Raw genomic sequence first — 257588 nt, forward strand, 5'->3', positions numbered from 1 at the left:
CCTGCTGATAGCAACCAAGGCCACTTTTTAAAAGCCCTCTGTGAGGCAGCTAAGTGAATAACTACACAGGGAACACACTTCATCCTCACACAGCCTGACTCCCTAGCCTCATTAAACAGCCGTCTCTCAGCTCTCCCTGCTCTTTTCGACCCTCCAGTGCTGAGTAGCGTCCTAAATTTCCTTTCTCTCAATTCAAACAGACAGGGGTAGCCCTTGACTACAACAGTCTTAATCCTGGAGGCTCAGTCCTACTGTTTTGAGTAGTCTCCTAGCTGTACTGTCTCCACACCTTCTCTCTGACCCTAATGGGGTTTCTCCAACTTAGCCATTAACAGTGCCCTGTGCTGGACTTGTGGCTCAGGAGTACAGTGCTTGCCTAACCTGTGTGTGGTCCTGCCTGTTAAGTCCCTAGCACTACCCAAAAGATTATTTTACATAAATAAACAAACCCAATTACCTAAAAAGCTTGCTTGTGTGTTGATGTCTAAACTGCAGTCATCCACTTCAGTTAAAGTGGGATAAAGGTCAGGGAGCTGCAGGATAAAGAGGTCAGCCAGGCAAATCAGAGGCAGCCTGCTCATGACTTCCATTGGTACCCCTTGCAGCTGCATCAGGGTTGGGGACATTCAGGAGCAGCAGCGTCACTCACTCAGCTCAGGTAACCCAGGACACGCTATGTGTCAGTCACAGCGCTGGGGTCTGGGTACACTGGTGAGGGGAAACCTGTTCTTAAGAATTTAATGTTTAAGCAAATAATTGTACGGGTGAGCGGAGAAAGACAACTGGAACAAGTTCATGGAGAATGGCATAGTGCCAGGTGAACCCCCTGCTCAGACATTCTCCCCATCCCCATCCCCAGGAGTCACCCTGAGGCTCAGTGTTATCCAGCCTAGAGGCAAAGGTGAACATCCCCAAAGCAGAGGGCCACAGGAGTTTAGGACAGCTGAGAAGCCGACAGAAGTGACTGGGTGTCCTCAGTCATCCATGTCCAGGGTTGGTTAACCCTCGTGTAGGCCTCCAGAGCTCTCTCCGCTGGCCCATCCTTTAGAAGGCCAGTGAAACTGAAGAAATATCGATTTGCTAAAGGTAACTATTAAGTCACAGCTAAATGTGAGCTGTGCTAAGACCCTTGTCGGTCATGTAGAACCTGACACTTCCGCTGGCATTCCTGGTCTGAGTAGATCACACATCCTGTGCCACCGCAGCCGGTGCTAAGAATGGACGGCAGCTGTCTAAATCCCAGAAGCCCCCCGAAGAGGCTGGCAGAGGCTGGGAGTTCTGCTGAGAAGGGAAGGGAGGGTAAGATATCCAGAAATGTCCATGCCAGCTGACAAAGAGACGGTAGCACCTCCATCTGCTTTCTGATCTCTCTTCATGATCCCTTCCAGCTTTCCTGCCTGGCTGCTTCAAGGGCCACGTCCGTTGGCCCCAGCAGCTGGGCTCCTCTAATGGTGTACTGTTGTGGGATATTTGTTCACCGTGGGAAAATGTAGTGCTGTGATTGCTGTAATAAAAAGCTGAACTGTCAATAGCTGGGTAGGAGGTAGAGGCGGGGTTTCCAAGGAAAGAAAGGAAGAGGCAGAGGAATCTAGGCACATGGGAGATGCCATGTAGGCAAGGAACAAGTTGGTTGCGCAGAATGGGAGAGAGGTAAAAGTCACATGAGAGAACATAAATGAGTAAAAATATGGGTTAATTTAAGTTATAAGAGCTAATGGGTCTTGCCTAAGTTAAGGCCAAATTTTATATTTAGTAATAAGCCTCCGTATCATTATTTGTGAGCTAGTGGCCCAAAGGAGAGTCTGATTACAGAGTAGTCTTGTAATGGACTGCTCACAGCCAAAGAAAGGGATTTGATCCTTTTGGAGGGGGGAGAATAAAGTGTTAGACAATGTTTGCCCTCCTGGGATTTGTATTTAAAAAGTCTGGGCAGTCTTAAAGAGCTAAGGAGCTGATCAGTATGTATCAGATTTCTCTGTCCCCTGGCCAGGCAGTGATGGGACCCCTCGTTCTTAGCTGGACATGGTACCCAGATTAAGCATCACATTTCCTAGCATCTCATTTCCTAGGTGTTGTCCTGTGGCCAAGTTATGACCAAAGAGATGGAAACAGGAGTGCGCTAGGACAGTTTCTAGGGTGGATGTTTCTGTAAAGGGTGCTTGGTGTCCGTTTTCATCTTTCCTTGTCCTTTCTTCCAGCAAGAATATGATGACTGATGACCTAGACACCACCCTGGGCTACGGAAGCAACAGGAGGGATGGTAGAGAGGCTGGAAAGGGCAGGGATCCCTGAGAGCTTAGTGGATAAAGCCACTGGCCTGGGTCATCAACTTCTGACTGTGTGAAAGCAAAATAAAATCTGATGTTACCGAAGGCAAGGTTGTCTTGGAATTGTTATTCACAGTTAAACATACCCCAACCGATAAGATTGCAAGAGTCCTCCTTTTCTTTTTCCCTTCCTCCTTTCCTTCTTTCCTCTCCCAAAGGTATGTCTGTCATCATACATGGTTGTTTCTCTAAGCCAACCCAAGCTGGATCGATCCTAAGATAGAAAATGAGCCAGGATTGGGCCTGAGGCCCCTGAGAATCGCCCCACTACAACTCTGTAGTCACCTTCCCTACGCAGGCTTTCTCCATCCCGCATCTGAACATTAGCCTTCTTACAAACCTGGTAGATTATCTGTCTGTTATATGAGTGCGTGCGTGCGTGCGTGCGTGTGTGTGTGTGTGTGTGTGTGTGTGTGTGTGTCTGATTAATTGATTGATTGGGATGGGTAGCAGGGACTGGTGGGTAGTGTCACACTCATATTTCCCAAACACATTTCTAGAGTGACCTAGAAAGGTACAGTTCTGTAGAAAGAAAAGGGGCCACACTAGAGGTGGTACATGGGGCCCTTTTTCTAGGGTTGCTTACCTTTGTGGCTCAGTGACAATTCGGTCTCATAGAATACTCTGCTCAGTGTCTTGGCCACAAAGGAGGGAGGAACCTAGGCCATACCAGTCAAGGCTTACGCTTACCAACAACCTATGACCTGCTAGGAAGAATGTGCACTGTGCCAATCTGACTCCTGCCTGGAGTCCATACTGAAAGTGAAGACTTCCTAGCTAGAAGTGGGAACTACACCTGCAGAATCAGGAGAACGGCAGGGCCATACAAACTATAGGTAGAGGATGAGGACCAAGGAAGTCAGGGGTGAAACAGCAGCATTTGGTTGGGACATAGTCAGTCTTATCCTGAGTGAATTCTGGGATTCATAATGGGCATTGGCTTTCATGGACATCACATTCCTTGGAAGCAGAATGACTTCTTAAGAAAGGCACAAATAGATCAGAATTGTTCAGAAGAAGGCAAGAGGTTAGACATCATCTCACAAAAAGACTGAAGAAATGGGGGCTTTTTTTTAATTTAAAAAAATGCAAATGATCTGGGCATGGTGGAGCACCACTTACATTTCTGTCTCTGGGGTGACAGAGGCAGGTGTGAATTCAAGGCCAGACTGGTCGATATAATGAGCTGCTGGCCAGCCAGAGCTATATAGCGTGACCCTGTCTTAAAAAAAATAAACCAAGGGGTTGGAGAGATGACTCAAATGTTAAGAGAGCACTTGCTGCTTTTGCAAAGGATCCAAATTTCGTTCTCAGTACCCATATGCAGGTTCACAACCATCTGGAATTCCAATTTCAGAAAATGCAATGCCCACTTTGGGTCACCCTGGGCACCAGGCATGTACACACATGCAAGTACACATAAACACTTATGTATATATGTATTGTGTATGTATATATGTATGTATGTATGTATGTATGTATGTATGTGTGTGTATGTGTGTATGTATGTATGTATGTATGTATGTATATAATAAGCCAAACCAAACTGTGTAAAATTAGGGATTGGAAGGTAGTTTTCAATATATACAGAGATGTATAAGGCTTGCTTTTTGATCCTGCAAGCAAGGAACTAAGATTGAGTAGAAGTCACAAGGAGCTAGGGTTTAGTTCAGAATTTCCCAAACATCAGATGTTTTGCTGTGGGGAGCGTGCAGATTGGGAGTTGACAATCCCTGGAGGCATTCAATTGGAGAGTGGTTGACCTTACCCTGCAATGGGAGTTTGAACCAGAGGACATTAGCTAAACACAGAGAGTCTACCCATTATCACCTACCATTACAGTCTGTCCTTTGACTGAATGTGTGTAGTTAGAAATTGAAGCTTAAGTCTACCATGAAGAAACATCCTTTTTGATCTCTAGAAGTCTACAAAAGTCTTCTCTGGGGGTCAAAAAAAAATACAAAGAGGGTCATAAAACACTCCATCTTTTCAACTCATCTACCTTTGTCCCTGGAACCTTTCTAGTGGGAGAATGTTCTAGCAGGACCCTCCTTCCTCAGATTAGCCTTTCAAAAAGATGTCCACTATTATTGCCTCAGAAAAATTATGTGTTGAGGAATATTTTGATTGTACTCTGACACTCCTGAGACTGTCAGTAAAGTTTACTTTGAATCAGAAGGCGGAGTTAACTGCTATCTGACCAAAGTTAACCACAGAGATTTTGGAAGAATGAGGAAATATAGAGAGACACAGGAAGTCGTAGGGAGGGGCTGAGAGAAAGGCTCAGCCTTTTTTTTGTATGGAGGGGAGAGAGAGAGAGAGAGAGAGAGAGAGAGAGAGAGAGAGAGAGAGAGAGAGAGTCAGTCACTGGTCACTTCTCTGCCTCTTCTCCGATCAATCGGTTTCTTACCCTGATATCTGACCCCTGGGTTTCTATTGATAACATATAATTAAATAAACACATCATACATGTGAGCCTGTTTGTAGGTTCATGCATGTGAGTGCAGGTGCTTGCAGAGGCCAAAGGCACTGGATCCTCCAGAAGCTGGAGAATATGAACTACCTGATGTGGGGGATGGGTACCCAACTCAGGTACCCTGGAAGAACAGCATGCTACTCCTAACTGCTGAACCACCTCTCCAGCCCCTCCACTGCTATTGCCTTGTAAACAGATGGAAGATTGTGGAAATGAATTAATTTATATTTATGTTAAGAAAGATGTCACTCTTGGACTAAAGCAACATTCCTGACTCTTAACCTCCTCAGTAACTGGGACTACCTTGTCACTACTCCCGGCTGACCCTCCTCCTCATTTCTGGTGATGGTCCAATGGCTTTATGCATCTAGGCAAGCGCTCTACCACTGAACTACATGCTCGGCACAGTGACTTTATTTTTTTATTTTTTATTTTTTTTTGGTTTTTCGAGACAGGGTTTCTCTGCAGCTTTAGAGCCTGTCCTGGAACTAGCTCTTGTAGACCAGGCTGGCCTCAAACTCACAGAGATCCGCCTGCCTCTGCCTCCCAACTGCTGGGATTAAAGGTGTGCGCCACCACCGCCCGGCAGTGACTTTATTTTTAAAGCTGAGGAAAGATGCCTCCTTTGGTGCAAATTTTCTAAAGGAAATTAAATCCAACCAACTCAGCCTTCACTGGAGTGGCACAAAGGAGCCGCTCAGATGGCCTGGAAGCTCTAGCAATGGTTTGGCACCACTAACTCACGGTCTTCTGTCCTACCACCTCCCAAACATGCCAGTGAGTCACTGGGACACCACGCATCTCTGTTGTTCTGCCAGAACAAAGCAAACGTCATTCTCTATGTGTCCTCTTCTCTCTGCTACGGCCACCTCCGCCATATACACATAATATGGAGGGAGGCAGAGAATCCTAGCGTGTCTCACTATACTGATGCTGTGTGGCTTCATCGGCTAGGAAGTCTATTCATCAGGACCCAGTATCCAAGACAAGCAGCATCCTGTTCTTCCAACATAAAAGTCCAACTTGCCAAGGTTAAAAAGTCCGTTTGAGTTTTTGAAGCAAGGTCCCATGTAGCTCAGGCTGACCTAGGACTCACTATCCAGCAGAAGATGACTTTGAACTTCTGATCCTCTTGTCAGTACTTCTGGACCATTGGGATTACCAGGGCCTTGGGTTCTCAGCTAAAGGGTTCTTATTGGTTATTTTCATACCATATTTCATATAGGTCATAGATTCAATTTCAGACCTAGGGATATAGAGAGTGCCAGAAAGAGCACAGACGAAAGCAGTGGAAGAGAGTGCCTATTCGTCCCCTCTTGTCCATCCAAGGGATCTGAAACCAGAGCTGTTCCAGAGGACAGTTTGTTTTTCTGTTAAACATGAGTGGGTCCATTAAAAAGCAGAGTGACACCCCGTGGACTAACCAGGTGTCCTTCTGTGATGGATGGTGAGGGTACTCAACCCTGCCTCTTGCCGGGTGTTATCTAGCCATTCTGATCAGTCTTCAGCCTTTCCCAAGCCCTCCAGCTACAGAGTGGTACATCTGGGCTGCTTTCACGCACCCTGCCACGGAGCCATTTTCTCTGCACTGCACACAGCTCCTGCTGCCAGGATGAGTCACCTTGTAACCCCCCCCCCCCCTCTTCCCCTTCACTCGGTACTTAAAAATACTCTGGGGTTGGCCGAAAAGAGCCCCGCTGTGCATGAGCGTGTGTGTGTGTGTGTGTGTGTGTGTGTGTGAACGTGGGCTTGGCAGCTCAGTCTTCCACAGCCTGTGCAGAGCCCGGCTGCATTCTGTTTGGCAGAGGGGTTAAGAGAGTGGATCACTCCAGGGAGTTCTCTTTTCAGCTCTGGTTCTCCTCAGCAGCCTGCCAAAGTCACCCTCTTTCCTTTGCAGGCGCCTCCATTTTAGTCTCCCCGGTTTGGAGCAGAAGAATCTTAGCCTTGACATGCACTGTCTCTCCTCTCAGGCCAGTCTCTGGATGGCCATCTTGCTACAGGCAGGGATAGCTTGTCTGCTTCTACCTACTGGACCCGGCGTCTGCCCCTGGGTAAATTCTGCATCAATTCCAACCGCATCCGGCTGTTTTCTGAGTTGGAATCTGTCATCCTCACTCGGATAGCCCTCCCTCAGTCCTCTGCTGTCAATTCTGTTTAGTGCTCCTCCTCTGTCCACCCACACAGACTGTTAACCTTGGGCAATCCAACGATGCCAGAACCATCTCTCTTCCCTAGTCAGCACAGAAAGGGGACTGAGCCTTTCTACCGAGCCGAGTACTCTTCCTCCAGTGACCGTCTACAGGTAACCAGGGAACAGGGTTCTTAGGTCCCGATGGTCCACACCCAGCTGCACACTGCACCTGCTGGAGGCACCCCACCCTCTGAGAACCACACACATTTTGATCTCCACCTGCTGCTACAGCACCCTGCACCTAAGGGGCCTTGGAACAAAAGCCCAGCCCAGTACAATCCAAAGGGACATTATGTGCTTGAGTTATTCATTACTTGAGTTAGCTGAGGTCACAGAGCAGGAAGCACCCTGGGAAGCAAGGGAAAAGGTGGCATTGAGGGTGGGGATTTCGTCAGGGTGACCTTCCAGGGCTCAAAGGGAACTCAGGATCCTGGTCCTTGTTAAGTATCAGAGTAAGAGGGTCAGTCATAAAGTCATACCAATAGCTTCAAGGTTACCCAAGGTCACATGGAAGGAATTATCGTTAAGCTAGCTACTTAATAGCCCTTGCTATGCGCTAGGCAGTGTGCTTAACACTTTCCCACATCCTTCCTTTAATCCTGGCTACAATGTAACACTCTAATTATACAGCGGAGGGAACAGCCCCGGAGAGAACAAGCCCCTTGGCCAAGGTGGAAAAGCTGCCTGGCTTGGGACTGAGGACTGCGGTAGGGCTGCTCTCTGCGGCAAGACGGTGAAGCGCATGAAGCAGCTCCAGATGGTGGAGAGTGGCTGGGCAGGTGGGGCTTGAGGTGAGCCACTGAAAGAAACGGTTCCCACATAAGTGGGCCGAGATCCGTGTTCTGCAGCAATGCTAGCTCTAGGTGGGAACAGGAGTGTTTCTGCCGAGCCTAGGAAGCTGGTTTGTCTCACACGACAGCAGTGTAACTGACATTTGTCACACAAATTGGCAGCTAAGTGAGGGAAAGCACTTTTCTATTTAAAGAATAAAGGAAGTTTTGATTTAAAAAAAAGAGTAAGACCTGTCTCTGTGAACCCGTTTGTATGTGCTTGTGTTAACACGTGCTTGTGTTAATGCATGCTTTTGGGATGTTGAGGCACAAGGGCGGTGAGGGATGGGTACCACAACAGCCATTACTTTTTTTTTCCTTTTCTTTCTTCCACCCTCCTCCCCACTCTTTGTAGCTCAGGCTGGTCCAGCACTCAGTACACAGTTTATGCTAACCCCATACTTACAATCCTCCTGCCTCTGCCTCCAGACTGTGGGATTATAGGTTTAAACCATTGAATTCTTGCCAAGCCTCATCCTTCTTGAAGCTATCTTACCCTCTATCCTCATCCCTGATTTTGCCCACAGGGTTTCCTCCATCTTATAGTAGTGAGCACTTAAAATATATAGAGCCTTCCCAGTGGTCTGGTCTGCTGAAAACCCCCTCCACAATGTAAATTCTTCCTAGAGACTGATCATGGGGATAGAATCTACAGGTGCAGCCTCTTCCAATAGCTCACCAACCACCAACTTGGGGCTTTTCCAAAAGAAACACTGCCGGGGCAAAGCAGGGGGTGATTTCCTTTCTCAACAAGCCGCACTCACTGTCGCCCTCGACGTAGCCCGGCCCCTGGCCGTAGCCCCACAGGCTGGGTGTGACTAGGTTGCTGCTTTGCCCCTAAATTTTGGGAAATTCCAGGTTTTCTTTAGTCTTGCAAAGTGGGATTAGTGAGTACAAGCTCTTTTCACAGCCCTTTGATCTTGTCCTTGGGCCTCCAAGGTTGACCTTGAAAATGGCAGGGTGCCTTGGGAAATCACCTCTGTTTTGGGAAGGTCCTTGATAAGCAGCTAGCTCTTTTCCCGACCAGCCAGGCCGCTCTGGGGATAGGCTTTTCCGCAGCCACTGCAGAAGCATCGCCACGTTTTCTGCTGTGTCATCACCCCAAGAGCTGTGTGGGAAGCTGCTCAGGGGCTCGGTGGATGAAAATAAGAGTGGTTTCTCAGCCACCAAGGTTGGAAAGGGTGGGAAGCAGGTCATGTCCAACCTTGAGCTCTGCGACGCCCAGACACAAGAGCTGGGCCTTCCAGTGTTCTGTCATTCCAAGAATTCTACAGTAGAGGGTAGGGGTGCCCCCAGTGAGATACCACAGTAAGCCAAGGAGAATACCAGCCACGGACCTGGGCCGGGAGAGTCTTAGGTGGTTGGGTCATGTGCAGTGATTGTTCCCCGGGGTCTAGACTTGAAGGAGCCACAACCAGTTCCCAGCTATAGACCAGGGTGGGTTTGGCAATTGTCCGGCTTGAGGTGGTTCAGGCCGCCCACAAGGAGCACAGCCCAGAAGTCAGGAACCCAAGCTGCCCGATGGGCTGGCCTGATGGGTGAGGGACGGGCCGGAACTGCAACCGCAGTGGCCGAGATCGCGAGGGGGCGGCAGGTGCTGGAGCGGAGAGGCGGAGCAGAGCTGGGCAGAGTCACTAGCGTCCCCGAGTGACCTTACCCCACCCAGCTAGGGCGTAGGAGAGGTGGACCTGCAGCAAAGCCAGGCCAGGAGGTGTGTGTGTGGGTACCAGACACGAGGAAGATACCAAAAGATCAGGGTCTCCGGGACTCCCAGAGATCGACGCAGGTGCAAGTCACCGCACCAGCATAGGGAGTATCCTGGAACAGCTCGGGGCAGAGAGGGGACGCGCAGAGCACCCGGGGTACAACTCACCAACCCCCAGTCCCTCTCCGCGTCCCAGCGGCCGCGCCAGCCCCTCTAGCCCAGCCGGCTCCTTTGTGGCAGCCCCCCGCCTCCCCTTCGGGTCTCAGGCTCCGCCTTCTCGGAGCTGGCGATTGGTCCGCCGTGTCGCCGGTGGGCGTGGCTACGGGTGGCGGAGGCGCGGTATATAGTAAAGGTAGGGCGTGCGCCCTGAGCCAATTTCTCGGCTCGTGGCCTGCGCGCGCGTGTGTCGAGCCCGCGCTCCGCTCCTCTCGTCCTTCCCGGTGACTTTCCCTCCTTGTCCCTGACCGGTATTGGCAGAGGTCACAGCAGGCAGAGTGGTGCAGCTACAGCTTGGAGCGGCAGCTGCGGGGTTCGCAGAGCCCCCCAAAAAGCGTTCGGAGCGCGGGGAGAAGCGGCGAGAGCGGCCGCGCGCCCACCGCTAGGTGCGGGGCTCGGAGCCGCCCAGCCCGCGCGCGCCCTCCTCCTTCGTCCCTCCTCCCTCCGCCCCCGCCGCACCTCCCCCTCCTCCCGCTCTGCCTCGGCTGCTCCGCCGCGCGCCTCGCACTCGCAGAGCCGCAGCGGCAGCGGCGCGTCTCGCCTTTGGAGACAGAGCCGGGCCGCGGGGGACACCGAGCAGTCGCCGCGAGGACGCCAGGGCGCGCGCCGCACTCGCCCTCCCTTGGCCTCGGCCACCACTGCTGAGCCGCCACCATGGCCCGCGGAAAAGCCAAGGAGGAAGGCAGCTGGAAGAAATTCATATGGAACTCGGAGAAGAAGGAGTTTTTGGGCAGGACCGGTGGCAGTTGGTGTAAGTACGGGGCTCCGCGGCGCTCGCCGCCCGCGCCTTGCTTTTTCCTAGGAGGCGCATCCCTGTGCGCGGGCATTGCGGACTGTTCGGCGCCCACGGGGCTGTCCAGAGTATCGGGGATTATGTGGTAGGCGATGCTAGGAGTGCCCGGGCCTGGACTTGGCATCCAGTGACAAATGAGGGGACCCCAGGATGAGGCGCGAGTGGGGGCTGGAGCTGGTTAGACTGAGGGTTATGGGCACGGTATGGAATCTTCATCTCCTGAGCCTTCCGTCCTAGGAAACTCCGTCAGGTTCCTGGAGAACTATGTATGTGCCTTTCCTCCCCATCTCCCAGCACCTTAGATAAAAGAGATTTGGGGGCAGTGAGAGAAACTCGTGAGTTAACCTGTTCTAATGCAGGCGATGCTGTGATAGCATCATTATTCCAGCCTAAAAATGTACCTAGAATGGAGAGGAATGGGGAGGAGAAATGCGTCCACACTGCAGTATTTCATGGCCACGTCTAGGGTTTACCCTAGAGACAGTCCACGGAATCATCACAGCCCAGAAATGGCCCAGTGAGCTCCATGTCAGGGCCGTTTTTAAGCCTTGGCGAGACACATGGCCGTCTGGTGTTTTTAAGATATGTATGATACACATGAAGAAACAGGTCATCTTAGAAGATTTCATGCAGCCTGTTGCTTCCTTGGCTGGAATCCCCTTATAGCCCATTGAAAATTGGATATCATATATATCCAATATATATATATATATATACCTCTTTACGTTAAGGTGATAGGCTTTTTTTAAAGGTCATTTTGAAGGGCATAGTTGTAGATAAATCCGTGAATCGTGACTGCGGAAGGGAGGGAGGGAACTCCCCTATGCTGCATCACTGCCCCCTCCTTCTCCAGTATCACCACCACCACTTCTACCCCCTCTTTCCCCTCCTCTCTCCCCTCCCCTATAGCACCAGCATTGCAGTCACCAGGGGAACCCTGAAAACTAGGGATGGATGCCGTGTTCCTGTTTGGGGAGGGTCTATGGAAAGAGACTGGAGAATGAGTCAGGGAAACGGCGCTTGGCTGACATTTTGAAAAGGAAGAAGCTGGGATATATGATTCTTACCTCCCCCTCCAAGTAAAGAATGAAGTCAGGGAACCTTTCAACTGAAAGAAATGAAGGGTTAATAATGCATCATACTTCAAGGTTAGTCAAGGTGAAGTCTCATTGCCTGGCCTTACTGCAAAGCCTAGGTATCCCCGAGCCATGGCGAGAGCGTTGTTCTTAAATTAATGGCTTCTTATTTCACTTTATATTTCATTTTGTTTGGGGAGATGGTTCTTCAGTGGGGGTATGGCCATAGTCTTCCTGTGTTTCTGTCATGTGGAAGGGGAAGCCCCAAGAGAAATGTGAAGTATGTGTAGGATGAACAGCCAGGGTCATTTCCTAGCAACCCGTTGTAACTCAGCTAGGCCTAGGAGGCGCACTGCAGAACTGGCCCCTCCTCCCAGGTTAGCTGGGACTCCTTTGCCTGGTGGTCTGGCCCCTGCAGCATCTCACTGACTCCAGGTACCTTGTGAAATTTGCCCTCTAGTGTTTTTCCACTTCTTAAATATATTTCTTTCCTCATTCCAATCTCACGTTCCTTCTTTGAATAATATTTGCTTTAGAGGGTTAGGACGGCAGTATGGAACAATTTGTTCTGTAAGCTGACATTTAATGGGGCAGCCCTTCCATGACAGAGAGGGAATGAGAATGTGTGGTCTTGATAGTTACATCCAGTGAGGTAGTGATCCACACTGGCTTCTGTGAAGCAGCCATCCGAACTCACCTTCCATTTTGTGGGTGCTGAGCTCGAAACCCAGTTTATTTTGTGCTAATATGTCTGTTCCCTTCTGACCTGTAAGAAATTGCAGATGATGTGGCAGTAATAGCTGTCAGAGAGAGAGAGAGAGAGAGAGAGAGAGAGAGAGAGAGAGAGAGAGAGAGAGAGAGAGAGAGAGAGAGAGAGAGAGAGAGAGGCCCCCTTTCCAGCTCTGGGCCCAACATGGATGCCCTTGGGACCAGGGCAGGATGCCCTTGGCTCCGTTTTGCTTATAGGTAGATTTTTCACCAAGATGGATGGCAGGAGGCTCGAGTCTGTCACCTGCTGGAGAAGTCACAACTTACAAATCACTTTATGCCTTCTACCTTTTTATTACATTAATACAGGTGTTGGCAGGTTTTTATGTTATATTTATATATTGTATTTATATTGCTATCAGTCTCACATGCAACTTTTAAAACCTTTTGACATTTTAAAGGATATATTATCAAAACTTCAAGCGTTCCTTGTTCTTTAAATACAGAAAGAAAAGAAAAATTGCTTTAAAGGGGAAAAAAATGTTTCTAAAGCTTACAACCCAACCCTTACATCATGCTTCCCGGCTGGTTGGTGAACTAACCTAGCCTTTGTTTCTGCTTCTCTGTGCCACCGGTAGACTTGGTCTTGGAGTTCATTGCCTAAGCTCACCAGACCTGCAGGCTATACTTTAACCAAATGACTTCACTGCAGTGACAGATTTACTAAGTAAATCTCCAGGAATAGCAGAATTCCTCACTTGTCTTTGCTGTCCTGTGGGTAGAGTGGGAAGGGTGCATTTGTTCTTTAGCTTAATCATTGTGCTTATAAAATGACTTAATTTCCCCATCTATTCGTCTTTGAAATAGCGTCAGTTCTGCACCTTCTTAGCTTAGGATTAGCTACCTGGAGTCCGGGGAATGAGTACAAAGATTGTGGCTGTTAGAAGAGGCAAATGTAGTTAAGCTAAGAGCACCAAGGATGACATCGGGAGGGCCACAGCATCAGAAAGCAGCTGAGAAGCCAGGCTCTCAGGAGCTGTCTTGCTGACTGGGTTATACCAACTCTGTACCTCTGCAGAACATTCACTGGAAAAAATTTTCCAGATCCCTTGACGTCACAACCTTGCCATTTGCCTACTGCTGCCTGGATACCAAATGCAGCACTTAACCCTTGTCCTGCCGGGAGGAAGGGACAGAGCTTGAGGGCTGTGGTTCTAAATGATGCAGCCGTCTCTCCTCCTCCTTGATGACTACATGGCTCATTTCCACAACTGTGTGCCCATTTTATTCCTGGCCCCCTCCCATCATCACCCACACTTCTCAATAATCCTTTTATTCCAGGGCATTTACCTAGGACCCTTTAGGAGTAACCCACGCCTCCTTTGTAGCCATGGTTTTGATAACCTCACAGTTCTCTCGGTCCCACTTTTCCCTTCGGGTTGTTTGGCTGGCACAAGACAGCCAGGCGATGCCTAGTACAGCCTGTTACTCTGCTGCTAATCGGGCAGATAATCCGTGTAAACCAGTAACTGATAGCCTTATTCCACTCCACCGACTTTGTGTTGGTTTAAGGCGGTTTTTTGTTTGTTTGCATGCATGCTTTTCGTTTTTAAAATTTGCTCTTACTCAGCCTGCATTCTGTTAACTGTGAGAAAAAGAAAATTGAGTTTACATAGCCAGTTCTTACTCTGCTGGGCCGGGGAGAAGGTAAAAATGGTGGTTATTTGTAACATAGGATTTCCTTTGTATGTTTGATTGGTTCCCAATTGCCCCGTGACCCTGAAGAAAACGACAGCGCTCTGTAGATAGATTTGCCAAGGAGAGCTTCAGCGTGTATTTCTGAGTTGGTTGTTCTTAGGCATCTCCGTGTTTGGGGGAGCAGCAGAGCAGTGCATACCCCTTAGGGAGCATGCTGTTGTGGGTTGGATGCATTGCATAAGTGTGTGAATGCGGCTGCAGGTTTGCACTGGTGATTGGGTCTCTTCAGGGGAGGAAGTGACTCCCTGTTACAGTGTTAGCTACTGTTGAGCATTCCTCTACTTGTACCTTCCAAGAAAGAGCGCAGTTCCCTCTTTAGATTTGTGCTGGCAAAGGAAGCCCTAGAGAAACAGGTGGAAGAGGAACTGGGGAAGAGTTCTGGTCATCTTTGGGAAGGGCAGTCTTTAATTCTCCATGTGTGAGGACATCACCCCCATGTCTGTCTGTTCTCCCCACAGTTAAGATCCTTCTGTTCTACGTGATATTTTATGGCTGCCTGGCTGGCATCTTCATCGGAACCATCCAAGTGATGCTGCTCACCATCAATGAACTGAAGCCCACATACCAGGACCGTGTGGCCCCGCCAGGTAAAACCTAGGAGAAACTGCTGGCTTCTCCTCCAGCAGTTGAAGGGCTGCCACTTCCAACCGAGAAGAACTAAGCATGGGGAGGAAGCGGGAGGAGTGTTGCAGCTGCGACTCCTGGCCGCATTGCGGCTCAGCTCCAGATGGCTGCAGATGTCTGTCTACACAGCTCCGGGGTGACGGTGGAACACTCACTGTAGGATCGAGCACATCAGGTCCTGTTGGGGCTTCATTCTGCTTGGCCTTAACACACAAGGGCTTGGTCAGTGGGGTCATTCTGGGCCTTTTCAGCTCCAATGCATTTTTTTTCCACTAGTGAGGTGACCATAACTCAGATAAATCCTTTAAAAAAAAATCATTCCCCCAGAGAGGAGCCGCAACTCACCTGTTACTGATTTGCAGTTTGACCTTGAACACAGACACCCTCTTTGCTATCTCAACCTCTCAAACTTGTCTCTGTTCTCTAAAACCTTCAGTAAGCAAAAAGATTATCACAGAAAAGGTGACCCTCCACAAGTGTCCCCCCTGCTGTGGCTCGGCTGCTGTTGGTGTTGAGGACACACTAGTCTGTCACACCCTATGTATGGAAGGTCACTGCCCACAAGCCTGGGGCTAAACGGCAGCAGTAAACATTTTTGCTGTATGGTTCTCGTGCCTGGAGGGCAGAGCTGGGAACCAGACTCACAGCATAAATGACCTTGAGCGGTGGGGTGGGGTGGGGAGGTGACAAAGACTGTCCTGTGTGGGCACGGGTTTAGTGGCTCAGAAGTAGCCTTCTGTAGGTGACAGTGGGTCCCTGTACAGTCAGTCACTGAGCATTTCCTATGGCCGACATATCTTGGCTGTGAGGAGGAAGAAGCTGCAGAAGGTGAAGGCGGTAAGCATTGTCTTACTATGCTAAGTCAAAACATCTTCCAGTGCAAGGAAAAAATCCCAGAATATTTTCAGAGCTATATGGGAAGTAAAAGAGAAAATGTCTAAGTATATAGAACAGCTTAAACCTATGTCATGATGTGCAGACTGTACCAAAAAGTGGGTCTTTGGAAAGATCTAATGTACTGGGAAATTAGGATATTCCATATTTTCCTGGGCTGCTGTGGTCGTCTTCTGCTAGAGTCCTTACGGCAACACGAGTAATCGTCGTAATTATCAGCACACAGTCCTTATGCCACTAAAAGTTATCCTTTGGTCATGGTGCTGTTTTATAATAACTTCAGCTTGAGGCAAAGAAGACCACACAGTCATCCTTTACTTAAAAAAAAAGAAGACTATATAAACCTTGGAGAAATAAATAACTTATTTATTTAGGTTTTTGCTTTTAGAGACAGGGTTTCTCTGTGTAGCTCTAGCTGTCTTCGAACTAGTTCTGTAAACCAGACTAGCCTTGAACTTAGATCTGCCTGCCTCAGCTGGGATTAAAGGTGTGTGTTACCATGCCTGGCAGAAATAAGTAATTCAATAAGATAAAATTAAAAAAAAAATTCTAGTCCTTTTCTGGAAAGAAATCTCACCTTCCAAAATAAATAGCCAAAGTGTCCGATGCTTTAAGTGAGGGTTTGCAATTGAACTTGCCCTGACTGAGGTGCCCCATCCTCACCCCCGCCCCCATCTTCCCTCTTTTCCCAGCATTTTCTATTAGCACCTATATTTAGTGTGCTCAGCAGTTGGACTGACCTGACAAACCTTCACTTCTCCAAAGGAATGTGAGTGGCTCATCTCGGAAATATGCATTCCTGTCCTTTGGTCTGAGTCACGGGCGAAGGTTTCAGTCCTTCACCTTCCCAGTTGTCTCCTCTGTCCCTTATCTTGGTCATTTCTGTCTCTGTGTCCTTAGCTGCTGCTTTATAGTCTACACGTCTCCCTGTCCTATGGGTTTTTTTTTTCCCTACCCCTCCTAACACTTTAGAAAGTCATAGTCGGTTTTAGTCAGGTCAGCAGAGCACTGGCTGACAAGACAGTCGTGAATACTCTGCATCCCCGAGGGACCCTGACTAGACCCTCCTTAGCATCATTCTGAACAGATGTTGAGAATTCATATTTGGAGAGGTATTAATGATTCATTAACTCTCTGCTCACGTAATAAATGTGTGGGAGTATATATTCTGATCAACTTTTGGCTTCAACTTAATGTCTCCAAGCCTCCATTTCTGTCTTGGTCAAAGAGGGAAAGGAAAGTTCTGAGTCAGAAGTACGTGCTAAGTGTGCAAGGTTTAGTATTTAAAGATACAAGGACTTACTTAGGGCGCACTGTCATCTGACCTTGGGGCATGAATACAAACGTGGCCAATTGGGTTTGTAGTGTCCTTTACGCTTTGAAATGCCTTGTAACTAGAGCTCCTCCAAGTTGCATGTGTGCGTCTGGCCAGATCCAGCAGTGGTAGTCGTGCCCTGCTATAATCATGTAGGTTGTATAATGGAGAAACTGATAGGCCAAATGGGAACGTCCCAGACAGACAGGAGAAAAGTACAAAATGGAAGGGAAATTTAAGGACAAATGGGTCACATGGTTTCTGGACTCTGAGCAGTGGATGCTATTTCTTGCCAGATCTTACTCCTCAGTTGGAACTAACCTGCTTACCCCAATGAGACAGCAGTGTCTTGGACGAGATGGTGGCACATAGTATTAGATAACTATTTTCATAGCTCAAAAATCAGTTTCCAACTTCCTGTTAAAGCAGTCTCTAAAGCCCAAAGCTATTACACATAGGTTCATGAGATTTTATCAGCCTGAGAAGGAAGAGCAGGGTCTTGGAGGTGAAGCCAGCCTCCACCACACCAGGACCATTGAACACACCCAGCCACAGTTTCTTACCTATCCAATAGGAGGAATATCCTGTGATGATTAGATAGGAAATAAATGGAAAACTTACTGAGAGCAGCCTCCGATATTTATATCCCACCTTCCACTAGCAGCAGGAGGCTCTGAATTTCCTGCTGGGTGAGAGCACAGGGGGAGGCTGCATGCTCCTGGAGTCAGTCTAACCACAGAGAAGTATTTAAACAGCAGTGAATTAGAAAACATACTCAGAGTTTCTGTGAACCTAAATGACATGGTAACCAATGCTCCTCGTAGCATACTCATCCCTGCCCTGCTGTATCCAGGCTTTTGTCCAGAGGAGACTCCCTTGCAGTGTGGAGAGCAGCCTGTCCTTCAGTTGGATCTGGGCGAGCCAAGCACAGTGCCCATGTATACGCACCACGTGCTCTCGTGCACTGCGGAGAGCCAAGCAGAGTGCACGTGTACACACACACATGCTCCCATGTGTGCACACATAACAAGGCGGTAGTTGCTCACCTCGTTGCCTCCCTGTGGTGTAATTGAAAAGTGCCTTCCACGGGCTGTCACCCATCCCCCACCCCCAGGTTATCCTAGCAACTGTGCAGTGAACTGAAGGTCACTATGTGCCATTCCCTGAGCCCACAGAGTTCCCACCTGGCATGCTTCCTGGTGCAAAGGTAGGAATGTATTCTCTCTTCTTCCTCGTAAAGTTGTGGGAGGTTCTTTGTTTTGCTCTTAAAGATGTCTCAGTGAGGACAGCACTCATTTTAAGAGGGTCAAATTCTTGGCATGTGGTAACCAGAATTAGGGCAGGAAAGTGAGGTGGATGAACCTTAGCAGATCATGGACTGGCACCATTAGCTTTTCATCTTGTGAATGGCACATAGCTAATCTAATTCACGAGGGCATAGCCATTGTAGTCCACATGCTTCAGGCTCCTGAGAAGTCTTTATGGCAGGCTCAGAAAAACTGTTTGCAAGTCACTGATGATTGATCCTCTCCAATTTCAGAGGTATAGGTTAGAGGACTTTGATGCCATCTCTAGTTAGTCAGTTAATTTGTGATTGCCTAGCTGACACATTTGGGTCTCTTCCCGCCCTCTCTTTCCAGCCTCTGAACAACCCTGCCAACCTCTTCCCAGAGGAGATGGCATTGGTAGTACAAGCTTTCCTCATCTGTGGTACAAAAAAGGGCTTAAAGAGGAAGATCTCAAGCTTCCAGAATTTTCTTGCCCACATAGCTTATTTCTAGAGTTTCCTAGGCATGCAGAAAACCTAGTGATTGACATACAGTATTTTTGGAAAGCCAGGTGTAATGCCTTGTGCCTTTAATCCCAGTATTCGTGAGGCTGCAAGTTTCAGGTCTGCCTAGAACTCCAGAAAAGTGGAAGATGAAGATGAGTGAGCGAGCGAGCCAGGACCTCTGTTAAGTAAGATGAACTAACAAAGTAATGGAAATGATTCCGGGGGGGGGGGGTTGGAAGAAAGGCAGCTAAGTCAGTGTCATCTCAGGCTTGTGGCCTTCACAAGAAGAGAGCTCCGCCCTGGGAGATAGCAGTGGAAAGACACCTTCATTTCTGCTGATGGAGAATCAGACAGGGTGGGACTGATAGTGACCAGTTAGTGCTCTCACGCTGAAACTCACCATCTGATGCTGACCAGATCCCAGAGAGGCTAGGGCAAGGAAGGGGATCCCATGGTGTGTTACCCATAACTTCTGACCAGGAAAATACCTCTTTTCCCACTTCGTGCAAGGATAGATAGGCCCCTATAGTATGATAACTTACTAAGGTATCACATTTCGGGCTATTAGCAAATGTCCTGTTTTAGAGTTAGACAAGTCAAGTATACACTTGTTCTTTGTTTGACCTTGGACCAAAAAAAAAAAAAAAGCATAGTGTAAAACGTCTAGTGCCTGTCTACTGTGTTCCCCTTTATAAAGAAGTGTTATCTTCCTTGTTTTGGGAATGAACACAATTATGAATCTTCCAAAATGTCAAGCACAATGTCCTATGAAACCACTTGGAAAGGTAAAGCATCCACACTAAGTGATTCCTTCTCAGCATCTGAAGTTGAATATGCAACTTCTGAGAAAAGTCTCCTGATGAGTACTTCTTTTATGGTGAAGGACCTGCAACCAGACTTTGTGGCATTTAGTTTAAACTGGGGCACAGATTTCTTTACCCCACCAGTGGTTAAAAAGCCACGTAGTCTGTAGAAACAGGTGAGAGGCTCCTCCGAGACTTTTCAGAGGTTGCAGGTTTGATGTGCAGGTGTAGATAGACTGTATGTGACCGCTCTTGGCTAATCCAGCCTCCAGTCACATGCTAACCCTGATGCAAAAGGTAAGTGGGAGGGAACTGGTTCCCAGAATTCTGTTAGGTAAGTTGATAATAACCCCACAGACAAAATAATAAACAATAGGTTGTTCAGATTGACACTTTGGGGGGGGGTAATCCAAGTGTATAACTGTAGAGAGGCACTTGTGTATGTGTAAGCCATTCTCGTTCCTCCATTTTCTTTTTAATTGGGGAGTACTGTCAGCCTGCAGTGTGTTGGAGATGTGAATGGCTTCATGCAAACGCTTCTCTTAGCTTCCTGTGCCCTTGGAGGGTTCTGTGGAAGATGATACCTGTTGGAGAGTATTTGGCTGTGAGTCATCAGCTATATCAAATGACAGGGCCAAGCAGCTGTGCTTTGGGATTGACTGGAGAAACTGCTGCAAGGTTAAAATGGCTCCATTCTCCTTTAAATACTTCAGCTCTGCAAGCAGACGGAGAAGTCACAAACTTGCTACACTGTAACCTAATTGGAAACAAAATGCTTGCTTGTGAAAAGCCTCTTTCTTTCTCCCTCCTGTACTGTTCACACCCACTAAAGTCAGCAGTGGGGATGTGTGCCTCCTTTGTTTCTCAGGAGATGAGTCCCGAGAGGCAAGTGCATCTAGAAGGGGCGAGTGTGAAGTCAGAGGTTTCTTTTCTTACTCCAGATCTTAATGTAAAATTGGAAGTACTTGTAAGAATCCAGATATGAACATGACTCAGATCGTCCCAGTCCTTCCGTAGCTGCCTTCCTTAGGTAGGGCTTGACTAGTTTATGACTCGATTCACTGGTGGCATCCGGGCAAAGCTGTACTGAGCTTCACCTCCTTAATGTGCATTTAAGCTCTGACAGCCAAGAGGCAGAAGGCTAGATCTGTTTCAGGGCCTAAGGTTTGAAACAACCGTGGCCAGCGCTCTGAAGGTCTGCTCTTTGGCCTCTGGGAGTTAGCATTGCAGATAGAGCTTACCCTTGGTCAGTTATTACTAACAGCTTTAGGAGTGGGCAAGAGGAAGCTAGAAGATCTTGCCTAGGTACACTAGCTGGCAGAAGCACCAGTTAGCAGGATGGGGGTGTGGGGTTGAGCTATGACGTAGATATTGGTGTGATTCCAGTGTTTGATTTCACTGTTTGCCTTGACTAGAGAGGAATGGTACTGGCTGCACGTCACACTTTGGGGTCAGTGGTGGCACTCTAGGTAACAACAGTACTTACACACTGTTTCACAGGGCAGTTGGTAAGCAGTGGGTAGCTGATAAGGCTGGCATACACATGTAGGTGAACATGGGGTCCTGAAAAACACGCTTACAACAACTGAGTTACAGGAACTCATGTTTGGGGCTCTGGCACATGTCACCCTGTCTCTTAATGGGGACCTAGGGTTGAAGTGGCGAGAGAATAAAAAGCCCTCACCGTAGTCCCACCTCCACATGTTCCCTTTCTCTTCGGAGAAGTGGCGTCAGTGCACATCATACCGACATCCAAGAACTGGCCCCTCGAGCAGCCCCTACTAGAGAACACAGACAGCTGGCAAATGAGAGGCAGCGGGGATTGCCAGCTGAGGCCAGGACAGAACGGACAGTGCCACGGGTGAACTTGCCTTGCAATCTGGGTCCTACCTTGTTTATTTTCAGTGTGACCTGGGGTTACTTTAGTCATTGCAGCTCGTGGGGTGAGACAGAATCTCGTATTGGACTCCGGAGCTTTGTTAGCAGGCTGGTTTCTGCTGAATCACCTGCTCTGCTGGGGACCACAGCGTGCACTGCCGTCACCACACTGGTGGCCCTTCATCAGCCGCCTGAAGTTCTGTTCCTTCCAGCTTCCCTCCTTTCTGAAAGATGGGTAGGGCTGCTCCTAGCCTCCTGACACTTGATCCGTTGCTTTCTTCACCCTTCAGGCTGCTTCTCCTGGCCGTGGAAAGCTGAGTAACCCCGAGCACACAGTCCTACTCTTCGTCTATTCTGCCTGACAGATTCACAGGCATTCATTCTCGTCTCTTAGGCATGACTGCCCCTCAAGACTCCATTTTCTCTGGATCCCAGAGCCAGGCTAGGAAAACGCCTGTCTTTTTTTTTCTTCTCCAGCACTTGGGTGTATACCCTTCACTTCCCCACGGCCAGGCAAATCACCTTGGCTTAGATGGTTGGTTATAGCTCTCCAGCTGCCCGGTCTATCTCAGTACCATTCTCCCTCTGCTATCCTGTGCTAGCTTTTGTACTTGCTTTCCCTTTGCAGCAGCCAGTGGCTTTTGCTGCACTGCTTCCAAGCCCATGGGTGGACCACAATGCCAACTTCCCGCCTAATGTAAAACGATTGTCTAGAATATATTTAGATGATTTTAGACGCAAAACAATATTTCCTGGTTTATGAACTTTTAAAGACTGTTTAATCCTAGTAACCTTTGCTTATTTCAAGCTGAAGACTCTTTTTTAGTTAATTCTGAAACAGTATTCCTTTTTACCTGTGGACGGCTTTTTTTCCTGTGTTCTTTAGGTTTTGCATTAGCCTTATCAAGAATTTTTACATTTTTAAAAGAATTTATTACAGTTATGTAAGATGCAGGGTACATGTGCTGTGGTTCTCATGTGGAGGGCAGAAGACAACTTCAGGCCTAGAGTTTTATCCTTCCGCCATTGTGTGGGTCCCAAGGATTCAACTCAGCTCAGTAGGCTTGTTCAGCAAGCACTAACCCTACTGAGAATCTCATTGACCCCTCCAGAACATTCTTCATTGTTGGTTGGAGACAAAGTCTCAGTGCGTAGCTCTGGCTGGCCTAGAGCCTGTTCCAGGCTGGCCTAGAATTTACAGAGATCCACCTGCCTCTGCCTCCCGAGTGCTGGGATTAAAGGCCCGTGCTACCATGCTGCACAAGAGGTTTGATGTTTTCCCTTTGAGCACTGTATCCAAATCTCACTCTCACTTCCTTGTCTTCTCCATCCATCCCTTTTGCCATCTCCCCAAGGGGCTGCTTGGAGTTCCTGCAGTCGGGCCAGCCCCACTTAGCGCTGTTGAAGCTCAGAGCAGCCCTCACTCACTGGAAAAACTAACAGCTGTCTACTCCAGCTTCTGTTGAAGCCCTGTTCTCAAGCACCACACATGGGGCTGCTAAATAATTAATTGCGCTAGTTATGTTTCCACTTTAATTATGCTATTGTCTGCCTTGATGTCGCCACTATTAAATTCTAATTCTCCAGAGCAGTCATTCTAAACCAAGGGTGCTTTGGGCTTAGAGGTTATGCCTAGGTAGGTCTGGGATGGATCCTATGGGGCCGCCTGTTTCATCAACTTGAGGGGAGTGGGATGGGTGCTCGCACCTGCCGCAGGTGAGGGATGAAGGTCAGATGTAGCTCCTGATTAGCAGGTCCCTACACAGGGCCAATCTGGAGATGGAGACAGAGCAGCGAGGCTGTCTGACACAGTGAGCACACACGTGTGTGTGTGTGTGTGTGTGTGTGTGTGTGTGTGTGTGTGGTGTATTCCCACTGAAGGATCATCCCATGTTTATTTGGAAGTGGAATGTAATTGAGTATCTTTTATCTGGCTGTCCTGGGGTGAAATGTCATTGTGATTGCTTCTCCAACTCCCTGACCTGGGTATAGTGCTACTGTGTAGTATTATCTAAGTGCCCATTTAGGAAACCCTGTGAGGGCACAGACTTCCGGACATGAGAGACTTATAACAGAGAATGTAAACCTATGTCTCATGATCTTGACTTTCACTTTGATAGGTACTGACATGCCTAGATCTTTGAATTGATAACTGCATATATATCTTAAATTTCCCATTTGAAACTGAAAAAAAATCTATCCTAGATTTTAAGAGCCAAAGGAGAGATTGATTTTTTTTTTTTTTTTTTTTTTTTGGTTTTTCGAGACAGGGTTTCTCTGTGGCTTTGGAGCCTGTCCTGGAACTAGCTCTTGTAGACCAGGCTGGCCTCGAACTCACAGAGATCCGTCTGCCTCTGCCTCCCGAGCGCTGGGATTAAAGGCGTGCACCACCACCACCCAGCGAGAGATTGAATTTTTATAATTCTTTGATGTGGAGTATCAAAGGGAGTGGCACCTGTACACCGGCTGCTAGCAATGTAGTTTTAAGAATGTGTGCACATGAAGGCACTAGGAAAACCACAGACATTGGAGAACCGCACACCTGGGTTGGAATTCTGGTTCTGCTTTCTCTGCAACCTTGCCCAGAATTCTTAACCTTTCATTGCAAGTGGTATTCTCATTCATAAAACAAGTTAATGCCTACTCTGAAGTGTTGACAAGGAACCTGGATGGTATCTGGTATTATTTCATCATCGTTACATTTAGCTATCTAATCTAAATGCCATCTGATTGAATTTGAAAGGGAAGTGGGGATTTAACGCATGCATCACATGAGCCAGGGCCGGGTGGGGGTGAGGGTGAGGAAAGCCTATTTGTTCAGGGAAAGCCTGCTTTTGAAGTCCCCTGATTGCCTTTCCCACTGACGTCGTCTTTCTGGCTTTCATTGCTGTAGGACTGACACAGATCCCTCAGATCCAAAAGACTGAAATTTCCTTCCGTCCTAATGACCCCAAGAGCTACGAGGCCTATGTGCTAAACATCATCAGGTTCCTGGAAAAGTACAAAGATTCGGCCCAGAAGGATGACATGATTTTCGAGGACTGTGGCAGTAAGTGGCTCACTGTAGATTCACCCGGTCATAATATTGACCGAGTTGCCATTCTTTGCTTAATTTAGTAGTTTAAAGGTAATATTACTGAATTTTGTTAGAATTTCTATGAAGTTTTCACCTTACTTTACAATAGTTAAAAGACACAAGCGATAAGGGAGGTGAAATCATGTTTGATGTGGAAATAGTTTAGTAAAATGTTATGATAAGGATGGCGATAAATAATAGACATCAAAGTCACAATAAAATACATTGTTTTCCTGCAGCTCCAGAAAATTCTGACCCAAACCCTTTGAGCTCAAAAAAATGATCGACAGTCCTTTTAATTCATCATGTTCTTATTGTAATGTGCCTGTTCCTGAGCAAACCTGTGTGTGGATCCTGTCAGAATGCTGTTGCTGATGCTGCCGCTGCTTAGGCATGCTCTAGCTTCCTGTTAGTCCTAAGTAACTAAGCAAGCCGTTAGAGCAGTGGTCCTCAACTTGTAGGTTGTGACCCCTTCACAGGGGTCCTAGGACCATCAGAAAAATACAGATATTTACATTACACTTCATAACAGTAGCAAAATTACAAAGTAACAGTGAAAATAGTTTTATGGTTGGGGGTCACCACATGAGGACAGTATGAAAGGGTCACGGCATTAGGAAGGCTGAGGACCACTGCATCAGAAGAGATTATCAGGGACCGGAGAGATGGCTGGGGGGTAGGGGTAGGGGTGGGGTTAAGAACACTGGCTGCTCTGGCTGCCCGTGCCAAGGTCCGGAATTCAATTCCCAGCAACCACATGGTGGCTCACAGCCATCCTCTTCTGGCCTGTACATGCCAGCAGAACATTGTATGCATAATAAATCAGTAATTATTTTAAGAGAGAGAGAGACTGACTAACAGCCCTAAGTGTGTGCTGGTCATAGAGCACAGGCGGTGAGCAGTTCAGGTTTGGGGTCATGCACCAGAGGTTGCCTTTGCTAGCATCGAAAGTCCCTGTCTAATACATCCCATGTGTAGCTCTGTCCTCAATGGGAAGTTATCAGGAACGAAAAGTTCTTTACCTTCTTCAGTGCAGAGCAGACGGCTGGGGCACTCTGTCAATGTGTTTGTGCTTCTAGGTATGCCCAGCGAACCCAAGGAACGGGGAGAACTTAATCACGAGCGGGGAGAACGAAAGGTGTGCAGGTTCAAGCTCGACTGGCTGGGGAACTGCTCTGGAATCGATGATGACTCTTTCGGCTACAAAGAGGGGAAACCCTGCGTCATCATCAAGCTCAACCGAGTTGTGGGCTTCAAACCTAAGGCAAGTGGGGTTTTACAGATGCACTTTGTGGCTTAACTGACGAGACAGGAAGTTTTAAGACACACTCGCTGCTATGTTTGAAGTGCTGTCATTCAGTAGTGTAAGACCAAAACCTTTCTCCTGCATCAAGGGCAGCAATTTCCATCCAAAGTTGCAGACCGAGTGCCACAGCCAAATTTTGGAGTGTCGCCCTGTTTTGAGACAATCTCAGTGTAGTCCAAGCTTATCCAGTGTCTCTGTAGCCAAGGCTGCCCTTCTGGTCACCACCCTTCTAGTCTCATCTCTCCACTGATGGGACTGCGGGTGCCTCACCCACAGCTCTCTGTTCCTGTTCTTAATACTCGGCTCAGTGTCCAGATGAAGTCATTCTCCCACACGAGCGTTTCCTGGCTATGAGGTGTGAATACAGACAAGCTGCTTTTGGTTTGGACTTGAAGGATCAACAAGAATATTTCAGAAATACTCTTGCTGTCTGTTAATCTGAAAAAAAAAATTTCCTAAATGATGATTTCATTACAAAACCCAGAAAATGACACCATCTCTGAACTCATTTTCCATGCAGTTTCTAATAAGCGAACATTACTTGATCACTAAAAATAGCCAATTGCCACTACTGTTTTTGCGAGAAAGTCTTTAGAAGAAGGAAAAGCATTACTGGTGTTGTCTCGGCTCTTCTACATGGTTATTTCATTCTCCTCAGCTCATGAATTAAACGCTTCCATAGCCATGGTTTCTGCGTGAGGTTCCTCTAAAGATGACATGAACACCGCCCAACGTTAGTGGATACATTTTAATTCCGAGGGGAATTGACTGCAAGACATTAAGTTTCCTGGACAAACTCACTTCCTCTCTGAAACCTCTCTCTTTCAGTTTCTACTGTATGCTAATTGATTTCCATAATACTTGTTACCCAAAAGAAAGTCAGTGTAGACAGGAAATGTTTTCTTGTTTTGAGATATGATGTCTCTATGTAGCCCTGGCTGTCCTGGAATTCTGTGGACTCACAAAGATCCATCCACTTGCCTGAATGCTGGGATTAAAGGTGTGTGCTACCAGGCCCAGCAGGAAAGGTTACTCTAAAGAATGTATCCAAAGCTCCTTTACCCTACCAGAGGCAAGAACCAGTAGTGGGTGGCTGGCTGGTTGTCTTGATGGGTCTCTTGCGAATGTTAGTGTACCTTTCAACAGACTCTTAATCTTCCTATGGACAAGCCTATAACCATAGTACCATAGGTAGCAATACTACTCCATGCTTGTATTTGACATTTACATGGCCAGGGTAATCTAGCAGTAGGAGGAATGGGTGTCGGTGTATCTGAAGGAAGCCTTTCTGCTCTCCCAGTCATTGGCTTTTAATGTCACTCAGCACACACTCTTCTTAGTGGTTCCTGTTGCACAGAGGCAAAGGCTAGCCTATTGTGGTTTCTCTTCCTACATCTGGAAGGCCTGTTTTGTGATAGATGCTGACTACTCCTTTTATATTTGGGCTCCAGTTAATCCATTGCTTCTCATTTGTCTCTCCCACCCAAATCGCCAGCCGGTTTAGGAGTGGAATTTTTTGTTAGAGAGTGCAGTAGCTCATTTCAGTCAGTGTACCTGGTTCCTTATCTTCTGAGGGTACGTCGTGGCAACATCTTAGGTCAGTCAGTGTTTTCTAAGTTTTCAAGGCAGGAATATTGGTAGCAGAAAGCCCCCAAAAAGTCAAGTCTAGATGCCCATTCTCTCACATTCTATAAGAAGTAGTGTCAATATGAATCCCTTACTGATGTATAGATCTGTTGGTGTGTGTGCTACGTCCCATGTCCAGGCTCAGACGCAATGCTAACGTGAGTGAGCAAATGACTGCTTTCCAGAAACACATGGTCATCGTCCTTGGGAGATGTGAACCAGGGACGTGGGTGGAGGGCCCTGCATTTCTTGGGAGCAGTCCTTTCCAGGCCGGACTCACAAAGGCCCAGCTCCCCATTGCGGAAGGCGGTGCCACCCTCACCTGCTTTAGGTACCGCTTCACCTCACAGAACAGGAAAGGAAGAGCCTTGGGTGTCAGTGTGATGCCGTCTCCTCAGCAGTCACTGAGTTCTTCTGACTGCGCATGGTCCTCTGAGGCAGGCTTACGTAGGCTAGCATCACACATCCCTGAGTGCTGGGCTGCTTTGTCGCTCCATGGTGGTCACCACACTTGGACACCTACCTTCTTCAAACGAATTAAACAGAATCTTCTAATTGATGAGGGGAATCACTTCCTCACTTTCCTGATATATTTTATTAGTTCAGCAGCTTTTTGTTCACAGTGTCTGTCGGTTTGGCCTACATATCAGTTTTATTTTCCAGGAAAAAAAGATACTTTGTTGACCAATGTGGGTTTCACTTTTAGCCTCCCAAGAATGAGTCCTTGGAGACTTACCCAGCGGCGAAGTATAATCCAAACGTCCTACCTGTTCAGTGTACTGGCAAGGTAAGAATGTGGTCAGGGCTCCCGGGGGTGGGAGGGAAGTGGATGAGACTCCATACAGTTAAAGGGACAGTCTGAATACAAGAAAGTGCTTCCTGGTGTTACTCTGAAAAAAATGAATTGGAACTAGACATAAGTTTGTTTACTGGCACAAGAAATCCAAATATCTGAATTTAATCTAGTGGAATGTGGGTTTATGGACCTGAGAGGTGAGCTAGCCCACAGCATGTGCTAAAAATTCAGGCCAACTTCCTTTTATTGTGGTACCAAGCCAAGAGTCAGATGTAGGATACAGGGACAAACATGCAGACAAATACTGCTGGAGACAATGTCCGTAACGAAGCTGCATCCACCAGACAGTCCAGGGAGTTCCTCTCACCATTGGCCGTATTAGGAGGCCGTGCCAGCTTCGGCAAATACTTGCTTGGCCTTGGTCTCAGTGTCTCCGTTTATGCAGTGAAAGCAGCCCCCTTTAGCGAGTGTTTTTTGGCTGCTCTGGGCAGTGAAATTACTTCCTGTGGGGCCATCCAGTGCTTGGTGGCCCCCACTTCTGAGAGGCTTGAGGTAGGCATGCCATGGGGTGGCTTGTTTTCTTTTCCTCTGGTAATCATTTTGCAGACTGTAGGGGTTGAGAGTCTTGCACTCAAGAACAGGACGAGACCTGTGATGGGTGCCATTAAAATTCAATTACATTCCCTTTCGGTTTCTAGAGAGATGAAGACAAGGATAAAGTCGGAAACATCGATTACTTCGGAATGGGTGGATTTTATGGCTTCCCTCTGCAGTATTACCCCTACTATGGCAAACTCCTGCAGCCCAAGTACCTGCAGCCCCTGCTGGCTGTACAGTTCACCAACCTCACCTTGGACACTGAGATTCGCATTGAGTGTAAGGCATATGGTGAGAACATTGGGTACAGTGAGAAAGACCGTTTTCAGGGACGCTTTGAGGTAAAAATTTTAATTAAGAGCTGATCACGAGCACAAATCTTTCCCACTAGTCATTTAATAAGTTAAAAAAGATACACAAACCTACTAGTCTTGAACAAACTGTCATACGTATGGGACCTACACTTAATCTCTATGCTTTACACTAGCTTCCGCATTTAATAGGTTAGAATGTAAATTTAAAGTGTAGCAATAGCAACAAAATATTTATTCTACTGTAAATGACAAAAGAAAAATAAAAATTGAGCCTTGGGACGTGCCCATTTTTACTGTAAATTAGATTCCATAACTGACTTGTAGTGAGCCGTGCTCTGGCCCCTAAGTATTGCTGCCTCGTCTGTTTTATTTAGTGTACAGTACTATAGGTGCGCGCTCTGGTCATTTTTCAAGCCATGTTTTATCATATGTTTTCTACTTTACGTGAGCAAGGTTTGCTGTCCAAGGTGTAAATATTCAATGGGAATAAAACTGGCATGGTACTTTTTCCTTTTCTTTCTTATTTTTTTTGGCTCTGAAATTTCAAAGATAATGGCCCATCGATGAGCATTTTTAACACACTCCATAGTCTTTTCCCTGTGGTATCAGGTCTTTATTTTTATCTCTATTTCCTGGGGCTGGGGGCGGGGGTGGGCTGTCATGGGGGAACTGCCCTTTAAGTTTTAAGTGACACTGCAGGAAAACAAAGGTGGTGGGCTGTGCTGTGCTCCGGGCTGTGCTGTGCTCCGGGCTGTGCTGTGCTCCGGGCTGTGCTGTGCTCCGGGCTGTGCTGTGCTCCGGGCTGGATGCTGTCCGCCATCTTTCCCCTGTCCTCCAGTGTGTTCTGAAGCTGTGTCAGGTCTGGGTCTGCCCATCACCTTGGCTAGTGATGGGGCTCATTCATTTGCTTTGTCCGTTTTCTTTTCCTTCTTTCTTTCTCTGGAGGCATCATGTGCTGGTGCTGTGTCTTTATGAATGTTTTAACCATTTTCATGGTGGAAGAATTTTATATTTATGCAGTTGTACAATTTTATTTTTTTCTGCAAGAAAAAGTGTAATGTATGAAATAAACCAAAGTCACTTGTTTGAAAATAAAATCTTTATTTTGAACTTTATAAAAAGCAATGCAGTACCCCATAGACTGGTGTTAAATGTTGTCTACAGTGCAAACCCATGTTCTAACATATGTAATAATTGCCAGGAGTACAGTGCTCTTGTTGATCTTGTGTCAGTCAGGTTAAAACAACGGACAATAAAAGAATGAACACATTCCTCACGTGTGTGACTCGCTTGTCTTGAGTGTCTCTGTCTGTGCCGTCTTTACTCTCTGTATTGTTAATTATCCAAGATCTTGAAGAAATACTGGACCTGAAAGGCAAGCACAGGCTGCCATTAGCTGCCACGCAGGTCTGAGCTCGTCCACCTGCCACCTGCTCAGAGTTTGATAGGATGCACACCTCTTCCAAAGGGATGACTGAGTTAGCAAGAGGCAGAAGCCAGTAACCCTGAAGCTCGTTTAGAAGGGTTTGCAGTGCTGTTCCACTCCATATGGAACACAGGGAATCTTGCCTCCTGCAACAATAACCACAGCTCCACAAAGTGTGTTCACTGAATGTTTCTAGTAGCTAAGTTAAAAAACAAAGATGATGTTAGGTTTGAGACTCAGTCAATGAAAAAGCTTGCATCTTGCTTTGATTCAGGTTTTAGCCCAGGTATTATTTAACCTTGTTGAAAATTTATTCTTAGTGTAAGAAAAGAAAAAAGAAAAAAGTTAACTTCCTGAGCATTTTTTTCTGGTATGATGGAGTTTTAAGATTTTTGTATTGCCAACATGGAGACATGCAAATTAAAACGATGGTGTCAAGTGACAATGGAAACCGTTCAGAAGGCCTGGGTAGCCACAGCTCAACAGCCCTTCCTTCCTGCTGCCGGGCTAGTCCTAAGAACTCAGGTCCATGCCAGCTGTAGAGCTAATTCACAAATCCCAGGTTAGTTTCCACCCACTGCTCCATACTAAAAATCCTGCTTTTCTCTAGGTGTGGCTGTGCACACTGGTGATCCCCAGACTCAGGAGGCAGAACCAGACTTTCCTGTCATTCTTACAGGAATTCTCTTAAATTATTGGGAACTGGCAAAACTCATAGATGGTATTCTCAATATAAAAGTTGGTTTCTCAAAAAGCCACACGTTTATGGGAACAGAAGGTGTCACTCCTAAAGCAGATGATTTATTTTATTGACACAGCTCTCATTTCTGAGGTTGAGACAGGGTCTCACTATGTAGCCTTGGTTGGTGTCTTAGGGTTTCTATTGCTGTGAAGAGAGACACCATGACCATAGCAACTCATATAAAGAAAAAAAAAAACCATTTAACTGGGATGGCGTGCTTACAGTTTCAGAGGTTTAGTCCTTTATCATCATGGCCTGACAAGGCAGCATGAGGGCAGACATAGCACTGGAGCTGATTGGCAGGCAACAGGAAGTGAACTGAGACACTGGGTGTGGCTTGAGCAAATATGAGACCTCAAAGCCTGCCTCCACAGTGACAACAGTGACACTTCCTCCAACAAGGTCACACCCACTCCAACAAAGCCACACCTCCTAACAGTCCATTTTCTTTCAAAGCACTAGAGCTCAGTGTGTAGACCCAGCTGAATTGAGCTCACAGATCTGGCTGCCTCTGCCCATGCTAGGATTAGAGGTGTGTGCCACCATGCCTCGATAGAGCTCTTTCTTAGTGAATGTTTGTGATGTTTGTGAATAAGGAGAGTGGAGTGGGCTCTTCAGATCTCAGGAGAGGAAAGACATTTAAATTGGAGAGCAAAAAGTTTTGAAGCCATTGAAAGGTCACAGCCGTGGGACAAAACCTGCTGGTCTCACAGATCCTGTCCCTCCCCAACGCTCTTGAACTACTGTACACGCACACACCAATCATTCTCTACCTAGTACCTTCCTTCAAGGTTTTCTCCAAATCTTGTTTCTCCTAAGCTCTCCAGGCCGTGCCAGCGCATCCCTCCCAGGATCCTCAGGACAGTACCAGCGTGGAGCCTGGGGAATGCAGTCTGCATCTGACGTAACACACACCTGACCGCTGACTATGTACCTGCTTTGTCAAGCTTCCTTGGGCTAGAACTGGGCCAAGCATACAAAACACAGGCCATCTCTCTCTGCACTGACATGGGCATGAAATGCTTGCACACTCATGGCATTTTTGCTCTGTACATTCATTGTGGATTTTTTGTGTGTACGCATTTGTGTATTCCAGCTACTTCTTGGCAAGTGTATGTAGAGAGAGCCAGTTACCTCTAGGATGATTTTTATCCTGTTCATATAAATCCAGCCTGTCAAACACACAGACTACTAAGGGAACGAGGTTTTCAAAGGCAGAGTTAACCTAAGGCTGGCATTGGGATAATTGAGGAGAGGGTTCTCTTTGCATCTGGCATGGCCCTTGTGTTAGCATACCCTAATCCCAGGTTAGTAATAATTGGAGATTATTACTCCATAACAGTAATCCATGGGCTCAGTCTCAGTGAGTATTATCTAGCTAGAATTTAATGATCTTTATTTTCATTGTATTGATTAGCTTCGGTTAAGAACAAGGAAAGCAGTTTTCCATCTATGTCCTTAAACATTTGTATAAAGTAATAAATACATTTCAAAGAAAGTGGTACAAAAATCTCAAGTAGCAGTTAACTATGGCAGAAATTGCAAAAGTGAAAATGGTTGTATAAAAGTACAGTGTAACAGAAGCCAGTGTTTCGGTTGTGTACCTGTTCAGGCAGAACTGAATTTGAACCCCACTGCTTCTAGAACAATAGTGTACCCTGTCTGCTCCAGCCGTACTTCTTACCAGATGGAGCTGTCCCAACTCTAAATTAAGAATGTTATCAGTGATCCAAAAGTTCAGTGATCAGAACCTTTCAAAACCCAGCAACAGCTCAAACTGGCTCTTAAAGGGGCCACACCTCCATTCTATGAATATATTCCTATAGTAGGATCAAATGAGGTACTTCAAAGTCCAGGACTGGAGACTCGCTGCATACAGAAAAGGACTACCCAAAGACTGTTCAAGAACACTTCCAGACAAGGAAAAGAGACCTGGCCTTCAAATTCAACAGAGAAACCTGGTTCACTCTCTTCTGTAAGGGGCTACCATCAACCACACATAGTACTTTAAATCCTGGGCTCCACATTGTGGGACAGAAGGGAGAAATAACCCACTGGTGGCACCCATTAGCACCATGTCCTACCCAGTGACACCTATAGGTATGGCACAAGGACAGTATCCCGGCTCATTTTCCTCTGGGACTAGAGTCCATTCTGAGGGGCTGACTCCAGAGAACCCAGACATTTCATTTCATTACCAGTGAATTCTGTGTTCTCAGCATCATATTGTAATGCAACTATAACATCTACAGCTTGCTCCACCACAGCTCTGCATAAATGTGGATCTGCAGGGTCAGGAGTCCTACAGGCAGCCTGTTATTTCCAAGTGTTTGCTCCATAGGAGCCATGGAGGAGGTAGCATGGATAATCCGATACCCAGGCATGGTGCCTGATACAGTTTTACTGGGTCTATCTTTTGGGTTATGTGTTTTAGATTTGATTTCATTCCCATGACTGGAACATTTTACCTGCCAATGCCCTTTGTTGTCTGTAACTGTTAGAGGAATCAATAGTCATTAAATTAGTAGGTATTATGGGGCTCAGACCAGCTCTGAAGGAAGGGGACACAAGGACTAGTTTTGATAAAAAAGTGGGGATCAGCATTGGCTAATCAGCTTCGGCCCAGGCCTGGGAAGTTCATCCAAGGGAGCCTCTGGCTGGGGGAAGAGACATTTGGTGTTTGAACTAGAGAAAATGAAAAACATAAGAAAGTTCATGACTACCACGACCATTGCCTAGAGCTGGCCTTGCCTTTCTTTCCTCTGCAGATTTCTTTGGGGTCTTGTACTGTACTGAGGACTGACTACTTGGAGAGGGGCATCTCCAGATGCATGTGGTCCCCGTTTTCCTTTTAGACTCTGAGTCGGAAATGGCTTGTTTCCATTTACGCATGCCTCCTTTCCTCTTGCCAGTCACTCACTTGACTAAGACACTGTGCACACGACCTCCACAATAATTTCAAGATGGGGAAGACATGATCTTCAGAGAGTTCAAAGGTCTGGGAAGAGGAAAACCCATGGGATAGCATAAAACCGCAATGGTGCAGGGACAGAAAGGGGAGTGGCCATCCGTGGGAACAAAACACCTCACGAGAAGGGTTAACATTTAACTTCAGGTTTAAGGACAAATTCCACCTGACACCAAAATTCAGCTTGACAAACAACTGCTATGCCAAAGGACAGTGACACCCCGCTGAGCACAGCCAATGGACGGTGACGCCCTGCTGAGCACAGCCATTTGAAGGCTGACTTGTCTCAATCTTAGACTTAAACAGGCAACAGCCTATGGCTAGGCTACCCTCAGTGCTCTGTCCTGGTGGGTCTCACCCCATCAACTAGTTCTATCTCCTCATGACAAACTGGCTCTCAGGTCGGGTGACCTTTCCCTACAAGAGGATGGGGAACTGGCTGAGTTGTCAGCAAAGGGCCTTGAGCCCAGTCTTTTCCCTTAAGGCCCAGCTTCTGGGCACCAGTCTCCGCATTCATACAGTTGGTGACCGTACCAGAGGCATAAACAATGCTGTGTTTGTTAACAGTAGAGTTTAAATACATGTAACTGTTCTGTAAGAGGTTCAGGCACAAGCTTCAACAAAAGCTCCAGAGGGTCTGTGGAGCTTGCCCAAGCGTGGTGACCAGTGAAGACGGCTGAGAAACTACTGCTCCCCGCACCGGGATGGAACTCACAGCACAGGGATCTGGCCCTAAGCCACGGCTCACCAACCCTGCCTCCCTCACAGTCTGGCCTCCCTCTGCCCAAGACTCTTCTTGGGCCTTTTCACTAAAGATGAATGCAGGAGTCTATTTTCAAATACTTCTTAATTTTAGGTTGAGCAGCAGGAAGATTTGGAGTCATTTTAAGTCTCTTGATTTTTAAAACAGGATATTCAATGTTTAGGAATTTTTCTCAAATGTTTGGGGATTATGTATCCCACTGTTGTGAGTTCCCGCACCAGAACGGAGTATGTGCTTGCGAACAGGCAGATTTTCAGATGAAATCTAGTCAGCTTGAATTTGACAGAGGTACAGTTTTGATATGTTTCCAGTAATATGATAGTGAGGTTTATTTTTATTTATTTGTTTGTTTTTTTCAAGACAAGGTTTCTCTGTGTAGCCCTGGCTGCCCTGGAACTCACTTTGTAGACCAGGCTGGCCTCCAACCCAAAGATCCGCCTGCCCCTGCCTCCCAAGTGCTACGATTAATGGCGTATGCCACCACTGTCCAGTGTCACTGGGTTTTAAATACAGTCATACTTTTGATAGAGAACCAACTTTGACATCTTGTGGGCTCCCAAAGTCGGCTCTGGCTTCATGGGCTATCACAGAGGGTCCATGGTTCAACACTGTGTCACTGTTTAGAATTTCTTAATGGATTGTGACCACAGGCCCACATTTTTATTTTGCACTAGTTTTATATCACACCAAGGGGTGGATGTATTAATTACCTATGCTGGGAGGACAATGTGACTGAAGGAGTTGCTTTTAAAATAAGCAATGAGCAGGGGCATCATGGTATACTCCTCTAATCCCAGCATATTGGGGACCGAGGCAGGCAGAGCTCCATGAGTTTCATGTTAGTCTGGTCTACACAGACTTTCAAAACAGCCCAGGTACACAGTGAGACCCTGTTGCAAAACAAAACAAATAAATAAAAATAAAAAATAAAATAATCAGGCTAGCATTGTGGCACAGGCTTTTAATCCCAGCACTCAGGAGGCAGAGGCAGGTGGATCTCTTGAGTTTGAGGTCAGCCGGGTCTACAGAGTGAGTTCCAAAACAGCCAGGGCTACACAGAGAAACTGTTTCAAAAAAAGGAAAAAAAAACCCAAAGGAAAAAATAATAAAAGATAAAATAAACAATGGAGTCAGGCAGGTCTGTGGAGCTGAGGGGGAGGTGGAGTAAGCCAGGGGGCTGCCGGGCTCTTTGGGGTGGATTCCTGGACCTGAGCTGGCACCTTGCACACAGCCCTGAGCAGGGATGAGGAGGACGACTCTGTGCTGGTGGAGGGGGCTCCAGCAGACAGATGTGTGGGAGCGTTGGATACTTCCTGTGTGGACGCTGCCCTTCTCTTTCTTCCCTCAGCCACAATGGACAGTTGTGAGGAAGGGGAGATGGCTGTAGGGAGCCTGGAGCTTCCTGATGAAGAGGCTCAGAGGAAACTTTCAAAGCTGATTAAGGAGACAAAAACCTGCTCTACCTACCGCAGCCAAGCGCTCTACCAGAGTCTAAGAGAAACAAACAAGTACCTGCTTCCTGTAGGTACAGAGGCTGTAGTGGGCACATCTGAGGACAAGTGAATGTAATGACCCATTCCCCTAATTCTGCAAACCCTGTGTCCTCAGAGCTCTTCTGAATCCTCCCCTGCTGCTCATCAGTGAGACCCACTCCTCACAGACACAGGGGCTTTCCTCTTCATGGGAAGCATGAACATTCTCTCTTTAAATATCTGAGACACAGGTGTCCTTTTTAAAGTTCATACTAAAGTCATGTACAGGCCTCCTTATGTGGCCTCTTCTCTTTAAAAGAAAGGTAGTTTTGTCTCTCTCTCCAGTATTTCAAAAATTAAAACCTAAAAGTATGATGTCACTTCTGTTCGCTTCTCCCAACCCCAGCAGTGTTAAAAAGTATTCTCCAAGACTTAATCACACAGTTCAGCATGAGCCACTGATCACTTTCGACACTTATCTTAAAATGTACTAATTTTAAAATTTATCTTAAGACGATTCTGGCTACACACTAAGTATCTTACCAGGTTATTCCACCTTTAACAAGCTTGTTAAGGGTTCACTGCAGCGTCTATGTCCCGTTCACAGTCCTTCACGAAGGGAAGTCAGGGCAGCAACCTGAAGCAGGAGCTGGTGCAGAGACCACGGAGGAGTGCTTGCTCCTCACGGCTCACTCAGCCTGGTTTCTTACAGCACTACCAGCCCAGGGATGACACACAGGGAGCTGATCCTCCCAACCCCCATCCATCACTAACTAAGAAAATGAAGCACAGGCTTGCCCAGAGGCCACTCGGATGGAGGTGTTTTCTCAGGGCAGTTCCCTCTTCCCAAATGGCTCTAGTCTGTGAAGCTGACATGGGACTGGCCAGCACGGCAAGCATCCATTCACCATGGTGGAACTGGACAGCACACTGTCTCACTCCTTGCTCACTACAGCCTACTAGAACCAGAACGTGCTTGTTTCTGGTCAAGCTTCCTTTCATGAGGCCCCAAAGCAGACTAGGGTCTCTGCACCCAGAATGTCCTTTCAAAGAGACACAATTCCTTTAGGGTAAACACAGCTCATCCATTCTGAGCACGTCGCAGGGCAGACCATAAATATGGGATGGGTAAGCACCCACAGCACACATTTGCTAATCTTTTCACACTTTTATCACCTGCTCTTTCTCCGAGTTGGCTACACATTAAATGGAAGCTTAACACACAATCTCCCTTCCTGCCTTCTACCATTTACATCGCTAGAACAGTAACAGACTCATAGGAAGGAAGGCAGAGGGAACGGATTTGGCCTCTACGGCCACAGCTGGGTGGTGACGAACAATACAGGCAGTAAAGAACCAGGGAGTCCTCCAGGGGAGGAAGACATGACCGGCCCCACTCCTGCTCTCGTCTGTGATACAGGGTTTGAACTGGGTCCTCCTCATATAAATGAGGCAAGGGCTCCACCAATGAGCTACATCCAGACCATTTACATGTTTTCTTTTGAGAAAGAGTCTTTTGAAGTTGCTCAAGCTGGCTCTGAACTTGGCCTCCAGAGGAGTGGCTGCCATTACAATAGGTCCCTGTCACCACGCCTCAATAAAATGTCTATTGTAAGTTAATCTTGATTTCTTATTAAACAAGAAGAATATTTGTGAGTCACAGATCACTCCACGGTGCTCTGATTTCCTGGAATGGCACAAAACGTGAGTTGTTCAAGTCTGCCAGTTTGAGGTTTCACCTAGCATAGCAGACAGCTTTATTCTGAAAGCTCGAACTCCTGAAGATTCCCCATAAATCTGGACAAGCTACTCCAACCAAAGTTTAACATCTTTCTTTTAAAAATTTATTACAGAAAAATAATACCACAGGCCAAAACAGAAACAAGTGGATTAAAGTAGAGCCGACTGTTGTAGGTTATGTGATGGAGTTAAGGAATGTTTAGAACAGGGAGAGACTCCATGGTTCCCCTTCTGGGACTTCACCCCACAGAAAAGACGACAGTGTTTCTGGGTCATAGAAGTGACGGCAGCGAGGTCTTCACTTCTGTAAAAATAACTATGGCTAGCTGTGGGGGGGGATAGAGAAGCACACGGCCTCTATTATAAGTGAGCAGACACATTTGTGACCGACGTCATGTAAGCAAATATTCTTAGGCAGAGCTTTCCAGAAGGCTCCTTAAATGGAAGTATAGCCAATGGGTTGTATTCTTGTATCTTTTGTCCTCAAGTTCTTTCTGCCGGGAATGAACACAGGGTGCTGGAGCCACAGCAGCCACTAGGGAACGCAGAGGCAGTAACAGGGGAAAGCTAAGATCAATGAAGGATGAATGCCTGAGCTACTGAACCAGCGCCAGCTCTGCCTGCTTCCTGACTTCTCTTTCATGTCAAGAAAGTCTGCAGTTTGTTCTACTTCTGGCATCTCTGACTCTCGGGCGAATCCAAGAGGACATAAGTAACAAGCAGAGCAACAGGGCTAAGGACTGCGTCTGAAGTCTTCGTGGAGTTCAGCATCTCAGCGTACTCAGCGGCCACAGCTACCACCTCTGTACACCGTTCAGGAAGCTGAGGTCAGGTCTCAATATCAAGTAAGGAGTGAGCTGTGCTTCAAGGCCGGGGACCTCATTCTGATTGTAATCCATTTGCTGGCACCAGCGGGGCCTGTGCCAACTTTCCTCTTACGCTAAGCATATGCCACCACTTTTGACATCTCTACCACAGACACCGACACCATGCCAGAATCATGTGGAAACAACAAACCCATCAGACAGTTGCAGACCAAAGGCTGCCCTGTGTGGGGGTCAGAATGCCTTGACTGTCCTTGTACTGCATCAGCTCAAGAATTTCCGCCTGGCTTTATTCTCCATAAAGTCCAAGGTGAGTTCTTGCCTCATCAAGTTCTTTAAACCCCACATTCCCGGGATAATTAATACTGATCTTCAACTCACATGGATCTAGCATCACTGAAGGGACAAGCTCCTCGGGGCATGTCTGTGAGGGAGGTGGAGAAAACACCCACCCTAAATCTGAGTGGCATTATTCCATGGCTCGGTTCTGATGGAATAAAGAGGAGAGTGATCGTCACTCACTGCTGCCTGACTACTGATGTGCACGAACCTGCTTCCCGCTCCTGCCGCCACAACCGCCCCACCTTGAGGGACTGCACCCTCTTTTCTTGAGGTTGCTTTTGCCAAGATTATTGTCACAGCATGAGAACAGCAGCTCAGCCAGCCATGATAAAGAGAGTCCATCTGTCCCATTCACTGGTGTTCTCCAGCGTGGGTAGCCTGCCTGGGAAGGGGGACTGAAGCGGGACACCTGGTGACCGAGAGGACCCCCCAAAGGTGCTCTGTCTCCTCAGGAATGGTCCAGAGATGGATTCTGACCATAAATGCCCCTTCCCCATCCCCTTTATCATAACTGTTAACGTAATGGCATGCACACATTGATGGATCTCACACAAATATGCTTCAATCAATCATAACGTTACAGTAAATTTAAAGAAAAGTTTGAGATACGGGTACTATGGCGAAGCGGAAAAACAGTTGGTTGAATAGTGTGAATTGGACAAAATCCAGAAACACAGAAATTAAGAAATGATGGAAACCTGAATGTTGTGCAGCCCTACCATTTGATCAGTTTCTCCTTTTTATACGTTTTCTATCCCCCAAAGTTGATAAATGGAAGAAGGCACTTGAGTTTAACATTTTCACTCTACTGAGATCAATACTAGAATTAAGGAAAATTAGAGGAAAAGGAAAAATACTTTATGATAATTATAAAAGCTTGTATCAACTTAGAGAAAGTTTATGCCACATTTTCTTCCTTCATAACATTTTCCTTACATACTACTGTGTTTGGTTCTATGTTACACACTAAGACTACAACTAATCAAACAATAGGCAAGGATCCAGCTTTCATGGTATTTACAGTCTAGTAAGAAACCAAAAACTAAGCATCAGCAATAATGTTTTTGAAATCTCTAATACATGCTATTAATGCTTTCACAAATACACTGAAAACTTGGCTGCAGCCTCTGTGTACTAGGAAGATATACTGAGATGAGTAGCCAAGGAAAACTGAAGAAACTAGAAATTCACAGACCTTTGAAAAGTTAGGAGCAGGACCAAAGCAAACCGGCACCAGAGTACATGCATTCAAGTCAGGGAGACTGGCGATGAGCACCCCAGAATGTGCACGAACTGCGTGATCAAGAGAGCGTGCGGTGGAGCAACAATGGATAAAATGGCATCACAACCGTAAGAGAGAAAACCCAGACGGAGGAGCGAGACCGGAGTCAGTGGGATGAGAGCCCGACTGCACAGCGAAGGAGTCTGGACTGGAGTGTGAACGAAACAGAAAGGTTTAAGGAGACTGACATAATCTAGTCTGAGCTTCTGGCTGCGGCAGGATGGCAGAAACTGACCAAGCTGGCCAGCAGACTAATAAAATAAGGGAGCTCTAAGCTTCTGATTATCTTCCGCCGCCTTCCTAGGTCTCGCAGGCCATATCACAGCCTCCGTCCACATCATAGCTCTTCCCGGACACTGTGCCCATCCTCGCCTTCCTGCTCTGACCAGCTCTACCTTAAGCCAGCAACTAGCCAATGGAAAAGGAACAGAACGAAGGACTACCAGACTTCTCCTGAGCCAAGAAACACTGTGGTTCACACAATCTCTGCAGCTCTCTCAGGTCTGCCAAGGTAGGAAGGAAACAGCTGCCGACCTACCCACACGAGCTGGTGTGCTCTAACATTTTCCCTTGCAAAACCAGGCAGTCGGCCACATTTGGCCAATGGGCTGGAGCCTGCCAGCCCCTTATCTAAATCAGTTTATGTTGAATTAGCACAGATTCCCAAGCTGTTGACAACATACGAAATTTCCCATTCACTGAACAGGGAAATCAAAGAGACTATACACAGGAGGAGATATTTTGTTGCAAGGTTCACTTGCCTTCATATTTATTAACAAAACTTTAAAAGTTATTGCTAAGAAATAACTCTCAGAAGCTAATTTTAGTGTAAAAATTATTGATGGTTCTTAGCTAATGAACTCAAATGTATATTTTTGTCAAATGTGTATCCGGTACTTAACAGATACCGAGGCTAATGCTAGCTGAACCAAAAGGGATAAAAATTTACCTAGCAATATTAGCATGCTGTATAGTTTTTTACTTTAAAAAAGTTTCCCCATTCTTTTTAAAAATTTTATTTATTTATTTATTGTGTGGGTATGCATGTGTCATGGGATCCTGTGGAGGTCAGAGGACCATTTGGGAGAGTCTGCCCTTCCCTTTCACCATGGGAGTCCGAGGGGTTGAACTCAGGTCATCGGGCTTGATGACAAGTGACTTTACCCTCTGAGCCATCTTTCTGTCCCCACCATCTAGCTTGATCATTTAGTTTCATTTATTTATGTGTCCTTACAATATAATTGTGTGAATAGAAAAGAAACCCCAAACCCAATTTGATTTCATTTATTACACAATCACATCAACTACAGCTTAGAGAGAACAAGGACAGAGACCACGGCATTAGCGGAACTAATGCTCTGCTCTGCTCTTCGTCTAATAGTTGAGTTTTAAACACTGATTTGAGGGAACAGACTCTGTCTACCTCACAGAGTTCATCTATTGCAATCGTACAAGTTCTTTTCACTAATATAACTGAACTATTAGTATTCTAAAAAAATCTCTTACTCTTTATGAAGTGATTCAAGCTCATTTGCTCATTTAGATTTGTACTGAAAAACCACTCAGTGTTTAGTATGTAGCCCATGGCAACTCCCTTCTACCTCTGCATTTTTCTCTTCCTTTTTGGCAAACTGTGCCTGACAGCTACTGTCTAAGATGATGCCTGTGAGTTACAACCTTCTTATCGGTGGCCTGGATGGTCCTTTCCTCTTCATCTGGGCTACCTCTGGACTTAGCTTGAGCAGAACAGTGGAAGAGCGATAGCTTCCATTCTAGGTCTAAGCCCTAAGAGGCCGAGCAGCTTCCGCCCTTGGCAGTCCTAGAGACTGCTGGGGAAGGAATGTGGCTTCCTTGTCGAAGAGTCAACCGTGTGGAGAAGCTCTGAGCTTACATGGAGAGAGCAGAATCTTGGCTGCCTCTACTAAGCTCCTTGTGTCCTCCTCCACTCCTCAAACCCATGCGAAGGAGCCATCTGGAACATTCCATCCCAGCTGAGCATGTAGGGGACTGCAGCCCCAGCCAGCAGTGCACAAGCAAACAGGCCCAGACTGGAACACTGGTCATTCACATCTTATAAAACCATTTTGAGGATTTAATTAGATACATGCAAAATAATGTGCCTCACACAGTAATTGGCACATGAAAAGTGCTGAAAAATATTTCATTTTTTACTTAAGTTAAAATTTATCCTTAAATGATACATTAAGCATAAAATGTGCTAATGGGGTGTAATGTACTGTTTTGACAAGTGTATACATTGTATAATGTTTAAATCAGGTTTAACATATTTATCTTTTCAAAAATATATATTTCTTTATAATAAAGTTTCAAAATACTTCTTCCTGGCGATCGTTATTGTATTCTGTGAGGGAAAGGGTCATTATGTTGCTTTGGCTGGCCTAGAATTCAGGTTGGCCTCTAACTCAGAGAGACCTGCCTGCCTCTGCCTCCCAAGTGCTGGGACTAAAAGCTAGTGCCACCAGGCCTGGTCATTCTCTTAGTGGTTTAAAATGTACAATACATTAGTGCTGTCTATGGCTACTGACTATGATAGTACAGCAGAACCTCTTCCTTCCATCTAACCACAACTTAGTACCAATGATCAAATTCGTTCCATCTTCCCTTTTCTCCCCTTCTCCTTAGCCTCTGTGATACCATGTTGAATATTCTCAGTCCTGCGAGATCAGCTCTGTCAGACTTCACATAGAGGTAATCGTTCAGCACTTGTCTTTTCATGTCTAACTTATCTACAGTTCCATCCCTGTTTCAAATGACAGGAGCTCATTCGTTTTAAAGACCAAAAGAGCCTACAATGAGGTGCCATATCAGTCCAGTCAGAATGACCATTATTTAAAGACCAAGGATAACAAACGTTGGCAAAGTTCTGGAGAACGGAGGTTCTTTGCACACTGTTGGGAAGGTGAAAATTAGTACAGCCATGTGTGGAAAACAGTGTGGAAGTCCTTAACCAAAGCAAGTATCATCTAATACAGCGATCTCACCAGTGAATATACAACCACAGACATGAAACCGCAAGCTAAAGAGACGTCCACACTCTCATGCTCACGACAGCGCTAGTCACAACTTGATGGAGGACTCTCATTGGCTAATAAAGAAACTGCCTGGCTCATTTGATTGGCCAGCCCTTAGGTGGGTGGAGTAGACAGAACAGAATGCTGGGAAGGGAAGTTAATAAATCGCCATGCCTCGCCTCTCTGGGGCAGACCGCAGTGCCTCTCCTCAGGGAGAGAGATGCGATGAAGCCAGCCACCAGGTCAGACATGCTTGAATCTTTCTTGGTAAGACACCATTTTGTGGTGTTACACAGATTATTCGATATGGGTTAGTCAAGATGTGAGTAAGAGGCTGAAACTAATGGAGCAGGCAGTGTTTAAAAGAATACAATTTCTGTGTTGATATTTCGTGTGTAAAGCTAGCACTGCGGGAGCCAGGGCCGCAGGAACACAGCCCGTCTGCCCCTCACTACAACAACTTGCCTGTCCATCCATGAGAAACAGATAGGGAAAACGTGGCGCACATTCATAGTGAATTCTATTTCATTCTCCTTCAGCCGAAAAACTTGGAAGACCTGAAGGCATGTGCTCAGGTGCATTTTTAGTTCTCTTTGTCCTGCAGCAACCCTGATTCTCAGTTGGGCCCTGTCTCTGACCAATAATTACTGTGATGTCTACTGTGGGATCCTGTAATGGGCTGGATTATGGGCCTCTCACCTCCTCTCAAAGTTCATTTTCTGAAGTGCTGACCCCTAGCACTTCGCAGTGCGATGGCTTTTGGAGACGAGGTCATTATAGACGTGACTAAGATGCCTCCTCCGGTAAGGTGGGCCTTATTGTAATGGGATGCGGGTGTGATGCTATGGAAAGGCCGAGACACAGCCTCGTTCGGAGGAAGACTGTGTGACCGGGGCCATCTGCTGGCACTTTAAAGAGACAGCTTCTAACAAAGGGTGCTGGTAAATCTGGATGTTCACACATGTGAGATGATACCAAGTTCTATTTCTCACTCCTATTATAATCTCCTCCAAATGGGTCAAGAAGCTGAAGCTTTAAAAGTGAAGAAGGAAAGTAGGGACACTGATATTATCAGGATATCGACACAGGCAAATACTTTCTGAATAAGCTCTCGTTGTCCAGGAAATGGCACTAACACTGACGGATGGAATAAAAAAAAGCTTCTGTATAGCATAGGAGGCAACCAAAGGAAGAAAGGCTATAGAACGAGAGAAAATCTTTGCCAGCTATACATCTGACAGAGGATTTATACCTAAAATGTATAAAGAACTAAAAAGCACTAAACACTAAAACTACGAACAACTCAGTCAATAAACATTCAACATCATTAACTACCAGAGACCTGAAATGAAATCTACACTGAGATTCCACCTCATCATAGTAAGCACAACATTCATGGAGAAAACAAATAACAAAATGCTGATCCAGATGCAGACAACTCGTGTTGTAGGAAGCCGCTTGTTTGTTCCCAGCTGCTCAGTCCCAAAATAACCACACAAAAACCATATTAATTAAATCACTGCTTGGCCCATTAGCTCTAGCTTCTTACTGGATAACTCTTGCATCTTAATTTAACCCATGTCTATTAATCTGTGTATCGCCACATGACTATGGATTACTGGCAAGGTTCTGTCCGGCATCTGTCTCGAGCAGCAGCAGCTATATGGCTTCTCACTGACTCCGCCTTCTCCCAGCATTCAGTTTAGTTTTCTCTGACTCCCTCTATTCTGCCCTGCACAGGCCTAAGACAGTCCTTTCTTAACCAATGATATTTCATAGCATACAGAGGGAAATCCCACATCAAACTTGTATACACTGGCTCATAGGAATGTGAGTTACCCCAGCCACGCTGGTGGTCAGTAAGGCGGCTCCTCCCAACCCAGAAAGCAGACTTCTCAAATGATCCAGCTACATACCTCCTCGGGGATTTACTGAAAGGAATCTTAAGAAAACATATCACAGATATCCTCGCACATCAATGCTTACCATATACAATGACTAAATTACAGAACCAACCTAGGTGTCCCCAACAGAGGAGTGGATAACGAAACTGTGGTTTTATATATGTGATGGAATTTTTTCCCGGTGGTAAGAATACAGTTAGGTTGTTTGCAGAAAATTGGATGCAACTGCAGAAAATCAAGTTAAGTGAATCAAGTCAGTCTGAGAGACAATACTGCTCTCATTTGTGTGGTCCAGACTTACAGGGACATAAAATCACAAGTACAGATGGCATCAGAGTAGAAGCCAAATTACCTGGGGTACAAAGGGGACTGACAGGAGCTAGGAGAAGAAAGAAAGGGGGCGCAGCAGGGTATGTAGAGAACATTCTCAAAGCATAGTATATATTTCCATGATAATAGCTTTATGTAACCTTGTATAATAAAAATTTTAAAATGAAAAAATAAGTAAATCAGCTGGGCGGTGGTGGCGCACGCCTTTAATCCCAGCACTCGGGAGGCAGAGTCAGGCGGATCTCTGTGAGTTCGAGGCCAGCCTGGTCTACAAGAGCTAGCTCCAGGACAGGCTCTAAAGCTGCAGAGAAACCCTGTCTCGAAAAAACAAAACAAAACAAAACAAAAAAAACAAAAAAAAGAAAAAATAAGTAAATCAACAGCTTGATCTTGGATTCCTAGCTTCCAGGTTGGCAAGAAAATAACTTTCTGCTGACTGCTACCCAGTCTATGTAGTTAGTCATGACAGCCATCGTAAAGGAACCCAGTTGCCATGGGAACGACGAAAGGAAACAAGAGACACTGCTGAAATGTGGCTGGCAAAGAAAATAAAAAGGAAACACTGCACTGATAATTTAGTTTCAGAGGCGCCAAAGAAGAAAACCCCAGAAGGAGCAGGACTCAGCACGTAGGGAGCCAGGCTAATGATGGTAGGAGAGAAACAGGTAAGATGTTCACATGTGGACATGGAAAATCAGAAAAATGTAACACTTCTAACCAAGTGAATGGCCTATATTGGTAATCTAAGACCTTGAGATGCTGAGACAGGAGGATTTTTTTTTCAAGACAGGCTTCTCTGTAGCTTTGGAGACTGTCCTGGAACTAGCTCTGTAGACCAACCAGGCTGGCCTTGAACTCACAGAGATCCTCCTGCCTCTGCCTCCTTAAAAGCGTGCACCACCACCGTCCAGCTAGGCAGGAAGATTTTTAAGTTCTAGGCCAGAGTGGTCTACACAATGAGACTCTAGCCTCAAAGAAAAATAAATCAGTAAATAAATAAAAATAGAGTTAACACTTCTAAAGCAATGCAGAAAGACAGCAGACACTAACATCAGACCCTTAATCTTTTGAAAAGTTTTAAACTATCTTCACCATAAAAACTGAAGTAAAATACCTCATTCTTTCGGGCCTAGCCCTTTATTCTTTCAAATGACACCGAGATGACAAGCACTCAAAATTTGGTTCTTTTAATCCATGTAAGACACAGCTGTAGTTAATATAAAGTTCTGTTACTGTGCGGAAGGAAGCCAGGAATCACAGCGCCTGATGCATGTAAAATTACCACCTTCTTGGTTCACTCTCCTTGGCATGACTGAAAACTTTCCAGCTTCCTAAAGGGGTGTCAGTCCTGATGAATGGCCTGTTTGTACAAAGAGTCAAAATGACAAAAATACTCTGGAGAAATGGACTGGTTTTGGTCAAAAGCATTATTTACATGGTAACCATTTTTAAAAGAGTTACAGTTCCCTCTCTGTACCTTCTTAAGAAACCTCCTATGTTTGTGACACACGCAGACGCTGAGCAGGAGACCAGCTTACTCCTGGGTATTCCAAGTCTTAGGGTCAGCCAAAAGGAATTTAAATGCAGCCCATGAATTATATTAAAAGTGAACCTTGTCTGGCGGTGGTGGCACACGCCTTTAATCCCAGCACTCGGGAGGCAGAGGCAGAGGCAGGAGAATGTCTGTGAGTTCGAGGCCAGCCTGGTCTACAAGAGCTAGTTCCATGACAGGCTCCAAAGCTACAGAGAAACCAAGTGAATGGCCTATATTGAAAAAAAAAGTGAACCTTATTCTCTCATGACCAAATCATTTGGGTGGTAAATTAAAACCTTCCTGAATCTTTGATCCACACAGAGTTCTAAACTAACCTTTCAGTGAACAAGGAACATTATATTGAAAGGAAAGTGCAGTTTAGGGGGCTGAAGAGATGGCTCAGTGGTCAAGAGTGATCACTGCACAACATGAAGAACTGAGTTAAGACCCCAGCAGCAACTAGGAACAAGCTAGATGCATCTCAAGAACAGTTGTAACCCCGATGCTGGGGATTGCTGGCTTCCAGTTTTGCTGATGAAACAGTGAGGTCCAGGTTCAGGGAGAGATCTTGTCTCAAAAGAATAAGGCAAAGAGGAGAGAGAAGGATACTAGACCGTGTCCTCTGGTTTTTGTGCATGCACACTAGCACACCTGTGCACATATCACACACACACACACAAAGTAGGGGAACTATACCTTAAATTTTAAATATGAAGGAAGAACAGAGTTTGTTCAGTTTTTGCTTTGTTTTGCTTTCTTTCTGTGTGGCTGGAGGCTGAACCCAGGGCACCACAAGTGGTGCTAGTGCTTCCCACTGGACCACACCAGAGAAACGACTTTGTTAATGAACAAAACAACGTTACAAAAGTCTGAGCATTATAAGGTAACCTCTTAAAACAATTTTTTAGGCATCACAATCCCTGACTTCAAACTCTACTACAGAGCTACAGTACTGAAAACAGCCTGGTACTGGCATAAGAACAGACAAGAGGACCAATGGAACTGAATAGAAGACCCAGATATCAATCCACACATCTTCAAACATCTGATCTTTGATAAAGAAGCAAAAAATATCAAATGGAAAAAAGAAAGCATATTTAACAAGTGGTGCTGGCATAACTGGATATCAACATGTAGAAAAATGAAAATGACCCATATCTATCACCATGCACAAAACGCAAGTCCAAATGGATGAAAAACCTCAACATAAAGTCAGCCACACTGAACCTTATAGAAGAGAAAGTGGGAAGTATACTTGAACACATTGGCACAGGGAATGACTTCCTAAATAGAACCCCAGCAGCACAGACACTGAGAGAAACAATTAATAAATGGGACCTCCTGAAACTGAAAAGCTTCTGTAAAGCAAAGGACACGGTCAACAAGACAAAACGACAGCCTACAGAACGGGAAAAGATCTTCACTAACTCTACATCAGACAGAGGTCTGATCTCCAAAACATACAAAGAACTCAAGAAATTGGACACCAAAAGATCACATAATCCAATAAAAAATGGAGTACAGACCTAAACAAAGAACTCTCAACAGAGAAATCTAAAATGGCTGAAAGACACTTAAGGAAATGTTCAACAACCTTAGCCATCAGAGAAGTGCAAATCAAAAAAACTCTAAGATTCCATCTTACACCTGTAAGAATGGCCAAGATCAAAAACACTGATGACAACTTATGCTGGAGAGGTTGTGGGAAAAGGGACACTCCTGCATTGCTGGTGGGAATGCAAACTGGTACAACCTCTTTGGATGTCAGTGTGGTGATTTCTCAGAAAATTAGGAAACAACCTTCCTCAAGACCCAGTAATGCTACTTTTGGGTATGTAGCCAAAGGATGCTCAATCATGCCACAAGGACATGTGCTCAACTATGTTCATAGCAGCTTTGTTTGTCATAGCCAGAACCTGGAAACAACCTAAATGCCCCTCGACCAAAGAATGGATAAGAAAAAATGTGATACATTTACACAATGGAGTACTACACAGCAGAAAAAAAATTACGACAGCTTGAATTTTGCAGGAAAATGGATGGAACTAGAAAACATTATTTTGAGTGAGGTAACCCAGACACAGAAAGACAGTTATCACATGTACTCACTCATAGGTGGTTTTTAAACACAAAGCAAAGAAAGCCAGCCTACAAAACACAATCCCAGAGAACTTAGAGAACAATGCGGACACCAAGAGAGACTTACATAGATATAATCTACATGGGAAGTAGAAGTAGAAGAAGACAAAATCTCCTGAGTAAACTGGGAGCATGGGGACCTTGGGGGAGGATTCAAGGGAGGAGGGGAGAGGCAGGGAAGGGAACAGAGAAAAATGTAGAACTCAATAAATATCAATAAAAAATAAAAAAAACCAATTTTTTAATGATGCAAAAGACTCCTTACACTCGTTTAAAGTTTAAAGACGAAAGAGCTAGTGTTAAACACCTACTGTCTCAAACCAGAGGGCTGTTGATTCTCCCAGCACTGTCACTCATCCGTGTCCTTTTTCAACTTAAAGAAACTGACTGCTCCCTTTCTACGAGGTTTAATTAGTGGAGAGGAATTTTTAAGTTCTTTAGTGATACTGTGGAATTCTACTATGCTTCTATTTTGGGAATCAATATTCAAAAATAATGAGATGAGATAGTCATCTATTAGCATATAACATTCTCTACAGCTTTTGTCTAGACTTTCTGGTTAAAGTGTGCAAAGGCATTTTTAATTAGGTCATTTGAACATAGTCTCTGAGTATATAAGGGAAAAATGCTCACCAAGACAGCATGACAGGTTTTGCAATGCTAAAATACCCAGTGCTTGAACAAGGAAGAACATTCATTCATCCCCTTGGAATGTAATTAGTTATAAAATCTGTACCAGTGAAATGTTTATCGTGCGAGTTACTATCATTCCCAAAGGACTAGTGAAAATCCTCACACTGTGCCATGGATAGAAAAAAATTCTTTTCTTCGTTTCTTTTAGATTATAAATCTATATGTTTTCCATAAATTTTGTATTCTTGTTTGGAGGACGAATGTCAGAGATTTAAAACAAATTTTTAAAATACTGGGTTCAATTAAAAGCAGCCTGGAACTGAACTCGGAAGACTGGAGTCAATGTCCAGTGTGACCTTGTGGTCCACTCACTAGCACTACAGGGGATGGATTCTCTGATCTGCTACTTGGTTCCACTGCCATGGATTAAACACTCAGTATTAGAGTCACAAGCATTCCAGGAGTTTATTACTCAGATACCATGTGGAAATCTGATTAGTAAAGAAAATATGTTTTAATCACTAAATGTGTTTTAATTACTAATCAGTAATCATATTTCATTAGTTTAGCAATTTGCCCTCCAGAATTTGAACTAAAATGCTGTACAAGCTGGGTGTGGTGCCAAATACCTTTAACCCCAGCACTCAGAGGCAGAGGCAGGTGGATGTCTAAGAGTTTGAGCCCAGCGTGGTCTACATAGCAAATTTTCAATCAGCCAGGACTAGACAGTTAGACCTTGTCTCAAATTACAACAACAACAAAATGTGCAAAAGAAAAATTATTAATATAGTTTTCTGGATTTTAAGTGTAGATAGTAAGTATCTAATAACATTTTATTGCATAAATAAGTGAATAAAAATTTTCAACTCTAAATATTGAAATGTTTGTTTCTCATATCGACTTTGAATACAAAGATATTTTTTACCTGACTGATTAGCATACATAAAATACAGAGTAAAACATGATTTGAGAAAAAAAATTATGCTACCAAGCCAAAGTAGGAGAAAGTCACGTGACACTGCACCTTGACTTCCAAAGACAACTGGAAAGCCCACTGCTTTTCTAAATACATTTGATTAGCTGAAAATGTTGTATAAACTCTTGTAAGCCACCTTTAATCGAATCTCTCTTTCCTTAAGCAAAAATACTCCCTGGTACTTTTATTATTTATCTGAAAATGGGTGTGGACAGAGAAGCAGAGGAAGGCTCTGGGAGCCAGAGGCATGTCAGACTGAAAGGAGATGAATAAAGGGAAAGAAGACGACAGTGGGGAAGACAAGGCCTTGTCACCGCTTCTTCAGCAGGCAGGACAGTCTCAAAACCACTGCGACATTTACAGGAAACATTTCTCCTGTCCTACATACTTAATGCTGTAGGGTATGTTCTATCACAAAATGGTGCTCAATCTGGTTTTTTCATTTTAAATCAGTGCTTGAATTAACTAAATCAAACAAAGTGAGGGGCCACTGAGGTTAGAGGTACCTGCCACGAGGCCTGACAACCTGAGTTTGATCTATTGGCCAACATGTAGAAGGAGAGGACCAGCTCCTTCAAAATGTCCTCTGATCTCCATATACATGCTGGGTACATATGTGTGTGCACGTGTGCCAGTGCGTGCGCGCACGCACGCGCGCGAGCACATACACACACACACACAATTTAAAATGCATAGACGCTTGCTTCATTCTATGTTACCATCTTGGTGGGGGGGTTATAACTAAGAGGTTCCCAACTAGGACAATAATTTATATTTAATTGCATTCGATAGGAATCTCTAAGAATAAAATCAAGTCAACTTTTTTAGGTTTATAAAAGTAAATTATGCAAAGACATTAAGTGCTGTCTGTACTTTTGGTACTAGTAAGTCAGCAGCAGAACCTCCTCACATAATAACTTTCATTGATTGAACATCTGCTATGTGTCAGCCTCCAGGATGCATCCTTGTGGCAGATACCAAAGTTAGACCACTGACTTGATGGTCGACTTTTATTTGGTAGCTCGAAAGCTACAAACTACATTTCCCAGGCTGCCTGGCAGTTCTTGCTACAGTTAGACTCCATTAACTAATTCATTTCCTCTGAAGGCCTAGGAGACTGATTATTTGCAGTGAGAAGCCTGACAGTGTTTTCTTCCTGAACTGTGGCTGCGAGAGGCAGGCTAGTAGTTGTGGTTGAGGTGGTAGCACAAACAGCTGCCCACCTCTGGATCAAGAGAAAGCAACGGAGGGATCTGAGGGCAGTTAACACCCTCGTCCTTGCACTGCTGTGTCAGAGGATTCATGGCCTGAACACCTAGAGTGGTTCTGACTTTTGCCCTGAACTCTGTTGATACGGCCCTTTATCACATAGCCTCACGTAATTCTTACTATGAAATGCCAGCATTTTGATTCTCTGTGGTGGGGAAAATTAGTCTGAGTAAGATAATTTGTCATGAAGTTGGTAGGGAGAGAACATGGGGATTTTAAATTCAGACCACCCCTTCCAGATCCCGTTCTTCAAATCCTTCCACTCCTGCACCTCCCTTAGACTCTGGATTTTAATAAAAGCCACGGGACGTCCACTTGGCATAAGAAGATCCAAGTTCTAACTTTTACTTTACCAATCCAAGACTTTAAACTTCCGCCTTTGAACTCAAGTTCAGACCTCAGGGCTATTAAAAGCTCAGCTAACTTCTCTGACCACACCCACGCATGCCCAGACTTTGGACTTTCTTAGAAATGCTCACCTAGCACTGCCTGCAGTGGCCACCACAAGATAAGAAGTTCATTCTCCTAGGAGTTTGTTCAAGCTTCAAGCTTTAGCTAAAAGATGCCTGATTACACAGAACACACTACACATTTACCAGTTATGAGAAGAGAATAAGGTATACTTGTGCTTGTAACTAAAGGAAAGGAAAAAAAAATCCTCTCAAGTCTGGAGTCATGGAGAAATCCAGGATTACTAACTAGGGACTCATTTCTGTTCTTTTAGCCCATGACCTTAGGCATGGCACCTCCTTCACTGGGGGGGGGGTGACGGGGGGAGGGGGAGACAGGGGGGATGGGACACCAACAAAAATGACAGATTCAGATTTGATTTGCTTCAAACTAACATCCAGAAAGGTTTAGGGAGGGAGTCTCAAATTCTGTCACCACAGGGCGTGCTCAGAGTATGCAAACCATCGTACGGGAGCAGGAGTACTGACTGCCCAGGTCATGGCTCTTTTGCAGGGCCAGCCTCACTGCTGTTCACGTGGAGAAACTAAATCACACACACATGAGAAATGTACATTTGTGAGCGTAAGTGTACAGTGTGGATAGTTTCCAAGTTGTTACACTAATGAACAAATACCAACAAACAAAATCAAACAAAATCAGCCGATTAGGCCAGCACCTGCTCCCCCTGACTGATTCCTGGATGCTTGTAGCATAAAGGTGTCTGTTCTTAAAATACACAGGTCTAGCAGGCACCTTTCCTGGTCATTGTAAGCAAGCCTGCCAGTGCTCTTTACGGTCCTTGCTTCCCTCCCAACCAGGGCCTTAGCACAGGTACTCTCTGCTGGAGACTTCCCCCCTTCTTTCCCCGACACTCACTTCTTCAGGTCTCATTTCAAAGACCTTTTGCTCAGGAAAACCCTCCTTAACCCTTTCCTGCACCAGCTTCCCAATTAGGGTCAGAGTTCTCTGTTTCTTCAGATAACTGACTAATCCATGTTTTCTTTGTTAGTAGAAGCTCTGGACTGGGACACAGTTCTTGTCCACTGTTGTCTCCTCTGAGCACTACCCTGCCGGTGTTCGGGGTTCAGTGGTGGGGCGGTCGATAAAACACTGAGTGAATGGCTTTGTGATTTTCGGGGTAGCTGAGGAAGTCTTCCAGATGATTTTACCTTGAACTAGCACAGTTCTGCATCAAACCTCCCGACATATGAAATAGGCCACAGTAATGGTTTGCTTCATTTGAACTCTGAGCAGCGCTATCATCATCCCCTTAGGACTTTTCACTGCAGAGTGTCTTAATAGGTTTTGGATTGTAGGTCAGGCTGGGATCTAATAAAAGCTATGAATCCTTTTCCTAAGACAATATTCACTTGGAAAACAGTGTCCAGGAACTAGCTGAGTCTAAATGTGTGGATAAATCTAAAATTCCCAAGCAAGACATAAAGCAACCACACAGCTTGAGTCTTAGCTAACGTCCCCTGTGGCCCACCCTTCCCTAATGTTATTTTAGAGTCTAAGTCACGAAGTCCATGGGCTTCTCTAGCACACAAATCATTCCCTCTGCTAGAATAATAAGGTCCTTTTTAAAAAAAATCCATCCTCTAATGCTTAGAGCAGATCTTTATCCTCCAAGTACTCACATGACGCTCACGCTAGGAAATGGCTAAGTGTTTCAGGAGGCCACGACACAGGCTGAGAATTGATCTCCTAGCACCTCTTGTGTGTGAGGTGAAAATGACCCATTTCAATGACAATCTTTCCGACAGCCCATTAAATTCACTGAGAATAGAAACTATTCAGCCCTAGATAGAGGGAATGTAATAGACACACACAAGCCCGAGAAGGGCCGGAGTGACAATGTAGAAGACCCAAGAGAACATACAGATAACACCCTTCACCTAAGAAAATATGCTCGATACCAGTTAGGAGAAGAAATGTAAGTGCCCAGTGTCAGCAAAGGCCGTTCAGATGGCAGCATACACCACTGGGTCATTTCATTTAGCTACAAAGTACTGTACGCTGAGCAACCAATGTTGGTGTTGCTTCTGTAACAGAACGGATTCTTTACTGAAACAATCCGAAGGCAAGCCTCAGAAATCGTCCACCGCGGGACACTGAGGAAAGCTCCACCATGTGCTCTGTGTGTGCTGTTTCATAACCCTTTGTCGTGTGAGCAGTCAGCAGCAGATCTTAGCTCGCAGACAGTGATTGTACAGCAACCACAGAGTTAATGGACAACAAGCAGAGGGGAGGACTTTGCACAGAGAGTTTTGCACACTGACATTCTGAGCAAAGAAATTACTTGGTGGCTTTAGACCTGTAGTAGTGATTCATTTACTCAGCAGATTAAGCAATTTGCAGTTCTAGGGAAGATGCTAATGGGGCCCGTGTTTATCACTAGCACACCACTCCTTACATAACAGTCTATGGCATAATGTGTACTGGGTGTTCACAGGGTGGCCGGCTGGAGTCCAGCAGAGGGCTAGTCTACTCATCTGCCTCCACCCCTCTCCGTTCCTGCTCTAGACTCCTTTACTGTCATCCCGAGGCAGTGACCGCAGCATGGGCAGGGCAGGAAATAGTGGAGTAGAGGCAGAGTAAGAAACATCAGAAGCTCCGCTGAAAGAACATTCTTTTTTTAAAAAAATTATTTTACTTTATGTGTATTGCTGTTTTGCTTGCATGTATGTTTGTGTGAGGGTGTCGGATCCCCTGGAACTGGAGTTACAGTTGTGAGCTGCCATGTGGGCTCTGGGAATTGAACCCGGGTCCTCTGGAAGAGTAGCTAGTGCTCTTAACGGCCGAGCCATCTCTTCAGCCCAATCTTTAAAGTACCCACTGAGACTCCATATACAGCTTCCGCCCAGATCACTATAGTGATGGGAAGTTCCATGGACAGAGCACACTGTGTCGTCCAATGTATAAAATGACAGGTCAAAAGAATACTGAAGAACCAGAAAATCATGGGCTCTATGCCGTGTTAACATGAACTTGAAAACAAAAATATAGAATTATATCAGAAAACTGAATTTTTTAAAACTTCAAGAGAGAATAATGGTATCTAGCAACTAGAGGAGATGGAGACGGATATGGAATATGAAGACAGATACATTGCAACACCTTCCCTCACATTAGCTTATCTACTTTGCATAGGAAGGTAGTGAGGTTCGAAAGCATAGACTCTGGACCACATTGCCTGGGGTCAAGTCTGTATTACGTCATGTGCCAGGTGATGGCTTTGGGAAGGTGGTTTCAGTCTGTGTTTCAGTAACTCAGTTGTAAATAGGGTTATCATGTGTACTTCACTGGGGCCTTGCACTGGATTAGTTAACTGTGGATAAAGTACTTAGAACAATCCTGGGCACAAGGCAAGGGTTCCTTATGAGCTATTTTACATTGACGCCACACAGATAAAAACACAACATTAGAGCTGGAGAGATAGCTCCTTGGTTAAGGCACTTGCTGCTTCTGCAGAAGACCCAAGTTCAGTTCCCAGCATCCACTCAGGCAGCTCACACCACCTGTAACTCTAGCCCCAGGGGGATCCAACACTTCTGGCTTCTATGGGCACCTCAAGTCACAAACACCCACATACAAACACACATACTTACACAAGATTTAAAATGATAAATAAAATGGTTAAAAAAAGGTAAAACAAAAAAAAAATTTACAAAATCAATAATCAGATGGCACGGCAGAATACAAATAAATTCTATAGCAGGGTGTGCTTAGTCACAAAGGGGGGAGAGATACCTCTGCAGCTAAGAGCACTTGCTGCTCTTTCAGAGGACCCTGGTTCAGTTCCTAGCATCCACCTGGCAGTTTACAGCTCCAGTTCCAAGGATCTGGCACTCTCTCTGGCCTCCACGGTTCCATGCACACACACTGTGCACTTATGTACACGCAAGCAAAATATCCATTCTCCTAAAATAACCAAAAATAAAAGTAGTCCCAAGACCTTAGTAAGTTACTAACTCTATCAAGTGGTTATCCACTATATCAAATAGTTACTCTATCTCAGTAGATTTCAAAACAGATAATATTTTTTAATTTAATTATTCTTTTTGTTTGTTCATTATTTTTTGCTTTTTGAGACAGAGTTTCTCTGTGTAGTCCTGGCTGTCCTGGAGCTTGCTCTGTAGACCAGGCTGACCTTGAACTCAGAGATCTGCCTACTTCTGCCTGGCTAATTAAATTATTCTTAAATCAAAGACAGAAGGTGACTTTGCCATAGAAAAGATGATGTCAAGATTTTGTCTGGTGGGCCCCAGGTAGCCGAATGCATGCTCAGCTTAATCAAGAGCAGGAAATTTCCTTCCCGGTTATTTCACAGAAAGTTGCTCACACGGGTAATAATATCACCATTATGGGGCAGGCACCTGGCATTTGAAGTAATATCTTTTCAGGTTCTTTAAACGCTTGGAACAATCTGGAAAACCTGCTGAGTCTACTTGTCCTTGAAAATCCTGGGTCTAATATTTTCCCTCTGTTATCTTATTCCTGACTTTTTGTAACCAGAATAGAAACCCAAAGCCTAACAGACGGAAAGAGGAGTACCGGTAATGCTTAGGAATGGCAAGGGGGATGGATTTGATTAGGTCGCCAGTGTTTTAGGCTCCTTTCTGAGTTCTTGCTGAAGACCTTTAATCAGTTACGGAGAGTTACTTATTACCCCAGAAATGCTTACTTAGCCACTGGCTAAGAAATGAACAGTGTGCAGATCAAAGACAAGGAGTTGGGGGTCAAAGAGCAGAGAGCAAAGGCCGGTGAGTAGATAGTTTCGCCTTCCTCCTCGGGTTTTCAGACCTAGCTAGGTGACGAGACTGACAGCTGTGCTGCTGAGCAGCGTGGATGAGGCATCAGATGCGTTGGGCTAAGAGGCACAGATACGTCGAGTCAGAAAGAACACTTTCTCTGCCATCCTTGAGACCCGATCAGAGGCATCCACAAACCTGCACCTGTGCCACTTCTGATACCCTCCCCCCTTGTCGGTTGTTCTCTGACCACAATAGACCCTGACAACGCTATGGTTCTTCATCTTCAGGCTTTTCAGAAATGAAATCAGAAGGAGCATATATATTTGCTGGTTTTAAATAATATTTAACTCTGAGAGGTTAATGTTTAGTTATACACTTCCTCAGAGGACATATTTGCATGGCATAATGGTCCTCACTTATATAGATCTAAGATGAATCAGTCCTCTAATCTCTGTCCAGTTTATGATTTGGAACAGATAACTTGCTTTAAGAACTTTCATGTTCGATAAGAAGGGCAAATGTAAGAGTCAGAAGGCAAAGTAGCCTCTCTGGACCCGTTACCAGAAGGAAGATCTACATCCTGACGACAGGTCACGGCTGATGGGGAAATGGCTGCTGGCATTACCCTGGATTTCAAGGACCTTTGTTCACCTTCTACTCTATCATCATAAAATCCCAAGAAAATTTCATACTCATTTAAGTTGAAATATCAGCATTACTGAAAGCATCAAGGTAAAAATAAAAATAAGTTGGGCTAGAGAGATAGCTCAGCAGTCAGGAGTGCGCACTGCTCTTCCAGGACTTAACTCTGATTCCCAGCACCAATGCCAGGTGGCTCACAACTGCCTCTACTCCAGCTCCAGGAGACCCAACACCTCTGACCTCTGTGGGGAACTGCACACACGGCTTACATGTACTCCTGCACACGCCCACCCACAATCTTAAATAAATAAACAGAACTTACAAAAATACAGACAAGCATTACTTGATAGGAATGGAACGGCTATGGGGCACAGCAGGTAAAGGATGTTTGCTTGTCTAGACAGAAGGAACACGCGTTCTCATGCCCTTCCTAGCAGCTCCTAGCTTGCACTTCTCAAACCTCAGCTACAAAACTGAATGATCCATGAGTTTCACTTGTTGCCAAGTGATGAGCAACAGAGTTTATACGAGAGAGAGAAGAGAGGGGCTGGAGAGATTGTTCAATGACTAGGAGCACTGGCTGCTTTTACAGAGGACCTGGGATCAATTCCCAGCACCCACATGGCAGCTCACAACCATCTATTAATCCCAGTTCCAGGGATCCAGTGCCCTCTTCTGGCATTTGTAGGGGTTAGGCATGAAAGTGGCTCACAGACAAAATACCCATACACATAAAATAAAATGAAATAAAATGCAAAGAAAAAAGGAAGGAAGGAAGGAAAGAAGAAGGAAGAAAGGAAAACCAAAGGAGTGTTTCAATCACTAAATGCAACACACACACACAATTGAACACACAAGTGCACATACTACACGCACACACACTGAAGTCCTCTTTCTCATTTCTTTTTAAAAGGATAGTGTTTCAAACCATACTTTTGTGTGTTTTCTATCTGGTGAAAGCAGAGTGAGTTGTTTCTTACAGTGAAATTACACTTGGAGTCTTACCTCAGCTGGGGTGTAATTTGTAGAAAGAAGCTAAGAAGCCTGACACCTATCAGGCATGCCACGAACGTTACAACCATTGCTCTTCCTACGTGGGTAGAGGCCAAGAAGGAGGGAATATCTGAGCATGTGCAGATGGCTATACCAGAACCACCCTTCTCAAGCCTTGATAGCAGACTCAGAAGCAGGTGGATGAACCTCCTCATGTGTTGATGCTCCAGGGGACAGATGTGGCAAGAGAGGAATAAAGGGGTGAAGAACAATTGAGCACCCAAAGGATACAGGAGCCACACATCTACCCCAGGGAAGTCACAGACTAGGATTCTGCAAAGGCTCTTGGTCCCAATGCCCACCCCTCTATGCTGGGGTGAACCTTAGCACTGGACAGATGCCTTGGGTATATTTGGAGAGAAGGGAAACAGAAATAAGGCAGGTTCTCCAAGATGAAGCCATAAACTTGTGGGGGGCGGGCGGGCTGGGGAAGTGTTCAAGGGTGGGCCCTCATCAGGCCTGCCCTTTCAAGCATCTTCTTCTCCATCCACTTGCAGAAGTTCCTTGTCACGACTCAGCTACCGAATGCACCCCATGGCTTGACACGGAAGCATCAGATACACAGAGTCCAGCAACAGAGTGAATTCTACTCTCTTTCCACACACACACATCGCCCCTTCTGTGGCCCAGGTCTTTTATATTACGTCTCCCTCTTACCCATCTCTACTTTTAATTTTTCATGTATTTTGCAATGAGGAAGGGGACTATCAAACAAGATCAATTTTTAAATAGCACTTTTAATGAGACTTTATAAGCTGGCATAGTTTATGTTTTTTACTGGCGAAGTATAATGTATGTTTCTTTGTGATGTATTTAGGGTATTTAAATTGAAAGAACGGAGCTTTTCTTTAAAATATATTAAAGCCTTTTCTTTTGATTCTAATACATTTTTTCCAATGATCAAAGAGTGGCAAAACTTTTGACAATACAAGATAATCTACATTAAGTTGAAACTATTCTTTTAAAATACATTTTTAAAAGATTTTGTTTTTACTTTAAGGATGTGTGTGTACTGGATATGTGACAGTGAAGGTGGAGGTGTCCTTGGAGCTGGAGTTAGACAGCTGTGATATGGGAATCAAACTTGGGTCCTCTGCAGGAGCAGCTGGGCTCTTAGCTGCACAACCATCTTTCCAGTCCCCAATTTAACCTATTATTTGTTTAATACAAACTAATTTGTGCCTTGCCTCTATCCTGAGATAAGTATCATCATCATCATCATCATCATCATCATCATCATCATCATCGTCTTAAAATGAGGGATTGAGGCACAACAGTTTATACAACCTTTTTTGTTGTTGTTGTTGTTGTTTGTTTTGTTTTGTTTTTTTTTTTAAGACAGGGTTTTTCTGTGGCTTTGGAACCTGTCCTGGAACTAGCTCTTGTAGACCAGGCTGGGCTCGAACTCACAGAGATCCACCTGCCTCTGCCGCCTGAGTTCTGGAATTAAAGATGTGCGCCATTGCTGCCCGGCTTACACAACTTTCTTAAATATCAAGTAAGTGGCAGATCTGGAATTTGATCCAATATGCCCTCACTGTACTTAAAATATTTAGCCACAGAGTTAGTCATTAATGTATTATCATTACTTTTAATATTAATGAATTTTTGAGAACAGTGTATTGCATGCATAGCCACTGGGCACTGAATAATTAACATAAAATACAAGCAATGTTCTCACAGAGTAGAGGCTGTGGGAGACAGACACTGTATTCAGGAACTGTATTTTTGTAGATATGGATTGCTGCTCACAGTAGGATAGTCCAAAATATCTGGGTTACTGTGACTTTTTTACACTTCTTACTGGATGAGCAGAGCTTTTCTTTCCATTACTAATCACCTTAAATGTCCATCTTTGGTTAAGGGGACTCAGTGCAGAAACCTTCGATGGATCCTGTTCGCCATAGCCAAAGAAGCTACTGTTTGTTACGCATGGAAAAATCTCATGCTCACCCATAGCGGGCTCCAGCAAACCACCAAGGGAGAATATATCTGTCTAGCAGTGGTCTTGAATTCAAACTTTTTAGCCATCTTGGTCCTAGTTTTCTGGTGAAAAGGGCATTAGGTTTGGAATGTGAGGCAGACTTGGGTTCGAATTCAGTCTCTGTCATTCATTTACAGTGTGAGTCCAGAGGCATCATCTGACCCACGAGAGCGGCACTCTCCTATACAGACTAGAGATAATGGAACTTTCAGGAGATCCAAGCAAACCATTTAACAAAAGCAGGATATATTGCTTGGCAAACAGCATTTATTACTTTTATTATCCATAGCTTAGCTTTTTTTTTTTTTTTTTTTTTTTGGTCACCAGAAAACTTCTAAAGGCCCTATAACTTCTCTGTACTTTGTATTTCCATATTTGTCTCCCATAACTTATTAAAACAACCCTCTATTTCAACCAGAGTTAACACACCCAGCGTCTCCTGACATCAGCTTGCCACATTCTTCTTCTGGAACATAATAAAACCAGCTTTATTCCTCAAGGCTGTCTGCAGCACCGGCCCCACAGTGAATTCCCTGGTTCCTCTGGCCACAGCCACAACGCTGCCCACTAAGCTCTCTGTTTACTCTTTCCAGCCCTTCCGTATGCAGTCTCTCCACACTGATTACACTCACGCCACAACTCAACTCTGCTAGCACACTCACCCTGCTATACTGATCCCGGCTCTCGCTTCCATAAAGGCTGGAATAAAACAGCATCCAGTGACATGGGCAGACATTCTTACCAGCAAGGGAATAAAATTCATTAACTTAAAATTAAGAAAAGTTATTTCTAAACTCTCTATATAAAACTGAAGGACTCAATGTTATATTTTAAAAGTTTGACTTTTGAAATAGAAAACTATGTGATTCAACCTTTACTTGACAATTGGTCATAGCTGACTATAATTTTTAGGGTTCACACTTGTGATATATTTGAGGTCACTTATTCTAGACATGAAAAAAAAAAGCTGTGACCTCTCCATAAAATTAGAAAGTATTTTAGTTGTGTACTGTATTTTAATATGTACAGTTTTGTTTAGCATGCATAAAATCCAATATTCTTGTGACTTGAGGAATCTTAAACAGTTTACATTCCTTTTTGAGCTATGAAACATAATATATGTCTTCTACGTCAGCTCTGAAGAAAGCCCAGAGTGCAAAGAGTCCACAGTTATGTGGAACACCCATGGCTGCTGCTGCCACTCCGCACATGGCTGTCATCTAGGCCAGCTTTTCAGCACTTCCCAGACAAACGAGAAAACCAGGGCATTTAAAGGTGTGTTGTGCCAGACTTGGTGGCATTGCCACCAGGGAAGAAGGGAGGATTTCTTCACAGATGTGGAGCTTGCTGCTCCTGAGCCAAGTGTCCATCAAGAGTAGAAAACATCTAGCTATTTTCTTGGCCGTTTTTCAACATCAACACAAGATAGGGCTGCTTTTCCTGATGCCCCTGCAGCTTTGGGTAAGGTTGAATTCAGACAACTCAAAGGATAATTGATGCTGATGGATACAAAACGTCATTTTAAAACAAAATAAGGCTGATGCTGACAGGAAGTGATTTTTCCCAGTGTCTTCGCTGGCCTGTGTTTTGAAATGTCCATGTCTGAGAAGTCCCAAACTTGAGGACTTTAACCAAGAGAATGTAACAGTGAGAGTGTGTGGTTTCTCTGTCTTAGGGCAGCGGCTGTCCCAAGTGTGCGTCCTGACGCCATCAGCAACAATGCCAGAAGAGAACCTGTTAGATGTGCAAGCTCTCAGGCTTGGCCAGATCTAGCCAATCAGAGATGGAAGAGGAACATGGTTAACTGTTTCAAAAAGCCTGCCAGGAGACTCCACACTCCTGTGTACTTTGAGAAGCTCCACCTCACAACAGGCACAGGAGCTGAGACAATGTGTGGAGAGTCGTAACTGACCCTGTAAAGTCTTTTTTTAGTCCTATGGTTTGCTATCTACTTTTTATGGGTTTTCCATAGTTACTAATGAAATTTGCTTGCAGCAATATTTTCTCCCGTCTCCACTGATTTTGTAAGTGTCTGTATATCTATATACAGAACAGCCAATCATGTTAACTATCATCTTTAAGACATTCATCTTGTTCCCACTCACAATGGGAGAACTAATTTAAAACAAGTTAGCACCACGAATGTACTGAGAATCTGAAAGACTTACGGACCTACAGTTCCCTTTATGTCATTCGGCACTGCAACAGATGCTTCAATACTACAGAATCAATGTTTATAGAAACTCCATGGAGAAAGAAGGCATTATGGTTATTCAGAATAGGTTATCCCAGCACTTTATTACTAGAGATCCATTTTTGTCTTTGAATAAAATTCAAACTCTAACCTATGCTAAGTGAGAGAAACACTAGTGATTTCAATATCACAGATAAAGATAGTAAGCCCTGTGCCACCATCCGCACTCAGGGAAAGGGATTACCTCAGTTTGTCTCTTGGGCTGTCATTTCAGCCTTCTTAAATGTCTTTGGAAAATCACTGCTCCTGCACATGCTAATGGCCGCTTTCATTCCAGCTACGAAAATTCTTCCTGACTTACCTTCTTAGTCATTGTTAGGAAAAATCATCCCCTAAACACACACACACACACACACACACACACACCACCACCACCTGCTCTTTTTCTAGCAATCCCATGACCAGCTCTTCTTACTACCCAGAATGCTCTATCCAGCACCGACACGACTGTGTTACCCTTCACAAAACTGTCACTTGGACCACGAATGGCTTGGGATGAAGTCTCGAGATCTTCACGTGACTTTACAATGCCTCCAGTGACTCTTCTGACTTTTGGCTTGTCACGTCCCACTTCCGGGCCAAAGCACCAGCCTTGCTAGACTATTTTTAGATCCTAAGAGAAAGCTGTTTGCTCTTGCCTTTGTACATCGTGTTCCCTCTTTGACAGTATACATGTAAGAATCACAACTCTGCTTCCTTCAGGACAGAAACTAAAGCTAAGGATAAATCACTGTGTCAGGCTATGGAGAGGCCTGTGCTAGCCACAGCCAGTAAACCTGGGCCAATCACAGCAGCCACCTCCACTTACATTTATTTCTAGCTGGTTCTTGAGTCACTAGAACAAGAATGTATTCACAATGACTCGACTAAATTCAGAATTGCTTTCACCAACTGTTTATGATACAATATTTAAAGCCTCTTAAATTCCAGTTGGCAATCAAAGAGTGATATAACCACGTTACAGGGAGTTTGGAAACGAAGAACAGAGGGAAGGTGTATATTTCACTGTAATATTGGACAATTAACGTATTTCTATTAGAGGGAGCAAGACTCTTGCAATCTGTTTACTGATGTTCTCAATGCAGCGTGTGTGGTGGGGGGGGAGGTATAAATGTATATATACATATGTGTGCAGTTGTGTGTGCCTGTGCATACATGTGGAGGCCCCAGGAGAATGTTGGGTATCCTCCCCTATGGCTCTCTTCCCTGTCCCTTTAAGACAGGCTTTCTCCCAGAACATGGAGCTTGCTGCTTTTTACGTAGGCTGGACACAACCCAGCCTCTCTCCTGTCCAGGACTGGGGCGACAGGCACAACAGGCACATGTGGCCGCACACGGTTTTCATGTGGATACTAAGGACGCAGACTCAAGTCCTCATGCTCATATGGGTGCCTTTACCCCTAAGACAGCTCCGCAGTCCACAAAGTCATGTGTCTAAGTTTTAAATGATAAATATCTGAGTGGAAAGTGATTGACCTATGGTCTGGTGTACACAATTCAGATATTCTCGAATATGCTACCACAGTCCATTCATCAGCTTTGGGGATTTCAAGTGTTTTCTTCTTGATGGAGACAATAAGACAAGAGAATCCTAGAACAGACTATGAAGCAAAATGACAGAGAACTCGGTGTTTTCTTCAGTGAAGCTGGGGAAATGCTAGATGATCCTGATGATCACCTATACCAGGGAAAGATGAGGACTGACCCTGGGGTGGGCCAGGGGACAGTACACACAGGCTGCCTCACAGTAAGGAATTAACGCCTCCTTACACGAGTAACATACTATCAGCAAAATGAACTAGTCAGCGTCATGCTAGAAGATCATGGGAAAGCTACCTGGAAAAAATTCTGACAGCCAAAGAAATAAATGAATTAATTTGATTAGATTTTTTTGTTGTTATTTTCAAAGATTTCAAAGTCATAAAAGTTAATTGGAAAACCTGAGCAGCTGTGGCAGACTGAAAGCAACTCAAAAAAAAAAGAAACAAACAAGTCAGACCCAAGTGCTTTCTGTTAAAAAATTTTGAGACAACCGATGGATCTCAGAGTCTGAGACGGTAGCAATATATAATTGTCAGTTTCTTAATCTGGATGTTCACTATGTGGCTATGTAGGGAAGGGTCTTTTGTGTTAAAAATTGACAGAGTACTCAGGAATATGGGACACGGTGGCAATTCACTTTCACACTTTCACAGAAACTCTCTGTGGTGATTGTACTTGACTTTTCTCAAAAACTGAATTTTCTTCATTTTAAAAACCATATTATTTGTGTATAACACAGCTTAGGCGTGGAGGTCAGAAGACAACCTGCCAAAGTCAGGTCAGCAGGCTTGGTGGCAAGCTAAGCCATCTTGCCAGAAAGTCTGAAGCAGCCTCTCAAGAAGTGAGTCTTGGTATTAGTACTTTTACTCAAGAAGTGAGTCTTGGTATCAGTATTTTAAAAACTGCCTTGGTGAGTCTCACACAATCAGGGTCAGAGCTCATTGTTACAGAGTTCTCATTAAGATAAAAGGAGAAATACTACCAGCTTTTCATTCAGTGGATGAAACATTAAGCATATTATTGCCCCTTTCCTTTCAAAAAGAATCTACTGAAGTTCTTTTACTTCAGTAAAAGTAGGTTACAATTAGGACCATCTATCTCAGTGTGGTGGTGCACACCTTTAATCCCAGGACGTGGAAGACAGAGGCAGGCAATTATCTGTGAATGTGAAGCCAGCCAGAGCTACTCAGTAAGATCTTGTCTAAAAAAAAGCCAGTGGAGGAAAGTGTGTCATGCAGAAGTATGCATGCAGCAACAAACCCTGGGCTGCAATGCCAGGAACAATGGTTCGGGGAGACAAGCAGCGTGCCTGGAAGTTACTTGACTCCTAGTGGTCCTTTTACAGTATAGGGAAGCACAGCACTCTGGACACACACACACACACACACACACACACACACACACACACTGACCTCTGTGTTCATCTGGGGATGAACAGTATCAGGAACAAGGGTACTCTCTTTAGTTACGTGCACTGTGTCCAATTTAAAGACCACAAGTACTAGAGTATTTGTAGAGTAGTGAAAGGCCCGCTGTCATTGCTCAGTTTGTTCCCCAGGCTGTTTTGGAACTCTCGTTATCACGGGATTCTTTTGGCCCCAATAACAGTACCAGGTATGAGTTCCATCTTGAGGAATGGGTCATAAATTCAATCAGAAAGCACTTGGTTACTCCCATAGTGTTCCTGCCACTACTGCCCTAGTGGGCTTTCTTGTCAAGCCAGTAGTGATTGTTCAAATCTGGGTAGGATTATTGATTACTCTTCCCCTCTGGCAGTGTGCAGATCGCCTCCCAGAACTAGGAATGCTAGCCAGTGGAGATGAAGCTTCCATGTCAGTACTGACTTGATTTCCTCATGTTCTTTGTACTTACTTTCTTTCTTTCTCTCTCTCTCTCTCTCTCTCTCTCTTTCTTTCTTTCATATTTATTTATTTATAATGAATATAATATTCTGTCTGTGTGTATGCCTGCAGGTCAGAAGAGGGCACCAGATCCCATTACAGATGGTTATGAGCCACCATGTGGGTGGCTGAGAATTGAACTCAGGACCTTTGGAAGAGCAGGCAATGCTCTTAACCTCTGAGCCATCTCTCCAGCCCCCTCTTTGTAGTTTCTTTTGGTCAAGTTCTGGAAGGCTAACCAAGAGCAATGACAATCACTTTTAATGTTTTGGGGTCTAGAACCCATTGACCAACATCTCTGTACTCTTAACAGACAATCTTCTAGCAGTAGTACTTGGTGATTGACAGAGAAACCTACAACTGGTCAATGCACAGAGAATGACAGACCACATAGTGCTCAGCTCTAAATGGGGTATTTATATTATCCCTCTTCCTCTCAAGGCTAAGGGATCATGGCAGGAGAAGGGGAAGAGAGAGTGTAAGAGTCAGACGCAACGGGTGACTACCATGGAACACTGTTTTCTGGACAGAACACGGCAGTTGCATATATCCGCAGCTGTGATAGCATGCAGAAGACTGGGGCAAGCTCAAGCCACAAAATCCGTACTTGAAGGAAGTGGTCACACATCCTACTCCTAGCTAAAGACCTTGACAACTCATAGCTTTTGGGAAAAGAAGAGCTGGCTTTCTTTACAGTGTGACTCCAATCATGTTCCCACAGATGGCCTCACACCCAGGAGCTTTTAGGCAGCACAAATTGAACTCTCTGTCTTTTATTTAAATTTTGCTGTGATGTCTTTAAAACGAGGGTATATAGTTGGGTGAGCAGAGAGGTGAGGATGGATCTGGAAAGAGTTGGGATGGGGTTCAATGTGATCAAAATACATCATATAAAACTCAAAGAATTAACAAAATTTAATGATTTTAAGAAAGAAATTCTTTTGTGTCGCCCTCTGGAGTACCTAGGACCATGAGCGCATGCTTGGGTATATTTGATCTATTAAGTTATTAGTATAAAGTTATTGGACGGCCAAACCCCAATGTAATCCCAGACTATTAAACGGTGTGAGTTGTGCAAGAACAGCAGAGATTACGAGTGAGTCTAGTGTAAGCGGGAGTCTTACCTCCAGGAGACCATCCTCTGGTAGGTCTGTACAGTGAACAGCATTCTGCATCTTAGTTTTACCAAAGATTGCTCTGAGGGTCTCGGGACGTAAATGGCGGGCAATTTCCTATGAAATACAAATACACATATAGGCTAAAGTTAGTAACAAGGTATTAATAAGAAAAAGCATTAGCTACATGAAAATCTTAATTATTTTATAAAATCCAAGCAATACATTGAGGGTGCTAATTTTTCTTGGAAACAAAATGAATATATGAAACTTGAGACCACTGAAAATTTTATATTTACCAGTATAAATTTTTAAATATAAAAAAATTTAGTACTAAATTACTATATTTATTTATGGTGTGTGTGTGTGTGTGTGTGTAAGAGAGAGAGAGAGAGAGAGAGAGAGAGAGAGAGAGAGAGAGAGAGAGAGAGAGAGAGAGACATACACAGAGAGAGAGAGAAAGAGAGAGAGAGAGAGAGAGAGAGAGAGAGAGAGAGAGAGAGAGAGATACAGCAAAGGCAACCTGTATGTCAGTCAGTTTTTTCCTACCATGTGGTCTCAGGGATTGAACTTAAGTTGTTAGTCTTGGCAGCAGGTTTCTTAACCTGCTGAGTCATCTTTTCTGCCCTAGTGTGATGGTCTGAATTAAGAATGGCTCCCATGGGCTCATCATTTGAATGCTTAGTCATCAGGGAGTAGAACTATTTGAAAGGATTAGAAGAAGTAGGAGGTGTGGCCATGTTGGAGGAAGTGTGTCACTGTGGGTGGGCTTTGAGGTTTCAAAAGCCCAAGCCAGACCCAGACCCTACACCCTCTCTGCTTATGGACCAGGCTGTAGTTCTTAGCTGCTTCTCCCACACCACACCTGCCTGTTGCCATGCTCCCTGCCACCATGCTGCCTGCCATGATGATCATGGACCACCCCTCTGAAACTGCAAGCCAGTTCCCAGTTAAATGCTTTCTCTCTGAGAGCTGCCTTAGTTACGGTCTCTTCACAGCCGTAGAACAGTAACTAAGATGCATAGCAAGGCATTGTCTGTGGCCTTCCTATGTATTACGTTAGGAGACAAACATAATTACATTTCTTTTTACCAATGGATTATTACAGCCACATAAAATAAGATTACTGTGAAAATTTTATAAGGTTACTAAATAACTTTATTTAAAATGAACCACTTTCATGGTATTGATTTTATAGTTTCAAAAACTTTAAATCTACTTAACATTAGAACATCTTCAAGGAGAAAAATGGTCACAAACAGCCCTGAATTTAATGAGGCTGAGACAGATGCAGAAATAGATACAAGCACACTATGGTGGGGGTGTAGCAACATTTGGGCAAAAGTCTTAAATTGGTAAGAAAGGGAGAGATGATGGAGAGTAGATTACTGGGTCTGAGCTCAGCTAATTCGGTAGACAAATACTGAGACAGAAGTGAACTAGAAAACTGATTACCAGCACATCGGCTCTTAGATCAAGTGGAAGTGCCCAGGTGTGAGGAAAGGATTGCTAATCACCAGTCTTAAGGTATAACCCTGGCTGAAGTCAGAGTGGGGGCTGGAATGGTGGAAGAAGGAGAAGAACAAGTTGTGTGGCCAAGTTACTGAACGACCACTTCTGTGGATGCAGAAATCAAAAGGGTGCCAGGCACACCCATGCATGGATGCTGAGTAACCTTCACAGCAAATTAAGGGTGCTCTGAAAGTTTTCAATTACTTAGTTATAGCCAAATGTCACTATAAGGACACGCTCAATCAACATACATTGAGCCTACATACTGAATGTGGTCCCCTAGATTATAATGGAACTGCAATCCCTATCATCTCATGGCATCATGACAGCCACAATGTGGCACAATGTACTGCCCACCTGACTGTGGTGATACCAGCATAAGTAAACATACTCTGCCAGTCATGTGCCCATACAGTTATGCAGGGGTTACGGTAACATCAGATAGTAACAGAGGACTATGCGACCATAGTATGTACTTCTCATGCTAGTCTTTATTACAAGCAGCAGCACGCCATGCTACATGGAAATCAGCCTCCACTCCGACTGCTTAGGCTTTCATTTGGACCAGTACAAGAGGTCTCGGTTAACTGAGATGTCATATGTGCACAGTACACATCCGAACAACCATACGCTGTGAAAGAGAAATGCCAAGAGCGATCTTTCCTCATCACAAGCTCTGTTCATGCTCCAACAGATTCCCCTAATTATCCTAGCAGATTCCTGTTCTTTCTTCTATTTATACTCTATGGTGAAAACCATCATGCATACATAATCCGTCCTTAATGAGCAGAAATAACGTTCAGATACAACAAGGCCACATTATGTACCAACAATTTCATTTAGCATTATAAATAACTAATCCTTTAGAAGGAACTTGAGTTCATAAATGATAGAATATGCTGAGAAAACTGGACTCCTTAAAGAGTAGTATTTATTTGTACTTAAAGTCAACGGCCTTTCAAACCGTCAAATTACTGACATATTCATGTCTCTTGACAACCTGGTACCCAGCTCCCAAGTGCTTGGTTATTTCACATCTCATCACAGGCACTAAAAATTCTGCTCAGGTAATCCTGCAGTGGGAGGAAACCCCATCTTAATGAATGCCCTCTAAGTCTGCGGCAGTGGAAACAAGCTACCGAACAGTACGGTAACCAGCACCAAACTGAAAACAAAACACACTTATTTCATTATCCTAGGGCTGTGCGCATGCAAACGAACACCACTGAGTAAAACGGGTATGTCCAGTGGGTAAAATATGTCTGGACAAAGACCAACTCGCTCCCCTGCTGAGCTGCTCTTTCCGTCTTCATGCTGCAGGAGAGATGCAAGGATGAAAAAGCTGTGTCATGGCTTGGCGTCTGCAGAAGTTAAGATTCACCTTCATTTACTCGGCAACCTGTTTACCCACAATGCCACCTACGCTGCTCTGGCAAGGGGCACCATGGTCATTATTTTGTCAGATTCTCTTTATTTATGAGCCTGCTTGAGATTTAGCACACTGTTCCTCAAGTTCCCCTTTACTCACCCCACATGGTGCCATGACCCAATCTCCTTCTCAGGCTCCTGGATTTCCATCCTCTTACCACCCACAATTCAGTCTTTTTCCCCCTTATCTTTTGGATCTCCCTGTCCCATCACATTTAGTGCTGGTCATGTCTCTTCAGTTGACACTTTAGTCCCTAACTTCTTTCTGCCCAGTCCTTTCCTCAACAACATCACCTGCTTATTCCACCAGAATTTTATACTCTATCTGTCTAAACCTAATCTCACTATCTTCTCTCCAAGCACTTACTCTTCCTAATTTCCCTCTGTTCATGAACAGAACCACAGTTCAATCGCATAATCTAAGCAAAAAGCTTTGGAGTCATCCCCAACTGCCCGTTTTCTCCTCGAGCCCCAATGGCAGTCTATCACATCATATGGATTTTTCCCTTTGGCACAGCATTCTGTCCCATGTCCCCTTCACAACCCTATTGCTACAGTTTATTCTCGTATTATGTTCAGACTTTAGTGGACTCCTAACAGGCTTCCGAACCTCTATCATTAAACTTTTATCCCCTTTGTTTACACACATGCTCACTCTCGTAATCCACACAAACTTAATGACAAGGACTATATGATCTTTGCAGAGCCGACACACTGAAAGCTCATGAACGGTGCCTGGAGTATCACTATCAGCAATTTAGCAGACGAGTGGACAGATGAATCAAAGGATCGGCAATGCCCAAATTTATACTCTTCATGGGAGACAGAGTAGGAAAACTCAACCACTTAGCTACCAGGGCTCAAAGGTCATTTTTGCTATGTTTTCCAGGAGTGTTTATCTCAAGGAATTCTCAAGAAAACTCCTTTGACATATATGTAATCACCATTTGACTGATTTTTTAATCTTCATGTATGTGTACGATGTGTGTGTATGTGTGTTGGGGGGAACATATGTGTAGAGGTCAAAAGATGACCTTAGATGTCCCTCATTTCCTTATATCTTGTTTGAAATGGAGTCACACTGTTTGCCAATGCACTGTAGCCTATATGGCGCAAAAGTTTCTGGTGATTCGCCTGTCTCTCTTCCCATCTTACCACAGAACGTGGAGATTACAGATGCATGCTATAATACCTTTGCATGGGTTCTGAGGATATGAACTCAGGTCCTCACACTTGTGTGAGAACAAGCACTTGAGCCCCTGAGAGATCTTTCCTGATCAATTTATCTATCATGTGCATTGATGATTTTGTTTATCAGTATTTTGCAAACTTGGCACATATGGCAGAGAATGGAATTGAGAACCCTGAACACTAATTTTATGTCTTTGAAAATGACCTACCTGCTTTGGAACTTAGGATAATGTCACTGCCAAAATGCCACATGAGATGGGGACAACTAGTAAGAATAGCATTAGGTTTTTAAGTGTATTGCAATATTAAGACAAATTTGAATTCCCTCAAGAAATAAGGTGGCTTCTGGTGCAGACAAACACTTACGAATGGCCACTATTAACATAGTGTTACAGTAAGTAATCTTTCGGCTTAGTTGGTAGGCTTATACATTACTTTATTTTAAAAATACATTTCGCTAAAATGCCCTCCCCTCCCCTCCATTACTCCTACCCTTCCTTTCATTTTCCTACTTCTCACTGGATATCAAACCCAAGGATTCACAAATGCTAAGAAACCACTTCACCACTGAACTCTAGCTACAGACATTATTGTATTCATTTTGGGACACTGTCTCGCCAAATTACTCTGCTCTCAAACTTGCAATCCCCTTACCTCAGTTTCCTGAGCAGCTGGGATCCCAAACCTGCGCCACCACTTCCAGCAAATTCACAATTCTTATGTATGACCCCAAGGCATAAGACCTTGAGGCAAGAGTCCCATGTATGGAGAATAAACTCTGTTCCTTGCAGTTACAATACCTGTGCATATTTCCTTGGTTATTTATTTTCTAAAACGGAAACATTTTGGGGGAACTGGTGATACAGCTTGTAATTCTACTTACCTACTTGAGTTGCTAAGGCAGGATACTCTTAATCTTAAAAAAACATATTATTTTACTTTATGTATGGATGTTTTGCCTGTGGGGGCCCACAGAAGTGGGTCCACTCCACCTTGACTGAAGGTCAGATAACTTACTCTGCTCTTGCTCTTTCAAAGCTATAGGTAAGAAGTCTGACTTAAGGAGTGGTTACAAGATATCCTGACCTAAGGCGTGGTTATGTGGTGTTTTGGATATTAAGATGGCCCACAGAGGTGGATCTACTCCACCTTAACCAAAAGTCAGAGAATTTAAGCCTATTCCTGCTCTTTCATGTTTCAGACAGGAGGTTTGACCCAGGGAGTGGCTACCTATAGGATTCTTGGTCTAAGGTGTTGTTGCTACATGTCCTGCCTAAAACATTAGAATGCTTAGCTCAGGAAATAGTGGCTTGATGTCTCAAGTATTGAAGTAGGTAACTGTTTTGTTTGTCCTTTCTGTCATGCTAAAGTAGTCTTTGCCTCCCCCACTTTTGGATTGGGGTACATAAGCAAATGGAGAATAAATACGGGTGTATTCAGTAGTCACTGCATTGCCTTCCTGGTTCTATCCTGTGTCTCTGTATTTCTTTCACATCTCTGTTCCTCTGCCTAACATCTCTAATCCACATGCCCCTACTCTATAGAATGTACGAACCCTTCAAGGCTGGACCCTGACAGACGTCACTCAACGTGTGACTAAGACATTTGCCTGCATGCATGTCTATGTACCATGTGTATGCCTGGTGCTGTGGAGAACAGAAGAAGATGTAGACCTGGAGTTACAGATGACTGTCAACCACCTTGTGGGTGTTAGGAATTGTGCCAGGTCCTCCAAAGGGCAACCTGTGCTCTTTACTTCTGAGCTACCTCTCCAGTCCCAAAGATCATAAACTTGAAGCCTGCCTGAGGCTACAGGGTGAGTTCAAGGCCAGTCTAGGTGACTTGGTGAAACCCAGCCCCAAATTAAGAAAACAAAAGAAGCGACTAGAAAAGCCCAGTGGTAGAACACATGCCTATCATGTGCAATCCCCTGGAATTAGCACCCAGTGCCACGTACACACACACACACACACACACACACACACACAAACACACGGAGAGAGAATGAGATGATATAATTATGTGTTCAGAATGTGTTGAATTATTCCATTAATGAAACCATTTAATAAACCAGAGAATATTACTTGGATAACTGCTTAGAGTTGCTGTCACCAGGAAACAGTTTTTCTCAGTATCTTCTTGTTTTCTTTGAGGGCTTTTTAAAATTCCCTACCACAAAGAAAAACCTTTCCTCAGAAGTTAGATTCTAGGGGCAACGTTATCCTCTTCCTGGTAGAATTGTAAATACTGACTATAATCTTGCTAACATAAAAGTCACAGTTAAAAAACAACAACAACTCATTCCATCTCCCCATTCTCTTCTAGATCATTTGGTCTCTGATTTTTCTCTGTCAAAGCACTGCTTGGGGTCTATTACAAAAATTCATTTTTCTCTCTCATTCAATTGGAACAAAGTAGCCATTTTAAAAATAAATGCCAACTTTGAATTGATGCATTCGCTATGTCTCACACAAGGATGTACTTCACATACGATGTCTGCATTGTACTGATCCCTATATTTTAAGTATTCAAAAACCATGCACCATGGTTTATGAAATACACATTTCTAAAACCACTTAAGCAGTAAAACCTCCAAACTGATTGAATTGCAAAAGGATTACTTGGGAACTCTGAGAAACAGAGCACAGCGACCAGAGCCTACACCAAGGAATCTTAGGAACATTCCGGTATTACTGCTGCATACGGAGCTGCAGCCACTTCTCCACCCACGGCTCTTGGATGAAGCTCTGCCAGGTACAGTCTTGACTGAAACCCGAGACTTACACAAGTAACAAAATAGCCCCCACAGGCTTCCAGCTCTAGACAGCACAGTCCAGCTCTTAGGTGGATAGGCTCAAAGGAACCCACTGGGTAACTAGAACACTGTCTCTGAGAGTAGAGACCAGCACTGTCTATTTTTCATGTATTCATTAAATCAAGTCGTTCAAACCCCTGCAGACGTCTTTTGTGAGAAGTGCATCTCAAAGGATGCATCAGAAAAATCCACCTTTGAGGACGGATATCCTATGACTATTTTACTGGTTTTTGTTCTGCTTTGTTTGAATGAGTGTGCTCTATGGCGAAAGACAAGGGCGGGATCACAAATGTTTGGCTATCCTTAAATTTCAGGCTAAAATGATAGTGCCCTGATCTCTTCATCAAGTTTTGAACTCTGACAACCCAGTCATGTCTACACAATATGTTACTTGAAATGAATCCAGGTCCTGCTTCTGGGTGTACTACTTCCGGCCGCCACTCACCAAGGGCATCCGTCCATTCAACTGCATGGCCACGCTCTCTCCCTGGTCTCCAAGAAACACACCTGGCTCAGCCAACGAGCGAAGCCCTGTATTGCACTTTCCTAGGGATCAACAATTACCACACTGTAGGTGTTCTCTGGGAAGTTTAACTCTGACCTTACTGTCAGTTCTTATATAAATGAGAGTTGGAAAAGCATCTACACAGAGAAGTGATTAAAGCAGGTATTATTAATCCATTTAAATTATTAATCCATTTAAAATAGTAAAATAGGGCTGGAGAGATGGCTCAGAGGTTAAGAGCACTGCCTGCTCTTCCAGAGGTTCTGAGTTCAATTCCTAGCAACCACATGGTGGCTCATAGCCATCTGTGGTGAGGTCTGGTGCCCTCTTCTGGCCTGCAGGCATACACGCAGAAAGAATATTGTATACATAATAAATAAATAAAAAAGTAAAATAGTAAAATACCTGTTTAAACTATTTGCATTACTTATTCACCATTATTATTATTTTTTACATTATAATATTTTGTTGATAAATGACTCATTAGGAAAAAAAGGCTGACTTTTGGCTCATTTTCCTTATAAACATGAAAAAAAAGCCTCCAGAAATTACAAGTCATAAATGATGCAAACATTTATTAGTATGGAAATATTTTGTGTAGTTATTTTGATTCTTTACCCTTTAATCATTTGCTCTTTGTTTTTATAGTATCTTCTATTGTTTTTATTTATAATATGTAATACAATAAAATGCTACATAAATGCAGTACTGAGGAAGCAGTGCCCAGAAAAGCACGCATGCTCAGTTCAGATGTGTCTTGCCCTGCTCCTTCCGCTTTCCTCCATGTTCGTCCCCACTGCATGCTTCTTCCCGTTATCTCCTCCCCACCCCCACTGCTGCGTTCACTGCCAGCCCACTACTCTCCCTTCAAGCCTCTTTATCCCATCTCATGGGTCCCTTTCTAGTTTCCTGGCTTCTCCCATACTAACTCCCAGCTAAATACATATATATTGATGTTTAGAAGCTGCATCTGCATACGGAAGGACACACAGTATTCATATTTCTGAGCCTAGGTAATCTTGCTTACATAATATTTTCCAGCTCTATCCATTTCCCATTTATAGAAAACTCCATTAACTCATTTCTATCTACAAGTGCACAGCATCCCATCATGTGTATGCATGCTTTCATTATCTATCCGTCCACTGATGGGCATCTAGGCTGACTCTGCTTACTTGCTATTGTGAAAGAGGCACAGTAAACATGTGTGCAAGTCTTTCTGTCGGCTGTAGGGCTCACTGGATATCTGTCCAGAAGTGATGAGGCTGGATCATAAGGAAAGTCACGTCAGTGCTCTGAGAGGCCACCACACCTCCCTAGAGGCTGTCTCAGTTTACGCTCCCACCAACAGCGAATGAAACTCCCTATCCTCCATCCCGCCCTCTCCAGAGTTTGTCCTCATTTGTTTCCTGATGGTTGATAAGCTAAGCTATAGAAAATTCTATTTTTACATCAGTGAGATGATACAGGGACTTATGCAATTCAACCATTTAAAAATGTAACTGGTTTTGTATTGGATTCTGCCTTCAAATATAAATTAAAGGAGAGGTTTAAAATGCAACAATTCAATACATTCCCAAAATCTATTATTCACAGTAATTATGCTAATAGATTACTGGTTAACCAACTTTCCTTTCCTTGTAATTTTTTGTTGTTGTTGTTGTTGTTGGTTTGACTCAGAGTGCAGAGTACAGAATACAGTATGTTTGGCAAATAAAATCCTCTATGTAGGGGTAAAAACTCAGAAGATAAATTTTTGTTTAGTGAGCAGCCATTCATTCTTAATAAAAATTCATGTGCGCGCTGCTTAATGCACTCTCTGCACAGCCAAGCGTGTCAAATGTGACGAGAGGCAACAGAGCGGTGCAATGGCTGTGGACAGACGCTGTCCACGCCTGCGCCTCCTGCTTCCAGCAGCCCAGGTCAGTTGACATTCTGAGCACCAACTCACTCTTTTGTATATTAATATACTAATGTGCAACAGAAACCACCATCCATCGTGCTACTCAGAGAAAAATCGAAGGAAGCCACGAAATAATTCAAACCGCTTTCCCTTGTGCTACTAAGGTTTTAGAAATAGTAAAACAAAACACATTTTAAACGGACATGTTTTATCTCGATTCCGTGACTTCACCTTCAGAAACAGAGTTGAAGGTAATAACACAAACTTGTGCAAACATTCAGATGGAAGTTAAGTCTCCGACGTCTACAAAGATGAATAAAGATGAAAAATTAGCTACAGCGGGAAGATGAGCTAAGCTCCATGCTGAACACCTACACCTACATAGCTTTTTGTTTTCTGAGACAGGGTTTTTCTGTGTCACAGCCTTGGCTATCCTGGAACTCACTCTGTAGACCAGGCTGTCCTTGAACTCAGAGCTGCCTGCCTCTGCCTACCAAGTGCTGGGATTAAAGGTGTGTGCCACCACAACCTAGTTTTTTTTAGCTTTTAATATCTACATTTACAAGTCTTTGGAGGGGGGACTTGCAAACATGTACACATGTGCACACATGCATGCTTGTGTATGTGTGGGTCCATATGTGTGTGTGCTCATGGAGGCCAGGGAACAAGCTCTGGGGATATTCTTCAATCCATCCAGACTACGTCTCTTTGAGAAGGATCTCTCACTAGCGGAGAGTTAATGAAGAAGGCTAGGCTGCCTCATTAATGATTTACCTGTCTCCACCTCCTTACTCCTGGAATTACAAGACCATACTACCATACCTGGCTTTTCTTACATGATTCTAGGAACTGAGCTCAGGCCCCAAACACTTTACTAAGAGAGCCACTTCCCTAGCCCCACAAAAGTATGTTTAATAAAGTCAGTGCAAAATTTAATTAAGTGGGTATTATAAAACATTAGTTATTGGATGATATTTTAATCTTATTTTTAAAAATGCATAAATACAATAGTCGAAAACCAAAATTAGAGTGTTTATTTTTGAAAAGAAGAAAAACAAGGATGATAATCAAGTTTTTGCTCATCTGGAGAGTGACCTGAACTAGCTGACATGAACTGCGTGGCTGGCCAACTACCACAGAAACTGGGAAGAAAACAGAAGCAAACATGCTTCTTTCCATCTCTAACAGAACAGAGAAGACCCCTTCGGTTTCTGTTGTTTGAATTCACTTATGAGGAATGAGGGTCAAGGGAAGATTTGGAAGCCTGTGGAGAGAGCAATACAAAAAACACATAGGTCAAGTTGACTCACTCCAAAATATAGCAAGTGGTACACTTCCGGGAAAGCGAGGCAGCCACTCCCCTTAAAGCAAGCAGATGAGTGCAGTACTATGTGGGCACTGTAGGACTGGCAGTCAAGGTCCGCAGTCAGCACAGTCCCCAGGAGCACCTATAATGTATACTTTTCTGGGGCAGAAATGGACACAACCATGCTCTTCCTTCTGAACAAGGAGCACAAGTTTCCTGGCTACTGTTAAAGCCCATGGACGCATGCTCATTGCTTGCTGAACTCTTCCTGCCCACCTTCAAGTTTAACCAAAGGGAGAAGAAAAGATTTTATAGGATTTATGGAAGCATCTATTGATCCTCCATCTTCAAGGGATATGGTCAAAACCCCAGAAGATGCATGAACCCTGGCATTGCTTTTTCCGTACATAAAAACTTATAAGGTGACTTTATCAAGGAAGCACAGTAAGACATTAATAACTAGAATAATACATAAAATTATAGTAGCCTACTATAACAAAAGTCACACTTCTAGAATTTTCCATGTATTGCTTTTGGACCACGGCTGGCAATGAATAACTGAAACTGTTGCAAACAAAATCGCAGCTAAGGGAGACAGCTTATGCATAATGCTTGACTTTACTCATGGCTAGTTTTAGAATTTATTGGGGAAACTATCTGTCCTTGGAGTTAGACTGCCCTGAACAAAGGAAAGAGTTGGAAAAATACTACACAATTTAGGTAATAAAGTTTTTGCTTTTAAGTCTGAATCTAGAAAAAACAGAAATAGACATTATTTAAACACATCTCATCTAATCTAGTATTTATCTAAAATAAGGCAAAGTCCATTTCCACTAATTAACAGGATAAACTGGGGAGAAAAGAAACAAGACACCTCAGCCATGCATTCATATTTATTGTCAGTTTTCATGTGACGTGTGTTGAGCCTGTGTTTTATTTATAATGTAAGATATCTTCTTAAAGTGCTTTTATGAAAAGTACAGACTTCTTTCATAATATGAATAACCAGTTCATAGATAATATGAGTGAATATTTTCATTATATTTGATTAAGTTGAATTAAGATTAAAATATGATTTTAATTAACTACATAGAAACAATGATTTTCGCTTATTATCTGGTATTAACAAACAAAAAAAATCAATATTCAAAATTAGAAAGCATCACATGTGCCTACAGGGTCACATTTGAGGGCTCTTAAAGGCCTTCTCTTTGGCCTTACAAGTGTCTGGACTGTCTTATCAAGATATAAATAAAGTGCCTTACTGACCACATCCTGAGAACATCATGGTTCAGAATTATTCACACTGATAGTAACTGAGCCTGGACTCAAACGAGGCACTGGTGTGGTTGGCTTTTTACCCACAAATAGACTTGTAAAGTGACGGGCTCTTTTGTATCTCCAATTGGTCATTTCCCAGAGTCTCCAAAAGGCTTAAGCGTATTTCCACTCATCTCAATGCAGTCTACTGTCCTAAGCAGTGCCCCGGGAGATGACACTTGAAGCTGACAAACAGCACGTGAGTGTTAGGGAGATAAAGTCGGCACATGTGCGCCAGCCTCCTGGGAGTCCAAAACGCTAGCAGCCCCTGATGGTGCTGTGGCTCTTCCCAGTGCGCACTGCTCCAGGGAAACTATAAGTCCTGCTTGTGACTGTCAGAGGGACACACATCTGACTGGAATATGGTTACTCTAAAGTCTTTTAGGGCAAAGGCTGCGATAATTTTTTAACAATGGAAAGAAAAATAGGTACCTTTTTGTGGTGTCGAATTGAACTTGGGGCCTCACTCATAGTAGGCAACTGCTCTATCACTGAGTTACATTCTCAGCCTCAAAAGTCTAAAAGCTATTTAATGTGTATTATTTAATATTAGTTAAATAATATTAATAAAGAAGAAATATAAAGAATTACCTGTACAAACACTCAATCTTTCATATATATATATTGTGTGTTAGATACCAGATATCTTTAAAATATCAGTAAGAAGAGACAAAACTCCTTTCCTTCCCCATGTTCATAGAGCGTTAGCAGGAAATGAAAGTGAGTGCCCAGTAGGCAGCCGGTGTACAGTGTACAGGTGCTGACCCTTTTCACAGTGACACACAAACCACAAGTGATGAAGAGTATGAGAATGTCATGACTGTCCATGGAGGTAGGTGACGAACTAGATCTCTTAGAGAATGACATCTTGAAACATATATACTACTATGTGCAAATAATGTACCAGCCGGGATTCCTGCCACTGCATTGCGGATGATGTGTGGTTGGTGCATTGCTGCTGCTAAGAGCTAAAAAGTGCTTCGAGAACGCCCTCCTAACTACGTTCTAGTCTTCATGCTACTCTTGACTTCTCCTAAGGGAAAGCATTGTGACTTAGAAGACAGTTGCTGCTTTTGAACTGGTGGGAGAAGGACTCTTAAAGACCGTGCTTATGATCCATTTTAGATAGCCATATTTTCCTCATTCCCCATATCATGTCCCCTTTCTCTGTACTTACTTCACCTGTGATGGAGGACTCTCATTGGCTAATAAACAAACTGCCTTGGCTTTTTGATAAGGCAGGATTTAGATAGGTGGAGTAGACAGAACAGGAAGTGAGGTAGATGGCTCAGACAATTGCCCCACCTCTCCTCTCTGGGACAGTCGCCATGAAGCCAGCCACCAGGTCAGACGCAATGAAGCTCCAGCCCAAGATGGACATACGCTAGAATCTTCCCGGTAAGGCATCACTTCGTGGTGGCATACAGATTATTAGATATGGGTTAATCAAGATGTGAGTAAGAGACTGAAACTAATGGGCCAGGCAGTGTTTAAAAGAATATAATTTGTGTGTTGTTATTTTGGGGCATAAGCTAGCCAGGCGGCTGGGAGCCAGGCGGGAATGCAGCCCGCAGCTCCTTACTACATACTTGTTAGGTAGCTATCCTGCCAGTAAAACAAAGACTGCCAGACAGTGGATTGTGTCAGTATCCCCAGCACAACTGCATCCTACGGACTAGGAATGTTTGACATATAAATAGCACTAGATATAGTGCTGAATCAATAAAAGCAATAATTAAGAATGAGCTTTAGAAAGGAACAAGTTAGAAAGTCACTAGGATATTCCAGTTATTAACCAAGCCTTGGCCTTTACAAGATTTTTTGAAACAAGGTCTCATGTAGCACACAGGCTAGCTTCAATACAATGTGTAGTGGAGGCTGGCCCTGAGATCATGATCCTTCTTCCTCTTCCTCCCAACAGTGGAGACTACAGACGTGTGTGCCACCATGCCTGCTGACATTAATATTAGCAGTGGCAACTACTCAAGGCTCAAGGAAAAAGATGTGTGCTCTGCACCAGTCTGTGCTAGGGCAGAGGCCAGTGAGTAGCAGCCAATGAGTAAGTGACAGCACCTGCAACAGACCACCCAGATTCTGACGTCACGAGGACTCTGCTGCTCTGCATCACACATCTGTATTCAAGCTATATGCTAGACTTTCGTGTCTAGAGATTGAAGGGCTCAGGATGGAGCCCCTCAAGTATTAAAAACCTTTGCTATAATGCCACGCTCATTCCTAACCTAACAGGACAGTCTGACGGAGGTGCCTGACTGTAGAGAATGATCCAGAGATCTATGCAGATTTACTTATGCTCTGTCTCCTTGTAGATAAAATGGAGCAACAATAATATCAGTAAATAATGGTGTCTGTATCTCACTGAATCACTGTTAGGACAAAATGAGGTACTTTATACTCTGACTTACAAATTAAAATGAATTTAAATATATTATTTGTTATGAGCTCAGTAATCTTATTATCTATTACAGTGATCAATATAATATTTCAAAATAAATTTTCTAATTTTACTACCTATATGCTGTCTTAGGGTTTTTATTGCTGTGAAGAGAGACCAAGACCATGGCAACGCTTATAAATGACAACATTTAATTGGGGTGGCAGCTTACAGTTCAGAGGCTCAGGCCATTATCATGGCAGGGAACATGGCAGCATGCAGGCAGATATGGTACTAGAGAAGTAACTGAGAGTCCTACATCTTACAGGCAACAGGAAGTCGACTGAGACACTGGGCAGTGTCCTGAGCATAGGAAACCTCAAAGCCTTCCCCCACAGTGGCACACTTCCATCAGCAGGGCCATACCCACTCTGACCAAGCCATACTTCCTATAGTGCCACTCCCTGTGAGATTATGGGGCCAATTACATTAAAACCACCACACTATCCTTGACCAGAAAGGGTAGATCCTCATCTCCCCTTGGGGAAATTCCATTCACTAAGATTTTCCCACTTAGACCAAAACCTCTGTGAAACCTTGGTACTATCTCCAAAGAACCAGAATCATTCATTTTTTAAAAAGTAGTCTTATTCTACTTCCCGAAGGTACTTACCTAACTCTCCACTTATTTCCCATTGTCTGTGAGCTTCTATTTCCCTTTTTATAATAGATTACAAGAAATATCTAGCATTGTCTTGACTACCACTAGATTTTAATAAATAACTGAGTTGGTTTTATTCAATTTTGAACTTATGCCAGTTGAAGCTCTTAAATATGAGGAGTCCCTTGAGCCAGTCCGCTTTCTTTATAAATGATATACTTCCAATGGAAGTCTCTTTTACTTCTTAAAAAACAAAATAACAAGGGCAAATATTATAAACAAAAACAGCTTCCCATGAATTTTCTGATCCACCATGGGATTCTTTTATATGATCAAAACAGGAGCCCTGTAAACACCCTGTGGTGGTCTGAATAAGAATGCCCCATATAGGCTCATATATTTGAATGCTTAGTTATCAGGGAGTGGCACTATTTGAAAAGGATTAGGAGGTGTGGCTTTGTTGGAGGAAGTGTGTTACTGGGGTGGGCTTCTGGATCAGGATGTAGCTCTTAGCTTCTTCTCCAGCACCATGCCCACCTGCCACCATGCTCTCCACCATGATGATAATGGACTAAGCCTCTGAAACTATAAGCAAATCCTCAGTTAAACACTTTTCTTCATAAGAATTGCCTTGGTCATGGTGTATCTTTACAACAATAGCATAGGAACTAAGACACATATGTTAGTAGTGTCAGAAAAATTATTTCAGCATAATGTCTGCTTTTTATCATTCCTTAACAAAATAAAATGCAGTTTACTTAAAAAACAATAATTATTATTCTAACATGTTTCTCCCCAATCATTTCCTTTTTTAAAAAAAATATTTATTTATTCTGTATACAATATTCTGTTTCTGTGTATGCCTAAAGGCCAGAAGAGGGCACCAGACCTCATTACAGATGGTTGTGAGCCACCATGTGGTTGCTGGGAATTGAACTCAGGACCTTTGGAAGAGCTGGCAATGCTCTTAACCTCTGAGACATCTCTCCAGCGCCCCCCCCACTCGTTTCTTAATTCTCCACATTCTAATCCAGGCAATGTGAGTCATCCTAATCTAATCTCACATAATTTTATCTTTACTAGAACTACCACATGCTGTTCTGAATGAAGAAGGTTCTCACTCCAAAGGCAGCGGTTAGCATGCCCTACCTTACTCAACCACGCTTGATCTAAAAGCAAAGTCACCCCCAAGCTCATTCAAGTCTTCCCAGCCTGCCCACCACCTGCCATGTGATGCCTCATGGCACATTCCCGAGGAATTCAAAAAAAGTGAGGAAAATTGGCTGGTAATGCTTACAGCACGCTAGGGCATGACCACATCAGCTGATGGAAGCATCACACAGCTTTTGTTGTTCTTGTTGTTTAATTGATAAATAAACAGGGAGCGTTAGCAGGTGGCTCTGCTTCCCAGCCCGACTATGCATTATGCATCCTTTCTCCTGAAGCCAGACACGGGCCACTGAAATGTGTGAGACCCTGCTGTTGCTCTGATAGCCCCGCCAATGGCTCCCCTCTTACAAGGAGTAAAAGCTGAAGTCCTTCAGTTGCTTCCTATCCTTCCCGTGTCTTCCCCCACTTCCGCTCTCACCACAGAGGCCTCCTGGAGCCTTCTAGCACACCAGGAGTACTTTGGGGTTTGCTGCTCCCCCTATCTGGATTGCTAAGAGATTTTTCCTTCCTTCTGTCTACTCTGGAACCTTGCCACCTTTCTCTTTCTTCCTGTCCTGGCAACTCTATTTCTCGCCTCTGCATTGCTTTCCCCCACAGCACTTGGGACACACAGTGTATTATACTTTTTAGGGTCTGTTCAAGGTCTGGTCTGTTCCTTCCTGTAAACTGTAACTTTTACGATGGCCCAAGGGCTATTGCCTTGTCTGCTAACTGCCATATCTGCAGCCTCTAGGAAAGTACTGAATGTACGAGAAGGCCTTGCAAAATATTGGCAAATGAAGAAGGAATGACCCCACCCAAACAACCAACTAATTACCGTAAATAATGCAATATGAGTATGAGAGCTGGAGCAGAGGTAAGAGGATGAACGAGAAGGATTTGCTGATGTATTAGAAGAGATATCTTAGAGGACTGGGCCAGAGGGAAGGGAAGACATGGCTAGCAAAGGAACAAGGTGTAAAATTTCCGTGGGCTAAGATAACTTTTTCTAATTCCAGAAATGCTTATTGAAATTCTGTTAGATCTCCTGTTCTCTAGGGCAAGGATTCTCAATCTCGCCTTGTCCTAACAACCTCATTTTGAAATCTGATGAAGTCTGTGAACTTTTCCAAAGGCCATGTGTCAAAATGCACAAATATACAGGATTGATTTAATCACATTTTGTGATACCGTACAATACATGTACATATTAAGATCTAGTATCAGTTCATAAACAATGAAAATGAAAACCCACAGTGCAGTAATCCCAAGTACACCTTCTGGAGGCAAGATCCAAGAACATGAAAGTCTCCAAACAAAGCCATGAGACTGAGCTCCTGAAAGAACAGGAACTTAGCTTAGGCATTTTCATTGGCCCCAGTCCCAGAACCTAGCAGCTTGCACATACTACTCCAATAAGAAATGTTCACTGAATAAATATCTGTAAAGGAAGAGAAGCAGCATGGTTTTCCTTCTAGTACTGTCTTGTCTGTGCGTACCCATGTGCTCACTCCTCAAGTCTTCCTCAGTGAGCACTTCCTCTGCCATTGCCTGCCTGCACTTGAGCACCGTGAGAAGGAAGGAGCTGCTGTAACGTGATGCTTTTCCTTTCGGGCACGGCTCGAATCACTTCCTCTCCCACCATTATCACCTAGTCAGGCATCGCTTCCGTTCAGATGCCATGCCCTACAGTAAACTCCCTTGCTACCCATCCTCAGGCTGGGCTACCTATGCTAAAATTCTTGGTTCCCATTTCACTTTGCTGAAAGCTTTGAAATTTCTGTCTCCTCCCCCCACCCCACCCCCCCCCCCCCACCCCCCCCCCCCCCCCGCCCCGGGAGGTTGACCTCAAACTTGCGAACTCAAATGATCCTCCTACCCTAGCCTTCCACGTGTTCAGGCTACCATGGGCACCCCTTTGCCTAGTTGAAGCTTCTATCTTTACATCTACAAGTGCCAGTAAAGGTTCATATTTACTGTGTATACGAGAGAATGAAACAATGACAGCGCTTAATTCAGTTCTTTTTTGGTATTTCTATTTCTCTATTTTTTCCTATTTGTCAGCTGATCACTCAGATTCTAATTTTCTCAAAAATTAACAAAAGCCCCATTTGGCTATCAGCAGAAATTAAAATCAACAAAATGGCTTTCTCCTCAGGTCAATGGTATCCTTTCTTGACTTCTCAGGCTTAACACTGAGTAAATACACAGCATCAGCATCACGCTCTGCCAGTGTTCTCTAGTAAGCATCACCTTTCACAACCCATGCATCATTCCTACCCTTTCTTCCCAAAAGATACAAAGGAGGCCTTACTGGCTTTCTTGATTTTTGTCAGGTCTGTTCTTTTTTTACTTCTAGAATCCCTTTCTTTAATCTCTTTCAATTTAATTTACTCCAGTTATAACAAAGAAACAATTCTGTAATAATTCTTAAAATTGAGCTACATATAAAGAATTTTCCTCTCTCATAATATATAAGAATTACATTTTCTACCTTATTTCCTCTACTTAGGAAAATACTTATTTCCCCAGGCTTCCAAAGATGCACTTCACCGAAGCCAAGGAAACAATCTCGCTGTGGACCACAGAAAGTTCTCGGCTCTTCACTCTTGCCTTTGCGCCTATGATGCGGCCTGTTCAGACCCTTCTATGTTCCTCGCACCTCATCTTTCCTTCACGTCTTTCTTCCTCTACCGTGGCTGCCCTTACCTTAGTTGCTCTCTTACCCCACGATTCTTTAGCACGTGAGTTTGCCTCAACTACTAACTCCTTGGTTTTTATTTGTGGTTTCCTCTGTAAGTCCAATTGTTCTAGAAGCTCTGCATACATGGACCTGTACATCACTGCTCTATCCCACTTAGACAAGTTCAACTGCTCATATTTTCTTATACATCTAGAATAAGGCCATCATATTGATATTTTTTATATTTAGTTTTATACCCTTTCTTTTTGAAAGGATAATACCTCAGAAAAATTTTATTTCAAAGTTTAAAAAATTACTTGCCTTGACTCATATTTAGCAAATGAAAACAAGAAAACAGTGTCATGGTAAGTAATACCCTGTTTGTTCTCTATTGTCACGAGGCAAATGATTATTCTTTTATAAAACACTATTTTGAACATATTTTGCATAGTTTCACTTCTACATAATTTATAAGATAAAAAAGTAAAAATTGAACTTGTTAAATATTTAGTTAATTCAAGACACAAAATAGAGCAATAGTTTAAAGACTTACAGGGTCAGAAGGCCCACAGAATTCTCGAAATGTCTTTGTAGGATTGTTCTGCTGGATCTCGATTGCCACACAAGAGCCGGAGCACATTTCTGTCACCATCTCCTTTGATAGACAATGTAAGAGAAAACAAAAGAATTAAGAGAACTGAATATTTTACCCCTATTCTTAGTTGCATGACTTCCCCACTATTTTCAGTCTGAAAATGGCCACCAGTGACGTTGTTCCCATTTGTGTTCTGGGCATTTGCACTTCTTGAATGATGGCCACCTTTGCTTCTAAAGCATTTGTCTCATCCCTGCATCTCCCAGCATCCCTGCATCTCCCAGCATCACTGCATCTCCTAGTATCCCTGCATCTCCTAGCATCCCTGCATCTCCTAGCATCCCTGCATCTCCTAGCATCCCTGCATCTCCTAGCATCCCTGCATCTCCCAGTATCACTGCATCTCGTAGTATCCCTGCATCTCCTAGCATCCCTGCATCTCCCAGCATCCCTGCATCTCCTAGCATCCCTGTATCTCCTAGCATCCCTGCATCTCCTAGCATCCCTGCATCTCCTAGCATCCCTGCATCTCCTAGTATCCCTGCATCTCCTAGCATCCCTGCATTTCCTAGCATCCCTGCATCTCCTAGCACCAATAGCATTTTAAGGTCATGCTTTGCCTCCTCTCATCACCTAATATCATTTCTAGCATATCTTCCTCAGATCCCCTCTTTCCCTCAGCACATCTTCATCAAACTAATATTCCTAAAATAGAAATAGTGCTGTTTCTCCTGGAGGACATTTAAAAGTCTATAATGTGGTTAGCAATAAGGAATAAAATATAGAAGCTTGAAAAAAATAGAAAAATAGAAAAAAGTAGTTTCTGTGTATCAAATAGTAGGGGCCAAGGGACTGTGACCCTTGGGAAAGGGGAGGGGGAAGTGTAGTAAGCCAGATGATTCTTCCACCTTGCTGCGTGAAAACATCAACAGACAGCAAAGTACAGCAGTGCCCAGCATATTCCCACAATGCTACAGAGACAAAGACTTTAGTTAGGGAGCCCAGCAGACAGTATTTTCAGGGCAGAATACAAGAGAACTCTATACCCTACTGAAGTACATTTGAACACATTGGCACAGGGAATGACTTCCTAAATATAACCCCAGCAGTACAGACACTGAGAGAAACAATTAATAAATGGGACCTCCTGAAACTGAAAAGCTTCTGTAAAGCAAAGGACACAGTCAACAAGACAAAACGACAGCCTACAGAACGGGAAAAGATCTTCACCAACCCCACATCAGACAGAGTCTGATCTCCGATATACAAAGAACTCAAGAAATTGAATACCAGAAGAACACATAATCCAGTAAAAAAAAAAAAAATGGAGTACAGAGCTAAACAGAGAACTCTCAATAGAGGAACCTAAAATGGCTGAAAGACACTTAAGGAAATGCTCAACATCGATGTGAAATGGTATGAGGAAGAACAGGATCAGAGAGAAGCACGTCTTAGAGTGTCTGGAACACTCAACACAGAAAAGCACTTTAGATAAAAGTGAAAATGAACACAGACTTTGAGGAAGATCAACAGGTGTGGTTTCTGAGATGAGTGGAGGCCAGCAGCAGAGCCATGCTACACTGGACGGTGGTGAGACATGAGGCTGGCTTAAGCTAGGCCATGCTAGCCCTTTTAATGACTTTGGTGCATTTATAATGCACAGAGCCCAACTAAAATAACTTATTATAGGACATATTTAAATATTATCCCAGACACTGTCATCCTACCTAATGGAAATGACAGAGTTAGAAGAAAGGGCTTCATTAAGTAATGTGATACATATAACCCTACCCAATAGAATCCTAAGTGTACCCCAAAGCCACTTTGCTATTTTTTATACATAATTATGTTGGATTTGATTTTCTATTTCATGCTATTAAAGAACTGCCTACACATGAAATGCTAAGTTCTCAGTCTGAAGAGATATCAAACACATTGTCTGAAAAGGAGAAAAAAACTGCCTTTCTTCATTCTTCCTTCTTTTTGTCTGCGTCTCTCAGTTTATGTTACTGTTGGCAGCAGCCAGTATTTAGAACAGTAGGTATATAGACTATGCCAAATGAGCAAAACAGAAGGACGGACAGACAAGCAAACAAAGAATGCAACCAAACACGCGCTTCTTTAAAACTTAACTCAAAATGTTTTGGTCTCCCAATTTTTAGTTAAGAAGAAATTTTTTAAAAACTTGGTTATTTACCTTTTCAAAAGAGTCTTTGGCTGACCTAAGACAGTCAGTTGCACATGAAATGGTTCTTTAATGTCTGTTCTTACTAGACTTCAACTTCAATGAACTGACATCATGTGTCTTTATCACAAAACTGTAGTCTATAGTAGACACTCAGTCAGTATATGTTGGTCTCATGATAACAGAATAAGGTCAAAATTATCCTTTTAAAGACAATTTTGAAGTAAGTTTGAATGTAAGTATAAGTTATCAACAAAAACCCACTATCAAAGACTACTACTGAACAGTAACGGAAACAACAGCCACAGCAGCTAATATTTACCAAGTACTCTCAATGAAGAGATCACGTTACATGATTTGTTGGATTAATTCTTATAGCCAGATTATAATATTGCATCATTTTCATTCTATACATAGGCTAATAAAAGCTTTAAAAGATTAAGTAACTGGAGGTCCTAGGAACTGAACTTCGGCCCACTAAATAGCAGCTGGGCCCACTCTTCAGCCCCATGTTGAGCGCCTTTCATTCATCTGTTGGACAACCACTGTTCTTTTAAGAAATACCAATTCAGATTCTTTGTGCTTTCTTCTCTTTCTCTTTTCTTTTTAATTTTTTTAAAAAAAACTTTTTGAGATAGGATTCACTAAGCTGCTCAAGCTGGCCTTGAACTCCTGATCCTCCTGCTTCTGCCTCCCAAGCATTAGGTATACATCATTACCTGGTTCTTTGTCTGCTTTAAAAATTAAGTTAACTGTCATCTTGCTATTGAGTTTCTTGAGTTATTAACAGATTTGGTTATTAATCCTTTATCAGATATATAGTTTATAAATTATCCTTAAAAATACTTTCAGTAATTATAAGATTTCCAAGATTTGAAACACACACATTACTTTCAGTTGCATTATTTTACATTTATTTTGATACTTACATTATACTCAGGCACTACGCCTTTATAAACTTCATAGAATTCTTCAACATTAACCCGATCCATATTGAACTACATTTAAAAAGAGAAAAGCAAGTCAAACAAGTGAGCCAGACTTAGCACTCAGCATTTATCATTCCTTGCACACATACTTTAACTTTTTGCTGTGAGGCATCTTTCCCCCACACTAGTCTTAGAGACACTATGAAGCCCAGGCTAGCCTTGAACTTGTGACTGCTCTGGCTCAGCATTCCAAGTGCTGAAATTACAGCTACTTGCCACCATACCTGTCTTCCTCTTTTAACTTCAAAATGTAAATCTTGAATAATTTATTCTTAGAAGGAGAAAGTATTATTAAAGGTTTTATGCATGTACCATCTCATAATTCTCATAATCCCATGGCATAAGTACTTAGCATGTTACTGCTAGGACTTAGCAGCACCAGGAGACCTCTCTAAATTGCCCTCTGTCAGTCCAGGAATCAAATCCCAGTGACCATGCTCTCATTCACTACTCTACAAGCTTTAGAATGAAACCCTATTCTTGATAGGTTTTCAAAATAGGCATAGGCAATATAATGCTGTTTATTGGTAGATTAGACATACAAATAAAAAATGTTGCTAAGCACGGGTCCTTCAAAGCATAATGAGAGAATGGAAAGCTCTATTGCCCTCCCAAGCATTTGGAAAAATCGTTAAAACTGGTTTGTAATAAAGCACTTAAGACACATCAGCAGGACTTCCTTCTAGACATCAAATCAAGTATGACTAAGATATATGTGCTTATGAAACACAACCAAACAACTTCTTATCAAGTTTGGTTTTAAATTCAGTTAGGAATAAAATTTTATGTTTAACAATCTCACCGATTAAAACACCAATTTAAAGAAAAGGCATCTGAGCCCTAATCTTACCTCCTTTGCCTGGCCTCTCCTATTGCCAAGGCTGCAGCTCACTGAGAACTCTCAGTCTACACAGTCAGCAACTCAGGTCAGAAGGACTGACCACAGTGGACAGCGTGACCATTATAGGGAGGGGTCGGTTTGACTTCAATGCTTTCTGCTACCTTCATTCAACTTTTACCACTAGTGCATCAAAACGTGACATTCAATATAACTTTAATAAAAATTTATATAATCCACAGCACAACGCACAGTGGCAAATACTAACATTCCCATGGCCTATAAGAGAAACTGAGGCTAAGGATGCCTGACCAGGGTCAATGCCTAGAAAACTATTGACCCTAGATTCTGAAAATGCTATCTCTGACTCTAGACATCAACAATTGATTGCATTTACCATTACACCATAAGGCCACCATCATAAGTTCACATTTATCATACTTATAATGATTTCTTACCAAATGTACCAGAGATTACACAGTACAAAGGTATCCACTGCTACAAAATTTGTGTTATGGCTCCAGTCACAGACTTTCTGATTGTCTCAGGAGGCAATTCTAAGTGAGTGTGGGCGTGAGGCTTAAGTGCCATGGGGGAGAATAAATACATTAACACTTGAGGGAATTGTAGAAATTAGCCCCAGGTTGAGAATGCCAAAGAATCTGAGCTCACATTCCATTATTCCTTCACTGTTTGCCAAGAAACCTAGAACACAGGATGCTAACTGACACACCTCACATTGGTTCTGTTTGCCATTTGTAAGATGAAAACAGTCTTGCTCCCTACTTCTCAGCTGAAGTCCTAAGAAACGAAGAAACTCTGAAGCTTAAATCAGGTTTATCAATATACTGAACATTAGTATCTTGGTGAATGGTTATACAGATTAAATACCTAAAATGTGTTTTTATTATCGAGTTTTGAGTTCAGGTTTTTGTTACTATTGTTTTGTTTTGCTGTTGCTTTTGCCTAGCCTGGAACTCCCCACATACATCAGGCTGGACTCAAATGCACACCCACCTCTCCTTCCAGAGCGCTGTGGTTAAAGGACTACTCCACCAGACCCAGCTGGGTCATTGAATTTGTATGTCTTTGATTTTAATAAATTCAAATCTCAAGTGCATGGTGAACAGTTAAACACATTTTAAGGCTTATTAAAAAACAATTCTTCCATACATTATGGCTCATTGCAACCACTCACCATCTGCATCGCTGAGATTTCAAAACATGCATCTCGAATAGCTATTAAGATCTTTCCCAACAGCCCTGAAAATGAAGAACAAATTGGTTCAAAATATAAACATTTTTAATTATTTCAGGTTACTAAGAGACACAAAATTTCAAATCAGTGTTCTTTGTTTCTACTCTACATAAGGAAAACGCAGCATCTCTGCAAGAGACATGAAGAAAATCCCTGAAGAGCACCACACTTAATCATCTGATTCTCTCGGTAAATGCTTCAAGAATATCAATGATGGTCTGAGAACAATGTGAAAGGCTTCTAAGCTACTATTTTACTTTAAGGCCCCATAAATCTAGTGATATAGATAGCATGAAAATCAAATGACTTTAAAAGAACATTACCAAAAGGTAAAATGACAGGATACTGGATTTAAGAGGAAAAAGTCAAATAGTTGAAAAGGTGGGCAGGGATTTCAAGGGGGAATGAAAGTGTGTATTGTTCTTAAGTCCTGAAGGAGGATGATGATGGACAACACATAAAGACAGAAAAGTGTGAGTGACTCAGTAGAGACGAGGAACAAGAAGGAAGAGAGATCACCTCTGACTGAAGGTCTGTGTTCTAGTTTGTTTAGTCCCCCGTGATATACACTGTAGTGGTCTGAAGAAAAATGGTCCTCAGAGGCTCCTCTACTATTAGAATGCTTGGTTCCTAGCTGATGGACTGTTTAGGAAAGATTAAGAGGTATGTGGTCTTGGAGGTGGAGGTATGTCACTTAGGGTGAGTTTGATGTTTCAGAAGCCCACACCCAGTTCAGTCTCCCTCTCTCTACCGCAGGCTTGTGTATCAGATAGTTGTAAGTTCTCAGCTACTGCCCCACTCCAGCGCCATGCTTCCCTCCATAATGAAAATGGACTGACCCTCTGAAACTATAAACAACCCCCTAGTTAAATGCTTTCTTTTATAAGTTGCTTTGGTCACTTCAAAGCAATTCATCAATAACTAAGACATACCATGATCAAAAAAAAAAAAACTTGGGGTAAAGGGGATTTATTTCAGTTTATAACTTATACTCGTCATGAAGGGTGCAAAACTCAAGGCGGGAGACTGAAGCAGAAACTGAAACAGAGACCATGGAAGAACCCTGATTATTGGCTTGCTCTTCATAGCTTGCATAGCCTTTCTTTCCTCCTTTCCTTCTTTCTTTCCCTCTCTCTCCTTCTTTCTTTTTCTTCTTTGCTATTTTCTTCTTCCTCTTCTCTCCTCCTTTATTTTGTGCTTTTTGAGACAGAGTCTCACTATGTAATTTTGGCCTGACTGGAACTTGCTATGTAAATCAGTTTGGCCTCAAACTAATACAGATCTGCCTGCCTCTGCTTCCTTGGTGCTGGAATTAAAGGGGTATGCACCATTCCTTCCTAATGTAACCCAGGACACCTGCCCAGGGGTGGTACTTCCCACTGAGAGCTGGGCCTTCCCATATCAACCAGCAATCAAGAAATTGCCACATATACTTGCTTACAGGCCATTATGATAGAGGCAATTCCTCAACTGAGAGTCCCTCTTCCCAGATATCTCAACATTTGTGCCAACTTGGCAAAAACTAACCAGCATAGTCTTATATGTCAGAATGAAGAATTCGAGCACAAATTCTGTCACAAATGGGTGTTTTTTTTTATAAGGGGAGGCTCTACTGACTCAAGAGTATGGCACACATTTTTACATAGTTTTGTTTCATATAAAAATCTTATTATAAGAGCCAGTGACCTATGCAGGAGCAGGCCTGAGGCAGTGACCTCCACAGGAGCAGGTACAAGGGAGTGACTGCCAAGAAAACAGGCCCAAACCAGAGACCTCTGTGGGAACAGAAGTGAGATAGGGACCTCTGAGGGAGAAGGCCCCGGGCCAGAGACCTCTGTGGGACCACGAGACAGAGACCTCTGTGAGACCAGATGCAAGTCAGGGACATCTGAGGGAGCAGGCCTGAACTAGAAACCTCCACAGAGCAGGCTCGAGTCAGCTACCTCAGTTGGAGCAGGCCTGAGGCAGCAACCTCCACAGGAGCAGGTTTGAGCCAGTGACCTCCATTGGAGCAGGCCTGAGGCAATGACCTCCAGAGGAGCAGGTACAAAGGAGCTCCCTCTGAGGTAGAAGGTCCAAAACAAAGTCCTTGCAGGACCAGGTGTCAGCTACTTCTCGGACCTCTCCACCTAGCATGCCTGAGCCAGAGACCTTTCCAGGAGACCTGACCTAGAGACCTCTGCCTTAGCAGGACCAAGGCAGCAACCTCAGCCGGAGCAGCCCCAAGCAAGCAACATCTGTGGGAGTAGGCCTGAATGACCCCCAGTACTGCAGAGCTACACCCTGGAGTGCTGAGAAACCTCTAGGAACACCGAGTGACTTCCAGGGTTACTGGATCCATAGCCCTGACTGCACCACAAGGAGCAACCATCTGAGCCTTGGATCCACTGGCACCTGGAAGACTGATCACCAGAGACACAGCCACAACTACACCAGTCAGAGGAAAAAATGGGTAGACAAGGTAAGAACACACTCAACACCACAAAGAGCAGCACGACACCAACAAAAATTAGTGGCTCTATAACAGCAAGACTTGAACACCCCATTATAGATGAAACAGAAAAAATTGACCTAAAAATATAACTTTAGGAGAATGTTTGAGGCCACAAAAAATTGGAAGAAAATCAACAAATCCATTAAAGAAAACCAAAAAACAAAAGCAATCAAACAGATGAAACTATTCAAGACTTGAAAACCAAAATCGAGACCATAAAGAAAACATGAACTGAGGGTATTATAGAAACAGAAATTATTAGAAAATGATCAGGAACCACAAAGGGAAGCATAAACAGCAGAATACAAGAGATGGAAGAAAGAATCTTAAGCACTAAAGATGTAATAGAGGAAATAGACTCATCAGTCAAAGAAAACATTAAATCTAACAAAAGCATAACCCAAAATATTCAGGAAATATGGAACACCATTAAAAAACCAAACTTAAGAATATTAGGGATAAAGAAGAAGTCTAACTCAAAAACACAGAAAATATATTGACAAAATCATAGAAGAAAACTTTCTCAATCTAAAGAAAGATATGTCTATGAAGATACAAGAGTTTACAGAACACCAAACTGATTGGATAAAAAAAAGTCCCCTAGCCACATAATAATCAAAACACTAAACATACAGAATGAAGAAAGAATACTAAGAGCTATAATAGAAAAAGGCCAAGTAACATATAAAGGCAGACCTATCAGAATTACACCTGACTTCTCAATGGAAACAATGAAATCCAGAAGGTCCTGGTCAAGCGTTATGCAGACACTAAGAGACCATGGATGCCAGTCCAGACTACTATACCCAGCAAAACTTTCAATCACCATAGATAGAGAAAACAAAATATTCCATGACAGAACCAGATTTAACCAATACCTAGTCACAAACCCAGCCCACACAAATTACTAGAAGGAAAACTCCAACCCAAGGAAGTTGGCTACATCTACAAAAACAGAGACAATAGATGATCTCACAGCAGCAAATCCCAAAGAAGGGAAAAACACACACAACAACATCATCATAAATAATAACTAAAATAACAGAAGCTAGCAATCACTGGTCATTAATATCCCTTAATATAAATGGACTCAACTCACCTATAAAAAGACACAAGTTAACAGATTGAATATGAAAACAGAATCCATCCTTCGGCTGCATACAAGAAACACATCTGAACCTCAAAGACAGACATCTCAGAGTAAAGGGTTGGGGAAAATTATCCAATCAAATGGACCTAAGAAACAAGCTGGTGTAGTTATCCTAATATCTAACAAAATAGACTTCAAACTAAAACCAAGCAAAAGAGATAAATAAGGACATTTCATATTAGTCACAGGAAAAATCCATCAAGAGGAAATCTCAATACTGAAATAGAAGGGCACCCTCATATGTAAAAGAAACACTTCTAAAGCTTAAATCACACATTAAACCCCACACACTAATAGTGGGAGACTTCAACACCCTATTCTCATCACTGAACAGGTCTGCCAGACAGAAAATTAACAGAAAAATAAGGGAACTAACAGGTGTTATGACTTAAGTGGATTTCAGACATAGAACAGTCCATCCAAACATAAAAGAATATAACTTCTTCTCAGCACCTTATGGAACCCTCTCAAAAATTGACCACAAACCTCAACACATCTAAAAAAAATTAGAATAACCCCATGTATCTTATCAGATCACCATGGCTTAAAATTAGAATTCAAAGCAACACTAATTCCAGAAAGTCCACAAACACATGGAAATTAAACAATGCTCAACTGAATCATCAATGGGTCAGGGAAAAAATAAAGGAAGAAATTAAAGACTTCCTAAAATTCAAAGAAAATGCCACGCAACATACCCAATTTATGGGACACAGTGAAAGCAGTGTTAAGAGGAAAGCTCATAGCACTAAATACCTACACAAAGAAGTTGGAAAAATCCCACACTAGTGAATTAAAAGAACATTTGAAAACTCTATAACAAAAAGAAACAAACTCACCCAAGAGGACTAGATGGCAGGAAATAATCAAATTGAGAGCTGAAATCAACAAAATAGAAACAAAGAAAACAATACAAAGAATCAATGAGACAAAAAGTTGGTTCTTGGAGAAAATCAACAAAATAGACAAACTAGCCAAAAGGCAGACAGAGAATATCCAAATTAACAAAATCAGAAATGAAAAGGAAGACATAACAGACATGGAGAAAATCCAGAGAATCATTAGGTCATACTTCGAAAACTTATACTCCACAAAACTGAAAAACTTGAAGGAAATGGACAGTTTTCTGGATAAATAACATTTACAAAAGCTAAATCAAGACCAGATTAAGCAAATTAAATAGACCTATAACTGCTAAAGAAACAGAAACAGTCATCAAAAGTCTCCCAAAAAAAAAAAAAAAAAAAAAAGCCGAGGACCAGATGGTTTTAGTGCAGAATTCCACAAGATTTTCAAAGAGGAGTTAATACCAATACTCCTCAAATTGTTCCACACAAGAGAAACAGAAGGAGCAATGCCAAACATTTTTATGAGGCTACAATTATCCTGATACCAATCCACACAAAGACATTACTAAGAAAGAGAATTACAGACCACAAATGAATATTGATGCAAAAATACTCAGTAGAATACTGGCAAACCAAATCTAAGGATACATCGGAACCATCATCCACCATGATCAAGTCAGCTTCATCCAAGAGATGCATCGATAGGTCAACATATAAAAAACTGTCAACGTAATCCACCATATAAACAAACTGAAAAAACAAAACAAAACACATGATCATCTCATTAGATGCTGAAAAAGCCTTTGACAAAGTACAACATCCCTTCATGATAAAGGTCTTGAAGAGACAAGGGGTAAAAGGAACATACCTAAACATAATAAAGGCAATACACAGCAAGCCAACAGCCAACATCAAACTAAATGGAGAGAAACTCAGACAATCCCACTGAAATCAGGAACAAGGCAAGGTTGTCCACTCCCTCCACATCTATTCAATATAGTTCTTGAGGTTCTAGGTAGAGCAATAAGATAACAAAAGGAGATCAAGATGATACAATTTGGAAAAGAAGAAGTCAAACTCTCCCTGTTTGCTGATGATATGATAGTTTACATAAATGACCCCAAAAATTCTACCAAGGAATTGCTACAACTCATAAACACCTTCAGTATGTAGCAGAATACAAGATTAACTCAAAAAAAAAATCAATAACCCTCCTTTATACTGTGGAGGGAGCCATTCTTCTGCAGACCCAGCATAGGCGCCCTGAGTTGCTGTGAGCTGTGGCAGCAATCACTGAATGTTTCCCAGAAGATAAGTTGGAGTTTTCAAATAAACTACAACTCTCTCTCCCTATTTCTGTCTCTTAGACAAAGAAATATTACACACTGAATATGAATTTTGATGAAAGTGTGGGTCAGTATCGCATTAGCCAATATAAAAATCTATTGTCTGTAACTATTATAAACCTGTATTTTAGATTGATAATTCTATTAAGCTATGTTCTTTTGTGGGATGTATCATTTGAACACAATAATTCTACTTACAGACAAGCAGGCATAAGGCTAGAGCTCGCCCATTAGCACCACAGTCAGATGCAGGTCCAGTTCCTACCTGAAAATTCCCCCTAGTTTAGGTCATATGATATTAGTGCTCCAAGGTCTGTTATCCAGCCTGCTTAATATCCATGAATGCTGCACTTGGTTACGCGTGGTGATAGGTCACAGATGCACTTTACAAAGCAGTTTTGTGTTTAATGACTTAGAACACAAAAAGTCAAGAACTGTATGTCCTATACTCTGTCCCAGATAGAAAATGTTCAGATGAGTGACCAAATGGCAATAACTATGTAAATGAAGCACATGCATGTAGCAATAAAATAAAACAAAATGGAATCCCAGGAAGCAAAGGACAAAAGGGTCAAAAAAGAGAGTATCTTACTTGGCTGGTGTTTGCACAGCTACTGTATTTTATAATGGTTTGCTTATAGCTGCATGAATATCACCTCTTAAATGTTCAAATGTCAAATCATATTTCCATCTCCACTCATGTTTTTCAACTAAATTGCTCAAAAGCTTCTTTTCAGATGTCTTTCTCATATCAGCTCATACAATATTAGATATTTATTATTTAAAACTCTTGATATTCCTGTGACTATACCCAGTTTCCCTTTAAGGTAAGTGATTTCTCTAATCATTTGTTTGTCAAGGGAACTGTCAACTTCCTATATGACCCAATAACTACAACCTCAATCAAAATGTCAAGAGGTGACTGCAGATCTAAGCCAAAACCAATCTTAGCACTTTGATTCCCAGCCCACACTAGTTTAGTTAGGATCAGAACCATAATTAGCTTACGCCATAGAGTCCTACCCTGAGATTTTTTTTAAAGCTGGAACTGGGGAAAACACACTTTCCACTGTGTTCACAAGGGTGACCCCTTTACAGTTGGCAGCTCTCCTTTCTTCCTTTCTTCCTGGGAAATTTATAGAAGAGGAAAGCTAAGATCAAAAGAAGCAAAGATGAAGCAGAGTAACACAGAGACTGACTAAGTCACTGTTTAGTCTTCCTTAGACCCAATACAATCCATTTTCTTTCTTATAGTCTTGTACAATTGAGAGAGGGAACCTGCTGTGGGATGATGCCTTTGTGCACTGTGAAGATTTTTACTCATACTAGTTTAATAAAATGCTGATTGGCTAGTAGCTAGACACGAAGTATAGGCGGGGTGACCAGACTATGAGAATTCTGGGAAGAGGAAAGGCAGAGTCAGTCACTAGCCATGCCTTACTGAGTAAAGGTACCAAGCAACATGGCTAAACATGGACAAGAATTATGAGTTAAGTTTTAAGAGCTAGCTAGTAATAAGCTTGAGCAGTAGTCCAAACAGTTTATAATTAATAAGTCTCTGTGTTTATTTGGGACTAAACAGCTGTGGGACTCTTGCACCAACAGTGACCTCCTGTTTATGTAGGAAGAAAAATACTGCATCCTGAGAAGGAAATGCTGAAGTTGGAAAGCCAGAACCAAGAAGAAAAAGTGACATTCTGATGCATGCTGAGTATAGACAGAAGAGGAAATTCCCCCCACCCCGAAAACTCATGCAGAGCCAAGTCAGATGTTGGCTGGTTGTTCCCACAAGTTCTGTGCCAACAAGTCCTAGTGTATATTGCAGGCAGGACAGATTTTAGGTCCTAGGTTTTGTGGCTGGGTTAGTGTTTCCATTTCTCTTTTGGTAGTTTGGAGAGTACCTTCCCACACCAAATATACTAGATAGAATGTAGGGGTGAAGGCTCCATATAGGCTCCAACTCGACTTCTCCATTTTCAATGAGTCTCGTGGGCTCCAACTCGACTTCTCCATTTTCAATGAGTCTCATTGGGCCTTGTAGTGAGTTTAGAGAGAACATTCCATTGTCCTGGGAACACCCTGAGTTGTTTAACCAACAACTAAAATGAACAAACCCAGTCCCAGTACTACTTTGGTGTCAAGAGATTGCTAGCTGGGGCCCCCCATTATTAGGACATCTCATTAAGGTCACCTTCATGTACTTTAAGGCATTTCCACTGCACTAGGTTTCCAATCCCACCCTCAAATTTTCCTCAGCTCTCTTCCCGCATTCCCTTGCTTAGCCCTATCTCACCCTCCATCCCCTCTTGATCCTCCCATTTGTATCCCAATCTGCTCCCATAAAAATCTATTCTATTTCTCCCTCACGGGGAGATCCATGTGCACTCACGTCCTTTCCTCTATATCTAACCTCTCTAGGTCTATGGATTATAGGTTGGCTTTCGTTTATTTAATGGTTAATATCCACATATTGATGTGGGATTCTTCTCTCTATGCTGTGAATACCATTGGTTAATGAAGAGGCTGCTTTAGGCCTACTGCAGTTCAGAATAGGGCAAGGCAGGAATTCCAAGCAGACAGATGTAGAGAAAGAGGAGGCGGAGTAAAGGAGAAGCCATATAGCTGCTCCAGGATATGCCGGAAGCTGGACTCCAACCACGTGGCGATACACAGATTAATAGAAATGGGTTAATTTAAGATATAAGAGCTAGTTAATCCTTTTAATGTTCTGGATTATTTTAGCTATTCTGAGCTTTTTTTTTTCCAATATGAAGTTGAGAATTATCCCTTCAAGTTCTGTGAAGAATTGTGTTGGAAATTTGATGGGGATTGCTGAATCTGTAGTTTGCTTTTGGTAGCATGGCCATTTTTACTATGATAATCTTACTATGAGCATGGGGGATCTTTCCATCTTCTTCTGCAGAGGGAAACACTACTTTCAGCATTAATCACAGAAACTTCTCTTTACAATGAATGGTGGTGGATGGAGAGATTTGGATGCTCAAGGTGCTGAGAATAAGGGGCAGTTGATGGATTAAAATTTAAATGAGTTATTTCTACAACCTGCTTTAGGTTGAGACAATGTCATGGAAGAGGGGACAGAAAGAATGTGAGAACCAGAATATGAGAGAAAAGGGCTTATAAATACTGTCCAAATATGAGGCAACTATCACAGCTTCTGTGGTTGCCTGTTCTGGGCAAGAAAAAGACTACCTGTCAATAACTAGTTATAGATGGGAGAGTTGCTCATAGGATCCTACTTTGCCCTGCTGAAATCTGAATAAGAATAAAATAAAATAAATGTATGAAAATGCTATAATGAAACTTATTATTATGTATGTTCACTTAAAATAAGAAAACATAAAACAATTCTATCCCTAGAAATTATTATAACAGGGGCTATAGGATTTGTATAGGAAAAGGGTCACTAGGCAATTATTAAAAATAAAACAAGAAAAATTACATAATGAAACAAAGAAAAGGTAAAGAAAAGCATAATTTTACAACTGTTATTCAGATTTTAAAATTACTTTTTTTAAGTTTTTTATTTTCTGTGTAACAGCTCTGAAATATCCTGAAATGTTGTGTGAAGATAAGTCTCTGTTTCATCTCAACTGCCCAAGGCACTTTCTGATTGGTTTAATAAAAAGCTGAGTGACCAATATCTAGGCAGGAGATGATATGCATGACTTCCAGACAGAGATAGGAACTCTGGGAAGGAATCAGAGAGGTGGAATTTGCAAGTCAAACACAGAGGAAGTGGAACATGTGTTATTAAGGAGAGGTAACAAGTCATGTGGCAAAAGTAGATTTATATAAATGGGTTAATTTAACTTTTAAGAGCTAGTTGGGTACAAGTCTAAACTAAGGTCAACCTTTCATAATTAATAAGAAGTCTTAGTGTCATTATTTGGGAACTGGCAGTCCAAAGAAAGTCCAACTAAACTAGAATTTGCATTGTAAGTTAGGCTGGCCTCTAACTCATAGAGATCTACTTGCCTCTGGCTCCCAAGTGCTGGGATCAAATTGTGCAACACCACCACCCAGCTAAAATCATATTTTTAAAGGTCATATAAATGTATATAAATAAAAACTCAAACAATGGAATAAGGAGGTTAGTTATCACTTCATTTGTGAATCTGGTATTATTACTGTGATGCCCAAACTAGAAAAAGGTAATATAAGAAATAAAATTACCCATTATTATCAACAGAGATACAAAAACTCTTAACGTAAGATAAGCCAACAAATTTATCAACATATGAAAATACACACCAAGTAGAACTTATTTCAGGTACATAAGCCTTATATTCATTATTTGAAAAGTCAAAGAATGTAGTAACTATGATGATAAACTATGAAAAGATCACATGGTCATATCAATGTAGAAAAGATTTTGGGGAAAAAAAAACACTCTGCAGAATATAAACTCAGAAAAAAAAAAGGGTAGAAAAGTCTTTATCTTGATGTATTGTCAGAGGTCACCAGAGCAATGCACCGAAGCAAGAAGAAAATGAAAGGCATTTAGATCAGAAAGGAGAAAATACAACCACATGTTTGCATATAACAGGATTCCTAAGTAAAAAAAGATCTACAACTAAATCTCAGAAGTCTCAGAAGTAATAACTGGTTTCAACAAGGTGATAGGATTCAGGATGAGCACTAAAAAGTTATAATTCTCCTTAAGTTTAGCATGATTCCAACTAAAATCCTAGTAAAATTTTATACAAATAAGATTATTATAAAACTACATGGAAATACAAAAAAAAAATCAAAATAGCAAGTTCAGGGAAGAATGAAGTGGAGTCAGGCATTGTCATGCACACCTACATCCCAGCACCTGTGGGTCTGCAGTAGGGAAAGCAGTAGTGCAAAGTCAAGGCTGGCCAGGGCTTCATGAGGAGATTGAGGCCAGACTGGGATACAGAGTAAGACTGTGTCAGTTAAATCAATAAAAGAACAAGTGGGAGGATGCATTCTCCCCACAGCTGTCCTCAAGACAGTGCGTACTGGCCAAGCAGCTGCACAGACGCACATCAGTGGGGGAATAAAAACACTGCAGACGCGGCTCCACACCAAGATGCCCAACGGACTCCCCCACACAAAGTCCAAAGCAATTCAATGAAGGTAAGTTTACCTTCTCGGCAAGCTCAGCAGCGTGCATGCAGGGAAGTCAGTCTCTGCCGTTACTTCTCGGAGTATGTGTACACTGGGCATCTACAAGAATTTTGGCGAAATTCCTCTCATATATGTTATATGTACTGTCCACATACCACTGCATATAATCCTTATAGTAGCCCTATTTACTGAATGTTTTACGTTGACATCTAGTCTGATGGGATTATATTAGGAGATTGGGGAGCATGCATTCTTGGCCTTTGACTATAATCAAGTATAGAATTAGAAGGCAGACCCTTTGAGAGTGATTAGGTCATCAAGGTAAGCACACAGACAAGGGAATAGGATCTCTATAAAGGAAACTTTAAGAGGTGGAAAAATAGTGGGAAATGCCCATAAAGAAATTTTATATTTTACTAATGTAAGATTTTTTTAAGGAAGGTTTAATCCTGATACAGCCAAGAATATATAAACTAACAAAATGGATATATAGATAATATATTAAATACTAACATTAATTTAAACCATATTGGAGAAATTTTATTGCCTTTAAAATTTATCTCTAGTGAAATAAAATAAAAAAACATTATAACAAAGAATACTAGTGTATTTTAAAAACATGATTATCATAAAGCCAAATCAAAGCTGGACATTATGAGCATTCAGAATAATTTGCAGTGCCAAAGCACGAAAGAAATCACAAAGATTACTACATTCAATAGAAAGAATTTAATACTAATCCAAGCAAACATGCAATAGCAAATAACCCTGGGTATAAAAGTAGCAGAATGTTTGTTTTCTCCATGGCAAAGTTACTAAGTCATAGCACATCACGGGGAATTTTCCAGTATCTTTGGAAGCCTGCAAGACTGGCTTCTCTGCAGATCAGTCACCTCTCCACCACTCAACAGATGTCTGAACAATCAGCACACAAAAAGCTCACTTTGGTTCACAGCTTGGAAGGTTTCATTCTATGATACCCTGCTCTTAGGCCTGTGATTAGGCCACCTAACATGCAGAAATGCCTGGCGGAGCAAATCATCCACCTCAGGGGCAGGAAGCAAGGGAGATGGGACTGGGATCCTATCATTCACCTCAAGGGCACAGCCCCAGTGATCTAAAGACCATCACCAGGCCTCACTTGAAAGTTCCTACCACCTTCTACTATCACCACCATGAACTGTCATTAACATGAGGACCGAGAGGACACTTCCGATCCGAAATACAGTAGACTTGTTATGGTTTATGTACTATTCCTGAGATAAACAGATACTTAGTATAATTGCATTAATTTAGTAGCATAAAAGACTTTAGATTCAGTTTACCTATTAAATCAAGAATAAAGAAAGGTACTTAGGAACTCATATTGATCCATTATCTGACCATAAAATCCAACTTTGTAGCAAGTAGGTTTACAAATCAGATTTAATTTAACAATATCATTATTAACACTCCACTTATACCACAATCCAGATCTAAAATGAACATTTTCTTTACCATTTTTCTAAGAATTACTCAAACACATTGCAGGGTGATGGGAGGGGTAACCACAACAAGAGCTTTATAGATCTCCCCACAATAAAGTGAGTGTTTATTGAAATCAATCAAAATGTAACTGAGGGTGTAGAACGAAGTGAATGCAAGCTCCATACAGAGTGTAGACAGAAGAGACCTACGGAAATGACTCCTAGGTGGCACTGCCATATCCACTGGAAACAGCACAAGTCACGAAGCCAGTACAGCTGTTTGACCCAGGTCCAGCAGAGCTGAGCCAATGCTACAACTGCTGTCAAGCTGTCTCTCGCCTTCGGATTTGGTCCCTGCGTGTTGCATGCTTTGGGGGCTTTGGACATTATAATTCACTTAATGTCTTTCCCTGAGAAAATTCGGTCTGAGTCTCTTTGGGAAAGTCCTAAAACTTACTACACCTCCTGCTTTCAGGGAAATAATTTTACCCAGTCTTATTCCGAAATCTTCCTTACACCTGGAGATTGTGATAAACACAAAGATGCTCGAACCTTTTTTATGAGCCCATGACTCCAGGATCTTCTTGGTAGACCCACTCCTAAGCCAATTCAAACAGAATACGTAGAACAACGCAAACTTAAAAGGGACTGACGAGCCCCAACTGACTAGGAAATTTGGCAACAGGTCAGCAGAGGCCTCCTCTTACACTGTGCTCAGAGTTTGCTGAGTAAGTAACATACCAACTAGAGGGTTATGCAGGGCATGTCCCAAAGGGGGGGGGGGGGAAATCAGTGATGGGCTGATGTACGAATAGCACTTTGTGCTCTAAAGACTGAGAATACACTGTTCAAGGCATTGATTCACCTGAACTGGCTCAGATATTTTCCATTTTCCTAGCTCTTTGAAACCACAAGTGCTGCCAGCCTGGAGACAGACAGTTACACATTATGTATGCTTGCCCTAACAAATGGAGTCCACAGAGTCTTTGAAATGGGGTTATTGAACTAATTATAAAAGCAACTATTCTATGCGTACTTACTGAATGTAGATAAACCTACGACCCTGGACATGCTATAGGAAATCAAAGGCATGTCTGGAGACAAAATAATATAATCTGTATCTTTTGAATAAAATCATGAATCTGTATTTGTCTTAAATAAAGAAGCAGGCTGATTGCTAGTCGGTCAGAGCTGCAAGGTTCTGTCAAACACCATGCCTGACTCACTTCCTACCTCCTCTTGGGACCTGTCAACTGTTAGGACTGCCCCCTTTATGGGGCTGTGCCCTCGCCACAACCACCTAGGGAAGGACAATCAAACACCACTCCTTACTGTGAAGACAAGATAGTTTTAGCACAGCAAAAAGGTGAGGAACAGCTAGGTGGGTTACAATAAGATAACAGGTTTAAGCCTGAAAAGATCTAGAAAAATAAAAAAAACAAAGTAGGACAAGCTAGAAACTAACAAGATGTAAGACTGGAGAAACTGATCATAAGAGGCCCAAAGTCAAGGTGAGATTCAGACAAGCTAGCCACAGGATCACAAGCAAAGCTAGGTCTTGTGATAGAGACTTCTAGCTTCCCACAAGGTAAGGGTCTTCCTGACTTGAGAGGTGAATTCCTTTGGGGCTAGAATAAGAACAGTTTCCATCTGGAGATGACTCTGAGCTTCTAGATTCTCATGAGTGCAGTTATACAGATGCTGTACACACGCAGAACCACTGGCAGAGTCAAGTACCACAAAAGACTGAAAAGCTAACTTCAAGTCATGTAAACATTTGTCCCAATATGGACAAAATAAATATTTTTCCTTCCCTAAAATTAATTCTGTTGCTTGTTACCTTTTCAAGAAACATTTTAAAAGCTTCTCAAAGCTGGGTTTGGGCATATTTTTAAATGAGTACACTGCTTTGTTTATTCTAGCTCCCCAAAGCCATAGCTAAGGAGATCTGCAAAGTTAGACAACAATATTTCAAGAACATTGCTTCTTCTGTTGGTTTCCAATGCTCTGGCATCCTCAGACTTGGGAAGACTATATTACTATTCATATACAGGCCTCAAAATAGACACACCCTTGGCTACAAATTAAATTAATTATTACCCTTGTCTATACAATGTATTCCACATCTAAACTCTTGCCCCTGTCTATGGAGTGTGCACTATATTCAAATTCTTGCTTTTATCTGTGGATTGTGCACTATATTCAAATTCTTGTCCTTGTCCGTGGAGTGTGCACTATATTCAAATTCCTGCCCGTGTCTGTGGAGTGTGCACTATATCCAAATTCTTGTCCTTGTCTGTGAAGTGTGCACTATATTCAAATTCTTGCTTTTGTCTATGCACTGTGCACTGTATTCGAATTCTTGTCCTTGTCTGTGCACTGTGCACTATATTCACTGGTACAGACAACTTTTCTGCTAGTTCTAAGCATGCTGATAATGGGGCAGTTTTGCTGCTGAGGGTCCTTAAAGTATGGTGCCAGCATTAAGTGGTCTGAACATGACCTGGAAACTTAAGAAAATCAAGTTCTTATTGAGCATGATGGTGTAGGCCTGTAATCTCAGCAATTTGAGAGTCTGAGGCAGGAGGGTCACAAGAAAGTCACCGTGTTTCTGTGCCTATAACTCAACCTACACAACCAAAGGAAACCATAAATATATAATAGTTCAATTTTTAGTTTTTGTCCTAATTTCTCCTATTCTTTATTATTTAATTTGGAAATCATAAAATACATAAAATAAAAACAAAATGGTGTACATGAAAGTAAATTTTCCCCTACTTCAGAATTTCAGATCTTAATGAAGGTAGTCATTGTTGGTTTATTTCCCCATGCTCTTCTAAAATATTCAACTTATACACAGGCACAGGTGTGTGTGTGTGTATACACGCCATGTTTTATATTCTACCTAATTTCCATATATTAGTTGTAAATAAAAACATACCTTATGATACAGCATATAACGTACATGTGAAGTTTAATAAATAAGTGTGGAGGGAACCACCAGCTCTGTCAGAAGTCCTTCCAGGAGCTCTTGCTACAGGCCTCCTAAACTATCAGTCTTTTCTCCTTCAGAGGTGACTGCTCGACTTTGGAATGATCTTTTCTTTCTGCTTCACCACCTATATATTATTTTTATATTTATAGTTAAGGAAAAGGAGAGGAGAGAACAAGAAGACAGACTGAAGGAAAAGGAGTAGAGAAGAGAAAAATGAAAAGATTTCATGAGAAAGTTCATAACTAAATAGATAAATATAAAAAGAATAAACAATAAAAATATACAAGGCTTTTTAAAAATTGAAAAGATAAAGTCAAAACATCACTGAAGGTAAAAAGGAAGAAAGAATAAGTAGAGAGAACCAAAAGCAAAAGGGAGATATAAGATTGCCCAATAAAGAAAAAAAACAAATGAAATGAGGTAAGTACATAGAGATTATGAAGAGGACTAAAAATCAAAGCATAAAAGTTTGTGTAAAATATGATCAAGTAAAATGTCCCAAAAAGTACAACGTAAAGGAAATGTAAGGTGAAAAAAGAAAAAAAAATGGGGAAGAAAAATTTAAGTGTTGGCTGAGTTTCTTTCTGGGCCCTTAAAGGTTGGTGCTAGCAGGTACTGCAGAAGGCGCGGCTCTTAGCCAAACCTGCTACTGTTTTCCCAAGCTTTACCCAGCAGCTAAACACTGCAGGCGTGTCTGCTAGCCCCAAAGGCCTTCACTTTCCTAGCTGTGGACCAGCGGCCTCTGCTGGTCACTGGCAGCATTTTAGTCTATGTTCTGGACAGATTGCCCTGCCCTTCTGAAGCTCTCAATCTGTACCCCCTGAGGTGACTACGGGGGGGGGGGTGGTGGGGCAGAGGGGTGCTCCAAAGTACACTAAAGAGAGAGATGCAACACAGCACGGAGGTCTGCACAAACTCCTGAGCGTTAATCACGGCGGAGGTCTGTGGCTGCAGATGTCACGTCTTCCCCTGGACCATCCCCCTTCTCAGCATCTCCATCAGTGAAGCCTACAATAGAAACCTGGCTCCAGAGACTGGTCTAACTAACCATGAACCTCAAGCTCAGAGTCATTCTCAGTGAATGAAGTTGGCTCTCAGGCACCGGAGGTGAGACTTTATAAGGGTCGCTTCTGGGATGAGCAGTTTGGAGTCTGCATTTTGGGGGCTTGGCCAGCATCTGGTCCTCCTACTCTCCACAACTGTCTTTGGAATGTCTTTTCCTGAGACTGAAGAAGGTTACATTCAGACACCCAGACTTGTGACTGTTCCCAGTCCCCCAACGTAGTTCAGCATTAACAATAGGATCCCTCAAGATGATGCCTGGCCACAGGGCTCTGAGCCAGCACACTCTGCATTTCTAACTCATTCTGCCATAAAAGTCACGGTGTCAGCAAATCTCGGAACTGCACAAACATCTTAATATCAAGCATCATAATTCACTAAGGGTCACAAGTATATCACCCTCTCCTGAGTGTTAAGAAGCATGCTGCAGTTGGGGGTGGGACCACCATGCCAGTGCTTTTCCGAGGTGCACTACAATTACTTGGGGAGTCTGTTGAGCAAGCCCATCCATAGGCTGTAACCTCTGACTTCGGTTTCAGTAGCTCTAGAGCAGGGATCCGGGATAGGTGTTGATATGTACTGAAGACATCTGAGTTGTCCTGAAGAGCACAGTTTGAGAATAACTGAAAATCTGAGGGCAGGCAACACCCTCATTTTCCCCAGTAATTTGCCTTAATCAGAGGCAGGCCTTATAAAATTGATACATAAAGGAAGAGCATCAGTTTATTGTCTGAGGTAGGTCAGTAACAACCACAGGATGGTCAGTGAAGAGCTCCTTTTGGTTTTCAGATGTTTCTATGTCTTAGAAGCTTCTTTGTGATAGGATAATTTAGTGTGACGGACCCATCACAGTACGGATGGCTATCCACTGAACCTCAAAGAAGAGAAAGTAGGAGGTACACTTGAACGCATTAGCACAGGAGAACACTTCCTAAATATAATCCCAGTAGCAGACACAGAGAGAAACAATTAATAAATGGGACCTCCTGAAACTGAAAAGCTTCTGTAAAGCAAAGGACTTGGTCAACAAGGCAAAATGGCAGCCTACAGAATGGGAAAAGATCTTCACCAACCTCACAGCAGACAGAAGGCCGATCACTAAAATATACAAAGAATTTAAGAAATTGATCATCAAAAGAACAAATAATTCAATAAAAAAAATGGGGTAGAGACCTAAACAGAGAACTCTCAACAGAGAAATCTAAAATGGCTGAAAGACATTTAAGGAAATGCTCAACATCCTTAGCCATCAGAGAAATGCAAATCAAAACAACTCTGAGATTCCATCTTAACCTGTAAGAATGGTCAACATCAAAAACACTGACGACAACTTATGCTGGAGAGGATGTAGGATATAAAGAACACACCTGCATTGCTGATGGAAGTGCAAACTGGTACAGCCACTTTAGATATCAGTATGGTGATTTCTCAGAAAATTAGGAAACAACCTTCCTCAAGACCCAGCAATACCACTTTTGTGTATACACCCAAAAGATGCTCAATCGTGCCACAAGGACATGTGCTCAACTATATTCATAGCAGCATTGTTTGTCATAGCCAGAACCTAGAAACAACCTAAATGCCCCTTGAATGAAGAATGCATAAGGAAAATGTGGTACATTTACACGATGGAGTACTACACAGCAGAAAAAAATAATGACATCTTGAAATTTGCAGGGAAATGGATGGATCTAGAAAACATCATTTCGAGTGAGGTAACCGAGACCCAGAAAGTAAAATGCCTATGTACTCACTCATAAGTGGTTTTTAGACATAAAGCAAAGAAAACCAGTCTACAATTCACAATCCCAGAGAACCTAGACAACAATGAGGCCCCTAAGAGAGACATACATGGATCTAATCTACGTGGGAAGTAGAAAAGGACAAGATCTGCTGAGTAAATTTGAATCATGAGGACCATGGGAGAGGGTAGAAGGGGTGTGGAGAGGAAGGGAGGGGAGCAGAGAATAAAATATAGCTTAATAAAATCAATAATTTTTTAAAAAAAAGAATGGCTATCCAAAACATTCTGTTCTGCCAAAGAACTCTCTCTAATCCTCTGCTTTGCACAACAGCATTTAATGGAACCAACAGCAGAGCATGTTCTATGACTACACGTGTGCCTTAGTGGGGCTGCAGGAAATCCAGTTCATAGAAAGAGACCGGGATGTAACAACACTGGGAACTGATAAGGCAAGTTCTCAAGTCACACTGATTTTAAGCTTAATAACTTCATATGTATAAATGCTAGACACAATGTTATTTTTAATTTTTGTTCAAACTTCCTTTATACATGTTGTGCTTATACACAGGCTATTGTGGAACTCTTTGATATGACTGCAATTCAAATTTTTATGAAATATTGCATATTTTAACTTTGCATATCTTTAACATTCATGAGTGTGTGATATGTGTGTGTCCATGTATGGTGCATGCCTGTGGAAGCCTGGAGGCCAGTGATTAGCATTTGGCATCTTCCTTTTTTACTCTGCACTTTCTATTTTTATTATATTTTAAATTACTTTATTTTTTGTATGAGTGTTTTCACTGCATGTACATTTGTGTATCATGTGCATGCCTGGTGCTTGTGGAGGGCAAAAGAGGTCACTGGATCCCTTGGAACTGAAGCTACAGTTGTGAGCCACCACGTAGTGCTGGGAATTGAACCTGGGTTCTCTGTAAGAACAAGTGCTCCTACCCATCTCTTTAGCCCCTCAGCCTTATGTTTTTGAGGCAGGGTTTCTCACTAAACCTGGAGCTTACCAACTGGCCAAAGCTAATCTGCAAACTTGGGAAATTCACCTGTCTCTGTCTGTCCCCAACCCTAACACTAGGGTTATAGACACATGCTCTGCCATACTGAGCTTTTTCTAACGTGGGTGCTGTGATGTCAGCTCAGGTCCTCGGTAAAGCGCACATAAGCACTCAAACTACTGAGCCATATCCCCAGGCCACTCACTTTTCTTTTTAGTAAGTATTTGTAAAAGAAATTTAAATTCCTTTTTCTCACTTTTATTGTATTTTAAGATTCAAGAGTCACTGTGAAAGCAGTGACAGGAAACAACCTGACATGTGCGCCTGACTAGTTAGCTGTTCAACTGTTAGGTTCTCAGCATACACAGAATCTTCCAGAAGAGGACTGATGTCAACTGTCATACAGATCTCCAAGGACAGAGTACCGTTTCCCTTGCGTCTGTTTCACACACCAGTCTATTTGAGGGTTAATCATCTATTAGGGGATAATGTCACCAGTCGCTGTAGAGCTGATGAAGACTGAGGTGCACATGACACAGACTGCAGGAAACTATATCTCAAAAACACCGTAGCAGACAACAGGGGCTCCCGTTCGGTGTTCATCTGAGGACTGCCTGACACTGTTCCCCGCCTCTTCTCCAGGCCCGTCTGCACAAGTGCCTGCATAACGGCACAGTGACTGAGGGACACAGACATTTCTTCCTCCCACACCATGTTCTGTTCTGCAGACTGCTTTCTTCTTTCTTCTGAGCACAAGCTGGGCCAGTCCCTGTGGAGGTAGGATCCAGGGATTTGGGGCCCAACATTAATTTATTAAGAAATGTTGAAAAAAAAAAGATAAGAAAGCATGATCTGATATTAGAAGACTTTAAGAGATGATGCATGCTCCATGGAAGATTAAATATACCCACAATTGGCAATATAGTTAGAACTGGTTCTTATGAGGAAGACATAGAAACATGTAAAGAACAGATGGTACCTTACTGATAAATCCCTGAAAAGCCCAGGCCTCCAAATGACGTGTGAAATGCTGAGGAGTTAATGTCTAGGAACACACCTAAGGGAACATGGTCACTGGAAGTGATTCGGAGTGTGCTGGAAATGGTTCTTTGCTATCCTACACGTTCACACATCTTTCTTACTCAGAAAACCTATGGTTCAAAGCCCTTACTTGGGGGCTGGAGAGATGGCTCAGCAGTAAAGAGCACTGGCTGCTCTTCCAGAGGACCTGGGTGCTCACACCCATCTGTAACTCCAGTTCCAGGGCTTCTGACACCCTCACACAAACACACACACAGACAAGACACCAGTGCACACAAACACCACCACTACGTTCACATTTCCATGCTGACGGAGCATGCACAGGTGGCCTCTGTGTATGAGCAGGGCTGAGGCCCTCCTGTTACTTCAGAGCCTTTTTCATGGTCCTTGAGGCAGAACGGCCTGTTCATTGTAAGCAAGGCTGGCAGTGTCCCTTAGGAATGGTCTCAGGGACTTTAACTTGAGTGAATTGGACCTATCTCAGTCATATGACTCCAGTATACTTGAAATCAGTTTTGGTACAGATTTATGCCAAATATCCTTTCATTACCTAATCATTCTTTAGAGTATTCCGAACTCAAGTGAGATGAATTTTAAGCAGAATCTTAGTTAAGCATCAGACTCAATCAGATTTACATTTTAGATCAAATAAAACCATTGAGTAAGATGGTGGACTAAATGCTGACCGTGTGAAGAAAAGTGTCACAGAAATAAAAAAAGGACTATTCCAAAGAAAGCCACAAAAGGGTGACAGGACCCCTGAAAGGCACAGAACAGCAGAGGGGTGAGGGACGGAATGAGTAAGGCCACACCATTAACACGGTGTCCCGTGTGGGAAGGGAGGCAGAAGCCTCAGCCCAGGTTCAGTCAGGGAAAGGCCACGCGCGAGCCTGGAGGCTGAGACGCAATCCCACACACACAGTGCAGCACAGTTCCCACACACACACACAGTCCCACACACACACACAATCCCCCACACACAGTGCAGCACAGTTCCCACACACACACACAGTCCCACACACACACACAATCCCCCACACACAGTGCAGCACAGTTCCCACACACACACACAGTCCCACACACACACACAATCCCCCACACACAGTGCAGCACAGTTCCCACACACACACACAGTCCCACACACACACACAATCCCCCACACACAGTGCAGCACAGTTCCCACACACACACACAGTCCCACACACACACACAATCCCACACACACAGTGCAGCACAGTTCCCACACACACACACAGTCCCACACACACACACAATCCCACACACACAGTGCAGCACAGTTCCCAGCTGGCTGGCTGGAGCCGCCCGTTTAAATGACTGTGAGCACATGGCAGAGGGATTATCAGTTGATGGCACGCAAAATTATGAGCAACAACTAATAAAAAAAAACTGAGTTTGAGGGTGGTTTGTTGTAAAGAAATACATAGTTAAAACATTACTGATATGGATTTGTAAATAGATAAACAACCTAAAACTTCTATCAGTAGTTAACATTTTATCACAATACAGGCTGGGCTAAGGACGTCCCTAATTTTAAATTATGTAGGAAGTAGATTCTATCACCTACTAAGCAGATGGGAAGGTGGGCTTAAAGGAAATCAGGGAAGAATCCTAAGATCACACAGTAAGTGGCAAAGCCACAGAAGGTAATGGTCACTTCAGATAGTAGACACTACAGTCACCTTTGCCAAGGCAGGATGTCCACAAAGGTCCTTCCCACTGCTTTCTAGATTCTTAAGTTTCTTCTAATTCAGATGAGCGCAGACCTTCTATGTGTGGGATGAATCACCAGGCTCTGAAGAGACTCTTCTAAGATTCCTGGTGTTTGAGACATCAGAGTTGCTAGGCGCTCTGACTGCTGCCTAGCAACAGATTTCACTTTATTCTAGTCAGCTGTCAGAGTACCTTCTGACTTCAAACGGTAATAGGCACAGTGACTTTTCATTTCTTTGTCTTTAATAGAGAAAGGACAACCATGAAGGCACATAATTAAGCATGGAACGAATCTGCTCCATTCTTCTGCTGGGATGCAGTACCAATCAAACAACCAACCAATCAGCTAAAACTACCTATACACCCTCTAAAAGTCTCAAAGGGGAGACAGCAGGCAAAACAAGTCCATAAACTAAGAACTTCTTGATTCCGGGAGTTCAAGGCACCAAAGTATATTAACAAAAACTTTACACTTAGAATATATGTATTTTATGTTATTTAAGTTAAATCAATAAAGTTGATATAAAAATAAAAATTAGAGCCGGGCGGTGGTGGTGCACGCCTTTAATCCCAGCACTCGGGAGGCAGAGGCAGGCGGATCTCTGTGAGTTCGAGGCCAGCCTGGTCTACAAGAGCTAGTTCCAGGACAGGCTCTAAAAAAGCTGCAGAGAAACTCTGTCTCGAAAAACCAAAAAAAAAAAAAAAAAAAAATTAGAAACATAAAATTTAACTCACAACGATGGGAGATTTCAGCAGCTGTTTAAAGCATTCTAATTCCTTTATATTTCAGAACAAATCTGGAGTGAATAAGTTTAAGTTTCATTAATAAAGTTTAGAGTTAAGTATACATGCTAAAATTTGGCAAAAAAATGAAAGTATGTAATAAAGGGGAAAGCTCAGAAGACAGGAGTTAATATTTCAGCTCTTTCCATCACAGGGCATATGCTACAGCTTCTTCATTCTACTTGTGCAACCTAACAGCAGCCATAGACTGACTGCAGAAATGGATAGCAATGAATGGTCGCAAACAAAATTGTATTCACAAAACCAGGCAGTCAGCCCAGTACGATTAAGGTGCTATTTACTGTTTTCCCTAAAAACTTATGTATCCATGTGTGTATGGGGGTAGGGATGTGCATGAGTGCAGGAACCTGCAGAGCCTGGAGGTATCAGATCCCTCTGGCTGGAGCTACCCAACATGGATGCTTGTGGTAGGATATTATTTTAACTAAGCAAAAATGTGTGACATTTGCTAATGCTGCAGAATATGACTTTAACTGTGTAATGGTGTATTACTTTTGTTTAGGGGCTGCCTTTGTCTAAAGATGTAAGGATGTGTATTTAATTATGGAAAGATGTGCTGCATTGGCGTCACCCTGCCTGCCTAAGGCACCTGATTGGTCTGATAAAGAGCTGAACGACCAATATCTACACAGAGAAAGGATAGGCAGGGCTGGCATGCAGAGACAATAAATTAGAAGAGAAATCTAGGCTGGGGAGAAAAAAGGAAAAAAAAAGAAAGAGAGAAGGAGGAGAGAACGAGGGATGTGTCCTGGGCAAGAAGCCAGTCAGATGGCAGCCAGACACAGAGAAGCAGTGAAGGCAAGATACACAGAGATAAGGACGGTAATAAGATACACAGAGATAAGGACGGTAATAAGATACACAGAGATAAGGACGGTAATAAGCCCTGAGGCAAAAGGTGGATAAAGAGAAACAGGTTAATTTCAGTTAAAACAGTTAGCTAGAAACGCATCTAACATAGGCCGAGCATTTAAAACTAATAAGTCTCTGTGTTGTGATTTGGGAGCTGGTTTGTGGCCCAAAAGAAAACGCCTGGATTCTGCAGGAGCAATACAGTTTCCTAATGCTGAACCATTTCTTCAGGCCCTATTTATTGTTTTCTAATTTCTGATCTATGGCTTTAAAACCAGTTCATGAACAAGGGGAAAGGAGCCAATAAAAAGACTGTCTATCTGGCAGGAAGAAGTCAGAAGAGCCAAAGTGTAAAATAAACTTTAAGCAAATGAATTCAAACTGATTATTAATTGCAATAAATATTAATAGATTAAATTTAAGCCCTATAAGACTACTAGATTGGATTAAATAATAACTTTGAGAAAGAAGAATCAGTTATATTGAATATATATGAAATAAAGTGGCATCCTATATAATTAGCAAAAAGATAACAACAATCCATATGTTAATGACTGAAGCACACAAAAAGCAGTTGAAAAGAAAAAAACTGTATGAGTGCAGGAAGTACTTTCTTTTTTTTTTTTTTTCTTTTTTGGTTTTTCGAGACAGGGTTTCTCTGCAGCTTTTTTAGAGCCTGTCCTGGAACTAGCTCTTGTAGACCAGGCTGGCCTCGAACTCACAGAGATCCGCCTGCCTCTGCCTCCCGAGTGCTGGGATTAAAGGCGTGCACCACCACTGCCTGGCTTCAGGAAGTACTTTTTGAATAGTAAGGCCAACCACTGACAACTTCTGTGTAGCTAAGAGAACAATCACCTAAGTGAGGAGAGAGCCCACCAGAATAAGCAAGAACCTTTGCCAGCTATACATCTGATAGACTGAGATCCAGAATACAGAGGAGCCCCCAAAACAAAGGATCAAGGAAAGAAACAACAATTTAAAAAGTCTACAGATCTGAACAGAGAGCTCCCAAAAGAAGAAATAAAAAGATCTAAGAAACACCTTTTAAAATATTCAACATCCTTATCAACTGGGGAAATGCAAATGAAAACTATTTTATCTTTTCCTAGACAGAAGAGCTAAGGTCAAGAGAACAACCTACAACAAATGTTGGCAAGGATGTCAGGGATGGCAACCTGGTGAGCCACTGTGGAAACCAGTGGAGAATTCTCAAAAAGCTAAATGTAGATCTATCTCCTGTACGTCCCAACTCTCACTCCCTGGCATATGCCTAGGACTCGATACCTCGCTCCACAGAGAGCTGCTCAGCCACGCTCATCGTCGGTACAGTCACAGCAGCTAGGAAATGGAAACAACATAAATGTCCTTCAACAGATGAACTATCAATAACAATGTGGTGCATATGTACTGTGGAATACTATTAAGCTATAGTGGAAAATGAAATCATGAGATTTGCAGGTAAAAATATGAAAATGAAAAAAATGGAACTGGAAAATACTGACTGGGGTAACCCAGACCCAGAAAGGCAAACGCCGCTATGTTCTCTTACCGTGAATCCTAGCTCTGAATCTTTAGCTGCGATTATACAACCTGGAGTAACAGCAGAAACCAGGAAAGTGAAAAGTGACCACTGGGGAAGAAAGAGAGAAGGAGTTGTAGAGAGGGAGCAGATGGGCACAGGCGCTATGAAGGGAGAAATTGGAAAGGAAGGGGCAGCAGCTGTGGACGGGGAAGAGAGATTAGGAGAGAGAGACAGAGACAGAGAGAGACAGAGACAGAGAGACAGAGAGAGAATACTAAGGATTGTGGGATCAATAAACCTTAGACCAACCTAGACCAACATTAAGAGCATGCGCAGTAGAGTCTGCCTGGGTCTGCCAGAGGGCCTAGCCCCTCCTCCCCTCCAGGGGAATACATACGGCTTACCCCTTCCTAAAATAAACTAAACTTGTTTCAACCTGTTCCCAGTGCCTGCATCACTGGCTTCACGCCACTTTCCCCACTTCCCCCAAAGGATACCCACCGGGACCCTGCTACAAAGGATGTTTGACAATATCATAGGGAGGGGCTGGAGAGATGGCTCAGCGGTTAAGAGCTTTGCCTGCTCTTCCAAAGGTCCTGAGTTCAATTCCCAGTCAACCACATGTGCTCACAACCATCTGTAATGCGATTTGGTGCCCTCTTCTGGCCTGCAGGGATACATGAACACTGAATACATAATAAATAAATAAATCTTTAAAAAAAACTTAAGAAATAATAAAATTAAATTAAAAAAAATAAAAGAAAATGTCATAGGGAAATACATTGTTTTATAAACGTATTGCTACCAGTCCTGTTTCAGCCAGGCATCACCAGAGTCAAGTCTAGCACCAAAGTTAAAAGTTGTCAGTGTTCTAATAAATGTTCTGCAGCCTATAAACAAAGAAAACTCAACAGCATTCCGTACCTTTATTTTAAAAATACTAAAATTGCTTTGAAATAGCCTCATTAAAACTGAATTAATTTTACAACCCAAACAAAATGAAAACACAGACCACAGGGTTCTTTATTATGAATTTTGACACAGTTCCACAAAATCATGGAATCTATAGACTTCACATTGAAGACAAAGTTTCAAACAAAACTTCAGAACCAACTGTGTTATGATCAATGTAATAAAACTGTATAATGAATGAATCTGTTATAAGGACGGAAAATTTCTAACAAATATTCATGGTCTTAACACTTTGAAAAGCTAAACTGTTTGGCCTTTCCATGTGCACAAAAGGAATTCCCCGTTTAGTTCTTACCTCCCACCTCGCACCAACCGTAAGAGTCAACCAGAAAGCAGGGCTTATGCTGTACAACTGATCAAAAGTCCATGGCTAATAAGTCATAGGCCCTAAAGGAGAATCTACTACTCTTGTTTGCCAAATGGACACGCTGTCAAACTGCCTTCTGAATATTTATATTTATACCCGTAGATCTGAGCTGCGCTCAACCTTGGCCAATGAAGCTTCTTCAGTGGGTAGTAGCTTATGCAGACTCCTGGCTGGTCAGTGCTGAGAATAAGTGACTCGAGCTTTTTGCCTTAGTTGGGTCATCTATATCAGTCTGTCCATCCACACTCGCAGCCGAGGCTCGGGGGTCATCAAGGCAGAGAGAGGGTGCAGAGAGAACATAAGAGCTGGAGGATGGGGAGGACATGCCACGGCCATTGCACCCACGACCTCACTGTAGTTATGGTTACACACATAAGATCAGGCCAATAAGATCAATATCCAGCAGGCATCACTAAGTGGATTCAGTGGATTACAGGGGTGGAGTGAAGGATAGAGAAAGGAATTGATGAAGGAGGAATGGAGGGAGGGACAGAGGGAGGGACGCAAGGAGGGAGGGAGGGATGGAAAGAGGGACGGAGAAAGAAAGGAAGGAAGGAGAAAATATGCAAGTGGGAAAGGGATGTGTAGATGGAGCGGCGGGGCTGTGTTCTGCCACCCGGCGAGCTTTACCCAAAATAATTACGCGGAAACTGTATTCTTTTAAACATTGCCTGGCCCATTTGTTTCAGCCTCTTATTATTTAATTCTCACATCTTGTTTTAACCCATATTTAGTAATCTGTGTAGCACCACGAGGTGGTTGCTTACCAGGAGAGATCTTAACCTGTATCCATCTCGGAGAGGAGAGGCATGGCAGCGACTGCTTATGGCAACTGCCTGAAGTGTCTCCCCAACTCTGCTTCCTTTCTCCCACAATTCTGTTCTGTTTACTCCGCCTACCTAATTCTGTCCTCTTAAAGGGCCAAGGCAGTTTCTTTATTAATTAACCAATGAAAGTAACACATAGACACACTCCTCCATCAATGATGGATTGGGAGATGTCTAGGGGAAATGAAAGCCAGGAGTTGGGGGTGGATACACTCAAGATACATGGTATAAATGATACAAATTGTTAAGGACTAAATAAAAGAAAGTAGCTGCTGAATTGTTCATTTTAAGCAACAATCTTACTTTAGGAACTTAATTTAGACACATGCTTTAACTGAGGAAAATAAAGTCTTTTTTGTCTTAATGACAAGAATCTTCCCTTTCCTGCAGATGCTGGGTTTTGGCAGTGTTTTAAACGGCTCTGCACCTCAGGAGCCATGCAACTGTACTCAATAATTAAGCTAATGATACTAGCAGCAATGTTGGTAGGAAAAGAACAGCAATGGTAATAGCAATGGCGTTTGAAACGTACAGCATTTAACAAGCATTGGGTACTGTCCTCAGCACCTTCCATACTGTCCTTAGTCATGAAGAAGGGATACCATTTTTATCATTTTACAAATAGGCAAACAGGATACAAAAAGGCAAAATAACTGATCTAATATCTATGGCTAATAATCAACATAACAGTATCAAGGGACATAATCAGGTTTCAGAATAAGATTATCTGCCTATATCTCTACCTAGCGTTTAGAGAACTGATTGAAATGATTTAAGACTGTATAAATATAGAAATTATAAATGTAATAAAAATTTTCATTTTGATACTACTTTTTAATCATATTATTTTATATTTCAGTTAAATATATCTATTACTAAGTTATATAGATACTATTTATTGTAATTTCCTGGTATTTTATTTATGACTTCATATTTTTTATTGTTGTTTTATTTTGTTTTTCGAGACAGAATTTCTCTGTAGCTTTGGAGCCTGTCCTGGACCTAACTCTATAGACCGGGTTAGCTTCAAACTCAGAGAGATCTGCCTGTCTCTGCCTACTACGCACTGGAATTAAAGGCATGTACTACCACCCAGCTTATGACTTTATTTTATGGACAGAATTAAATTAACTACATACAAATAAAATTGAGAATATATAAACAAATGTGTTGCATAATTTTAAAATTAAAAATTAAAAGAAACATTCATTTACTCTCTTTTAAATTCTGAGTTCCAAACTAAAAACATATTTCAATCTGTATATAAAAAAAGACAGTAAAATCTCAAACACACTTTTTCCCTACCATGTATTAAAAGAAATAAAAACAAAACTGAAGTTTCTCTTTTTTCCTAGCTCTCTTAGAAGTGAGAAGAGAAATTGCTGCAATCTTGTAAATTAAGTGTGGGACGAGGAATTAAGACTGCCTTCAAACACATGACTACCATTTATGCCCAGAAATTCCTACCCTGAAAGATAAGGATATAAGTGAGTTAAAGGACCACAGTGTGCACACCAGGAACTCCCCAGCTCATTTATCCCAACAGATGGTCACTGTTTCACAGTTTCCTTCCAACTGGGCAAACAACTTACTTATCAGCAACTGTAAACTTAGGACTCAGCTATGATTCCAACTTCAGTGCACTATTCCAACCCTCAAGTGTTGCCTGAGCTTTGCACGGTTTCCACCAGCTCCCTGCAGAGGCAGGAGAACCCACTGTTGACAGCATCCGATGGCCTCTCCACAGGCCTGGGCCGTGAAGACGGCATCAAGGCTGTGCTCTTCCTCATAGGTTGGTGGGCAGGAAATCTAATGCAGGTTTCTTGGTATCAGGCACTCAAGGGATTCTGAAGGAGGCCAGGATTCAACACATTCTACTCAGTCCCTCTAACCAGAAGCTCCCCTTTAAATCTCTTTTCACTGCCTCGCCTAGCCCATGGGTAAAAATCAGATATACCAGCATAAGGAATTATTACAGAAAGAGATAAATATGAAAAAATGACAGGGCTGCAAAAATTTGACGTAAGACTTCAAACTTCAAATTTCATTCTTATCGTAGTGATCTGGGTTAATCCCAAATTTCAAAACAATCACAAAGTATCACTGTAATCCAAGTTTAGAAACAAGGGCAAAGTTGAAAAAAAAAAAACCTTAAAATGCTGAAGTTCATGCTGGCATCTGAGAATATTTTGTAAGAACTTCTTTTGCTTAATTAATTTTATATCTAACGGTTTCAAGTTTGAAAAGTAGATGGGAATGTGGCAAAATAGCAAGGCCCGTGTCTGGTTTATGCAAAGCCCTGGGTTTCACTTCTAGCATCGAAAAGAAAAGACAGATAAGTTTTAAAGAACAGCTCTACCAAAATTATATAAGTAAAAAGTTATATAGAGGTATAATAAAATTGAGCATTTTGACATCACCATCAACTTATGTATTTTTATTAGATCTCACCTACGTGATTTAAGTTATACAGCCAGTATTTGTCCAAAAGCTAGTATTTATTCTAATCCTTGCTTTATTTTACTTTAGCATCACATTTTTTTTCTTTATAAAAAATTTAAACAGGAGATGAAGATTTAGCTCAAGAGAGTGCTTGCCTAGCAAGAACAAGGTTTGGTCCTCAGAATAAATCAGATAGATACCTAACTGAATAAAGCATATTAGATAGATGCTGAAGTTGAACAATTTAAGTAAGAATTTGTTTCCCCACATTCAAACAGGTGTTACGTTTGTACATACATATGCAAATGTAAAATCTAAGAAAAATTTTACATAGCATTTATAAATTCACACCTGCCACTCCAAGGCAGAAAAACCACATATGTACATGGATTTCTATGTACATGTACATCATACATATACATACAAACAGCCTTGGGGATGTATATGTGTTATATCAGCTATATGAGTGTATGTATTGCACATTTGCATATATATTCTAGGCAGGAAAAGTAAATGCAGCATTAACCAGCAATTTCTAGGGAGCACATGAATATAGTAATAAATTTGATAGGAGACTTTAGACTATACTTCATTAGTACCACAAGGCCATCTACATTGCTATCATTTCCTGTAAAAATCTACCAACCATGTGACGTTTCTGTTTTTGCTGATGTTGAGAACATGAAAAGTAGAAAATACAGGGTATTCGTGGTAGCAGCTGCCTGTTAGGCCAGCACTCTCAGTAGACAGGAGGATCAGGAATTCAAGGTCATTCTCAGCTACACAGTAAGTTTCGCACCAGCCTGGGTGAAATGGGATGTCTCAAACAAACAAATACAACCAGAACAGAACAGTTTGGATCCTGGGGTTCCTACTCTACATTAAGGAAAACAATGTCAATCTCTCGGGACTCCAGCTTACTTGGAAAAGAATGGCGACTCTACCTACAGGGCATCCTTGCTCTGCTCATGCAAATAGATGATTCTAAGGTCTTGGTCAGTCTGCTATCTGGCAGAGTGCTAACTAACTTATGTCTTTATTACCCGTCATGTATGGAAATGCACCATTAACTATGGCACAGTGGTAACTAACTCACGTGTTTACTATCCATCATGAGTGGGAATGCCCCACAATTATGTTCCTAAAGACCAGTATGATAATACAGCACTTTCTAAATAATTAAAGATGCATTAATTATGTATAAGATCTTTAAGGTTCATATGCTTTCAACCAATAATAGGACTTCTAAAAAAGTAGCCAGAGGAAATGATTAGAGAAACCATCAAATATTTATGTAGAAAGATATTCTACAAAATATTTTTTTATTGAAAATGGATTTTTGTTCTCATACAGAATATCCTGATTACAGTTTCACCTCCCCTGACTCCTCTCAGTTCCTCCCCACCTCCCCTTCTACCGGGATCCACTCCCTTTCTGTCTCTTATTAGAAAAGCATAGGCTTCTAAGAGATAACAACAACAATAAAAACCCCAAGAAAATAATAAGATAAAACAAAAACCATTACATCAAAGCTGGACAAGGCAAACCAAAAGAAAGAAAAGAACACAAGAGAAGATGCAAATTATTCTTAATTAAAAAAACAAACTAGAAACAACCCAAGTATACAAACATCATACACAGGATTATTACGAAATATTCAATCAGTATTAAAATATTCATGATGCCTCAAAGAAAGATCTAAAATGCTCACAAAAATAAATTAGAGCAACATAATATAAGCAAACATCTCAGCTACATTATGCTCATATGTATGTATCATATATGCACACACAAATCCAAAAAAACACATCAAAATATTAACAAAGAAAATTCTGGTATTAGGAAGCAATTATTGTATTTTGCAATAAGGTCTTGCTATATGTAGTCAAGGCTGGTCTCAAATTCACCACGTAGCTCAGGATGACTTACAAACATGATTGGCCTGCCTTAGATTTCGGAGTGCTAGGATTACAAGTGTGTACCACCACGCCTGTTCAGTTAAATTTTTATTATCTCACATACAAATATGTATATTTTCAAGTATCTCTATGGTTAGAATACATAAAACTACACTCCATTCTGCATATGACTCAGTATATTCTAGTCTCCAAGAAATACCTTTTAAATTAAATTTCATTCCCAAAACAACTTGTAGTAACTGACAGAGATGCACACAACAGACTCAAACACATGAGGAAACAGAAGCAAGAAGTGAACTTGCATTCTCAGTGTACACAGACACACACACTTATGTGTGTCTTTCTCTGGGGGTAATAATCACTGTTTAATTTCATTTTTTTTTTATTTGATGTGCTTTGTCTGCATGTAGGTATGTGTAACACATGCATGCCTGGTGCTCTCAAGGTCAGAAGACGGCATCAGATCTCCTGGGACAGGAGCTATGGATGACTATGAGCCACCACGTGGGTGCCGGGAACTAAACCCAAGTCCTCTGCAAGAACAATGACCGCACGTAACTGCTGAGCTGTCTCTCCAGTCTCATACACAATGCTTCAGATATGCTCTGGAGTGCTAATCAAGAGAACTGAGTGTCCAGGCAGTGGTGGCGCACACCTTTAATCCCAACACTCGGGAGGCAAAGGCAGGCGGATCTCTGTGAGTTCGAGTTTGAGGGCAGCCTGGTCTACAAGAGCTAGTTCCAGGACAGGCTCTAAAGCTACAGAGAAACCCTGCTGAGAGAGAGAGCGAGAGAGCAAGCGAGAGATAGAGAGAGAGAGAGAGAGAGAGAGAGAGAGAGAGAGAGAGAGAGAGAGAGAGAGAGAGAGAGAGAGAGAGAGACTCTGAATGAAACCCAGTTATGTGGTTGGAAAGGAAGAAGGGAAAGTGAGAAGGCAGGGAAGCAAGATCTGAGCATAGCATGAATGAGCACGGCCATGACCAATAGCCAAAGGAACAACTACTAAGAAGGCACAGATACCAAAACAAAGACAGAAATGTAGACAGACTTCTCCTTAAATGTTGCCTTGACTCATGTGCCTTCAAAGAAAAGACTGAAATATTAAAGTATACTGGAATTTCATCATGTAAAACACAGCAAGAAAACAAACATTAACAAAATATTCTATTAATGAAACATTTACAACAGGGCACATACCTTCACTGACGGCATGGGGCTTAACAATGCAGCAGGTACAGTTGGTAAATTTAGCAGTGTTTGCTGGTCCACAGCCTCCACTTGAAGGAAAAAATAATTCCATTTCCTAAAGATACAGAAAGATGAGAAAAGGGATTTTGACAAGGATGATCTCTTATCTGAAACTTACAGAATATTTCTGGAGGTTTCTTTTAAAGTTTCATGATATAAATTTTATTTTTCAAATTTTCTAAATGTGAATTTGAAAAACTGAGTAACTCAGCTCCGTTTCAGCACTTAACAGTCAGAGGAACACGCAAATAGTATAAAAGCAATGGGAAGACGTCATTGTGTAGCCTCTATCATAAGACACAAGGTTTCAATAAATTCTGAGAGTTGGGAAAAACCAGTATGAAGTTCTTACTTTCCCAAAATATAGTTCATAAATACAGATTAATATTAAGTTTAAAAATAAAATATATAAAATAAAGTTAAAACACGTACATCTTCACAGAAACAGAAAAATTAATGTTTGGGGGTCTGAGAATTACAGTTAATAACAAAAATTTACAACAGTTCTATTACAAATCAAAGTGAGCACTATATTATGACCTGATTCACACAGCAGTTATTTGCTTTAACCATGGCTCATTAAACTAGAAGTCAGCAATCTGAATGAACCACAAAGATGTTCACATTTATCAAGTCTTTAATTACTTAAATGGTGTCCCTAAGCTTTTATCACTATTCTTTCCATGATATTCTCTGTTCCACACCCCAAAACATCTGCCAGTGAACGAAGAAATAGCGAGAGGCTATCACATCTAGCGAGCTTTTCATGATGCACCAGCACCACGCATCTGTCACAGCTGGTACTTGTCATTGATCAGATTATAAATTTGAAAAGAACCAACTTGCAGAGCTCAGTAGCTCCCCAAACACCAAAACTAAAACCTGCCACAGAGTTAGTATTTCCTTCTCACTGAAGCCTACCATTCAGGAGGCAGAGGTAGGGGGTCCATCACCAGTACAAGCCAGCCTCACCTACGGAGTAAGTTCCAGGTCAACTACGGCTACAGAGTGGGACCATGACTCAAATTTATAGTAAGATAAATCAAAACTACACTAGCAAACTTTCTTAGTTTAATGGGGGACATTAATTATATAGAATAACAAGCTTCATGGGATATTTTCATAGAAGTCGAACACACTGTGGTCCTAGCCAGCCCCACATTACCCCCTCCCCCTTACTTGTTCCTCTGTCCTCCCATCCTCTTCTCTAATGGTCTCCCTTCTATTTTGACGTGTAAATACTTTTTTAAAACACAAGCAAAAGGGAGGAAGAGAATTTCCTCAAACACTGTATATTTCAGTGATCCCGTTGGCAGAATATTTTAAAAAAATAATTAACTATTACTATTGTTGTTGTTGACTATTAACCTGCTTTTGGCACTAAAAACAAATTTTTATTTTATATAAATAGACTCATATAATGTTATTTTTTCTAGCTTCTTTTATTCACAGTATTTTGAGATTCACTCCCTGTAATCCTTCCTCTCTCTCTCTCTCTCTCTCTCTCTCTCTCTCTCTCTCTCTCTCTCTCTCTCTCTCTCTCTCTCTCTCTCCTGTCTCTCTCCTGTCTCTCTCTGTCTCTACTCTCTCTGACAATAATATGCCATTGATGGCTGCAGCATGGCTTGTTCATTGTTCATCTGATGGACATCTGTGCTATCCCTAGTTTGTGCTAGTACAAATAAGCTGTTAGAAACACTCAAACCCAATCTTCTAAGAAGATGCTCACAGGATAATTTTAATTTTGTTGTTGTTGTTAAAAAATCCTTTTGCTTTGAAACTTTTATTATGTCTGTCTGCCTGCCTTTCTACCTACCTACCTATGTGTGCATGCAATGCGTATGTGCATGGCCAGAGGCCAGAGAACACAGAGAATAAGTTCACTCCTTCCACCACAGAGGTCTAGTTAACAAACTCAGGACATCAGGTGTTGATCCAAGTGCCTTTACCCACTAAGCCGTCTTGCTGGCCCAAGAGCCAGAATTCTTGCATCTTTACACAAGCTGCATTTCCACGTGTTTCTAGTTTTTCTCCTAGACCCCTACTTGGCTAACAGTGCTTGTCTGAACTACAAACGGACTAAAAGGAAGCCTTCTTTTGGAATACCTACCACAGATCTGTACACTAGTACTCTTAATTGAATTCAGTCACAAACATGAGGGTCAGCAACTTATGCCTTTACAGAAAGAAGTGTGGGATCAAGGGTCAGATCTGGTGAAAACTGCGCTCAACTGTGACTAACAGAACTGATTAAAAAGGAGGCGTGTCTCTGAGCCATGTGATCCTCTGAACCACGTGATCTTCTGAATCACGTGAACTACTCGATCCTAGGAAACCGCCACCAGCTGTTCACCACTACTACACCAGCTGTTCTAATCCTCCCAAAGTCCTCAGCGGGAGAAATATTTCATTCTGACATAAAACAATTTCCCAAACAAAACAGAAGAAAAATATTTCTCAAAACGACTTACTCTGGCAGCAGATGCAAAAGAATCAGGGCCATGAGCAGCGTTTCTGATGCCATCTGTCCCAAAGAGGGCTCTGATGCTTCCAGGGGCATCTGTGCGAGCTAGCCCAGAGTTTGCGGGTCCAAGCAATCTTTTCCACTCGCATATCGCATCATCTCTTAAAATCTCCATGGCAATAACCGGACCACTTGTAATAAACTGGATCAGTTCGCTAGGAAACAGGGGAAACCTGAATTACTTCTCTGCTCTGTCAATCTGGACATCAGCCTTAACAATGACATCAGTAATTTCAGGGACCAGAGTTTCTGGGCGCAGTGAAGCGACCGGGCGGTGCAAAACCCTCATGAATGGAGTGCACTACTGTTAGCAGGGGGAAAGAAAGGCCTGCTGAATTCCGATGATTCCATCAACTGAAACTGCACAGTGTTGACCTAAGCGTTCCCAGGACTCTCAGCAGGACAAAAGCAATTTCCCTTTTTATTTTCATATGGTTTATTGTGGCAGTCAGGTAGAATTGTGCAATAACAAAGTAATGCGCATGACATTTTGTAACATTTTCAACGCAGAGAGTGACAACTCTAAATCAACGTGAGAGAAAGAATGTCAGCAGGCCTTCAGATACTAGCTAGCCCTTTAGCAGCATAAAACTACTCTGGGTTATGATATACTAAACGATCAACCACACGCATTTATTGACGGTCTATGCCTTAGTCCCAGTTCCCTGGGAAGGAAAGCTGATACTTCATTTCATTTTTCCATCTCTTCATGTGCACACGGCAGCAATGGTAAAGTTAACTTTAAGAAAAGTGACATCCCAATCCCTCACTTTCTTAAGCAGAGGCAAAAGAGAGAGGACAGGACCTTCTCAGAGGAGGACAGGGTGCCACGCCTGTTACTTTATGACTGCTTTACACTACCGTCTCTCTCCTTCCCACTCAAAAGAGCATTTCCAGGAGACAGCACCCACTATGCTAAGAGTGAATATTGTGAATATTGCATTGTGTGTAAAAGGTACCAAAATAGAAGGGGCAGGTGGAGAGAATGGGAGGAGGGGAGGGAGTGGGAACTGGGATTGGTATGTAAAAATGAAACAAGAGAGTTTGCTTTCTTTTAAAAAATATAAAATAAATTATAAAAAGAAACCAAAATAAGACCTTAAAAGCACAACAAAATTCCCAGCATAAAATATGATTACAAACGCATTTTCAATTCAATGAAATATAAAAGAATGCTTCTTAAAAGTTAAATAAGTGATCCATTTGTTTCTGATTAAGGCTCAAGTATTTAGTGGTGGATATAAGAAGTCTTTCTATTCAAAGTTAATGAGAAAATACTTTTAGTTCTGAAGCTAAGCACTTACTTATAAAAAGGCCTTGAGTGGTGGTCTACATGGAAGTCTGTGGCTTCTTTCCTATAAAACAAGCAAAATAACAATAGTTAAGGTTTCTGGAAATAGTTATTTTAGCTTATATTAATAAAATATAGATTAAAACACACATGCATTTGATCTGCATACAAATTAACTATGCTTTTTCAACAAATTTTATTTCACCAAACAGCATATCCCAAGTATGAGTCCTTCCTATGCTGAGATATAAAATAAGAGGATATGTTTACTTTTTTATTGATGTTACACTTCATCTGTCTTCCACTTCATCAGCAACTCACGGCATTCTCAATACAGTGCTAAATATCAGAGCAATAAGAATGTTTACTATTTGAAGTCCAAACAAATTATATTAAAAAATGAAGAGAAATCTTCTAATTCAAAACTTAGAATTAATTTCAAGTTTTAGAATTTTGGCTACAGCTTATTTTATTTTTGTCATCTATTGGGGATAAACAACACTGAGTGTGTCTGAGATGGCGCGTCTCCGGAGGATTCTAGGCGTCACACAAAGAGATAGGCTGCGCAAGAACGAAGGAAACTACAGGACACAGCAACGGCGCTTGAGATACTTTGGAATGTTATGAGAATGGATGATGGCAGATACCCGAAGACAGCACTGCTTGGAGGATGCATGGGATAAGGCGAAGAGGAAGGCCCAAGAAACACTGGATAGACAGCATAAAGAAGACTGTGGCACCTTGGGTATGACAACAACACAAGCATCTAGGACTGTCCAGGATGGGAACACCTGGAGAACCGCCATAAACAGAATGCCCATGCATGCTTAAGCATTGCCGGGGCATAAATAAAATGAAAAGGAATGAATGAATTGGGGATAAACCTAGAACCTCATTCATGTACAGAGTGCTCTACTCCTGAGCACCATCTCAAGCCCCTTCAGGTTCTAATTTACCAGTTTTTGCTTAGTCATTAGTAAGAACTCTTCAGGGAAAAGCTCTTTACGTTTGTATTTTTTTAACCTCTTGACAAATTATATATATATATATATATATATATATATATATATTAAAATCTGAATTTCCACTAAAAGTTATTATAATCTAATCCAGTAAGGTTAAAGGTATAAAAAGCTTTCTTTCCCCTACCAAAGTCAGGTGTCTTTCTTATAATTGTGCAGCTTTCTTGATGGATTTAAAAAGAATTTATACTATGTAACAAATATATATAAACAACCAATTTTTTTTACAATCTTTGTTTATTCTAAATGTACAGTATTTAGCTGTATATCTGTTTACCATAGGAATACAGTACCCTTAGAGCTCCAGAAGAGGATGTCAGAGCCCCTGGGACTGGAGTTACTGATGGTTGTGAGCCACCACGTGGGTGCTGGGAACTGAACCTGGGTCCTCTGGAAGAGCAGCCAGTACTCTTCACTAATGAGCCATCTCTACAGCCCCTCAGCTATTTTTTAAAATAGCAAATAAATTACAAGTGTTTGCTAGCAAAAAAAAAAACCCACAATCTTTAGACTTGAGAATTAATTTTGTATGCAATGCTTTTAAGATCTTTTATCATCCACAGCTAGGGAGGTTATAGAGCACTGTGGGAAATCCACTGCTGCTGTTTAGCTAAATTGACATGGTGCCAAACTGTCTTCTATGCAATTATGTTTACACCCATGGACAAATGCTGCTCTCACAAGCCTTTTCCAGACAAGCCTATTTCCAGTGAACAGTGATGAATGCGAATATCCTACGATGCTCGGGTACCAAGAGAAGAGACAGCTGACTGCTCAGCCCTAGGCAAGATACTTATACCATCCACTCTAAGGCTCAGGGAAAATCACAGAAGAAAGGGTGGAAAGAATGTAAGAAATGGAAGATAGGAAGACGGGCTGCAACGTGTTATCTATTGGACATGACACAGTCACTGCAAACATGTACTCAGAGCTGCTGTTGTTGCCTACACTGGACCTGCGTAGGACTGGACCTGTCAATATTAGCAAAAGTCATTTGTTACTAAGTATTGCATACTCTGCTCTATTTTTACATGATGGGAAGCTCCATCTACTGTTCACACCAGCATCCCCTCAAGTGATAAAGCTGTACCACAGAATAAGGACTGTAACATCACTAGGTGACCAAAAATTCTCATCTCCATTGGAATCTTATGAGACCACAGTCATACACAGTCCATCACTGACCAAAATGTTGCTATGCGCTACATCACCTCATTTATTTCTGTCCTGCCTTGAACGGGGGTGGGGAGGTGGGGGGTGTCAACTGGCGCTAAAGAGAAGGGAGTCACATTTCTCTGTTCTTTGCCCAGCACTGTGAATACTTTGTTACCATTCCCAAGATAAACACAACTTTATCCTGGAGTCACAATTATTTTGTAATAGAAAAAGCTTATTAGGATAAGTCTTATTTTCATCAAATACTTCAAAAAATATCGAAATTAGGTTAAGTAATGTTGTTTTTTAGAGAGGTAAACAGCCATATTGGCATGCACACTAAGATGAATTAAATGTAAGTAAACACTTCTAAATGCATCCCTTTGGGGAACCAGAACTAACAGAAATCGTTAGATGACTACATCCCCTATTATTTTCATAAAGTACATTATTCTTACATAGAAGAGATTATGTGAAGAATTGATATTATGTAAGCAAACAGAGCTACGGAAGTCAACACGGTTAAATGAGGGCTGTGTAAATCTGACAACCTCTAGTGGCTTAGAGTTAGGTCGTTGTTTAATTAGCTGATTATCTATCTATTGTCTTGCTTCTTCATCTATAGTGATAGTCTATATTTGCCACTCAGTGAAAGGCTTTTGCTTCATCTTGTGGACTCTGTTTTCTGCTTCTGTTTACATAAAGAATGAAGGGTAAGAGAAAGGACATTACATAACTGAAAATGTACAACACATTCGTTACCTTGAAAGCGTCATCATTCGGAGTTTGGTTATAGTAAATCCACTTTTGTTTATCATTTCAATTATTTCTCCAGCTTTTGATACTGCATCTGGTTTGATCAGGGCTAATGTTCTGTAAGAAATAAAGAATAAATATGAAAATAAAAACAGTCCTATAGTTTTAAATTTATGAATCCAAGCAGTCATTTTCTTAACAACCACATCAGACCATTACCATCCAAATTAAAAATATAGGGAAGTGTATTAAAGATATCACTTAAAATTTATATAAAGTAAGATCACTATTTTCCCAAAGAAATGAAAGTAAGCTAAACCTTATTTTTAAAAAGCAAGAGGCAGGATGAAGTGGCACACCCCTTTAATTCCAGCACCCAAGAGGCAAAAGAGGTAGATCTCTATTCTGACTTTAAGGGTAGCCTGGTCTACAGAGAGTTCTAGGCCAGGCAACAATACATAGCAAGACTATACCTATAAAAAATAAGAGGAAATGGTAGAAGAAGAGAAGAAAATGGGCAGGAAGGAACATTAAACTTGTTATTTTTATTTTAAAATTTTTATTACATTTACTTATTTTCATGTGTGTGAGCACGAGCATTTCATAGCCTGTACATGGAGGCCAGAGGGCCACTTGTGAGAGTCAGCTCTCTTCTGCCAAGTGGGTGTCAGGGATGCAATTCAGTCCTCGGGCTTGATGGCAAATGCCTTTAATCATGAACTATCTCATCAGCCCTAACATGAGTATGTTTTTTTAAATACTCAAATTAGAAAATGCAGGTATTAAAAATGTCTATGTATTATAAGATATTTTTATATAGAGAACGAATCCCCCAAGAAATTGCATTGAATATGCTAGAAATTTAGTGTTCTCAAACCACTTAAACTTATGCATGTCTTGCTTTCAGTCCAGCACTAACACAAACGTAACTATAAATTCTTCCACTGGGTATCTATTCATGGCAAGTTTAAAACACAAACACCCAAATGCCCTCTGACCCAACAGTACATGTGAATATCAAGTGCCATGCTAGCCTTTAAACATGAATCATGCCTTTTCTTCTTCCAAAAGGGTCCACCGGAGCCCTGCACTTGGTCCAGAAGCTCCCACAGCCGTCCCCCTGCTAGCACCGAAACAAGCACTTATTATACACAGTAGGTGACAGTCTCAAGAGAAAACAATATGAAAACCATTATGATAAATTAGCCTTCTCAATGGACAGCGAGAAAACAGATTGGCCAGGCGTCACTAAGGCAGGCCGGTTGCGGATATCTGAAAACCCACGATTCTCCCTGAGCCATACTGAACGTCTTTCAGAGGCTTCACACTCTAAGCAAACGGTGCAGACCTATCTGTGAGTGGACAACCATCAGCCTGCTGTAGCCCAACATCCTAGACAACGCAGTGTGGGCGCTCTGCAAGGGGCGGGTCAGTTCCGTGCCAGGCCTCTCTGAAAGCGGCAGACAGACAGGAATAAACATCTATGAAAATGGCTCAAAATGCATTCATGCTTGTTCTAAGTATACAACAATACATTTTAAACAATGGCCACTTTGTGAATTCTCTTACATTCTCTTTGTAAGCATAAAGTATGTGCTCACTTCACAGATAAAGGACAACAGTCACCCAGGCAACTTGTGATTTGGAAAAAAACATTCTGCGAAGATTTTAACTGGTAAGAGCAGCCAAGTTGTTTAGAGAAATTCTTCTTTTTTATTAATTTGGTTTTTTTTTTTAAAGAAAATAAACCATCCCCCCTCATCTCACATACCAATCCCAGTTCCCTCTCCCCTACTCCTCCAATTCCCTCCACCCATCCCCTCACCCCCGCCCTCATCTATTCCTCAGAGAGGCCAAGGCACACTGCCCTGGGGAAGGTCCAAGGTCCTCCCCACTACATCCAGACTGAGCAAGACATCCATCCAAAGACAACAGGTTCCTCAAATGCCAGTACAAGCAGTAGGGACAAGTCCCAGCATCACCACTAGTGGCCCCGCAGTCTGACCCAGTCATACAACTGTCATCCACATTCAGAGGGACTGTTTTGGAATCATGCTGGTTCCTTCTCTGTCTGGCTAGAGTTGGTGACAGAAAAATCCTTCTACTGAATTTTTTTTTTTTTTGGTTTTTCAAGACAGGGTTTCTCTGTGGATACCTGGCTATCCATTGAGCCACAGTGAGAGCAAGGAAAGAGATACCTTGATTGAGGGAACCATTATGGGGTTAGCAAGAAACCTGGCTCTAGAAAAACTCCCAGGAATCCACAAGGATGACCCCAGCTAAGATCCTAAGCAATAGAGAAGAGGGTGCCCGAACTGGCCTTGCCCTGTAGTCAGACTGATGATTATCTTAAATATCACCATAGAACCTTCGTCCCACAACAGATAGAAACAGAGGCAGAGACCTACATCGGAGCACTGGACTGAGCTCCCAAGGTCCAGTTGAAGAGTAGAAGGAATGAGAATATGAGCAAAGAGGTCAATACTATGAAGGGTTCATCCAATGAAACAGTTTATCTGAGCTAATGGGAGCTCACCAACTCCAGCTGGACTGGAAAGGAACAAGCATAGGACCAAACTAGTCCCTCTGAATGTGGCTGACAGTTGCATGGCTGGGGCAGACTGAGGGGCCACTGACAGTGGCACCAGGATTAATTTATCTCTACTGCATATACTGGCTTTTTGGGATCCTATCCTCTTTGGATGTATACCTTGCTCAGCCTAAATGTAGTAGGGAGGGCCTTGAACCTTCCACAAAGCAATGTGCCTTACCCTCTCTTAGGATTAGAGGGGGGTGAGATGGGAGGATATGTGGAGGGAATGGAAGGAGGGGAGGGAGTGGGAATTCGGATTGGTATTTTTTTTAAAAAAAATGTAATTAAAAAAAAAGAAGAAGAAACTAGCTCTGCAGACCAGGCTGCTCTTGAACTCACAGAAATCTGTCTGCCTCTGTCTTCCAAGTGCTGAGACAGAAACGTGCAGTTACCTCATAGAAGTGAACAGAATTCCACAGTATTAACAGGAGAAAAGAAAGCCCATAGACAGAATGCATTAATGATGACTATCTGAGTTAAACAAATTGTTTGTAATTATTGGATGTACTTAAACATTCAAAAGAGATTTAGGTCTTTTTCCTTGTGCCAAGAAGGCCATCCTTAAACACCTTCTAAGCACAGATACTACCTTCTAACACAGATACACCCTCCTAACATAGATACACACTCCTAACACAGATACACCCTTCAACACAGATACACCCTTCTAACACAGATACACCCTTCAACACAGATACACCCTCCTAACACAGATACACCCTTCAACACAGATACATCCTTCTAACACAGATACACCCTCCTAACATAGATACATCCTTCTAACACAGATACACCCTCCTAACATAGATACACCCTCCTAACACAGATACACCCTTCAACACAGATACACCCTTCAACACAGACACATCTTTCTCACACAGATACACTCTCCTAAGCACATAAACCACCTTCAGTGCAGCTCGGAATATTCGCACTCCCTTTTAGGGCAATGGACACATAAAGAAAGCTGAGATTCCAGGACTCAGAAGTTTTCTTTAAGCCATCCAAATGACTGCTATTATTTACTACCCATTTGCAGTTAGAAAAGAATCAGAAAAGAAAATGATGAAATAATTCAAGCCAATGAAATATATACTACTGCAAGCATTAACTATATTTACAAAGGCCAAATACTTCAATATTTATTCACATGAAAATATATCCAGTTTAAAAATTCGTCCCATTCAACAGTATTAGTCAATAAAATGGATTAGTAGCAAAAAAACAGACACATTTTAGACTAATAAATCCAACAGATTTACTGTGTAGAAGTGTGACTGGCCAAGGTACTTTACCATCCTATAGGATCAGTTTAAGAACATTCATTCCTCACAAATCAGAGTTAATAGAAATAGTAATTGTTATTACCATTTTTATTTTCATTTGGCTCCAGTCAGACTATTAATCCCAGCTTTTCAGATTATCTTTGCGAGTTGAAATGAAAACCTGTAACATCAGGGCCTGCTTGTTGGGTTTCCCAGCACTTGGGAGGCAGAGGCAGGCGTGTAGTGTGAAGCGGCGGGCTGTGTCCCGCCACCCGGCTAGCTTTACCCAAAATAATTACACGGAAACTGTATTCTTTTAAACACTGCCTGGCCCATAGTTTCAGCCTCTTATTGGTTAATTCTCACATCTTCCTTTAACCCATATTTAGTAATCTGGGTAGCACCACGAGGTGTGGCTTACCAGGAGAGATCTTAACCTGTGTCCATCTCGGAGAGGAGCAGCATGGAGACTCACTATCGTGACTGCCTGAAGCGTCTCCCCAACTCTACTTCCTTGTTCCCACAATTCTGTTCTGTCTACTCCACCTACCTAATTTTCTGTTCTTAAAGGGCCAAGGCAGTTTTCTTTATTAATTAACCAATGAAAGAAACATAGACAGATAACTCTCCTCCATCACAGGCGGATCTCTGAGTTTGAGGCCAGCCTGGTCTACAAGAGCTAGTTCCAGGACAGGCTCTAAAGCTACAGAGAAACCCTGTCTCGAAAAACAAAAACAAAACAACAAAAAAAACAAAACAAAACAAAAAAGATATTTTTTCAGTGTTATACAAGACATAGAGATAAAGTAAAACAGAATTAGAATAATCATGTCCAGGTCCTATCCAGCCTCCTATGTTTGAATTCTCATGACTCTTTGGTTTTCAGGTATTAAACTTTATCTTACTTAATGCACAGAGCAATAGGTTTCATGATTACATTTTCATAACATACAGCATTGAATTTTGCTCGTCTCTCACCCTTACCCACCCCTACCATCTCTCCCTCCTCGGGCTGGACCCTTTCATAAACATATATTCCACTTGACAATGCCAATGTCTTCTCACCAGCGCCACCTGGCGTAAAACTTGGATGAGGCTTCTGTCCCTCCCTGCTCCCATCCCTTCCTGCCAACTCTGCCAGGGAGCCACAGTGGAGCAGTGTGCTGCCCACTCCTTCCTGCTGTGGGACAATGGTCTTCTACCCTGTAAAGATTTGTTGCTTGTATTGCTTTAATAAAACGCTGATTGGCCAGTAGTCAGGCAGGAAGTATAGGCAGGGCAACCAGACTAGGAGAATTCTGGGAAGAGGAAAGGCTGAGTCTGTTGTCATCACCCAAATGCAGAGGAAGCAAGATGAAAACGCCTCTCTGATAAAGGTACCAAGTCACATGGCTAACACAGATAAGAATTATGAGTTAATATAAATTACAAGAGTTAATAAGAGCCGGGCGGTGGTGGCGCACGCCTTTAATCCCAGCACTCGGGAGGCAGAGGCAGGCGGATCTCTGTGAGTTCGAGGCCAGCCTGGTCTACAAGAGCTAGTTCCAGGACAGGCTCTAAAAAAGCTGCAGAGAAACCCTGTCTCGAAAAACCAAAAAAGAAAAAGAAAAAAGAGTTAATAAGAAATCTGAGCTAACATGCCAACCAGTTTAAAATTGATGTAGACCTCTGTGTGTTTATTTGGGACTGAAAGGCTGTGGGACCTGGCGGGACAGATACCTCTGTCAACACTTTCCCACTGGGTGACCCTTTTTGTTCCCCCACACTTTACAGTTGACACCATTTTCTTTAAAAAAAAAATTTTCTAGCTAGTATATAAAATAATGTGATTCATAGTGATATTTTAGTATCATTACACTCTGTTCTTTTTTACAACCCTGGTCCTCCCGAATGGTGACTTGTTTCTTGTTAGTCCCAATCCCATGCCCCAAAAGTCTGTCTGCTTTCATGACATACATGAACGCTCTCTTGTTCCCCACTCCCTCCAGTCCTCTCTCCTCCCTAGTTTCCTTTCTACACTCATCTATCTATCTATCATCTATCTATCTATCTATCTATCTATCTATCTATCTATCTATCTATCTATCTATCGATCTATCTATCATCTATCAATCTATCATCTATCTATCTATCATCTATCTATCATCTATCTATCATCTATCTATCTATCGATCTATCTATCAATTATCTATCTATCTATCATCTATCAATCTATCTATCATCTATCTATCTATCTATCTATCATCTATCTATCTATCTATCTATCAATTATCTATCTATCTATCTATCTATCTATCTATCTATCTATCTATCTGTTTGGTTTTTTGAGACAGAATTTCCCTGTGTAACAGCCCTGGCCATCCTGGAACTCACTCTGCAAACCAGGCTACAAGCCTTGAACTCACAGAGATCCCCCTGCCTCCACCTAGTGAGTGCTGGGATTAAAGGTGTGCATTACCATTGCCTGTCTTATTTTTTAAGGCAGGGTCCCATCAAGTCCAAGCTGACCTTAGACTCCCTAGGTAACCTAATAAGACCTTGAACTCTTATCCCCCTATCTCCACTTCCCATGTACTGGAATAACATATATGTCCCCTCCCAAGTTTTACACAGTGCTGGGGTTCAAACCTGGGCTTTCAGGGCTTTGTCCATTCTAGGCAGACACTCTACCAACTTAGCTGCATCCCCAGCCTGCATTACTCCTTTCTATTAATCACACACGCTTCTTATTTCCTATTTATATTTATTACTTCTATAATTATTCAGATCATTATTTTAGTAATTAAACTTTTATAAGTTTGAGCCACCACCTTATTCAACCAGAATAACAGTCCTTCTCAACTCTGGACAGGAATTCCCGCCTTTCTATCTTTCTTTATACTCATTCCTTTGGCTAGCATTTTACCCCGGGTCATCTAACTGGGTGGTAATTTAACCCATCTTTTATCATCAACACCAAATAACTCCACAAAGCCTTCAGCTTTGCAAGAAATAATTGTCTTCTAAGTTTATGGTGATTCGAGCACCATTACTTCCTCTCTCCCAAAGCCATGCTTATCCTTAGGAAGAAGAGTTCATGCTCAAACAGTCTTTGATTTTAGTGAGAAATATAAAACAAGGAGAGTGTAAAAGCTTCTCACCCCCCTCCCCTCAAAATAATCACCTTCCAAGACTACGGATATCACTGTTATTCTAATCAGGAACAAGTCCCAGATCAGCTCCAAACTATTCAAAAACTGATAATACATTATATTGGGCCACTGGAAAGAAGTGTGCTGAGACAACCCAATCGAGAAGTAGGAAACCAGAAGCTAGTAGCCACAGTCACGTGTGATGTTACCATGGAAGAGACGGCAGAACTGTTTTCTTACTTCTCTTTCCTGCTGCCCAGCTGGCGAGCTGTGTACTGGTCCCCATAGTCCACCAGCACCAGTTGTCGAGAAAAGACATTCACTTTGTTGCCTATAAATAAATCTTCCAAGCGCAGCTCCTCATACTTGGTCCGCTTTAAGAAGGTGCGACGATTCTTTACATCATGCTAGAACCAAACGCAATGAAAAATACATACAAAGGTTAACCTTACTGGGAGGTAGAAATGGTTTTCAGTTTATCTGACCAAAGACAGCTACACCCTTTCACTTTTTAACTTCACATATAAATCATATTTTATACTAGAAATCTCTATTTCCAAATCCAATCTAGTAATAATAAAAATATATATTTTAAAATACCCTGAGGAGACGTATTTTAGCCAAGCTGTTTCAGCATCTATGAGCCAGAGACAGTCAGATTCTCACATTCCTTATTTTCACCTACTCATACACATTCCAATACTAAATAAGCTCATTAGAAATTGTATTTTATTTAAATTGTGTATTTATGTCTCTGTGTGGGTATGTAATGTGAGTGCAGGTGCAGAAGCAAGAAGAGGTGTTGGCCTGTCGGGAGCTGGGGTTAGAGTTGCCGCGAGCTGTCTAGTGTGGTGCTGGGAACCACACTCGGGACCTACAAGAGCAGCAAGCACTCTTAACTGAGCCGTCTTCCAGGCCCCCCCCCCTCCCAAATACGCTGACTTTTTAAAGAGATTGCCAACGAAGGAACACAAAGAAAGGGATCCTCTTAGATCCTCTTCAGTTTGAATTTTTATACAGACACCAACTTTCAATAATATATATGACTATAATATCAATTTGACCAGAACCACTTATCAAATATTGATTAATCCAAAACACCAGTTATCCCACTTCAACTTGGGGTCTCACTGTATCTATCTGTGTGTGTGTGTGTATGTGAGTGTTGTGTGTGTGTTATATACATGTTCATGCATATGCGTGTAGGTAGGTGTGCATGACCACATGCTTACATGAGAAGGCCTGATCTGGTGTTTCCCCTGTCATTTCCACCTTCCTCTATTGACACAGGGTCTCTCACTGAACCTGAAGTTTGTTGTTAAAGCTAGGCTAGCTGGCCAGAGAACTCTGGGGAGCTGCCTGTCTCTGCCACTCAATGTTGGCGTATCACATGGAACAATGCCCAGCTATTATACAGGTATTTAATGTTCAAGTTCAGAACTTTATGCTTTCACAACCAGTGTTATTACCCACTAAGAGATTTCTCTAGGTCAGTTTGTTTTGAGACAAAGTCTTGCTACACAGCTCAGGCAACCTTGAACTTGTGATTCTCCTGCCTCAGCCTCCTAAGTATTGAAATTATAGTCAAATGTCACCAAATTTAAGCTGTTCCTATATTTTAATGTCAAAACTTGTGAAATACTTTGGTTAGAAGTCTGCAACAAGGTTGGGTGTGAAGGTACACATTTATAAATCCATTTGAGATGAGACAAGATTACAAGTAAGAAGCTAGTCTGGATTATGTGGTAAAATTCTGTCTACAACATAACTCAGAAAAGAAAAATACCAGCACAAAGTTATCTTCATGTATTGATGTTTTAATGAACACCAAGAAAAAAGAATTCCAATAAAAATATATCTTCAGAAAGTGGTTGGTTTGTGCCACTATTACACCAGTGCATCTAGCAAGCTGGTCACCTGTGTATAACGAATGTTATACACAGTATCTCAGTGTATCTCAGTGTTTGTGTTCCTTGTGCTTTTTTCCTTTGGCTTTTTTTCCTGTTTGTTTGTTTGTTTTGTCATATTCTGATTTGCTTTTATTTTATTTTTAGATGCCTATTTGTAGTCTAATGAAAGAGAGAAAGAAAGGAGTTGGTGGGGAAGTGGGGAAAATCTGGAAGGAGTTGAAAGAGGGGAAACTGCAATCAGAATATACTGTATGAAAAAATATATTTTCAATTAAAAAAACTATATATTCAAATGCAATTTCAAAACCAACCATACCAAAGGCAGTTTTATTCTTCTCGCCCCTTACGACATAACTTTGCTAATTTTTAAGCAAACAAAGGCTACTTATCAGTGTGTGAGCTCCCATGTATGAGCAGTCGTCCATGAACAGGCATGAAAGACAAAGGTGAACTTCAGGTCTTCTTCTCAGGAGATGTACACCTTTTATTTGTCTGTTTTGTTTTTGGTTTGGGGGAGTTTTTTTGTTTTTGTTACAAGTTTTTTTGTAGTCCTGGCTGGCCTGGAACTTGCTATGCAAACCAAGCTGGCCTCAACCAAAAATTTGGCTGGTTTCTGCCTCCTGACTGCACCCCTGGCTCACTTTACCTTTTGAGACAGGACCTCCCGCCACACCAGGGGCTTGCCCATCAGCCAGACCATCCAGGCAGCAAGTCCCGCATCTCTGCTTCCAGCGTGCTGGGATCCCAGGCAGGTCACACTATGCCTGATGTTTTACCTGGCTGTTAAGCGTCAGACTCAGCAAGCGCTTTACCAACCGAGCCATCTTCTAGCCCGCATTTACCATTTCAACAGATCCATCCGCAGGGTAAAACAGAAGCTCATAGCGGCGCAGCAGCGAGGCGTTGGGGTCATACCACTCTGCGAGGAAGGCAAACCTCTCGCTCTGGTTCTGTGCGGAAGAGAATTTTATCACTATCATATAGCAGACGAGCACTCATGTAAGTCATACAAAAAGAAAAGGAGAATACCCAAATATTGACACAAACAAATCCTTGCTATTATAATGAATTATTCTTCTCAGAAATTTGTCCTGCTGGCTTCTGATTAATACCCTTAGGTCTTTCAAAGGCGAGTTTCATCTTAGCATCATGGCTATTCAATTGTCCTAATTCAATCAGCAATTTTGGAACATGAGCTCTTATTCTGACTACTTTAACAATTCAGAGTCGTTCTGAAGTTTACTTAAAAACTATCATCAAGCAATTGGGAGACTCCACTGCTACGTTTAAATATCCCAGCCTTGGGAATTTAACAAGTTTATACTATTGTCACTAGTGCAGTAAACATCTTTTCTCTCCTTAGTAATTTTACAACAGTAACATTTTGTAGAAACCTGTTTCTCCAAAAGCATGCACCTCTGAGAAACAGAAGCAAGACAGGTCTTCTGTGGATTACTCTCTGACAAGTAAGCCCCAAGCAGACAAACTTACAAGAATGATTTCCACTATTTCCAAAGTTTCTCCTAAGCTCTTAGGTAGGACTTTTTGGAGTTCTGACCTAGAGTTTCACAATAGGAACCATAGACAAAGAAGAAGTATCCAGCCTGTCATCTTGAAAGGGAGCCAGTTTCTTCTAAAACCATGATTCGCCTAAATGAAATTTTAAAAAATTCATAAGAACAACCATGGAAGGCTGGATAGATACCTCTGGCTGCTCTTCCAGAGGTTCTGAGTTCAATTCTCAGCAACCACATGGTAGCTCATAGTCATCTATAAATGACTATAAAGGGATCTGATGCCTTCTTCTGGAATGCAGGTATACGTGCACATGATAGGGTACTGGTACACATAAAATAAATAAATCTTTTTAGAAAATCATGAAAATGTTATTCACAGATGCAGAAACATAATCCCCAAACCAGTACTGTTTCCTTTATGAGGTAAGGAAGTACTCTGAGTATAAACAGTACTTAAACTTGGCTTAAATTCCACCTCCCAATTTCCTTTTGAAGCACACACATTGTCCCTTTTTGCGTCTCACATGCATTTGGGGATATGAGGACAGTACATCTACACTTAGTTAATTTCCATTGCTAGAGCAGCGAGCATTGGAACGTTAGGAGATGTTCACAGGTTGTACATTAGGAATCAGTGCTGCTTTCGGAGTGAGCTGTTACTAAGGGAACCTCCCCCTCATCCTCTTTAATCATCCACTATGGAACAAAAATGCTCATGACATGTTCTTTGAGTTCTCAACCCTGAGAACAGTAAGCCAAATATATTTTCTTTATGTTAAAACAACAGAAACTAAGTGAGAACATGATTTTCTCTCTCTCTCTCTCTCTCTCTCTCTCTCTCTCTCTCTCTCTCTCACACACACACACACACACACACACACACACACACAGAGAGAGAGAGAGAGAGAGAGAGAGAGAGAGAGAGAGAGAGAGTGTCACAGACCATACTCATTTTAAAACTTTTAAATTTTAATTTTCAACTTTACTGAGCCAAGTCTATCATTTTCTAAGCGATATCAATACTTGGAATCATCTTATTAAACTCCTTCATTTTATGGATAAAGAACTGAGTTCTAGAGGATATACATGACTAGCATAACATCACAGAGCTTATCAAGTGAGCCAAAACCAGAAACTGCACCCTGTGCTCCCCAGATCCTCCCACAGTTCTGGCCTTGCAGGTGAACTCAAGGAGAAACTGGTTTTGTAGGACACAGAGATACCTTGAGCCTGTTCCATAATGTGCCTGACGGTACAGGAATAATCTGCCACTCCCTCTTCATTGAATATTTCAGTTTCTCAGATATACTTTATAGAAAATATGGAAACATGACATTGTATCAAAAATATTCTGTTTTATAATTGTTTTATTTTGGGCTGTGGTAGGACTGAATTCAGGCTCACTCCCTAGCCAAGCAAGCCCAAGACTGTTCCTTGGAGAGACTAAATCAGGAGGAGGGTGCTTAGAGAGAACACTGTGCTTCCACATAACAGCCATTTCTACGTTAGCCAGAGCAGCTGAGGTGTCTCAAGCACCATGAGGAGCCCTGCTGGTGTTTCCTTACGGAAGGAGGATGTGAGGAGGGTCGTCAGAGTCTCATCTGAGATTCCAGCCACTACATACTTCCTGCACATCCCCTCCCAGCTGTATATAATTATTATGCCCATCTGCATATGATCCTGGGAAATGGTGGGTTAGTGCACACACACAGTAGCAGGTAAGCTAAAAGAGGCTCTATGTATCTGGGAGATACAATCAGATCATAGATATTGTATCAAAAAATTGGGTAGCAATTTTCTTTCTAAATTTTATAATTTAATTGGCTATATAATGATTTGTTTTATCATCTGAACCTATAAAATAGGCAAGGCATTGCTGCACAAATTCTAATTGTTCTTAATAATAAAAATCCAGAGTTAGATATTAGGGGTGAAAGCTGAGAGATCAGAGAAGCAGACCAGCCAGCCACTAGAGAGATCTTTTACCTCTACCAGTGCTCAGACCCAAGGGGTGATCCTGTCCTCAGACTGCTTCAGACTGCACCTCAGACTGCACCTGGGCTCCTGTCTCCTTCCACCTGTATTCCTCTCTCTGTCCAGCCATATCACTCCTGTCTCCACCTCCCTAGTGCTGGGATTAAAGGCATGGGGTCCCAAGTGCTGGGCTCACCTTTGTGTGAGCTCTGTTTCTCTTGTAGACAGAGTCAATCTCACATAGCCCAGGGTGGCCTTGAACTAATGGAGGTCCCTCTGCCTCTGTCTCTCGAGTCCTGGGATTAAAGATGTGCACTGCCATTCCCTGGCTTCTAGTGGCTTAGCTCTGCACTCTGATTTTCAGACAAACTTCATTTGTTAAAACAAAAACAAAATATCATTACAAGGCACTACTGAAAAAACTAAATAACACCAATCAACACGAAACTACTTATTAATAAATTATAGCTGTAGGAAATTAACTGCTGTGTTTTGGTTTTGCACAGAAATCAAAGGTATTTTGAAAATAGAAAAGCCTTAGCATTCATAAAGTTAATGTAGTTTTGTTTTATGGATTTTAATTTTTATTTTACTCTTTAGAGACGGGGCCTCATATAGCCTAAGACTGGGGCTGCTGATCCTTCCTGCCTCTAACCTTCTAAGGGTTAAATTTACAAAAGGGTGTCACCAGGCACAGCATAAATTTTAAAGTCGTATTATATGCTGTACTAATTAGTAGTGTATTTGTCTAAAATAGAGAGTCTAATGCCATATAGCTACTCTAAAACTAAAAAAATAATTATGGCTAGGGTTGCAGAGCCAAACAGGAATCTAAGGACTCTATCAGAGCTTATGATAAAATATTTTATTTAAAAGGAATAAATATGGACAAGTGAGAAGCATTTCAGTTCAAAAATTTCTAGTATTGAAAATAAAGCATGCAAAATTGTTTTCAAATAAATTACCAGATTTTCCATTTAATAGTTCACAAGTGAAGTAAAATCTTAAGGAATAATTACATTCCAAGTTATTTCTTTTTTTATTTTTAATTAAAATATTACATCATTCCTCCTCCCTCTAACCTCACCCTAACTGCTCTCAAATTTTAGCCTCTTTTATCTAGCTATTATTGCTGCATATATGCATAAATATAACCTGTTGAGTTAATTCGGTGTTGAATATATATATGATTTCAGTGTGGACCACTTCGTATCGAATAACCAATTAGGGGGCTCATCCCTGAGGAAAACTAAATCTTACTCTCTCGAGTCAATCATTATAAATTATAAGATTTCTCAAGAGAAGTTGTGTCGATACACTTTGTTGATGTGCGAGAATCCCTATTGAAATCCCCTATGCTTTTTCAGGGCCTGATATTCTGGTAAAGCCTCATAAGGGCAAAGCAGAATTAAAACAGGAGAAAGTTTGGCATCATACTGACAGCATCACCCCTAAGGATCAAACTTATAAAAGCAACCGAGGGAGAGGGAAGGAGACTATGGCTGTGCTGGGGTGAGGGTACCAATTACCACCAGCATTCATAAATCAGCGAGCTCCATCACTCATGTTCTGGTGCTGCTTTTGGGGTACTTAGTGTTTTCTAAACTACCACCATTTTAGCAAATCTTTTATATCTTGTTTATTTCTCCAAGTGATTGGGATCAAATACTACAGTAAGTGTGGGAGTGGAATGAAATAAGCTAACATCCCATCATCCATGTTTGTACAGATAGAGTTAATAATCTTCAAAACATACGTACAAATGGAGATACATTTCAGCCACGTGAAAACAGAGGTTCGGGAGTTTACTAGATCAAACAGCTGGTCAAAGCCAGATCTGGACTTTCAAACAAAGACATGTCTGATGCCAAAAATGAATACTTTGTCCAGATACCAAAAGCAATGAATCAAAAAGAAGACAAATAGGTTGACGAGTTCTGAACAAGTCAAGAGAGCAAGGGGAAGGGAGACAGAAAGGCAGGCTGCCTACACGGCACTCTGAAGAAAACAGACTATGGCCGTAAGAAGAAATCAGCCATCACTATGGACAATCAGATTGGCCTTCATCCCAGGAAGAACAGCTCCGACTAGGTTACTTTCAGTGTTTCTGGCAAGTCATTTAAGATGCCATTCCTGATAATATACACGAAGGAATCTAGGTCAGCACACTACGGCAATACCGGATCTGCCAGGAGTAGTGATATAAGCCTTATTAATATCCAGCAATCAGGAGGCAGACACGGGAGGATCTCTGTGAGTTAGAGGCTAGCCTTGTCTCCGTAGCAAGCTCCGTAGGCCAAGGCCACACCCAGTCTCAAAACAAAGACAAAAACAAAAACCAGAAAACAAGTAAACAAACACCTCTGACAATCCCTGCTTATTGTAGCACTATTTACAACAGCAAAGTGATAAGAATCAGTCTAGTGCCCCTCAACAAGTAAATCAACAAATGGAGTGTTATTCAACCATAGAGAAGAATAAAACTATGTTGTTTGGTGGGCGAGACTGGAGACCATCACATAAAGGGAAATAAGAGAGACGCATAAAAACAAATATTGCATGTTTCTTCTGCATATGGAACTCTCTCTCTCTCTCTCTCTCTCTCTCTCTCTCTCTCTCTCTCTCTCTCTCTCTCTCTCTCTCTCTCTCTTCATAAAAGAAGAAAAGGATAGGAGGGCAAAGTGAGACAAGAGAAGACCAAGAGGAGTGAACAGTTAGAGAGCAGGACGTGCTTGAATAACAATGTCATTAGTAAGCCCGTCGTTGCCTAAATTTGATACAAAATTATATAAATCTAGGAAGTGAAAATTAGTTCATGGGATAGAAAGGGTTACGAGAAAGCAAACTTTAGTATAAACAGCAGTGTGATGTGGTGATGTAAGTTCAAAACTACAGCGGGGTTTGGAAACGCCTTTATTTCAGCTCCATGATTTAGAAGGATTTGCTGGCACAGAATCCTACCACATAGTACTAATAGGTACTAAGGATTCATCCAGGGGAACAATACTTTGGAATTTTGGGCCTCAAAACAGCAACAGAGAGCATTATCCTAAATAGCCTGTTTTTCAAAGAAATTCATTTGTTAAAACTCAATGAAATAATATGCCAGTCATCAAATATATGCCTGACACGATGCTACACTTGTATCTCCTGAAAGGGGGAAGGATACAAATGTTAATGCAGTCACTTGCACATTTAATACAAGTGCAAAGGATCACTGTTAAAAGAGAACTACTGAAAGCTATTTCTAATGCAAATACGACTTAATTGAAGATATTTATAAAGCTGAATAAGATGGCTGAAGGAGTTTAGACCTAACTGAGAAAAGATGCATTGCTAACATTCAAAGGGGAGATGAGGTGTTTGCTGCACAGCATGGAGACCTGTGTTTGGATCTCCAGTACCGACCTAAGAGCCATGTATGGCAGCATGCTTCTGTAAGTCCAGTACTGGGAAGAGGGGGAGTAAAGATAGGCAGATCACTGGAGCTCATTGGTCCGGCACTCTAGCTGAACCAATGAGCTCCCTGGAAGTGAAAGTGTTTCAAAAACTAAGGTAAAACATGGTCGAAGACACTAGCTCTGTACATGTTCTTAAGGCTTTTGCACCTTCATGCCCACGTGCCTATGAACATACCCATAACATATACATATACCAAGAAATAAAATGAAATGTATACAGAATCGAGGAGTGGATACATAATCTCATATCATTTTCTTATATATTGGTGTCTGTTATAATGATGGTTTCGCACTGTGTATGTGTGTACATACACATTACTAAAGCCAGAGCTCAGATTTGGCTAGACTGGCTGGCCAGTGAGCTCTGGGAATCCTCTTGTCTCTCTCTCCATCCTTAGGGCTACAACTGAATGCCACCTCACCTGGCTTCTTCCATGGGTTACACGGGTACTGAGGATGTGAACTTACGCATGTACATTAAAGACTGAGCCACCTTCCCAGCTACCTACAAACTTTTAACTAGTATACCAATAACTTCATTTTATGATCCAATGCACATTTAGTATAAGTACTGAAAATTTTCTTGCAACATATTTTCTGTTGTACTGACATTTATTTATTTATTTATTTATTTATTTATTTATATTCATTGATGATTTTCCTTCAGGTATGTCCTTGTGAGGGTGCCAGATCCCCTGGAACTGAACTTAAAGACAGTTGTGAGCTGTCATGTAGGTGCTGGGAACTGAACCTGGGTCATCTGGAAAAGCTACCAATGCTCTTGACCACTGAGCCACCTCCCCAGCCCCTTGACCTTTTATTCATTATCATGAATCTACAAGACTGCTTGTATAACCTATAAAAGGCCAAGAGCTCTTCAAAACTATTGCACTACCATCTCCTATTTCTACATAGTCTTCGCCCATAAGGCCATCTTCTCTTTACCATTCTCCCCAAGACCATTTGTGCGTGTATGCATGTGTGCATATGTGTGTGTGTTTCTTGATAGGAACCAGGTAACATGTTAGCTACTAAAACAAATGTGCCAAATTCAAAACAAACTATAATGGGAAATAACTGTATATACGAAGAACTGCAGAATTAATTTCTGAGAGATATTTTAATCATCTTGGCTGCTGACCCATCCATGCATATGCAATAGCTAGGTGCTTGCTATGGTATGTGGATGTTTGTATCTCTGTGAGATTCATATATTACATCAGTGTGAGGTGTTATAGTAAGTGCAGACTTCGAAGGCTTATTACCCTTACACAATGGGCCTCCGAAAGCCCCCTGACCCTGGTCCCCATATTGGAAGGCAGAGAGAAGGCACTATCTGAGAAGAAAGAAACAGCCCTTCTCAAACACTGCATCTTCTAAAGCCTTGGGACATCTGGCCTCTAGAAATGTGAGAAATGAATTCCTGCTGTTATGAGCTAGTTTTTACAGCAGCCCAAACAGATTAAGATACTGCCTGAGAATGAATAAGTGACCGGGACTCCAAGTTCAACTAGCACGTGGCCACATAAGCTTCTCATGTAAAGGCCCGAGAAAGTCGCCGAGGTTGATGGTGCTGTTGAAGGGAACGCCACAGAACAGAGCTCCACCTAAAATTCCCATTTGGAAGGACGCACTCGACCTGAGAACACTTATCGAAGACCCTGTCCGGTGAAGCAACCATGACAGCAGTGAGATGCAGACTGTGGTCAGACCTCCAGGAACACCACTTCCTCAGGACTTGAACTCAGCAGCGAAACGCCGATCCTCAGGTGGGTATTACTCCAATGTTTATTTTACCTGAACCTGTGAATCATAACTCCTGTCACTTAACAATCTTCATCTCCACGATGGTTGCTTTCTTCAAAAAGTCAAATGTCCCGTGAGTGTGTCACATTCATTATATCTCCCCCATTTCTGCAGCGCTGAGGATGAACGCCACAGTTCCCCTTTCCTCCGAGCTTCACAAGGCACCTGTTTTCTGCCGGTCGGTATCTGGTGCAGCGCTAGGAGTACAGTGGTGAGTGTCGCTGCTTTCTGGGACAAGCTGTTTTCATCACCCATAATAAATAAACAGAATAATTTAGTTGACTTAAGGAGCTAGGATATCCTGGCCAAACGTTTATTTATTATGTATTTATTTATTTTACAGTGCTGGGAATTGAACTGAGGCCTTGCACATGCCAGCAAGCACTTAAATGCTGTGTCATGCCCCAGCCCTATTAAAATCAACTTTTAAAATATTCGTATCCTCCATGACTGGACAGCTGTGAGCAACCCCTGGATTACCCTCCCTCAGTTTCCATGGACACCAGTAGAAAGGCAAGAGAGGAAGAAACATGCCGGAGTGTAGCACGGTACTCCGTGTTCTTATTACCAAAATTCAACACCAGCTTTCTGCTTTTAATAATGTAATGAAAACTGTTGACCCAGTCCCCATAAGATATGGGGATGTCGTGGAGCTCATCACTGGAGCAGACACGGTTTAAAAAAGACTGATAATGGAAGAATAACAGCCTTGTTGACTTTGTCCTGGGGCCTGCGTGAGAGAAGGGGTGTGTGCTGAAGCAAAACACTGAAGTCGGCTTTATCCACATTCCAAATGGGGAAATCAAGATAAATACGAATGAAGCAAAAGCAGGACAAAAGCACAAACGGATGCAGAGGTAAGCTCTGTGATTGGCAGCTACAGGTGCTTGAAGAGCCCTCTATATGGCCACTAGGTTAGGACTGTCAGCTCCACAGGGGCCAGATCACCCCGCAGACACACCTTCCCTAGCAGTCTGGGAGGTTTAGTTAGTTAAAGTAGGAAGACCCACCCTAAATGTAGGCAGGACGATTCTCTTAGGCTGGGGTCTTGAATTGAATGAACAGGAGAAAAAGAAGCTGAGCTAGAATTCGTCTCTCACTGCTTCCTAACCGCAGACACAATGTGATCAGCTGCCTGAATCTGGCTGCCACGACTTCCTCACCATGATCAGCAGTATTCTGAACTATAGGCCAAGCTAAACCTCCCCTTCCCTAAGTTACTTTCCTTGGGCATTTTCCCATAGCAACAAAGTGTATAACTAATACAGCTACCATGTCAAAAGCCACAGAGTGCCAGGCTGGGGGCCAGCATGGGTCTGACTGTAAATCTAAGATCACACAAAACATAAAAATACTGACCAACGATGTGCTTAGATTTGAAAGACAAAATGGAATAGAGAACATTATAAATAGAAAAACGGGATCAAGAAGGGCATGATTAATATTTATCTTAGTAGGAATACATACTCTTGAAAACAACAACAAAACGTGTTTCTCTGGGGCCTAGGAAAGTACCTGGCAAGCTAGATGCTCAGGAAATTTTCCACTGCCATGAAGAGACGGACAGATGAACAGACAGAGAGATGGGGGAAAGAGTGTCTAAAGGAGAACGATCAACTGGGACCAGCTACTTTAATTCAGGTCTGAGAGGGATGACGGCGAGAATGATGGGGAAAACCTACATGCTAGATTAGCAATTAGTCATAAAGCAATGAGAAGCAGCACCTGCTCGTAATCTGTCTTAACAATTATCAGCACCTATGTGACTTCATTAACCTCTGAGGCAATAAAGGTGACATTCAACAGATTACTAGTTTGGGCCTCTGTGCCTACAGCTGCCCAAATGACTTTAGCCAGCTGCGTCAGAAGTCGGCAGCACCTGAGGACCTGCCGCCTCAAGCCAGCTGCTTCCAGTAAGGCAGAGCAAAAGGTGGTTGCTGAAGAACAAACTTCATTTTGCTTTGAACGTTCCGAGAATATAGTGAATCATTAAAAATTTATGACCAGTCACAGGAGGCAAATAAGCCAGCAGTTCCTACCTCCCTTAGCTACAGCACGATAAGCACGGGAAACGGAAACAGGGCAACCACGCTAGGCTTTAGGCAAAAACGCATTTTATGCTTGTCCTTGAGATGCACTTCCCAAATCCACACACTTGGGAAGCCGAGGAGAAAGAGCTCCAGTTCACAACCAGTTTTCACCTGATGGTTTCAGACAGAGCACAAGAGCAGCAGCAACAAATGGCGTGGCTTACATCAGTGCACTGGAGGCACAGGCAGGAGGATAGCGAGTTCAAAGCCAACCTGCGCTTCACAGGGAGCGCCAGGCTAGCCTAGGCTATCTACTAAGCCCACCGTCTCAAAATGACAGAAAACCAAACCAAAACAACAACAAAAATCAATAAACAAACTCACGTGCTCCCCCAAATACACAACCATCCCCCCCCCTTTGCCTATACTTTTAAAGGGCAGGATGAAGAAAAGCCGAGAAAACCACAGCCAGTCAGCTTCATCCAAAAAGGGCTTTTGTTTTCTAAACTTTTTCTTTTTGAACCCTATCCTTAAAAAAAAAAAAAAAAAAAAAAAAAAAAAAAAAAAAAAAAAAAAAATCTCTTGACTTCTGAGGTCACTGCCATGTGAGAAATCAAAGTCACACGCTCATATTAAGGAAAACCTCTCTGGAAATCAAGGGCAAACATGGCTTCAGCTGCCTTCAAGCGAACGCAATGGCTGTGGAGTCTTTCCACACCATCTCCGGCCAATCCGCATCTCTGAACTTGTGATTCGATTTGCAGAGGCCCAGAAATCAAAGAGACATTAACAAGGAGGAAAGCCAAGTGCAGACACGTGACCTGGCAGAGGCTTTGTGACTTGTTACACGGCCCAGCCTTACAGGGACCCTTGTTTCCCTATGAGACTGGCGAATTTCCCACAGTAAAAGCCTGGCTTGCCATCTGGTCTGCTTGCGCAATTGAAATTCTCCCTATAACCAGATTACAGGCTTCTAGGAGACAGTGACTATCATTTACTTCTTTTGAAAGTCCTTAGTTACATAAAAATACCAACACTGAAATCAAGGTCCAAAGAAATAAAGACGTGTGATAGATCTTGGTAAAATGGCAAAAATGAAATATTTGGTACCTTAAAAGACTCAAAACTAATATTTTAACTTTTTTGCTATGTATTTCCAGAAAGAATCTAAAGGTCCCCTTTGCCCCTTACTTATGGCTCCCCTGGCTGACACCTTAGAGAACACAGCTGGTACGGTGTTACATAATGCCAGGGCCAGGCCTACCCTGAGGGACTGCTTGTCGTCAGCTAACCGCAGCACTGAAGGAGAATTGGCTCTGAGACAAAACAGAAATGCTGGGTCTAAATATATTAGCACAATAACCGTAAAGTAGTTATATACTATTTATACTTAATATTCAATTACAGAATTGACTCCATTTGGTCCATAAACCATGTGATAGCAAAGAAAATACCAATATACATGCTATCTCTAAGCTTTGCGACTGTCAAGGTCATAGCGGGGTTGGGGGAGGTGGGGGTGTTTACGCCTCTCTCCCCTAACCACCACACCACTAGCCCTGGAAATGTATGCGTTGGACATTTTCCATTTGGCCCTCCGGGTCTTCAATCAGATTTTCTGTAGTCGGCACCGGGCAGGCGAGCTACATGGACTTCAGCGAAGGACTCCTTTACCTTGTAGCTGTCGCACGGATTTGCTAGAAGACCAAGACGGAAGGTCTAGAACGAGCACGGGGGTAAGATGCGTATGTTGCCTGCTCCCAGTCAGATCACATTTAGTTGCCGGGCTTCACTCAAGCCCACAGCTCGTGTCAGCCCCTCCACTGCCGCTATCCCTGACAGCTCCCATCCTCCACTGCCGCTATCCCTGACAGCTCCCATCCTGCACCCCGGCAAGCCCCTAACCGCTCTCTGGTGTTGCCAGGTCCTGCTCCTGCAGCCTGTACTGCTTTATCAGGGTCTCTGGCTCTGCCCACACCTTTGGAACTCATCCCTTAGTCGTTTCTTCCACTCACGTGCCCATTACTGTGCCCAGCTAGGATCTAGAAACAATACTTCAGAAACCCCCTTCTCCCCCCCTTCACATTTACGGTTCCAGAACATTCAGAAGAGGACAAGATTTTTGGTGACTTGTGATTTCAATGTCACATCCAAGAAAGCTTTGTTTGACACAATACTGCAGGATGTAGACCTATACTTCATTCTAAGAGATTTCTTATTTGGGGTCTTATATATAGGTTGGGGTTTTTGTTAGTTTGTTTTAGCTACTTTTCGTGTGTGATATTAGCTAAGAGTCTAAATGGATCCCTGTACAAGAAAATACTCAATTGTCCCAGCAATAACTGCTCAAATACTACTTTTACCCCATTGAATGGTACTGGCATTTTTGTCAAAGATCAATGTGTCACCAAGAGTTTGCTCCTGGGTTCCAAACTCTGTTCCTCTAATCATCAAGCCCATCCCTATGCTGCATCACCATGCCTACAGTGCAAAACTTTAGATCTCTCAAATCAGGAAAAGCAAGTCTTCGGATTCTGTATTTTTAAAAAAACTGCCATGACTGGGGCTGGAGATACATGGAAGAAAACGGTGTTGCTGGTAAGCTGACAGGGGCCTAGTGGCTGCAAGCACGACCGTCCTTCTATACAGCCATCAAGGCCTTGTGAACACCGGCCGGCCAGTGTTAATAGCCCTGATTGGCAGAGTCGGCCTGAAGAGGTTCGTATTAGGATAGTATTTTCTTCCATGTGTTTGCCTACATTGTCTCACATAACTCAGATATTATTTTATGCTAAAGCTTTACTTAGCTTTTTATTAAGTCAAACAATGTTTTGGTCGCATAACAGATTTCAAGAATGCTATTTTCAAATTTAATCTAACAGAAGAATTCATTATTTACATTTTTTTTTTACTTAAGAAGAAAAAGTTTATCTTTCCCTTTATGAGACCATCTGTGGTGTGTGCACTCCTGATTTCTACAAGGATGGCATCTGAAGGGCACCAATATGACTCAAGTGAATAACATTGACTGAGACAGAAAGGACATCACCCAATGGAGGAGGAGCGCCACCTAGTGTTCACTGCGGTTACATGTCACCATAGCTGGTACATGCGTCCATTTAGTCCTGCAGTTATCAATTCTAGAAATGGAAGATTTTCAAAAACAAAGTTAAAGTGTCTTTGTACAGCTACATGAAAGAAAAAAGGTTAAACATCTTGGACCTGACTATAACACATTAGAAAGAGCCATCTCTCCCACTTCCCTTCATCCTTTTTTATGGGCCTGCTGCTATTCACAATTTAGAGCTCACAGTCTGCTAAGCATTAACTGACAATTTCGGTCTCAGAAGAGTTGGAATTAGAAAACGCAGTCTCTCCCAACTCTGAAGCACTACTGTGCCACGCCACACTGATCTACGCCAGTCCCAGCCCTCTTGACATCTGTTGCCATCCTGTTCCTCGCTGCTGATTCTGTCTGAGGGGCCTGATTGGATCCTAGACAAACCCTCTCACCCACCCTGTAATCTTTTTACTTTTAATGTTTTTATTTTCGACATTATAACTACATCATTTCCCCCTTCTCTTTCCTCTCTGTGAACCCTCCTGAGTACCACCCCCTTGCTCTCTTTCAAGTTCATGGCCTCTTTTTCTTTAATTAGTATTGCATGTGTGTGTTCTTAAACATATACATATAGCCTGCTCAGTCCATATAAAGTTACTACCCCAGGATCTTTACAGCCAACTCTCTCTGACAAGATCTCTGCACAGCAAATTTTCTCTGACAGGATCTGTGCACAGCCAATTCTCTCTCTGACAGGATCTCTGCACAGCCAACTCTCTCTGACAAGATCTCTGCACAGCAAATTTTCTCTGACAGGATCTGTGCACAGCCAATTCTCTCTCTGACAGGATCTGTGCACAGCTAACTCTCTCTGACAGGATCTGTGCACAGCTAACTCTCTCTGAGAGGATCTGTGCACAGCCAACTCTCTCTCAGAAGCCCTTTTTCCTTCTAGGGATCCTAGAGGATGCGGCACCATGGTATCTCTCAGAATAATGAGGAGAAATTTCCATGATTATTCAACCGCCAGTCCTTTCTATATCCCTCACTCTGCAGCCTTATAATTTCCTTCATTTCTCTTAATAAGAAATACATCTCATTATACCATATTGTATTATATACTTCTTGTCTAAAATTATATATTTTCCCAAAGTCAGCCTTTTTAGCTCCATAAGCATTTCAAGGTTGTCTAGAAAGAATAGTGAGAGAGAGTCACATAGTAGAAATTTAACAGTAATTGGGTATGAATAAAACCAGGCTTCTCTCTGAATAAACATCTACTCCTCTTGATCTAGAATTCTAGATTTTCCGACAGTACTGAGTAGGCCTTGAAAAAAAAGTTCTCTGGCAAACGACTAGTGAGGATGTGCACAGGAAGTCAGCTGTGCACAGGAAGTCAGCTGTGCACAGGAAGTCAGCTTCCTTCCTTCCCACCACCTCTCGCAGCGCTCTTCTTAGGGTGCTCATCCTTCCTATTCCCCGACAGTGCAGAATTATATTCTCTGTGCATTGACTAGCCACCTCCTGAGAGGCTGGGGCTACAGTTGTCACAAAAGAGAAAAAGTTTTCAATTTCAAACACTATCATTAATTTTGAAAAACCCGAAGATTTGTAATAATATATACACATATAAACATAGAAACAGATGATGTACAAAAGTACTTTCTAATAGACACAAAGTCTGTATCTTTACACTCACAATTCATAAAAAGGAGTCAATGAGAAAAACATTAACAGAGAAGAGAGCAAGTCTGTTACACAATTAATTGTACAGGTAAAAAAGTTGAACTCTTAGCAATGAACCACAATGACATGGTTTCCTACTGCCTCCAAATGCCTTCTGGTAAATTTAGGGAACTGTTGTTGGCATTAAAATGTGTAAGTTTCATTTTGGATTTATACATATTCATATGTTAAATAAAGCATAAAGCTCACTGAATAAAAATAACACAGAAAAAACTATAAAGTTAGCTAACTTTGTTATTTTTAATTAACATTTCTTGGGTTGGGGAATTTAGCTCAGTAGTAAAGAGCTTGCCTAGTGGGTTTGGTCTCCATCATTGGAAAAAACAATAAACAAATAATTAATATCATGTCACAGTGATTAGTCTGTGTCCCTCTATTTCTGAAATCTCTCTTAAACCTTGTCAAAAACAAAACAGTAGAAGCTTGTGTCTAATAGCCATGCATCATTAAACAAAAATCTCATGCCAGATGTGGGATACTTCCTTTTGTGTTGTTGCTCAGAGAGATTCCAGAGGTTCCCTACACAATATAGGCTCTTGTCATTCCTTTTGATTGTCCATCAGAATTAGTTGATAAAACTGTATTGCTGCAGGGCGGTGGTGGCACACGCCTTTAATCCCAGCACTTGGGAGACAGAGGCAGGCAGATCTCTGTGAGTTCGAGGCCAGCCTGGTCTATAAGCGCTAGTTCCAGGACAGCCACCAAAGCTACAGAGAAACCTTGTCTTAAAAAAAAATCAAAAAACAAAACAAAACAAAATGTAAGTTCATTTCATTTGGGGCTGGAGAGATGGCTCAGAGGTTAAGAGCACTCTCTGCTCTTCCAGAGGTCCTGAGTTCAATTCCAAACAACCACGTGGTGGCTCATAACCATCTGTAGTGAGATCTGGTGCCTTCTTCTGGTCTGCAGGCATACATGCAGGCAGAACACTGTATACATAATAAATAAATAAAATCTTAAACAAGTTGGTGGCATTGATTTATATCCCTCCATGACTCCTTTCCCCACATCCTCTCCAGAGTTTGCATCATTTACTTGATGATTTCATCCTCACTGGAGTGAGGTGAAATCTGAGTGGACATTTCATTTAAAAATATATATATATTGCTGAAAATGCTATACATACCTTTGGTGCAAGATATAGAGAAACCAAACTGGAATTGGACTGTAAGCTTCTTCCCTGCTGACCAGCTTTCATAGTGCCAGAGGATGCAATGCAGGCTGCTGGGGGAAGAAAAGGCATCAATAACCATTGAATCCCAGATGATGACCCTATGAACTACAACACCTACTGGCTAGGCAAGATGTGCTCATCACGGCAACAACAGCACAGCTGTTACGGGGCAACCACACACTCTGAGTAGTTTCCAGGCCTGCCCACCAAGAGGAAATCCAGGTCTGGTACTGTAAACCCAGTTAAAGCCCATGGACGAGGAGGGGAACTTATTACTGTTGGTTAGCTAAAATGAGTGCCAAGTTGTCTTTTAAACACTTATGTGTATACCCACAGACAGATGCGACTCTCATTCTTAATCAGGGAAATATCTCTTGTAATGAGCACTGGTGAATACAAGGATGTATGGCTGTTCAAGACACTAAAAATAAGTGACAATCAAGTGCTCCACCCTCCATAGGGCAGTCATACCGCCTGCTTTAAGACTGGCTCAAGAGGGGCAGAGAAACTGTAAAGACCCAAATACAGTAAGAAATGCTACGAAACACTGTCATAAGCATGATTCAATCAAGGCAATCATGATCTCACATCAAAATGGGCTTGAGCAGACTGGGCCTGTCAAACAGCAACAACAGGTGATGTCAAGGCCCAGCTGGCCCTACTTCTCCCTGATGAACTATGGTCTACTGATCAATCCTGGGGGAGAGCCAGAGTTGTCTGTAGTTATTTAGCCACTGATGGGACCACCAAGCTCTAATGGGTGGGTACAAATCCCCAGTCACATAGATGGCTCTTGTTCAACTCAGTTTACAAAACAAAACAAAAAGACAAAACTGTAGAAAGGGGACTAGGATGGTGAGTAATTGTGGTGGGGGGGAGATAAGAGAGGGCAAGCATGACAATAACCAGAAAGCAATATACACATATATATGAGATCATCAAAAACAAATTTAATAAAAGCTAACAACAGCTAAGATCAATATACTTACAGTATATAAAGTATTAGGGTAAGTATCATATCATTTAATTACAACAATATCTCTATAATGAGAGTAATGTTTTTATCAACCTCATTTTACAAACAAGAAAACTGTCCCTTTCAGTCTTATGTTAAAATAACACTCTCTTAAGCTCCTTAAAGAGAGTGATCTGAATTATTTCTGCTTTTAAAAAGTTAGTCTTAGCTGGGTGGTGGTGGTGCACATCTTTAATCCCAGCACTCAAGAGGCAGAGGCAGGCAGACCTCTGTGAGTTCAAGGCCAGCCTGGAAGTTCCAGGAGAGTCAGAGCTGTTACACCAAGAAACCCTGTCTCAAAGGAAAAAAAGTTAGTCTTACCTTTGTATGTCATATGCGTGTTATACTGCAACAATTCAACAGAAAAGCAGAGAGTTCAGGAGCTTTTTCCATGTGCTCATTTCTAATGAACTGTTCCAAGTTCATTTTGTATTTCAGTGACATGTGTATGAAAGATATTAAAAAACAAAAAACCCATAAAGCTCTTAGTAGCTCTAAAGCTGGAGCTAATCAAATGTATATAGAAGCCACACTCTTTGCATAAAAACAATTGTGAAAAGTATTCAGATAATCAAAGGAATATAATTATCTTTTTAAAATTTAGATGCATGGGGTAAAATGCAGTAAGTTACTTAACAAAAAGATGCTTGACACAAACAATAGAAATGAACTTGCCACAAGATGGAGGGATTTTAATTTTTTCAAGGCCATATTTTTTAACCCAAGGAGTGAGGAATGATGAGGTCTGAGTGCTCCAATTATCTTTTAATGATAAAATGTTACTGAAAATCAAAATCAAAGAACTACAAGCTACAGAAGCAAATATTCAATTAATCCATTTAAATTGAGTAGAAATCCACAGATATCAGATGCAATGCTTGATTAAATATAATCAGACATGTTTTGCTGCCCACCCCACAAAACCAAATGGGTACTTTTGCGGGGGGGGGGGGGCGGTGTCTGGTTTTGCAAGACAGAATTTTCCTGTGAACCCTGGCTGTTCTAGAACTCACTATATAGATCTGACTGGTCTTAAAACCTGGAGATCTGCCTGCCTCTGCCTCCTAAGTGCTAGGATTAAAGGTGTGCCATCACTCAGCAACCAAATGGTTCTTTTAAGATATATTTTTTATTAATTCTATGAGAATTTCATACAATGTACATGGATCACATTCGCTCTCCATTCTTCCCTCTAACTCCTCCCACATCCACTCCCCACCTCCTCACCCTTTCTCAGCTTCAGGTCCTTTTTCTCTCAGCAGCACACCACATCCACTCTGTGGTACCCATACACTCATGGTGGGCTGCCATCCTAAAAGTGAATTAGAGACCAAGTCTTCCTATTTCTCATCCTCTCCTCTCTTTTCTCTAGCCTCTAAATGCTTCCATCAGGAAAATGAATCTATAAGAGAACTTGAAGAAAAATGAATTTAATATACAAAAGTAAATTTCTCAAGAGTAAAAGTGGACAAGAATACTATTAACTTCAAATGGTTATTTCTGAAGCTTGTTTTGGATTTTAATCCCAACTGTCTTCTCATTAGGGAGTAATCTGGTTATTATGAAAACAATATATTTCATATGGATAGTACATTACAGCTTATGAATTACTTTTGTAAAACATTCACTCTTTGATCCTCATATAAGTGCCTTAAGGTCATCTGAATAAGAAGTAGCTTTCTGATCTTATGGATGAGAAAACTTGCCCTAGAAGATCCCACAATGCCTGGTTGGTAGGTGCTGAAGCCAGGACCGCAATAAAGATTGCGAAACTCCAGTTCTAGCTCTGCATCAGGGCCTGCGACAAGCTGCTGCCTCCGTACAGCTGGCCAAGGGAGGACTGGAGCAGAGGATTTTTAAGCCAGCTTCTAACTTCTTCACTTTAAATAGACAATACATTTCAAATTTTAACACTTTATGAGAGCTATGAAAAAAGAATTACAGAGAAATATTATAGGTAAATATTAACAGTTACTTTAACTTATATAACATGCAGCAATTGGTGATCTTTCTCAATAGTCTAAGAAAAGTAGGTTTTCTTAGTAAAGGAGCAAATCTATTGTTAGATATATGTATATAATGTTAGATGTATGCATGTAATCTTAGCTGTATATATGTAATGTTAGATGTATGTATGTAATGTTAGATGTATGTATGTAATCTTAGATGTATGCATGTAATGTTAGATGTATGTATGTAATCTTAGATGTATGCATGTAATGTTAGATGTATGTATGTAATCTTAGATGTATACATGCAATGTTAGATGTATGTATGTAATCTTAGATGTATGCATGCAATGATAGATTTATATAATGATAGATACATGTAATGTTAGATGTATGTATGTATGTAATGATAGATGTATGTATTCAATGACAGATGTATGTATGTAATGTTGGATACATGTATGCAATGATAGATGTATATAATGATAGATGCATGTATGTAATGAATAGAAACATCAGCTCTGATTGTTAGAGACACAGGAACCCTGGCATTCTACTGGCAGAGTACAAATCGGTGAAACTTCTGGGGTAACTTGGCAGCATATTAAGACCTTAAAAATGCTGACAACTCCTCACTTTGTTATTACCTTTTTAATTTATTCTAAAGAAGTAACAGACTGTGTAAAGTGTGTTATATAGAGTAATAACAAAACAAATTAATATGTGGATTGATTCAACCAGAGAAAATGAAAATATAAAAGGTAATTCTTAAAACTAATCCAGAAAAAACATACAAGATATAGTAAGTGAGGAAAACATATTTTAAAAACAATGTATATGGCAGAATCACATATACACATACATAAATATGTGCCTAGGGTGTTTCATCAAAACAGTAATAGTGGGGCTGGAGAGATGGCTCAGCGGTTAAGAGCACTGGCTGCTCTTCCAGAGGGCCTGAGTTCAATTCCCAACAACTACATGGTGGCTCAAAACCATGTATAATGAGCTCTGGTGCCCTCTTCTGGCCTGCAGGCATGCATGCAGACAGAACACTGTATATATAATAAATAAATAAATCTTAAAAAAATAATAGTGATTGTGTACAATAGTTTTTCATATTTCTACAGCAGAATAAGCTGTATATATCTACCTTTATCTATCTATATCAATATTTATATATTTATACATATGTTTAATTTTAATATATTAGGTCTATGAACAAGGATTAAATTAAATTCAAAAATCATCAGAGAGGCTTACAGCCGTCACATAGGCATAGAGAAGCACATTTAAAGAATAAAGAAATGTGCCTAAAACAGAAGACAAGATGAGTCAGTAGAGATAACAATAGCAACTTAATAGGCAGGTGTAAGGAACAAAAATGAGCGTGAGGTGAACGGCACATTTTCGTGGCTGTCATGTCTTACATCATGTCATGACTAACAGAAGATCTTTAAAAGCCAGTTTTCAGAAACACCGTCATTTAGACAATATTTGCAGAAGGCAATGGAGGTTTACCTCATTAGAAGCAAAAGCTATTTCTAGACAAAACTTCAAATCGTTCGCTGCTGCAATGAATCATCAAGAAAGGCGGTAGAAGAGCCTCTGAGAAAACCACACCTTATCAACACCCACTTGCTCACACTCACTACACCTTATGGACGTTGTTATAGAAACCAGAAACAGCCAGAATAGGACAATCAAGTTATAAAACAGCGATTATAAGGCAAGAAATCAGAAATCTCTAGTCTCCAAAGGGAAGAGAAGAAAAATATTTCCCAGAAAATTTCTATAGTGAGCATTACAGATAGGAGAAATGGCACTGTTAGACCAAGCTAATGTGGCTGAAGCTTAAAGGTAGAGCCAAAGTAAAAGAGAAATTAATTATGGAATAGATAAGCTATATGAGACACATTATGTTGGTATATCTAAAATAAAATCTAAACTCCTTTCCAAGCTCCATATATTTCAGTATCTTGGGTTCCCGCCCCCCTTCTCCAGCCCCCACTTTGTCCAGGTTCTCTAATGTCCCTCTGCACTAACCGTGCCTCCGCTCAGAACCCACCCCAGGAAATCTTTCCAACTACCAAAACCTCAGCTTGAAAATCACATCTCCGTGAGGACCTTCTGTGGATGCATGTCACATTGTTATACCCTCGCTACTTCATCTCTTCTCTTTCTGCACGTGTGCATGCGTATGTACATGTGTGTGTGTATGTATAGACAGGGTCTCACTATATAACTCTGGCTGGCCTAGGACTCACTATGTGTATGTTTATGTATGAGTGTACGGGTACGCAAGAACACGTATGCATGTGCACATGGAAGATAGGAGTTATCCTTGGGTAACATTCCTCAGGTACCACCTACTTTTAAAAAGTTTTTGTTTGTTTGTTTGCTTGCTTGCTTTTTTGAGACAGGGTTTCTCTGTGTAGCATTGGAGCCTGTCCTGGAACTTGCTCTGTAGATCAGGCTGGTGTCAAACTCATTAAAAAATATTTTTATACTTATTTATATTGAATGTGTATATTAGAGAAGATGTGTAGAAGTCACAGAACAACTTAAGGGAGTTGGTTCTCTCCTTTCATGACATGGGTCCCAACGATAAAAGTCAGGATTGTTATTGTTTGTTTTTAGACAGGTCTAGAACTTACCAAGTAGGGTAGGCTGGCTTACCAGTTCACCTGTCTCTGCCTCTCCAGTGTGGGATTACAAGCACGTGCCACCATGTCTAGCTTTCTCTCCATGTGCATTTTGGGGACTGAATGCAGGTCATGCTTGCACGACAAACCCTTCACCAACTGAGCTATTCTCCAGCACTGGGTATATACTTCAGAGTGAGAAAGCCACACTGCAGACACAACCTCCGTGTGCCTTTCTCTCACACAACACATCTATCCGTCTGTGCCTACACTGCACACACAGTGAGGAGGGGCAGCAAGCTCCTCCCCTTGCCCCACACTCTAAAACATCTCACTCTTCTCAGAAAGTGCGGACAGCACATGATACAGTAGAAAGATCAAGATGTCGAGAAAAACATGAAATTTTTACTTAACTGTTTTTAGGCTTTTTAAAAAAATCAGTGTTTTTTTTTTTTGACAAAAAGCACCATCTCTAGGTTAAAGAGGAATAAGATGAATCTGCATGCCTGGAGAGTTCCACTCTTTTACCCTAAGGTATATCACTCTACAAAGTATACCATGTTTCGGTTTTCATGGATCCTGAGTCACAGTGAGAAATGTACTTTACATAAAAATCATTATATACACACAGACGCACGCACACACACACATACACACACACACACACACACTAGATCAAATGCTACTTCGTGGCAAAGATGGGTATTGTATAATAGGAGCGAGGGATGTCAAGAGCAAAAGTGGATGACTGATCTCTTGACACTCCCTTCTCTAAAGCAGAAATACAAGGCTACAGAATAGATAAAAGCATTAATTAGCCGAGATCAATGTGATACTTAAACACATTGCCTATTAGATTCTGTCAAGCACCTATAAAGAAGAAAAGAGGAGGAGGAATGGGGTTTGTGAAGTAAGGTTTGAAAAGGTCTCTACAGGAAAGAGGAAGAGATTAGGTTAAGGGAGGGGGGACTGCTGAACAGCAATGAGATGCGGGGACTGTCTCTTGCTAAGTCACACCCATACCCATCTGAAGGCATATTCTACCATGTCCAGCCCACCATGCTCAAGGGCCGAGAAGACTGGAGATGAGTTAACTAGAACGCTTTGGTGGAGCAATGGGTGAATTAAAACCATCTAAAAGCTTATTTAAAAAGAAAAATCACCACGCCCCTTTCCTATTCAATCACAATGTACGGTGGTGCTCGTGAATTCTAGAAACTCTCCCACTAATCTTGAAAGACATGCCTGCTAAAACACAGAGACCTGGAAAGTATGCAATAACCTAGAAGCGGAGCCAACAGACATCTATTATTAAACTGTCCTGGTAGGAGATGCAAAGCCGAACTCCACCACTTGGGAGAAGAGACTCCAGGACTTAGGGAGATTCAGATCCAGTTAGTGTGGAGACCCCACCACGTCGGTAAGCGGCTGCACGCTTGGAAAATGCAAAAGATGAACAATGCAAACTTATAGACTGCTTATTCGAAATAATGTCTCATCGGGTGTTCTCAGATCTCAAATCTCTCCCCGTTACCCTCTGTTACATTACTCTAGCTTGAGGTTTCCGTAGCTAAAGTGGAAGTTAGGGGGCTGCAAGAAAAAAAAAAGGGAGAGTAGGGACAGAAGGAACTGCGCGGAGCGAGATAAGGCGGAGAAGAAGGAGGCATGGGGTCGCCTCTGAATGCCCAATAGCCCAAAGGCTTGGACGCTCAGGTACCAGGGCCCAGGAGCCTTTTTTCGAGCCTCCTATAATACTCACCATAGTTTGTGGGTCTCAGCACAGGAAATGGTTATCTTTAAACAGGAAGACAACACCACCAATGATCCGGTTACTCTGGCAACACAAGCCCCGCCTTTCTCCAGACCCTGTCCAACGCCTCCTCGAACACTCTTCGTCTCCATTGGCTGGGAGTAACCAGACCCCTCCCATTCTCGCAAAAGCCCACCCTTCACGTCATCGCCCGTGGCAACGCGACGCCACCTTCTCCCTTCCAATGTAGTCACTTCCGTTTGGTTATTAGTGACCTGGAAGTTTAATCCTATATACGGCTTGCTTTTTATATATATATATATATATATATATTCTTCTTTTTAAAGTAAACATCTTTTCGCTTTTCACTAACTGAATCGATACACAGTAGACTCTGTGTTTCTACATTAAAAAAAAAAAAAAAAAAAAAAAAAAAAACACACAGCACGGACTGTTGGTCCTTCTCCTTGAGAAGAGCATTCCGGAAACGGAACCCTGAGCAATAGGAAGTGATCAGAGTGAGCCAGTAGTTAGGTGTCCGGAAGGCCTGGGCGGGTCGGCTTCCGAATGCCAGAGGACTTTACAAGTTAGCCGGCTTCTGAGGGAGGAGAGCCTGTTCGGGGAACACTGAAATAAGCGCATCAGAGGTGAATCCTGGAGCCGGCCTCTGTGACGGGCGCGGTGGGGAGAAGGTCTGGGTTGGAGCTCGGCGGCCATTCTTTTTTGATTTAAAGATTGCCCTGGGAAGGTTTCTTCTGACAGGGACAAACTTGGGATCCTCCTCCTCCTCGGGAATGAGGTTGACAGTCTTGATGCTTCCATCCCCTCCCCTTTTAAACTCAGCACCCAGGCTTTCCGACACCTTCACCCGGTATTTATAGACAGCGACACTCGCCGACCTGCCTCGCGTCTTCCCAGCGAAGTTTCTGACATTTTGATCTCGGTTTGCTCTGCGGTAGAGTCTTGGGATACGTTTTCAGAGCAAGGATTTGTGATGTTCAGGAAGTTAGACAGTGTACTGAGTCGTATGTAATACTGGGAACACTCGGTTTTGAGGACGTGTGTTGAAGCCACTTGTCACCCACTCTGCAGTCTAAACTCTAAAGAATAATATATAAGCATATACCTGATTTCCCAGTATTTCGTAGATAGATAGTACCGCCTGTCAAAAGGCGGTAATGAAGAATGGCTCCGTTTCTAAATGTATGGGCACTGAAGGCAGAAACAAAATATAACTTTTAAAGCAGAGGCACTCATTGAATACATTGGTATTGCTTTAATTCTTTAATATGTATCCATTTCTAGGACAGTCTTGGAGTGCATTTTTGTTAGTTACAGGAAAAATGGCTGCCCTTAAAAGCTTGGAAACCAAAGGTAAGTGTTCCTGTTTTTGACAATAATTGGTTTGGTTTGGGGTTTTGGTTTGGGTGGTTTTATTTGGGAGAGGGCAGGGGTGTTTGAAACAGGGTTTTTCTGTATAGCCCTGGCTGTCCTGGAACTCGATGACTTCCAACACACAGGTATCCACTTGCCCCTCCCAAGTGCTGAATTAAAGACGTGTCAGCCTTCTGGGGATTCTTTAGACAGGTGACTAAGTGGCATAGAGTCCTTGAGAATTGTGTTTCAGATCTCTTCATGGCAGAGATAGTGGATCCAAACTCATTTTATCTTAGTTATTTACAAAGATAATTTTTCAAAAACTGGCTACACAGAGGCTAGGACTTTAACATGATGATAATCCGGGGTCCTGTTCTCCCCATTGTGCTCGGTGTATAGAGTAATCACTTTCCAGCCCCACCTCGCTGTGCATGTCTGTAACATGCAGTGTGCCACTGATCATTCCGTCTCTTTGGAAATCCTTCCATGACTTCCACGATGTCACTTTTATTTTTGGCATACATTGTAGCTCTTCACTATCTAATATAGTAGCCATACCTCTGGGTGTTTGGATTTAAATTAACATTTTTAATTTATGAGCCATCTACAGACCAAGCTGCTCCATAGCAAACTGTGCCGGTTCATTGTTACTTCCCTAGCACTGGAGCAGATCCTTCTCCAGGGCTGCTCTAGTGCTGTCTTGTTTCCTTTTCAGTCTCCTCTCTGTTAAATCTCTTTTTAAAATTTATATGTATGAGTGTTTTATCATATGTACATATGTGCACCACAAGTGTATGTGGTACACACAGAGCCCAAAAGAGGGCATCAGATCCCCTGGGACTGGAGTTACAGACGATGGTAAGCCATCTGTGGGTGCTGAAAATCAAACCCGATCTTTAGAAAGAGCAACAGGTGCTCTTAGCCACTGAACCATCTCTCCAACCCCCAAGATCAATATTTAAACCTTCTGCCTCCTACTCTCAGAGCCTCAATGACCGATTAGTTATAGAAACAATTTACAAATCTGTCACTATCCTAGATCACATTTCTTATAATTCAGACTCTATAGTCCGCTACCATTTATGTAGAGGCCAGAGTCACCGCATATCCCAAAGTGTACTCTGTGGGTATCCTGAGTTCTGCCAGCAACAGGTCTCCAGAAGGGAACTTTGTAGGACACAATTTCTAGCTGTACTCTTCTCTTTCAAAGGAGACAGGAGGCAAAGATCATGCTAATCGATAACTGCATCTAATTTGTTGGGACAGCAACAGACTGCATTGCTGGAAGAGTTGGGTAGCATTAGCATAAGCAGGTGGAAGACTGTGAAAGTTACAGCCTGGGAAGGAACGGCAATAGGGACAACTCAACGATGGCCACTGTGAAAACAGCTAAGACACTTGGCCAAAAGCAGAACTAAAGACAGTATTATGATTACTTATGGAAACCGTGCCACGAAAGGCTCCTCGGTAGTGAAATTGTTTTTGTTGTTTGTAATGAGGATTAAAGTTAAAAGCGTTGTTATTTCATTTTATCTTGATTATATAGTAAGGCAGGTAATACATCGGTTTGCTCTGTTCTTATAATAATTTAACTGCTGTCAGTGAAAAAAGATGTTTGTGCTACATGGCCCAAGAAAAAGAAAACCCATATTTGATGCTGCCGGTTGTCTGCATTTCCGTTAACTGCCTCAGGAGAGAAGTGTGATTGCACAGTGTACCAGCAGAGCTTTCCCCGAGTCGTGACCAGCACTGCCATCGTAGGAGGGTGGATCAGCACTGCTAGGGCTCATCTCAAAGGCAAACCTAAAGTTAAGAGTTTAATTAAAACAGTAGGATTATAGATTTTCTACATTTAAAACGTGACTATTACAGTTAGTTTCGTAGCCAGATAGTAAGGTGTTCAAATAGGTCAAGTCCTAAAGCGTTATCTAATTTTAATTCTATAGTGTCGTACAGATTGGTTGAAAATGATTCTATGAGCAATTGAGTTTGGAAATGCCCGGCTGAATTGGTTATACTAGCACTTCTCAGTGCTGTTAGAGCGCCGTTGTGTACTGTGAAACTCCAGAGGACGTACATAACATGTAAGTGCACACACAACTTTGTTCAGGCCAGTAGAGCCAGTAGAGGTAAGGCCTGGATATCACCTTCATACACGTTAAGATGATTGTCCATAGCATGCTTCTCTAATGTAATAAGTAAACTTTACTAGGCAATAATGGTGACATTTAAAAAAACATTAAAACTTGGCTTGGTGGCCCAGGCTTGTAATTCCATCTACTTGGGAGACTGAGACAGGAGGATCACAAAGTCCAGCCTTCTTTGAGGTACATCATCAGTGCAAGGCTATCCTGAGCAAGCTAGAGAGATCCTGTCTCAAAAAAAAAAAAAAAAATGTAAAATCAGGGCTGTGATACAGCTCTGTGGCAGATTGGCAGATTGCTTGCTTGCCATACACTAAGACCAGGCTTCAATCCCAGCTGCCCCCCCACCCCCCAGAAAAGAATATTGTCTTAAAATTTACCAAGCGACATCCCCAATTTAACTGTTTCATTGTTTAATTTACATGTGTTCCAGAGAGTCTGTCAGACTAGAATATAGTGGGACTAAGAATTGATTTAATGTAGAGGAAAAAAATCTAGTTGTTTTTAAAAGTTTTTCACTAACATTTTAAATGAAGTTAGGTATGTGTTAATAGATTAATAAATGTCATTAACTAAGGGCTTGCTTTTCTTTTTCATGCCAAGCACATTTTGTCGGCTGGTGAGATGAGCTGTTAGGAGGTAGCTGTAACTAAAGTAGCTCCCAATAGTCTAGTTTGAAAAAGAAATGGATTTTTTCTGAATCTTGTAGTGCTTACAGCATTCTTCAAGCTCCAAGAGACGAAGGAGGGAAAGTTTGTGACTGGACTAAGGTGGTAGCTACCACAGATGGCCATCGTCTTGACTCAGGAGTTTAGTGTTCGTTCTGTGCCCCGTCATGTGACTTGACTTACTCTCCTCATAGGGTCACACTGTCATTAATAAGGAAAGTATTTGTTCAGTGGTGACCTCTGAATCATGCTCTTCACCTTCCATAATCTGAAACAACAGTTGATAAACTGTGGCCTTCAGACCCCTCGACAAAGTTTGCAGTAAGTTTAATGATTATAAGCAGTAACGGAATCCCATGTAAATCAGTTATTATCCTGGATAAAAACAAATTCTATATTTCTCATTACCTACTTAACCAAAGTTTCTTTCATCATGAAAAATGATTTGTCTTGCCTTCTCAGATAAGTACCTAGAGACTGTCTTCAGTTTTACTTCAACATCCCAAAAGCCTAAGGTAGTTCCTCTCTGGCCTTTGACTGAAACCATTTGCCAGTGCCTGTGTAGAATGTTGGACTGGTGATTTTGCTGTTTCTCCGCATTTCATCAGTCCATGGGAAAGCCGGGATGAAAAGCCCATGAACCTTGGGTCTGTTTAAACTGATCAGTGCATGAGCACAGGTGTAAGGAAGGAGCAACAGAGATGCCGATTGCTTCCGTTCAGGGAATGCAGAGCAAGGACTGAGACTGTGCTGCATTCATCATTATTCACAGTCCCAGAGCTGCTGCCGTAGGTCTTTGTCTGAGAACTTGAAGGATGTAATTATTCATGGCTGTGCCCTGCAGGGCCTAGAGCATATGTAATAAAGGTTTCTATGTGTGTCACTGGGAAAGACAGAATGGTAAGAAAGTGCCAGGCCCTGGCTCTGCCTGCCCAGATGCATGCTAACTAGACCGGATGAGTTGTTTCTCAAGCCTTGAGTCCTTAGAAAGCAGAACAGCGGGAAGAGGAAAATGGAATTGAAAGTTGGTTGAGCTTTTTCACTAGAATTTTTCATGTTTGGTTTGAAAAGAATTATCTGTCAAATCCACATTGTTTCTTTGCCTTTTAACAACTTTTGCGGTTTGTCACTGAATCTCTATTTTGTGGTTTGGAGTTCCTGTACTTTAATTTTTCCTTTACATAATGATGTTTAAACTCTTAGATCATGTATGTTATGACTTGCCTAGGAATCCATTTTGACTTGAACCATAACCAAAGTATAACACGTACATCTTAGTGAGCTGGAATGGTGTGACTTTAGTGACGAATTTGTTATTGTTCTTGTTAATTTATAGTTAATACCTGATTCTATGTTGTTAAATGTCAGAAACAAGACAGTTAACAAAATGAAATAGATTAGATAAAATTAGACAAACCTCAAACCACATTTTAAGAGTATGAAAACAAGTCAGCCATGGTGCTGTACCAAGAGGTGGAGGCAGGAAGAACTCCAGGCCCAGGTTGGCCTGGGCTACGTATTAGCTGCAGGACCAGCATACGCTGCACAGTAAGGCCCTGCCTCCACTCATCCTCCACTAGGACTGGGTCTTTACCTTGAAAGGGTTTGTGTGCATTCTCCTTGTAGAGTGCTACTCTCTCCCAGCTGGCTTTAACACCAAACCCTGGTCTCTCTCTCTCTCTAAGGTCTTCCTTTGTTTATCACGTCAAAAACTAGTCTCAAAGCCATAAGGGTGTTTCAGTTTGTGTCACATATTGAAATAACGTGATTGTATCCTAATATAAAATATTTTGTGAGATAGAATACAGTTTACACTCCCAAATGCCTTCCCACCTTCTATTTGATATAACTCAAGTCCAGTATATTGATGCATACCAAAATAGAATGACAACCAATCTGTGAAATGAAATGTCTTGTAGTCCAGTGTTGTTGGGGAATATTATTTTAAGGTGTGTTGCTTTTGTTTATGCTGCATTTGTTTAACTCTGTGAAGCTGTGATTCTTTGCCTGTCTAAAATACCTGATGATCTAATAAAGAGCTGAGCCAATATCAAGGCAGGAACAAGGATAGGCGGCGCTGTGAGGCTGAGAGTATTAACAGAAGGAGAAACGAGGAAGAGGAGGAGCAAAAGAATAAGGAGAAGAGGGCAGCAGGGGCCACCACCCAGCTGCACAGCAAGCCACGGAGAAAGAAGTAAAGAAAGGTACACAGAATAGAGAAAGATAGAAGTCCAGAGGCAAAAGGTAATCGAGATAATTTAAGAAAAACTGGCAAGAAACCAAAGCCAAGCTAAGGCCGGTACTCCTAACTAAGAATAAGCTTCTGTGTGTGATTTATTTGGGAGCTGGGTGGTGGGCCCCTCAAAAAGCCAAAAGATTAAAACATCACACGACATTCCAGTGGTGTAATTTTAACACTAGCATAAGAGAATGAAAGTCAGAACTATGTTTTATGATATTAAGTAAGCTTTCCTTCTCCCCATTATCAGTAGCCAAAGTTTATTAGATTTCATAAAAGAATGATAATAACAAAATAAAAGGACATTTAATGAATGTTTACTCTGTCCACTGCAGTTCTCAACACTCTACTTGTATTCCAAAATGTATTATTGTAAATGTTAGGTTTTGAATATGCAAAACCCAAGCAAATCGAAAGACACACAAAAAAATAGACCTACTGATTAGTGAAGTGAGTTTGAAAGGCTGTTTAACAATATAGATCTTCAACCCCCTAAGTCCTGTGCTTATATATTTATTTCTTCTCCTATTTTTCTTCAGTGGCAGGGGGGCTTTAGTTTGTGCTGCTGGGGCTCTAGCCCAAATCTCACCAGTGCAACCACTGCTTTTTAATTTCTTTTTTTCTTTCTGTTTGAGACAGGCCCTTACTCTCCGCCTTAGCAGGCTTCAAACTTACTGTCCTTGCCTCAGACACCCAAGTACTGAATTATAAGCATACACCATTACACCCAACTGGAAGTTTATTTAAAAAAAATTCACAAGTTGTGCAGTCAGAAAACTGTTCATTAATACATCACTTTTATTAAGTGTGTGCTCTATCACTAAGTCCCAGCACCCATGTACCCATGTTATTGTGTGTGTGTGTGTGTGTTCCCTATTTTCTATATTAGATAGCATCTTAAGGACAGTGGTTACACACTGTCTCACAAAATATCTGGCCTTTATTATTTGCCCAGTACTGTGTTTGTTGTGTGTAACCACTTGCAGTTCATCATCATAACCATTACTACTGACAAGTGTGTTTGTCCTTACTGTACATTGTGAATTCATCGTTATCCATGTATCTATTGAATAGAGTGTTCAAGGCATTTTACTAGGGCCATAATACTTGTAAAATCAATTGAAAACCACACAGGGCATATGATGCCAGAAAGATAATGTAAATGTCATAAAAGTGAGGTTTAGGGGAGTTAGTTTCAAGCACATGTACATATTTATGATCTCTATGGTTATAGTTAACACAGTACATAGGGCTTGACCTTATTACATTCCTTCTCAGCACTGCTCTGTGGCCTGGCTGTTCCATTTCCATTTCATATATTTCAGTGTAGAAATCACAGAAGAAAGCTATTTTTCTAGCATTATATTGGTAGCCAGAAACAAATTCTCTTGGATTTTCTGCCAAGAAAGAAGATTCATCTTTTGTTGGTGCATGATATTTTAGAAATTTCTCTTGAATTTTTCCCTTCCTTCTGGTCTTGATACTTTAGGACAGAGGGCAAAGCAGTGTTGTTTGGCAAGACTTCTCGTGCGGGAGATGCAACACCTGCCTACTCCCTCCAATAGGAAGCCCATGACAGACCAAAGAGCGGACACCACCATAGTCCATCTAGGGAACCAGTGAGTTTTATGAGGCTTACTTCCAGGAGTGGAAATGCTTCAAAGACAGCTACATCACCGAAGTCCACACTCCAGCACAGGTGACAGCTCCCAAAAGCTAGGAGCCTGGAGCAGAGGCAGAGCCTATAGGCAGCTAAGCAGGTTGGAGAGTGTGTTTTCCAGGTTCTCGGTTGTTGTGAGCCTCCTCCAGGCAGCCTGGCTGGTTTTCTGCTTCTTCCAGGCCGCTTGTCTCATCTCTGATCTTGGTTCTTCTAAGAGGGACTCTGGACAACCTTTGTTATTTACTATAGGAGTGGAGAGGCCTAGTGAATCTGGTCATTTTCAGGGACTTCCTGGAGCTATTAGTTGTTTGCCTTCTGGCTTATGGAGCCTTCCTGCAGAACGGGGTATTTCAGTTGGGGAGGAAACTACAGCATAACATGTAGTTTTGGCGTTTTCTCATTTCTTTTGGTAAATTGTCCTTGGCTTGACTTCTTCCTTAGGCATCCTTACTTCGACCCCGATCCGAGGAGCAGGAGATGGAATGGAAACGGAGGAGCCCCCTAAGTCTGTTGAAGTCACTTCTGAAGTCCAGCCCATAAATCAACATGTCCTTCAGAGTCCTCGTAAGAAAGTTCCCTCAGACAGCCCAGGCGTCCTTCAGCTCAGAAAGATTCTTACTGAAAAAGCAGTGGAAGTCGAAGCTGTGAGGATATTTGTTCCCAAAGCTGCTATCACTCATGATATCCCCACCAAAAATGCAAAGCTTAAGTCTCTAGGCTCTCACCGAGAAGAACTCCACCCTCAGCCAGAGGTAGCCCCAGACCCCAGGAAGGAACTCTCAGAGGCAAAGAAGATTATAGAAAAGCTCAAGAGTTCTGAGAGGAGGTTACTTCAGGACAAAGAAGGCCTTTCCAACCAGCTCCGAGTGCAGACGGAGGTGAGCGCGGCCCACAGCGGCGGTGAGCTCTAATCTTTACCTCTGAACCTTTTAATCCCCTTCTAGAAAACTGTGTTTTCTCAGAAATGTCATTGATCATGGGTTATCATTTCTCTAAAATGCTTCCTCTTTAATTTCTCATTCTGCCATAGGGCCTCTAGAAAGAGTTTCTGTGGGGAACTCAGACTCTAAGCGTGGTGGAAGTGGAGGTGCGAGGAGCTTTAGCAAGACCACCTCTAAGTTATAAAAGTAGGTTACATTCATAAACTGACCAAGTCGGTCTTTGCCACTGACAGAGTAGCAGCCCTTGTTTGAAGAATTTATTCCAAGTATTTTTGCCTGATACTTGGGGGGTGTGAAATAAGTTACTGTGTATTCATTAGAAATTAATGAGAATCTATAGCATTCAGTTGTGTAACTTTATCCTTTGAAGCTTTAGTAAAATTGCCTTTACCTTCTCTTGTTTCTCTGTTAAACTTTACATTTTTATATTTGTGTGTGTGTGTGCGTGTGTATGTGCATGCACACTGTATAGGGAGGGATGCATTTCACTTCACGAGTGTGGAGGTCAGAAGAACTTTGTGGAACCCACCTGGGTTCACAGGATTCAGCTCAGATCAGGTTGCTAGGCCTTCGCCTACCCCCTGAGCCGTCTCACTAGCCCAAGACTGCATCTTTTTGCAAGGTGATAGTGTGTGACACAGTGATTAGTGGTTCTTATCCAAACGTAATTTATATTTAAATCATTTTTACTTATATTTCATATATTTTAATATATTTAGCTAATTTCTAAGTACAAAATAGTATATATTTGTAAACATTTTAGAAGATTCAGAAAGAAGGGGCTGGGAGATGGCTTAGCGGGTAAGAATGACTGTACGAGCATGGGGCCCTGAGTTCAAATCCTCAGCACCCATGGAAAAAGTCTGCCATAGCCATGCACAACTGTAACATCAGTGCTGGGGTTTTGGGGTCCGAGGAAGAAACAGGATTCATACACACACACACACACACACACACACACACTTTTTAAGAGAGTAAAAAGAAAATTCAGAAAGACAATAAAAATGGTAACACCTATAATTACACTGTCCAGATATAACTGCATAACTATCAATATAGGTTTATTTTTGTCTTATTTCTGGTATTTTTCTTCTCTTACTTTTTTCCTTTTATTGAAAATAGATTTTTTTTTCACATAATATATACTGATTGTGGTTTCCCCTCCCTCTACTCCTCCAAGTTCCTCTTCTGGTTCCCTCCTGTCCCGGCTTTTGGTATTCACCCTTTTCTGTCTCATTGAAAAACAAACAGGCTTCTAAGGAATAATAGAATAAAATATAAGACAAAACCAACATTGGAATAGGCTCCAAAGGACACAGAAGTAGATTCTCTGTCATAAGTTTTGTTACAATCAATCAGTGACATTTCGTAAGCTTATCTATCATCTTGGTTGTCTTCTTTCGTCCTAGATAAACCGCGAGTTAAAGAAGTTGCTGGTGGCGTCTGTTGGAGATGACCCACAGTATCACTTTGAACGTCTAGCCCGGGAGAAGAACCAGCTCATCTTAGAAAACGAAGCCCTAGGTCGAAATACAGCCCAGCTTTCCGAACAGTTAGAACGGATGTCAATACAGTGTGATGTGTGGAGAAGCAAGTTCCTCGCAAGCAGGTATTGTCCCGTCGTAAACGCTATTTCCTTCCCTGTTGCTGTTCTCTCACTCTTTTGACTCGCAACAAAATAATAGTGAAAATTTCAGACTTAAGATTGTCGGAACGCTGCTGGGCGGTGGTGGCACACGCCTTTAATCCCAGCTCTCGGGAGGCAGAGGCAGGCGGATCTCTGAGTTTGAGGCCAGCCTGGTCTACAAGAGCTAGTTCCAGGACAGGCTCTAGAAACTACAGGGAAACCCTGTCTCGAAAAAAAAAAAAAAAAAAAAAAAAAAAAAAAAAAAGATTGTCGGAACGCTTCCTACATTATTTAACATGTGGCACTTCCCTTCTGGAGGGCCACAGTCTCTTGTTTCCCCTTCGTTCAAAAACTCACTACAGTAAACAAACACAGCGGTAAAATCCAATGTGGAAACATCGCAGTCACAAAAGGCAGGTGTAGATCCTTCACCTCCTGCCTGGAGAAAGCAACCTCGTTCCCACTTCCACCCAGTGTGCTCTGTTCTCGTAGCTCTTCTGTCCACATAAAGAGCTTCTCAACTTCTTTCTTCCCAAATATAAACAGAAAACTGAGCCTGGCGGTGGTGGCACACGCCTTTAATCCCAGCACTCGGGAGGCAGAGGCAGGCGGATCTCTGTGAGTTCGAGGCCAGCCTGGTCTACAAGAGCTAGTTCCAGGACAGGCTCCAAAGCCACAGAGAAACCCTGTCTGGTATCGGGGGAGGAGGGAGAAAACTGTTTCATTTTATGGCATATCTGATGAGGCGACTCTGATACATGTAAAAAGCTACATAGTCCAGGCCTCTGAACACACTGGTCCATGGGAAACTCTGCTGTGTGTGTCGGGTCTTTGTCCATCTGTCCCCTGCTCCACTCGACTTTTGCACTAATATGCACATGTTTTAGACACTTGTCTGTGTTAGGTTTCTGCTGCCGTGATGAAACAGCATGCCCTAGCGCAGCTGCGGGAGGAAAGGGTTATTCAGCTTCCATCTCTTGGGTCACACTCCATCACTGAGGGAAGTCAGGGCAGGAAGTCGGTGCCGTGGAGATATGATGCCTTTTGACTTGCTCCTCATGGCTTTTTCAGCCTGATTTCTTATACCACCCCACGACCACCTGGCACCGCCCACAGTAGGCATCAATCAAGGAGATGCTCCCACAGGCTTGCTTACAGTCTTACAGAACAATCTTCTCAATTGTGGTTCCCTCCTCTCAGATAACTGTTCCTGTCAGGTTGACAGTAAACTACCTAAAATACCGTGCACATCAGCAGAACTTCGTTTAATAACTGCTGATTAAAATAATAATAATAAAATAATTTAATAACTGCTGGAGATTTCTCTCAAAGCGCCAAAGGCCTCCAAGTTGTTCTTTAAGAACCTGTTAAGTTCTTAAAAACAAGGTATAGAAAACTTTGTAATAAAGTTTTCCTTCCAGTAAAAACATTCCATATTTTTATTTTTTAACACATTCATGTGAAAATATATTTAAATTATTTGTTGGAAAATAAGAAACTTTATTAGCTCTGTAAAAACAAAATGAGCCTGCTTGGCAGGAGGATAACTACATTGTTTTATAGAAAGTTTTCAGAATTTTTCTGAAAGTACAATTGAGTAGTGAGAAAAATCATTTACTTTCTCTTTTCATTTCAGTTCTTTATAGTTAGAAGCGTGTATCTAATCATCTTAAACTGATCAATTTAGAGTAGCCTTGGTGTAAGTTCAAGTCTGTATATAAAAAAGTTAGGTGCTCTTCCATCATTTTAAAAATATTTCAGCTGACCCCGCTGCAGACGCTCTCATGTTAAAATGCTAGTACTGCGGGACGGTGTGAACCTGCTAAACCCTGGCGCTGGCTTTTGGAACTGGAATCATGGAGTGGTAGTAGATTAACCGCTGTGTGCTATGGTTCTGTGGGAGAATTGTGTGTGATATTTCATCTTTTTCAGGGTAATGGCGGACGAATTAACGAACTTCAGAGTAGTTTTACAGCGTCAGAACCGAGACGCCCACAGCGCCATCCAGGATCTCCTGAGTGAACGGGAGCAGTTTCGCCAGGAAATGGTCTCTACCCACAAGTACGGCTCTTGTTCGCGTTCGCGTTCCGAACTCTCCTGTCATCTCCCGCAGGTTTCACTGTCCTCAAAGGTTCCGTTGGATTGTTTGTTTCAGTGTGGCCCCATTCTTTAACGTATTGACTGTACTGTAAGTCACACCCTAAAATAGATGCCCCAAAAGGAAACAGCCTTAAAACAGAAAAGACGGGGCTGCAGCTTACATTCCTAATAGGGAAAAGAATTATTAGATCTGTGAGTGACTGTGTTTCTGTTTTCAAAAGCAGTTCCTGGTGTGGTCATGGTAGCTTTGTGTAGTTTGGTAGAATCCAAGTGACACACCCGCGTCTCCTACAGGAGAGCTTTCGAAGTCTTTTTGCAGTATTGGAACATGCCTGCATATCTTCTCATTCCAGAACAGGCAGAAATTTAAAATAATAATAATAATAATATTTGGGCAGTGTTCTTTAAAAGGTCTTTGTACCCTTATGTAATTGAATAATTCCTAGTCAGCTATATGGGAAACTAGAAGAGTAAAGCAAAATATATCGAAGTGCGGCAATTTGTGAGAGGCAATCAAGGCAATGTTTCAAGGGAAGTGCTTGTTTCAGGCTGACCGTGATGGGGCGTACCTGTAATTCCATCACTCAGGAAGCTGAGGCAGAAATACCTGAATTCCAAGCCAGTCTGGGCTATGGAGTAAGATCCTGTCGTCTTTAAAGATAAAAAGGGAGGTTTGTTTGGGGAAATAAGGAAAGTCTCATTAGTAATTTACTACTCCAAGAAATACAAAAAGCAAATTAAACCCAAATTAAGCAGAAGTGAGAGAGATAATGATAATAAATAATTATAATGATAATTATAATTAAATGATAATTATAATGATAGCTAAAACAAAATTTTGATGAAACTTTAAAAAAAAAAAGATAAACTTAAGAAATGTCCAGAAGAAATGCCCAGTCCTGAAGTGGCAATCACGGAGCCTGCATGGTTTGTGCTAGGTCCGCTGCATGCATGCTGCGGTTGTTTAGCTTGGGGCTTTTGTGGGACCACAGCAGTAGTGGGAGTGGGTATGTCTTTGACTCTTTGGCCTGCTCTTGAACCCTTTTCCTCCTACTGGGCTGCCTCGCCCATCCTTGACAGGAGGTTTGTGCCGAGTCTTACCTCATCTTGTTATGCATATCTGGTTGATATCTCTGGGAAGCCTGCTCTTTTCCATAGGGAAACAGGGGCTCACTAGATTTGGGATGTAATGGTGGTGGAACTGGGAGGAGCTGAGGGAGTGGGAGGCTGCGGTCAGATTGTTTAAGAGAAGAATAAATAAATAAGACAAAAAATTTCTATCCCATCCACTGAAGAAAGAGGGCATGTTAAATATTGGGAATGAAAGACTGCACGCAATAGATTGAGTAGACATGGCAAAGATAAGAAGGGAGTGTTATTGATAGCTCTAGCCAATTAAGTCAATGATTTAGATAGCTTAAGACATACTTCCAAAGTTTACTTAAAAACAGGTATAGGAGGGCTGGGGATGGCTCAGTGGTTAAGAGTGTGTACTGCGCTTGCATAGGACCTGAGTTTCGTTCTCAGCACCATGTTGGGCAGCTTATAACTCCTGGTAACTTCTTCTGGGCTCTCCAGGCACCTGCACTTATGTATACACACCCAACACACACAAATGATTTTAAGATAAATCATAAAAATAACAGACATAAATTAACCAGCTCTAGCCAATTAAAACAGTTGAGCTTGTAGTTAAAAACTGAATGAAGGAAATTCTAGCCTAGATGGATCCACTGAATGCTAATAAACATCTAATGAAAAAAGAAGCACAGTTGTACACAAGTTCTTCTAGAGCATAGGTGGAAAGAGAACAATTTCCAGATCAGTTTTGGGGGTGAGCATTATGAAAACAAGCTAGTGACATAAACAAAAGCCTGTAGACTTTCTATCTTTAATGGACATAGATGTAAAAATCTTCATAGTGCCATTCAGTGATAGTACACGTCTTTAACCCCAGCACTTAGGAGGCAGAGGCAGGCAGATCTCAGTGAGTTTGAGTTCAGCCTGGTCTACAGAGTTCCAGGACAGCTGTTCTGTTACATAGAGAGATGCTGTCTCAAAAAGCCGATAGATAGATAGATAGATAGATAGATAGATAGATAGATAGATAGATAGATAGATAGATAGATAGATAGATAGATAAAAATAAAAATCCTTATTGAATGTTAGTGGACCAAATCCATCAATATAGAAAATAATTCCAGAGTTTGGAGACTGATTAGCATCCATATACAACAAGCAAATACGATTACATTAAACTGTGCTACTTGTTGTCATGATTTCCAGGCAACAATGTGGTAATAGATTAGCAAGTGTCTTCTGTCCTATAACCTATGTGACCAGACAACATGAGGCTTGCACTCAGTGACTTGTGAAATACGTCACTCACTTCTTTCCTCTTACTGGCTCTTAGCTTTTGTCTTCATCAGTGTTCATTGCTCACGTGTGTTCTGTGTAGGTTTTTGGAGGAGCTCTTGGTCTCCTTGCAGTGGGGAAGAGAGCAGACGCACACCCCTAACACACAGCCCCACAGCACAGCAGGGCTAGCACTTGCGAACCACAAGTTGGCAGAAGCCCTGCACGCTCATCTTCTGGGAAATGTTGGCACTAGCAATCAAAAGAAGATTCCAGCAGCAGTAGAATTCGTCAGTACCCCAGCTGAGAAAATGGCAGAAAAGGTAACGTTTTTTCTCTTCCTTGAGCTGTGGAATGTGTTCTAAGCTCTGAGGTTTTATTGACCTCGTCCTGAAAGCTCCTTGTTGTGCTGGCTTGGCCTTGCGAGCTGTGAGATGTGGAGCCTCACTGTGTTTCTCGTGTTACTAAGCGTGTGATCTTAGAGCAGGTTCCTCCTTGACCCTTCAATTTCATGATGTCACTACTCTATTCTCAGGAGAAAATCGCCTTCCCATCGCAGCCAGGAGTCTTAGAAAATGCATACATATATGTACTCACATGTGACTCCTGCCTCTAGGCCATCCATCGTCTGTTGTCTTCCAAATGTCAACAGTCATCGAACAGCTCCCCTTCCCACCTCCCGGACTGAGTTCTCTCCTGGAGCATAGAAGACTTAGCATAATCTTTCATCCTCCTTCTCGGGCTGCTTCCCAAGTTCCATTCACTTCTCATTTCACAGATAGACCGTTTTTCTCATGTCCCTCTCTAAGCATGCTCTTCCACCTGCCTAAACGATTTTCTGTCACCTTTATTGTCCAAGCTTTCAGTGTATTTTGTATTCTTATCAACTATAGCTCTTGTATCATGTTGTTCTGTGTGATTCTTTCTCTGAAACTACTTAAAGGCTGGAAAGTCTGTCTTACTGTGTTTCCTCATGGGCTGGTATGATGTCACACATAGTAGGTGCCCAACTACTTACTAAGAGGACCAGTGCCTACAAAGTAAACCACTCACAGCCTGTTTGTTCTTTCCTACTGTTTCTTTGCTGGGAGGTTATGGCACTGTGTACTCAGCTGCTGGCGAGATCTCGGAGTGTAGCTGGCTTTTCCCTCGTTCACGAAACACTCCTCTTGCCCTGGTTTCTGTGACCAACCTCCACCATCCTGTCTTCTCTGCTCTCTGCTTCATTGTGCAATGTTGGATGTGCTCCAGGCCGGGTCTGCTTCTTTACCCTGCCGCATTCCCTCTTGTAACAAGACCAGCATCCCTTCTCCTTGAGTGTCTTCCAGTTCCATTGCTTCAGGAGCTGCCCTCTCAGAGATAAGTGCAGTAACTTCGTCTCCATTCTTCCTTTGCCTGTTTTAATGCCCACCCATTTCTTTCTGCCATGATGTGTCGCAGGATCTTTGCAAGACTTAAAGTCCACCCCTGTCACCTTAAAGCAGAAATCTAGAAGACTTTCTACCATATCTCTGTCTCCTAGTATTTTGTTTTTCGCTTTAAAGACACACAATGTCATGGCATATGCCATTCTTAGAAGCCATTCTTTTCCTTGCAAAGTTTATAAACAACATTGCTCCTTCTGGCTTTGCTTGCCACAGTTAACTAAGCTCCATAAAAAGGAAAGGTCTAAAAGCTGAATTTTAAAAGTAGAGTATAGTTAACCGTGAAGTCCTAAAGCCGCATGGAAGCTCTTCCAGGATGCCAAGATGCTTCAGACGTCAGGAGCTCCAGTGTCTGGGAGATGCTGTTAACTTAGCAGAGGGAATGTCCGGGCACGTGAGAGCAGGGAGGCAAGTCCAGACCGCCTTCGGATAAGCCCCACCCTGCTGTAGCAGAGGGAGATAGGGCCAATTGCCATGCCTGCGTCCCTTGAAACAGTTCGGCTTGTATCATGATTATTTTGGGAACTAAGAGCTGTGACCCAAGGACGTTATCCTTGTCCTTAACTGGACTTTTTTTTCAACCCAAGACCACCTGTTTTGAGTCTCAATAGAGGAAACAGAAAAAGTCAGGACCAAGGAAGAATGAGAGACCAAAGTATTGCGAACATAGTTGTTAGCATAAAATAGTCTATATAATATTAAAAAAGAGAAATGAAGGGCCATTTATTTTTCTGTAAGTAAAAGCAGCATTTCCACAGAAGAACGGAGGTTCAATCCTCATTCTAAACAATGAAAAGGGAGAAGAGAGGCAATGGGTGCATTTTGGCTAAAACCGAAAATTTGTATCATATGAGGTATAACTCATAAAACTTCATTTTTCTGTTTTTTTCTTTCTATAGCTATCTTTGAAAGAGTATTAGTTTTGTAGTTACTAAAATAAATGTGGTTAATGTCATAAGTAGGCATCATTGCTGAATTTACAGTGTTTTGGAAGAAGGATAAGTTCAAATTCAGATGTTATTTTTGACGCTATAGCGCCATAAAACAAAATGAAGCTTTATAAGTAGTTACCTATCAGTGAAACCTGAGGCCTTTACAGTACATGCTACATACGTCTGACCTGACTTCTTTTGACTTAGGTTCTACGTATTTTGGATCCAGTTACCTGTACAGAAAGTTCACCGGACAACCCGTTTTCTGAATCTTCACCAACCACATTACTCACTACAAAGAAAAATATTGGACGTTTCCATCCCTATACCAGATATGAAAATATAACTTTCAATTGCTGCAATCATTGTAAGGGAGAACTCATTGCTCTTTAATGTGTAGCGTATTGGAGGTGTACTTAGTACCCAAGATTCATTATTTGGGAACTGGGGTTCTTATGCTAGAAATAAAACAATTCATCTTTATATGATATATATCCACAAAGCTATTTCATGTACTGGACTCCAGATTATTTTTCTTAAGAAATGTCTCAGGGTAAAAAAAAAAAAAAAGTGAAGCTATGTAGATATATTTAAAGTACAAAATACTTCCCAAATAGTTCACAGTGTTTGTGCTAAAAAGCTAAAAAGGATTTGATAACTTTCTTTTGGGCCCTAAATTATTATTTTTTGTTAAATATTTTATATAAACTATAAACAGGTTTCATTTTGGTGCGTAAAACAAAATCAGGCAAACTACAGCCATCCGTCGGATGTGGCCACATCCATCCCTTTCCTGTGGCCTGAGCTGTGAAGAAGGACGCTTAAAAGAAATCCCACACTAGCTCAGAATTGAGTATCATAGAGGGTTATTTTTTTAGGGGTAGACTAAGAGATCACAATCCTCTGTGAATCCCACAGCCCGGAAAGAGGCCTGACGCGCACTTTACATCAACACTTACATAGTATAAGAGGCCACGCCCAAGTGGGTGGGTAACTTAAAGACCACTGGTGGTAGGAATTCCTACAGCAAAGCTGTGTTCCTGTGCAGCAGCTGAGTTCAGTGTGGGGCTATAAAAACCTGTTCCTTCAGAGAGCATGTTTGCTAGTGTAGTGACTGAGGTACAGGAAGCATTCTCTTTGTGCACATTTGGGGTATAAAAGACGCTTTCAGAAACACTGGGGTAAAGGGATGAATCTTTCCAAGCAAATATATTAGGAAATAAAAAGGGTTTTGAGCTACAACAAAGGTGTTCCATGCTGTTTGTTTTTTGCAAGGTGCTCCATCTTCTGCATGGTTGCAGACAGACAACCTGCAGGAAACAGATTCCTAATAGTGACTCATAGTGGCGTGTGCTGTACAACAGGAGCATCTGGTTTGTTAATATGATGGGAGATGAGTTTCTAGGGAAATGCGGTGCATTAATTTACATATATTATGTAATATATTATTATATAATGTATCATAAGATGCCCTTTTATTGTTCTTGAAATATTCACAAAAATCTGTCATCAAAAAAAAAAAAAGTCAGAAATCTTCAAAAGGCAAATCTGGCCAAATCAAAATATACTTTAGTGTCAAAACCTACTGTTGTTGTCTGACTCTTCTGAGCCGTATTTATAGGTTTCAATGGCAATAAACTTCTCTGGTTTCTTCTTGTGGCTAGTCCTTTTTCCTTTCAGAATAATGTACTTTGGCTTCAGTCTCCATGTGGCTTTTACTATTTACATGTGGTTTGTTGCCTTTTTCTTTCCGTTTGCACAATATAAACTTCTTAGAAAAAAACGGAAATTTTTATGACATCAAACTTGACTGTGATTTCTTGGGTATAACAACAAAAGCACAAGAAGTGAAAAATAAATTTCACCAGAGCTTAAAACCTTCATACATTGAGGTTCATGGTAGCCCCAAGAACAGGAGAAAAAAGAACAAATTATACCTCTGAGAAATGACCAGCCAAGACACAAAGAGTGCCAATTCAGTAACCAAAAACCTTTCCAGGGAGGAGTGGGCAGAGGCTGGCGATGCCTGTCTGTGGAGCACTGCCGCACAAGCTGAGAACCAGAACCCACGTCCAGATCTCCAGCACTTACACAATACAGATGTGCAGTAGCAGTGCACATCTGTAACCCCGCACCCATGGAGCAGAAACAGGTGGGTGGAGCTCACTGAGCAGCCAGTCCTCCAGCTGGACTGATGAGCGCCAGGCTGAGAATCCTGTCTCAGACTGAAGACACCCAGTGCATACGTCTCCTTTTCAGGCATGTGTGCACACTCACATGTACATGTTCTACACACAGTTGCAAAAAATGAGCGTATTATTTTATGAAATATACATATATATTTTATAGACATGCAAATAGCAAATAAGCACTTCAGAGGATTGCCATCAGTAGTGAGCTACATGGAGTCTCAACCATTTTCATAAAGATGACCATTAACAAGACAGCAAGACAGCAACTGCGGGCAACTGAAGAAACCTGGAACTGCTGAGCTGTACCAGGAGGAATGTAAAATGCAACATCCATTGAAAATATGGAAGTTGCTCAACAAAACACCAAACCAACCTACCGTGTGGCCCAGCCCATCATTCTAGGTGGATAGCTGAGAGAACGTAGAGGTTGTCGTAGACTTTGGTACCAATTTCTCCAGCAGCATTTTCATAGTTTATCATAAGGTAGATATAATCTTAATATCAGTCAATGGCTAATAAATAAAAGCATCATCTATTTGATAAGGAATCCATCCAACCTCTAAAACAAATGCACAGTTGACGCTTGCTACAATTTAGATAAATGCTTCATGAATTAGGTTAGATGCAAAAGAACAAATACTGGTACCAGTATCTGAAGAAGGGCAAGAAGGGGTGTTTAAAAAAAAATTCATATTTTTTCAATAATAAGTGAGTGGGAAAAATTACAAGGTGGCAGTTACAGGACTCCTGCTTCTCTTTCTCATGAGAAGAAATGAAAACAGTCCATAAAGTTGGGCGGGGGTGTGGTGAGGGGGGTTTAGGATGAGTTGGAGGGATTGGATGGGAGACAGATATGATCAAAACACAGTGTATATATGTATGGGATTCTCAGTAAGTTAAAAATGCAAAAAAATATAAATAGTGGAATGACTTAGTTATTTCTCCAAAGATGATTCACAAATGGCCAACAACCACACATAGTTGGTTATTAGGACCATGCAAATCTGTTAAGTATCTGTCAAATTGTGAAATGGTGTGTCTGCCGTGGGGAACACTGACAAACTCTACAGTGTTCTACACACTGCATCCTGTCTGCAGCATACATCCAGGAGAAAACACAGAGTTAAGTGTGTATACATGTGCTAGTACACATCCAGGAGAAAACACAGAGTTAAGTGTGTGTACATGTGATAGCACACATCCAGGAGAAAACACAGAGTTAAGTGTGTGTACATGTGATAGCACACACCCAGGAGAAAACACATAGTTAAGTGTGTACACATGTGGTGTTCATAGCTGCACTCCTCACCACACCAAAAGCCAGGAGTGTCCCAAGCAATGAGCGAATGAGCAGAATGCTAAAAATGTTACATGTTTTCCTCCATAAAAAGGAATTAAATACTGATATATATTATGTTGTGGGAGAGCTTCCAAAACCCTGTGCTAAATGGAAGAAGCCACACATAAAAGATCATGTTTTTAACTGTGAAATTTCTAGAATAGGCAAATCCATAGACAGAGAACACATAGTATCAGCTCAGAGGAAGGGTGGAGCAAGAGGCCTTGAAAGTGGCTGGTCACAGGGATGGACTACTGGGAGTGATAGAATCATCTTGGAACTACAAAGAGAGTTGGTGCTGTCTAATTTATAAATATGCTAAGTGCTGTTTGACTATGGTTTAAAGAATTAGTTTTCTATGAAGCTCGCCTCATTAAAATTATAGGAAAAAAGTTGGGGGCCGCCAATATTTTTGTCTGTCTTTCCCAGCTAACCTACATTACAATACTTCTATACTATCAGATATATGGTAGTATTTTTAGCATTTAGAAATATTTCACTGTCCCATTCTAGTATCCTGCTTCCTCCTGCTCCCCATTTCTTCCTATAATGAAACATATCATTTCCTTAAAATTAAGTAAAACAATTACTCCAGACAGAACAGGTTTTGAATTTCCCCCCAAATATCTTTACTCATGAGTCAAGCACTGGGCACCATGTGTCCTCAGCACTCAGCACTCATTTTCGCTCCACAGTCACATCCCAAGCCTATATTAAGTATCGCGCAGTTTGCACATGAATGGCAAACCAGTTGCAGTGAAACATAATTCTGCGTGACGTGATACAAAAGTTGAGATAGGCACAAGGCACAGTGGTCCACACCTGTAACACCAGTACTTAAAGAAGAGGCGGGAGGGCTCTAAGTTCAAGGCCGACATAGGCTACAAAAACCCTATATCCCCCCCAAAATCAAGCAGATACAGGAATAAACCACCCTCTCTGCATTTTCCAATTGTAAAATACAAAGGTTATGTGAATGAATGCATGTGTGTGCGCACACACACGTTAGTCAAATGGAGGTCATAGGATTGTATTATGTAAAGCATTCACAGTGACTTTTAAAACACTATTAGACATATTTTATGCACAAAGTAGAATTAAGTGTAGAAAAGCTATGTTGTTGCCTTTCTATGGTACTGACAGGTGATACTCGCTCTACACTCTAAGTCACCAGCACTAAACTTCAACTTTGACAAACAGAATTTTGTATAAAGCCTGGATTGACACTTGTCATTCTTTAAGCCTTCTGGCGTGTTCTACTGAGAGATTTAAATGTTTATTACATTTACTTATTTTGTGGTGGGGATGTGGGACGTGTGCTCCCCTGTGTATGTGGAGGTCAGAGGACAGCTCTTTTGTGGTAGGGACGTGGGACGTGTGCTCCCCTGTGTATGTGGTGGTCAGAGGACAGCTCTTTTGTGGTGGGGACGTGGGACGTGTGCTCCCCTGTGTATGTAGTGGTCAGAGGACAGCTCTTTTGTGGTGGGGACGTGGGACGTGTGCTCCCCTGTGTATGTGGTGGTCAGAGGACAGCTGGCAGGAGCTAGTTCTCCACCACGTGGAGTCCAGGGATTGAACTCAGGTCATCAGACTTGGTGACAAGTGACTTTATCGACAGTCATGTTGCTGTCCCTCTATTGCAATATTTTAGATGATCGCAGGAACTAGGAATGGAAATGCATGCCTTCCTTCTGGCTGTCTGGGTAGCAATGTTCATACAGTTTAGAGGTAGAACACAGAGTCCCTTCGTTGTTCAGTTTGCTGAACAGACTACAAGGCAGCACAACACATTCAACACTGTGAGAGACGTTTATTTTGTGTTAGTGTGAAGACAATAAAAATTCACCATCAGCATTACGAAAAGACAAATCCCACTCTGTAATTTAGAGTATTGTCGAGACACAGGCTCCATGGGAAATGACATCCAAAACTCTGGTGACAGCAGCTTCCAATACAGGCTTTCCCAGACAGCTTCAGTTGTAATGGTCAGTAAAGCGGAAAGACTTGGCTTCGGACATGTTGTACAGGTTGCTCTGTAGCTGCTTGGAGCGCCGTGCTTCCAGCCGGAGCTGCCTAGCTCTCTCTTTGACAGCCTGTTGCTCAGCTATTTTTTCTATCTGTTTTCTTCTGAGCCACCTGTAGAAAGAGGCATGGTCAGATTTGGTGACTATCATATTGTAAGCTTCTCATCTATAAACATACAAAATTAACATTTTTAATAATGAAATGGGGTCAAAAGACAAAATTGCTAAAGTAGTAACTAAATATTTCAGGCTTATTTCCCAGGCTCACTCAAGAAGGAAGTTTATACTTGGGATCAAATGCCACCACCCAACAACAGTGTCTATTTTCTTGTGAATAAGTTTGCAAAGAAATATTTAGAAGACAGGTATTCTAGTGCTAATAATCATGGTTAGATTTTTGGATGATGAAATGATCGTCCTTGTCCTCAATGCACATTTACTTTTCCTTTTCTAATAAAAGGTTTAGAAAGATATAGACAGGAAGAGAAGGAAGAAATGAAGGAGGGAGGAAGGGGGAAGTATGGAGAGAGGAGAGGGAGGGAGGGAGAAGGGAGGGAGGAACTTGGTACAAGTGGAGTCAGCCTTCACTGCAGTCTTCAACCTTCCCAGAGGCTAACGCTCTGAAGTGGGGTCGGAACTCTCAGGACCACAGAGGATACAAATAACAGAAGAGAGACCGTGCTGGCTTTTCCACACTGTGAAGGCGCGGTGACATACTGTTTAAAGGCCCTCTCACGGCCCTCTGTTCCTCTCAGGAAGAACAAACACTCCTCCTGCTTCCTGAGCTCCTCTGTCTTCCTTTCTCTCATCTGCTCCTCGTGCTTTTTCTTAAGCCATAATCGGAAGGCCGCTTGCGGGTCTCGGTTCAACTGCTGAGTAGGAAAAAACACAAGATTTGCTTAATTTAGATGAACTAATATTACCTCTTAAAGCCCTAATGAAGTTCTACAAGATGGCAGGTGCCCATTCAATGTCTGCAGAACACCAACTTCAAGGTGCATTCCTAGCACCCAACTCAAATGCACTGTTTCCTCCACCAGCCCTGATCGTGCTCTGGAAGGAAGCAGCCCTGGCCCATCTCTTTTCTCTCATCCTGTCTTGGTTAGGGTTTTCATAGCTTGGAAGCGACATCATGGCCACCGCAGCTCTTATAGCAGCTCTTATAAAGAAAACACTTAATTGGGGTGGCTTACAGTTTCGAGGTTCAGTTCAGTATCATTATGGCAGGTACATGGCAGCATGCACACCTGGGGTAGCTGAGAGTCCTACATCTTGCAGGCAACAGGAAGTTGACTGACACACTGGGCAGTATCCTGAGCATAGGAAACTTCAAAGTCTGCCCCTACAGTGACACATTTCCTCCAAGAAGGCCATACCCACTTGAAGGGGCGTGGTCGATCAGTAGTCATAATTAACCAGACTAGCTTAATATAAAATATTTAGCTTTAATAAACGGAAGAAAGGAAAACTTACAAAACCAGGGTTCCAGCAATCCAGGAGCGCAGGGAACAAAAGGGGGCAGAGGCAAGCGCACCTAGATGTTTTATCTGTTTTTTTTTTGTGGCCCCAGGTGGACACACCCTAAACGGAATGTGATTGGCTGAAGTTCCCCATCAAACACTTGAACAAAACCACACCTCTTAATAGTGTCACTCCCTATGTGATTATGGGGGGCTAATCACATTCAAACTACCACACATCCTATTGGGGCAAATGGGGAGTGGAGCTTAGGAGCCTTTGGGTGGCATGCTCAGTGTCCTGAGATCCACCCCCAGCACAGCTACAAATAGTCTTACTGAGAAATCAACTAACAGAGAAAGTAACGGCTTGGTTTTCAAAGTGAATTCTTTGCCTAATGAAATACTTTTGCCCAAAGATACAATCATCTAAAATTAAGAATGGAATGGGTTGTGGGCTTTGGAGTAGTTCCTGGACATTCCATGGAGCACAGATTATTAATGTGCAATTCAACACTGTGTTAACCCTTTCCTTAAATTCTACATTCTTCAGTTTTAACAGCACTGTCAGAAGATACTTAACTGCTAGGTACATCTTCAAAACTAATTATTGGGACTGGAGAGATGACCCTGCAGTTAAGAGCACTGCCAAGCTCTTCCAGAGGACCCAGGCTCAGCTCCCAGAACCCACACGATAGCTCACAACCATCTCTATCTCCAGTTCCTGGGCATTCACTGGCCCCTTCTGGCCTTCACCAGCACTGAGCATTTGTGGCACTCAGACATACATGGAGGCAAAATACCCAAACCCATAAAGTGAAAATTAATCCTTGAAAAACTAAACTAATTATTGCTGAATGTACACACACACACACACACACACACACTCATGATTTTGCATATCTCTTTTTTCATAGTATTTATCACTTAACATTTTATTTTATATTCCAAAATTTTTAATATTTATTTTTTACTCGTGTGTGTGTGTGTGTGTGTGAATATGTGTGCAGGTGCCTGTGAATCACAGACGGCATTGGATTCCCTAGAGCAGGAGTTATGGGCTGTTGTGAGCCAACTGACCCGAGGGCAAGGAGCCCCACTCTGGGGCACTACAGCAGTAGCAAGCACTCTCAGGTGCTGAGCCACCGCCCCACCCTCTAGAGATTTTCAAATGTTAAGAACCCCGTCCTCCATGTGCTCTGGAAGGCAGAATATCCCTGTTTTGGTTGGGACTCTATTCCTGTACACGAGACAGCATGTGCCATCCAAAAAGCAAGCAGAAAAACTGCTACAGTGGATACATAGCAACTTAGCATTTCTTTGATTTTTCATCTGCTATGGTCACCTGTAGGGAACTTTCTATCCATTCCTTTACTGTTTTTTCAACTGGGACACTGAAGTTTTGCTCTAACAATATAAATACTAAAAGTATCAATATTTGTAGTAATTTTGAAACTTCTAATTAGCCTTTTATGGAATTTTTAGTAAAACAATTTTTAGGAATCCCTTTTTATTATTTCAAACTGTGTGTGTGTGTACACGTCTGTGTTTGGGTATGTGTGTCCATAGTGCTTGTAGAGACCAGAGGCATCAGACACTGTGGAGCTGAAGTCACAAGCAAATGTGTGTATGCACCGGTGTGTGTGTGTGTGTGTGTGTGTGTGTGTGTGTGTGTGTGTGTGTGCAGTGCCTGTACAGACCAGAGGCATTGGACATCGTGGAGCTGAGGTCACAAGCAAATGTAAGGCATGTGTGGGTGCAGAGAGTTGAACCTAAGTTCTCTAAAAGAGCAGCTGGTGTTCTCAGCTACTGAGTTATCTCATCAGCCCTGAGGAAAATAAACTTTGAGGAGCAATGCTAGCCAGGGAAGCAGCTCAGCTGACTGCGTATTTTCACCTCTCCCTCCTCTCCTCCAGATCCAACCCTCAGTCTCACCCCTAGCTCTGTAGCAGACCACCACCCAAGGCTTCCCCTTCTTCTCTGCCCTATCTCTAGAGGATCACACAAGATCTTCTTCACCACCCCATCCCTCTGTCTAGGTCACCAACTCACAAGGTATTGCCTGAGAACCCATCAGTCATGCAGGCCAGGGAAGCAGATGGGTTATCCTCAGACCTACAGTCTCCCTCCTCTCCTCCAGATCCAATCCCCCAGTCTTATCTCCAGCTCTGTAGCAGACCAACTTTGTTAGCCTCTCCTTCCTCTTTACCTCCATTTCTGGGGGACTAGGCAGGTCTTGGTGGCACATCCTGCTTTCCTCTCTCCTTTGCGCCCCTCAGCTCCCCCACCCCAGCACATATCCATTCCTAATGCCAACTCCCAATACCTAGAAACACATCCTTCCTACCTGAACCCCCAGGGACCACACATGGCAGAACCTCAGAAGCATTTCCTACCAGACTACCCATGGCCACCACACTCTCCTCAGAACCAGAGAGGGCAACAGAAGCCAGGAGTGAAACACCCGTCCAACCAAGACAAGACCAGATGTCAGCACTGAGCATTTCAATTTTCCCAAACCCAGATGCCTAGATAGAAGTGTGAAAACATGATCGGTGACAGCCAGGACAATATGTCTCCACTACAGCCTCGCCACCCTACTACAACAGGCCCTGAGAAATACAATATAGAAGAAGCACAAGACAAGAACTTCAACATAGCCTTTATGGATATGTTAGAGGTCCTTAAAGAAGACGTGAATAATCTATTAAATCTACAAAAACAGTGGAGTGAAATGAAAAAAACCCAAATTGAGAAAAAACTGAAAATAAAAATTTAGGAACTCTAACATGGACCTCAGGGGCAAACATCACCAACAGAATACAAAAGATGAAAGAGACAGTCTCAGGCATTGAAAACAAGATAGAAGAAACAGATACCTTAATCAAAGAAAACGTTAAATCTAAGAAACTGCAGGCATAAACCATCCTATAAATCTGTGACACTATGTAAAGACCAATTCTATGAATAATCTGGATAGAGAAAGGAGAAGAAACCTAGGTCAAAGGTACAGAAAACATTTCTAACAAAACATAAAAGTAAAAAAAATCCCTAACCTAAAGAAAGAAGTGCCTATCAAAGTACAAGAAGCATACAGAACACTAAATAGACCGGACCAGAAAAAGTCCCCATGGCATATAATAATCACTAAATGTACAGAACAAAAAATAAATATTAAAAGCTGCAAAGAAAAAAGTAATATATAAAGGCAAACATATTAAAATTATAGCTGTCTCAATGCAGACCCTAACAGCCAGAAGGTCCTGGACAGATGTGCCAAAGACTCTAAGATCAGACTACTATACCCAGCAAAACTGTCAATCATAATAGATAAGAAAGACATTCCAGCCAGGTGGTGGTGGCACACGCCTTTAATCCTTGCACTCGGGAGTCAGAGGCAGGCAGATTTCTGTGAGTTTAAGACCAGCCTGGTCTACAGAGGTAGTGCCAAAACAGACTCCAAAGCTACACAGAGAAACCCTGTCTTGAAAAACAAAACAAAAGACATTCCATAATAAAAATCAAATTTAAGCAGTATCTATTTATAAATCCAACCCTACAGAAGGTGCTAGAAAGAAAACTCCAACCTAAAGAGGTTAACTACATGCAAGCAAACTGGGAATAAATGATCCTAGACCAGCAAATAAAAAGGAGATTAAAAACTTACACTACCACCACAAAATAACTGAAATCAACAAACACTGCTCTTTGATAACTCTCAAATTCAATGTCTTGATTCCTCAGTAAATAGACTACAAAGATACTGCACATCCCTTGAATCTTAAGAGCTGAAACCGACAAATGTAATAAGCAGTATGTAATAAAATATTACAAGACTAGAAAAATATTTATAGCAGATATAATGGGTAAAGAATCAAAACCCTTAATATAAAACTCAATGAGAAAAATAAAACTGATTTTGATCCGTAATTCCGACTGACCAGCTGCATAAGTGTACATGACCTTTTCCTTCAGATCAATGAATTTACTAGAGAAATTCACAGAACTCAGGGAAGAACTTACCCTTCAGGGTTCACCGTGTTACTAAAGGATATAGGAGTGGCTAGATGTCTCAGTGGGTAATGGAGTCTGTTGCCAAGTCTAACTATCTGAGGTCTATGCCAGGCACCCACAAGGTGGAAAGAAAGAACTGGCTCGCAAAAGCTGCATTCTGACCTCTGCAAGACGGCTGTGAGCACAGCCACCCCACCCCTGCAGCACACACAAACCTTTACAAAGGAATGTGGCTGGGTGTGAGTGGGCCACATCTGTAGACTAGCACTGGGGAGATGAGGCAGAAAGAAACCAAGTTCTTCACAAGTTAAAAGATCTGCTAGGCACTCTTATTGCACAGAAGCTAGCCTGGGCTATATGGCAAGGCTGTTTAAAAAGAAACAGAATAAAACCAAAAAACAACAGAAAGAATGTAAGAAGTGGGGCTATTAGGTCAGAGATAGTGCTGCCCTTACAGAAGACCCAGGTTCAGTTACCTGGACCAGTGTGGTAATTCACAACCACCTATAATGCCAGTTCCAGGGAATTTGATGACCTCTCATGGCCTTCCTGGGTACTAGGCACACATGTGGTACACATATATTCCTGCAGATACCCTCTCTTACACACGCACAAGAATAAAGAAGGCAGAAGAATGGAGTTCACTGAAAAAGGCAAATGGGAAGGGGCTCGAAGTTCCCAGATCTGCTCCATGGAACAGCAGTGCCCAATTTACCAAACCAGGCAGCTCTTCAAACCCCTGGGGTCAGGAATCTGTTGAAGGCTTCATAGAAGGTTTATGGATTAGCCCAGGTTAGCCTCTCCCTCCCCACTTCCTATCCTTGAGGAGGAACAGGAAGTTCCAAGTCCTGATCATGACTTAGTGTTTCTAGACATCAGCTCTCCTCCAGAGTTGTTCCTTTAGAACCAGACACTCATGGCTCAGAAACCCCTCAGGGATGAGGTACTCCCTGCCAGCAACCAGAATCAAAAACCAAATACTACAACAAAACCAAATACTAGAAAAAAAGACCCACTTAGCATCCCTGCTCTTCCAGGAGCAGCACAGGATTTTAGCAGCTCTGGGCAAGAACCAAGGATGAAACCAGTATTCATATCTTTTTTTTTTTACTATATCACAAACACAAACCTGTACACTCACAAGAATGGATAGTACTAACGTCAAGACAAACTAAGAAGATAAATCACACATGATGTTAACTAAACTGTGGTAAGTAAACTGTGGAAAATATATCACTCACTAGCACAGGAAATAGAAATTGTTTTAAACTTAGGTGCCTGATTACACGTCGCAAACATTAATTATCTGAACATTCAAAAGCTTTAAATTTTACTCTGAAGGAACTTCCTTGTAGTCGTTTAATGTTCCTCATATAATGTGCAGCATTACTGAAGCACAGAGATACTGAATATTGAAAATATTGAAACCTATCTAATCCTACATGAGGAACAGGTTAGTTAAGAATGGACTAGAAGCTAGAGAGTTAAAATAAAGGCCTAGAAAGATGTCCACGATGAAGTGAACGCAACCACATAATGAACTTTTAAAAATAAAATAGGTAAAAATTAAAAATAATATATGGTATGATTTCATTCTTATTCATTTTTGTGTTTGCACGTGTATCTGTGGGTGCCCAAGGCCTGGCATCTGATCCCCTGGAGCAGGAGTTACAGGTGGCTGGAAACCACCCCCTGTGGGTGACGGGAATAAACTTGGGTGCTCTGAAAGAGTAGGCGGGGCTCTTAAAAGCTGAGCCAGTCTTGCAGCCCCTGCATTTCATTTTTTAAATTAATTTTGTGGAGCTGGAGAGATGACTCACTGGTTAAGAGCCTTGGCTGCTTTCCCAGAGGACCTGGGTTCAGCCCTCATGGCAACTCACAGCTGTCTGTAACTCCAGTTCTAGGGCATACAATGTCCTCTTCTGACGCCCTCAGGTACCGGGCACACACACGGTGCACAAACATATATGTAGACAAAACACTCAGACACATCAGTTAAACAAATTAAAAATTTGGCATTTTTTAAATTTGATTTCTGACAACTCTAAAGCGATGCTAGTCTGTAGGTTTGTAAGCAGAAATGGATGTATATTCATCCACTTTGAATGTTATGATTAAAACACCTTGAAATGTGAATTAATAACTTGTATTTTCTGGGCTAGGCAAGTTGGAATACAGTTAGAATAATCTGACTTTTGCCAGGCTTTGAGGAAACGACGGAGCCGTCCGTGCACAGGGCAACTTCTGCTGAGCTAGGCTTGGATCCCCGTGTCCTCCTCCTGACTCCCTTTGGTATCTGACGCTGGGTCTCACAGGGGACGACGTCTCTCACCCTGCTGTTCATGTCTTCGATCTGCTTTGCCCGCTGGACTCTCCGCATCTCGATGACCTGCTCTCTTTTCTTCTGCAGCCATGCTTTGAACACCATCTCGTTCTCTTTCTTCTTCTCATTCTCTTCCTCTATTTTGCGTTGTTCTTCCTGGGAGGGGGATCATGAAAAGGTGTTAGTGGAAAGTTCATGAAGCCATATGTTGAGTCAAATAGAGCCATTTGAGTTCTGAAACTAGGATTCCCCGCCTCAAAACTTTCCAAATGAAAATTTCTCTCTTTCACACATAGGGTGGGCCTCTAATTCCCTGAAGAGGAAAAATGAAGTTCTGTAAGGCAGTTAAGCCAGGCACCTATAGGGTTACATGGTGTTCCTTACAGGCCACTGAGAATGCTATGTATCGTCTGTCAGCTCTTAGGTTACTTTTGGTACCAATTAACTAAGTTACTTAAACACAAACAACAGCACATTTTAGAAGCACTATCAACTGCCTGAGCGTTTTCATTGTTAAATTAATTGTGATGAAGGTATGCAGTTGTGAAATAAAATACTTTACTCAGAAATGTGTGGGAAATACATACAGACAACAAAGAATGTGGCAGATGCCCTGTTTTAAAAACACTTTCACCAATGGTGGGAATGTAGCTAGTAGACGGAATGCTCAATTTAAAAACACTTTCACCAGCCGGGCGATGGTGGCGCACGCCTTTAATCCCAGCACTCGGGAGGCAGAGGCAGGCGGATCTCTGTGAGTTCGAGACCAGCCTGGTCTACAAGAGCTAGTTCCAGGACAGGCTCTAAAGCCACAGAGAAACCCTGTCTCGAAAAACCAAAAAAAAAAAAAAAAAACAAAAAACAAAACAAAAAAAAAAACAACACTTTCACCAATGGTGGGAATGTAGCTAGTTGACGGAATGCTCAATTTAAAAACTCTTTCACCAATGGTGGGAATGTAGCTAGTTGACGGAATGCTCCTAGCAACCTTGGTTCTATTCTCAGAGCAGCAAAATACTAAAATTAAAGCAATAACTGAGCTTAAAAAAAAACAGGAAACAGAGAAAATATGCCAAAATTTGAGTCTTCTGATAAGGATACAAGAGTTATGTTATTTTATAGGTGTTTGAATTTTTTTTATTAAAATGTTTTCCAGGTCATTGATGTTCCTAAACTAGTATTTTTGTTGCTATCAGAAGCTCACTTAGAGACTTGGTTAACTATTAAGGAAAAATGAAATTGTATCTGGATTGCTCATCTAACTGTTATAAAAAGAAGCTATCAAAACCTGAAGGAAGCTACTTACATCCATTCTGTAGATCTGTAAGGCAGTCACGGAGAGGATAAGAACAGAGTGTAGTAGGAACGGCACCAAGCGACAAGTTAGATACGAGCCAGAATCTCTGTGATCGTGCAGTGTCAGTGTGGCTGTGGCATTTGACTTCTTCCTTGCTATTCTCGTCATGTGAGATTTCAGGTGGCATTGGGAAGCATTTTATTAAGGATATCGGGCTCCACTCTCCCTTCCCCAGTAGTGGGGCATGCTAGACACTGCTCCACCATTGAGCTCCGTCCTCAGCCAAGCTCCACTCTCGGTCTAAAACTAAAATCCCCGAAATCAAGAAATTGTAGACACAGGAGATATAGGAAGTGCACACAGATAAAATAACGATAATGCAAGTTAGCCCGTTGCCTCTACTTGGTGCCTTCCTTTTGCCATGTAAGATTTGATTCTCACCTATCTCCTATAACCTGCCTTCAAGGGTCACCCTTAAAATGACAGTGTCATTTCTGAAATCTTGTCTGGCTCTAATGTAGATGTTCTACCATCTTTTTTGTTGTTTATGAGAAAGGATCAAGGTGGTGACAATGTTACACACACACACACACACACACACACATGCACACACACACACACACACACACCTGCAGACACACTTTCAACACTTATGCCAGCGATTTAACAACAGTAAAGTAAATAAGTAAATCCCTGCCTTGTGTCACTGATAAAACATAAAAAAATACACTCCTCCTTCAACACAAATGCCGACTGGCTTTCCTCCTTACCTCCCTCTTCAGCTTTTCTCTCTTCCGTTCTAGCTGCTTTTGGAGTTCTTTCTGCCGAGGCGACAGACAATACGTTGAGGTAACTGGAGAGACATTGGCAGACTGTATCCTGTGATTAGATCTCCTGCTTCTTTTATTTAGATCTGGGTTGACAGCAGAGCTTGGACGAATCTTGGGGTTGGGTGGTGGCTGAGGGACTTGAGCCAGTGGCTCTTCTGGTGAGGAGAGAGCCACAGTGTGAACCTTTGCCACAGGCTCTTCTTTCTTGACTCCACCAGCAGATGGGGTGGGAGACCTGAGCGGCAACTGGGGGTTTTCATTGTCGGTACTATTAGCACTACTAATGGGAGGCAGAAATCCCTGACTCTCGATGTCTTGTAAATTCATAAGTTCAAACTTCCCGTCTCTCTCTACCAATATCTTTCTATCGTTTTCTTCACAGCTGCCGTCAGGAACTGACAGGAGCACTTTCTCTTGTCCCAGTTCACCAGAAATGCATAGCTGAGAGAGTTTCCCAGACATATTGTTTTCGTTTTCTGAGAAAGCTTTGCAAGCGTCACTGTCTTCTAACGGCGGGACTTCTAAATCAACTAACTTGTCCTTGAACTTCAGTTTTCGCTCCCTTTTATCGTTCACTGGCTCTTGATTCTGTAGGATCTTGTTCGCCTCTATAATTTTCTCCATAATATATCTCCTTACTTCCTCGTCCTCGTCTTCCTCCAGCTCTCTCTGGTTTTCCGGTTTGAAGTCCTGGAAGGAGTTCTCACTGTCTGAGTCTGATATGGGATCCAGCGGCTGAATGCTTGGGACGGAAATAAAGTCATTTCTTCGGAGTGAGGCCTCGTCCTTTACAGGTTTATCTGGATCAGAGAGCAGTTGGCTGTGTTCTGTTTCTGATTCATCCTCTTTTAATTCCTGGTCAAGATCGTCTTCCTTCTTGCAAGCCATCTTTAAAAGAGACATGAGACTCTACTTACCAGTACAATTGAGATTCTGTTCATTTATTTGGGGGATAATTGAAATGGATTTTTTTCTGTTCATGTGGTTTATTTTATACACAGGGGAATTTAAGTGCTTGTGGCTTACACTTTACTCGTAATATTATAAGCCATACGTTTGAGCACCTCAGAAAAATACAACGAGTCCTCATTATCACGTTCTACCTCTTTAACCCTATGCGTCCCATCTGGAGCTGCTTCAGCTGTAAGACATTGCTTCCACCTCGCCTCTCAGGAGAGCTCTGCCTCCACTCCTTCTGGACACTTCTAATATGATGCATGAAATTCACCTCAGAAATGCTTCACTTTTGCCTTTTCCCCAAATATTCTGCTTTATTTATGACTTTACCATGTAACAAATCAAGATGGTGTTGAGTCTAGAAAACCCACTGCCTTCATTTCTTCAAACTCTCCCCGTTAATTCCCTCAAATCTGAATAACTATTCTTATTGCTGTCCTTCTAAAGTCACCTCATTTGATATCCAGCCATATTCTTTGTTACATTATCATTTATTGACACTAATTATATATAAATATATGTGCTGGGTGTGCGTGGATGTGCACACTCAAGAGCACACTAGCACCAGGAACAGCTGGGGAAGGTTCACGTTTCCTGACTTTCCCTTCCATATATCGGAACAATAGCACAGCATCCTGGGTAATGTACTTCTCCAAGTGTGTGTGTGTGTGTGTGTGTGTGTGTGTGTGTCTCAGATCAATCCTTTATTTTATTCCTCTATCTTCATTACTCCGAAGCACTAATTCTGTCTTAAAGTTTCAGTTATTAGCTGGAAGATTATATTTTTAAAGGATTTATTTATATTAAAAGTATAAACACATGATTTTTTCAGGCTTTCACCTTTGATGTATAAAATCATGTTAATTATTTATTTAGATTAAAATTTCATTATCACTTGAGCTTTGTTAAATGCATTTTAATTCTCATTCTCATTCACCCAAGCTTTAAGGCACAGAATTTAAATCCTCTGATGTCTCCACTTCTTATCTCCCAGACAGGGATAATGGTATTTAGTCAATACACATCAAGAAAACATTGTGAAGTTTAACTGCGATACCATTAATGGAAAACCTTCCAGGTGGCAAATCACTTTCCAAATGTGACTGTCATGCACTATTCGTGGTTTACACATACCTCTATTATGCCGCCATTACTTTTTTCCTTATCATTGATCAACCACTCCAGGTCCTTCTCAAAGTCATCCTCATATTCCCCACTTTCTTTTGAATCTACTGATTTACTTTCATCCATTTTTCCACTTGTCAATGAACAATGCTGTAAGATTTAAAAGATAAAGGTGCGTGTTTAGCCAGTTTAGAGGTGGCATGGGGACAGAGATCAGTGTCACAGGTAAGCTAATTACCACATAGAAACGTGTAACAGGAAGTGTTCCGGCTAAGTGTGTTTGTGCACACCCCTCAATGGCAACACATTTCCATGGCAGACATTTCTAACAATGCCTTCACCTCCTCCAGTTCTCCCACCCCCAAGCTGTAAGATTTCTGCGGTAGATAAGAAGATAGAGGCTTAGAAAGGGATTTTCCCCATCCCCAGCCAATCAGCAAAACTGCAGCAGCGAATGATGCAGTTTGGGCTTTGTGCTGAGGTTTAGTTCTTAGCTATTTGGATAAAGAAGGAGTCAGCTAACTGGATAATAATCATTTCTAAAATATTAATTGTACTCTTTCCATATATTTAATTTTCACATTCCTTTAAGCTAAAAATATAAAACAGGCTTTCTTGACAAACTCAAAGATAAGGCTTCAATAACTTCTCAATGAGAAGTTGAGGGCAATAACATTTTGAGGTGACTTGGATGAGCCAACATCCACTTTCAAGACAGGTTAAATTACTTAACAATCTACCTCTCTGCTATTTTAAAATAAGGGCACTATGAATAACACAGAATAAAATAAAATTGCTATAACACAAAAGGCATACAAAAATATTTTTGCATTCAAAAATATATACAAAATGCTGTTTCTCCACACTCATTATGCCTTGGTATAATCAACTTGCTTTTCACAGAAGGGGTACTTAAATTTATTAAGATGTTTAATTTATTATTAGAAGAAAATGTCTGTAGAATTAACTCCTCAATGTTTTCCCTGAGTTTTATAATAGCTCTGAACTCATAACTAACAAGCATGAAATAGTTCATACCTCTGAGCTATTAAACAAAGACTTTTATACATCATGACTTAGAAAAAAAATATTACCTATATGAAATCTAAAATGCTAAATTCAAAACCAGAATCAATATAACAAATAAAAATATATCAGACATATTAGGAGCTATTAAAGTCATACAAATGTAAGTTAAAAGAAAAAGGCATAGGGAAGATGAATGAGAATTAGATGAAGTTGCATCAAATCTGAAATGTAGTTGAATTTCTCTAACTCCAAAAGAAACACAGCCACCGGCTCTTGTGTCAACAAACAACATAAAGCAGGAGCTCTTGTTGCCAAGTCCCTTACGCTTTTCAAATGAGTCACAGGGTATTCAAACCTCCAGTTTTCTAATCATCATCACCAGGACAAGGTCCATATGACACGCACGGTACATACTGGAATACAATGATACCTTCCGTGAACCGAATGACTTAGCATTTCCTACTTTATTACTGCGAATTTCACACATTTAAAGTTTATCATCAATAAAAATCTACGAAAGTGGTTCAGGCCAGATCCACCCTCAATAGTGAACTGCAGTAGAAATGAATTCTTTGCTCTTAAGTCTGTGAAAATTCATGAGTGGGTAGGTGTCTAAAGACCTCAGTGTGCAGATAGAGATAGAGATAGAGATGATATAGATATATATGCACGTTATGCTGACAACTTTATTCCCAGATTAAAAATACTGAAAAGGGCATTAATCTGATACTTCGGGCTCAGTCTTGCCCTATATAACAAGGATTTTAAGCAATCCTTGTTGAATCACCAGGAACCCAGAAAACAGCAATGAGAAAGCTTTTTCACATAAAATAAGCATTTAGCAAAAATTATTTTTAAAAGCAGTTAAGCAAAACCTCACAATATTATGAAACCATCAGGTCCATCCTACCTGATGCATTCTGATTAAGACTGTGGTAGGATGAAATATTTTTTTAAATTGCAATCAGTTACAAGTTCTGACACCAATATTTAATAAAATTAGGTAATGATTTGAATTCGTATTGAGCATCCTAAATTGGCACCAACTAAATGGCTAGCATTCCATGTGTAGAAGCTAACATTCAGGAGTGATTTTTTTTTTTTCCATGCAAGTCACCTTTCACAATCAAGAACTTTGAGAAGGGGGTATAATGTGACAGAAGCGCAGAGCTGGCGTCTAAGCCACTCTCTGAGGGGTTCCCCTTGCGCAGGGCTGCAGCGATGCTGTGCCAGGCTGGGGAGATCCTGGGGCTTATCTTGGAAAGACAGCTTATCTCGAGAGCTTCACCTACCTCACCTCCCCGCTAACCCAGACGTTTTATCCTCTTCCTAGTCCTCCCATCAGAATCTGCGTCCTCGTTCCCTCCTCTCCCGCCAAGTGCCCTCCTGCCTGTAGAAGATGCAGCGGCTGGGGGCAGAGAGATAGCCGCAGGAGCTTACCTCTCCTTTTCTAAGTTCTGATGAGGCAAGGGTGACACCCCGGGGCTGGCTCCTGATGCAACCAGCAGCCGGCTGCCATGGCAACGGCGCGTCTCTTCGGTCTTCATCCGGGCATCCCACTACTGAGGCTCCGTAGGTTCGTGCGCAGCCGCAGAGCGCACCCCGCGAACACCCGCACCCCACGTCACGCCAGGGTTTCCCAGACCAGGAATCCACACATCATTGCGGTTTTCACGCCGCCCTAGGGCCTGGCGGAGGACTACTGCCTCGGGCGTGGATTTTCTATAACTCGACAGATTTTGAATTTGTTGCCAAAACTTATAAAAGTGCATTTCGGTTTTCATTTTCTCAAGTTAATATTTTTAAAAAATAGCAAATTGTTAATTGCTGTTTTGATCCTCAGTTTAAAAAAATCAAATTTTTACTTACAGGAAGGAGTTATGAAAGAAAATAGAACTTTTAGTTCTAGCATTCAGGCTTATCATGACAACCAGCTGCAGTTTCCCCATACCCTCCCTAAATATCTGTACGGATAAAAGGAAAATAAGGTAACATTCAGGTTGTGGTGACAGGTAGCAGGGCAGATAACCAATCCAGCCAGGAAGGCGCTCACGAAATAGGATGCAAACAGGAAGGTAGGCGAGCAATGTGGCGCAGGTGAGAATTCATCTTAAAAAGGGTGGATTGGGAAGAAATTAAAACAAATGTTTTCTGCAAAGTGTTTACTCCAGAGCTTACTTTTGACAAATAAAACGAAGTATGGGAGACGAACGGCCGCAATGCCCATAGAGATGGCTGAGAAGACAGAAGGCGTCTACTCCTTTTGTTGACTTAAAGTACGCCAGCTGGCATGCAGCATAAAACGAAACCCTTTGGCTCATCATCAGCCATTGAGGCCCATCGCGGCCCCTTGGCGATTGCAAACATAATGTGGAAATTAATAATGCGGTCGAGGGATAAAATTGTTGCTGCTCATTTCCTTGGAAAAGTTAATAACTGCATTCATTCCTACGGAACTGTGAGCTCCCTCTCAAGTTGAGACAGGGTTTTAAGCATGTACAATCCCTTACCCATATAGTCATTGAAATGTCTGATGAATATTTATTGAGTTCACATGAATAGTAGGTCTTTAAAATGAACTAATTGTAAGGTTTACAAGCTAATTTTTATTGTGGTCAATTTAGTTATAAGTGTAACTGATTTCATAATTTCCTTCTAACGCTGTCCGAGAAGAATGAAGTTTACTGAAGGAAGGACTCTTTGATGATTAGAGATGAGAGAGGAACATATTTAGAAAATAGGACATTTTAAAAAATCAACACTCCAATAAATAGAATAATGAGAAGTACCACGAGTGTACACGATTTACACATAGGTGAGGGGGATGATGGTGGGGATACTAACGTCACACTTTGTAATTTCAAGTCCAGCAGGTTAAGGTACCCACTCCACCATATTCATAAATGCCTTTTAATGCCCTCTTTTCTCTGAGATTATTATGCCCCCATCTGCGAAGTCCCTCCAAAACCAGCAAGGAGGCGGAGTCCTGTATGTTAAAGCAAAGAGCCTTTATTTTATGCAACTTCGCAAACTCAGTCTCTCCACATGTCTAACGTATTGGAATAAACGGAGAGCCCTGAGCTAAGTTAGAGTTGGGTTTTTATAGTAGTAAAGGTGGGGGTTAGGGGTTTCTGAGGTTCAGGACTCCTGATTGGTGGCTGACATTTGTTTAGGGGTGTCCTGGTGAGTGTGTGCTGGCAGGTGATCCTATCTACAGCAACTGGAATGTTAGGCATTTCCTTTGGATGGTCTGTTCTTGGGTGGTGCTCAGGTAATCTCAGTTTGTGGTTCTTCTGCAACCAGGTGTTGCTTCAGGGTAAACTACTGAGACTGAGGCCTCTATTAAACTTATCAATGGCTGAGTCCTACACTGGCAGGTGATCGTTGTTGGAAGTAAAGAATTTCCTTTGGGTGGTCCGGTTCTATTTAGCTTATTGTGGTTGGCTCCTACAAGAGGAGCCCACTTAGGCTGCCAGTGACCCATGAAGGGAAAAAAATGAAGGACATAGGTGGACTTGGGAAGAACCAAGTACACGAAGAAAAGGAATTTGGTTGCTGTTATCTTTCACTTGATTTGTCAGTGTTAATTATCAATATGTCACTGTATTTTGCCTGTAGTGTATAGAAATATGTGAATTAAATTGACTGTGCATGGACTTGGTGTATGTAAAATTGTGATACATTTTTCTTATCTATTGTTTAATATTAATTATAATTATGAAATTTAAATGTATGTGTCCTAAAATAATATTTAAGTAATAGATACTACCACCCCAATTTATGTCTTTATTCATTATACAATACATAGAAATACAGTGTAAATTTAGGTACCTCCTATAAATGCTTTGACTTGGTAAAGACATTATTTTACTTAAAGAAGAAAAATCAGATCTGTCAAAGTGTGAAAGATTGAAAAGATGTGACAAAACATTCTGTAGAATGTTCAAAGGAGTATAGTTCATAGAAACTATTCTGATTTTTGCAGATTGTAAGAAGATTTTGTCGTCAACAAGTAGCGAGTGACTCAGTACTAAAGGGTCAGATGCGGCTCCATACGTTTGGAGTGAACTACTGTAACCACTGGAAACCTGACCCCACCTAGAGTCCAGCCGCAAAAAAACAAATGCAAAAGGCTTACAAGATAGAAAGATATTATGAAGTTCATAAGCCTCTCACAGTCCTTTGGGTTTTGGCTTTCTTTTCATAATTCGGATTTTTGAATTCTCTAGCCAGTGCTAGAAGTGAAAAAAAATAATAGATGGGATTAGTGAAAAAATTAAATTAGTGAAAAAAATTAGATGGGATGTTTAAATGGGTTTAATTTTCTGTGTTTTACACCTATGTGTTCTACCTCAGCTGCTCATTCATTTGCTGCAGTGGTTCTCAACCTTCCTAATGCTTCAACCCTTTGACCCTTGGACACAGTTTCTCATGTGGTGACCCCCAACCATAAACTATTTTCATTGCTATCTCATAAATGTAACTTTGGTACTGTTAGGAATTATAACATAAATATCTGTGCTTTCCAATGGCCTTAGGAGATCCCTGTGAAGGGGACACGACCCACAGGTTGAGAACCACTGATTTAGAGGCTGTAAGGGCTTCATTACTGTAAGACTGTATAGTTTCCACTTGGGAGGCAGAGGCAGGGAGATCTCTGTGAGTTTGAAGCCAGCCTGGTCTACAGATTGAGTTCCAGGACAGTCTCCAAAGCTACACAGAGAAACCCCGACTCAAAAAGCCAAAACAAACAAACAAAACCTGTGTAGTTTGAATGTAATTAAAACTGAGATTTTGTATATTAAATATTTGATAATATAATGACATTGGGGTTTTTTGCTGTTTTAAAAAAGATTTAGTTATTCATGTCTTTTATGTATATGAGTGTCCTGTCTTCATGAACACCAGAATCTGCCCCATTACAGATGGTTGTGAGCCACCATGTGGTTGCTGGGAATTGAACTCAGGACCACTGGAAGAGCAATCAAGTGCTCCTAACCACTGGGCCATCTCTCCTGTCTCCAGACAGTGTTTTTTAAACTTAAATATTCATTGCCTTCAACTGAGGGATTTCTTGTGAAAGTAAGGAGAGAAAACAGGAAATGTAATAATAAACAATAGCAAAAATACAAAATAATAAACACACTATGTTAATAAATTTTTCATTGCTAATAAATACCTTCTAGAAGCAATTTCCTGGGAGGAAAGCTTGACTTTGCTTGGTGGGTAGGCACCCCAAGGCTAGCATGCTCTGTGTTTCTGGGATGCAGCGAGGTGGAGGGTTATTTCAGAAGTGTTTGTCAGAGACAACTCCTTACCTGTGGTAGCCAGAAAGCTGAGAGAGAGAGCGAGAGAGTGAGAGAGAGCCCTGTATTAGATTGTTCTCCCTTTCACCCCCTTTTATTCCATCTGGAAACCCAGCTTACCACATCCAGCTGGCCACATTCAGGGTGGCTTTTCCTTGCCAGGAAACACCCTCACAGCCATACCCAGAGTCAACCTCTCCTAATTTCCCAGGCCTGTCTCATTCCAAACAAGTTGACAATGTTAACCATCACATATGCTGAATGTTATGTTATATGATACGGTATATCAGAAATATTTCATATCTAACTATAGTTATAATGATAATAGACCTAATAATTAAACAAACAAACAAGCAAATATTCTTTTGAGATTTACCCTTGTGAGTCACACCGGACGCCAGAGCACTAAAGTTTGACTGTGACCCACAACACAGGACGAATTCGTTTCTAGAGCCTATGCCAGCAACACATTCCTAAGAACAAATGCTCTAAGGAAAGAGGTGTTTGCAGTGTAATTACCTCCACGTGGTAGTAGATTTGTTCAGCACTTTGATAGCAGGCCTTGGCCCCACCGGGCAGAAGATTAAAGGGATTTCTTGCTGGGAGGCTCCGGCTTACTTTTAATGATTAGAAACCCCGTGACCAACCCTTGACTGAGGACGAAGGTTTAATAGGAATAAATCACCATGGCAAAGAAACAAAATTTATTTATTTCAGTTTACCTTCTAAGAAAGCAGCAGGCATAATATGCTCTTCATTATTGACATGGAAACCCTCTGTTTATAAGTCAAGTTTTATCACCTAATGAATAATTTCTCTTTGAAAGTAAGTATCCATATGGTCGAACATTTACTAAATAAACTGGCCTGTACATTTAGCTTTTTTCCATGTGCAGATTTATAGCAGAAGTTCCTTCTCGTTTACAGCCAGACAAGAATATTTAACAAGACAAGTAAAATAATAAATTAGAAAATGAAGAAGCTAGGTTACCAAGGTGTGTGAACACCTGGGAATGAAGTGGACACTGTCTGCTCATTGGCATAATGAGAGTAGGGGCTAACACACCATTGAAGCCAGTGTTCTTCATTTCGCTCAGTTATGATTTAAAAAAAACCCTTGAAGGTTAATAATCTGTCTATTCTTATTCCCTTATGTTCTTTAGTGTTGACATCACCTAACAAAGATGACACTTTGGTTTATTGACAATTATGACCTACTATAAAACGTTCATGTGGCTAAAACATGCCCCTGAAATCAGAGGCTGCTTGAAGCAACATCCTTGGTTCAGTGAGTTGCTAATGCAGATAAGGCGGTTCTGGAATGTTGGCACTAAGAGCCTGTTTTCTGTGACCAAGTTTCACATTCAACATTCAGTGGGGCTGGGGAAGTATGGAAGATGCGTACATGGTCTTGTGACCAGAAAGATAAACATACAGGTTTGTTAGATAAACACCCCATTTCTTAGCATTCATTTTTAAAGTGATTTTTTTTTTCAGTTTTCTTTTTTACTAAGAACAAAAAACAATTTCAGGAAGACTTTCAATGGTGTGTGTGTGTGTGTGTGTGTGTGTGTGTGGTGTGTTGCTGGGGATCACACTCATGGCTTCACATACACTAGGCAAGGGCTCTACCACTAACACCCCCTCCAATCCTTTAATAACTTTTATTTTGAGACAAGCTCTCTCTCTACACCCCTGGTTGGCCTGGAACTCCCTATGTAGAACAGACTGGCCTTGATTTCATAGAGATATGCCTGCCTCTCCCTTCTGAGTACTGAGATGAAAGATGTGTGCCACCCAGCAACTTTTTTTCTTTTCTTTTTGTAACTAAGGCATTGACAGATGCCTTCTGGTGGTTTTGTTCAATGATATTGATTATTTTTTAAAGTGTGAAAATATTGTCATATTTTCCTGCAAATATTAATTTGAAAGACTGTGTTTCAAAATGCTGTGCTAAAAATTGGCTTTGAGTTCATCTAATCAATGTTTACCTACCTTCTTTGGCAATTCAGCAGAAGTGGCTACACACATCTTCTCTGGGTTGTCAAATTTATTTGACTCCTTATAAAACTTAGATATGATAAGGCCTTTGGCTGATCTTAGCTGACAGTGGGCACATATTTTCTTTTGTATCCAAATATAAAGAGTAAATGCTCCAAGATTATGGAAGGCAACACTGAATGACCCCTGACAACAACCAGAATGTGATTTAAAATGTGTGTCATGACTGTAATCCCTGTATATGGGAAGCTAAGGCAGGAATTTCAGGCTAGCCTAGGCTCCACAGAAAGAATCTAGCTCAAAATAACACCACCACCACAAATGAGGTCATCGCCCTCCCCAGCTTTTCAGTGACACTAGCATAAGATGCCAAACCCTCACCTCACCTCCAAGCTCCTGAGGAATCAGGACCCTTCTCGCCCTACACTCTCGTCTCCTCCTGGCATGCGAAGCATCCTAACCGCTCCTCTGTCCCTGATTAGAACAAGCTACTTTCTACCCATCTTTGCTCTTTCCTCTTCCTGGGATGCTCCTCTGTGGATATCTCCTCTGGGGAAACCGTCCCATCATTCAGATGAGAATGGACATCTGTGTCTTGTTCCTGCTCTTAGGGCACAGGGCCTGGTTTCCCACCACTGTGTTTGGTGTTAGATCTGGGCCTGCTGAGCTAAGGAAAAGGCTTTCCTCTCCTGGTTATAAAGATGTTGTCATACAAGTAGGTGTCAGAATTGTCCCCCTTTAGGATACAGATGTGATGCATTTATTTATCAAAGAGCCATTGACATCTGGTCAATGGCTTGCTGTGGGAGCATGAGGACCAATGTTCAGATCCCCAGCGCTCACAATGAATTCCAGGTGTAGTGGCACATGCTGTAACCCCAGTATTGGGTGGGTGGACACAAGAGGATCCCTGGACCTCCCAGTCCATGCAGCCTAGCTCAATCAGTAATCTCCAGGTTCAATAAGCAAAGTGTATACACATGAATACCTCCAAAGGGATCCATTTTGAAGCTGTATCTCTGCTTCTGTTAAGGAAAGAGGTCTTTAAAATGGCTAGCTTTGTAAATGTGCTTTGGTTTAGTGAGAGCTAACATTAGTGTATTTTGTTGTAAAGATAGGTACTTCAAATTTGATGTGTCAGTAAATTAATACTCTCAAAGCCCTAAAATTCAAGCACACATCAACAGTAGAAATATTATTAATCCTTAAGAAGTGAAAGGCAACTGGATTAAACCATCTCTCAACTTTCATTACTTCTTTCTTAAAACATAAAAAATAGCTGTTTTCCATCTATCTACTGTATAATCAGAGTCAAGGATGTTGAGGAATACTTTTTGTGGCAAATTCTAAAATTTAAAAGTAGAAGTTAGTACAGATTTTACTTTCATAGTAATTGCAAAGCACGGATAAATGAGCTATAATAATGTTATTAATATATATTTTATGGAGGTCACATAAGTGATCTTTAGGCTGTCCATGTGAAGCACTTTAAAAAATAAACTGTTCAGAGGATTAATGCGTGGTGACTCTCAAGAAAACAGCACATGACTTTTGTTGCATACTGTGTTTTTCCAATGTCTAAGGTTAAATCCACATTAAAATGTTTTCTTAAGAAATTCAAAGTTTGCATCCAGGCGGTGGTGGCACATGCCTTTAATCCCAGCATAAGTCAAATTTTAGGAGAGTTCGGTGTATGGGTTGTCAAGTTACTAGAGAGAATAAAACTTGCAGGTGTGGTGGGAGGGGTAGTGTGGCTGAGAAGAGAAGAGATAAGTGAAGCCTGAGGTGTGAGGAAGAAAGAAGGAATCGCTAAGGAGCTTCAGGAGGCCAGCAGAATGTAGAGGGAGGACTCAGAAGCGGGCTGCAGAAACTAAGGACAGGATGTGCGGCGGGAAGGGATGCTCTGAACCTAAGTGAAGAGGCGAGTTAGGAAAGGGAGACAGATTTTGTCAATCATGCTTCCTTTAAGAATTATATTTACATATTCATTCATTCATTCGCTTATTCATGTGGGGTGTGTGTAGCTCAGAGGATAACTTGTGGGTGTTGGTTCTCTCATTCCACCACGCAGGTCCCTGGCATCAAACTTGGGTCATCAGGCTTGACAGCAAGCCTTATGGTCGGCTCTGCCAGCTCCTCTCCTGGAAGGGTACTAATTATCCAGAATGTATAAGGAACTCAAAAAAGTATATGCCTTCTCCCAGAAAAATAATAATAATAATAATAATCTGGTCTCTAATCTAACAATTCTCAAAAGAAAAGGTATAAATGGCAAATAAACATACAAGACAAAAAAGAAACAAGAAACCCAACCAAGCAAAAAACCCCAACAGGTTTAACACTCTTAATTACCAAGAAAATGAAAACTACAAGTAAATTGAAATTCCATCTTACCTCAGGAAGGTTTGGCTATCCATTCAGGAAAAACACAACAAACGGGACCATGGGGGGAGTGGAGAAATCCTGGCACACTGCTGGTGAGAAGGCAAATGCGTGCAACCACTGTGGGGACTGGTGTAGTCACTAAAAACCCCACAAATGGTCCAGCTCTGCCGCTCCTAGGCCTACATACCAAACAGATCTATGTCAGCGCACTAGAAAGATATCTGAACACCCATCTTCACCATTGTACTTTATGGGCTGCCCTGATCTGGAATCAGCCTAATGTCCAGCCATAGATGAGTGGGTAAAGAAAATGTGGCAGATATTCACAATGAAGCTTTATTCGGGCAGAAGGAGGAACAAAATTACATTATATGCAGGAAAATGGGAGGAATTGGAGGTCATCCTAGTACTAGAATAAGATGGACTCAGGGAGATAAATATGACACATATTTTCTCTCATTCGTGGAATCTAGACTTCAGTAGAAGAAAAAAAAACATGAAAGTAGAAGGGGGATATTTGGGAGGAGGACGGGAACCAGTGATTGTGTGGGGGGGGGCGGTGGGGAGGTAAGAAATAACGAGAGGGGAACATGATGAAGTGCATGAGATGCTGTATGGGAAGGAGAGCTACTCAGCCGTGTCAGATGATGCCGACGGTCACTAAGCCAGAATCAAGACCACTGTTCTGTAGCAGCCATAGTGGGACAGCAAGCGTATGCAAATGGAGAGAGTCAGGGGTATGCAGCGCTCTCCAGGCAGCTGTGTGGGGAGAATGGAAAGTCAGGGTATTATACAGGGCTCTTCAGGCGGCTGTATGGGGAGAATGGAGACATACATTTAAATCCTCAAGAACTTAAGAAAAAAAATAAAGTCATTTAAGTGTAGAGCACTATGAAAACAGAAATACTAACAGTTATAAATTTCTGAGCACTCAGTGATGGCTAACTGCAGTTATTCTTGAATGTGGTCTCTGTTTTTAATTTTTAATTTTGGACTAAAGATGTAGTTAATGTGAAATAAATATGAAAAGGATTGACATTTTGGAAAGAAATGCGATGAGATGGGAGAGTCAGCAGGCCGATTGCTCTTTAGCAATAAACACCCTTCTCCATCCAAGGACCAAACTTGTTTATTAAAGGTGTTCGAATTAGTGAAGGGACTTCATTTCCATTACAACTGTCCAGATGTCTGTGAAACAGTTAGACATCCACAATCTGGCTAGTCTGAAATGCCCAGGGGCAAGCCAATATTTCTGCAATATAGCACTGAATGAGTTTGTATAAGCAGCTGGGCTTTTGTGCAGCCTTTCTAGGTCTAAAATGAAAACACAGGATCCCTGCCCCCAACTCTCCCCAGCAGAGGGAAAGGATGATCCACCCCCATTTCTGTTTTCTCTTCTGTGTTTTGACACAGTAAGGAGCTTCAGAACAAGGAACAGCCCCTCATCCCCAGCTTGAAGCCTTGGAAGCACTTCCCCCAAATTCACCTCTTCTCTTGATTTCATCTCCTTTCTACCTGCTCTCTATATTTCTCACTTTTCATTTTCTCTCTGAAGCTTTCTCTAACTCTTGTGGGCACTAGCAGCAGACATTTAAAAGATCGTAAAGTTGTCATCCCTCCCTGAGGACATGTTTTGATCATAATCTCACAAGCTCTAAAAGAAAAGGACCTCTGGACCCTAAGAGAGACAAACATAGGATCTAAATAGGAAGGAGAAAAAGACAAGATCTCCTGAGTAAATTGGGAGCCTGGGGGTCACGGGAGAGGGTAGAAGGGGAGGGAGAGAAAGGGAGAGGAGCAGAGAACAATGTATAGTGCAATAAAAACAACTAAATAAAAATGAAACAAAAACAAAATTAATAAAAGAAAGAAAAGGACCTCTGTCTGCAACCCTGAAGCATCCTGTTAAAGGAGTTGTGTATTATCTTGTAGACATGGGCTTCTTCCACTCTGACATCTGTAGAGTGCACGCTGCCTCTACCTGACCATATTCAGCCCGCTGTGTTTGCTGGCCCCCTTTCCTGTGGAATCAGCTCACATGTTCTTGAAACAGTTCCAAACCCACAGTTGATGTTTTTCATTCTCTGGCTCTCTTTTGCCTGTTCTCATTTCAAAACAAAGCTGTTTATTCCTGGTTTAATGGTTGACTTTTTCCCATTAGCCTGCCTACCTTTCTGCCTACCTTCCATGGTCTCTGTATCCCTGGAGGGTCTAGAACTCTCTTTATGAACCAGTTGGCAATGAACTTGTGGCCACCTTCTTGCTTCTGCCTCCCAAATGGTGGGATTACAGGTATGCACCACCAAGCTCACCAACATAGTCATATCTCTTTCTGATTTTTTGAAGGCATGACTTTGGGTAAGCATGAAATGGCTTATGCCTCAGGCAATGAGCCTGAAATGCAGAGAAAATATCTGTATGGGGGTATTGAGGATACAAAACCTAACCAGGAGTTAACTGTTAGAACGGGGAGATCTTTTGCTGGTGGCTTGAATAAGTTCTCATTGTGAACACAGCCTCTGGCCATAGCCTCTTGATTATCTAAGCACAAAACAACCAAGATGTCACTATCAGGTTTCTTGGTCCAGGGGCTGGATCTGTGAGTGCTGATCTAGATCTCATGGCCCATTCTTGGCAGCATTCCGAGAACATCAGGAATTATTGGGTATGATTCTGGAGGTGATATTGACAGTCAAGTTGTGAACTTTGGTACTTAAAAGAGGGAGAGAGAAGGAGGAAGGGAGAAGAGGCAAGCCCATTAAACAAGCGAGCAAACCTGGGAACTTCAAATATTTGAACAGAGAGATGATTTTTCTTTTTAGTCATAATTACTCTTGTGATTTTTAGTGGGTCAGATCATGGTTTGGAAATGTGTGTTGTCATCCCCCACATCCCCAATCAGCTTACTTTAAAGGAAGACAGTTTGGTAAGAAATAATGTTATAAGGTGGGTCCCATGTATGGGTTCATACTATGAAGGTTTAAAATACTAGGGGTGTATACCCAACATTCACCAACAATCTCCTTCACTCAGAGATTCAATGTGTGTTTTGGAAGAGTTTCAGAAAACTCAATTTGATTTATTTCTGGAGTTTTATAACAGACTCCCTAAAGCCCAGTTGCCCTGTTTGCTCTGTCTGGCTGGAGGGTTGTTGCTTCCATAGGTAGTCAGAATCCCCCTGGTAAAGGACTGAGGTCTAGAGCAGGAGAGGCCATGAGGCACTAACGCGCAGGCACAGGACAGAACTGAGTCCTCTGCAGGCCGGATGCTACCCTCTGGTCTCCTGCTGCTGTCCTGGACTTCAGGGACTTGATCATGAAATTTACTTGGAGGGTTTGCATAGCTTTGTCTCTCTTCACCCATATGACTTGGACCTCAGTGCTGCTCACTTCTCCGCCAGCTACCCATTTTCTCTTCCGGATGTGTTAGAATCCTCAGTGTATCGCCTGACATTTGCTCTTTCCCAGGCTGGCATCGTCCCTCCATATGGACCTGCTTTCTGAGCAGGGTCTGCCTCCTTCCACCTTTGTCTCCATTGCATATTTCATAACTGTACCGAAGGGAAGTGACTATCAATTTACAGGATTTGGGAGGGAATCAGAACTGGCTCAGTTTCTCCACTTCAGGGTGTGAAATTTGGGGGAAATTTTTAAATTTCCTACACCGCTTTTAAATATGAGTACACGTTACCGAATGCTAATTTACCAATCTAAAACCACTCCCCTTTTTCTATTTTTACAGCTGGAAATCAAGAAGGGCCCTCCTCTACTACATGAGACTCATTACAACGACAATTCAACTAGCACTCTTAGTAGCTTCTCAAAAATTAGCCCCGTTCGCTGCCATCACTTACCTTACCATCCCTAGCCAACCATAGCAAATAGCCCTACTGATGGGAGTGGCAGATCCTTCAGTTCCAGAGAACAAATGGGGGTTTCTGTTTCTTAGAGGTTTCAAGGGAGTAAGCCAGCTTCACTCACATGCTCTACCCTGGCCTACCATACAGGCCAGTGGCACAGAGGCAGGCTCTAGGCAGGACCATAAGCTTCTCTCGCAGCCTCAAGAGGTAGGGGCTTACAAGATGACAGACAGCACAGCAGCTGTCCTGAGGATTCTGTCAGAGCATGGGGGTTGGGAGGACTAGCAATCAAGCTGCAAGGGGAGTGGATTGATTTTTGGCAAGAGAGGTATTTGTAGCAGCTGTGATCTAACAGTAGGAACCATGGCTGTTTTATACTTCAGGAAGCAATGAAAACCACAAATTAATGATAAGCAGAAGGTGAAGCATGGGTTGCTTCTATTGATTTTCTTTTTGAGCGAAACATTCAGTTCGAGAGTAGTTTTGAAATTGATAGCTACAAATTGTGACTGGAAAACCAGGGCCATGGAACTCATTCCTCAACCATACTGAGTGCTTGTGACCGCTGTTTTTAAATGTGCTTCCCCATTCCTTCCCAACAGTCCTGTGAGACATCATCTTGTTTGCACACGAGGGCTTGGAAGCTCAGTAGAGTGCAAAGCAAATACTTAAAACCTACCTGACAGCATTACTAAAGAAAACGGGAGAATCAGTATGACAGGTGCTTTAGAGAATCAATACTGTTCACCTTCCTGAGGATATAACAGGCTAACGAAATGGAAGGCATCATCTATAAGGATGTCACGAGTAAAAGAAATAGACATTGTCTTCTTTTACCATTCCCACCATTGTCATTTTAATTTTAACATTTTATGAAGGTGTCCTTCTTTAAAAAAATGTTGGGCATTTAGCTAATTATTAGATCACCATATGACTGAGTAATCAAATACCATTTGTATAATTCAACATTCATGTAATACCAGGATATCTGCTTTGCAATAAATGACAAAAATCATACACAGTCCTTGCTCAAAGGCTTATAAACATGAAAGCCAGCTAAGATATATGGGAAGAAACTACGGGGCAGAAAACCATATCTGAAATATTTGCATAAAAGATGATGCCCTGTCCTTTAGCGATAATGAAAGGCCTTACTAAGTAGGCTGTAGAAGGAAACTATTCATTTGGGTGCTGTGCAATGAGACTGGTGTGTTGACGAGACTGATTTGGTCTTTAGTATACAATGAGAAATGATTTGCAGTTGATGCCACGAAGGTACTTCTCTGGGTATCAGAATATTCTGGGGTGGAACAAAGAGGCTTTGGAGTTTCAAAACAAGATTTCCAGCCCTGGTTTTAATTTCCTTAATGTAACATTTTTAGTTAGTTGCTGGGACTGGAGATTGTTTGTTTCAGCTTCCAAAGACAAGAATGCTTAAAAGGGAGATGAGGGATGTAGAGAAACCAGCGTTGCAGTCAGTGCCAGTGTCGAGTGCTGCAGCAGAAACACGAGGCAGAGGGAGAAGGACCACACAGCATGACAGAGTTAAGGCAATGATGGAGCATTACCTGGGAAGGTGAGATGGTACAGCTTTAAAAGTATGTTGTCCTAGGAAAGCTTTAAGGAGATTTATAGACATAAAGTTCCTTTCGGAGATGAATTCAAAATAATTTTGAATAAAAAGGGAAAATATACTGTAAAATATTTATTTAATAAAAATAGTATTGTAGTCTATACATAATTGAATAAAAAGTACAACAAATTATTTTCACTTCTTCGTAAAAGTGCATACAGTACAACTAGCACATTCGGTCCAGCATTCTACAAATACAGCCACATAGCAAGATGTGAACATATTCTTGATTTAGACAGGTAGGAAGGATCAGGTTGGGTGCCACAAATTGTGGATTAAATTCCAAGAAAATAATGCTTTGGTAATATGAACAATTTGATTGTACCACAACATGACATTTAAGAAGCAAAGAATAAAATTTCTTAAATGCAAACCTTGTTTCTGGGCAATCAACTTCCTAAAAAAAAAGGGGGGGGGTGACCAAAATGTAAAATTGGAGGTTCTCCTCCTTCTCCGTGTTCTTTTCCTTCCCTAGCTGTAAGGGAAGGTACGCGGAAATGACCTATTATTATTCTCATTTCTTTGATGTCAGTTTTACAGTATTGTCTTCTCGGTGCTAATGCTTCCACACACGGGTCAAGCTCTCTACTACTGAATATTATCCCAGGCCCAATTTAGCAGTCTCAATATTAATAACACTGTTTAGCTATTCTGTTCTTAGAAAGTCAACACTCTAGTTAAAAGCACCTACATAGACTCTTTGCACAATAAGGCAATGAAGTTGGCTTTGAAATAGTTCTCAGGTCTCACAAATATTAGCGTATACTTTCAAGTAATGAGGAAATGGAACAAATTTTAACGTAAGTATCTCTCAAAATGATCTAACCTTAGGAATAAAGGCAGGTTTAAGGTCCAGAATGTAGGCATCAAATCTATCTTTGTTCCAGCTACAATAAAATAATTAAAAAGAGGCTCAGTTTATGAAAAAGGCCTTAGAACAATCCAGTTCCTACTAATGTCTTTATCTTGGATAAGAATGCCAAGATAACATAAAAGGCATACGGGAATGAAGTTGTTTCAAAGGAAAAGAGTTAATTTTATTTTGGAAAAGAAAGGGTATGCAAATATAAAATAGGCTGCCTCTATCTCTAACCTGAAAATGATTTTTTTAACTTGGAATTAAGAGTCCTTCATACTAAAGTATTAAAGACAAGCACACCTACCATGAGTTTGTGATTAGCTCTCCCCATTTAGATTAGCAGCAGGCTTTAAAATTTGCCTTTTCTAATGAAATGAGCTTCTCTGGGAAGCATATGAACAATGCAAAAATGTACTTCTAAAGAACGTTTCCCAAAATATACAATGGTCAGAATGGGAACCAAGAACATTCATACAATGAATTTAAAAAATAAAATTAGAAATGACACTCCTTAGAGGACAGACCATTAAACCAGAGCAAACATTGCCAGTGAGGAGCAGTTCCCATCTGCAGACACATGTGCCCACGGGTAACACTGAAGTTAAATTGCCGTGGATAGAGGCAAGTGCTCACAGCCGCATTTCCATCACGATGTAGGGCACCCTGTGGTCACAGAAGCCCTGATCCCACCATGTGACTGTAACATATCACACTCACACTCTGATCAAGGAAACAACAGATATGCCACTTGATTTCTCTTGATTACTTGGTTTTCAAAATCAAATTCTTCTTCTTCTTTTTTTTTTATCTAATTAGAAAAAGTCGTTCTTAAATTAATGCTCATAAATAAGCCACACACACACAAAAAAGCTTCAGTTCTGGCTTCTCTCAATAGTATTATATTAACTCCCGGAAGACACGGTATTAATGGAATAGCTGCTTTGAAGCCATGAAATACACACTAATAAATATTTTCCTGAACAGAGTTTAAATCCACCCAGGCTGTTGCCGTGCAGAGTCCTCGCTTGGAAGCAGCCTGACTTCAGCAGCAGGTCAGGGAGTAGCTGCTTGAGGAGGGCTGGAGCTGGGCTCTTCCTGCTTCCTGCATTTCCTTATAACACTGAATGCACCACTAGCCAGGAAGAATACAGAGATGGCCGCAAAGTAGGTGGCGTAAATCAGGAACTACAAGAGAGGAAAGCAGTCATTCATAAAGTTACCAGTCAGAGACGAGTGCGTCATAACAAACATGTAAACATACTCTCCAGAGTCAGAGGCTTGTCTGGACTTTCCCAGTCAGACTGCACAAACGGTGCCTGTTTATACATGTGCCGGATACCGAAGCCACAGAAGCAGGCCAGCGGGATACTGAAGCCCATCAGCTGCCCGAGTGTGGATCCTGGCTTTGCGTCTCTTCCTAGATGTAACCTACATGGGGGAATTGAACCTTGGGGCTAGAGAGATGCTTCAGCAATTCAGAGCTCTTGCTGCTCAAACATGAGAAATAGAGTTTGGATCTCAGCACCCACGCCAGTTGGCTCACATAGGCCTGAAACTCTAGCTCCAAAGGATCCAACACTCTCTTCTGGCCTCTGAGGGCACACTCACACATGCGCATATACACTCACACAGGCACACAGGTGTGCGTGCATACACACACACACACACACACACACACTTATACACACACATACACGGTTTAAAAAAAAGAAAAAAAAACTCAGAGCCTTGGACTAATTTACAAAGTGGAACTTTAGACAATTCCTATTTTACAGGGCTTATTGGAAGAAGCAGACAAGATCATGTACATAGAGGTTTAGAGCACAGTGCTAATGGCACAGACACTGCTTTTGTTGGTGTCGGTGCTGTCACTGTTCCAAGTGAATCAAGGGCTGTATCCTCAAAATGATGGGTGGGTATGCCTAAGAGATCGAGAGCTTTATCCCCCACCAGGAGAGGGCACTAGAAGGCCAAGGGTATTTCACTATAGACTTCTTTTGAGAAGACTTTCTTGACCAGTGTGTGTGTGTGTGTGTGTGTGTGTGTGAACAACTTCATTTTCTTCTTCTTCTTAAAATAATGTACTAAATACTTACAAACAGGCTCAGGTACAACAGTGTGGCCCTAAGTCTGAGCCAGACTCTTTAATACTTGACTATATTTTGATAGGAAAGGTGTTAATGACCCAGGGCAGCCAGTGTCAGCTCAGCCCACAGAATGCTATTCTTCCACGCTTAAGTAAGCCATTTATCTGAAAATGTGCTCTTAAATTTCCACTCCAAGTGTCACTCATATTTCTTCAACTAGAATGGTCTGGCAGCCAATCTTCCTCACAAAATGGGCAGGATGAATCTCTGTTCTCTACGCAAGAAGAGCTTTGGGGCTAAAATGCTGACTTAAATCCTCTCTACCACACTGTTCTTGATTGTGTGATCTTAGACAAACCCCCTAATACTTCCCAGACACATACTTGACACCGAACACTGACGACTCTCTAGTCTATAACAGAACGGAGAGAGAAGCACTCAGTACGAGTACTTGCTAGGTTTACTTCTCTTGTAGCTTGCTTAATGAAAACAAAACTCATTAATGTTAACACGTTAAGTCTTGCTAGCTAGGAAAGTTCGGGTGTAAATGTGAAGTACTGAGTAATAATGAAAATTCAGGAAAAAGGAATCGCTTGGCTGGATGTGGAGACAGGCACTTCCTGATTCAGTCACTTACTTTACAGAGTACACCCACAAACACTATAAAGTTATAATACATAAGGCCATTTACTATTCCAGAAGGCATGAAAGCTGCCATTCTTTGAGTGTTTGCATAAAGCTTTTCTCAATAGGTCACATGCTGAGAATCATAATTCTTATCAACAAATGGTAAGTCAGTAACTTGGTATATGGGTGAAGGTTGCTTTATACAAAGGAGGAAGGAGTCTTAGGGTGCTCTGAGGTACCATGAAGCAGGACATCTCACACAGGTATATAGATGGCTCAACAGTTAAGAGCACTGGCTGCTCTTCCAGAGAACTTGGGTTCAATCCCTAGCATCCACACAGTAGATCACAAACATCTGTAACTAGCTCTAGGGACCAAACATCCTCTTCTGGCTTCAAGACACTAAGCATGCATGTGGTGTATAGACATACATGCAGGCAAAACACCCATAAAGAGAACAAAGTAAGGTGGTGCTCTAATTCAGCAGAAGAGCATCTGCCAGCATGCTCGAGGCCCTGACTTCCCTTACCAGGAAAGGAAGAGGAAAAGACAGAAAAGAATGGAAAATGGACGAGGAGGTGAAAAGGCTAAGCCTGGAAGGAATCAGTTTTATCTCTCAGCCAAAACAGTCCCTCCAAACTAGTTATTGCTCTAGGTCAGTGGTTCTCAAACTTCCTAAGGCTGTGACCCTTTAATACAGTTCCCCATGTTGTGATGACCTCCAAACCACAAAACTATTTTCATTGATACTTCATAACTGTAATTTTTTTACTGTTATGAATCATAATGTAAATATCTGATATTTGACCCCTGTGAAAAGGCCATTTGCCTCAAAAGGGTCACAATCCACATGTTGAGAACCATTGCTCTAGGCCCTCATCAAAAAGTAATGATCTCCACATCCTCCACAGAAGAGAAGAACAGTAGCTGAAGGGAGGAGGGAGCACTTGCTTTGGATCTGCTTAGAGTGTCCGAATTTGTTTTCATAAGACGTGTCCCACCCCTTTCATTTCAGACTGTTTTCAGTGTCAATGAAGAGCCCTTACCTGTGTGGTGATTCCCAAGCCAAGGCCCTTGGCATCTACCACGATTAGAGTGAGCAGGGTCTGCAATGCCAGGGCAATGAAGGTGTTTACACCAAACACAAGGGCATAACGCTCCATGCTGAGGTTTGCAGCAATCTGAAAACTTTTTAAAGAGAAAACCAAAGTGACTAGAGTAAAATTACCTCTTCCTAAATTGTTATACATCTTTACTTTAAATGTGACCACAGCTCTACTGTGGGACAATGGTTTTGTACCCTGTAAAGATTTAGCACTTGTATTAGTTTAATAAAATGCTGATTGGCTAGTAGCCAGGCAGGGGCAACTAGAACAGAAGAATGCTGGGAAGAGGAAAGGCTCAGTCTGCAGTCATCACCCAGACACAGAGGAAGCAAGATGAGAATGCCTCGCTGATAAAAGGTACCAAGCCACATGGCTAACACAGACAAGAATTATGGGTTAATGTAAGATACAAGAGTTAATAAGAAGCCTGGACTAAGAGGCCGACTAGTTTATAATTAATGTAAGCCTCTGTGTTTTTTGGGGACTGAATAGCTATGGGACCAGGCAGGATAGAAACCTCTGTCAACACAGCCCATTCTTTCCGCTGCTAATTACCTTTCCAACAAAGGGAAATTGCTGTTACTATATGATACAAATCTTATGAAAACAGTAAGATAAAAATACAAGAGAACAAACAAATCTTGCCTAAAGGAGAAAATGCACAGTAACTACAATATAATGCTTCCTCCCACATGCCTCTTTTAAACAGAAATTTAATTTTTTTTTAATTTGGGGGGTTATAAAGAAATCCAAGTTTATGTTGCCATGACTTTTCCTAATACGTCTCTGAGTTAAAAATACATACGTTGCTATGGTGATGAGTACCATGTAGATGATTCTGAAGATAACATAGGATGCATAGCACACCCAAATGTTCCTCACTGTGTCCATGGTATACACTGCAGCAGCAATCAGAAGAGAACACAGGAATAACATAATTTCTCCCCAAGTTGACCAAGATATTTTTATATAGCCCACTGCAAACACAGCACTAGCACCTACAAAACAAACAAACAAAAAGTAATCTAGCCATTGACTAAAGAAACTCCAGTTCAACACCTTAAAACTCAGTTACATTACTTTATCTTAAAATCTTTAAAGTTATAAATTAGGTAGCTCAAGAATATGGATTTCCTTGAACCTCGAGCAGAGAATTTTGAACTTGGTGGACTAGCCTGGTACCCCTGAGATGAGACTGAATTAGGGTACGTGGCAGTTAGATGGAGAAGGACCCAGACCCAGGAATGTTGCTAAGAAAATAACTGCTTGGCTTGATGCACAGTTTAGAGTCACAGAAAATCACTGCATCTGGTCTGGCAACATAGCCGGGCGAGTCTTGCTCCTTTAGATGGAGAGGCAACCTAGGATATGCAAAACTGCTTCCCCTCCCTTTAGTGAATGATGATAATGATGATGAAAGCTACAAAACAATACACAAGGGCCTTCTGGGGGCCAGCCATAATTAGTAGGCGCTTATGGCTGTTATGCAGACTCTCCCAACAACCTTATGAATTAGGGCAACAAATGAGAAAAGGACAACAGAACATGTTACCGAGGATACAGGTCCTAAAGCCACCGTGCCCGAGTTCCAGTCTTTACTTCACTCTTTACCATTTATTTGGTCTTGGAAAAATTATTAAAATGACCAAAATTTCTAATGTAAAATGACAACAGTAACTGCAACCATCTCAGGAATTTTGGAATGCCACAGATATACATGTTGTCTACAGAACAGTGTTCAGTCCACACGAACACTCAGCAGGTATTAGCTACTGTTCAACGACAGTACACTGCTACTCAAAATCTCAGCAAACACGGGTAAGTGGAACATGGTTAAACGAAGAAAACTACCTTGAAAATTAGTATATTCCATTTTCCCCAATGTGTCTGTCAGCCCCCATCCTCTACCACATGATTACATCCAAGTTTGGGAGGCGTGAGTAGACCTGATCACGGCTGGATTAACTACCTCTGCCCACGCTCCCTCGTGGCTTACCCAGCAGGGTTGAAACAGCCTCCACGCCGCCATTGTAGATAACCGCGCTCTGAGACGGCATCACCTCCTCCCACAGTCCCTGGGCGTAGTTCACCACTTGAAAATAGCCGCAGGTGGAGAGGGCCCACCACACCGACCAGCAGAGCAGGGGGCGGGAAGAGTAACAGATCAGGAAGTCGGTCCACAGCACCTTTAACACGCGCAGCCGGTCTGCCTTGGGCTCCTACACAGCAAAGGGAAGCAGAGCTCAAACGCGGTGGTGGCAATTGTGCAGACAGCTATGCAAACTCGGTTTCCTAGCCCGCGAGATTTTTTTTTCTTCCTTTGTAAAAGCCAACTGCTGATTTCACTCAAGTAAAATGTATATATTTGAAAAGAACAGCAGAATGTGCTATCAAGGACTCGAGCTCTGAAGCTACCAGGAGTTTCAATCCTGACTTCACTGTTTGCAATTACTTGACCTTAGGCAAATTATTAACTATGCAAAATTTCCACTGTAACACACACACACACACACACACACACCTACCTTTCATATTAAAAATATAAACTTGGGAGTTAATTCATCTTTTTGGTTACAAAGAATGGGTGAGGTGCATAAATGTTGGACACCTCTTCTAAGAAAGAGCTTTATAATCATGTCTGGAATTTTTGTTATTTTCTTCCTATAATTTCATTTGCTGCCCTTGTATGAGAAAACAAACAAACCAGAATCTGAAAAAATAAACAACATATATCCCTTCTAGCTTAGAAAACAAAACAAATTTTGTATCTTTAAATACTTTGAGCTTCAATTCAGAAGCTACAAGTAGGTACAAATCTCCAACTGAATCATTTTACATACTCACTAAGCAGACATTTTCTGCGTGCTTTCTTTATATGCACCAAGCAGTAGGGATACAAAACTGGAGACACAGCCCCAAGACATCTCTGCCATGATACACAATGCGAGGTCAGTCTGACTTTGAGGATCAGGCACTCTAGGGAGGATAAATTGGTTATCCCTTACATAAATCAGCTGCATCTTAATGAATGAACAAACCAATAAAACGGGCTTGTTTGTCTGCTTCACTGCCATTAGCCAATGCCCAGAACAGCAACTGCAAACTTACGGCTAAACTCACCGGTTCCTCCACAGGAGGTTCGTCTAAATTTAGAGGCATTTTTGACTCAATGTCCTCCCATCCAGGAAGGTGGTTAGATGCTGGGGCATCCGCAACGATGCCACCATTTTGTACCTTGATGCCATTCACTCGGTGACAGGAGGCAGGAATGTGGTGGAAGAAGAGGCTCTTCTGCGGCATGGGGAGAAACCAGGCCACGGCAAAAGCAACTGAAACGCAGGTGAGGGAGATGACGTTCAAGCTGAACAGTAACCAGCCTGCCACAGAGACAAGGATCTGCCCTAGGACGGAGCCCACCGTGAAGCCCACCAAGGTGGCACTGCGACAGTAACTTGTGACCTTCTGGTACATGCCCAGGTCGACCACACTGTAGATGTAGGAGTAATAGGCGATTTCAGCGGCTGTGGCGATGCCGTAGAAGAATTCCAAGAACTGAACGGCCAGCAGTCCTTGGGCATAGAGCAGCATGAACCAGGTAACGATAAGGCTGAATCCCTGAAGCAGAATGACAGGCTTGTAACGGAGGTAGTCTGTGGCGAGGAACACAGGGAATAGCAGCACCAGGTAGGAGTACGTCCAGACCGGGTAAATCTCATTGAAGACCTGGTGAGGAGAGAATTAAAGCTCATCAGTGATCGAAAGAGCCAGCAAGCCATAAAAATTCACTCTTATGGATCAGCCTACCGACTTTCTCTTAGCAACCAAAGAAAGACGAGCTGCAGAAGGTCCAGGTAACTATCCGGAATCGCCTTTCCTATTCCCACTCCATCACTTTTTCATCATTAAATCCTTCCCATCAAGAGTCTTACTAGGTAGCCCAGGCTAGACTCAAATGCACTATGTAGATCAAAATAGTCCGGCACGTTAGGTCCTCCTGTTCCTGCCTCCCAAGCGCTGAGATGACAGACACTGCCCATCTCAATCATGCCCAGCTCCTGTAAGCATTCTGAGGCGTGGATCCAACATTCATCTGAACAACTTAACAGCCAGCATGCTGTTTGGAAGGCTCAAGGAACATTCCAAAATGTCTTGGAGATGAGATTATTGCCAACTCTTATCTGTTACATTTATTGTTATTAATTCTTTTGTAATTTCATACATATATACAAAGTATGTAGATAATATTTACTCCTACTCCTCCCCTCCAACTCCTCTGAGACTACCCCCACTATCTTCATTATTATTTCCTCCTCTCCCATAACCCAGAGATCCACCAGTACTGCTCATATAGACATAGGGATGGGCATAGGGCCACCCACTGAAGCGTGAGCGGTGTATTATGGGCCACCCCTCTAGTAGCAGTGTGTAGTGAGGTTTCTCTGATCTTAAGTTTGCTCTCTGGGGAGCAGAAAAAAAACTGTACATCTGTCATACGTCTTGATGGAGAAACTCTCCCTTGGTGGTCGGCATACAGGCAGCATGTGTCCTTACTTTCTCGCATCCTTAAATAAAATGCAAGTTTGAAGTGTTTTATTTTTCTTTTCCTAAATGAAAAAAATAATTTATATAGTTGTACATATTTATGAGACACAGTGTATCTTGGTGCATGTATACACTTTGCAATACCCAACTCAGAGTATTTAGAGTATTTAGGTGATTTATTATCTTAAACATTTGTCATTTCTTTATAATAGGAACACAGAATCCTCCCTTTAGCTATTTTGATTTATATGACATAAGGTTAACTGGAACTTACTGCTATTTTCTTTTTTATGCACAATTTTGAATTGGTATTCTATAAAAATAATCTTTTTAGTGTGTTTTAAATGAGAAAGACTAAGAGCTGTTCTTCAACTCAGAATGCGTAAATGCTAATAAACTTGTTATCAGCTGAACATAAATCAAAAAATGTATTTGGGTTGGGGAGACAGTTCAGTTAGTAAAGTGCTTGTCATGCAAGCATGGAGATCCCCAATACCGCCCCCCCCCAAAAAAAGCCAGCTGGTACAGGGGCACATGCTTGTAATCTTAGCACTGGTGAGAAAGAGACAGGAGTTTCCCTGGGGCTTGCTGGACAGTTAGCTAACCTAGCCACATTGGTGAGCCGCAGGTTCAGTGAGAGATTCTGTCTCAAAGAAAAAAAAAAAAAACCCACTAAAGGAGAGTGACTGAGGAGGAAGACAACCTATTTTACCTCAGGCTAAATGTGCCACCCCCATTCCTGAAAACATAAACACACACTGCACTCAAATTAAAAAATGAATTTAATGTGCACCCTGCAGAACCGCATCATTTGGCAGCACAGCGCCCTGCATCCTATTGTTTTTCTCCTTCAAGAAGGAATGGCTGAAAGGGAACTGTGACTCATTGCTACTGCCTGGCATTACAACAAAATGTCATTGCTAGCTCAGGAAAAGGTCAAAATCAACCCCAGAATATGACACACTGAACAAGTACTGTTTGAATAGGATCATAAGGCTGAAAAAGGTAAGCTTGATAATTGTAAATAGGGGGGTGTGGATAGGTAAATTTCTCAGATCCCCTTAGAATCCATCTTCAGCAGCAGCACGAGAAGATAAAACCTGCACTACTGGACTCTTTGTTGCAAGGATTGAATGAAGGGTTCTGTGCATAATCAATTATTTACTCTGCTTTTTCACAGGTCTGAAAAATAGAAGACTGAATTGAAAATAGGCTATTGGACTGTATGAACTAGAAATAGTCACATTGTGAAACCTCATTCTCCAGGTACCAATCATCGCTGACAATGTCCTTCCGCAAGGAGCTCACCACCTAGCAATGTCCTATAAGGAGATGTCAGTCAGTTTTGGGTGTTTCTGTTTTGCTGTTGTTGCTTTGGGTTTTTGGAGTGGGGGCCCGGGCTATGCAGTTGTCATGACTGATCTGAAACTTGCTATGCAGACCAGAGTGGCCTCGAAATCTGCGTAGTCTTAATCAAGGACTGTAGAAGGGATTCTTTGTCAAAGTGTACAAATGAGAAACAAAGTGTCTCTGTGTCCCTTAGCAAAGGAACCTTGAGAGAAAGCAGTGTTCTGCAACTCCCAGCTCCCCTTTATCCCTGTTCTTCCAGATACTACTCTCCCTCACATCTCTGAAGTTTGACTGTCCTGTGTGTCTCAGCATGTTTCTGTGCCTTCACAGGTCCCTACAGCAAAGCTATTGGCCTATAATCTTCTCCTTAAAAAAGTATTTTCCACAGCCAGGCGGTGGTGGCACAGGCCTTTAATCCCAGCACACAGGAGGCAGAGGCAGGCAGATTTATGTGAGTTCCAGGTCAGCCTGGTCTACAGAGCGAGTTCCAGGACAGGCTCTAATGCTACACAAAGAAACCCTGTCTTGAAACAAACAAACAAACAAACAAAACAACAACAACAAAAGGAGTCTTCGTTGAAACTGTACGCTAGGTGCACAAGGACCTATTACTGCATACAGAAGAATGCAACCCTGTCACGTGCAGCAACATGGGTGGAACCAGAAAATGTATTTAGGTTAAATCATCCAGACACAGAAAGACAAATGCTACATGCTCACTCTCATACGTGGAAGTCAAAACAAGCCACTACAGACACAGATGGGATATGTAGAGGTAATAGATGCCATAGAACAACTAAAACAGTCATTCTACTATGCTTTGGAATGACTGTAGTCAACAACAACCAATTATATAGCTTATGTATCACCTGAAGGGAACAGTTTAAGGAAATGGTGGAGAGGTGAATGCTAGCTGTTCTGATCCCTGTAACCTATATGCATGTGTTGAAATTAAAACATGAATACACACCATTACTATGCTAATACGAAGTTTTAAAATGTTCTCTATTGCTTCCTTCAGCACCCCACCTTCTTTTGTTCCCAAGTTTTGCTCAACTGTTCACGCTAGTAATACCGTTTATGGTTAGACGTGTAACTTTCAGCACTAGCTGTCCTTAAATGCTTAATTGCCAAAGCTTCATTGTATAAGTCTGTCCCTTATCAATTTAAAGGGTGTGGTGGTGCATGCCTGTAGACTGAGGCAGGAGGACCATTAACTAGTTCAAGGCCAGTTTCGCAACAGCCTAAGACTCTGTTTCAAAATAAATAATTAACACTTATGAGGTTACCACCACAAAACACAGATAATTGAAGATGAGAGAAAGTAATTACTACCAGCCTTGGGATATCAACTAAATATGGTAAGGGATGGGGCAGGTGGAACACGGAGACCAGATGGGTTCTCTTTAACTCCCTCTAATTAAGAGACCTGTTTTTCTCCTACAAGGAACGTCAAAGAAGAGGCAACCACTGCTTGGTGCCGTAGCAGCACATCTCTGAGAGAATCCCACATACAATGCAAATGATGTGAACATTACCTCAATTATTTCTAGTTAATCCAAGCAATCCTAAGAAGTAAATGCTTTATCATTGATATTTTATAAGAAGGAAACTCGGTGGTAGAGAATGTTAAATTATACAAAGTTACCACAGCCAGGATTGGCAGAGAGAATATCAGAACCAGACATCCCCAATCCACCACACCAAAACACCTCCTTTCTTCAATTAGAAAACTGGTATCGATTCAGAATGTATGAAGTTTACGTCTAATGCCTGCAGAAGCTTACCGTCTCTGTGGAGGTACATGACAGGGATTCCTCAGGGGATGAAGACCACATACTCCAGGGCCAGGCCTCAAAGGACATTCTTTTTAAACATTTCTGGTAGAGAGGCCTTAACACCGGAAAACATTCCTTTAATAGATATTTTGGCTCTTGAAGGGCAACTTCTTATAAGCAAAAATAAATAAATTCCATACCCTTATTAATTGTCCATAACTAACTTCTTATCTCAGGTGAAATCTGCCATGTGATCAAAGGGAACTAATCTGCTCTAATCAAAGTGCTGTTCATAACTTGGGGCAGACTTGTTTGTCTTCATGTTCTTCTGAGATACATGCCACAGGAAAGCCAACTGCTCAGTTTTAAACCGATTCACATTTAGGTTTAAGAAAACAGTGCCAATAGTCCTGCTGCCTACTTAGGGAACACAGATTTACACAACACTACTTCAAATGTGTAGAAGCGACAAAAAGAATAACCTTTAGCTTCGGGAGCTCTGAGCCAAATAAAAAGTATGCAGCACATATATTTAAAAATGGAAACTGAAAACATGGTGGGCCCAAAAAAATAAGGAAGACACACACACACACACAGAGACAGACACAGAGAGAGAGAGACAGACAGAGACAGACAGAGAGAGAGAGAGAGGGGGGGGGGGAAGATTATTCCAAACAGAGATCATACACTTGAGTATTGGCAAATGAATGAAGCCTGGGTGTACTAAAGAGGCAAAGGAATCTTCCAGGCTCAGAGTATCAAGCAGAATGTGTGGAAGAAAAGCAATAAACACCAAACCCATGTGTTACCGAGAAAAGATAAAGTCACCTTTTAGAGACAAAGAGCTCTGTAGGGTATGGTGGTAAATGTTTGTAATCCTGGCCACCTTTAGGCTGGGACATGAAGATCATAAGTGTAGGATACTCTGTGCAACCTACTATGAACATCCCTAAAAAATGGTCAATGGGACTGGAGAGATGGCTCAGTGGTTAGAACCTGCTGCAGAAGGAGCCCTGGATTCTGTCCCTAACACTATAAATAAATACATAGCTCTTATTAATGTCTGTTTTTTCAATGATTGGGATATAATCCAATTGCAACCTGCCTCAACTTTTAAAGTGGCAACTTTATAAAAAGTAATACTTTCCTTAATATTCTATTAAAAATTTTTTAACATGGAAATGGCGAGAAGAAATTCTGCCCTTGGGTCTTAGGTAATCTTAGCATCATTTAAGATGATCCAGGATGGCGCTTCTGAAGTCTTTAAGGGGAAACTACACACTTTAATACAAATGTTACTCACTATGACCTGGGGTTTACTTTGATTATAAAACACACAACAGCCACTACTGGAAGGCAGCGCTCATTCAAGGACAACGGTGGTTCTATTTCAGCTACTAGGTTTTTGTTTTTAATGTTGGATTCTCCATAGGGAAAGAAGAGCAGCAATGGCATAGCCAACAGAATCAGCCGTCATTCCGGGATCCCACACACCAGCCTGATGTTGTTATTCAATAGACAAGTATTTACTGGGCCCAGCACGGTGATAGGCTCCTGTGCCCCCCCAAACGCATTTAAGGCCTTTTGCTAAGGCAGGGCATGTGACTGTGACAGCACCTAGCAACTCTCAGCCCAGGGCCCGTGACAAAACAGATCAGCTTTCAAATATCAAGAGCAAGAGTGTGTTTCTCCTCATGGGCTTGTGTCAGGCAAGTGTGCACACTGTGCAGACCACATGACAGTTTGTATCTGCTCACATGCAGAATCCTGTCTGCCTCGGGTCAGTGGTTGCTCTGGGTCTCCACATTCTTATAACTATGTAGCAATTTTCTTCTTGGAAAAATCATTCTGACCAGAAGTCTTTGTCTTTTCCTATTACTGTTGCCTTTAACTGGTACCAACTATAAACCGAGAGTGGGTGACTGTGAAGGGACCCTAACACGAGGAATCGCGATTTAACATCTGCTGTATTTCGCTGTCAGAGAATCAGGGACTCAGCACTGACTCTCAATTCTTTCTCAAGTGACCTTGAATAAAGGCACGCTGCAGCAACAAACTGGAGCAATTATAACCTGCCAGTTCGAAATGACTCTGGTAGTGCCACTGCTTGCTCTGACCTGCCACGCTGAGTTATTGAGTTAGTTGCTCCTCAAATGCCAGGACAAGTTTAAATGGGAGTAATATTTTACAGCGACTCAGGCAGGGAAGGAAGAAAAGAGGGGCAGGAAAAAGGCGACAATTGTCCAGGGTTCACTCAGCAGACAGTGGGAAAGACATCAGCCCTCAGCTTTCACCCTTGTTGGCAATCGAGGAAAGGGTACTGGGGCCGAACTGGTTTCCTTTCCTTCTCAGTCAATAGTCTCTTCTCCCCAAACCAAGTGCTGGGATAACGTGTTTTAGTAAGAAGAGTTAGGCACATTTCTAAAGTCCTCTATGCACCTCTGACGCGCTATGCTGGCAAGTCCTTAACCTGAGGAAATGAATGCACAGGAGTTCTTGATCATGGACCTCCAATGTAGGGAAGTAACAAAACCTGTGGGTGAAGCAACAAATCGCAATACAAGAAAAACTAAGTGTCAATTATGCGATACCAGTTGTTTTCATGCAGGGGCGGGATATCTTTGAACACAATCTCACCTAATTAAAACAAGATAAATTCAGATGGCGTACTACTGTCCTGCACTGTCCTCATGGGATAGAACATATCTATCTTGTCAAAGGTAAGCAAAGGCAAGGAGAGGAAGAAAAACGGGAACCTTTTTACAAAAGCAGCGCTACTATACATACATATACGCGAGTGTATATATACACACACACATATATATACATGTATTACATATACATGTATATGTAACATATATACTCGTGTGCATGTATACTATATACACTTGTGTATATGTAAATATACATGTGTAAGCATACACATGCATACACGCTAAAATACACGTGTCATGTATGTATATTCTATCCAAAGTAGAGCTTATTGTTTTTTTCTTTTGTTTTGTTTTAATCCATTCACTGCCCCCTGTACCCAGCAGCTCCTGAAGGACGTATCCAGACAGAGCCACTATACAGCACTACTCACAGATGACCTGAGACAAACGTGCACGCGGGTTGCAGCCTCTCTTGCTTAGTCCCGCACTGAATATCAGTGCTAGAAACTCAAGAATAAGGCGAGGCAGAGTACTAAGTAGTGCTTTTCCAAGCGAGCAGAAGACAGATCAGCTTATCTGCGTGGCGTTCACCGGGGCTCCGCGCAGGCCTTCCGCAAACACGCTTCCCGCCTGGCCTCCCGCCCTCCCGCCCTCCCGTCAGCTGCGCCGCGCCTACCTCTCTCTGAGTCAGGTTCTTGTCCGGCCCCAGCAGGTAGGGCGTGAGGAAGGGCTCGGATGGTCGAAGGTTTGCAAAGAAGCCGTAGGCGCAGAGAAGCGCGGTCGGCAGGAACCAGCACTCGCGAGGGACACGGGCAGTCCGCAGAAGCATGGTAGCCGCCGCCGCCGCCGCTCGTCGGGACACCCGGGCCGGCACATCCATCCTGGGTTCTAGGAGCTGGACGCCGAGCCGGCCCCCTCCTCCTCCCTCTCGGCCAACAGGAGCTCGCTCCGGCCGCGGCCCCGCGCGGGGACCTGTCACGGCGCGCGACACCGCCCCGCCGCGCCAGGGTCAGGCTGCTGCGAGCGAGCTCCAGCCGCCTCCGGCTGGACGCCTTCCCTTCTCTGGGTCTGCCGAGCGCGGGGCCCCGTCGGCCGCCCAGTCCGCCGCAGGGCGCACGCGAGCCACGCCCCCTGGAACCGCACCCCTTCTCACAGCCAATCAGAGCCCACGTCCCTGCTTCCCAGTGGTCAGCGGCTGCCGGGGCTGTACGCCAGCCCACTGACGTGAGGGTCTCTCGGACGCCCTACCGGCGGGGATTGTGTCTGGACACTGTGGCGGGGATCCCACGTGCCTGCCCTCTACCCCCCCAAGTCGGCTCGGTCACCTGGCGTTTTCCGATCACGCGTCCGGAACGCTCCCTGGAGCGGGTTCCCCGGATGTGCGCTTCCGCACCGTGAGCCTTCCTAGTTTTACCCGCCTGCCCTCTGATGTCTAGTCGGTCCTCCTCCTGGGAGACGTAGTGACTCAGGCCTGCACACCTTTAACCTTGAGGCGGGAAAACGCCTCATTTGCCCCCAGCAGTCTCCTTCCTTCCTTCCTTCCTTCCTTCCTTCCTTCCTTCCTTCCTTCCTTTCTTTCTTTCTTTCTTTCTTTCTTTCTTTCTTTCTTTCTTTCTTTCTTTCTTTCTTTCTTTCTTTCTTTCTTTCTTTCTTTCTTTCTTTCTTACCATTGTATTCATCTGCCGAGAGCTGAACTTTTTTTTTTACATATCGAAAGAAAACAAGAATGAGCAAGCTAGCCAACAAGAGGTTTTTGCTGTATTTCGTTACTATTTTTGTTCGCAGGATACAAAGAACAATTAACAGTATATCTTATGTAAAGGAAATCTCCCTAAAAGTCAAGGCCCTAAAATACGCTCCATGTTCCAAAAAGTGTGCAGCTCACGAAATTCCCCGAGGTTGCAAAAGTAAAAACAGCTCGTCCCCACTCCCCCACCGGGAGGTTTCTTAACCAATCTCCCACCTCACCATTTCAAGAAAAATATTTTACCAAGACAGGCTACTCACTTCCCCTGAATTCCCCCTCTTCCTCACTCTTGACTACAAAGCCTGACCCAGGCTCTCCTGCACCCCAGGTTACAGTCACCTCCAGTCTTGAGATTCCCCTCTCAACTGGTAAAGTCTGCTGCTGTTGGTGAGGGCGATCTCAATCTGAGTTTTCATCCTTTAATTCCTCTTACAGATTCTTACACTAGTTAAAAGGAAAATGGAAATTCAGAATCATAAAAGCAATCACGAACATTTTTTTTTTTACCAAAACCGAAAGTAAGGAGGCAATAAAAGCGGTCTGTTTTCAAGGGCGAAACAGGATGGGACTCCCCAGTGCTTTCTTCCATCCCCTCTGTATGATTCTTTGCTCGATTCACAGGTTGACTCTCTTCTAATCTCACAGCAGATCAAGCTGCATTAGTAAACATACCAAAATATGTGAGTGGGTCAGTTTGCAGAAATGCAAGGTGTCGACATCTTTCACGGGGTCTTTTCAAGGGGTGGTCTGTAGACTTCATTTATATACACTCCAGAGGCTGTATAGTGTGTGATGATGTCATCATCAGTTTGTAGGCCAAAAGAATGCATGCTTGTGTGTTATGTTTAAAATTTCCACTGTTGGATAATATCAAGTAGTTCTTAACCACCAAAATCAAAAGCTCTCAATATCAAGGGCTGAGACCAAAAAGTATGAGATTTTCTGGTCTGTTAAATATATAGTCACCTAAATTCCCACCATATTTGTTAGTGTCCAGGCACACCTTGGCCCTGTCCCTTGACTGTATACAGGTGCAAAGGCCCCTTTAAGGGAAGCTCCTCTCTCTCTCTCTCTCTCTCTCTCTCTCTCTCTCTCTCTCTCTCTCTCTCTCTCTCTCTCTCTCTCTCTCTTTCTCACTCTCTTCCCTCCAAGGCTTCTACTTCCCTCTCCTCTTCTCTTCTCCTCTCCTCTCCTCCCCTCCCCATCTCTCTCCCCTCTTCCCCCATCCTCCCAATACCCTCTTCCTAAATAAAACTCCACACTCAAACTCTCTCTGCATGGCCTATTTGTCTCCTGCCTGCTCATCACCCGCCATGGGCCCACCAAGGTCTTTCTTTTATTGTAATAATTGTAACAATACCAGTTTCTCATCACAGCTATAGTTTGTCCCAAATAGTGGCACAAAGACTTTTTAATAATTTTGAAAGCATGGCCTTAGCTTAGGGTTGTTCTCAACTAGCTCTTGTAACTTAAATTAACCTGTTTATATTTATTTTTTGCCACGTGGCTCATTACGTCTCCTCCATACTCTATGTCCGACTCCTCATCTCCCTGGTTTAATCCCACAGCCTTCTTCCCTAGTTCCCCTCTCTCTCCAGAAGCCCTGCCTATTCTCTCCTGTCTAGCTGTTGACCATTCAACTCTGTATTAAACCAATCAGAATGTGCCTTAGGCAGAGACACATCTCCACAGTGTACAGAATTTTATTCCAGAACACACAGGTGCCTTTTGTAAGCAGACAATTGTCTTTCCATGGTAGCAGAAAAGGAAGTCAGATTTATTGAAGGGTGAGAAGGGTTTGACTTTCTGCTGCCTATGAACCAAGGCATGTGTGTAGCCTGGGACAAGGGAGTCTGGCTGTTGGCTGACAGCAAGGAAGCAGGAACCTCAGCACTATACTCACACAGCACTGAATCCTTCTAAAACTCTCAAAGGGTCAAGAATAGTAGCACACACTGGAATCCCAGCACTTGGTAAAGTGAAGTGGGAGGACTTTAAGGTTAACATGAGCAATAAGGGAGTTCCAGGACTGCCAGCATACATAGTGAGACCCTGTCTCAAAAGACTGCCACCACCACCATGCAGCACCTCAAAGAACTTGGAGTGGAGTCTTCCTCAGAGCCTCCAGAGAAGAGTCTGGTCGACATCTGAGATTTGATCTGTGAAACCCCAAACAGAGATCCTGCCTAAGTTATACATAACTCCTGTGAGCTTAGCTGCTCTCTCTCTCTCTCTCTCTCTCTCTCTCTCTCTCTCTCTCTCTCTCTCTCTCTCTCTCTCTCTTTCAAATATTAACTACTTCCAACCCCATTTAGCTTTTCAGATGGCATGAAAATGGACATGCTAAGGACAGTATGGTCATAGATTATATATTTTTAAGTTAAGATAATAGTCACATAATGTAAAATAAACAATATGAAAACAGACAGCTCAATAGTCTTAATACTGTGGATCCCTCACACCTCTGTAGGAATAAGATATGTTCTCAACTCCAGAAAGCAAACCCACACGTAAGAAGCTATGAACCCCCACTCATTCCCTTACCCACACTGTGTGAAAATACTAATGTGCCTTTGCTTGTAAGAATGTATCTATTCTGAAAGTTTCCTATGTGTGAGCTTTCACTTCTGGCTTCCTTCACTTAGCAGAAGGACTTTACCTTTCATTTACACTGTAACGTGAGTTGGGACTTCTTTCTGTTTTACAGTTGAGCGGGGAACCACATTTGGCTTAGATAGTCATCAGTTGGTGGGCATTTGGTTTGTTTTCACATTCTTGGCTGTTGTGAGTTATAAACATTTGTGTGTAAGTGTTTGGATGTGTGTTTCCAAGGAGATGGATTGCTGCATAACTTGGGAATTCTGTTTTGACTGAGGAAGTACCAAACTGTTTTCCATAGAAACTGTATCATTTTACTTTATACAAGCAGCACACAAAGCATCTGATTTGTCTATACCTTTTCAATGTGTGTTTTCCTCTCTAAGGGGTAGTCTACCTATTTATGTGTGATGTGGTATCTCATGGTTTTGATTTTTAACCTCCCTAGAGACTGATAATGTTGAGTGTATTTTCATGCATTTATTGGCTATCTGTATATCTTCACTGAAGAAATGTCCATTCAAGGTCTTTGCTCCTAAATTGTTTTCTTTGATAGTGAATCATAAGAGTTCTTTATATATTCTGTATACTATGTTCTCCCCAAAATGTACATGTAAACAGGATCGACATGTCTTTCTCACTCATATGTAGAGGTACACATTTTGAAAGAAGTAGGATTATGTTATGCACTTTCCTGGTTCTTGTTTATCTTGCTGGGGAGTACTAGGTAGAGTACATGCCATGCAATAACTTCTAGTTCCTTCTACACGGAAATCTGGTGTGTGGGTGTATTATAAGTTATTTAACCATTTCCTATTTGTGGTCATTTATTCTGCTTCTAGGTTTTGGTCATTGTTAACAGTGCTGTAATTAAATCACGGCACAATAAATGTTTATACATACTTAATTTCTTTTGTTCCCTCAATGGAATTGCCTGGTTGAAGAATAGATACTTTAAATTTTTAAAAAGATTTTTCTCAGTTGTTCTCCAGTAAAGCTAAAGCTGTGTTAGCTTCCATTTTCACTAGCAAATATAAGAGTATTTCTTTTTACGACATCTCTGATTGCAAGGGTGGTCATGAGAGCTGGTGAAAAGCAGTCTTGTGTTTTTCTGCAATAGTTTTATAACTTCTTTGAGAATTTCATACAACGTATTTGAATATTTTTCAACACTGTGTCCTTCAGATCCCCCCATTACTGCCCTCTGCACCCTCCCATCCCTTCCTACCCAACACTGAGATTACTTCTAAAGGCAGATTTTTTTTTTTCAGTCAGAAATAGTTGACCGGACAAGAGGATTTGGTTTGTTGCTTTTACCTTTTTAGTTTCTTTAATAGGTAGATAACAATAGTCCACAAGGTGTCAAGACTTTGCCCACAGGAGATGCTTGTCATTGTCTGGAGATACTTTTTGTTGTTAGAAGTAAAGGATGGGTGCTGCTAATTCCTACTGAGCAAGACCAGGGAGTCTGCTAAATATTGGGCGATCCTCTTGCAACAGTTGCCTAGCACAGGTTACCAACTGAAGATTAGACAGCCCATAGCAAGTTGAGACTATTGGCATGAAGATTTGAAAATCAGGCTAGTAGAGTGCTTGCTTAGCATGTGAGAGACCCTGCATTCGATCTCCAGGATTACAAAATGAGGACAATAAATTTGAAAACATTTATAGCTGTGTTTAGCATATTCTTGTGTGTTTGAAATTGAATTTACCCTTCTATAAATATACTGCTCATGACTTTTGCCCATTTTTCTTGATTTTTTCTATCCTTATTATTTTTAAGAGTGCTTTATATTATTTATAAGTAATTTTCATATTCATTGAAAACATTTTAAAATATGTTTCATTAATTTTTATAGATTATTTTTGAAAAATAGCATCATTTTGTAGAAAATAAAAAAAAAGATCAACAAATTGTCAAACCCACCATGTCATTAGGTGACACATAGTCTAATGAACTGTTCTTTTCCCCAAAGTCAGGCTATAGCTTTAATAAAATTAAAACAGGGATCCAAGAAATATTCAATTAAGAATTCAAAAGTATCCCAAAGTTTATAAATCACAATTAAAATGTTCAAGAATAGTCAATAAAATCATACAATGGAAGATTACTAAGGGTTCTGCCTTATCAGATATCAAAACAAAATGTAAAAGTTTTATAATCAAATCAGTTTGACAATATTCACAGAGTACACAGATAAAAAGATGAAACAGACAGGGAACTCAAAAATTAGTCTTTCTGTCTGTGAGAATTTATTTATTTTGTTCAATTAAATAAAAATAATGGTAATTTAATAAATAACAGAGAAAAACTATCTACTCATGTTTGAAGCACTCTTTTTTTTGGTTATACTCTTGGAACTTGAATCCAGAGTCTTGTGTATGGTAGGCAAGCACCCTGCCATTGAGATGCATCCTCAGCAAATTTGAAACAATATTATAAGACATATAAAAATAAATGATAGGTGGGGCAGTGGTGGCGCACACCTTTAATCCCAGCACTTGGCAGTGGGGAGGGGCAGAGGCAGGCAGATCTCTGTGTGTTTGAGGTCAGCCTGGCCTCCAAGAGCTAGTTCCTGGACAGCCAGGGCTGTTACACAGAGAAACCCTGTGTCAAAAACCAAACCAAACCAAACCAAACCAACCAACCAAACAAACAAAAAAACAAGTGACAGAGATATAAATGACTTAAAAGTACATAATATACAAAATCTGGAAGATTACATGAGTACTTGAGGTGACAAGGAGATATGGCAAAGGAGAATGAAAAGATGAACACATTTACTAACTTGGTTTTCTGAATAACTGACTGAACTGACACTGGAACCTTGTTTATCTAGCTCAAGAACTAGCAAGTTGAAGCCGAAGTGAACTCGAGGAGGAACGGTGCCTGCTGACCTGGATTCTCATGCTTTGCTTTGTACATGACTCACTGCAAGCCTTAAGGGCAGCGTAATGAGCAAGCACCGACATAAAAAGTGTGAACAAGTCAAACTTTTTTGTTTTGTTTTGTTTTTTGAGACAGGGTTTCTCTTTGTAACAGTTCTGGCTCTGTACACCAGGCTGACTTTGAACTCACAGAGATCCACCTGTTCTTCCTCCCAAGTGCTAGAATCAAAGGTGTGCATCACCATTGCCCAGTTTAAGTAAAAGATTTTTAATACTTAGTCTATTGCAGCCTACAAAGGCATATTTTGTGTAACACAGAATTTTACATTTTGTATTTATTGAATGATTGAACACAGGACAGGGGAATAAGGCCACGGCCTTATACATACTAGACATGTGTTTTACCACTAAGTTGCATCCCTAGGCCATGATACTTTAGAACAAAATGAAGAATTAAAATCAGCTTGCTCATTGTATTGCTTCCAGAAGAAGATAGAAGAAACAGAAAAGGGAATTAGGTATGATAAAACTTGAAAATATTTTGGGACCAGTTTAAAATGTGTTTTACAGTATAAAAGAATTAGGTCAAACAGTATAACCATAGGCTGGCCATTTTGAAAAGCTTATTTAACTTGAAGTTAAAAAATGTAAATCATCTTACTAGGCTCACCAAGAGAGTCAGAAACAAACACAAAGAAGTGTATGGTTGTACACACGTGTACTTCTAATGTTATTCCATATCATACAATCCCTTGTGTTCTCTCTCCTATTTTATATCTCTCCACTTTCAATATGTAGTCTGTTTTCCCTCTGCATGGTTCTACACCCATGGTTTCATCTAGCCATGGATTTGAAATAGTCACAAAATTGCATCTGTATTCATCAGTATGGCTATAGGAAAGGGCCATTTCAGGCTCCCTCTCCTCAGCTGCCCAAGGAACTAGCTGGGGACATCTCCATGGATACCTGGAAACCCCTCTAGAGTCAAGTCTCTTGCCAACCCTAAAATGGCTCCCTTCATTAAGATATTTTCTTCCCTACTCCCCTATCCACCCTTCCTCCATCCCAACCGTCCCATTCCCCCAGGGTCACCCCATCCTCCCCTCCTCGTTCATAGAAGCTTCATCTGGCAATGGATGGAGATAGAGACAGAGACCCACATTGGAGCCCTGGACTGAGCTCCCAAGGCCCAAATAAGGAGCTGAAGGAGGGAGAACATGAGCAAAGAAGTCAGGACTGTGAGGGGTGTGCCCACCTACTGAGAGGGTGGGGCTGATCTAATCGGAGCTCACCAAGGCCAGCTCGACTGGGACTAAAAAAGCGTGGGATCAAACCCGACTCTCTGAACGTGGCGGACAATGAGGGCTGACTGAGAAGCCAAGGACAATGGCACTGGGTTTTGATCCTACTGCATGTACTGGCTTTGAGGGAGCCTAGTCTGTTTAGATGCACACCTTCCTGGACCTGGATGGAGGTGGGAGGACCTTGGACTTCCCACAGGGCAGGGAACCCTGACTTCTCTTTGGACTGGAGAGTGAGGGGGAGAGGAGTGGGGGGAGGGGGAGGGAAATGAGAGGTGGGGAGGAGGCAGAAATTTTTTAATAATAATAATAATAATAATAATAATAATAATAATAATAATAATAATAATAATAAATAAAAAAGTCCAAATAGGAATGTAAGCCCCAATCCTTAATAGGGATTTCACAGACATGTTTTTAATGAATGGTGTGTATGTAATGGAAAATATATGCAAATAAATATTTGTTATCAAGTATTGTCTTAGGATATTCTCATTTTGATATAAAACAGCCTGTATTATAAAAATGTCATTGTATAGGCCAAAAATACAACTGTAAGAAATTCTATAACTATAAAAAAATTGCATCTGTATTGAATACACACAAACTCTCTTTCTTTTCTCTATATGACGTAGGGTAACAACTATCTACATAGTATTACCTTGTACTGAATATTATAAATATTCCAGAGGTGATTTTAAGCATATATGAGGATGTGTGTAGGCGATCTATGGGCATCACAGTGTTCCACATGAGGGTTTAGCATCTGTGAATCTTGGGGCTGATTCCTCATGCGTGCAGAGAGAAAATGGTTCCATATGTAAATGCATTTCTGGAAAACAACACATTGAAATGCCTTCAAATTCATTCACTGGATGTTAGATACTTACTACAGTTCTGTGAGTATGATAGCTAAAAACACATATTCCCCGCCCCTCCCCAATTTGCAGCTGGGAACACAAAGAATATCAGTCTTGCATACCCATCTATTCCTTCAATGTATTTTTTTTGAGAACCCGTTGTTTAAGGCATTGTGCTTTGTTTCATAAGACAGCCCACAGCCAGATGACTCGAGAAATCAGTCATGAATCAGCCACCCAAGTCCCACTGTAGGCTGTGCCCCCAAAATGTCCCTAAATTTGGGATGGCTTTCACAAACAGAATCAAGTTGTGTCCTGACAATAATTGTTGACTAGATAATGCATTGCAGCAAAATGCATACTCAGCTCCTAAGTGAGTCTCCGCCCCTTGCTGAGTACTTGACCTGGAATTTTGTGCATAGGCAACAAGGCACCATCTTACATGTCGAGCTGTATCGTGTTGCATCCTAACTGAAGGGCTACCTATTAATCTGCTGCTCAGCCTGTGTGGGCTGGGAATGTGTTACCAAGCAGGAGAGGCATTGTCACACCTATAGGGAGGTCTGGAAAGCACTCCGGAGCATGCCCAGTGTATACTTTGTAGTGCCATCCCCCTACTCCACTCCGGCTCTGCCTAACTTCTTCCATCTTTTCATTTCTAAATTAGAATACAACCACCATTTGCCAATCTCAGAAAGTTCCACAGCATCCAGAGGGATCTTCCTAAAGCCTAAATAAGCCATATCATTCTTCTTTTTAGATATCTCCAATGCTGTCCCACAAAATTTAGAATTAAGAGCTTGGTGGTGGTGGCACACGTTTTTACTTTAATCCCAGCACTTGGGAGGCATTCTCTCTCTTTCTCTCTCTCTCTCTCTCTCTCTCTCTCTCTCTCTCTCTCTCTCTCTCTCTCTCTCTCTCTCTCTCTCTCTCTCTGTCTCTCTCCCTGGTGCTGGTGCTGGTGCTGGTGCTGGAGAAGTGTGGCCTGCGATGTTGAAACTTTCTCAAGCAGCAGTGGGCGCCATGTGGTCCGTGCCAGGAGTAAATGAGTAGATGGCCAATGGCAAAGAAACAAAACGGCTCAGCCGCAGTGGGCATTCTAGAACACGTGGACACGAGGCTTTCACTAATCCTGCTTTGGGGAAGCTATGTCCATACTGAATTTTGGCATTTTTCTAGAATAGACCACAGAAAAACCTCTCTCCGTCTCATCCACTAGTCTCCAAATTCCCTTTCCTAAAAACTTCCAGCTTTCCTGGAGCTCCAAAAGCCATGTGGGTACCATCTCACTTGAAGTTTAAAAACAGGCTGACGTGTAGCAATTCCAACCTAAGAGCTTTATCATAAACACTGTTAACCTCTGTGATTCAATAAGAAAATGGAATTTATGTTCTTGGGAACACTTTTTTACAGGCCACCCAAATGGATAGTGTGAGCCATAAAGATTACAAACTAATCTGGGGAAGAGATGTATTTTAGCCGAAGACAACCCGATGAGGAGACACTTAACTGCAAGCTCCTGCCCCAGTAGGTCAAGAAGGCTACAGGCCTTTAGATAGTGGCTGAATCTTACAACCTCAATTCCTCTAACACGAGAGTTGCACTAGATGATTTTCGCACGTCCTCCTAGCTATAAAGTTCTCTGCTATTGACTTAGTTGGGAGACTGTACCCTGGTGAGTCCTGGAAAAGGAATATACCATCTCAACACCAATGGCATGGTATGATGACAGAGACTGACACATTTGTAAGCCTCGGATGCCATTTGTACTCTCATTCCTACCAACACCAATGCCTTGCTCACACATGTATCAAGTCCCTGGGCTCCCTTCACGATGGATGAGAAGAGGGGAGGAATGGGGCACACTGCCAGCCAGATTTGAAAGGTATGAGAAGAGCTTAATCGGGAGAGGGCCAACTTGCCAGCACTTCCTGGCCATCTTAGCCCCGCTGTTGGGTTTTCTCTGAAAATTAGCACTGATGTCACCCAGAATTCAGGGTGTGTTCCCAGGGATGGTACAGTCAGTCACTTGCAAAACGGTGGGCTTGGACACATCAGCTTTGACTCAGCTGAGACAGCCTCTTCAGGACCTCACATTAGAAAGACTTCCATGAAGAACAGGTTTCAGATGGGATCAGAACTGACAGGACTACTAGCCAAGTCAGGTATGGAAGTAATTTATATTCTGATATTCTGTGTATTTTTAAAAGACCAAACCAAACCTTTGTAAGGAACTGTGTTAAGCCCTGTTTTCTGTGACGAGGTAAGCAAGCTCTTTCGATAACCTCTAAACTCAGCATTCATGGTCACAGGAGAATGAGTCACAAGACAGCCAAAACAAGGGCGTGTTGATTTCTCCCATCAGATAGCCAGCATGGCAAACCAACCTACTGAAGGAACAGATTTTCCAAGTGCATTGACATTGCCATCACCACAGAGATGGGCCCTATCTATCAAGATATTTCTTCTGTCTTTCTTCTCTTTCTGTCCTAACAGTATATAGGCACAGTGAACATACACACACACTCTTTAATTTTCTCCTCTCAGTTATAGGTTCATTGTGTGGCTTCTGTGGATAGACTATTTTATATAAAGTCCTCCCAGAGAGAAGAGACTGGCAAGGGCAAACTCTTCCTGAACGGCACTCTGAATACTGATTCCCAGAACTGAAAAGTTCCCATTATGTATTTTCTTGGTCCTGATTCTGAGGATGAGGGTTATTAGCTAGAGTTTCAATAGAGGATTTCTATTAAGAGTGAGGGAGACTTTTAGGTATTGTGGGATGTGATTATTCGGACCACATGTATGTCCTTGCCATATTCTGTCAGGTAAGTAATTTCTAGTCCTTCTTTGTATGAATTCCTATTTCATAAGTTGTGATTATCACGGTTGGTGTTATAGTATTATTAATTATTATTATTAATTTATTAAGAGAAGGTCTTGTTGAGTAGATCAAGCTGGCCTCAAAATTGCTATCCACCTGCCACCACTTCCAGAGTACAGGTGTGTATTACCAAACTCAGCTACCGTGCTTTCTGTGACTAAGAACCAGCGGTGATCTTTAGCTTCCCCTGTGTTTTCTCTGATATTTTGAGCATACGCGTTATCTAATAAGTATGTTGGTAGACAAACTTCTTACTCCTCATCAGTTGGCTTTAATCTTAATACCTTTTGAAAATCATTTGTAGATTTGCAATGCCACACTAATACATAAGTGAAGCACTCCATGCCCATAGTCAGGCTAGTTATTCTGTTATAGTGTAAAAAAATCTTTAAAGGAAGCCATCCATAGAGTCTACTATGTATCCATGGGATGAAAGGAGTATCAGAACACACAGCTCCCTTAACTTCATTCATACACTTTCTGACAACCCACGCCATTCTGTATTTCTAACCATGTCTTCTTTCACTATATTCCAGGATTCTAGAGCAGAAGCTCTTCAAGCTTGGAAACATGAAGAAGGATCTACATGGGGGCTGGAGGGTGGCTAGTGGTAGTCTACTTGACTGGTGTGTGTAGGGTGTTAGTTTCCAGCTCTCTTCTGGGGGGTGGAGGGAAATGATATACAGGCCCAGGATGTGATTGGTGCTTCCCTCGGACCATTGGAACTTCAAATCTTTATCCTGTCAAGAAGTACGTTTCTTTTCATTTCTTTCCCTTTCTCTCTTCTTCTCTCTCCCGCCACTAGCTTTTTTTTTTTCCCCCGCAGTGTTGTGGTTTAAACCCCGAGTCCCTGAGCGTGTTTGGCAAGCACTCTCTCAGCAAGCTATTCCCAGGTCCTGGTAAGGGATGGCTTGATGTGATCAAGTTATGAAGCCAAGAATTTTACACAAGAGGGAGAGAAATACATGGAACCACATATAGCTGGTTATTCTGTCTCCTACCATCCCATTCTGAGACATTGTCATGTGGCTTAGGATGAAGAACTTGGTGGCAAGCAACCACCAGAAAAACTGGGTTCAGAACCTAGCCATCACTGTAGCGTTTGGCAGCCCCAGGTTAAGGTCCACTAATCCTCCCTCCTAAAGGTTCAGTTTTCTCTGGTGCAAAATATTTACTTCTCAAGGCAGCACAAGGCACAAAATAGGACCATCCATCTTAAAATCTCTGCACACACACACACACACACATACACACACACACAAAATTAACCTTAAATACATGATCTGCTATTATCTAATTACAATAATGGGCCAACCTAAAAGAACTTAGGATAAACCTGAGAATCAAGTAGTAGCTTTTTAGACGTTAGTACAGACAACATGTATGGAGTGAATTGTCATCTACTTGTTGTTCTGTTTATTCTTGCAGAGGCTGATGTGTGTTCATAAGCAGAGGAAAAGGGAGCAGAAGAAATTCAGATTTTTTTCTCTTTCTGAGAAGAAAATTTAACAACTTTATTAAAGTATACTTTTATTTATGTTTTTTCAAAAAGAAAACAATCTTTTTTTCCATTATACATACCCAATCCAAGTTCCCACTCCTTTCCCTCCTCCTATTTCCTCCACTTACCCCCTCCCCCACCCCCATCCACTCCTCGGAGAGGGTAAGGCACATTGTTTTGGGGAAGGTCCAAGGTCCTCCCTAATATATCTAGGCTGAGCAAGGTATCCATTCAAAGAGAATAGGTTCCTAAAAAGCCAGTACAAGCAGTAGGGATAAATCCTGGCACCAATTCCAGTGGCCCCTCAGTCTGTCTCAGCCATGCACTGTCAATCACGTTCAGAGGGACTAGTTCATCTTATGCTTGTTTCTTCCCAGTCAGGCTAGAATTGGTGAGCTCCCATTAGCTCAAGTAGATTGTTTCAGTGAATGTCCCCATCATGGTCTTGATCACTTGGTTCATATTCTTGTTGGGAGCAGGGAGACCCCAGATCCTGAATTTCTTGTAATCCCCTGATCTGAGTGCCTACAGCTGCTCTGAGCACAAGACCTTCAGGAGTTCCTGATGGCAGGAGAGTGGTTTCTGGTGGGTTTGGCTGGGGCGTGGCTATCTCTATGTAATCTGCCCCTGAACACAATAAAGGGGGCATTCTTGGGGAATTCAAGGATGACCCGTGTCATTGTCTCTCTGTCTGTATGTGTGTATTTTAACCTCCTGCCCCTTGCCTGAATCTCGTGAACTGCGTTCAAGCGCACCGAACGCAGACACGGGGGCGCAGTGCGCGGCATATTCTCACTTCTCCCACTCTTAAACTGGACTTTGGGAGCTCAGTTCAGTGCTCCAATGTGGGTCTCTGCCTCTGTTTTCATTAGTTGCTAGATGAAGGTTCTATGGTGATATTTAAGATATTCATCATTCTGACTACAGGGCAAGGTCAATTCAGGCACCCTCTCCTCTGTTGCTTAGGGTCTTAGCTGGGATCATCCTTGTGGATTCCTGGGAATTCCTCTAGAGCTAGGTTTGTTGCTAACCTAATAATGGCTCACTCAATCAAGATATCTCTTTCCTTGCTCTCATCTTTGTCCTTCCTCCATCTCAACCATCCCATTCCCTCAAGTTCTCCTCGCCCCTCCCCTTCTCCCCTCCTCTTCCCCTTCTACCCTCTCTTCTCCCCCCACCCTTATGTTTCCAATTTTGTCAGGTGACCTTGTCTATTTCAACTTTTCAGGTGGATCTATATATATATATATATATATATATATATATATATGTTTTTATTAAGATTCACCTTGTTACTTAGTTTCTCTATCATAAACTATAGGCTTAATATCCTTTATTTATTTAGATCTAGTATTCATGTCTAAGTGAGTACATACCATATTCAACTTTTTGGGTCTGGATTACCTCACTCAGGATAGTGTTTTCTAGTTCCATCTATTTACATGCAAAATTCAAGATGTCGTTTTTTAACTCTGAGTAGTACTCTAATGTGTAAATGTGCCACATTTTCTTTATCCCTTCTTTTGTTGAGGGGCATCTAGGTTGTTTCCAGTTTCTGTCTATTACAAATAATGCTGCTATGAACATAGTTGAACATATATCTTTGTAGTATTATTGAGCATATTTTGGATATATACCCAAGAGTGATACTGCTGGATCCTGAGATAGGCTGATTCCCACTTTTCTGAGAAACTGCCATATTGATTTCCAAAGTGGTTGTACAAGTTTGTATTCCCACCAGCAATGGATGAGTGTTCCCCTTACTCAACATCCTCTCCAGCATAAGTCATTGGTGTTTTTTTGATCTCAGCCAATATGACAAGTGTAAGATGGTATCTCAGAGCTGTTTTGATTTGCATTTCCCTGATGGCTAAGGATGTTGAACATTTCCTTAAGTGCCTTTTGGCCATTTTAGATTCTTCTGTTGAGAATTTTCTATTTAGTTATGTACCCCACTTTTTAATTGGGTTATTTGGAATTTTGATGTCTAATTTCTTGAGTTCTTTATATATTTTGGATATTAGTCCTCTGTCTTATGTAGGGTTGGTAAAGATCTTTTCCCATTCAGTAGGCTGCCTTTTTGTCTTATTGATTGTGTGTCTTACTGACTGTCCTTTGCTTTACAGAAGCTTCTCAGTTTCAGGAGGTCCCATTTATTTATTGTTACTCTCAGTGTCTGTGCTACTGGGAGTGGTCTCCTGTGCCCATGCATCGAAGGATACTTCCCACTTTCTCTTCTATCAGGTTCAGTGTGGTCAGATTTATATTGAGGTCTTCATTCCATTTGGACTTGAGTTTTGTGCATGAGGATATGTATGGATCTATGTGCATTCTTCTACATGTTGACATCCAGTTATGCCAGCACCGTTTGCTTTCTTTTTTTCCATTGTATAAGTTTAGCTTCTTTGTCAAAAATCAAGTGTTCATAGGTGTGTGGATTAACATCTGGGCCTTCAATTTGATTCTACTGGTCCTCCTGTCTGTTTTTATGCCAATACCAAGCTGTTTTCATTTCTGTAGCTCTGTAATAGAGTTTGATGTCGGGAATCATGATGCCTCCAGAAGTTCCTTTATTGTACAGGATTTTTTTTCATATGAAGCTGATTATTATTCTTTCAAAGTCTGTGAAGAATTGTGCTAGAATTTTGATGGAGATTGCATTGAATCTATAGATTTCTTTTGGTAGGATTGCCATTTTTATTTTGTTGATCTCCCTATTCAAGAACATGGGAGATCTTTCCATTTTCTGGTATCTGCTTCAATTTCTTTCTTCAGAGACTTAAAGTTCTAGTCAAATAGGTCTTTTGCTTCTTTGGTTAGTGTTACCCCAAGATATTTTATGTTATTTGTGTCTATTTTGAAAGGTGATGTTTCTCTGAATGCTTTCTCAGCCCCTTTATTATTTGTATATAGCAGGGCTACCAATCTTTTTTGAGTTAATCTTGTACCCTGTCACATTACTGAAGGTATTTATCAGCTATAGGAGTTCCCTGGTAGAGTTTTGGGGGTCACTTATACATACTATCATATCATCTGCAAATAATGATAGTTTGACTTCTTCCTTTCCAATTTGAAATCCCTCGATCTCCTTTTGTTGTCTTATTGCTATAGCCAGAACTTCAAGAACTATGTTGAAGAGATATGGAGAGAGTGGGCAGCCTTGTCTTGTTCCTGATTTTAGTAAAATCGCTTTGAGCTTCTCTCAATTTAATTTGATGTTGGTGGTCAGCTTGCTGTATATTGCTTTTATTATGTTTGGATATGCTCCTTGTATTCCTGATCTCTCCAAGACCTTTATCATGAAGGGGTATTGGACTTTGTCAAATGCTTTTTCAGCATCTAATGAGATGATCATATGGTTTTTTTCCTTTCAGTTTATTTATATGATGGATTACATTGATTTTTGCATGTTGAACCATCCCTGCATTTCTGGGATGAAGTGGACTTGATCATGGTGGATGATTTTTTTCATGTGCTCTTGGATTCAGTTTGCAGTATTTTATTGAGTATTTTTGCATCTATATTCATGAATATATATGAATATTGGTCTGTAATTCTCTTTCTTGCTTGAGTCTGTGTGTGGTTTCAGAATCAGGGTAAATGTAACCTCACAAAAAGAGTTTGGCAATGTTCCTTCTGTTTCTATTATGTGGAACACTTTGAGGAGTATAGGTATTAGCTCTTCTTGGAAGCTCTTAGAATTCTGCACTAAATCCATCTTGCCCTGGGCTTTTTTGGGTTGGGAGGCTTTTGATGACAGCTTCTATTTCCTTACAGTTTATAGATCTATTTAAATTGTTCACCTGGTCTTGATTTAATTTTGGTATATGGTATCTATCCAGAAAATTGTCCATATCTTTTATGTTTTCCAATTTTGTGGAGTATAGGTTTTTGTAGTATGACCTAATGGTTCTCTGGATTTCCTCAGTGTCTGTTATTACGTCCCCATTTTCATTTCTGATTTTGTTAATTTGGATGTTCTTTCTCTGCCTTTTGATTAGTTTGGATAAAGGTTTGTCTATCTTGTTGATTTTCTCAAAGAACCAGTGCTGTGGGACAATGGTCTGTACCCTGCCACTTGTATTTAAATAAATGCTGATTGGCCAGTAGCTAGGCAGGAAGTATAGGTGGGGTGACCAGGCAGGAAGTAGAGGTGGGGCAATGAGAATTCTGGGAAGAGGGACGTTTCAGTCTGCTGTTGTCACCCAGATGCATAGAATGCAAGATGTGACTGCCTCCCTGAAAAAGGTACCAAGCCACGTAGTTAAAACAGACAAGAATAGTGGGCTAATATAAAATGTAAGAAAGAGTTAATAAGAAACCTGAGCTACTAGGCCAACCAGTTTATTATCAATGTAGTCCTCTGTATGTTTCTTTGGGGCTGAAAGGCTGTAGGATTGGGCAGGGCAGAAACCTCTGTCAACAAATGGCATCCAATGTGGGGCAACTGCATCCACATAAAGCCTGAAAGAACTTGGGAAGTAATTCTAGACACAAAAGATCAAAGTTACACTTGGCTTCTTGATATCATTTTCTCAGGTGTACTCTGTTTGTTAGAGGTCTGCTGTCGTCACCCAGGTGCAAAGGCCTTACTGAAAAAGGTACCAAGACATGTGGCTAACACAGACAAGAATAGTGGGCTAATATAAGATGTTAGAAAGAGTTAATAAGCCTGAGCTAGTAGGCCAACTAGTTTATAATTAATGTAGACCTCTGTGTGGTGTTTCTTTGGGGCTGAATGGCTGCAGGATTGGGCAGGACAGAAACCTCTGTCAAACCAGATTTTTGTCTCATTGATTCTTTGTGTTGTTTTCTTTGTTTCTATTTTGTTGATTTCAGACCTCAATTTGATTATTTCCTGTCTTCTACTCCTCCTGGGTACCTCTGCTTCTTTTTGTTCTAGAGCTTTCAGGTGTGTTGTTAAGTCATTAGTGTGAAACTTCTCTACTTTCTTTATGTGGGCAAATAGTGCTATGAACTTTCCTCTTAGCACTGCTTTTATGATGTCCCATAGGTTTAGGTATGTTGTGCCTTCATTTTCATTGAATTATAGGGAGTCTTTAATTTCTTTCTTTATTTCTTCCTTGACCTAGGGGTAGTTCAATAGTTCACTGTTCAGTTTTCATGAGTTGGTAGACCCTAATATTTTGGAAATAGTTTGCTGAGTTGTGAGCAGCGATGGGAACTAGAACTGAAATGCCAAGTTCGGTATTGACGATAAAAAATGGAGCTTTCCTCTTCTTGTTGAAAGGAAGATAGATGAAAGTAGCTCTAACAAACTGGAGTTGTCTGAAGGATCGCAAGCAGTGCTAATGATTCATGGGTGCACACTGGCTGTAGAGGAGGTGAAACCGCAAAGCTGGAGTTGTGCAGAAGTGTTAGATACTGGCAGTAAGAGGTGAGCGTATTTGAGAACTGAGCTGCTCCAGGAGTTTCTAGCCTGTTGGATATAGCATTCCATGGGCCTGTGCTGAGGACACAAGGGTCAGGCTTGCTCATGGGAAGCGGCCACTGATGTAAAAAGGAAGGGTAAAGTGCTGTCTGCTAATAACCAGCAGACCCCCCCGCCCAAAGCCACTGGGATCATTGAACAGCTTAGCGCATTCAAAGGAATGTAGATGGCAAGTCCTGCAGATTCTCACTGAGAAAGGTGTTTTGAAAGGTTTAAGTAGGCATTTGGGGGGCTAAACACAAGTGATATAAATTGTGTTTTGATAAATGCGTCACAAAAATAACTTTTTCTTTAAAAATGACTGACATTAATTGAATCTGCTGGATTACATTAATCTGTTGAAGCCAAATAGTTGAGTTTAGTAGTAGCATGTTGTTATCTTAGCCACAGTTCTATATTTAATCTGTTTCTCTGTTGTTGTTTTTTTTTTTAGTTATTAATTCTCTGAGAATTTCAGACATTCTGTTTTCATTATATTCTCCATCTCCTCTAAATTCATCCAGGTCTACTTCTCATCTCATACCCACTTAACTTTGAGTCCTTGAATATTTTTCTCTCCCTCCAGTACAACTTATGAGTGCTGGCCATGCACTCTTGCGTGTATGGCTGTCCACTCGAGTGTGTTCAGTCTACCAGGGGCCATACCCTTAAAACTAATTCAAAACCAATTTCTTTCCATGCAGCTTTCAATTACCAATAGATCCTTAGCTAGAAATAGGACTTGGTGAAAACAATGTTTTTGAAAGAGGGTTTCTTAAATTGAAAGTAGGGCCTGGGAGGAGGTTAACTGGTGAGTTCTGAAAAACGGTAGGTGGATAGTGTGTAAGGGCATTGGATGTGTTGTGGAAGAGGTTGGGAAGAGGTGGTTAACTATAAACCCCGACTTAGTTTTCAAAGCATTAATCCTGTTGAATGGTAACTTCTTAGAGCAAACACTGGGTTTGGGGAGTGAGCTGATATTTGTATTTCAACATCTGGGGTATAGTCCAAGTGATTTCAAAGCGGGAGACACTGTTTATTTAGAATCTGTGCCAAGTGTGCGGCCACACACTCCAAAGCATTGGAAAGAAAAGCATGTGTAATTAGGAAAACCAGGCCCCGAGAGCTGGAACTGTGTGTGGCTGAACTCAGAGCTGCCCAGCAGTTTGCAAGTACTGAGGTTCGGCCACAACTACCCTTTGTGGTATCCTTTCTTGATTAACATAGTGTGTGCCCGATAGAGAAGCATCAGAACGCATGCATACACACAATGCTTGGATACTGATGTCCCTACCACAGGTTGTGGATAGGATGAAAGGGAATTGAGTGTGAAGGATTATTTCATTGACAAAATAGAATGACAATCTTTTATCAAGTAACAGGAAGTTAGATTAATGAAAACAATGTTAAAAATTACATATTTCCCATTATTTTTTCCAAAGCATCTGACTTCCCTTGGCATTTGCTTATATTAGAATGAGATGAAAGAGCACACCCGCGGAAATGTGGTTGCTGTATCTGAATGCAGTCTTGAGCTTATTGCCACTGAATGACCATCAGGTCCGTGACTGGAGAAATATCTATGATGGGAGTGTGTATATGAACATGAGCTCCCTTTAGAGACCCCACGCTCTAGCCCATGCACACAGAGCACATGGCACTGACCTCTGAAGCCTTCTTTCGCTGGACTGTGTTTTGTTGAAAGGATCCAGATTCGGAGGGATGCATGGGAAAGCAGCTAAGCATCATCCAGCTTCCTGGATGGCACTGTTCACATTGGGTCTGTGAACAGTGAGCTTTGGGGAGAAAATTATGTTTAATTTCAGTCTCCAGGAAAGCATGTTTCTTCTGAATAGTTTTTGGGAGCAGTGCATCCTATAACTGATGATAAGGCTTTTATTTTTGCTTTGACTATTAAAAAATTCTGTTATAAACTGGGCGGCGGTGGCGCAGGCCTTTAATCCCAGCACTTGGGAGGCAGAGGCAGGCGGATCTTGGTGAGTTCAAGGCCAGCCTGGTCTACAGGAGCTAATTCCAGGTCAGGCTCTAAAACTACAGCAAAACACTGTATCGAAAAAGAAAAAAAATTATGTTATATCCCAAGCTCATCTATATTAAGACTAAGGACATATAGATTACATTTTCTTTGTTGCTGGTTAAAACAATGCTATATTCTTTCACACACAAGGATACCTGGGCTTAGAGAGGCAGCGATTAAGTAATTTGCCCAGGGCACTTGGCCACTGAATATCAAAAGCCTTATAACTCTTGAGAACAGGATTATATTTTCGCGATAGCCTTTCTAAATTTCCTTCTGTTCTGACTTGTAATCTAGCTTTCTCTATTACTTTTAATGGATGGTGTCTATCAGTAGCTTATGTTTTCTTCCAATCAAGCTTAAATCCATTGTGTATGGGTGTGTGTGTGCACATATACGGGGTTATACTCAACTGTGTGTCTGTGCACATTTACGGCGGTACATTTGTCTCTCTGTATGTGTGTGTACACGTGTGTAGTGAGGAGCTACGGGCTGGCTTCCAGCCACCGGCTAGCTTTACCCAAAATAATTACACAGAAATTGTATTCTTTTAAACACTGCCTGGCCCATTATTTTCAGCCTCTTACTTACATCTTGACTAACCCATATCAAATAATCTGTGTAACACCACAAAGTGGTGTCTTACCAGGAAAGATTCAGCACGTCTGTCCTGGTGGCTGGCTTCATGGCAACTGTCTCAGAGAGGAGAGGCATGGCAGTCTGACTAACTTAGGAGAGGCGTGGCATCTGACTGAGCCATCTACCTCAGACGTGTATGTGTATGTGTGCACATGTATGGGGTACACTCACCTGTGTGTGTGTATTCATGTATGGGGGTATACTTGTCTATGTGAGTGTATGCACACATATGGGGGTACACTCACCTGTGTGTGTACATGTATGGGGTATACTTGTCTATGTGTATATGCACTTGTATGGGGGTACACTTGCCTATGTGTGCACATGTATGGAGCACATGCACCTGTGTGTGTGTGTTCATGTACAAGGGTACACTCACCTCTCTGTGTGTGTGTGTCTCTGTGTGTGTTCCTCTATCATTCTCTGCCTTATTTTCAGAGGCAGGGTCTCTCATTGACCTGGAGCTCACCACTGTGACTAGACACCTCTCCCTACCCAGCACACATGTTACCTGGCTTTTGCACAGATGCTAGGGACCCAAACTCAGGTCATCACAATCTCATGGCTAGAATTTTATCCATTCAGCCTTCTTCTCAGTTCAATAAACTTAAATCTTCTGGGGACAAGATAAGAGACAAGCATAATCATCCATTCATTCATAAAAAGTGTTGTTTTTAGGGATTATTGTCATCATCCTAATCATTGTTATTATCGTCCTGGGGACTGAGTCTAGAAACTCACAAATACTGGCTAGGCATGACTTCACTGAGTTACATCCCCAAACTATCCTGTGGAGTTTGGGCTTGAGAGTGTTGGCTTCCCAGTTTCTTTCTAATGTAGCATGTTAGCAGCTGGAGGATAGGGAGCATTCTTTCTAATCTCAGAAATGTCAGACCATATTATCACCACCAATGGTGTAGAATGTTCTAGTCTATTCAGTGTATTACAAAAAAAAAAAAAACCATAACATAGTCTATTGTGCTGAATATTTTTTCTAGTTTATCTTTGGTTAAACTTCTCTCTCTCTGGTTTTTAAAGATAGGGTCCTCTGTTGTAGCCCCGACTGTCTTGTAACTTCCTCTGTAGACCAGACTGGCCTCAAACTCTGATATCTTCCTGCCTCGGCCTTACAAGTGCTGGGATTAAGGGCATGCACCTCTACCACCTGATTTATTTCCTCTCTTAACAATCACTTTTTCCTTTTTCCTTCTCTCTCTGTCTCTCTTTCCTTTTCCTCTCTCTCTCTCTCTCTCTCTCTCTCTCTCTCTCTCTCTCTCTCTCTCTCTCTCTCTCTCTCTCTCTCTCAGACAGGGTTTTGTTTCTCTGTGTAATGGTCCTAGCTGGAACTTGCTTTGTAGACCAGGCTGGCCTCAAACTCACAGAGATCCACCAGCCTCTGCCTCTTGAGTGCTGGGATTAAAGGCATGTTCTTCCACTGCCCAACTCCAATTTTTCTTTAAAGAAACTTTTTACTTAATTCCTGTGGTGGATTGAATAGGAATGATCCCCATAGGCTCATAAAATGGTTGGTCACCAGAGGGCAGCACTATTAGTGGGTGTGGCCTTACTAGAATAAGTGTATCATATGGGTGGGCTCTAGGGTTTCAAATGCTCAAGTCAGGCCCAGTGTCTCTCTCTTCCTGTTGCTTACCCATCCAGATGTGGAGCTCTCAGCTGCTTCTCCAGCACAATGCCAGCTTTCATGCTGCCATACTTCCTGTATGACAATAATGGACTAAACCCTGATGTTAGCAAGCCCCAAGTAAATGCTTTCTTTTTTATAAGAGTTGCCTTGGCCATGACATCATGCCAAAAGAGCACTAAGACAACTACATTTAAAATTCTCAATTTTCTATGTGAATAATTTTTTCTGAATCTCATAAGAAGGCCTAAGCGTTCGGTATAAACAAACATAACTGCTTCCATTCCTCAGAGGAACATAATCTGGTCAGTGAAATCTACCAAGGAAGTTCAGGCATGACATTCAGTCAGTCATTCGTTTAGCCTTGGGAATTAAGGTTTAACCTCCTTGGAAATCCTGAAACTCTATTGGTACAGTTGAATGCCAACTGCTGAGGAAAGGAAGGCAGAAAACAGAGCAGCGACTGAAAGCAATGAGTGCTCGAGGCAGGCAGGTTTGAGGCCAACTTGGTCTGCAAATAGAAAACTCGACAAGTCAGAGTGACATCACAGTCTCTGTCAAGCAAACACATGAACGAAGGCTGGGGAGCAGTGGTGATAGGCCCCCAACAATGCGAGAACAAACACTTAAGGCAAGGAGTTGAAAACAGGTGCACCAGAGACTGTCACCAAATTCCATGCCAATAAAAAATAAACAAGAGTCTGAACTTGCTGTGTACCATTCCTAAGACACGGAGAAACTACTATAAAAATAGAAAAGTGCAGATACATTTGAAGGCAGTTTGAATAGGGACGGGCGATAAAGCCTTTGCATAAACACTTTAAAGTCTGCGACCGTCCAGCTGTCCCCTGTGATTGTTCTCCGTACCATTTTTTTTTTTCACATATGTCCAACATTTCCCCTTGAATTGTTATACTGGTCCTCATCGCAAAAGATGATACTTGTTCAATTTTGTTATAAAAAGTTGCATGATGTTTTTTGGTACTTGAAATCCCTCTGAAGAAGTGATCCTACGTTTACTGAGGGCTTCTCATATTTGTGAGGCACTCAACCATTCTTCTCCAACTTTCAATCGGAGTGACTAATAACACCTGGGATTTTAATTGTTGGTTTCTCTTTGCAAATTATAATTCCTCCGTGAGTCACTTCTTTCCATAGCAACCGGTTACGAGATAACAAACAGTGCTTGTGTTGTGTCAGAGGACAGACCAGGTACTGAGACTGTAATTTCAGCTAAACCACTTCAAAGGGAGGGACAAAAAGTGGAACTGTATTTTACTTCAAAGTCACTTATAGCCCTAACATTTCATTGGTACTGAAACATTTTTTTCAGATCAATTATGTGTCATTAATTAACACTCATATCTTCCTGTCTAAGGGTGTGGTTTATACACGCTATAACTTCCATTTTACGTTGTGATTGTCTGAGTTTAGCTATAACACTAACGAGTAAGAGTTTTGAGCAATTACTTTTCCTTTGGGGTCTTATTTATCTCATCGACAAGATAACCAGGCTACCTGTTTCACTCCTTTGTCTTTTATCCCCTACTTATGGTACTGCATAATATTTATTACCCCAATCACATTTCAGATCAAGAGAAATTCTAGCCTGGTGTGGGGCACAAGCCTTTAACCCCAGCAGGTACAGGTGGGTCTCTGTGAGTTCAAGGCCAGCCTGGTCTAGAGAGTTCCAAGTCAACCAGGACTATACTGTGAGACCCTAGAGAGAGAGAGAGAGAGAGAGAGAGAGAGAGAGAGAGAGAGAGAGAGAGAGAGAGAGAGAGAGAGAGAGAGAGAGAGAGAGAGAGAGAGAGAGAGACAGAGAGAGAGACAGAGAGAGAGACAGAGACAGAGAGATACAGAGCTGAGACCTTCTAATTCTATAGTAGAGATACCTAGGACTAGCTTTATAATTTATGGGGTTATTAAAAATGAAAATGTCAGATTTTTTTTATCTTAAAATTAAATGTGTTAAGAGGATGACACCTGAGCAGTAACCTCAGTCCAGATCCCTGAACACAGGGCCTTTTGCTGATGGATCAGTAGCATACTCACAGGGCCAGACTTGGAAAAAAGATTTTTTTTTTTTTAACTTTCGATTCTCAGCTGTTGTTAACAAAATGAAAATCTTGGAGAAATTTTGGTAGGATAGTGACAGGAATCAGGAATCATGAAAGGGAAGTCACAACAGAAATATAA

General features: G+C 42.1%; 5 protein-coding genes across 9 annotated transcripts; 2 read left to right on the forward strand and 3 right to left on the reverse strand.

The window, feature by feature from the left end:
- The first annotated feature begins 9909 nt into the window (after nt 1–9909).
- Atp1b1 (ATPase Na+/K+ transporting subunit beta 1) lies at nt 9910–30355 on the forward strand. The gene is made up of 6 exons (XM_038348830.1): nt 9910–10496; nt 14539–14667; nt 24262–24417; nt 25524–25708; nt 28083–28163; nt 28871–30355. The coding sequence occupies exons 1-6, from the start codon at nt 10400–10402 to the stop codon at nt 29132–29134; spliced, it is 912 nt and encodes a 303-aa protein (XP_038204758.1). The 5' UTR covers nt 9910–10399; the 3' UTR covers nt 29135–30355.
- Nucleotides 30165–165756, reverse strand: Nme7 (NME/NM23 family member 7). Of its 3 annotated transcripts, none has more exons than XM_038348828.1 (13): nt 165629–165756; nt 158213–158307; nt 142334–142441; nt 139822–139988; nt 132599–132709; nt 129673–129723; nt 128316–128523; nt 125794–125899; nt 92828–92892; nt 90732–90800; nt 87576–87677; nt 68167–68274; nt 30165–30451 (listed from the first exon to the last, which is right to left on the reverse strand). In XM_038348828.1, the coding sequence occupies exons 2-13, from the start codon at nt 158282–158284 to the stop codon at nt 30419–30421; spliced, it is 1200 nt and encodes a 399-aa protein (XP_038204756.1). In that variant the 5' UTR covers nt 158285–158307; nt 165629–165756; the 3' UTR covers nt 30165–30418. The 3 variants fall into 3 exon arrangements, with proteins under 3 accessions (XP_038204756.1, XP_038204755.1, XP_038204757.1); XM_038348827.1 differs by having other exon boundaries at nt 158213–158310; nt 165629–165727; XM_038348829.1 differs by lacking the exon at nt 165629–165756 and adding an exon at nt 160503–160672.
- A 375-nt stretch (nt 165757–166131) lies between these two features.
- Nucleotides 166132–184742, forward strand: Blzf1 (basic leucine zipper nuclear factor 1). Of its 2 annotated transcripts, XM_038349715.1 has the most exons (8): nt 166197–166266; nt 166925–166993; nt 168943–169080; nt 174149–174585; nt 176058–176257; nt 178208–178336; nt 180834–181053; nt 183294–184742. In XM_038349715.1, exons 4-8 carry the CDS (start codon nt 174190–174192, stop codon nt 183477–183479), a joined length of 1131 nt encoding a protein of 376 aa, XP_038205643.1. In that variant the 5' UTR covers nt 166197–166266; nt 166925–166993; nt 168943–169080; nt 174149–174189; the 3' UTR covers nt 183480–184742. The 2 variants fall into 2 exon arrangements, with proteins under 2 accessions (XP_038205642.1, XP_038205643.1); XM_038349714.1 differs by lacking the exon at nt 168943–169080 and having other exon boundaries at nt 166132–166266.
- Nucleotides 184743–188590: 3848 nt separating this feature from the next.
- Ccdc181 (coiled-coil domain containing 181) lies at nt 188591–203219 on the reverse strand. Its single transcript, XM_038350213.1, has 6 exons — nt 203114–203219; nt 200654–200794; nt 198503–199450; nt 196445–196591; nt 189359–189513; nt 188591–188753 (listed from the first exon to the last, which is right to left on the reverse strand). Exons 2-6 carry the CDS (start codon nt 200768–200770, stop codon nt 188591–188593), a joined length of 1530 nt encoding a protein of 509 aa, XP_038206141.1. The 5' UTR covers nt 200771–200794; nt 203114–203219.
- Nucleotides 203220–216915: 13696 nt separating this feature from the next.
- On the reverse strand, nt 216916–232939 carry Slc19a2 (solute carrier family 19 member 2). 2 transcript variants are annotated; one of them, XM_038349247.2, is made up of 6 exons: nt 232536–232939; nt 224770–225258; nt 223532–223754; nt 222341–222533; nt 221476–221617; nt 216916–218900 (listed from the first exon to the last, which is right to left on the reverse strand). In XM_038349247.2, the coding sequence occupies exons 1-6, from the start codon at nt 232737–232739 to the stop codon at nt 218769–218771; spliced, it is 1383 nt and encodes a 460-aa protein (XP_038205175.1). In that variant the 5' UTR covers nt 232740–232939; the 3' UTR covers nt 216916–218768. The 2 variants fall into 2 exon arrangements, with proteins under 2 accessions (XP_038205175.1, XP_038205174.1); XM_038349246.2 differs by having other exon boundaries at nt 224656–225258.
- Between the last annotated feature and the right edge of the window lie 24649 nt (nt 232940–257588).

The sequence above is a fragment of the Arvicola amphibius genome, chromosome 12 (genome assembly GCF_903992535.2).
Source record: "Arvicola amphibius chromosome 12, mArvAmp1.2, whole genome shotgun sequence".
Lineage (NCBI taxonomy): Eukaryota > Metazoa > Chordata > Mammalia > Rodentia > Cricetidae > Arvicola > Arvicola amphibius.

What these genes read in the sequence shown, in the direction of transcription:
- Ccdc181 (XM_038350213.1), bottom strand. Translation starts at nt 200,770, where the DNA reads ATGGATGAAAGTAAATCAGTAGATTCAAAAGAAAGTGGGGAATATGAG. An exon ending in GAGAAAAGCTGAAGAGGGAG is followed by an intron (nt 196,592 to 198,502) that starts GTAAGGAGGAAA and finishes TCCCCCTCCCAG; the next exon opens with GAAGAACAACGCAAAATAGA. An exon ending in TCGAAGACATGAACAGCAGG is followed by an intron (nt 189,514 to 196,444) that starts GTGAGAGACGTC and finishes TTTCCTACTCAG; the next exon opens with CAGTTGAACCGAGACCCGCA.
- Nme7 (XM_038348828.1), bottom strand. Translation starts at nt 158,284, where the DNA reads ATGAAAGCTGGTCAGCAGGGAAGAAGCTTACAGTCCAATTCCAGTTTG. An exon ending in CACTCAAGGCCTTTTTATAA is followed by an intron (nt 128,524 to 129,672) that starts GTAAGTGCTTAG and finishes CCTGTTTCCTAG; the next exon opens with CGAACTGATCCAGTTTATTA. An exon ending in AAATCTCAGCGATGCAGATG is followed by an intron (nt 90,801 to 92,827) that starts GTGAGTGGTTGC and finishes TTTTAAATGTAG; the next exon opens with TTCAATATGGATCGGGTTAA.
- Blzf1 (XM_038349714.1), top strand. Translation starts at nt 166,963, where the DNA reads ATGGCTGCCCTTAAAAGCTTGGAAACCAAAG. An exon ending in GAAATGGTCTCTACCCACAA is followed by an intron (nt 178,337 to 180,833) that starts GTACGGCTCTTG and finishes TGTTCTGTGTAG; the next exon opens with GTTTTTGGAGGAGCTCTTGG. An exon ending in CTGAGAAAATGGCAGAAAAG is followed by an intron (nt 181,054 to 183,293) that starts GTAACGTTTTTT and finishes CTTTTGACTTAG; the next exon opens with GTTCTACGTATTTTGGATCC.
- Atp1b1 (XM_038348830.1), top strand. Translation starts at nt 10,400, where the DNA reads ATGGCCCGCGGAAAAGCCAAGGAGGAAGGCAGCTGGAAGAAATTCATA. An exon ending in GATTTTCGAGGACTGTGGCA is followed by an intron (nt 24,418 to 25,523) that starts GTAAGTGGCTCA and finishes TTGTGCTTCTAG; the next exon opens with GTATGCCCAGCGAACCCAAG. An exon ending in CTGTTCAGTGTACTGGCAAG is followed by an intron (nt 28,164 to 28,870) that starts GTAAGAATGTGG and finishes TTCGGTTTCTAG; the next exon opens with AGAGATGAAGACAAGGATAA.
- Slc19a2 (XM_038349246.2), bottom strand. Translation starts at nt 232,739, where the DNA reads ATGGATGTGCCGGCCCGGGTGTCCCGACGAGCGGCGGCGGCGGCGGCT. An exon ending in GTACTCATCACCATAGCAAC is followed by an intron (nt 221,618 to 222,340) that starts GTATGTATTTTT and finishes CTCTTTAAAAAG; the next exon opens with TTTTCAGATTGCTGCAAACC. An exon ending in GCTTGGGAATCACCACACAG is followed by an intron (nt 218,901 to 221,475) that starts GTAAGGGCTCTT and finishes CCTCTCTTGTAG; the next exon opens with TTCCTGATTTACGCCACCTA.